General features: G+C 47.8%; 16 protein-coding genes and 1 long non-coding RNA gene across 21 annotated transcripts in view; 4 read left to right on the forward strand and 13 right to left on the reverse strand.

Moving 5' to 3' along the window:
- The window catches only part of lama4 (laminin, alpha 4), a 31252-nt gene extending 25102 nt beyond the window's left edge, over positions 1–6150 (reverse strand). The window contains exons 1-5 of the mRNA XM_079754190.1: positions 5986–6150; positions 2611–2712; positions 2294–2421; positions 1381–1461; positions 1011–1225 (exon numbers count right to left, since the gene is read on the reverse strand). Of these exons, the coding sequence (XP_079610316.1) occupies positions 1011–1225; positions 1381–1461; positions 2294–2421; positions 2611–2712; positions 5986–6084 (625 nt within the window). The 5' untranslated portion in view covers positions 6085–6150. The remainder of the gene's footprint in view (positions 1–1010; positions 1226–1380; positions 1462–2293; positions 2422–2610; positions 2713–5985) is intronic.
- A 4476-nt stretch (positions 6151–10626) lies between these two features.
- slc16a10 (solute carrier family 16 member 10) lies at positions 10627–29421 on the reverse strand. The gene is made up of 6 exons (XM_079753326.1): positions 28855–29421; positions 18131–18275; positions 17298–17727; positions 15943–16086; positions 14297–14525; positions 10627–13700 (listed from the first exon to the last, which is right to left on the reverse strand). The coding sequence occupies exons 1-6, from the start codon at positions 29210–29212 to the stop codon at positions 13522–13524; spliced, it is 1485 nt and encodes a 494-aa protein (XP_079609452.1). The 5' UTR covers positions 29213–29421; the 3' UTR covers positions 10627–13521.
- Positions 29422–30226: 805 nt separating this feature from the next.
- Positions 30227–38541, reverse strand: rpf2 (ribosome production factor 2 homolog). The gene is made up of 10 exons (XM_079753420.1): positions 38465–38541; positions 37344–37476; positions 36874–36911; positions 36490–36529; positions 35252–35333; positions 35057–35133; positions 34099–34198; positions 33588–33690; positions 32723–32867; positions 30227–31324 (listed from the first exon to the last, which is right to left on the reverse strand). The coding sequence occupies exons 1-10, from the start codon at positions 38485–38487 to the stop codon at positions 31118–31120; spliced, it is 948 nt and encodes a 315-aa protein (XP_079609546.1). The 5' UTR covers positions 38488–38541; the 3' UTR covers positions 30227–31117.
- A 909-nt stretch (positions 38542–39450) lies between these two features.
- amd1 (adenosylmethionine decarboxylase 1) lies at positions 39451–50101 on the reverse strand. Its single transcript, XM_079753372.1, has 9 exons — positions 49439–50101; positions 45867–45953; positions 43686–43812; positions 43127–43229; positions 42992–43034; positions 42518–42662; positions 42340–42432; positions 42102–42257; positions 39451–41395 (listed from the first exon to the last, which is right to left on the reverse strand). The coding sequence occupies exons 1-9, from the start codon at positions 49546–49548 to the stop codon at positions 41258–41260; spliced, it is 1002 nt and encodes a 333-aa protein (XP_079609498.1). The 5' UTR covers positions 49549–50101; the 3' UTR covers positions 39451–41257.
- A 14165-nt stretch (positions 50102–64266) lies between these two features.
- On the forward strand, positions 64267–80171 carry tab2 (TGF-beta activated kinase 1 (MAP3K7) binding protein 2). 2 transcript variants are annotated; one of them, XM_079753458.1, is made up of 7 exons: positions 64267–64727; positions 69763–69963; positions 70539–72186; positions 77557–77717; positions 78049–78142; positions 78404–78499; positions 78579–80171. In XM_079753458.1, the coding sequence occupies exons 2-7, from the start codon at positions 69862–69864 to the stop codon at positions 78785–78787; spliced, it is 2310 nt and encodes a 769-aa protein (XP_079609584.1). In that variant the 5' UTR covers positions 64267–64727; positions 69763–69861; the 3' UTR covers positions 78788–80171. The 2 variants fall into 2 exon arrangements, with proteins under 2 accessions (XP_079609584.1, XP_079609585.1); XM_079753459.1 differs by having other exon boundaries at positions 70560–72186.
- A 689-nt stretch (positions 80172–80860) lies between these two features.
- On the reverse strand, positions 80861–88318 carry LOC307088146 (endoribonuclease ZC3H12A-like). The gene is made up of 6 exons (XM_079753945.1): positions 88059–88318; positions 86402–86851; positions 85290–85429; positions 84719–84953; positions 83075–83181; positions 80861–82120 (listed from the first exon to the last, which is right to left on the reverse strand). Exons 2-6 carry the CDS (start codon positions 86833–86835, stop codon positions 81531–81533), a joined length of 1506 nt encoding a protein of 501 aa, XP_079610071.1. The 5' UTR covers positions 86836–86851; positions 88059–88318; the 3' UTR covers positions 80861–81530.
- A 2451-nt stretch (positions 88319–90769) lies between these two features.
- ppil4 (peptidylprolyl isomerase (cyclophilin)-like 4) lies at positions 90770–98450 on the reverse strand. Its single transcript, XM_079754204.1, has 13 exons — positions 98356–98450; positions 98039–98106; positions 97842–97906; positions 97268–97385; positions 96889–97031; positions 96307–96403; positions 96079–96195; positions 95808–95932; positions 94454–94520; positions 94215–94326; positions 93758–93854; positions 93350–93494; positions 90770–91150 (listed from the first exon to the last, which is right to left on the reverse strand). The coding sequence occupies exons 1-13, from the start codon at positions 98423–98425 to the stop codon at positions 90890–90892; spliced, it is 1485 nt and encodes a 494-aa protein (XP_079610330.1). The 5' UTR covers positions 98426–98450; the 3' UTR covers positions 90770–90889.
- A 36-nt stretch (positions 98451–98486) lies between these two features.
- ginm1 (glycoprotein integral membrane 1) lies at positions 98487–107610 on the forward strand. 2 transcript variants are annotated; one of them, XM_079753824.1, is made up of 9 exons: positions 98487–98518; positions 98609–98715; positions 100158–100229; positions 100409–100508; positions 101172–101326; positions 101961–102117; positions 102959–103119; positions 105190–105353; positions 105912–107610. In XM_079753824.1, the coding sequence occupies exons 2-9, from the start codon at positions 98626–98628 to the stop codon at positions 106012–106014; spliced, it is 1002 nt and encodes a 333-aa protein (XP_079609950.1). In that variant the 5' UTR covers positions 98487–98518; positions 98609–98625; the 3' UTR covers positions 106015–107610. The 2 variants fall into 2 exon arrangements, 1 of the variants encoding a protein (XP_079609950.1); XR_013812536.1 differs by lacking the exon at positions 98487–98518 and having other exon boundaries at positions 98526–98715; positions 105912–107170; positions 107300–107610.
- Positions 107611–107755: 145 nt separating this feature from the next.
- On the reverse strand, positions 107756–114889 carry katna1 (katanin p60 (ATPase containing) subunit A 1). The gene is made up of 11 exons (XM_079753823.1): positions 114848–114889; positions 113676–113851; positions 112853–112986; positions 112015–112183; positions 111497–111606; positions 110085–110190; positions 109662–109820; positions 109334–109460; positions 108594–108728; positions 108360–108486; positions 107756–108101 (listed from the first exon to the last, which is right to left on the reverse strand). The coding sequence occupies exons 2-11, from the start codon at positions 113835–113837 to the stop codon at positions 107903–107905; spliced, it is 1428 nt and encodes a 475-aa protein (XP_079609949.1). The 5' UTR covers positions 113838–113851; positions 114848–114889; the 3' UTR covers positions 107756–107902.
- Positions 114890–115359: 470 nt separating this feature from the next.
- Positions 115360–122905, reverse strand: ddx51 (DEAD (Asp-Glu-Ala-Asp) box polypeptide 51). 3 transcript variants are annotated; one of them, XM_079754133.1, is made up of 16 exons: positions 122710–122905; positions 121973–122277; positions 121305–121489; positions 120605–120755; positions 120084–120229; positions 119923–119994; positions 119362–119468; positions 118866–118974; positions 118472–118617; positions 118143–118335; positions 117838–117953; positions 117409–117525; positions 116473–116574; positions 116273–116336; positions 116027–116161; positions 115360–115568 (listed from the first exon to the last, which is right to left on the reverse strand). In XM_079754133.1, the coding sequence occupies exons 1-16, from the start codon at positions 122730–122732 to the stop codon at positions 115536–115538; spliced, it is 2004 nt and encodes a 667-aa protein (XP_079610259.1). In that variant the 5' UTR covers positions 122733–122905; the 3' UTR covers positions 115360–115535. The 3 variants fall into 3 exon arrangements, with proteins under 3 accessions (XP_079610259.1, XP_079610258.1, XP_079610260.1); XM_079754132.1 differs by having other exon boundaries at positions 121305–121492; XM_079754134.1 differs by lacking the exons at positions 121973–122277; positions 122710–122905 and adding an exon at positions 121729–121825 and having other exon boundaries at positions 121305–121492.
- A 172-nt stretch (positions 122906–123077) lies between these two features.
- cenpe (centromere protein E) lies at positions 123078–156247 on the forward strand. The gene is made up of 44 exons (XM_079754155.1): positions 123078–123247; positions 123672–123784; positions 124845–124934; positions 125040–125158; positions 125669–125788; positions 127882–127963; positions 128066–128133; positions 129430–129504; positions 129593–129644; positions 130104–130191; positions 130279–130408; positions 130684–130803; positions 131856–132008; positions 132606–132753; positions 133431–133518; positions 133692–134316; positions 134944–135000; positions 135128–135295; positions 135888–135962; positions 136042–136110; positions 136382–136513; positions 137080–137257; positions 138224–138798; positions 138841–139032; positions 139497–140078; positions 140185–140331; positions 140601–140804; positions 141367–141444; positions 141544–141627; positions 141837–142040; positions 142154–142534; positions 142919–143104; positions 143200–143262; positions 143352–144509; positions 145971–146165; positions 148377–148571; positions 148732–148944; positions 149223–149429; positions 150973–151152; positions 151413–151525; positions 151614–151711; positions 153567–153702; positions 154006–154346; positions 155445–156247. The coding sequence occupies exons 1-44, from the start codon at positions 123183–123185 to the stop codon at positions 155522–155524; spliced, it is 8427 nt and encodes a 2808-aa protein (XP_079610281.1). The 5' UTR covers positions 123078–123182; the 3' UTR covers positions 155525–156247.
- A 607-nt stretch (positions 156248–156854) lies between these two features.
- Positions 156855–161670, forward strand: rad51 (RAD51 recombinase). Its single transcript, XM_079753298.1, has 10 exons — positions 156855–156903; positions 157308–157397; positions 157582–157719; positions 158302–158419; positions 158557–158648; positions 158792–158886; positions 159139–159252; positions 159335–159464; positions 160327–160448; positions 161242–161670. Exons 2-10 carry the CDS (start codon positions 157314–157316, stop codon positions 161363–161365), a joined length of 1017 nt encoding a protein of 338 aa, XP_079609424.1. The 5' UTR covers positions 156855–156903; positions 157308–157313; the 3' UTR covers positions 161366–161670.
- A 360-nt stretch (positions 161671–162030) lies between these two features.
- On the reverse strand, positions 162031–168952 carry rmdn3 (regulator of microtubule dynamics 3). Its single transcript, XM_079753549.1, has 12 exons — positions 168236–168952; positions 166898–167087; positions 166465–166602; positions 166079–166376; positions 164947–165049; positions 164699–164759; positions 163956–164031; positions 163652–163729; positions 163426–163524; positions 163076–163129; positions 162560–162640; positions 162031–162484 (listed from the first exon to the last, which is right to left on the reverse strand). The coding sequence occupies exons 1-12, from the start codon at positions 168426–168428 to the stop codon at positions 162431–162433; spliced, it is 1425 nt and encodes a 474-aa protein (XP_079609675.1). The 5' UTR covers positions 168429–168952; the 3' UTR covers positions 162031–162430.
- Positions 168953–170727: 1775 nt separating this feature from the next.
- On the reverse strand, positions 170728–197898 carry LOC307088306 (uncharacterized protein; the record flags this gene model as incomplete). The annotated part of the gene is made up of 21 exons (XM_079754159.1): positions 170728–172025; positions 172394–172460; positions 172753–172812; positions 173003–173044; positions 183012–184409; positions 184512–184676; positions 185144–185322; positions 185983–186135; positions 187075–187278; positions 187381–187596; positions 189100–189239; positions 189406–189464; positions 189536–189645; positions 189869–192040; positions 192138–192314; positions 192661–192813; positions 192923–193009; positions 194062–194214; positions 195591–195743; positions 197164–197316; positions 197868–197898. 21 exons carry the CDS (start codon positions 197896–197898, stop codon positions 171952–171954), a joined length of 5946 nt encoding a protein of 1981 aa, XP_079610285.1. The 3' UTR covers positions 170728–171951.
- A 21-nt stretch (positions 197899–197919) lies between these two features.
- LOC307087992 lies at positions 197920–198972 on the reverse strand. Its single transcript, XR_013812527.1, has 3 exons — positions 198944–198972; positions 198683–198835; positions 197920–197976 (listed from the first exon to the last, which is right to left on the reverse strand). It is a non-coding gene; the product is annotated as an uncharacterized lncRNA (long non-coding RNA).
- A 296-nt stretch (positions 198973–199268) lies between these two features.
- LOC307088307 (uncharacterized protein) lies at positions 199269–217728 on the reverse strand (the record flags this gene model as incomplete). Its single annotated transcript, XM_079754160.1, has 11 exons — positions 217648–217728; positions 206219–206308; positions 205723–205832; positions 204946–204994; positions 204546–204683; positions 204154–204318; positions 201486–201638; positions 200847–201014; positions 200463–200528; positions 200202–200354; positions 199269–199495 (listed from the first exon to the last, which is right to left on the reverse strand). Exons 3-11 carry the CDS (start codon positions 205828–205830, stop codon positions 199269–199271), a joined length of 1227 nt encoding a protein of 408 aa, XP_079610286.1. The 5' UTR covers positions 205831–205832; positions 206219–206308; positions 217648–217728.
- Positions 217729–236493: 18765 nt separating this feature from the next.
- On the reverse strand, positions 236494–261359 carry LOC307087991 (uncharacterized protein). The gene is made up of 37 exons (XM_079753728.1): positions 261207–261359; positions 260807–260944; positions 260415–260579; positions 258104–258256; positions 257491–257658; positions 257107–257172; positions 256846–256998; positions 255972–256139; positions 255588–255653; positions 255327–255479; positions 254452–254619; positions 254015–254122; positions 253754–253906; positions 252891–253058; positions 252486–252572; positions 252225–252377; positions 251362–251529; positions 251086–251172; positions 250825–250977; positions 250311–250478; positions 250035–250121; positions 249774–249926; positions 249251–249427; positions 247048–249153; positions 246715–246824; positions 246585–246643; positions 246279–246418; positions 244554–244769; positions 244248–244451; positions 242935–243087; positions 242096–242274; positions 241464–241628; positions 239964–241361; positions 239241–239282; positions 238992–239051; positions 237073–237139; positions 236494–236746 (listed from the first exon to the last, which is right to left on the reverse strand). The coding sequence occupies exons 1-37, from the start codon at positions 261349–261351 to the stop codon at positions 236673–236675; spliced, it is 8178 nt and encodes a 2725-aa protein (XP_079609854.1). The 5' UTR covers positions 261352–261359; the 3' UTR covers positions 236494–236672.
- Positions 261360–261507: the final 148 nt, after the last annotated feature.

The raw sequence follows: 261507 nt of genomic DNA on the forward strand, positions 1-261507 counted from the left end.
CTATTCTACTGTACTGTACTGTAGTCTACTGCACTGTACAGTAGACTCTATTCCATTCTACTGTACTGTATTCTACTGTACTGTACAGTAGACTCTATTTCATTCTACTGTACTGTATTCTACTGTACTGTACTGTAGTCTACTGTACTGTACAGTAGACTCTATTCCATTCTACTGTACTGTACTGTAGTCTACTGTACTGTACGATAGACTCTATTCCATTCTACTGTACTGTATTCTACTGTACTGTACGGTAGACTCTATTCCATTCTGCTGTACTGTATTCTACTGTTCTGTACTGTATTCTACTGTACTGTACAGTAGACTCTATTCCATTCTACTGTACTGTACTGTATTCTACTGTACTGTACAGTAGACTCTATTCCATTCTACTGTACTGTATTCTACTGTTCTGTACAGTAGACTCTAGGGCTGGGTTTCGCCAGGTACCTCACAATTCAATTCAATTCCGATTCTTAGGTCTTGATTCGATTCGATATCGATTCGATTTGATTTGATATTGATCCAATTGCTTTGATATCGATTCAATAATACGTGCAGATGACAAAAATACCTAAATATTATTTAGAAGTAACCATTTCAAAATAAATTAACTATTTCATTGCGCTTTAATTAGCAAAAAGGGAATCCACATTGTCTAGTATTGGAATACAACATTGTATAGTATTGTTCCTGAGCTAAACTTGTAGCATAAAAGTAATAATCATAACATGGACAAATGTAAAAGTGCATGTACATTTAGGCATACTCACTCCTAGATTACCAGGACTGAGTATGCTTCTTTCCTTTTTTTCTTTTCTTTTGGAATGGAAATAATAAATTTAAAAATTCTGCATTCTGAATCGAAATTGAATCGAGAACAAATAAATTGCAGTGCAGTGATGAATCGATACTTTTACCCAGCCCTAGTAGACTGTATTCTACTCTACTGTACTGCACTCTACGGTAGACTTTATCCCATTCCACTGTACTCTACTGTTGTCTCTCACCTCTGCAGTCCTTGGCGCTGATGGCGTCGCCGTGGTAACCAGGTGCACAGCGCTCACACTTGTCCCCGGCGGTGTTGTCCCAGCAGGTGAGGCAGTGGCCCGTCACATTGTGGCATTCGTTCACGATCAGGTTGGGGTCCGAGTTGCCGTTGCAGTCGCACCGCTTGCAGCTGTCGCCCACCACCATGGGGTTGCCGTAGTAACCGGGAGAACATCTGCGGGGGGGGGGGGATAATGGTGGCCATTTTGTTGTGCTAGTTCATGTCCAATGTTGTATTTTTCACAAACAAATTCATTTATTTATTAGCTAGAGCTATCCATTAGCTCTCATGTGTTAGCTTGTTAGCATGTTAGCTGATTAGCTGGTTACCTCTCACAGAAGTGTCCGGCGTATCCCTCCTGACATTTACAGCGCACCACGGAGGCTCCTCGGTCGCAACGCGACGCAAAGCTACCACACACACACACACACACACACACACACACACACACACACACACACACACACACACAGACACATGTTTTCACTACACAACAACAACACAATAACAACAACCCCAACTCTATAACTTAAGAACAACAACACGATAACAACAACAAAACAATAACACAACGGCACAGGGACACGACAACACAACAGCATAACAACTACAAAAACAATAGCAAAACAACATAACAACTGTTACGATACTAGGAATGGGGCTTGTTTTCGGGTGCTTAGACTTAGGGTCAGTCAGGGGGCGCTGGGAGTTTGGGGACTGAGTGGGGAGTGCCTGGTTTCAGCAGCTGAGACTGAGGGGTGAATGAAAGTAACCCGATGGACACACGTTGCTTGGCGACTTTGAGAACAGAACCTTTTGGATCTTTAGATGCACGGTGAACTGAAAGAAGAATATAGAAGGCGGGCTGGTGGCCTGCAGACTAGGTGCCGGTGCGGCGGTATGCGGGGCTGTTCCCCTACGGCGGCTGTGGACCTGTGGCGAGTACCTCGCACCTAACCCCTAGACAGGTGAGATCGCCCTCACCCCGGGAGAGGTTAGGAACAATACTCAGGTCAAGCACACAGCGTAGGGCCAGACTCAGGTCACGGGCTGTCTACCCGGGTAATAGCGAGCGCGGTAGGTCAGATCGTAGCACAACACAAAAACAAAACAACACATTAACAACCCAATAACACAACAACACAACGTCACAAAAACAACACAAAACAACAACACAACAACAACAACACAACAAAATAACAACACAACAACAACAACACAACAGGGTAACAGGGGGCCTACTTGTTTGTGGCGAGGGCCAGTGGGCACGCACACGGCCTACACACGTGGTTACCATGGAGACTCGGAGCAAGCATGTATCCATCCTCACACATCTCACAGAAGTCCCCAGAACTGTGGTCCCTGCAGTCCTACACACACACACACACACACACACACACACACACACACACACACAACATGAAATCTTGATACCACCCCATGTGTATGGTACAGATATCAGTGATGTCTTGGCTGTATGTACACAGTATATACACAGTGTACAGTATATATAGTACTAAATAGTACATATAGTGCATACAGGGCATATTAATACTTACAGAACATATCCCGGTAACATCTTGGCAGTAGTCTGCGTGTCCTTTACAGTTGCAGGGTAAACATGTGAGCTGTTCACTGAGGAAAAACCCTGAGCCACAGGCCTGTAACACACACACACACACACACACACACACACACACACACACACACACACACACACACACACACACACACACACACAGAAACACAGACACGCACGCACACACACACACACACGCACGCACACACACACACACACACAGAAACACACACACGCACGCACGCACACACACACACACACACAGAAACACAGACACGCACGCACACACACACACACGCACACACAGAAACACACACACGCACGCACGGACACACACACACACACACACACACAGAAACACACACACGCACGCACACACACACACACAGAAACACAGACACGCACGCACACACACACACACACACAGACACACACACACGCACGCACATACACACACGGAAACACACACGCACGCACACACACACACACAGACGCGCGCACGCACACACACACACAGACGCGCGCGCACGCACGCACACACACACAGAAACACAGACACGCACACACGCACACAGACACACACACACACACAAACACAGACACGCACGCACACACATACACATACAAACACACACAGACACGCACGCACGCACACACACAAACATAGAAACACACACGCACGCACACACACACACACAAACACACACAGACATGCACGCACGCACACACACACACAAACACAGAAACACACACGCACGCACACACAAACACAATTATTATTCCGACACCTTGCAAAGTATGTCCATAGTTTGAACAACTACAAAACCTTCCGTTGGCTATAACAGATCATAAAGTGTTATATATTATAAGGTAGTATATGTAAGTGAGTAGAGTGATTCCCAATCAGGAGATTCTCAGAGCAGAACACACACACACGCACACACACACACACACACACACAGACACACACACACATTCCCAAGTGCTTGCTTACACACATACACACACACACACACACACAAATAAACACACATTTACCCATGCATGCAAACACACACACAGGTTTGAATCTCTCTACTGAGTGCAGTTCCCAGTGTCACTGTGTTCCACTGACTCCTGACCTCCCCCCTCCCCCCACACACACACATTCTCAGGGATGATGTCATGGGTCTAGTGAAGAAACAGGAGACACTCAAACACACACAGAGACACACACAGAGACACATCCTGTTTCCTGTTCAGCACTTCCTGCCGTATTGTGGGTTACATTTCCCAGATTCTACAATGATACACACACACACACACACACACACACACACACACACACACACACACACACACACACACACACACACATACACAGTGGTTTGTGGTGGGTTATTTGGCCCCTAGACCAGTAGGAATATAAACTGTTAGAGACTGAGGAGGAGGAGGAGGAGGAGGAGGAGGAAGAGGAGGAGCAGGAGGATGACGACCCTCCCAAGGGACCAGGATCTTAAAACATACTAGGTTAGCATAGCCCCCTGTAGCTAGCTGGATAACCACCTGGATGGCTGACGGCAGCTAACTGGCTAGCTACCTTTATAGACAGTGGCTAACTAGCTTCACACTGCTAGATAGCAGCTAACTGGCTAGCTACCGTTATAGACAGTGGCTGGCTAACTTCAAACAGCTAGTGCTAAGCGTGTCTAGCTTAGCGGTCAAGGTGCTGTCACACTGTTCTTGAACCAACCTCTAGGTTTAAGGCTCTCTGCTATCTGTTGCTCAATGCTAGCAGCTGGTTTGCATTAGGATGGGAAAGGGGAGGGGGGGTTGGAGGGCATTGGGATTTAGGAGCTCAGCTGAGACTCATTTTAGGAGGGGGGAGGGATGGGAACTAGATGAGTTGGATCTGAACAGAAGATGTTCTCTTGAAGACCAAGATCATATGATCACTGTTCAGCTGGGAAGTCACGCCACTAGCTAGCTGCCTCTATAAAGACAACCTTTTACAGCTAGGTATTCAAGTCAATAGCTAGCTTTCTGCTTCTTTAAAGCCAAGGATGGCTCTTTAGCGCTAGGATGTCACGCCACTAGCTAGCTGCCTCTATAAAGACTAGCTACAGAGCTAGGTAGTCACAACCTTTCCTTTCGCTAGCATTACTGGATGTCTTGCGTGAAATCCCACACTAACCCGAATAGAGCAATAAAAAAAAATGCTCATAAGCTCCCAACATCAGCAAAACCCAGAGTAAATTTAACATATGTCTCTAATAAAGATCTCTCAAATCTTCTTTAACAGATATCGCTAACAAATATCTCCAACATACATCGCGAATATATCTCTAACATCAATCTCTTACAAATATCTCCAACATATATTTCAAAATATCTCTGAAATCTTCTCTAACGAATATATCCAACATATATCTTAAAAATATCTCTTACATCTATCTTTGACAAATATCTCTAATAAATATATCCAACATATATCTTAAATATATTTAAAACATTAAAAATATCTCTTACATCTATCTTTGACAAATATCTCTAACAAATATATCCAACATATATCTCTAATACTTCTCTAACAAATATCTGTAAAATCTGTCTGATAAGATCACATCTATAACATGTAGCTTATCTCTAACATCTGTCCAGCCCTTCAGCGGCCAAAGTATCTGGCATGCCTGACTTACAAACGATTATGTTTCAGCGTCTCAATCAAGGAAAGAAGCATCACTTTTAGACTCGAAGCACGAATGTTTGACGGATGTTTGACAAATGACTTCCGATGTTTATTTATTCTGTATCTGCGGGACCCAGCAAGATGTTCAGAGTTTACAGTTCTCAATGTCTCTTCAAGGATGTTTACACATTAAGCAAGAACGTTTAAAATCAGCTTATGGCAAAGTTTATGCCGAATTACCTTAAATGTTGATAGTAGACCCACACACACACACACAAACACACTTCCACACACAGTGTGGGTAAAAATATATAACGATTAAACTATCATCTATTAAATCTAACACAAAATATAACACTGCCCCCATGACAACCAGCTGGCTAACACAGAGACGAACAGCACACATCCACACACAACAACACAACACACAAAACAACAACGGCAATCACACACAAACCAACACAACAACACACACAGACAAACAACAACAGAACTGACACACCAACACACACCAATACAACAACACACCAACATAACTCACACACCATACAACCACACACTCCCTTCTGGGATCAATAAAGTACCATCTGATCCTACTGGTCGGGGCTAGTGTCAGGGGTCAGGGGTCAGGGTTAGGGGGTAGAGGTAGGGTTAGCGGTTAGTGGTAGGTTTGGGGCTAGATCTTACTTTGAGCAGGATGTCCTGTTGGCCTTGCAGTGTGAATGCGTTCGCTGGACACCAGACGACACTCAGAACCCAGAGGAGGAGGGCTGGGGCGGCGGCCATGTTGGCTCTGTGTGGATCTCTCTCTCTCCTTCTCGCTCTCTCCCTGCGAGCGGCTGGTCTGGGCGCAAGCAGTTCCTATCTGTGGTCGTCTCTCCCTGGTCCTTCCTCCTACCCTGCAGCTCGTCCTGCCCCTCTCTCTCTCTCTCCCTCCCTCGTCCTGCCTCTCTCTCTCTCTCTCCCTCCCTGCCTCTCTCTCTCTCTCCCCCCCCCCTCTCTTCCCACATACCTCTCTCTCCCTCTGTGCTCTGCCTGTGCCCAAATCACACCCAGATGGCAAGCCTAGAAACTAGGAGAGACACAGACAGACAGACAGACAGACAGACAGACAGACAGACAGACAGGGGAAGGGAGAGAGGGAGAGAGGGAGGGAGAGAGGGAGAGAGAGAGAGAGAGAGAGAGGAATAGAGGAAAGGAAAAGAAGTAGCTAGCTGAGTATATTGGGGTCAGTGGGGGGCACTCTCTCTCTCTCTCTCTCTCTGGGGAAGGGGCGAGCGAGTCCAGTGTCTGAGAGTGAACAGCTGCCCCAAGACCCACACGCATCCCTCTCCCTCTGTAGGAGGAGGTGAGGGGGAGGGAGAGGAGGTGAGGGGGAGGGAGAGGAGGTGAAGGAGGAGGGAGAGGAGGAGGTGAGGGGGAGGGAGAGGAGGAGAAGGAGGAGGGAGAGGAGGTGAAGGAGGAGAGAGGAGGTGAAGGAGGAGGAAGAGGAGGTGAAGGTTGAGGAAGAGGAGGTGAAGGAGGAGAGAGGAGGTGAAGGAGGAGGTGAAGGAGGAGAGAGGAGGTGAAGGAGGAGAGAGGAGGTGAAGGAGGAGGGAGGAGGTGAAGGAGGAGAGAGGAGGAGGAGGTGAAGGAGGAGGGAGGAGGTGAAGGAGGAGAGAGGAGGTGAAGGAGGAGGGAGGAGGTGAAGGAGGAGAGAGGAGGAGGAGGTGAAGGAGGAGGGAGAGGAGGCGAAGGAGAAGGGAGGAGGTGAAGGAGGAGAGAGGAGGTGAAGGAGGAGGGAGAGGAGGTGAAGGAGGAGAGAGAGGAGGTGAAGGAGGAGGAGGTGAAGGAGGAGGAAGAGGAGGTGACCATGAGGTGGGGGGGGGAGGAGGTGGTAATGTGTGTCCCACTGTACGACACAGCAGCTATTGTTACACAGTGTGTGTGTGTGGGTGTGTGTCTGCGTGTCTGAGTTTGTGTGTGCGTGTGTCTGCATGTGTTAGTGTGTGTTTATGGTTTTCACTGGCATGTGTGGAGAGTGTAAGAAGACACCCAACCCCCCCCCCCCCCCAAGTCAACTGGTCAACTGTCTGATCTACCCTTCAAAATCAACACACACACACACACACACACACACACACACACACACACACACACACACACACACACACACACACACACACACACACACACACACACACACACACACACACACACACACACACACACACACCCATGCTGGTCCTGAGGTCTGACTTCTGTCCTTGAAACAATGTGATGCTGCCAGGACTACTGACCCCTGAGATGGCTGGAAGGACTACTAACCCCTGAGATGGCTGCTAGCTGGACTACTAACCCCTGAGATGGCTGCTAGCTGGACTACTAACCCCTGAGATGGCTGCTAGCTGGACTACTAACCCCTGAGATGGCTGCTAGCTGGACTACTAACCCCTGAGATGGCTGCTAGCTGGACTACTAACCCCTGAGATGGCTGCTAGCTGGACTACTAACCCCTGAGATGGCTGCTAGCTGGACTACTAACCCCTGAGATGGCTGCTAGCTGGACTACTAACCCCTGAGATGGCTGCGAGCTGGACTACTAACCTCTGAGATGGCTGCTAGCTGGACTACTAACCCCTGAGATGGCTGCTAGCTGGACTACTAACCCCTGAGATGGCTGCTAGCTGGACTACTAACCCCTGAGATGGCTGCTAGCTGGACTATCAACCCCCAAACCCTCAGATGACCAATGAAATACTGCAGATAAAGAACACTTAGACCACCACCTCCCTCAGCTGGAGGAGGAAGAGGAGAGGGGGGGGGAGAAAGAGGAAAGGAGGATGAGGAGGAGGAAATAGGAGCAGGAGGCAGAGGAGACGAGAGGAGGAGGAAGAGAGGCGAGGAGGACGAGGAAGAGAGGCGAGGAAAGGGTTGAAGACGAGGAGGAGGAGGAGGCGGTGGAGAGGAAGGGGGGAGGAGGGGGAGATGTCTGTTGGTTCCTGGGAACCGGACGCTGATGAGAACCAGATGGAGAGAGGCTGTTTTGGGGTGGGGGGGGAGTGCAGCAATGCAGAGGGACCGAGGGAGAAGGAGGAGAGGATTCATACAGTCTCCGCAGAACCCAGAGTTTACCATCATACATGAAAAAGGAACAGAGAAATACAGTACGTAGTTTTCTGTTCCGCAAACACGACAAACTGGTAACGTTCTTCAGTCTAACACAACATACTGGTAACGTTCTTTGCTCTAACACAACAAACTGGTAACGTTCTTCAGTCTAACACAACAAACTGGTAACGTCCTTCAGTCTAACACAACAAACTGGTAACGTTCTTCAGTCTAACACAACAAACTGGTAACGTTCTTCAGTCTAACACAACAAACTGGTAACGTTCTTCAGTCTCACACAACAAACTGGTAACGTTCTTCAGTCTAACACAACAAACTGGTAACGTTCTTCAGTCTAACACAACATACTGGTAACGTTCTTCAGTCTAACACAACAAACTGGTAACGTTCTTTGCTCTAACACAACAAACTGGTAACGTTCTTCAGTCTAACACAACAAACTGGTAACGTCCTTCAGTCTAACACAACAAACTGGTAACGTTCTTCAGTCTAACACAACAAACTGGTAACGTTCTTCAGTCTAACACAACAAACTGGTAACGTTCTTCAGTCTCACACAACAAACTGGTAACGTTCTTCAGTCTAACACAACAAACTGGTAACGTTCTTCAGTCTAACACAACAAACTGGTAACGTTCTTAACTGTAACACAACACACTAGTATCCTTCTTCACTCTAACAAACAGAACCGCTGTGGAAAAGTTATTTAGAATCATCAGGTTCTCCGACAACCTTTCAGTACATTCAATGAATTAAACGGGAGGTTTAATGTATGAACTTGTGTGGAGAAGCAGCTGACAGCTGGGTGGACACACCCCCCCCCCCCCACCCCCCCCCCCCCCCCCCCCCTCCTGCCAGGATGGCTCTGGCGGGACAGCAGTGCATCCTGGGATGGATAGGGCTGTATGGTTTCTCTGTGCTGTAGGTCAGTCATGACATCACCACATCTGCATCCGGCTGCTGTGGGAGCATTCATAACATAACTGATTAGGAACGACCTCCTGAACAATCTACATACGGCCGTCTCGCATGTTACTGGGTGACTCTGCTCAGAGCCTCAGGGTTAGCTAGATTCTGTTAAATCACATGTTAGGGTTAATGTTAACTAAAGCCTGCATCAAGTGCTAGGGTTAGTGTTAACTTTTGTTATCACGTGTTCTAGGGTTAGTGTTAGCTAGTGTCCTCACTTGTTATAGGGTTAGTGTTAACTAAAATCTGTCATCACGCTTTACATCACTTGTAAATGTATGAACTTATCACTTGTTCTCGGGTTGGGGTTAACTAGTCATCAAGTGTTCTAGGGTAAGTGTTAACTAGAGTCTGTCATCACGCTTTACAGCTCTTATAAATGTATGAACTTATTCCTCGGACATGCTGCCCTCTAGTGGTTTAAAGAGGTGATGCGTCAAACAATAATTGTCTGGGGGATTTAAAGGGGCCATATCCTGCCACCAGGTGTGAGTGTGATTGGCCGTAAGCCGTTCATAAATCCTTTTCCTGTGTTTTAGTGACATCACAAGAGGGCGTATCCACCTAGATGTATGCTGGATAGATAAGCAACATTTTCTTCAGGCCAGTGGGTAGGCTGGTAGGCTGATCTGTCGAGAGCGTCGACTTGTTTCCTTCATAATGGACAAGTTGGCCCGCTGGCGGTTAAAAGGTTTATGGGATAAAAGGTTTAAGGTTTCCGAAGTTAATTTCAGTTCAAACAAAGTGAATGAATGGTTTGAACTTTTGATACTCAATTCCCTTTTTCCAAGTAGCTAAAAAATATTCTTAGATTATATAGAAGTTTACATAATATGGAAACAGAATATTCATTTAGGAGAATAGGATTTTTGAATTGGTTTGAATATCACCCAGTCCATCGAATCATCCGCTCAAAACGTTACCAGGAAGACTATCTGTGAATCAGCCGTACAGGAAGGTAGCGGTCCGGACCAACTCATTGGTCCTGGGCTGGTGCTGAGTACAGCCGTTAATACAAATTTTACTTTATGACATTTAAACACTATGCTCCTCTACTGTGGAATGTAACCCTCTTTGGTATATTGCAAAGACGCATAGAATGTACAGAATATTATAAAGTAGAATGTAGGGTGATGCATTCGAGAAGACTTCATGTTTGAACATGAGGTCAGTGGACAATAACAACACAACAGATATGAACTTCAAACAGCAAGGATACATGTTTATGCAAATCAAGGTAGGCTACATAAGATTTGGTGGATTCGCATTCTCTGTCAAATGTAGAAATCAGAACATAAATCAGCTGACAGATTGGACATCGACCAACAAAACAGGGCAAAAAAAGCTAAACACTTAAGTTGTTTCAACATAAAATATTAAAACACGAAATACTCTTTTTCACAATCCAATCATAAACAAACTCTCAGACACTTTGGCAAAGAGAGATCGTTAAAGACATTTTAAAGCGTTCATGTGGTCAAATGATCAGAGGACGGACCGCTCTCGTTTTAACCTCAACACAACGAAGCTGCTCTAGGATCATAAGACCTTCTGCATATTGAACATATTCATATTGAAATGATTGTCTGTGTGGAAGTCTTGTAGCCGTAGGTACAAGTCCTTAAGGCTGTGGCTGGTTACTGGGGCTAGCTGAACACATCTGCCTCGACTCATCAGAGCATCAGCTGTTATTAGGGGCTGTTACGCGACTCCCTCGCGATTAAAGCTCATTCTTTCTCAGAGACGGCGGAAATTAACATATCATCTTATTAATGGTGTGAAACGGAAAATCAACCTTTCAAAGGGAGGTAGCCTCTTTCCAAATGTGTAGGTTCAAATTCACGGTCAGCTAAACCTCTCGCTGTGGATTTCCTAAAGGTGCGTCCACAGCAAGTTTTAGGCATGGGAAAAATACATACGACGCGAATAGATGCACATTTTTTCAATGATGTGGTTCGTGCAAATTCTATTTTCTCCCGCGAATGATTCAGCATGAAGGGAAATTTGTTGCAGAGTTGAAAGTAGAAATAGAGTATTTCTACTCGAGCGAACACGTGAATTGTGCGAATCAACGTCATACACGCTTTCGCTCGAGTTTAGAAAAGTTTGCGGTTCAAGCAAAGTAGAATATTTGCTTTGCATTTGGTACAAGCGAACGCAGTGGGTAGAATCGCGTGAAATTCGTGTGAACCAGATAGTTGGCACTCTGCCGTTCAAGCCTCTGCTTGGACGGCAGAAAATGTGCATCTTGACGCGTCTTTGCGTTGACTTTGTTTGCATTCGCGCCGCGCCTTCGCTTGTGGTGTGGACGCCCCTTTCTAAATGACTCAGCTTCACTAGCAGGAGGGACAGACGGCAAACGCTAACACAGGGCCTGCGCTAGCAGAACACACTTCAAGTCAGCCGGTGGTTTTCAGTACCATGTCTGGTAGCAAACATCCAGAGATCAACAAAAAGAAATAAACAAAACACAATAATAAAGTATAAAATATATACAGCAGAACTCTCAGCTCTGAGGCAAGCATAAACTCGACGACTAGCTTTGGCTCGCGCGGCTAACGGCCGCGTCACCAACGGTTTGCTAAAAGCCATGTCTCCGTTCACCACGTTTAAAATATTGCGGACATGGAGTTTATAAATGCTAAGATACTTTGTGGTTAAAGGGAAATAAACACACAGATACACATAAATATACACATATATATATGTATGTCTGTGTTAATATGTATACACACACACAATCACAGTGGTGAGGGACGATAGTCTGAGTTCGTTTTGGTCCATTTTTTTTCCCAAGCTGTCAGCATGTTTCCATGGTTACAAGAAATACGCTGACAGGTTGTAACGCACCGGAAGTACGCGGCGAGCTGCTGTCAGAACAGAGCGCACGTGAAGGCTTCCTCTGGACGTAGCTGGAAGGAGTCTGCGACGCGCGCTCTCTGTTTATGCAAGAAGCTGTGTGCTAACTAGCGGCTAATCTGACGGCCACACGCGCTGCGGTAACTCACCTGATGTGTTCGTAGTCCTACTGTAGAGGATGAAGCCCCGGTACAAACCGGAGCTCCGTCATATCGGTGCGATAGCACCGATTAAATTCATATTGAACCAGGGGCGGAGCGGTGCACTTCTTCATACCGAAGAGGCCCTAACGGGGCTCTCTCGTGCACTTCGCGATTTCTCGTTCCTACGGTACAGCGGGCGCTAGGGGGTCCCCGCGGCCCAAATTACTGCCGCGGCCCACATAAATGGACCGGTCCACCGGAAAAACTCCCGATCTTCCCGAGGGCCTCTCCCCTCTGTATTGTATTGTACCAGTCAGAACAAGCGCCTGAAGTTACCGGTGGTGGGCAGCAGAGGGCGCTGTTGCTGCATGCTGGGAACCAGACAATCGACCTCTCTTTGGTTTTATCTACCTCTGCTCAACGTGACCTCCCACCGAACCGAAACACACAGAACACCAATGGACGTGTTCTCCTCACCACTGAGTGTGGTTGCATTTGATACTGCTTCACAAACACAAAAAACGATAAAAGTAACCCTAACCCTAATCGCGATAATTATAAAACCTGAAAATGCTAACGGTACCTCGTGACTACAGGGGTCAAGGCTTTGCATAGCGGAGAGGGCGGGACCTGATGTGTCATTAAGAGAAACCAATCGTCCTCAGGCCAATCCTGAGTCGCTGACATGAGTGTGATCCCCTGACCTCTAATACAATCAGACACGTGTCACAAGGTGTGGTTGGCTTTTGAGAGCGGAGGGGTGGGGGGTACAGGCACTAGGGTGAACCGTGGATTGTTGAGGCAAACGATGGACCGCCCGGCCCCACGTCTCCTGCTCTGGTTCGATGTGTGGTGGTGGTGTGGCGGGAAGAACTCTCTGAGCTGTGTGTTGTTTCAGTCTTTCAAAGGACCCCCCCCAACGTTACGGACAGTCTTTTGGCAAACAGCATTCCCTTCTGGACGTGGAGTCCTCCCTTTGGTGACGTTCTGCAGAATGTTCTGGAGCACCTGGTGGACCAGGAGGCGAGGAGCAGTGGACCAATCACAGGATCCTCTTCTCCATGTTGAGCTGAGGGGGGGTGGGGGAGGGGAGGGGTGGGGGAGGGGAGGGGGGGGGGGGGGGTGGGGGCCATGGCTGCCTCTAGCAGACGGCCTGGTTGTTCTTCTTGTCCAGCATCTTCATGTTGACCTCCTGCTCCTTCTGCCGGCGGCGGCGCTCCACCCAGGGGATGAGGCACAGCACAGCCCCGCCCACCAGGGGCGGGATCCCGGCCAGGTAGAACGCCACGTCGTAGTTATGGAGACGGTCCCTCAGGAAGCCTTCAGAGGGGCCACAAGTCAACACCATGGACTGACGCGCATTTAACAGGGGCCACCAGGTGTGGGTGGGATCGGCCATTACAAGCCGTTTTGAAAATTGCCCTTTTCCGGTGTTTTAAGGACATCAGAAGAGGGCATGTCCACCTAGATGTGTGCTGGATAGATCAGTCTACCAGCCTACCCAGTGGACTGTAGCAAACGTTGCTGATCTATCCAGCATAGATCTAGGTGGACACGCCCACTTCTGATAAGACACAGGGAAAGGCAGATTATAACGGCTTGTAATCAAACTATAATATCAGTCCTTTAATACCATGAATTATATTACTACTAACTTCAATACTATGACCTACCTTACCAATGGCTTTAATACTATGAACTACATTACTACTAACTTCAATACTATGAACTACCTTACTACTAACTTCAATACTATGAACTATATTACTACTAACTTTAATATTATGAACTACATTAGTACTAGCTTTAATACTATGAACTACATTAGTACTATCTTATTCTCAGGCTACAGCTTGATTCTGGCTCCTGCCCTGAGGACCTGTTAGAGGCTTGCAGAGGACTCGGGGGGCTCTTACCAGCGATGGGGGGTCCGACGGTCATGGGAACAGACATGAGGCCCAGCAGGAAGCCGATGGCCTGGGAGACGTTGTCCGAGCCCACCAGCTCGAAGGCGATGGGGGCCATGATGCAGATGAAGCAGCCGTCAAACAGCCCCATGAGCAGGCAGACGGCGATCAGCCCGCCAAACACGTTACACAGAGGGATCATCATGGACATGAGGCCGATGACCAGGAACGACGACACCTGGAGGGACAAGAGATGTTACACAGAGGACCCCAACACTATGCTGCATACTGTATCAAACACTCTCCTACATCACTAGTGTATAACTCACTCCTACATCACTACTGTATCAAACACTCTCCTACATCACTACTGTATCAAACACTCTACTACATCACTACTGTATCAAACACTCTCCTACATCACTACTGTATCAAACACTCTCCTACATCACTACTGTATCAAACACTCTCCTACATCACTACTGTATCAAACACTCTCCCTACATCACTACTGTATAACTCACTCTCCTACATCACTAGTGTATAACTCACTCTCCTAAATCACCAGTGTATAAAACACTCTCCTAAATCACACTTACATTGATATTGAGGGCATTAAGCAGATGCTTTTATCCAAAGCAAACTTACAGTAAGTATATTTGTCAGAAGAAAGAAAAAACAATAGTATATACCTGTCAGCACAGGAAGGATGTTCATAGAACAAAGTGCCATGCACTAACAATCACTAGGTTAACACATTCCACGTATACAACAGAGGATAAGATGCTACACAATACTAAGTACTATAATTAAGTGCCAGGACGTTCAACATAAAATAAGTGGGTAAGAAGGGTGTAGGGATCTGTACTCTCCTATAACTGTACTTTATAAAACACTCTCCTATATCACTACTCTATAAAACACTCTCCTATCACTACTTTATAAAACACTCTCCTATCACTACTTTATAAAACACTCTCCTATCACTACTTTATAAAACACTCTCCTATCACTACTTTATAAAACACTCTCCTATCACTACTTTATAAAACACTCTCCTACATCACTACTTTATAAAACACTCTCCTATATCACTACTTTATAAAACACTCTCCTATATCAGTACTAGTGATCGGCCGATATTATCTGCCGATATTTGCGTATTTTACGTGTATCGTATCGGCCGATATATTTTTTTGCGTTTTTTTTTTTTTTTCCCGTGATTTGCAGACAGTTCAATAAATGTTAATTTTGTTAAATTGAGACATTATAACATTTGTTGTCATCATTGTGTCATTTTTATAATGTAAATTGAGGGAGGCTTAGCCTGGAAATCCAGACCCACGTCTAGAAAGCTGCAGGGTCTGGCAACAGGTAATGAAAATGGCCCAACTCGAGGGGCCACACCAAGCATGCATTTGAAAATATCAAAAGAATACAAGGGGTGACGTATCCAGACCAGTGGAGCTAACCAATAGATAAAAAGATTGGTATCGGTATCGGCCCTAAAAAATCCATATCGGTCGATCCCTAATCAGTACTTTATAAAACACTCTCCTATATCAGTACTTTATAAGGTACTGATATAGGAGAGTGTTTTATAAACTCTCTCCTTCATCACTAGTGAATAGAGCCCAGGTGCGCGTTGGCCTCACCTGGAGGTACACTTTGTTCACCCCCTCCACGTAGTCGGCCACGCGGCCGAAGATGAGGCGGCCGACCCCCGACGTGACCCCGATGCACATCAGCAGCACCTCCTTGTTGGCGTCGGCGCCGAACCGCTCCTCCACGTGCTTCATCTGCAGACAGCCAATCACAGCCCGTTATCCCTCGAGACCATCAGTACGACAGCTCAACCGACCAATACCTGAGGAGCTCAAGCTGAGCGCTAAAGGCCGTTGAAAGGGAAAGTTATACAGTGCAGAAATACAACTTTTGCCTTTTCATGGTTCAGCCATAGAAAGGTTTTGATTTCTATACATAATCACCTCTAAGTACTGGCATGCATGCAACAAGACTCATCAAAGGAAGATTAAGCATTAACATCTCCCAGGCTGCACTGCTGCTGTGTGGCCACTAGGGGGCGCTGTGAGCCATGGAGGGAGAGAGCAGGAGGAGCAGGAGGAGGCGGAGGACGAGGAGGGGGAGGAAGAGGAGCAGGAGGGGGAGGAAGAGAAGGTGTGCATGAGACCAAGTCAGCGTTGACATCAGCAAGACCCCATGTGATCACAGTCACATGACCACAGAAAACACCAGCATCAGCACACAAACTTTGTGGGTGTGTGTGTGCACGTGTTTGTCTTTGTGTGTTTGTGTGTGTCAGTGTGTGTGTGGGTATGTGTGGTGCGTGTGTTTGTGTGTCAGTGTGTGTGTGTGTGGGGGGGGTCTGTGTGTGTGTGTGTGTGTGTAAGAGCGCAGTAGGTGACATAGAGTGCAACACGTGGCTTTAACAACCTGATGTCAACTCTCTCTCCTGTGTGTGTGTGTGTGTGTGTGTGTGTGTGTGTGTGTGTGTGTGTGTGCTTGTGATTGCGCAACCCATTTGTGATTGGCACATCACGTGCGTTCCTGCACTCGTGCCGGTGTGTGTTTAAGTGTGTGTGTGTGTTTTAGTGTGTGTGTGTGTGTGTGTGTGTTTGAAAGTGTGCCTGTGTGTTTGTTTAAGTGTATATGTGTGTTTGAGAGAGAGTGTGAGTGCGTGTGTTCTAGAGTGTGTGTGTGTGTGTGTGTTTGGTTGTGTGTGTTTGAGAGTTTATTTGCGTGTGTGTGTGTTTGAGTGTGAGCGCATGTGTGAGAGTGTGAGTGCGTGTGTTCTAGAGTGTGTGTGTGTGTGTGTTTGGTTGTGTGTGTTTGAGAGTTTATTTGCGTGTGTGTGTGTTTGAGTGTGAGCGCATGTGTTTTTGAGAGTGTGTTTTTAACAGTGTGTGTGAGTGTGTGCGTGTGCGTGTGAGTGTGTGCGTGTGATTGTGTGAGTGCGTGTGCGTGTGTGAGCGTGCGTGCGTGTACCCACCAGGTGCACATACGGCACAAAGTACCCGTAGAGCGCCGCCGGGATGCCGAACGCCCAGATGCGGTAACCTAGCGACCGCCAGATGTTGAAGTTGAACACCTGCCGGAAGGGGGGGCAGGGGCTGCCCGGGCGCGAGGGGCGGGGCTTGGCGGGGAGGAGGGGCCTGTAGGTGAGTCCGGCCAGCATGAGGATGAACATGAGGACGCTGAGCATCCTCATGGTGTACTGCAGGCCGGCCGACTCCAGCAGGCGGGAGAGGACCAGGGGCAGCGTGATGGTGAAGATGGAGCTCCCTGCCGTCACGATGCCGTTCACCAGCCCCAGGCGCTTCTTGAAGTAGTGGCCCAGGATCACCAGGCTGGGCTGGTAGGCAAAGGAGCAGCCGCAAGCAAACACAACGCCGTAGGTGAAGTACAGCGGGCCCAGGGACCTGCAGCAGCGGGGAGGGAGGCGCATTACATACACACGCTAAGAAGTACAACGCCGTGTTCACCAGCACCAGAGACCCGGACGATATATTATGAACTATCTTGACCGATAGGTCATACATAGATAGCTAGCTAGCTATGTATAAATATACTCACACACAAAATGGTGAGGGACAATAGAGTGAGAGTTCTATACATTTATACACGTTAAATATATTATACACTATCGAATCTATTACCACTGTATGTTGAGTTAAAACCTGCAAATACGGTACTTAATGACTTGTCTATCAGTAATTTAATATTATATATATTATCTAATATATGATGTAATTCTTAAAATATGTTGAGAGTACAGTGTTTATATAATATCTATTCCAAGCGTGTGATTGATCGTTTCCTTACGTGACGAAGGAACTGGCGAATAGGCCGATGAAGCCCACAGCGGCCCCGCCCACGGCAGTGATCCGGCAGCCCAGGATGTCGGTGAACACGCTGACGATGGGCGAGCAGAAGAAGATCATCCCCATGGAGAGAGAGCCCACCCAGGCTGGGAGAGACATAGACACACACAGGACGAGAGAGAGAGAGAGAGAGAGAGAGAGAGAGAGAGAGAGAGAGAGAGAGAGAGAGAGAGAGAGAGAGAGAGAGAGAGAGAGAGAGAGAGAGAGAGAGAGAGAGAGAGAGAGAGAGAGAGAGGGTTGGATTGCATTGATAAACAATATAACTATAATAATAATAATAATTCTGTGTGTGTATCTACATGAGTGTTTGTGTATATATAGTGTGTGTGTGTGCGTGCGTGCGTGTGTGCGTGTCGTGAGCCAAGCATATCATCACCATGGAGATCGTCACCACATACCAAATCATCGCAAGCCACTTCAGTACGCAGTAATCAAATCAGTAATCAATCAGTAATCATACTGCTGTATAATACTACAGTACACTCGTCCCATAGTACTACAGACAGTACCTAAAGACAGTTACCCATCATAACAGTAGTACTAAAGTACTACAATACTAAAGTACTAGAGACAATCCCTATCAGTACTGTACTAAAGTGCTAGTAGCAGTACTGTGGTAGTACTGGGTACTGTAGTATTGCAGAACTGTAGTAGTACTGTAGTGCTGGGTACTATAGTGCAGTGTAAGGCAGTATTGTAGTAGCTCTGGGTATTGTAGTAGTACAGTAATAATACTGTAGTATAGTAGCAGTGCAGTAATAATACTGTAGTATAGAAGCAGTACTGTAATAAAAATGTAGTATTATAGCAGTACTGTAATAATGCTGTAGTATTGTAGCAGTACTGTAATAATGCTGTGGTATTGTAGTAGTACAGTAATAATACTGTAGTATAGTAGCAGTACTGTAATAATGCTGTGGTATTGTAGTAGTACAGTAATAATACGGTAGTATAGTAGCAGTACTGTAATAATGCTGTAGTATTGTAGTAGTACAGTAATAATACTGTAGTATAGTAGCAGAACTGTAGACAGAGCAGTTCCACAGAGGGCCTCCCTCGGAGACAACAGGAAATGACTTGTCTCTAGCGGCGGTCTCCGTTAGCGACTGGCAGACAGAGGAGGATTCCAGGCTGAACCGGTGGTGTTACAGCGCGGCCGCGGGGCGCGGGCAGAGCTACGCTAAGTCGTCTGTCTGCCGTGCTTAGCCTAGCTACTATTACTGCTGCCCTGAACCCACTGACCCTGCTAGCCGCCGTCGCCAGCCGCCGCGCCACCCAGGGAGCAGCGCTAACACCGGGTTAGCAAGGTCGCAGCGGGGTCGCGGCGGGAACTTTGCGAGGTCGTAGCAGGGGTTGTAGCAGGGGTCGCGGAGAGATCGTAGCGGTTCCAGTAGCTTCTGAGAGGAGGTTATGTCCTCAGTGGAGGACATAACCTCCACTGAGAGGAGGTTATGTGATGTTCTAGTAGGTTCCATATCCTCCTGATGGACCCTCTCCCACCAATTTGTTTGGTTCTAGAACCGGTTCCATCCAGGAACTTAGAAACCTTGGTGCTTTATATAAGACCAGCCTGCGTTCCCACCGGTTTGGAGCGGAACAGTTCTCTCAAAGGATGCGTCATTATAACATAAATTGCACACTGGAAGTAAACCATCTTTTTCCTCATCCTCTCTTTCCCAACGTGATTATTACCATGTTGTCATGGTAACCGCTTCAGGTCAAGGCAAGGCGGCCATCTTTTTGTCTCACGCTGGATTAACTTTTCGCACTAATTAATATTCGGTCGAAATGTTCAGAACGGTTGAAAACGAGGCGAGCACCAATCAGAACGGCACCGTCACATGTTGGTGAAAAAGGGGTGCGGGGGGAAGGTTGATGGTTCCATTAGCTGCTGTGGGCCATGTGTATATTTTCAGGAGGTCAGGACGGTGTGGTCTGGTTTCCCAGAGAACCCTGTAGAACAGCAAACAAGCCAGCGTGCGAAAGACCGCTGACCAGCCTCGACCCGGAGGTCCCAGCTGGCAAACAAACCCAGCCCTCCTTGTGTTAGCATATTAGCCGCTAGGTTGGTCCATTAACAGGAGTCAACGGAAACTAGCTAATGGAGCGCGGCATCGCTAACCCTGTTAGCTGAGCGCTTGCCCATCTGGAAGACACTCCTCAAACAACATGGAGGCTAGCACTAGCTGTTAGCTCCATACAGGTAGTGCTTAGATAATCTGAATTCTTTGTTGTTGCAGAACTTCGGGGTGGGGGGGGACCAGTGCTGAAAGGGGGAGGAGTTACACCACATTTCCTGTTTCATTTGCCTAGGAAAACCTGAATGGAGCTTCCTGAAGAGTACTTCTACAGTCTACACAGTGTTTATTTTCACTTCACAGAAAAATTGACTGTGCACCAATGAGAATTTTACAGCTCACGGCCTCCAGCAGCATGATTAGTCAAAACAAATACGAAGCATAAGAAGGACACTGTCTTTGTTTAGATCCGAGCTCATCAGGCTTAGATGTTCATCTCCATCTCATCTGTGGGATAAGGTCTACCCGACCACACTAAACCGATCCTGGAACAGACTGGAGCAGATCCAGTCCAGACTAAACCGGACCGGACCAGATTACACCTGAGCTGTCACTGCCAATGAGCTTAAGGGCCGAGTTTGGACCCAATGCTCTGGTCTGCTCAGGACAGCGCTGTGAGAGAGAGAGAGAGAGAGAGAGAGAGAGAGAGAGAGAGAGAGAGAGAGAGAGAGAGAGAGAGAGACAGAGAGAGAGAGAGAGAGAGAGAGACAGAGAGAGAGAGCAAGAGAGAGAGCAAGAGAGAGAGAGAGAGAGACAGAGACAGAGAGAGAGAGAGAGACAGAGACACAGAGAGAGAGAGAGACAGAGAGAGAGAGCGATAACAAGGGATTAGAGAGAGGGGGAGGAAGAGGAGAAAGAGTGAGAGAGAACAAGTGGAAATAGAGAGGAGAAAAAGGGGAGAGAGAAGGATAGGGAAGGAGGGAAGAGAGGAAGGGAATCAGAGACACTGAGAGAGACAGAGAGAGAGAGACAGAGAGAGAGAGACCAAGAGAGAGCGAGAATGAGAGAGATTGAGAGAGAGAGAGAGAGAGAGAGAGGGAGAGAGCGAGCGAGAGAGAGACAGCTGCACAATAAAGAATTCCAGATGTGTGTTTATGGTGAATACTGTAGTTGTGCGAGCGCCAGAGCCTGGATTATATCCTGGCTCTGGCATCCTGGCCCCATCCCCCTCCCTCTCTCCCCCTTCTTCCCTTTCTTTCCCTCCCCCCTCCTTCTGTCTCCCCTCTTTGTCCCTCCCTCTCTTCCCTCGTCCTCACTCCCTCTCTCCCCTTTTACTCCCTATCCTCCCCCAACCCCCTCTCTCTCAGTCAATGTGGCCAAACTTCCCTCGTTCTCACTTCCGCCTTCCTCCCTCTCTCTAACCCCCCCCCCCCCCTCCCCCCCCCCCCCGTCAATGGAGCCCAACAAAGGCAAAAGTATTCTCACTTCCTCGAATCCTCCACTTCCTCCTTGGAGGGCTGGGGTGGACCCCCTCCCCCGCTCGTTCACGTACGAACGTCAAAGTGAGGCGCCTCATTGTCCAGACACCAGAATTAGACTACAGATAAACGTTCACAAACATAGAGATGTTTGTTTAAAAGACCTAAAGAAAAGTCTCCCTTTGGTTCCAACATGGACCTGTTTGACCTGTGTTTACAACGCTCACCCACGTTCAGTCCAACCTGCCCAACTGAATAACGGAATAGCTATTTACTAGCTATGATGCTAATTCACAAACGTCCATTTGTAGGAGTATTCAAGTTCTTTAAATGCATGCTTAAAGCTTTCGCTGAATCCGATTGGTTGGTTCATCGTTCGACCGGTTCACTTGACGCACCGATTGGTTCGAGAGATGGCTGACGTCGGCGAATCCCTTTCTAATCCCGCCCACATTGAACCTGGTATCAGAAAGCACACAGGACCACGATGGGCTCTCGCTGTTGCATTTAGAATAAGCCTTCTCATATCTCTGTGAGTAGGCTTCCATTTTGTGCCGGGGGTTGCGGAGTGTGTGTGGATGAGGGCTGGTTTGGGCGGCCTCTCCTGACCCCAGACAGACCGATCGGACTGGGGCTGGGTGCGGCTGCACACCTGTTGTGCCATGAGCAATCAATGTGCACAGGTTAAAGGAGCCATCACCACACTCACTGGGGAGATCTCCTGCACGGCAGCATGGAGCACCAGACTCAGGTACATTCAAACCCTACATAAACCAGTTTACAACAACAACAACATCACCACCACCCTTTATTTTGCCTTGACTCACTCCTTAATCAGGTCTGTATCTCCCTCTGTCTACCTGTATCTCCCTCAGTCTAACTGTATCTCCCTCAGTCTACCTGTATCTCTCTCAGTCTAACTGTATCTCCCTCAGTCTACCTGTATCTCCCAGTCTACCTGTATCTCCCAGTCTACCTGTATCTCCCTCAGTCTACCTGTATCTCCCAGTCTACCTGTATCTCCCAGTCTACCTGTATCTCCCTCAGTCTACCTGTATCTCCCAGTCTACCTGTATCTCCCAGTCTACCTGTATCTCAGGCAGTAGGTCCTATCGTAAGGGGATGTTCTGTCTAGGGTTAATATCTGTTCTGATGCTACGATATTAAAGGCCGTGTTGCAGGGTTTATTTTCCAACGAATTTGTGAAATTTGCTTGTTGGTCATAAAGATTTCAACTAAGAGTTATCCATTGTATTTAATGTTGTTAGGTATCACAAAAGGGAATGTAATATGAAAAAGTAGGTAGTATTTTAGCGGTTTGCGATTGATTCTCATTAGTATGACGTCACATTGGGGAGACACGGACCAAAGCCGCATTGAGACCCTTGAGAGTAGAGACTAGTAAGAGAGTGTTCAGTTCAGTGTTCTATTTTGGAGACATTTTATAAATGATATACATATTTTGAGTGCTTTATGTACCCTTTAATCAAAACTTCCGGTTAACCTGCAACACGGCCTTTAACCCAAGTCAGAGCATTCCCTTACTGAAGGACGTATTCTCCCTATCTCTGGGGTTAATAAAGTAGAATCAGAACAGATAACAGCAGTATGTCCAACATTAAGGGAATGTTCTACATTAAGGGAATGTTCTCTCTTGGGCCATAAAGTACCATTAGAGGAGATAAGCGCAGTGGGGGAATGTTCCATCTGGGACCAGGGGAGGGGGAGAGGAGGTCCAGCAGGTTCTCCAGATGATGGCCGGCAGCTGGAAGCACTTCCAGATCCCAGCCAAGGGGAGGAGATCCCCGCTGGCTCCTGATTGGACGTTAGACAAGTCCGCCCCTTTGCCATGGTTACTCAGGTTACGTTTTATGGGCCCTTAACATCATTTATCTCTCTGGAGATGGTTTCTCTCTCACGTATACTACCTCTGCAACTATTAAACTGTAACATGCAATAGTACTTTTGAATTACTGCGGCGGTCAATTGATTTTATATTGAATAAGGTCAGATATCTATTAAAGGTGAACCTTGGCTCTCACCATGGACTGATGTGGACAACAGTCTTTGCCATTGTTCCAGGAATTAGTGAGAAGATGTTACCCCCATGGGGCATCAGCCCGTCAAAGTACACCCTCTTAAAGGGATTGTTGTTGCCCCTGACAGGCTAAGATTATATTATGGGAAGGATCCCTTCAGAGAACAACCATAAAATGCCTAAATTACGTAGACAGACAATTATTTAATGTCACTTAGACACGAAGATAGGGAAATAGGGTCCAGGTTTTAAGATCCCAAATCCTCTGAACCTGGGGCACTTTTTAATCTTAGGCGGTGATGTTGGAACCGGTTTACTGCCAAGTCTGAGGATAAAGATAGAGAACAGGTGGTGCAACACGCTGCCAGGCCAGAGATCGCCCCGAGTGCGTTGGTGGCTGGTTCAACCTGTGCACATTGATTGTGCAATGCACGACAGGTGTGCAGCCTCACACAGCCCCAGAGTCCAATCAATCAGAATTATCTGTCTCCTTACTGTCTAACCCCTACCTGCTCCTTAATGACCTGTCTCTGTACTGTCTTACCCCTACCTGCTCCTTAATGACCTGTCTCTGTACTGTCTAACCCCTACCTGCTCCTCAATGACCTGTCTCTGTACTGTCTAACCCCTACCTGCTCCTTAATGACCTGTCTCTACTGTCTAACCCCTACCTGCTCCTTACTGACCTGTCTCTGTACTGTCTAACCCCTACCTGCTCCTTAATGACCTGTCTCTGTACTGTCTAACCCCTACCTGCTCCTTAATGACCTGTCTCTGTACTGTCTAACCCCTACCTGCTCCTTAATGACCTGTCTCTGTACTGTCTAACCCCTACCTGCTCCTTAATGACCTGTCTCTGTACTGTCTAACCCCTACCTGCTCCTTAGTGACCTGTCTCCATACTGTCTCACCCCTACCTGCTCCTTAACGACCCTTCTCTGACCCGTCTCTGTACGTGCCACTGGACAGGACTGCGTGTGGAGGTCTGTTTACCTGTGCTCTGGCCCCGCCCCCCCAACCTTGACCAGAGCTCTCAGCTCGCCCGACATCAGACCCTAGTCAAACATTAACCCCAGCCCCAACCGCTGCTGGTGGAGACAAACCTATGGAACGATTCACGGCCTTGATGTTTGAGTTTGAAAAGCGGTTGCATTTTGGATAACGAAATGTAAACACAATTTAATTCATAACGTTTAAATATTATGCAGCATTAGGTTTATGGATTACATTCTCTGGTTTGTATTTTGACCACTAGAGTTTGAGTAATGAATATCACCTTTTGAATATCTGCAACTTGAATTTTGTATCTGAATTAGTGAACAACGAAAAATATATATATTTGAAATCTTGTTTTTGAAGAAAAGCCAGATTTGAAGTGAATTCTAAATGAAGAAATTCAGATATTTTAAAATTATTTTAAAATATTTTAAAATATAACATATCAGTGTTATAAATTCAATGGTGTTTTCATTTCTACATATAAAATTCAACGGCTTTTAAAATTCAAAACATTTTGGCAGTGATTTGCTTTCATATTAAATATCCAATGGACCTCTATAGTGTCAACAACACGTTATTAAATGATGGTTAATAACTAGACTACTACAGGTTATTATTACCATATGGTTAATAACTAGACTACTACAGGTTATTGTTACCATATGGTTAATAACTAGACTACTACAGGTTATTATTACCATATGGTTTATAACTAGACTACTACAGGTTATTATTACCATATGGTTAATAACTAGACTACTACAGGTTATTATTACCATATGGTTAATAACTAGACTACTACAGGTTATTGTTACCATATGGTTAATAACTAGACTACTACAGGTTATTATTACCATATGGTTTATAACTAGACTACTACAGGTTATTATTACCATATGGTTAATAACTAGACTACTACAGGTTATTATTACCATATGGTTAATAACTAGACTACTACAGGTTATTATTAATATATGGTTAATAACTAGACTACAGACTATGAACTATATGTCTAGACTATAAGCTATATGCTAGATTATTTTCACTTAATGTTCAAGTCTCCTTCTCAATTGTCATGACACTATGAATGCCTTCCTACTGCCAAGGAACCCTGACAGCACTCTGCTTGTGAATGAGTGAGTGTGAGAGTGACTGGGTGAGCTAGACATAAACAACCTGGAACCACAGCACTCACATAGTTGATGAACTATGAAGGTTTTGTTTCAAAACACGGTATCTTCAACGTCAAGGTCTACACGTGTGAACATGTTACCACAACATGTTATGGTGAGCCGGACCACGGCGAGGAGGTCGCCCCCCCTCCCCGGCCAGGTTGGGTTTCCTCCCCCTCGCTACTCTACGCTAACAGCTGAGCGTCGGCCAACAGGGCGTCCCAGCGTAGCACGCTCTCACGGCCACCGATACTCATCAAATATTATGACTCCGGCCCTCCCCTGGGATCGATCGCAACCGCTTCCCAGCCTCCCCCCTTCAGCCTACCGTCTCCCCCAGACTCCCCCCTTCAGCCTACCGTCTCCCCCAGACTCCCCCCTTCAGCCTACCGTCTCCCCCAGCCTCCCCCCTTCAGCCTACCGTCTCCCCCAGACTCCCCCCTTCAGCCTACCGTCTCCCTGAACTTCCCCCGTCCCCTGTGGGGGCCCTTCAGTCCCACCCGGTAAGCGGAGCTCCTGTTGTCCACAACGCCTTTCAATCAATACAGCCTCGGCCTGTTCCCATTGGTCCAGAACGGGCCAACCAGAGCCCCCCCCGGGGGCCGACCGGGGGAAGGTTTCAGGGCCTGGCGTTCCTCCCAGACCTCCGTGCATTGGACCGATCGGTCGGCCAATGGCACACAGGAGCGTGGGTCGAACAGTGGGTGGGATAACCCCTCCCCGGCTTGGTGGCACCCCATTGGCTGACCTGTGTCATGGGCGGGCTCTTATCGTTGAATTGGCGGTGGCTTTGTTGTGATTGGGCGGTGACTTGCCTTTGATTTGGCGGTGTCTTCTCTGTGATTTGGCGGTGTCTTATCTGTGGTGATATTGCGGTTAGACTGATAGTGCTGGGGCCCGAAGGCTAAAGAGCAGCTCAACACTTCCTGTTAGTGTTTTGAATATCACCGCGGCAACAGATCTGGCATCTTGATTATTGATTGAGTTGAACCTTGAATACTGATCGAAGCATTTATTAATCAAACTTGTCAAACAAAACTCTTATCGTGCTCTACTCAGCTGCTGAATTATGGTTGTAAACCTGGTCTATCCACACACTCACACACAAATAAACACACAGTCCCCTTCTAACCTTTGACCTTGCTGTCAGGCGACCAATGAGGGACTGTCTGTTTAGGACCAAGCATGCTACAGCAGCATGCTACAGCTAGCAGCACGAGACAGTCACCCTGACAACACGGTAACCAGGTAACCATCAGAATATTGTGTGTTTGAGGTTCCGAATATGAGAGGGCTCAGGACAGGGGAGAAGGCTTCCCTCTGGTCCTCATCTCAGAGGGCTGTGAGCTAATCTGATCTGAGCAGTGTCAGCGTTCAAAGATCAGACGCCGTGCGGGTGGAGGGTAGGTTTAACAGACGGAGGTACGGTCTACATATCTTACCCTTATCTTACTGCAACTTATCTGATGGAAGGCGACTGATTACAAAGTCCTTAAGGAGAAACCAAAGGGAGGTGGAGACCCAGGATGTAGAGAGACGTGAAGGTGGAACCCAACATGAGGTGGAGTACCGTGGAATACCATGGAGGTAGAGCACCATGAGGTTGGGAACCATGAAGTTATAGCATGAGGTATAGAGACGTGAAGGTAGGAGGACTTAGAGCACCATTATAGAACACCATGAGGGTAGATCCCAACATGAGGTGGAGAACCACCAGGTGGAGAACCATCAGGGCGAGAACCATGAGGTGGAGAACCATGAGGTAGACTAGAGCATGAGGTGGAGAACCACCAGGTGGAGAACCATGAGGTAGACTAGAGCATGAGGTGGAGAACCACCAGGTGGAGAACCATGAGGTAGACTAGAGCATGAGGTGGAAAAAGCGGCACACCAGGGAGCATGTTGCAACACGTGTTTCTCACAGGGCTGGGAACTTCATGTCAGCTCACACACACACTCCAAGTCATCCGGGGGGGCTCCACACTCACCCTGAACGGCGCCTTCTACCGAACGCCGTCCGCTGGTAAGATACGTGGCGCCCAGAGAGAGACCCAGGCCGGCCCAGACCACCGCCCGGCCACGAGTAGGTGACAGCCCCGCTGGAGATGGCATACGGCTTCTTAATCAGCCCCCCCCCCCCCCCCCAGACCCCAACGGCGGGGCAGCGAATCCACCATGAAGCCGGCTCCTCCTCGCCCCCCCAACCCCAGGCATGAAGGACCTGCTTCTGCCATCACCATATATAACATGGTACACCTCCACTCATCTACCGTGGTACCATAAACTAGAGGGCACATGGTACACCTCCACTCATCTACCGTGGTACCATAAACCAGAGGTCACATGGTACACCTCTACTCATTAACCGTGGTACCATAAACCATGTCCATGGTACACCTCTACTCATTAACCGTGGTACCATAAACCATGTCCATGGTACACCTCTACTCATTAACCGTGGTACCATAAACCAGAGGTCACATGGTATATCTCTACTCATGAACCGTGGTACCATAAACCATGTCCATGGTAATAGCATGGATCACAGGGTAAACTGTGCGTGTGTTGGGTTACAAGGGGTCTGCTAATAAGCATGTAATGCTTTAAGGTTTAACCGATACAAAATAAAGAAAAGTGTAGTAGTAGAACGAACAGTGTGTGTGTGTGCGTGCGTGTGCGTGTGTGTGCGTGTGTGTGAGAGAGTGTCAGAGTGTGAGAGCTATTTTGCGTGTGTGTGTGTGTGTGTGTGTGTGTGTGTGTGTGTGTGTGTGTGTGTGTGTGTGTGTGTGTGTGTGTGTGTGTGTGTGTGATGTCCCATGCTGCAGACTCTGGGGTGTTACACACCAGGAACCGACGGATCAAATTACTCGCTAGCGTTAGCCGACAACATCTCCAGTGAACTTTCCCCGGGCTTTTCGCTCCCACATCAGCACACATTAATACACGCTTAAGGTATTCACCTGTCTTGAAGCGGAGGTCATCGTCATCCTCAGAGCCGAACTCCCGCAGCAGCGACAGGAACAGGATCCCGAAGGCGTTCTGGATGCCGAACACGGAGCCGTTGCACCACATGGCGGCCAGCATGACCAGCCAACCCCAACCGCCCTCCGGGTGGACGAACTCGGACTCGGCGTCCCCCTCGGCCGGGGGCTCCTGGAGCTCGCACCTCCCCTCTCCGTTCTCCCGCTTCTCCTCCCGCAGCGGCGACTCCTCCTCGGCTCCCACCGGGCTCTCCGCGTCGGCTCCTGCGGGTTCGTCGCATCCCGTCTCCGGCCCCTGCTCCTCCTGCTTCACCTCCTTCTCCTTCTCCTCGGTCATGTTGGTGTTGGGGGGTTCGGTTGACGCCGTGGGACCCTGGAGGTGAGACTCTGCCGTAAAGGTGACGCGCTCCACTGAGGTCCGCTGACAGCTGGTCCGATCAATGCGGCTCTTCTGGTTTGGGGAAGTTGGTGCGGAGGAGGCTCTACCCGGACTCCATCTGGACCTGGCTGACGGGTCTGCTGTAGGTAACACTACAGTAGGATGAGTACTCCTCCGGTCGTACTGTAGTATTATGCACTGTAGTCTTCACTGCAAATGTGGTATACATAGATGCCCGAGGGGGCGGGGCGTCAGGGCAGGGGAGGTGGCAGCTGATTGGTCCGTCAGAAAAGCATTCAGATATCAACGAAACCATTGAATGACTAAGAGCACGTGTCGACTCATGCTTTCTGTGACACACATATACCACACACACACACACACACACACAGTGTTTCAGGAACATAAGTCTCTTATTGTATGTATCCGGTAATATTAAATGTATCGTGGAAGTTATCTACCTGCGATCGCCGAACAAATTGATTCTACATATTTCTTATTACATCATTACCTGAGAGCAACAGCGACACCTGGTTGTTGATGGGAAAGTATCCTGGTTAAATAATCCTGAAATTATCAAATGATATACAAAAATGGTGAAATAATTTTCAAAGGTAAAACATCTTATGATTTTTGATCCCATGAAAAAGATAAGCATGACGAAGGCTATCATTTGTTTAGCCTGTGAATCAACATGTATGGCCCATTTCATACATTTTGGTTTCAGAAAACCTTTGAGGGATATAAGTTCTTGGTGGAGTGATCGGTTCAACAATACATGTTGAACATAGCCAAGTTAAAGTTCAATCTAGCTGTAAGTAATTTACTTGCAAGTTAAACTTTAACATACATGTAAATTCAACATAATTCCCCTGTTAAGATGTGAGATAACACAACAGTTTATGAAGTTACAACATATTTATTACAGAAAACATAGTAACAACATATGAATAGAAATCATGTCCATCGATCCTGACGCACACACGTGATCGATCAATCTCTCGATCTAGAGAATCTCAACCATCTGGAGAATTCATATGGGAACTTGTTGGACTCTGTTGGAGGCTTTAGCTCGGGTGGGTTAGGGTCAGGACTCTGTTGGAGGCTTTAGCTCGGGTGGGTTAGGGTCAGGACTCTGTTGGAGGCTTTAGCTCGGGTGGGTTAGGGTCAGGACTCTGTTGGAGGCTTTAGCTCAGGTGGGTTAGGGTCAGGACTCTGTTGGAGGCTTTAGCTCGGGTGGGTTAGGGTCAGGACTCTGTTGGAGGCTTTAGCTCGGGTGGGTTAGGGTCAGGACTCTGTTGGAGGCTTTAGCTCGGGTGGGTTAGGGTCAGGACTCTGTTGGAGGCTTTAGCTCGGGTGGGTTAGGGTCAGGACTCTGTTGGAGGCTTTAGCTCGGGTGGGTTAGGGTCAGGACTCTGTTGGAGGCTTTAGCTCGGGTGGGTTAGGGTCAGGACTCTGTTGGAGGCTTTAGCTCGGGTGGGTTAGGGTCAGGACTCTGTTGGAGGCTTTAGCTCGGGTGGGTTAGGGTCAGGACTCTGTTGGAGGCTTTAGCTCGGGTGGGTTAGGGTCAGGACTCTGTTGGAGGCTTTAGCTCGGGTGGGTTAGGGTCAGGACTCTGTTGGAGGCTTTAGCTCGGGTGGGTTAGGGTCAGGACTCTGTTGGAGGCTTTAGCTCGGGTGGGTTAGGGTCAGGACTCTGTTGGAGGCTTTAGCTCGGGTGGGTTAGGGTCAGGACTCTGTTGGAGGCTTTAGCTCGGGTGGGTTAGGGTCAGGACTCTGTTGGAGGCTTTAGCTCGGGTGGGTTAGGGTCAGGACTCTGTTGGAGGCTTTAGCTTGTGTCAGGGTCAGGGTACTGTTGGAGGCTTTAGGACTGGGTAGGGTCAGTGTCAGCACTCTCTGTTTTGGAGGCTTTAGCTTCGGTCTGCTCGCCCTCTGCCGGTGCGGGACCCCTCCTCTTCCTCAGTCCCTTCATCTTGCGGGTCTGCAGCTTGCCGAGATCCTGCTTCTGCATGTGCAGACGACCGAACTTGGTTCCGAAGACGTCGTGGGAGATGTTCTTCTTCTTACCAGGCTGAAAGACATCAGATACACGCTCTCAACATCTGGAAGCACCTTCATCCAGATACACGCTCTAAACATCTGGAAGCACCTTCATCCAGATACACGCTCTAAACATCTGGAAGCACCTTCATCCAGATACACGCTCTAAACATCTGGAAGCACCTTCATCCAGATACACGCTCTAAACATCTGGGAACACCTTCATCCAGATACATGTTCTAAACATCTGGGAACACCTTCATCCAGATACATGTTCTAAACATCTGGGAACACCTTCATCCAGATACATGTTCTAAACATCTGGGAACACCTTTATCCAAGTCATTCCTTTGATCACATTTGTGGTTAATGATGAATATAAGTCCTCATTAGTTCCTTGAAGGTAATCCTCCTAATGTTAATAAGGTAATAGTATCACTCAAGTGAACATTGTGTTTCTCCATGTTGGACGTGGAAGCCTCCGGGACAGATCAATCAAGGTGATTACAGCGCCCTTTCTGCCCGCCCAGTAATCAGAACGAGGTTAACCTCCTGATCAGCATGTGACTGATGACTGATTGACGAGCGCTGATTAGTTAGGGACATTGGGCCTCTCTGCATGACCCACGGCTCGTGGGAGAGACTAGGATGCTGTTCCTCTGACGGTAGAGAGTAGCATGGAGAGACCAGCATGTATAGACTAGCATGGAGAGACCAGCATGTATAGACTAGCATGGAGAGACCAGCATGGAGAGACCAGCATGTATAGACTAGCATGGAGAGACCAGCATGTATAGACTAGCATGGAGAGACCAGCATGGAGAGACCAGCATGTATAGACTAGCATGGAGAGACCAGCATGTAGAGACTAGCATGGAGAGACCAGCATGTAGAGACTAGCATGGAGAGACCAGCATATAGAGATTAGCATGGAGAGACCAGCATGTAGAGACTAGCATGGAGAGACCAGCATGTAGAGAGTAGCATGGAGAGACCAACATGTCGTTCCTCCATCGCTAGAGACCAGCATGTAGAGACCAGCATGGAGAGACCAGCGTATAGTTCCTTGAACACTAGAGACCAGCATGGAGGGACCAGCATGGAGAGACTAGCATGGAGAGACCAGCATGTAGAGACCAGCATGTTCTTCCTCTAATGGTAAAGACCAGCATGTAGAGACTAGCATGGAGAGACCAGCATATAGTTCCTCTAACGCTAGAGCCCAACATGTAAAGACCAGAATGTAGAGACCAGGATGGTCTTCCTCTAATGGTAGAGACCAGCAGGTAGGGACCAGCATGGTCTTCCTCTAATGGTAGAGGCCAACATGTAGAGACCAGGATGTAGGGACTAGCATGTAGAGGGTAGCATCGTTAGCAGAACAAAACAACCAATCCTGGATAAGTTTGGCGTTTGCGCGACCTCCTACCTTCAGAACCTTGGGCTGTCGGTGGGCCGTCTTGTACAGGTCATCAGACGCCATGTGGGTCCTTCTCACCACAAAGTCAAACGCCGGTCCGATCTCCTCCAGCTCGATGCGAGGCGTGCGGCAGCCGGACTTCTTCAGCAAAGACCTGAGAGAGAACACAGAGCAGGGGTCAGGCCTCAGGCCGCGCTTCCACTGCTGCTGTAGCCGAATCAGTGGCAGAGCAACCTGAGGAACCAGAACCAGACCCTGAGGAACAAGACCAGACCCTGAGGAACCAGACTAGACCCTGAGGAACCAGACTAGACCCTGAGGAACCAGACTAGACCCTGAGGAACCAGAACCAGACCCTGAGGAGCCAGAACCAGACCCTGAGGAGCCAGAACCAGACCCAGAGGAACCAGACCAGACCCTGAGGAACCAGACTAGAGCCTGAGGAACCAGATCAGACCCTGGGGAACCAGATGAGACCCTGAGGAACCAGACTAGAGCCTGAGGAACCAGACTAGACCCTGAGGAACCAGACTAGAGGAACCAGACCAGACCCTGGGGAACCAGACTAGACCCTGAGGAACCAGACCAGACCCTGGGGAACCAGACCAGACCCTGGGGAACCAGACTAGACCCTGAGGAACCAGACTAGACCCTGTAGAACCAGAACCAGACCCAGAGGAACCAGATCAGACCCTGAGGAACCAGATCAGACCCTGAGGAACCAGATCAGACCCTGAGGAACCAGAACCAGACCCTGAGGAACCAGACCAGACCCTGGGGAACCAGACCAGACCCTGAGGAACCTTGAGGCCGAATTCCAGAACAGGTGACCTGGTTGCTGAGCCCCTGAACTGGTCACAATGGTAATGCGTACCTGTAGCTCCGCAGGTAGACCTTGTCCTCCAGGGCTGTGATGTGCAGGATGTGCTCCAGGCCAGCCAGTCTCACGGCCGGTACCGCCTGGCCTCTGAAGAAGTCTGGGAGGCAGGAAGGACTTAACGTAAGCTTCAGCTAACTTTTATATAAAGTTAAACAACCACCTCCGAGAATGTATGAATGAATCGCAAGCACTACACAGCGGCCATGTTTGTTTACATCGCCGGTTCTATGCATACATGTTTGGGTGTAGCAGGGTAAAAGTAGATTGTAAGCAAACAGAGGATATCCTGCCCATTCAGGGTTTTTGTTTAAGACAAATACCCAAATATTTACTGATAGCGCTACGGGCCGCAGGTATGTGCAGAGGAATGTTAGCGCCAGAGCTAACAGGCGTGTGCGGAGTGTTAGCGCCAGAGCTAACAGGCGTGTGCGGAGTGTTAGCGCCAGAGCTAACAGGTGAATGCGTGTGTGTGCAGGTGTGTATGGAGTGGAGTGCGGTTCCTCACCGATGAATAAGCTCTTGAGGCGCCGGAGTTCGTTGTCCGTGTCGAAGGCGTCGCCGGCGAACACCAGCATGGGCTTGGTCCCCTCGGGACACTTGCTGTTCTGCAGGGGTCACAGAGGTCCAGTCAGGGGCCCGCCATCACAGAGACCATGGAACCAGAGTAGACTCCGAGGACCCAGACACAGAGGAACCAGACCCCAAGGAACCAGACACCGAGGAACCAGACCCAGAGGAACCAGACCCCGAGGAACCAGACTAGACCCAGAGGAACCAGACCCCGAGGAACCAGACCCCGAGGACCAAGACCCCGAGGAACCAGACCCCGAGGAACCAGACCTCGAGGAACCAGAGTAGACCCAGAGGAACCAGACTAGACCCCGAGGACCCAGAGGAACCAGACCCCAAGGAACCAGACCCCGACGAACCAGACCCCGAGGAACCAGACCCCGAGGAACCAGACCCCGAGGAACCAGACCCCAAGGAACCAGACCCCGAGGACCAAGACCCCGAGGACCAAGACCCCCCCAAGGAACCAGACTAGACCCAGAGGAACCAGAGTAGACCCAGAGGAACCAGACCCAGAGGAACCAGACCCTAAGGAACCAGACCCCGAGGAACCAGACTAGACCCTGAGGAACCAGACTAGACCCTGAGGAGCCAGAACCAGGCCCTGAGGAACCAGACCAGACCCTGAGGAACCAGACCAGACCCTGAGGAACCAGACCAGACCCTGAGGAACCAGACTAGACCCTGAGGAACCAGACTAGACCCTGAGGAACAAGAACCAGACCCTGAGGAACCAGACTACAACCTGAGGATTCATCATCAGGTGACTGATCAACATCTCCTTGGTAATTCAGATGGCTAGCCCCCCCGAACGGCCCCAGGCTAAATGCGGTTCAGGTAGCCATGTTGAACACGGACCGTGCAGATGTTTTTTAATGCTTTTGGATCGTTACCTTGAAGTCCATGAGACCAGTGTACTTCTCAATGCCGAGCTCCATCATGTCAAGCACGTGGAAATCGAACAGACGCCCTGCCAAACAAACACAGAGAAGATGAGGATCTTTACAGACAGATAGTGAAAGTCACACCAGCGACTGTCTGACCAATGAGAGTTCGGTGGTGCATACAGAGTCAGGCTTCACTCGTACCGAATATCAAGTTGTTTGGTCTCTTCTTGTTATGTGACCCAAAGACGAAGAGAGAGCAGTCCGTCTTCTTGGAGAAGAACTCCTGGAAACAGTAAAGATGACCGAGTTAGGGTGGGGTGGTCAGGGTCGGGCAGTAGAGGTTAGGGTTAGGCGGTAGAGGTTAGGGTTGGAGAGTAGAGGTTGTTACTCATTGAGATAGATATTCACCTTACATGCTAATCACTCATTATGTTCCTTTGAAGTACATTTGCATCTGCCTGGAACCAATTGAAACAGCCATTATGAAGGGAAACCACCTCATTATAATGTTTCATTAACACTGTTTCTGGTGCCTTTCTGGTGACTGTTAGAGCGCACTCAGCCTACTCATCAAAACATTCATCCTGAAAACTAAACTAATTCAAATCTAACTAAATCAGGTCACTTGTATAGTTAGAGGTCCAGATACCAATACATTTGATATCCACTACTACTCAGAGTCGTTTAAAGTACACAGAATCTCTCTTGAGGCTGGGCAGAGTTGAGCTGACACTCTTTGGTATTTTTTAATCAGTTAGTCAGGATTAGAGTTTAAACTGAAAGTTCTGCCTAGCAACTCAAACCTTGTTTTTTATTGGATTGGGATTGAATAGCGGTCAGAGCTGAAGAACAACATCCCGGTGAACCTGAGGCCAGGATTCGAGAGAGTTAGGTGAAGCAGAGATGAGGCTAGGGCTAGAGACGGTTAGAGAGGCTAGGGTTAGGGAGGGTTAGGGTTAGGGAGGGTTAGGGTTAGAGAGGGTTAGGTGAAGCAGAGATGAGGCTAGGCTTAGAGACGGTTAGAGAGGCTAGGGTTAGAGTTACAGAGGGTTAGGAAAAGGGCTAGAAAGGTTAGGGTTAGGTAAAGCCATGATGAGACTAGGGCTAGGGTAAGAGAGGTTAGGGTTAGGTAAAGCAGTGTTGAGGCTAGGGTTAGGTTAAGATGGGCTAGGCAAGAAAGGGTTTGGAGTTAGGTACAGCCGAGGGGAGACCTGCAGCCTGGGAACCAGACAAATCTGCAGGCTCATGTTTTATTTGCTCTGGCAGATGCATCTGGCTCAGTCCAGTTCAGGCAGATCTCCAGATGACCTGGTTCAGATCGGGCCAATCACAACCATTTATCCAATAATGGGAGGGTTTAATAGGATGACTGAACAGAGGAGCACCCTATAGGAGAGCCACAGGTCGTAAGAGGGTGAAGTTCTATAGGGGAAACATACCAGCGATGTGGAGTCTTCGAAAGGCCGTGTGATGTTCTTCCTTTAAACAAAGACAGACAACAATGTACAGAGAGATCCATTGATAACGTCTGGAACAACATGCAATTCTACAGATAGATCGTCTGAAACAACATCCTCCTCTACAGATAGATCCATTGATCATGTCTGAACCAACGGTTACCTATACAGATAGATCTTAGCACTTAGCAAGTCATCATCTTTACCATTCACAAACTAACTAAAAAGCTGTCCAACTTAAATAAAGAGTCATGGCCATTTCAATTAAAAGTTGACAATTTTATGAGGTCATGGTTTGATTAAGACATTGTTGACCTGAATTAGAACATTTTCTACCAATTGATGCACAGTAAAGGTACAACTTACTTCTTGTAGAGGACTGCATTGGGCTTCTTCAGAGCATACTGTTGAGGCAGGACACGGTTAGATCAAGACAACACTTCTCACACTATTCCCATTTTATAGAGCAACAGTAACACTGGCTGCATTCTATAGAACTGCAGAGCACCAGATTCACATTCTATAGAACAGCAACCTTTTCAACCTCAAGCCAATTCTGTTATACCAGCTAACCCCTGTACCGTTCAACCCCTCCATGCCCAGCCTGTTATACCATCTAACCCCTGTATTAATGGGCCTGTTGAACCCCTAGCCCAGTCTGTTATACCAGCTAACCCCTGTATTAATGGGCCTGTTGAACCCCTAGCCCAGTCTGTTATACCAGCTAACCCCTGTATTAATGGGCCTGTTGAACCCCTAGCCCAGCCTGTTATACCAGTGTTCTTTAAGAGATACACGTGGTATAGTGTTTATAGAGTGTACAGTGTAATCCTCACCAGGTCTTTGAGGGCATTGGTGATGGTCTCGCTGGTGTTTCCTCCCTTCATGATCATGGCGTTCTTCACGTTCTCTGCTATCTTCGGCGCCCGGCCCTCCAGGAAACGCTTGGAGCGTTGAGACTTCGGCCTCCTGTACACACACACACACACACAGTATGGATGGTGAGTGTGTAATCTAGGAACACTCGCTACTAGAGCACCCAGCTAGGTACTTCATCAAGAATCGTCCACATAATAGTACTTATTAATAGTATTACTGATAGACCTGTCATAGTCCTACAGCTCAGTAGGACTATGCAATGGCGGTTTTAGGCATGGGCGAACCAGGCAGCCGCCCGGGGCGCCATAATTGTGGGGGGCGCCAAATCACATGGGGGGGCGCCACGAGCAGTAAAAAATAAAAACGCGCCGCGATGTGGTTTTCATAAAGTACATAACATTGTGGGGGGAATTGGTATATTGCCGGCCTCTCTGGCTGCAGGCGCACACCTGCTCGTTGAGAAGGTGCCGTGCACAGACGGAATGAAACCCCCACTGAAGTCCGTAGGGTCATGACACTCCCCCCCCCCCGCTTGGAGGAAGTCTTGCCCGGGGCGTAACTGGACGTAGAACCGCCACTGGGACAATGACAGTAGTAACAGGGGAGAAGCGTCCATCGCTTCACAAGCTGACCAACTCAGACTTCTTGACAGAAAGGGGCTCCTACTGACACACGCTGTAGGTGTGAGCAGAATACAAGTGAGCCTATCACCGTTCAACCCAGTCAGATCAGACTCATCCATTCATGTCCCTTCATGGAGGCCAATACCAAGAGAAGTCGCTAGCGGCTGGTAGAGCTTTCTTGAAACTCTTTGAGAATAGGTTTATTTCAAAATAAAGTTGATATTATCATGTCAACTCTTTATTTAATAGAATTGTTTATATTTGAAGAAGATAATAAGATGTTAAAGCTTTATTTTAATATATTTATTTAGAAGGAGTACAGTAGAAGGAGACAGACCCTGCCCCTCTTCGAGGCCAAACTTCCATTTTTTAAAGGAGGGAAACATCTAAAGTATCTATATTAGATTTGAGCCCCCTGTTTATAGTCATACGGGTGCTGTGGAGGATAAACTCACGTCACGTTGTCTAGTTGTGTCATGTTGGCGTTCGGAGCGCGTGGATCTTCGGTGGTTCTCTGCCCGCTGGTCCACGTGAAAACACCCGGAAGACAACACGAGGACTTCCGATAACGTCACATCCTGGATGAACTCGACGCAATAACAGAAAATATAACACGAAGAAAATAAAAACCTACAAATAACCATACAAGGTTTAATAATATATATAAAAAACCTTTATGTGAGATAATGTCATTTTTCTATGGATAAAAGTCACCTTGTGTTCATCGGACTTCGTAGCAGGGTCGAAGTTTAGTTAACGGTTTTACTGGGTGATCAGGTGCCGATTGGTTATCGAATACTTGGACCACTGTGCCACCAGACATTAATTAATACCCTCTTTATTGTATTCTTATACACTAAGACTCCAAAAAAAAGGAAAACACACTTTTCAAATAAAACTTACAATGTAACATCTCGCCTCAGTTGTCTCCGGGTCTGCTATTGGTCCTTTTACGTCTCGTACCACAACCACCAGGTCCTAATCAGATCGATGCAGGTATTATAAAGCTTTTTATGACTGTATTATAGACATATTATATATATATATATATATATATATATATATATATATAAATAAATGAATAAATCATTTACAACTGGCAAAATCCATTGGCCAGTAGATGGCGACACTAACCCATCTACTATACAATTCAAATATTAGAATAGGGTATTTAACTATTCAAATACCAACACGCACACAGTATGGCATTCACCTAGCAAAATATCTAAAACAGTATTTAAATATCTAGGCATTAAGCTAGTATGAAATATGTTCCAGACATGTATTTAACTCGTTTTCAAATCTATACTGGACATTTGAGCTAGTTTTACAGTATCTATTCTAGCCTAAATACAATTGTAGGCTGCGATTTCATTTTAGCATCTTATGTTTTTGTTCTAACTCTAAAATCTTGTAAAGGTCATAAAGAAAGAAAGGACGATTTCACAGATAAGTATTTTATTATTTTAAGCACCAAGCTCGTAGTACAGATATAATTAGCACATCTTGACCATCCAAAGAAAAGCAAAAGAAAGAATTTGAACAGCAAAGTCTCCCCAGTGCCGCTGGTTGAGCAGGCGACCGAGTTAACCCTAACCCACGCTAGAGGGAATAACACACAAACAGGGAGATCTATTGGTCCACTGCCAAATGCATTCCTAACAAATAATGTAAGAAAAAACTATTATTCCTGAAAAAAAAACAAGGAAGAAGCATTTGATTTGCATTTCAGTATATCAAAATTAAACGTATCAAAATAATATTCCACTCCGCCTGGTCGTGGCGACCAAACAAAGTCTGTCAAAATGCTGGCTCATATTCCTTCATGTTAAAGACCTCCGAGCAAAGCCTTCTAGTCGCCTGATTGGATGGACCTCAGGCCTCCAGGGGCGCTATGGTCCTCAACACCCCGACACCACTCCAAACCACCAGGAGGACCCCTCTGGAACCTCCCTGGAGCCCCGACGCCGGAGGGCCTCCCGGGGGGGCCACCAGTCTGCCCAGCACCTCTCCACCCCCACATTACCCATCACCTCTCCTACACTATCCATCACCTTTCTACCACTTCTCCCAGGCAAACCATCACCTCTCACTCACCCCCTCCCAGTCTACCCATTAACCCCCTCCCAGTCTACCCAGTGGCGGCTGCCTAGCGCTTTCTGGCTGGAAAGGCTCAGCACCCAGCACACCGCCGTCGCCCCCCCAGGAGTGGGAGCCCAGCGGTGGCGTTGGTGACGAGGGTCCGGGTCCGGTGGGGGTGGAGGGAGGAAGAAAGCAGAACCCTAGACTGCTGAGCAGCATCGCTAGGGGTCACATGCACCCCCCTAACCCACCCCCCCCCCATGTGATAGAGGGCTGTGGGGAACCACAAACTACCAAACTGCAAGGGGGACACATTTTGGACCAATTCACAAAGAAAGAAAAGAAAAAAAGATGTCTGGACAGTGGTGTGGAATGATCCGGGAGGCGCCTGACATGCTCAGATGGAGGCTGCATTGTGTGCGGGTGGAAACGGGCAGAGGACGCGTTTTGTTGGAGAACAAGCACATCTCTTTGTTACCCATTCAGGCCTCCTGGCGGCCGGCTCCTGGCTGTAGGAGCATATTTATATTCATTATCGTAATATCATATTATCCGGGGGGGGCCAGGGGGGGTGGAGTTTGTCTAAGGTTCAGTCGTGAGTACGATACACACATCAGCAGGGGGGACCAATCAGAGGCCATTTGAGCATGTCAGGGGCGGTCCTAGTGGGCTCGGAAGCCCTGTCTGTTGGGGATGAGGGGGGAGGAGCCATGTCTGTGGGAGAGGAGGTGGGTGGAGCCATGTCTGCAGGGCAGCAGGTGGGAGGAGCCGTGTATGAGGGGGAGGCGGTGGGGGTGGGAGGAGCAATGTGTGCAGGGGAGGAGGGGGGCGGAGCCTCCAGTAGCGGGGAGGAGAGGGGAGGACCCATGAGTGTGGGGGAGGAGGGGGGAGGTGGGCAGGAATGGCCTGCTGGCAGGGTGCATGTTTAATTCCCAAACATGCACGTCAACATCACAGCAAGAATGAGCTAGCATATCTAAACAGAGAAAAGAGCGGTCATGCAAGAGTTCTAAGTCAAAGGTACAACAACAAGGTCCGCCGGAGGCTGGGCGGAGACACGGAGGACGAGGAGGGAGGAGAGAGGTGGGCTCCCCCAGGGGGGCTGGACGCGTGAGGGGGCCACAGCCCCCGCACGCGTCCTTCTTTCTACGCCTCTTCTTCATCTCTCAGCTCTGCTGGTTGTGGTTTTTCACGTAACTAGTAAAGACAAAGTTGTAGTCGTTGAACTGGGCCAGCTGACGGTCCATGCGCCGGAAGCCCTCCAGCTTCTGGGCCGAGGAGAACACACTGCGACACTTGGAAGTCTGGGGGAGACGCAGAACACAACCGCCTGAAATCCTGGAGCTCAAATCACCTTACAGTGGTCACAACAGCCCCCTGGCACTTAATGCATGTTGTACGGCCTTGCACTTATACTTTGTTGTACACAGGGAATGGGTTAACCTAGTGATGGTTACTGCTTGGCACTTGGTTCCATGAACATCCTTACTGTACCGACAGCGATACATAGTTTCACCTTCTGACAAATGTCCTTGTAATTGACACTAACTTTGTGCATCTACTTCCACACAAGTCGTTTCTATCCTTCCAGTAAGATCTGTGTCCTGGGGACTGGTATCACATCGCTTTACCACACACGGTGCTTAGTGGTAGTTTAACTGTGGTTATGAATCAGTCTGTTCTTACAGCAGGACGTCTGAGAGAACTTTTAATGAATGGGTTACCTAAAATGGATAGTCATATCTCTGGTTTACGTCAGCAATCAGCTACGAGGCCATAAACGTATCCCAGGGTGAGGACACACCACCCTGGGATTATCACCCTCACCGCGGTCTCACAACACACTAACCACCCTACTCATTCACTGCTCCACCCCCTCCCTACTCACTCACTGCTCCACCCCCTCCCTACTCACTCACTGCTCCACCCCCTCCCTACTCACTCACTGCTCCACCCCCTCCCTACTCACTCACTGCTCCACCCCCTCACCAGTTCAGCCTTGTTACTCACCTGATTCACAAAAAGCGTTGTGACGAATTTTCCAGGTTTGAAGACGTCCACGACCTTGCGTACGAGGTCATCGTAGGACGTTTGGGAGAGGTTGGTCTCGAAGCTGACGTAGGAAAACTCTGGCTCTGGAGTGATGTGGATAGTCCAGTAGGTACCCTGAGGAGCAGAGGCAAGGGTCAACATCTCCCCCACAGGCGACTCAAGACCGGTCAAACCGTGGATTAACACGTTCACTCACGTCCGTTTTCATTCCATTCATGGAGTAGCCACAGGGGTTAAACATCGTAGCGTCAATCACTGAACCTGGGATCAGGTCACGTATTCCACTCATCTGGGGACAGAATGGGAGACAAGGTGAGCATCGTTAACCGGCCGACCTGGGGGCCGCGAGGAACCGATCGCCGCGCCGTACTCACACGAGTGACATCATTAGCAGAAACCCCGTCTTTCATGTAGAACAGGTCCATGATTGCTGGGTCCAGGTCACTCATCAGAACTTCCAGGGTCTGGTCTGCATGTTTGTTCTCCCAGAACTCCGGCAGGTCCAGGGTGAACAGGTACCTGAACACACACACACACACACACACACAGACATAATACGTCAACCACAACCAGGTGAACTTGACGATTTCACAGACAAGAGATTACAGATAACAGTTTTTTTGATACGGATGGTTCTAACTCGCGGATGACTACAGGTCTGTCTGGGATGGGAGAGACTCTGTATGCTAAAAACACATAATTAACATAAAAAAAAAGTAGGTTGAATTCATTTTTCCTTGTTATTGATTTTTGATGTGTTCATTAGGTGTGACATGTTCATTGGGTGTGACATGAGACTGGTTCAAACAGGGTGTGACTGGTTGAAACAGGGCGTGACCGGTTCTTACCAGCAGTCAGAATTCAAACGGCCCATACAGTAGGGAGCTCCGTCTGCAATTATGGGAAGAAGAAAAACACATCAGAGAGACTTTATGGAACTGATGTTCAATGGCCCAATCAATAAAAACTGCTCTCCCACGTACTTGGGAAGATCTGAGCCAGGAAGTCGACCTCCTCCTGGAAGTTACGATGAGGGAATTCCTGCTGCGTGGGCTTCATGAAGTTCTTTCGGGAATAGAAGAAGTTCTGGAGGAGAACAACATGATACATCAGTACGCCACCCAGATTACAGCTACACAATACATCAGTACATCACCCAGAGCACAGCTACACAATACATCAGTACATCACCCAGAGCACAGCTACACAATACATCAGGAGTGCACTGAGCTCGTACATCAAGAGGAGGGGGAATGGACTGATGTGATTGGACAGGGCAGGGGAACGGACTGATGTGATTGGACAGGGGAGGGGAACGGACTGATGTGATTGGACAGGGCAGGGGAACGGACTGATGTGATTGGACAGGGCAGGGGAACGGACTGATGTGATTGGACAGGGGAGAGGAACGGACTGATGTGATTGGACAGGGGAGGGGAACGGACTGATGTGATTGGACAGGGGAGGGGAACGGACTGATGTGATTGGACAGGGGAGGGGAATGGACTGATGTGATTGGCCACGGAGCATCATGTGACTGACCTTGATGGCGTCGAAGCCGCAGTACTGGCGGGCCACCTCCAGCAGGGGGACCAGGGCTTGCAGTAAGAGGGTGGTTCCACACGTCTTCAAAATGAACCGTCTCTTAGAGACAAACATGCTACTCTCACTGTGGAGGAAACACGCCATGGTTAGGACACGCTGGTCAAGAAAGAGAGACGTCATGACACGCTAGAGTGAGAAGTGAGTCATGCTAGAGTTAAGACACGCTAGAGTTAAGACACGCTAGAGTTAAGACACGCTAGAGTTAAGACACGCTAGAGTGAGAAGTGAGTCATGCTAGAGTTAAGACACGCTAGAGTTAAGACACGCTAGAGTTAAGACACGCTAGAGTCAGACACGCTAGAGTGAGAAGTGAGACACGCTAGAGTCAGACACGCTAGATTGAGAAGTGAGACACAATTGAGTGAGAAACACTAGTTAGAAATCAGACACAAGAGTCAGACACACTAGAGTGAGACGCTAGAGTGACACACTAGAGTGAGATGTGCGACATGATACAATCGAACACCCTAGAGTGAGAAACGCTTGAGTAAAGATACTCTACAGTAACTTTACAGCTTTAGAGACACTCAAGTGTTTTTTATCTATGGGTGTAACCATTTATTATTATATTGCATAATATATCGATTCTACTTTAACCACCACCCCTTTGCCCAGACGAAAAAAAAGCTTTGGGGTTTACAACCCATTTTAACGAGGCAGGCCCGAAGAACCACCTTCAATGACTATAACGCCGCCCAAATGAATTGAACTTGCACACTTTACAAGTTCCCTCAGACCCCCTGACCAGATCAAGAACCACCACTGCTCGAGTAATGACACTTGAGACGCAGCATAAGACATGCTCACTGTAGATGGGTTACTTAGACTAGATATGGACATGCCAACTGAAGAAAGGGGTTAGATACGGAACTAGAACTGAAAGGTCAGAGTTACACATGGTAGAGTTCAGGGTTTAAAATACACTCTAACCATTAGCTGAATCAGTCATATATTGAAAGGAAAAGCATGCAGGGTTAACCATTAAAGCAAAGGCTTGGCAGGTACATTTTCACACTAGCAGGTTAAGATGCTGTACAGACTAGAGCTTGAAAACCCGATCAGTTCAGGCTACATCTAGACAAGAAGTACAGACCAGAGTCAGACAGCATTACTAGAGCTGTACAGACATAACTGTCCAGATTAGAGACAGGCATAGAAGTGTGCAGACTAGAGCCAGAAAGAAGCCAGACGGACAAGAGCTGTGCAGACTTAAGTCAAACAGCAGTCCAGACGTAGAGCCGGACATAGAGCTGTACAGACATAGAACTGCTCAAACAGAACTGTGCAGACTAGAGCCAGAAAAAAATGTTTAATAGTGTATAGGACAGTTACGGATCAGTTACGTTACAAATATGCAGCGTTTCCCCAATGAAAAACAGTTGCCCATAAAAACAAATAAACAGTTGTGACACAACTGCAGTTATGTTATCAAAAGCAATATCACCCACCGCAGTGCAAGTAAACATTGGCTTGATGCGCCGACTGCAATCGAGATGAATCATCAATACATAAAACAGATGGTGCGCATTATCTACGAGTCTACGAGTGTAGTTTACCACTACGGATGCAGCAACAGGACTGATTTACTGCAGGTCAACATGAACCAAAAACCTACACCGTTTGCCACTGCAGGCGTTAGAATGGCTGCAACAAAATGCGGCGAGTCCTCGACCAATCAGAATATTCAGAGCTGCACGCCCCAAAGTTCTACAGTAATACCCTGCCCAAACAGGGACTTTCTGGGGGGTCAAATAATGTCCCCTTAACCCAGTTTAGACGGTGCTCCCTGCGGTGGAGACGAAGTCCTTCCAAAGGTTCCTATGGCCTGTGGCGGGCCCCTGGGGTGCGAACACAGCTTACTACTGAGGTCAAACCACAGAGGTCCACCAGATGTTTTCATTCCGAACCCCTATAGCCTACGAGTATAGACTATAGGTCGCTGATGGACGGTATACGCGACACTTTATACACTAAGAAACTACGAAAATGTTTAACGTGTCACGACTCAACCTGAGGGGTTTCAGCCCCTGACTGACAGCTAGATATTTTATGGCCAATCCAAAAAAAACAAGAATAAAAAACATTCCACCACCGACTTGGAAGACGAGAGGGACTCACCTGAGTATATAAGCTTCCTGTCTGTCAGTCTTTGTCACACTAATGATCAAACAATGCACATTCTCCAGAAGTTTGTCCCACTCAAACCTGGAGAGAGGAGAGAAACACGGGGGGGGACACAGTTGATTGAATCCATTGTATTGTAAAGTAATGCATTCCAAGGGGCCACGCATGGTTTGTGCATACGTGACAGGACAAGATAAACCTTCATTAGTCAACAGAGGGAAATTTAGGTGTCACAGCAATCAGAATGAATTGCAGGAGAGGTACAGGTAAGAGTGCAGAACAAAACCAAGATAATAATAAAAAGGTAAAACATTTAGCTAATGAAGCTAAAAAATATTAGGTTAATCGTTAGCCTAGCAATGGTTAGTGCTCGGCCGTTGGTTCTAAGAAAATCCTTACTATACCGACAGTGAAATATTGTATCTTTCTCCTGACAAATGTAATTATTGTAAGTAGCTTTGGATAAAACCATCTGCTAAACGTAAATCTAAATGCAGCTAAAGCTAATGTATGGTGCTGCATCGTTTCATCATCAGGGGTACTTTTGCTACCGCGAAACATGCAGAATGTGGCCAATGTTGCGATGACATCAATAAAACACGATGTTTACGATGTTGACAATATTAATCCCATCATGCACGTCGTCGTGCAGGGCATCCCGGGTGTCATGGAAACACTCAGCCCCGCTTCCAGGTACCAACCGGCTAATCAGGAGAGAGCGCAGGGACGCGCTCTGATTGGCCGACCGTGAAGTGGGCCAGGCCGAGATCGTCACTCAGCTCAAATAGCTGACGAACACTCGGCTCGGATAACACGGCGAGGACAGCTGCTTTGCATGACGCTGTGTCACATTAACTACAGAGGGAGGGAGGGAGGATCCATTACAGGATTCATGAGCCGCCCTTGGCCCCTGCCATTAGGCGTCCTCCCGGTTTCCCATTCACTCCCAACTCGACATCAAAACATCGTCAACACCAGTTCTTTGCCAACCGCCCCCAGAGCAGGGGCTGTGGCTTGGCTCTGCGCTGTCTGATTCGAGGAACAGCCCAGCCATGTCGCACCGGGCCACCACATTCCAGAGCTGGGCCGTCTGCGCCGGCAGCGGTTCCCTTACGACACGCAGGGCTAAATCTGGAAGCCGCTCCGGGTCAGCTGGCCCCGGGGAGGGCACATGGCAGATTAGGTTTCTTAATGAGGGGAAAGAGGCCGGGCTCACTGTGAACCCGACCCGCTGGCTGCACCACCACCACCAACACCCACTTCCTGTGGTGAGCCGTTCTGGGCGTTGGGGTGTGACCGTGGTGGGCAGGTGAGAGGCCGGCGTGCGGCCGCGTTGGAGAACACTCCAGTAGGACCGTTCATCTCCTCTGCCTCACCTCTAACAAACAATCCCAGCCCTGCTTTTTGTTGTAGCTCCATATAACTCTCATACTTACTTCGGGGCTTGGGAAGGCTAGATAGTTAGATAAGAGTGGTTAGAGTGGGTACCAGCGGGGCTAAGAACAGCCAGGAGGGCAGCAGGCAGGGAGCCAGCCAGCGGAGCCACGTCCTTGTGGACTTATTTGGACATTGGCAGCGGTCCAGGGAGCACAGCGACCTGCAGTCAGCCTTGAGCCTTTAATCTGCCGGCCGTACAATAATGACCACAACGCTTTCCCTCAAGCGCCCAGCGTGCTCCTAAAACCATTGTTGGTGATGGGGTTAATACAGTGAAAGGTCAACCCCGACCTTTCACCCGCAAAAGGGAGAAGTCTGCCATAGATCTGCCGAAACAACGCACCGCACCACGGCCAATGGGGCGACAAGGCATCAGTCATGTGCTCTGACAACTCGTTTTTACTCGACACACTAGAGCTGTGAAGCACAAGTTTTCACTTGTACACACTAGTGCGATAAAGCACTTGTATTCACAATAGGAAGTGTACACCAGAGCTGTAAAAAATATCTTCCGAAAAATGTACTTAGTGTAAGTCCCTTTAGAAAAAAATACATGTAGTGTATGTCATGTAAGAAACATGTATTCACCACTCCACTACAGCTGTAGTACACAGGTATTCACCATTCAGTACACATATTCACCATTCAGTATACTACAGCTGTAATACACATGTATTCACCAGTCAGTATACTACAGCTGTAGTACACATGTATTCCCTGGACATTACAAACACGTTACGCTTTTAAACGGTTGTTCAGCGTTGGAAACAAAAAACACTCCAATACATCCCAGTTGTACGGGTTGCCAGAGCCTTGGAGAAACGTATACATTATTTAACGGTCCATACATCCCAGTCTCTATGAATCGTCCCCTCGGATCAGCCAATAAGAGGGACGGGTGGGGAGCAGGTCCCTGAAACGAAACGCGACTCGACCGAAAGACAGTGCCTGAGGCTGGTTTGTTAAACTAAAGTTTACCCAAAGAACAGGTCCTTTGCTCTACATACATAGATACACAACCGACATCATGTCGTTTGTGTCAACATAACGTGTTTCTGTGGGTGTTATAAGAAGTGTACTGCCAGTCCAATCCCTCATTCTTGTGTTCTGGTGTCATAAATACTATTAAAGGCAGGCCGGTACATCAAACCCTGTAGTAATAGTATAGTAGTACACAAGTGGACATCAGTGGGGTACGGGGTTCGAGTGCCGTCATGTCACGACTGCGAAGCACGCGGTGACGAGCACATGTGAGGCCGACATGACGCAGGACGAGACAGTTCCTGTACTTCAAGTCTGCCCAGGTTAAAGATAAAATGAACTATTCGTCACTTATAACACCGTGGGCGGCAGGGCATCGCCAGCACTGGCATGCCGCCACAACTTTCTTAAAAGACCCGCGATAGGTAAATAACACGAATCCCGCGTCAGTGTTTAACAGAAGGTTGTTGGTTCTGGGCCCTCCGCTGCCTTAATGCTCCAGACTCCTCGGAGAAGTAGCGACTAACGTGTTGTGTTTGGAGATAACGGGGACCTGTCACCAGGTACCGCTGAACCAGCCGGCTTAAATCACCAGGATTACCAAAGTATCGAATGGCTATCGAACAGTGGAGAGATGAATGAGAACTAATGACTCAGCTAGCCAGAGCTAGCACGGGCCATGAGAACCAATGGCCTCAGCTAGCCAGAGCCAGCAGGACCCATGAGAACCAATGGGCTCAGCTAGCCCGAGCTAACCGGGGGCATGAGAACCAATGGGCTCGGCTAGCTAGAGCTAGCAGGACCCATGAGAACCAATGGCTGAGCTAGCAACAGCCAGCCCGCGTTAGCAGGAGCCGTGAGAACCAATGGCTGAGCTAGCGGTAGCTCCGAGGGCCATCTTAGAAACAAGACGTGAGCCAGCACGTCTCCGGAGACTCGGCGGTTCGTCAACAAACCCACAGCGGTGATTCGTGTCTCCGACAGCGGACCTCCAGACGCGAGGCGTCCGGGTCCCGTACGTGAGCGATAGTTAGTAGTGTCCCCGAATAAAAGTGTTATAAAGTGAAAATAAACCCTATGGATGAGTCAGTCCCTGGTGGATACAGCGTGATGACAGGTCCCCCTCCCCCGGCCTCCCGGTCACCCACCTCGGGATGGTGCGGAGGTCGCCGGTCCCCTTGGCCTCGTCCTGCCGGGTGAACCACACCTCCAGCAGCTTCTCCGTCCCCTCGAAGAAGTGTGCACCGTTCTCCTCCATCGTGAGACAACAGACACCGACAACAGAAAATAAACGCTGGTAACCGTAGTTATTCAGTCCTTGCTTGACCGGAATAATTTATTATAAGTACAGTCCTTAAGTAACAATCCAGGTGTATTTTCTTAGTTTTGCCGTCTTCCCTTTGACAGAGAATACCGTGAGCGAGTGCTAGCTAATATCGCCGGCCATACTGTGGTAAGCAATGAATGAGAGGCGCATGGCGTTTTTATAGCGCGGCCGCTCACCAACGGTATACGTCACTGAGCGGCCCGACCAATCACAGCTGTCGATTGGTCCGTTTGGACCCGTTTGATTGGTCTATACAGCTGTCAACGTCGATGCTACACCCCCACTTGTACATGTTACTGAGCTAGATCTACAACATCATTTAATCCCGTGGGAAATAGTTTCTTACAGTGGCTCTACTCGAGAAAGATCATTACAATGCAAAATAGAAAATGATATATATATATCCAAAAATATGCACACAAAAATCGTTGGAGATGAAAACCATAATGTTAAAATAAGAAACGATGTATTTCCTATCCCTACATTCGTTAAATATTTCGTCGTTAAACGGTGCAGACCGACATACAAACCAGGAAATGGCGGGGGAATGAAACCAACCGATTATTTAACTAATGCTGTATGCAATAATTCCATTTATTTTGTTTAAATTAAGACATACATGGGATCACTGGATTACAACTTCAAAGCAGAGTTGAGGTCGAGGTGGAGGTAGCGTCAGAGTATCTGTTGCAATATCACCACAAACACAGCCTTTATTACCCCTTCCTGTTTGTGTGTGGTTTGTGCTTTCATGTACAAGGTTTCTGCCCTGATAAACATCACAACAGAGGTTCCTACCCTGATAAACGACACAACAGAGGCTACTGCCCTGATAAACGACACACAGAAGTTTCGGTATGAAATCCTGGAGTGGCGTCAACTTCTGGGAGAATAGTGTCTGTATGAGGACCTGGGCGGGTAGGGCGGGATGTTGACTTTGAGCTGATCCCTGCCTTCCCCAATGCAAATAAATCTGCAACGCATTGATCTGTCTCATCACCAGGCTTAAGGTATCGTGAAGGATCTGTCTGCACACATCTGCATCCTGACGGCCCATTTTTGCTGTTTTTAAACAGCTTTATGACATGACTTTATGTCATAAATGTTTATGACACTCATAAATGTCTTAAACATGTCATAAATATATGGCCTGTTGAGCCCTTTGAGACTGTACCTGTGATTAAGGGCTAAACAACTAAAATGTAATTAATTGAATTGAAAACATTCCTTTCTGAAACATCCAGGAACTCCAAGTGTCTAGGTTTTAACTTTTCAGCTTCAAGTTCATATATATGTTCTAAGTTATTTAGTACAGTGATCTTCAGCAGGGACTAGGCTTGCTGTCAAACAGGTCCGACCAGTCTGTCCTTGGAGCCCTTTCACATGCTTCTCTTAAGAGTCATTCACAGGATGGATGTGTTCAGCGAGAGACCTTCAACCCTCTCTTACTATTTCACAGTCTTACAATTACATCTAGGGCATTAAGCAGACACTTTTATCCAAAGCGACTTACATAAGTACATTTGTCAGAAGAAGGACAAATGTGCTTTCTGTGCTTTTGTTTGAAAGGAAACTGAAACTGAAACACGAAGGGTAGTTTCTCTTATCCAGTTATTGGTGGTCTTGTTCAGTTGCTCCTGAACTGTTCCTGGCTGTTTGTTAGTAGACCTCAGACACTCAAGGCTCCCTCTCACCTCCGTGTTGTATATTTGGCTTTCAAAAATGCAGACAATAAGATGGAGCCTTCCAGAGGAACTCATGAACACTTTGTATTACTGGTAAAGATACTATATACATTCAGACAGTACAGTATACTGTACTTTTATACCTGGTATATACTGTACATTTAGACAGTATACACTACTGTTATACCTAATATATACACTACATTCAAACAGTACAGTATTAATATTATCCCTGGTATATACAGTACATTTAGACAGTACAGTAATACTGTTGTACCTAGTTTATAAAGTAAATTTAGTAAATACAGCATTACTATTATACCTGGTATATACAGTGCATTTAGACAGTAGTTAGTCGTAGACAAAGTTCTGTTTTCCTGTCTAAATAGTTAGGTATATTGTGAACTTGTTTAGGAACTCATCATGAAAAGAAACCGGATAACATTTCTACGTTTATCTCTGCTTAGAGAAGATTGATCTGGTGGTCTTTTGACGGTCTTTGTACCTTGCATAGGGCTTCTACATCGGTAGCATGACATATATGGCATATAGCATGACAGCCTCCATTTCAGAAGTATAGGAGCAAAGGAATGTGGTTGGTCGTTATGGTTTGTTATTATTATGCACTGTGGGGAAACATTTTTGTGTTGGAACAGCCCCAGGGTGTCTCATGGGATCTGGCAAAACAACTTTTTCAATAGCCTATAGGTTGAGGTATAGATACGTTTATTCAGGATTTTACTGTACTTCAACCCTCTCGAGGAATCATGCAAAGGCGAACTAATGTCAACAACAGATCCCATGTGGCCTCTTGATGGTCTGGCCCCGTGCAGACCATCAAGACCGAGCTCAGCCACGGCCGCTCTCCTATAGCTGTGCTCGTTGTAGTCCCCACTGCACCCGGCCTGGTTACAGATGTCAGCTGTTGGGCGGACAGCTGTTGGTGGGGGAGGGGCTGCTAGCTGTGCTAAACTAAACAGGCACTAGGCTAGCATCCACAATGCTAGGTGGCGCTAAGCTAGCTGCATGTTATGTAATGGGAGTGCATTAGAGGAATGGAGGTAGATAGGAAACACACCAACCACGACCAGCTCCTGAAGATTAACGTGTGTGTGTGCGTGTGTGTGTTATTTACGATGACATATTACATACCAGCCAATATCAATCTATATATATGGAGCTGGGGGGATGGTTTTGCCTTCCCGCTCTCCTCACCTCTCCTTTCCTTTCCCCTCTCTCCTCCCCTCTCCTCTCTCCTCTCTCCCCTCTCTCCTCCCCTCTCCTCTCTCCTCTCTCCTCTCTCCCCTCTCTCCTCTCTCCCCCCTCCCCTCTCTCCTCCCCTCTCCTCTCTCCCCTCTCTCCTCCCCTCTCTCCCCTCTCCTCTCTCCCCTCTCTCCTCCCCTCTCCTCTCTCCCCTCTCTCCTCTCTCCCCTCTCTCCTCCCCTCTCCTCTCTCCCCTCTCCCCTCTCTCCCCTCTCTCCTCCCCCCTCCCCTCTCTCCCCCCCCCTCTCCCCTCTCTCCTCCCCTCTCCTCTCCCCTCTCTCCCCTCCCCTCTCCCATCCCCTCTCTCCCCCCTCTCCCCCCCCCTCTCCCCTCTCTCCTCCCCTCTCCTCTCCCCTCTCTCCCCTCCCCTCTCCCATCCCCTCTCTCCCCCCTCTCCTCTCCCCTCTCTCCCCTCTCCTCTCTCCTCTCTCCCCTCTCTCCCCCCCTCTCTCCCCTCTCTCCCCCCTCTCCTCTCCCCTCTCCCCTCTCTCCCCCCTCTCCTCTCCCCTCTCTCCCCCCTCTCTCCTCCCCTCTCCTCTCTCCCCTCTCCCCTCTCTCCCCTCTCTCCCCCCTCTCCCCTCTCCTCTCCCCTCTCTCCCCTCTCCTCTCTCCTCTCTCCCCTCTCTCCCCCCTCTCCTCTCCCCTCTCTCCCCCCTCTCCTCTCCCCTCTCCCCCCTCTCTCCCCCCTCCCCTCCTCTTTGTGTGTTACAGTCGGACCAGGAGGTGCTGTTTGGACCCATTCGGAGTGGAGGAACAATGGGGTCTTTGTAGCCACCAGCTCCCCCTGGCCGGCTCCGCTCTGCGCTCCGGGAGACGCGGTGCTGGACCATGACGCACTGGAGAGCCTTCTTAGTCTTCTTGGTCCGTAAGCCACAGATCCATCATATCCCCGGAGAGCAGGAGGGAAGGAGGCTGACTCCTCCTCTCGAAGCCCCCCCCCCCGCCCCTGGTCCCAGAAGGAGGAGCCGTAGAAACGCCTCTGATTTATGGTTCATGTGTTCATGCAATGATTTAACTGTCATGTGTTCATGTATTGATTTACGTGTCATGTGTTCATGCATTGATTCAGCAGTGAGCTGCTCTTTAGATCTCACTGGACTGTACAATGCTGCCGCTGCAGGGTTGCAGGGTCTAGCGGGTATTAAACGATGGGTTGGGTCCCAAGCTGGGTCGGCATCTGGTAGGAGGTGGGCTGTAGCCTGACAACACGCAGAACACCGAGAACACACCAAGAGCGTGTCCTGAGTGATGGCGGTCGAGTCCCTCAAACACGTTGAAATTGTTGTTCGGGTCCCGAGATGAAAAGGTTTAAGATGTCCTTCACACATCCTTGGATGAGAGTGAACCACTGGAGACTCCACGAGAAGCTTAGACATGACGAGAAGCAGATCAGACACGGACGGCTGAGGGTCAAAAGTTGGGTACTTTGGGGATCAAACCCACAACCTTCCACCAAGGATAGAATGGTATGTATGTTTATATACAGAGAGGCATATCTACAACCGTCAGCGCTGCCCAGATAACCGTGAGAACCAAAGAATCCCAAAGCTCCAAAGTATAAATATAGTGGCTTCATTTGTTGTTGTTTCCAGAAGTCAGTTCCCTCCCTCCCTCCCCTCTCTCCCTCTCTTCTCTTTCCTCCTTTGATTCTCTCCCGCCCACATCCCAACCTCCCTCCCTCCACCTCCTCCACCTCCTCCTCCTCCTCCCTCCCTCCACCTCCTCCTCCCTCCCTCCACCTCCTCCTCCACCTCCTCCTCCCTCCCTCCACCTCCTCCACCTCCTCCTCCCTGCTTCCTCTTCCCCTCCTGATTGCTGCAATTCAGAAGGGTTTCACAATAATCTTCTACATTTCATAATCTTCTACACATCCTGAACACTGATAACCTTTCACCTAACTCTGGATGTAACCCTGTAAGAATGTGAGTATGTGAGTGTGTGTGTGTGTGTGTGCGTGTGTGTGTGTGTGCTGACGTGGGCGTTTGTGTGCAAGAGTGTAGGATAGCTCCACTGCACACGCAATGCTGATGAAGATACTTATTTCAATATTAGATGCTAAACGCACAGACACACACACACATACACACAAATAAACACACACACACACACACTGTCTCCATTGAGTATTAATCCCATCTGAAGTCACAGAACTGATGACCTCTCCACCTCAGCTCAACTCTCAGCTCTACCCAACAGACACACCACCCAACTACTACGTCACCCCTAGAAGACCCCCACTGGGGGTTAATGGGGTGTCGTGTCGTGTCGTGTTGTGGGATCGTATGTTGTTATTAAGCTGCACTTAAAGGCTGATATGGTCCCACGTTCACGCAACGCAATGACCACGCAGATGCTTCGACGCAGTCGTGGACCTTCATGGTTCTGCGTCGCTTTTTAGTAAGCGGACCAATCGCAGCCCTTGCTGCTGCATTGCCTTGACGGAAGGTTAAAATTTTTGGGAGGGGCACGTCAGGCCCTTGCGGTGGACGCAAGGAGGGTCCGCAGGGACGTAAGGGGTCCGTAACCCCCTTGCGTTGCGTGAACGTGGGACCATAATCAGCCCTTAACTCTTCCCCAGTCTCCGAGGGAGCCGCAGCATTACAACGTCATCACCCTGCAGAACCCCCCCCCCCCGACAGTGACAGCAGGGTCTGGCTGTCCTACCACCACGCAGAGACTGTAGGCCAGGCACCTAGCCTAGCACCTAGCACGTAGCTATCTAAGACTATCTAAGTCAAGCACCTAGACTCCAACTAACACCTAGCACCTAGCATGTAGCAGCCATCTAACACCAAGCCAAGTGGTGTTACTCCAAGCTAACGTCTAGCACCTAGATGGCACAAAGCTAACGCTTAGACTAGCACCTCACACCTAACTAACATCTGTAACGTAGCTATCATCTAGCTGGCAATCTTTTTGTTGCGTACTCCAGCTGGTTGTTCTGTACCTCTGTTTGCTCTGTAGTTCAGCCACCAGACCTGTGGGAATACCTCGCTGGTCTTACCACCACGTTACCATGGGAACCAGGGATGGGCAGAGTCAGGGTTAGGGTGGAAATTCCTCTCTCTCTCTCTCTCTCTCTCACTTTCCATCTCCAACTCTCCCTCTCTCTCTTTCTCTCTCAATCTCTATATCTCTATCTATCTCTCTCTCTCTCTCTCACTTTCCATCTCCAACTCTCTCTCTCTCTCTCTCTCTCTCTCTCTCTCTTTCTCAAAGTTAAGAGAGAGGCTCTGAACTTTGTCCAGTGCTCTGAGGCCCATCCTAGCTAGCTAGCTAGCGTCACTAATAGTTTGTGTTGGTTGGCCCAGCTGGTTCTGCAACTGGACAACAGAATCATTCAGGCTTTAAGTAGTTGCTGCGTAGTTCTGCAGCTAGACAACAGAATAGTCCCAGCTCTAAGTAGTGGCTACGTTGTTCTGCAGCTAGCCAACCGAATAATTCAGGCTCTAAGCAGCATCTGCGTAGTTCTGCAGATAGCCAACAGGGGGAGACATTCAGACCCATTGTATTATGGATATAAATGACTAAACCAGCCTGGGTGATTAAACCACCAGGCAAGTGAGTGGAGAGCTCTACTGTACAGGGTCAGAGCTTTACTGTACAGGGTTAGAGCTCTAATGTACCGGTTCAGAACTCTACTCTACAGGGTTAGAGCTCTACTGTACAGGGTTAGTAGGGTTAGTAAGTTCTACTTTCCCAGTACTTTCCAGTTCCCGGAGGCAGTGTTGTGTCTGTTCCCACCCAAGGATCTCACATGAAACAACAAGTCTTGAATCTGTTTGCCCTCCACCAACCCCTAGATTGATTGAGGGCAGTTTCACCAGAGACCCAATGACCAACACCTGTTGTGTGGCCTTGGTCTTCAGGGTCCAGGTGCTGGTGTTATCAGCAACAGGGTTGTTCTCAGCAGCATGTTTCTACCGGCCAGAATTAACCCTTGGATCTTCTTGTGAAATAAGAATACTTCTTATTCTTCCTCTACTACCACTACTTTATACTACTACTACTACTACTTCTAATTTAAACTATTCCTACAACTACTTCTACTACTACCACTACTTTATACTACTACTACTACTACTACTACTACTTCTAATTTAAACTATTGCTACAACTACTTCTACTACTACTTCTACTTTATACTACTACAACTACTCTATACTACTACTTTTACTACTCCTGCTTTTGCTATTACAGGGTTACAGGCAAATACATTTTGACATCCTCTCTTCTCTCTCCTACTTTCTCCCAGATCTTCTAGATCCTCTCTACTCCTCCACTCCTTAATTTCTCACCCTCATATCTCCTCTCCCGACCCCCACCCCTTGCTATATCTCTGTTCTCTTTTATCTAGTCTCCTCTCCTCCCTCCTCCTTCTCTCCTCTTCTCTCTCTCCTCCGTTAGCTCTCTTCTCCTCTCCTCCCTCCTCCCCCTCTCCTCCTCCTCTCCCCTCTCTCTCTCCTCTTTTCTCCCCTGTCAAACGGCTTACATACTGTTGTTTCAGTTACATATTGATTCTGGTCTGAGATTTAAGCCTCTGCACAGCAGTCAAAAAGCTGTGCAATCACAAAACATGCATGTACAATGTGTTGAAGCAGTAGTACAAAACTAGATTAACCCTAGCAGTAAAGTAGAATTACCCTAGCAGTAGTATAACTAGTTATCAAGACTAATCCTAGCAGTAGTAGCACTAGTAAACTAGACTTATCCTAGCAGTAGCAGTACAAGTAAACTAGACTCATCCTAGCAGTAGTAGTACTAGTAAACTAGAATGACCCTAGTAGTAAACTAGACAACTCGGAGCAGTAGTAGTACTAGTTAACTAGAATAACCCTAGTAGTAAACCAGACCTCTCCTAGCAGTAATAGTACCAGTAAACTAGAATAACCCTAGTAGTAAACTAGACCACTACTAGATCTCTCCTAGCAGTAGTAGTACTAGTAAACTTTAATAACCTAGTAGTAAACTAGGCCACAACTAGCAGTAGTAGTACTAGTTAACTAGAATAACCTAGTATTAAAATAGACCACTCCTAGCAGTAGTAGTACTAGTTAACTAGAATAACCCTAGTAGTAAACCAGACCTCTCCTAGCAGTAATAGTACCAGTAAACTAGAATAACCCTAGTAGTAAACTAGACCACTACTAGATCTCTCCTAGCAGTAGTAGTACTAGTAAACTTTAATAACCTAGTAGTAAACTAGGCCACAACTAGCAGTAGTAGTACTAGTTAACTAGAATAACCTAGTATTAAAATAGACCACTCCTAGCAGTAGTAGTACTAGTTAACTAGAATAACCTAGTAGTAAACTAGACCACAACTAGCAGTAGTGGCACTAATAAACTAGAGCACTGCTCTCTCTAATTGTTGAAGCGCAGCCTTGACTGATCTCATTCTCAAAAATCGACCAATAGGGAAACAGAAAAGATAAATGAGAACATTTCCTATCTATCAATATAACTGTTCTGCCTTCCCATTGGTCAAGAGTATCCCTGTTAGCCCTTGAAATCTGAGTTGTGAACCCTGCAGCGTATCCCTGGTTTATCAATGAGTTGTCTGTTTTCCAGCTGCTGCTCAAATCACTTCAAAGTTTATCATGGGAATGTTGGTATTTTAAAACTCTTGAAGTTCCAGCTTGTAATTGAAATTCTGAAGGTAGTTTGTTGAAGCTGATTTAAGTCTGGGTTCTCGTTCCCCAACCCTGTTCCCGTGCTCAGCAGGGGGTATCGTGTTTAGAAGTGGCTTACAGGCTCCTCTTTAAATAAGGCGCTTTTGAATATGAAGTTGAACCATTTCCTGAGGACATTCTGAGTTTGTTTGTTTGTTTTTGTCTGCTCTGTGTAAAACACCCTCCGGGTCTCTTGCAAGGCTTTATATAAATCAAATGTTTTATTAACATCAGGCCCTTTTTGTCATGGAAATATAAATCCTAACTATAATAACTCTAATCCTATATCCAAGGGGCCCTATACCAAGGCTATAGGTGAGGGGCCCTACACCAAGGCTATAGGTGAGTCAGGGGCCCTCACCAAGGCTATAGGTGAGTCAGGGGCCCTTCATCAAGGCTATAGGTGAGGGGCCCTACACCAAGGTTATAGGTGACTCAGGGGCCCTCACCAAGGCTATAGGTGAGGGGCCCTCACCAAGGCTTGGTGACTCAGGGGCCCTACACCAAGGTTATTGGTGACTCAGGGGCCCTCACCAAGGCTTTAGGTGACTCAGGGGCCCTCACCAAGGCTATAGGTGAGTCAGGGGCCCTACACCAAGGCTATAGGTGAATCAGGGGCCCTACACCAAGGCTATAGGTGAGTCAGGGGCCCTACACCAAGGCTATAGGTGAGTCAGGGGCCCTACATCAAGGCTATAGGTGAGTCAGGGGCCCTACACCAAGGCTATAGGTGAGTCAGGGGCCCTACACCAAGGCTATAGGTGAGGGGTCCTCACCAAGGCTATAGGTGAGTCCAGGGCCTGACATCAAGGCATTCTCGACTGACAGCGATGCTAACAGCACCTCCTCAATTACAGGGAAAAACAGCAGGTCATGTGACCCAGACGTGTGTGTGTAACCCAGTCTTAATTTGGTCGTTCCCCCAAGCTTCAGAGGCTGGACCCACCAAAATATTAACTAGTGAACAGTAGCTGCGGGACAGCCACTTCCTAGAAGAGATGCTTCCCACCAGCCAGAGAGACTGTTGACGTGAGGAAGCTGTGAGACGAGCCCTCCGGTGCGTGTAGCCGGACAAAGGCCTTCTTTCACTCAGCAGAACACTTAACGCTTGATTTATTCACTGGAGTATAATGTCTTTTCACACTTTAATTTGCCTTCCTGTTTGGCTCCTGGGAATTTGTTAAAGTGTGTATGTGGGGGTGTATGTGGGTGTATGAATATGTTGCAGTGTCTCTGAGGGGTTCTGTTTGTATGTGTGTGTATTATGCAGTGTGTCTGATATGTGTGTCTTCTGCAGTGTTTATATTGTTTATGTTATATGCACTGTGTCTGATGTGTGTGTATTAGGCAGTGTGTACATGTGTGTGTATTAGGCAGTGTTTACGTGTGTACTGGTCTTCAGGCGTGACAAACCTGTCTTCTCCGGTGCATACCAGTGCAGACATGACAAGCACACGAGGCCCAGAGTCACTGAAGCGGTGCTCGTTTCATGACCTTGTTATCCATTTTGTTCCTCACTGTTCCTGAGGTAAAAAATGATCTCAAATGGTTTGTATAATAATAAATAATAATAATAACTTTAAGAAGAGTGCCTTGGTGCGCCTATCTTTTTAGAAACTATTGTTTGTGTAATAGTTCTAATTGAGACCGGCATCGGATCATTTAAAGTGCAATAATTGCATGAAGCAAGAGTATATTGGCAAAGTCTGTTTAATAACATTAAGGGTAATGAATTTCGTTGCATGGAGGCTAACTTTAATACTTATTTGTCCTCGAAGCAAACAAAGTCAGATCAAATCTCCTTTATTTACCCCTGAGGGACATTCCACGGAAACCTGATTCATAATTGCGTATGCAACCGCAGTAAAAACCACTGGGACCGCGCGCCTTATCTGGGTTGGCAGGGCCTTCTCAGTGGCCACCCCCCCCCCCCCGAGGAACGCCCTCCGTGACCTCACCCCACCGGCTAGCCCCCCCACCGTTCTCGCAGGCCCACAAAATGCTGCCCCTCAACATTGCGTTCCTCTCCCTCCATTTCGTGATTCCTCGAGTACTTAACTACCTACTCAATCTTTATATGTATTACCATGTGGATTCACTGTTAATTTGAAAAGGGTGATACAAAAATGTATTATTATTATAAAGCTGAGTTCAGCTCAGACACAGCTCACCTCACCCATCCTGATCTCAACACCAGCTCCCCTCCAACGAAGAAACATTCACATCATTTATCTAATGTATCATGATAATAATAATCGTCCATATTTATAAAGCACTTTTCAAACCAGCTTTCATACATGATGCAACATCTTTCCCTGCAATGTTCTTGAACATACCCTGCAAGGGAACATGTGTGGATGTGAGCAGGGATCGATATTTCTGGAAATCTGCACCGCCAATTTACCGGCTCAAGAACCACATTTGCGTGTCGCTACCACACGGATTTGATGTGAATGAAAACAGCACCGTGGTCCGGCCATCATACGTGATATATACAGTGAAACGCGCAGCCAGCGACAAACAAATCAAAGGAATGATTAAATTAACTAACTAATTAACTGTATTAATTGTTTAGTTAAGAAAAATTGTAAAACAGCTTATTTTGTCTGCAAACAAGTCCCTTATTTCAAGACCGTCTGGAAACACGAGCATTTCATAAACTAGGGAGCTTCTAAGGGAGTAAGTGTTGCAATAGCGCCATCTGCTGGGGGGTCTATTCCGGCATCGCTATGTGACAGGCTGCAAGACAAGACAGAAAAGTTCCAGAATGTACCTGAACGAGAGAACAGGGAAAATCACTAACGCTGCCCGAAAGGTTATCCAAGTAATTTACGGGGAACTTGGTGTGAAAGGGGCTTATCACACATCGCGTGTGTGATAAGCCCCTTTCACACCAAGTTCCCGATAAGCACTAACAGACTCAGGATGCTCTCTCTCAGCTGATTTGCCCAAACCAAGGGTACCAGTGGAACCCTGGGGGCAGTTCCCCCCCCCCACCCACCCAACAAGAATTCTGGGGGGCCCAGCCACCCCTTCGGCCTTCAAACGCTCCAGTCTGAAGTCTCCAGGTGGGTCCATGTCTCTCCCCCCCCCCCCCCCCCCCCCCAAGATGTTTTGTTGTTATGGTAACCTGCCTCCCTTCCATCTCAATCAACGTTTCTGACCCCTAAAAAGGCTGACCCTGCAATAATTTGTGTTATAGCCTTCAGGCAGACAGACAGACAGAGAGAGAGAGAGGGAGAGAGAGAGAGAGAGAGAGAGAGAGAGAGAGAGAGAGAGAGAGAGAGACAGAGTGTGGCCAGGTCAAGATAGCCTGTGACAGCTGGGTCATAGTCAGCAGAAAACCAGTAAAAATAGATAAATTCTCTAGCATTCTGTCTCAATCTGTTGTACTGGTTGGAGACCAGTAGCTACAGGGAGGATGCCAGTAGCATCAGGGAGGATACCAGTAGCCTCACACACACACACACACACTGTAGTATATATATATATATATATATATATATAAAAGCTCGCCTTTCCTCACCAGCCTACCTAGCGTCTGCCCAGCGGTGCCGTCACTCGGTATTCACCATTGAGCCATGATCGATGACACCTAGAGGGAGAAAGTGGAATTTAAATCGGTCGGTTATTAGAAATATCGCAATCAAGATATTAGCCCATCAGGTCTACACATTCTTCCTTCCCTGCGTCTTAAAGCATATTCCATAGCACCCATAACTATGACTTGGTTTAAAATGCATGTGCTGTATAGCCTACTAACGGAACCATCTTGTTATCTCATACCGACCTTCCTACAGCCCCGACAAACCCGGGGACGGGAGACATGTGGGGAGGGGAGGGCAGACAGGTGGGGAGGGGAGGGGAGGTGAGACGGGAGGGAAGGAGAGACAGGTGGTGGAGGTGAGGGGAGACAGGTGGGGAGGGGAGGCGGACAGCATTCTGTCATGCTAGCGTTATGATTCAGACATGCTATTGGGTTAGCATATTATCGTGCTAGCAGGTTAGCGTGCTAGTTAAGATTAACGTTGAATGACGGCAGACATTTGGAATCATTTCCATATTTGGTCACAATATCCTGTTTCTCTGGTTTGTGGCAGTTTAACCGTTTAAAGTGATGGATTTTAAACTCACTTAAAGTGTTCAATTGAGTTTGAATGCTACTCATTCAAGCTTGCCATGTCGGTGCTATTTCCACAGTGTTCTATTATATAATTATTTTTACAGTTATTCTAAAAATGGACAAGTTGAGCTGTCGAGGATCTCTTCGACGACTGTCGCTGTAGCTCCGCCTACTTTCTCTGGAGAAACAACCGCTGCCCGTTGATGCAAAACGCGTCACTAACTGCGCCGCTTGCGATATAAATGATGGCGGGACGGTCGCCCATGACATCTGTTATATCTCTACTTTACTTCTGAATTAAACAGAGATTGCAGAATTTAAATATCTAAATAATATGGACCACACATAGACACGTCCGTTGCTTGCTGGGTGCGTAATTTAATTGAATACAACTTCCCCGCCCCACCCATAATACCTACGAACATTCTGAGAGGAACACGCCCTGGACATGACAACATCCAGTTCCTATCGTCCGTCACCCTGCGAACAGATGAGACGGAGACTCAACTGACATTCATTTTAATTCAAATAGTCCGTCGGTTTTAACCAAAGTAGTAACTCAAAAGATTTCGTTTTTACTAATAAAATGTGGAAATAGGCAGCTGAGTAGGCCTATCTATCTGTTTTCCTTCAACTTGAGGCTTCAAAAGGAGGTGTGACATTAGATCCCCTATGTTCGCTGTTGAACCACAGAAAGCATTTCAGAAGGCCTACATGAAATAGGTCGACTAGAATATAGAATTTCTCGTCGGATATTGTTAAACCTTTGTCTTTTAATGCTCGCTGTTGTCCCTCAAATATGTAGTGGTAAATATAACTATTATTTAAGTATTTAAAGTCGCCATCTCCTCCATTGCATCTAGCTTGTAGCTTAAAATGACCTGGAAATAGTAAATGCTGATGGACAGGGATGTATATAATCAATAAATTCAGGTCCTATCACTGATATATTCTTCATATTAAAAAAGGCTGGCCATTTATTTTATTGTAATAAAATACCAAGCTCGTTTAATTTTAACCTTAACTTTTGGTAGACGCTTTGGAGTTTTCCACAAGATGTCGCCCGACTGCAGCTCCACCAGGCAGCGGGAATACCTGATGACAACCAGAGAAGAGATTAGCTACCGTACAACCTGATAACAATTCATCAGGTTTGAGATGATAAAACACAAGACATACACCAGGACAACATGACAGAAACTTTGTTTACTATATATCATTGTTGATATCATACATAGATTTAATAATCCTACAGGTTATGTGACCAATGGAGTTATGAGACCTTTGATTCCAACTTCCAGACGCTTCGTGTTTCGTCCTAGATAACCTCCAACTCTCTCCCCTATCTCCACCTCCCCCCTCCTCCTCCCTCCCCTCCTCCCTTTCACTCCTCCTCCCTTCCACTCCTCCTCCTCCTCCTCCCTTCCCTCCTCCCTTCCACTCCTCCTCCCTTCCCTCCTCCCTTCCACTCCTCCTCCTCCCTTCCCTCCTCCCTTTCACTCCTCCTCCTCCCTTCCCTCCCCCCTTTCACTCCTCCTCCTCCCTTCCCTCCTCCTTTCCACTCCTCCTCCTCTTCCTCCTCCTCCCTTCCCTCCTCCCTTCCACTCCTCCACCACCTCTGGCTGTCCCCTAACCCTCCCCTCCCTTCCTCCAAAACTTCCCCACCTCTCCACCTCCACCTCCCCCTACCCTCCAGTCAGTCTTACACACACACACACACACACACACACACACACACACACACACACACACACACACACACACACACACACACACACCATTAGCTAGACTGATACTACCATACTGCCCATGGAAGAACAATGATAATGGCCTTTTTTCTGAGAGTTTTGATTTAAAAACTGGTCTTAGTTTGACAGCCAGTCACTTTACTCCTGTGCCAGCGCATAGCGACAAGTCTAGTATGGAGATAGCACGTCAGCATCTCCACAAGCCCCAGACACTGGAAAAATCTCACACCTTAGACTAGAAATATTCTTATTATACATCCAAGGTATAAAGTCTCAGACGACTATCTCCTCTCGCGATATCCACACCTCCTCCACTCGCGATAGCTGCTCGCCTCAGAAGCCTCCATATTGTGAGACGGTATTTTGTTTCTCCTGGAGGAGAAAAGAGGAGAAAAGAAGAAAAAAGCAGCGCAGTCGAGACGATAGCGAGGCGCTGTCACAAGTATCTCCGAGCCTCTCCACCGGCGGGGGGTCGTGGGGCTGTATCCCCCCAGTAGAGGACCGAGGAGGCCCAGGCCTCGGCGCGGCCAGAGCTCCGGGTCCGCGGCAGGGCTTCCCCCGCTCGGCTTCTCTTCCTGCTGGAGACCCGCTGGCCCGGGGAGCGGCGGCGGTAGGAGACGGTAGGCTTCCCTCTCCGCTTCTAGGCCCAGTGTATTTAAAGTTAACTAAGTTAACAAAGTTTATAATGTGGTTGATTAAGTGGTGGATTAACGGACCGGTTTGGGTTTACTTCTGACCCGCCGGAGTAGGGCATAAAACGGGGAGGAAAAGTTTGTTGTCGGCGTTTGACTGGTGGAAAAAGTTGGAGCTGTGGTTGTTTCCTAACTTCTAATACTCTCCCCACACTGGATGTTGGAACTCGGTGTTTCTTTGTGTGCTCGGGTCCCTGGTTAGCTAGTTACTAGTGATTTGGTACTTGTTTTAACTAGTTTATTACATTTTATCGTGACGTGTTGCTACTTTTTCCATTGAGCGTTTCGTACAACGTCGTAAGAAATTGTTGAAGTGGTGCGATAATAAATAGCGTTGTTACTCTCAGTAACGACATATCACAAGAGAGTAATGCTTATTCACTTATTAACAACATGTTGCTCAACCATTGTGAGTATTTACCTGGTATTGGTAGTGATTCACAGCTGGGTAATACTAGTGTTCTGTGTAAGTGCATTTAGTGTGTAATACTCTTATTTAAGGTTTTAAATGTATCAACGTTCTGGGTTTTTATTGTAATACACAGTTATGCAGTGTCATACACATGTTTAACAATCCTACCTGGTATAAACGCATAAACTACCTGATGTAATACACATATTAAGAGTCATACCTGCTAAAGTGAAGACATTAAGAGTACTACCTGTTAAAGTACACTCAGTTAGAGTACTACCTGATGTAATACACATGTTAAGAGTCATACCTGCTAAAGTAAAGACATTAAGAGTACTACCTGGTGTAATGCACACATTAAGAGTACTACCTGTTGTAATATCCACATTAAGAGTAATACCTGTTAAAGTACACTCAGTTAGAGTACTACCTGGTGTAATACACGCATTAAGAGTACTACCTGGTGTCATACACACATTAAGAGTAATACCTGTTAAAGTACACTCAGTTAGAGTACTACCTGGTGTAATACACACATTAAGAGTAATACCTGTTAAAGTACACTCAGTTAGAGTACTACCTGGTGTAATACACACATTAAGAGTACTACCTGTGTAATACACATATTGAGAGTCATACCTGCTAAAGTAGACGCAGTAAGAGTCATACCTGCTAAAGTATCCATATTTAGAGTCCTACCTGTTGTTATACAAATATTAGAGTGCTAGCTGGTGCAATACATATATTACAAGTACAAGCTGGTGTAATACACACATTAGGAGTCATGCCTGCTATAATACACACATTTAATGGTTATACAGTGTAATATAATTATATAAAAGGACGTATTTAAGAGTCCTACCTGGCATATTATACATGTATAAGAGTCCTATGTGGTATAATAAACGTGTTTAAGGTTGTTAAATGTACCAACCATCTTGTATGGTCCATTCCTAGCAGTGTGAACAGATTAGTACTTTGTTTGTGTGTTGCGGTGTTGCCTAAGATGTTCAGTGTTGCTTAAGATGTTGATCGGCCCTTGCTGTGGTCTGAAGCCAAAGGAACCAAGTTGTGATGTATTTACATGTATAAAGATAGATGTATCTAAAGAGATGTACTACGGCTATATTCTGACAGTTGGGACCACACTCTTTCTCTTATAGTTATTGTGATGCACACGAGACCAAAACAAACGTTTTTTGTGTGAAAACCTACTTAGCAGTCGATCTGTTTCTGGTCCTGGTTCCTGATTCCTGATAGCGTGAACAACAAAGATTAACTTTGTTTAAATCAAAAGAGCAGACATAGTGTAGTATTTTATATATATATATATATACATTTATTTATTAGTGGTAAGCGGCGGGTAAGAATAAGGACGTTTTCAGATGTTTTTATCAATGCAGAATGAAAATGTCCCTATATGTAAAATAATGTGAATTAACATAATACTAAGACAGTTGCTAGTAGGTCACGACAGAGCAGATGTTTCATTATTTTATTCAGATCACAAATGTGTTATCCTAAGTATGAGACAATTAAACTCAGCATCTTGTACCTGAGATCTCTGAAAGGATCACCAATGTGGGATCAAGTTTTTGAGTGTGCGATGGGTCCCGTGGACACACACTGAGAATGTGTTGTAGCTGTGTGTCGGCTGTAGCGCTGTATTGTAAGCTTGTGTCATAGCATTGTGTCGGCTGTAGCGCTGTGTCGGCTGTAGTGTTGTGTCGTAGCGGTGTGTGGGCTATAGATTTGTGTCGTAGCGCTGTGTCGGCTGTAGCGTTGTGTCGGCTGTAGCGCTGTGTCGGCTGTAGCGTTGTGTCGTAGCGTTGTGTCGGCTGTAGCGTTGTGTCGGCTGTAGCGTTGTGTCGTAGCGTTGTGTCGGCTGTAGCGTTGTGTCGTAGCGTTGTCGGCTGTAGCGTTGTGTCGGCTGTAGCGTTGTGTCGTAGCGTTGTGTCGCAGCGGTGTGTCGGCTGTACAGTCTGTCAGCGGTAGTCGTATGTAGGCTCTAGCTTTGTGTCGTACTGTTGTCATAGTGTTGTGTCATAGTGGTGTGTCGTCTGTATTGGACTGTCGTAGGGGTGTGATGGCTGAAGTGGTGTGTCCTAGCTGTAGCGGTGCGTTGGCTGTAGCGGTGCGTCGGCTGTAGCAGTTTGTCATAGCAGTGTGATGGCTGTAGGTGTGTCGTAGTGGTGTGTCGTAGCATGTGTCGTTGCGTTGTGTCGTAGCAGTGTGTTGTAGCGTTGTGTCGTAGCAGTGTGTTGTAGCGTTGTGTCGTAATGGTGTGTCGTAGCATTGTGGCGTAGCGTTGTGGCGTAGCGTTGTGCCGTAGCGGTGTGTCGTAGTGGTGTGTCGGCTGTAGCGTTGTGTCGTAGTGGTGTTTCGGCTCTAGTGGTGTGTCGTAGCGGTGTGTCGTAGTTGTGTGTCGGCTGTAGCGTTGTGTCGTAGCAGTGTTTCGGTTGTAGTGGTGTGTCGGCTGTAGGTGTGTTGTATTGGTGTGTCATCATAGCGGTGTGTCGGCTGTAGCAGTGTGTAGGCTGTAGGTGTGTCGTAGTGGTGTGTCGGCTGTAGCTGTATGTCGGCTGTAGTGTTGTGTTGTAGCGGTCTGTCGGCTGTAGGGGTGTGTCGTAGCGGTGTTTCGCAGCAGTGTTTTGGCTGTAGTGGTGTGTCGTGGGTGGTGTGTCGGCTGTAGTGTTGTGTTGTAGCTGTATGTCGGCTGTAGTGTTGTGTTGTAGCTGTATGTCGGCTGTAGTGTTGTGTTGTAGCTGTATGTCGGCTGTAGTGTTGTGTTGTAGCTGTATGTCGGCTGTAGTGTTGTGTTGTAGCGGTCTGTCGGCTGTAGTGTTGTGTCGGCTGTAGGTGTGTCGGCTGTAGTGTTGTGTTGTAGCGGTCTGTCGGCTGTAGGTGTGTCGTAGCGGTGTGTCGCAGCAGTGTTTTGGCTGTAGTGGTGTGTCGTGGGTGGTGTGTTGTGGTTTAGTGGGGTGTGTTATAACAGTGTAATCGGGTTGTAAGGGGTCTTACAACCCGAATCGGGTTGTAAGCGCTGTTGTGTTGTAAGGGTGTAGTGGGGTGTGCTGTAGCAATGCGTTGTGTGGTAGGGGTTTGATCTCTCCTTGTTTGAGGCTTATTTCTGCTCCTAAACACAGACTATGCTAATCCTAGAATACAATACTGGAATGGTTTGGGACTGTCCCCGTTTGCTCTTCCTTCAAGGTATTGTGTATCCATGCAAATTATTTATCCATCTATTAATTCTTTCAGGAGTATTACTGCCAATCCTTCCAAAGTTAGACATACAAAAACTTCAAAAACTTCATCCATGTAAAAATACTTGTCCCTGGTACTACTGCCATTCCTTCCATAGTTTTTGACATACAAATACTTCATCCATGTAAAAATACTTGTCTGAGGAATTACTGCCAATCCTTCCATAGACATACGAATACTTTATCCATGCATAAATACTTGTCAGGGGTATTACTGCTAATCCTTCGATTCATATACAAATACTTTATCCACGCATAAATACTTGTCAGGGGTATTACTGCTAATCCTTCGATACATATACAAATACTTTTTCCATGTATCAAAACTTGACCCTGGTGCTTGTAAAGGGAGGTTAAACCGATAGATTAGATCTCACTGTGGGTGTTTGGTTTCATGGAAAGCAAGGCAAGGAGTGGAGGAGGCTTTAACGGGGCGCTAGGCTCCTAGCCACTTAAACCCTGCTGCTAGCTGCTTTCCCGTTAAACCAGTTTTTAGATAGTCGTACGCCGCTTGCACAACCACCCTGCCAATCAGCGGGGAAAGTGGTGGTATGTCGGGTTGTGTTTGTTTTTCTACCCCCACTCGTACCGGGGGAGGGCTGGGTGCTTCTGCGTCGGGGTGGGGTTAGTGAGCGTTAGTCAGAGCACAACCTGTTTAGCCCTTTTCTGAGCATGGCTAACCAACTAAGGGACCTTCTGACCCGGGGGCCCACCCATCTAGTAAAGGGGGTAACCACCTAGACCCAGCACTAACCACCAGGGGCTAACCACCAGGGGCTAACCACCTAGCAGCCCTCAGTCCAGGGGCTAACCACCTAGCAGCTCTCAGTCCAGGGGCTAACCACCTAGCAGCTCTCAGTCCAGGGGCTAACCACCTAGCAGTTCTCAGTCCAGGGGCTAACCACCTAGCAGTTCTCAGTCCAGGGGCTAACCACCTAGCAGCTCTCAGTCCAGGGGCTAACCACCTAGCAGCTCTCAGTCCAGGGGCTAACCACCTAGCAGCTCTCAGTCCAGGGGCTAACCACCTAGCAGCTCTCAGTCCAGGGGCTAACCACCTAGCAGCTCTCAGTCCAGGGGCTAACCACCTAGCAGCTCTCAGTCCAGGGGCTAACCACCTAGCAGCTCTCAGTCCAGGGGCTAACCTTCAACTTAATCAAGACTTATATTTATGAAAAGCGCCACGTGTTTTCCTGCTGTTTCATATGCACGCCCACCTGGCCAAATGTGTGTGATCGGATTGTTCACTTTATTCATGTGTTCATCCTCCCTCCCTCCCCACCCACAGATGATGAAGCTGGGGGAGTGCTGTGTCCCCCGGTGACCTCTAGCTGACCCCACCGGCCCCTGCCCCTGGAGCGAGCGGTCCTGCCCTGCCTCTAGACGAATGGCCCAGGGAAGCCAGCAGATAGACACTCAGGTTTTACACGACCTGCGCCAGAAGTACCCCGAGGTCCCCGAGGGCGTCGTGTCCCAGTGCGTCCTGCAGGTTAGCTCCTTCCTGTGTTTGCAGTTTGTGCCAGTATGTGTAGAGTGGTCCCGATACCGAGAACAATATCGAAATTCCCCCCATACTGGCTAAAACGCGGTATCGGCGAGTATGCAAGTCTATGCGCTGATCCGATACGGTCACGGGACTCACTCCGTAACCACGCAGGCAGAGAGCGTCACACACACCGCGGTGTTGAGCCGCGGTGGTTAGCGATCGGCGGTGGGAGGTCGTAAGGGGAAGCTCCATCTCCGGCCGACGTGTGATAGAGCTACCAAGTCGAAAAACATGGACGCTTGACTACAAGAATACACATTTATTATTATAATTAAACGTTATAAATGATCTAATGCTGAAGAAAATGATTGTAGACAGTAAGTAATCCGGCTATGCATTGCTGTCGCTGTGAGAGAACCCTTCAATAAGAACAAGTGCTAATAGTAGTTACAATGCTCGATAAGTACTCGGTGTCGGCCGATGCTCCAGTTCAGGAATTGGTATCGGGAAGGAGAAATGCTACCGGACCATCCCTAGCTCCGGTGCCGTGTTCCTCAATGTGTATAAATACTCTGTAGCCGCTCTCTGTGTCCGTCCAGAACAACAACAACGTGGACGCCTGCTGCACGTACCTGTCCAAGCTGAGCCCCGCCTACCTGTACAGCGAGGAGACAGAGAGCCTATCAGACGCCAGCATCTCCGGTCTCCGGAAGCACATGACCAAGCTGAGCCTGGGTCTGACCACCCCGGCTCCGAGCGGCACCCCCCCGGGCCCCAGGATGAACGGCAGCAGGACGCTGGCCCACAGCCTGGGGGACGGGCCCCTCCAGACCCCCACGGGCCCCGGCTCCGACTTCTACCAGCAGGAGCCTCAGGGGCCCCCCCGCCCGGCGGCGTACGGGGCGATGGACGCCCCCCAGCGCAAACCCCAACCCCCCCGGCACCTGGGGCTGTACCCGGCCAAGGGGCCCCAGGGCGGCGCTCCCCCCCGCTTCAACCCCATCACCGTCACCCTGGCCCCCAAGACGGGCCGCAACACCCCCACCTCGCTGCACATCCACGGGGGGCCGCAGGCGGGCATGGGCAGCCCCCAGGGCAACGCCATCTACATCCGGCCCTACGTCAGCCAGACGGGGGTCCACCGGGGCCCCCAGCCCGGCGCCGCCCGCGCCCAGTACAGCCCCACCTCACAGCCCCCCCAGATGTACCAGATCAACCCCCACCCGTCCTGCCCGGCGGGGGCGTGGCCGGGCCTCCCCCATGCCTCCTCCTCCTCCTCCTCCTCGCAGCACCAGGGCCCCCAGCAGGGCCCCCACCAGGGCCCCCACCAGGGGCCCCACCAGACCTCCCATGTCTACATGCCCATCAGCTCCCCCACCACCCCCCAGGCCCCCTCCTCCCTCCTGCAGGCCCCCGCCGGCCCCCTGCCCCCCTCCTCCTTCAGCCAGTACAACATCCAGAACATCTCCACCGGCCCCCGCAAGAACCAGATCGAGATCAAGCTGGAGTCGCCCCAGCGGAGCTCCAGCAGCGCCGTGCTGCGGGCCTCCGGCGGGCCGCGCCCCAGCGCCTCCTCCAACTCCTGCCCGGCCTCCTCCTCGTCCTCGGGCTCCTCCTCCAGCGCGCCGCTGTCCATCGGGGGGCTGAGCCGCAGCCAGCCCACCGTCTACATCTCGGCCAGCCCCCCCGCCGCGCACCACCCGCCCTCCGCCTGCGAGGACGGCTCCCCGATGGCCTCGGCCATGCCCCCGCCCCGCGGCGCCCCCAAGTTCTACATCTCGGCCGGCGCGGAGGACGGCGGCGGCGGCCGCAACCCCCCCACGGTCTACATCTCGGCCAACGCCCCCATGCAGGGCTCGGGGTCGGGGGGCCGGGCCTTGGGGGGCGGGCTCAGCATGGGCCCCGCCTACATCCACCACCATCCGCCCAAGTCCCGCGTCGGGCACGCGGGGGCGGGGGGCGGGCTGGGGGCGTCGTCCCCCCGGGTGGTGGTCACCCAGCCCAACACCAAGTACACTTTCAAGATCACGGTGTCGCCCAACAAGCCCCCCGCGGTGTCCCCGGGCGTGGTGTCCCCCACCTTCGAGACGGCCAACCTGCTCCCGCTCCCAGACCATCACTTCAGCGAGGCGGAGCCCCCGCTGCAGCCGGACCCCCAGGCCCGGGACCGGCCCAGCGAGCACCGCCGGCTCAGCGCAGGCTCGGACGACGCGGCCTACACACAAGGTCAGTGGGGGTGGGCTCTAGCAGACCTGGATCTATACCCCTCTGTAGAACATCTAGCAGACCTGGATCTATACCCCTCTGTAGAACATCTAGCAGACCTGGATCTATACCCCTCTGTATAACATCTAGCAGACCTGGATCTATACCCCTCTGTAGAACATCTAGCAGACCTGGATCTATACCCCTCTGTAGAACATCTAGCAGACCTGGATCTATACCCCTCTGTAGAACATCTAGCAGACCTGGATCTATACCCCTCTGTAGAACATCTAGCAGACCTGGATCTATACCCCTCTGTAGAACATCTAGCAGACCTGGATCTATACCCCTCTGTAGAACATCTTAAAGATCTAGATCTAACCCCCCCCCTGCATAACATCTAGTAGTCTATATCTACAGTCCCTGTATAATAACATATATTAGATCTATATCTACACTCTTTATAACATCTAGGAGTCTATATCTACAGTCCCTGTATAATAACATATATTAGATCTATATCTACACTCTTTATAACATCTAGGAGTCTATATCTACAGTCCCTGTATAATAACATATATTAGATCTATATCTACACTCTTTATAACATCTAGGAGTCTATATCTACAGTCCCTGTATAATAACATATATTAGATCTATATCTACACTCTTTATAACATCTAGTAGTTCTATATCTACAGTCCCTGTATAATAACATATATTAGATCTATATCTACACTCTTTATAACATCTAGTAGTTCTATATCTACAGTCCCTGTATAATAACATATATTAGATCTATATCTACACTCTTTATAACATCTAGTAGTTCTATATCTACAGTCCCTGTATAATAACATATATTAGATCTATATCTACACTCTTTATAACATCTAGTAGTTCTATATCTACAGTCCCTGTATAATAACATATATTAGATCTATATCTACACTCTTTATAACATCTAGTAGTTCTATATCTACAGTCCCTGTATAATAACATATATTAGATCTATATCTACACTCCTCTTTATAACATCTAGTAGTTCTATATCTACAGATGTGTGGTGGACAGACAGGTGGACAGAGGGCTAATGTTGCTGCATTATATAGTCTTATACCTGGGTCCTCTGAGGTCAGGAGATAGAAAACCACTGTCCAAACAGAGTCATTTACCGAACTGAAACCTCAAAGGAGAACCGAGTGCACCCTTGTTGTCGGAGAACCCGGTGGTACGACGCCAGTAGAGTTCCCTCAGTCTCTGAGGACATTTTAGGACCTTATACTGGGTGGGTTGTGTGTTCAGCCCTGTTGGTGCAGCGCGCGTGTGTTATTAGTGTATAGATGACTGTGTGTGTGTGTGCACCCCTGCTGGTGCAGTGTGTGTGTGTGTGTGTGTTATTAGTGTACTGTGTGTGTGTGTTATTAGTGTACTGTGTGTGTGTTATTAGTGTACTGTGTGTGTGTTATTAGTGTACTGTGTGTGTGTGTGTGTGTGTGTTATTAGTGGACTGTGTGCGTGTGTGTGTTATTAGTGGACTGTGTGCGTGTGTGTGTTATTAGTGGACTGTGTGTGTGTGTGTGTGTTATTAGTGGACTGTGTGTGTGTGTGTTATTAGTGTACTGTGTGTGTGTGTTATTAGTGTACTGTGTGTGTGTGTTATTAGTGTACTGTGTGTGTGTGTGTTATTAGTGTACTGTGTGTGTGTGTGTGTTATTAGTGTACTGTGTGTGTGTTATTAGCGTACTGTGTGTGTGTTATTAGCCTACTGTGTGTGTGTTATTAGTTTACTGTGTGTGTGTGTTATTAGCGTACTGTGTGTGTGTTATTAGCGTACTGTGTGTGTGTTATTAGCGTACTGTGTGTGTTATTAGCGTACTGTGTGTGTTATTAGCGTACTGTGTGTGTGTTATTAGCGTACTGTGTGTGTGTTATTAGCGTAGTGTGTGTGTGTTATTAGCGTACCGTGTGTGGATGTGTGTGTTATTAGCGTACTGTGTGTGTGTGTTATTAGCGTACTGTGTGTGTGTTATTAGCGTACTGTGTGTGTGTTATTAGTGTACTGTGTGTGTGTTATTAGCGTACTGTGTGTGTGTGTGCAGCCCTGCTGGTGCAGTGTGTGTGTGTGTGTGTGTGTGTGTGTGTTATTAGCGTACTGTGTGTTTGTTATTAGCGTACTGTGTGTGTGTTATTAGCGTACTGTGTGTGTTATTAGCGTACTGTGTATGTGTGTTATTAGTGTAATGTGTGTGTGTTATTAGTGTGCTGTGTGTGTGTGTGTTATTAGTGTACTGTGTGTGTGTGTGTTATTAGTGTACTGTGTGTGTGTGTTATTAGTGTACTGTGTGTGTGTTATTAGCGTACTGTGTGTGTGTTATTAGCGTACTGTGTGTGTGTTATTAGTGTACTGTGTGTGTGTGTGTGTTATTAGTGTACTGTGTCTGTGTGTGTGTGTTATTAGTGTACTGTGTGTGTGTTATTAGCGTACTGTGTGTGTGTTATTAGCGTACTGTGTGTGTGTTATTAGCGTACTGTGTGTGTGTGTGTGTTATTAGCGTACTGTGTGTGTGTTATTAGTGTACTGTGTCTGTGTGTGTGTTATTAGTGTACTGTGTGTGTTATTAGCGTACTGTGTGTGTGTTATTAGCGTACTGTGTGTGTGTTATTAGCATACTGTGTGTGTGTTATTAGCGTACTGTGTGTGTGTGTGTGTTATTAGCGTACTGTGTGTGTGTGTGTGTGTTATTAGCGTACTGTGTGTGTGTTATTAGCGTACTGTGTGTGTGTGTGTGTTATTAGTGTACTGTGTGTGTGTTATTAGCGTACTGTGTGTGTGTTATTAGCGTACTGTGTGTGTGTGTGTGTTATTAGCGTACTGTGTGTGTGTGTGTGTTATTAGCGTACTGTGTGTGTGTGTGTGTTATTAGCGTACCGTGTGTGGATGTGTGTGTTATTAGCGTACTGTGTGTGTGTTATTAGCGTACTGTGTGTGTGTTATTAGCGTACTGTGTGTGTGTGTGTGTTATTAGCGTACTGTGTGTGTGTGTGTGTTATTAGCGTACTGTGTGTGTGTTATTAGCGTACTGTGTGTGTGTGTGTTATTAGTGTACTGTGTGTGTGTTATTAGCGTACTGTGTGTGTGTTATTAGTGTACTGTGTGTGTGTGTGTGTTATTAGCGTACTGTGTGTGTGTGTGTGTTATTAGCGTACTGTGTGTGTGTGTGTGTTATTAGCGTACCGTGTGTGGATGTGTGTGTTATTAGCGTACTGTGTGTGTGTTATTAGCGTACTGTGTGTGCGTTATTAGCGTACTGTGTGTGTGTTATTAGCGTACTGTGTGTGCGTGTGTGTTATTAGCGTACTGTGTGTGTGTGTGTTATTAGCGTACTGTGTGTGCGTGTGTGTTATTAGCGTACTGTGTCTGTGTGTGTGTGTTATTAGTGTACTGTGTGTGTGTTATTAGCGTACTGTGTGTGTGTTATTAGCGTACTGTGTGTGTGTGTGTGTTATTAGCGTACTGTGTGTGTGTGTGTGTTATTAGCGTACTGTGTGTGTGTATGTGTGTGTGTTATTAGCGTACCGTGTGTGTGTTATTAGCGTACTGTGTGTGTGTGTGTGTTATTAGCGTACTGTGTGTGTGTGTGTGTTATTAGCGTACTGTGTGTGTGTATGTGTGTGTGTTATTAGCGTACTGTGTGTGTGTGTTATTAGCGTACTGTGTGTGTGTGTGTGTTATTAGCGTACTGTGTGTGTGTTATTAGCGTACTGTGTGTGTGTGTGTGTTATTAGCGTACTGTGTGTGTGTATGTGTGTGTGTTATTAGCGTACTGTGTGTGTGTGTGTGTGTGTGTGTGTTATTAGCGTACTGTGTGTGTGTTATTAGCGTACTGTGTGTGTGTGTGTGTTATTAGCGTACTGTGTGTGTGTTATTAGCGTACTGTGTGTGTGTGTGTGTGTTATTAGCGTACTGTGTGTGTGTGTGTGTGTGTTATTAGCGTACTGTGTGTGTGTGTGTGTGTGTGTGTTATTAGCGTACTGTGTGTGTGTTATTAGCGTACTGTGTGTGTGTGTGTTATTAGCGTACTGTGTGTGTGTTATTAGCGTACTGTGTGTGTGTGTGTGTGTTATTAGCGTACTGTGTGTGTGTGTGTGTGTTATTAGCGTACTGTGTGTGTGTGTGTGTGTGTGTGTTATTAGCGTACTGTGTGTGTGTTATTAGCGTACTGTGTGTGTGTGTGTTATTAGCGTACTGTGTGTGTGTTATTAGCGTACTGTGTGTGTGTGTGTTATTAGCGTACTGTGTGTGTGTTATTAGCGTACTGTGTGTGTGTTATTAGCGTACTGTGTGTGTGTTATTAGCGTACTGTGTGTGTGTTATTAGCGTACTGTGTGTGTGTTATTAGCGTACTGTGTGTGTGTTATTAGCGTACCGTGTGTGTGTTATTAGCGTACTGTGTGTGTGTGTGTTATTAGCGTACTGTGTGTGTGTTATTAGCGTACTGTGTGTGTGTGTGTTATTAGCGTACTGTGTGTGTGTTATTAGCGTAGTGTGTGTGTGTGTGTTATTAGCGTACTGTGTGTGTGTTATTAGCGTACTGTGTGTGTGTGTGTGTTATTAGCGTACTGTGTGTGTGTGTGTGTTATTAGCGTACTGTGTGTGTGTGTGTGTTATTAGCGTACTGTGTGTGTGTGTGTGTTATTAGCGTACTGTGTGTGTGTGTGTGTTATTAGCGTACTGTGTGTGTGTTATTAGCGTACTGTGTGTGTGTTATTAGCGTACTGTGTGTGTGTTATTAGCGTACTGTGTGTGTGTGTGTTATTAGCGTACTGTGTGTGTGTTATTAGCGTACTGTATGTGTGTGTGTTATTAGCGTACTGTGTGTGTGTTATTAGCGTACTGTGTGTGTGTTATTAGCGTACTGTGTGTGTGTGTGTTATTAGCGTACTGTGTGTGTGTTATTAGCGTACTGTGTGTGTGTTATTAGCGTACTGTGTGTGTGTGTGTTATTAGCGTACTGTGTCTGTGTGTGTGTGTTATTAGTGTACTGTGTGTGTGTTATTAGCGTACTGTGTGTGTGTGTGTTATTAGCGTACTGTGTGTGTGTTATTAGCGTACTGTGTGTGTGTGTGTTATTAGCGTACTGTGTGTGTGTTATTAGCGTACTGTGTGTGTGTGTGTTATTAGCGTACTGTGTGTGTGTTATTAGCGTACTGTGTGTGTGTATGTGTTATTAGCGTACTGTGTGTGTGTGTGTGTTATTAGTGTACTGTGTGTGTGTGTGTTATTAGCGTAGTGTGTGTGTGTGTGTTATTAGCGTACTGTGTGTGTGTGTGTGTTATTAGCGTACTGTGTGTGTGTGTGTTATTAGCGTACTGTGTGTGTGTGTGCAGCCCTGCTGGTGCACCAGAAGGCCCGTATGGAGCGTCTGTGGAGGGAGCTGGAGGTGAAGCGGCAGCGGCTGGAGAAGCTGAAGGAGGAGGTGAACGACATGGAGAACGACCTCACCAGGAGGAGGAATGAGAGGTCCAACTCCGCCTCGCAAACACCCTCCGTAAGACCCTCACTGTCCAACTATCCGTCTCACTCTCACTCTGTCTCTCACTATCTCACTCGCTCGCTGTCTCGCACTTTCCAACTCTCTGTATCCCTCTGTCTTCGTCTCACTTCCTCTCACTATCTCACTCTATCTGCCTCACTCTGCCTCTCACTGTCACTCTTTATCTCACTATATCACTATCTCCCTATCTCTCACTATCTTACTCCATATTTCTGCTTGTGTCCTGTAACCTCAAAGTAGTTTGACGCCTTTGTGGTTCTCTACGTGGAACCAAATGCTTCTGTGTGGAACCAGATGGTTCTGATGTCTGACATTTGGTTTTCAGAACGAGGAGATGAAGCAGTTGAGGTGTAAAAACCGGATCCTGCAGATTGACATCGACTGCCTCACCAAAGAGATCGATCTCCTGCAAACACGAGGTTGGTGTCTAGCTTTACCGGGACTTTCCACTGACTTTCCACTGACTTTCCCCTATCTCTCCCAAATTTCGCCCTAATCTTTACCCTGACTTTACCCTGACGTTATCCTGACGTTATCCTGACATTATCCTGACGTTACCCTGACGTTACCCTGACGTCACCCTGACTTTACTGGGACTTCACTCAGATTTACCCACAATGGTCTTTTCAGTCAATGTGTGAAAAGCCTATAAGCCAGTAAGAGCCTGTGTCTCTGCGCAGGACCACACTTTAACCCCAGTGCCATCGACAACTTCTACGACAACATCGGGTTCCTAGGCCTCGTCCCGCCCAAACCCAAAGGTCCCGCGGCGGTCGGTGAGTGAGGCCCGCTCACTCCACCATCTCTCTCCCTTCTCCTCACCGTCGCTCCTCTAACCTCTCTCTCCTCCTCCAGAGGGAGGCGTCCGTGGTCCAAAGTCGTCCTCAGAGCATCAGCAGCAGGAGCAGCAACAACAGCAGCAGCATCAGCATCAGCAGGAGCAGCAGGAGGAGGAGGAGGAGGAGGAGGAGGAGGGCAGCCAGTGGAGCTGCACGGCGTGCACCTTCTTCAACCACCCTGCGCTGCACCGCTGTGAGGAGTGTGACTTCCGCAGACACTTCTAGCCCCGCCCCCCGCCCAATCAGAGAGCCAGTAGACCACCCACAGGAGTGAGTGTGTGTGTGTGTTTGTGTGAGTGAGTGTGTGTGAGTGTGTGTGTGTGAGTGAGTGTGTGAGTGTGAGTGTGTGTGTGTGTGTGTCAGTCGTACCTCGCCCCCCCCCCCCCCCCCCCCCCCTCCTGCTCGCTGGGACACAGGTGCACCATGGGATACTCCTACTGCTCCCCTTCAGTATTATGAACTTCACACGGCACCCCGCTGTGTACCCTCTGGGGTCCGGTCTGCTCTAGACCTGGTCCCGGTCCGGTCTGCCCCCCCACCCGGTCCTCTGGGGGGCGCCGGCTCGGCCTACCCCTTGCCGGGCCGTAGCCTTCGCCGCTCACTTCCTGGTTACAGGGTTCTACATGGTAACGCTCACTTCCTGGTTCCGCTCACTCCCTGGTTACGGTGGTGTCCATGGTTACGGGGGTCTCCATGGTTACTGCATGCTTTGTGTACAGTACTGTCCGGAGAGGAGAGGCCCCTCCCCCCCTCTCTGGTATTTCCTGTAAGTATAGCGTTATAGACTTCCTCTTCCTGTCTCTTACTCTGACCGCCTCTCTAACGGACGGAACCCTCGTCGTCATGAGGCCACGCCCCCCTGGGCCTGCCCCCGGGTCCAGGGGCGTGGCCTCGGCCTTGTTTACCGAACATCAAGCCAGCCCCCCCTCGCTCTCCTCTGTTGACCTCAGTTGACCTCGGTGCGTTGCTGTGACAACTGGAATAAAGGTTTGAATCAATAAAGGTTTGAGTCGCGACGGGACGACATCGCCACACGGAATCACTCTGACTTTGGGGGGGAGACGCCCGATTGGCTGACCCCATCGGGCGCCATCGGCCTCCTCCGGACTTTACAAAACCGCCTTAGACCGTCTGAATCGGTTTTTCAAAATAAAAGCGTGGACGTTTGAATATTTGAAGTGTTCCTGCGGTCCGGGCGTCGACGTCACCTGACGCTACGGACGTGCCGGGGCTGCCATCTTTATCAGGTCGCTTCCTCCTTCCTGTCTGCTTTCTTGGTGACGATTTCAAACGTTTTCTAATTGCAAATCAGTTCCAGAAACTGTGTCATGATTATTTTTGTGAAGTTTTCCCACATTTTGTGAAAAAAAAATAAGCCGTGCATTAGTGCCTGGGTCTCGTCTCTCACCAATCAAAGTGCCTTAAAACAAAACCAACTGAAATCGTACAAAGTGGGACTCCTGTTTCTAACCAGGAGTTTGTTTTATTACGTGGAAAAACAAATTATTTGGATATCTAAAGTGTTTTTTTGATTTTAGCTGGGAAAACTGTCTTTGTAACAGATAAGTTATTTGTAAAAATAATTAAAAAAATCTATTCTGGAAAAGTCTTTAATGGTGTTTGAAGCCGAAGCCTCTGTCCTCCGCCAGATGGCGCCACCTGCTGCGGTTGTTCTCTTGAACTCATCGCAGAGGCACTCGCAGGATTTCAGTTAATATGCCGAGGTGATCCAGCTCTGATCTCCCGTTTTCAATGGGTGAAAGATATGTCCTGGGGAATATTCCCATGACGCATTAGATGTGTTAACGGATATATATATGAGATATTCGAGCCTACAGATACCTGCCTCCAGCAACATGCGGATGGAAGCAAAACGCTTTTTGAGTAAGTTAAGGAATACAGTTAGCTTGGTTTGGTTAAGTTTAGGTAGAAAGTCAGCTAGGGTTTGGTTAAGTTTATGTAGAACGTTATCAAGGTTTGGTTAAGTTTAGGTATACAGTTAGCTTTGTTTGGTTAAATTTAGGTTTAAAGTTAGCTAGGGTTTAGTTAAGTTGAGGTATACAGTGAGCCAGGGTTTTGCTAAGTTAAGGTAGACGTTTAACAAGTGCTCAGTGAAGTGTAGGTATACTGTCGGCTAGGGTTTGGTTACGTCTAGGTATACAATTAGCTTGGTTTGGTTAAGTTTAGATTTAAAGTTACCAATGTTTGGTGTGGTTAGGTTTAGCTTTAATAAGCTATCTAGGTTAAGTTTAGGTTTAGTTTGGACAAAACTATAAACAACAAAAATACTGCACATAATCAGGTATAAAAAGTTTTATTCCACACATTGTAAAACATGGTCTGAGATAAAGGCACAGTGGTATTCACAGCTAGGAGGAAGGAAACGTTCTCTTCTGAACCATAAATCTTAACAAAATAAGTTTCCTCATTTTGAGGCAACTGGGACACAACAGTATGCTGTTGGTCATCGCTGGCAATCCAGCAATAGAGAAGTGCATTGCACGTTTACAACCTGGTGAGGTCTTAACTCTGACCCGAGGAACAGTTTTAATGCTGAGAAGATAAACAGCGCCCTGGGTTCAACATGGCCTGCTTCCTCGTTAAGGATACATACCCCTTGGTTGGGGTAGAGCTAGGGTTAAAGGTCAGGATAGAGCATGGTTTAAATTAAGATAGAGCATGGGTTAGGATAGGATAGAGCTAGAGTTGAGGTTAAGTTAGAGCTAGGATTTGGGGTTAAGTTAGTGTTAGGATAGAGCTAGGGGTTTGGGGTTAAGTTAAGATAGAGCTGGGGTCGAGCTAGGGGTTAAGTTAGGGTTAGGATGGAGCATGGGTTTGGGGTTAAGTTAGGAATAGAGCTAGGGTGTGGGTTAGGTTAGGGTTTGGATAGAGCATGGGTTTGGGGTTAAGTTAATATAGAGCTAGGGTCCAGCTAGGGGTCAGGGGTTAAGTTAAGATAAAGCTAGGGCTAGGACAGGGGTGTGGTCCTCTGTATGAGGGAGATGAGTTGGGACATGTCTGCCACGTGGGGGTGGCTGTCCATGATCTCTTGGACGGTGCGAGGAGGGAACAGGGTGCTCAGCTGACTGCTCAGGGTCCGCCTCTCCTCTGTGACCCCGCCCCCTGACATGCTGCTCCCCCTGGGGGGCGGGGCCAGAGGCAGGCTGCCCCAGACCCCGCCTCCCCAGGGTTCGCTGTGGAAACCAGAGGACCCAGAGTAGCCGCTAGAATAGCCGCTGGAGAGACCGTCGCTGGACCGGAGGCGGAGCTCCGACACAGAGCCCTCCATGGACCCAAGGGCCTGGTCCAGGGAGGACGGGGGGCCTCCAGCCTCCCCCGGCCCCCAGGTCTGACCGGCCCTGGGGTTGGCGTGGTCTCTCCTCGCCGGAGAGGTGGGGGGGTACATAGAGGTGAGTTCCACCTCGAGGTAAGCGGGCGTTTGGTGGATGGGTGTCGGCCTGCCCATGGCTCGCAGCTCGTCAGCCACCGAGAGCTGTGATTGGTTGGCCCGTTCAGGGTGGTAGAACTTGCATTTGCTCCCGTAAGTACACTTCTTACCTGGAAGGAGGCAGGATAAAGTGATTATTGACCAAATAGGGGAGCACAAGGTACACTTTTACAACAGCAGATCCACTGGGGTATACAGGCTAATGCCACAATGTCTCAGGCTAAAGTATTTAAGGCTCAAGTGTCTCAGACTGAAGTGCCTCCAGCTAAAGTGTCTCTCAGTCTTCAGTTTCTCAGGCTGTAGCGTTTCAGACAAAGCCTGCAGATTGCATAGAAGAGGAACTGGAGGGCTTGAACAATCAGATGTAATTGCCCATTCAGTACAAGGAAGTCCTCGACACATTCCTCATATGTAAATAAAGCTGAGTTCAAACCAGCCTGGGGCTCTACCCTGTCCTCAGATCCGACACCAACATATCATACACACTGCTGGGACGTCAGTCCACATATCTCCACCATCAAGGAAATAACCAGGTCTCCTCTGTGGTGCCCTGATGCCTGACTGACGTGCAGTGATGTCTGTTGGTCTCTATCTCTGTCTCTCTCTCTCTCTCGCTCTCTCTCTCTCTCTCTCTATAATACGCATCCTTGCCCATCAAAACAAGAAAAAGAAGAAACTTATTTGATGCCTTTGATGTACTCTCTATTCTATCTTATTGGTTTAATGCACTTATTGTAAGTCGCTTTATATAGTGTCATTTATATAAAGCATAAGGTTCTGTAGGTAATAATATATAGAGTATATTATAGATAATACGGTACTGAAGGTTAAAATATAGTTTATTATAGATAATACGGTACTGAAGGTTATAATATAGAGTTTATTATAGATAATACGGTACTGAAGGTTGTAATATAAAGTTTATTATAGATGATAAGGTACTAAAAGTTTAAAATATAGAGTTTATTATAGATAATACGGTACTGAAGGTTATAATATATAGTTTATTATAGATAATATGGTAATAAAAGTTATAATATAGTTTATTATAGACATTAAGGTACCGTAGGGGCAGTGCTGCTGCTTGACTTCCTGTTCCCAGGGCACGTTTCGCAAGAAGCTGTCGATGGTCGGACCGCTACGCCCCAGGGGATCGTCTGGGGGCATGAACCTGTGGAGGCGAGGGGTTAGACAGTACAGAGACAGGTCATTAAGGAGCAGGTAGGGGTTAGACAGTACAGAGACAGGTCATTAAGGAGCAGGTAGGGGTTAGACAGTACAGAGACAGGTCATTAAGGAGCAGGTAGGGGTTAGACAGTACAGAGACAGGTCATTAAGGAGCAGGTAGGGGTTAGACAGTACAGAGACAGGTCATTAAGGAGCAGGTAGGGGTTAGACAGTACAGAGACAGGTCATTAAGGAGCAGGTAGGGGTTAGACAGTACAGAGACAGGTCATTAAGGAGCAGGTAGGGGTTAGACAGTACAGAGAGGTCGTTAAAGAGCAGGCAGGGGTTAGATGAGTTGGGACATGTTGTTAGATGAGTTGGGACAGGTCGTTAAGGAGCAGGTAGGGGTTAGACAGTACAGAGAGGTCGTTAAAGAGCAGGCAGGGGTTAGACAGTACAGAGACAGGTCATTAAGGAGCAGGTAGGGGTTAGACAGTACAGAGACAGGTCATTAAGGAGCAGGTAGGGGTTAGACAGTACAGAGACAGGTCATTAAGGAGCAGGTAGGGGTTAGACAGTACAGAGACAGGTCATTAAGGAGCAGGTAGGGGTTAGACAGTACAGAGACAGGTCATTAAGGAGCAGGCAGGGGTTAGACAGTACAGAGACAGGTCATTAAGGAGCAGGTAGGGGTTAGACAGTACAGAGACAGGTCATTAAGGAGCAGGTAGGGGTTAGACAGTACAGGGACAGGTCATTAAGGAGCAGGTAGGGGTTAGACAGTACAGAGACAGGTCATTAAGGAGCAGGTAGGGGTTAGACAGTACAGAGACAGGTCATTAAGGAGCAGGTAGGGGTTAGACAGTACAGAGACAGGTCATTAAGGAGCAGGTAGGGGTTAGACAGTACAGAGACAGGTCATTAAGGAGCAGGTAGGGGTTAGACAGTACAGAGACAGGTCATTAAGGAGCAGGTAGGGGTTAGACAGTACAGAGACAGGTCATTAAGGAGCAGGTAGGGGTTAGACAGTACAGAGACAGGTCATTAAGGAGCAGGTAGGGGTTAGACAGTACAGAGACAGGTCATTAAGGAGCAGGTAGGGGTTAGACAGTACAGAGAGGTCGTTAAAGAGCAGGCAGGGGTTAGATGAGTTGGGACATGTCGTTAGATGAGTTGGGACAGGTCGTTAAGGAGCAGGTAGGGGTTAGACAGTACAGAGAGGTCGTTAAAGAGCAGGCAGGGGTTAGACAGTACAGAGACAGGTCATTAAGGAGCAGGTAGGGGTTAGACAGTACAGAGACAGGTCATTAAGGAGCAGGTAGGGGTTAGACAGTACAGAGACAGGTCATTAAGGAGCAGGTAGGGGTTAGACAGTACAGAGACAGGTCATTAAGGAGCAGGTAGGGGTTAGACAGTACAGAGACAGGTCATTAAGGAGCAGGTAGGGGTTAGACAGTACAGAGACAGGTCATTAAGGAGCAGGTAGGGGTGAGACAGTACAGGTAGGGGTTAGACAGTACAGAGGCTTGGGTTAGTCTTACTTGTCGTTGGCGAAGGTGTACATGAGTAGCCTCTCCTCTATGAACCTCTTCCACTGCGGGCTCTCGGTCTGCAGGTCGCGGTAGTTGTCATTGGAGACGATGATGCCGTCCGACTCCACGGCCAGACGCACGATGTAGCGGTCGTCGTAGCACGCCACACGCCGCCCGCTGACGCGTCGCGACGGAGTGAACACCAGGATCCTCCGGCTCTCCAGCTCCTCCAGGATGTGCTGGTCTGGGGGATTAGACGGACTGCATTTAGACAGCGCTTTGCTAACTTGTGGCCACTCAACAGCGCTTAACAATACCGCCTCACATTCACTCATTCATGCACACATTCACACATTCACACACCGACGGCGGAGTCAGCCCCGCAGGGCGACAGCCGGCTCGTCGGGAGCGGTCAGGGTGAGGCGTCTCGCTCAGGGACACCTCGGCACTCAGCTAGGAGGAGCCGGGGATCAAACCGGCCGCCTTCAGGTTACCAGCCGACCCGCTCCGCCTTAGCCTCTCCCGCCTCCCCGCCCCGCCCCAGGGGCTGACGCGGCCTATGTCCGTGGTGACGGTGTACCTGTGATGGGAGTGTCTTGGCGCGGCTGCTCCTTGCGCCACAAGGGGACGAACACGGTGATGTCACGCAGGCCCCGCCCCCAGAACCACATCACCGCCAGCTGCAGCCCACGGCAGGAAAACACCTTCTTGTTGCCATGGCTGCGAAGACGCCAAAACAAACAGCCTTAACCCCCTGTTGAAACCGGTTTGGGACAAGAGGAAGTGAAACTGCGGCTCAGGGGTGTTGGTGTGCACCGCACGCTTTGTAGCGAAATATGGTTCATATTCACACTCTGGCAGCCCCGGGTGCTAGGCTAGCTGCTAGCTTTGAGCTGCTAGGTGCTAGCTGCTAGCTGCTAAGTACCCCATTGTGAACTGAAGCCTCGCCCTCAGTGTAGATCAATCACACTCCCACCGGTAAGGGTGTGTGGAGAGGAAATGTTCACATGCAGTACTTCTGAGAGAGTATAAATAACAGAAAAACACAGAAGAGGAAGTCGGCGGAGGAACCGACACATTGTGCCCTGGTGCAGGGGGAAATCGAATGAAAAGGTCCTTCAGAGATCACGGAAACCTTTTAATGTTTGACCTGACCTGGATGGAATCACAACCTCTCTGCTGGGACTCACAAACCACCAGGCTATGATGCTGGGAGTCACCAGCCCCTAGGCTATGATGGGAGTCACTAGCCTCTAGGCTATGATGGGAGTCACCAGCCACTAGGCTATGATGGGAGTCACCAGCCACTAGGCTATGATGGGAGTCACCAGCCACTAGGCTATGATGGGAGTCACCAGCCACTAGGCTATGATGGGAGTCACCAGCCACTAGGCTATGATGGGAGTCACCAGCCACTAGGCTATGATGGGAGTCACTAGCCTCTAGGCTATGATGCTGGGAGTCACTAGCCTCTAGGCTTTCCTTTTGGTCACTAGCCACCAGGCTATCCTTTGAGTCACTAGCCACTAGGCTGTCCTTGTGGTCAGTAGCCACTAGGCTGTCCTTGTGGTCAGTAGCCACCTGGCTACCCTTTGGGTCAGTAGCCTCTAGGCTATGATGCTGTGAGTAACTAGCCTCTGGTCTCTGCCCCCCCTACTTCTGTCTAACACCGTCCTCCCACCCGTCTCTTACCTCATGGCTACGTTGCTTCCATCGATGACCACCGGCCTGAAACCGCTGCTCTGATCCGCCTTGGCCGAGGCCTTCCTGGGGCTTGGGGCCCGGGGGCTAGGGGCCCGGGGGCCGGGGTCTGTGAGGCTGCAGCCGCGGGCCACCAGCCGGGGTGTGGAGCTGGGGGCCGGGCTGGGGAGGGAGGTGGGTTGGGCCGCGGTCCGGGGGGAGGTCTTGATGAGCTCCTCCAGGATGTCGTTGGTCTGGGCGTCGGGCTTCAGGCTCTGCAGCACACGGCGGATGTCTCTGTGGGTGTAGCCCAGCTTCAGGAAGCGCTCAACCTTGCTGGGCTGGGGGTCGTGGGGGTCTGCAGGGCCGGGGGAGGAGGGGTGGCTCCCCGGGGGGCTGTCTCTGGGGAGGAGCCTCCTAGCCTTCTGCTCCTGGTAGGTCTCCATGGGAACCACCTGTGTACTAGAGGGTGACAGGTGACGTCAGAAGGGGCGGGGCCACAGGATCATTTGACTGTGTATTTGTGTGTCATGTGACAGACAGCCCTGGTCTAGGGCTAACCTTGTGAACACGTCCAGTCTCTGTTGGACCAGCTCTGGTGTCAAACAGCTAATCCACCCCTGGACGGGGTCGGTGTCAACTCGCTCTAAAGAGCTTCTGTATCGCGGTGGCATGGACGGAACACAACGGAGATTAAATGAACCCTGAACAAAGACGGGAGGAGGTTTGGTGTTACCGTTACCGTAACATATCTCTACCGTATGACACGCCCACCTCCTCACCTGGTCAACACTCTCCTACCTCCTCACCTGGTCAACACTCTCCTACCTCCTCACCTGGTCAACACTCTCCCACCTCCTCACCTGGTCAACACTCTCCTACCTCCTCACCTGGGCAACACTCTCCTACCTCCTCCCCTGGTCAACACTCTCCTACCTCCTACCTCCTCACCTGGGCAACACTCTCCTACCTCCTACCTCCTCCCCTGGTCAACACTCTCCTACCTCCTACCTCCTCCCCTGGTCAACACTCTCCTACCTCCTACCTCCTCACCTGGGCAACACTCTCCTACCTCCTACCTCCTCAGCTGGTCAACATGAAGTGAGATATGAAGCAGATTCGTTCTCTATGTTGACTCAACACACTAAAGAGAACACAACCTGTCCTGTAACAACACACTCTAGTGAACACAACATGTGCTGTAACCACACAGAGAACACAACGTGTCCTGGTAACACAGAGAACACAACGTGTCCTGGTAACACAGAGAACACAACGTGTCCTGGTAACACAGAGAACACAACGTGTCCTGGTAACAACACACTCTAGTGAACACAACATGTCCTTGTAACACAGAGAACACAACATATGCTGGTAACACACTCCAGTGAACACGTGTGCTGTTAACAACACACTACAGAGAACACAACATGATCTGGAGTTTGTTCCAATGTGCACTCCCTCACTTCCTTATAACACACACGCACACATGCGTCTCTGTTACAAAACAGTCATAATACCAACACACATAGCTATGGAACGGGGCAACGTAACATTCTTCTCTCTCTCTCTGTCTCTCCCACTCTCCATCACACACACACACACACACACACACACACACACACACACACACACACAAACACTCCTCTGTGTTGTGGACCAAACTCACCTGATGGACGTTTACTCCTGTCTGTCTGTCTCTCCGTTCTCTGTCTGTCTCTGTTCGCTGTGTGTTGGTGTGTGTGTCTCTGCCTTTATCCGGCTCTCTGCTGGAGACAGACGAAGGGCGACTGAGAGTGTGAGTCAGAGGAGGAAGTGAGAGAGCTGAGAGGAGTAGGGGAACAAAGTCAATAGTTCCCTGTTCCAGTAGCAGTGGCTGCCAACTCCTTCTCTGGGGCTGCTCAGAGCATTATCCCTCCCTCGCTCTCCTTCGGTATTCACCTTCAACTCAAGATCAAAAACCCCTCCCGGAACCTAGACAAGGAACCTAGACAAGGAACCAAGAGGAGGAACTTTTGTTCTGTTCTGAAAAGTACCTGTTCACATGAAGGATTTACAAAACAGACTTATCTGCCTTCATCTATGAGATCTTATGATAGAATACCAGAATAGTACAAGTACTTGTCCAGCTGTCAACCTAGTAGCTCCGTCTCTCCCTAGTCCAAACGGATTACAGAATACCATGTCTGAACATTGTATTCCTTTGAGCCTCAAAACATGAATATTAAATACATAAATGTAATTCACAGCTAGAAAAACGTATCCACAGATACACTGTGAATACCTAATTATACATAAATATGTATTATAAATACAATAATATGTGAATCGGAAATATATATGACACATTAATATTATTTTATTTCTATATATTATTACAAAGAGGGTGACAAGGTGAAGCCAAGGTGTTTGCTACGCTAACCCCAACGCTCTGCACTGCCCCTCTCTGAGAGCCCCCTCCCGTCTACCGCGAGATACGAGTTTAACTGTTACACAACACATTAGGCAACGTTTAATTATTACGCAAAATCTAAATATTGCCTGAAAACTCGAAACAGTCTTGTGTGTGTGGAAACTCCTCGAAACACACGAGTCTCTAAACGAGCAGTGGGAGAGGGGGGCTAGGATGTAAGTACTAGGAGGGAGGAGATAAGGAGAGAGGATGTAGGACTAGGAGAGATGTAAGGAATAGGAAAGAAGAGATAGGGGATAGGAGGTAAGGAGAGAGGAGGTAAGGACTAGGAGAGAGGAGGTAAGGACTAGGAGCGAGGAGATAAGGACCCACAACCCACCAGAGCCACCTAGCTGTCCCAGTGGAGGACAGCTAGGAGGTGGGAGTTAGGAGCTAGGATGTAGGAGGCAGAGGTGGTAGGAAGGTAGCAACAATGAAGTAGGAACAAGGAGGTAGGATTTAATAGTTGGGAGGTATGCAATTAGTTAGGAGGTAGGAGCTAGGCCTAAGGAGCTAAGGGTAAGGAGTTAGGATCTGTGAGCTAGGTAGGTAGGAACCGGGATTTGTGATCTAGGCGGCGTGGGAGAGATGACAAGTGGACGAGTCAGCGAGTTCTCAGATCTCAACTGCTTCCTCATACCAGCTCTCAGACACATGTCAAACACAGGGCCCTACACAGGCCCAAGGGACATTCAGGCCCGCGGCCAAACTCGTCCCTTCCCCGAAATCATCTGAATTTCAATAAATGCTTCGGGCGCGACACGTCGCAGCAAGCCCCGGCCGCACTAGAGGAGGCTGCAGGACGCCAGTACACGGTTTCAGCGGCAGCATGTACTTCACTTACTACTTTACTTTACTTGGAGCGATCAACTGTCTCCCTTAAAAGTTTGTGATTTATTTGTTGTAAAATTATTTGCAACAAATATGTCTACATATATCTCCTTCAGTGGTATTCATTTTAAGAGTATATATTTATTGAACAGCTTTGTTGAATCCTCGATTCTGATTGGTCAATTAAGTCACTCCAGACTCTATTTCTGTAAAGCCGACTACATGGATGCAGTTCTCCAGTAAAACCTAAAAATGTAAAACCTTACGGATTTTTAAATGCGGAAAAAACAAGATATGTTTTAGATCCAAAAATGTTACTTCAACTTTGAATAAATACATTGTCACGATTAAATGACTAACTCATGTTACAGTAGCAACTAACTAATTCAATCAGATGTTCAATGAAACACGATCCATGAGTCTGACCAACACGAACCGTCTGAACAACACGAGGCGGGCGGCGGACCGCGTCATCAGCAGATAGTCCCGCTCCGGGTTGACTGACATGTGCCTTTGTGCGGGGTGAAATCAGCGGAACAGGTTCTGGCTGAAGGGAGGAGGAAATACAGTGAACGCAGGTGAGGGCAGTGATCAATTGACGTCATTACGAGGAGGAGATTCTGATATCGTAAAAGCAGATCGGATCAGTTCAGATTAGATTGTATGTCAGGTGTACAACAAAGTAAGCAACACCTGGACGGAAGTAGGAACCCTTTTGGGACTCCATATTTATGGACTTGATATTATGCCTTGACACAAGGCATGTTTTTCTTAAAGAGTTAAATTCTCTTCACTTCAGATCCATAACAGACCCTCTCAGTAGGCCTACTTACCAGTACTATCTTTAAACCAGTAACATCTATAGACCAGTGCTATTTATAGGCCAGTAACATAGACCAGTTCTATCTTTAGACCAGTAACATAGACCAGTACTATCTATTTACCAGTTCTAGATTCCAGCATAATAAATATAATTAAAGTTAGCCATGGTGCAGGTCAGTCTTCATACCCCATCCCTTAGAACTCTCCCATCACGTTTATGACCACTGTCATGAAGAGAAACGCGCTGAAGTAAAATGAGAAAGGTTTGAGTTTGCACCTTTTATTACAGAAAACAGATCAGCTGGAACACATCACAACAACAGGTCTGACATACACAAATGTTACACAAACAACTCTTCCTCCTCCTCGGGCCTCCCCCTTATCGTTCCTCCTCCTCATCTGTTGCGACTCCTCTCGTTGTCGCGTGTCTTCCTGGGCGAGCGGCTCCTCTCTCGGCGGCCGTGCTCTCTGCTGCCCCCTTCTGGCCGCGGCCGCTCCCTGTGCTTGTGGTGGCTCTCCCTGTCTCTCTCCCTGTGCCCGTCTCTGTCTCTCTCTCTGTGTCGGTCGGTGTCTCTCTCTCTGTCCCTGTGTCTCCCTGCCTCCCTCTCCCTGTCCCTGTCTCGCTGTCCACCTGTCTTGCTGTCTCCGTGGCTGTCCTGGAGTTGGGAGGGACGGCATACACAACACATCAATCAGGACTGAACTAATTAATGATCAATCAGGTGTGAACTAATTCATTAAACTGATTAATCAGGGGTGACCTAATTATCTAAACTGATTAATCAGGTGTGAACTAATTATCTAAACTGATTAATCAGGTGTGAACTAATTATCTAAACTCATTAATTAGGGGTGACCTAATTATCTAAACTGATTGAATGTGAAGCTGAAGGATGTTTTTTCACCTGAAGGAGGTGTTTAACATGAAGGATATGCGTTTTAAGGTGAAGGATGTGCGTTTTAAGGTGAAGGATTTGTATTAAGGTTAAGGTGTTTTAAGGTAAAGAAGGTGTCTTAAGGTGTAGGATGTGTATTAAGGTGAAGGATGTGTTTAAAGGTGAAGGTGTTTTAAGGTGAAGGATGTGTATTAAGGTGAAGGATGTGTTTAAAGGTGAAGGTGTTTTAAGGTGAAGGATGTGTATTAAGGTGAAGGATGTGTATTAAGGTGAAGGATGTGTTTAAAGGTGAAGGTGTTTTAAGGTGAAGGATGTGTATTAAGGTGAAGGATGTGTTTAAAGGTAAAGGAGGTGTATTAAGGTGAAGGAGGTGTATTAAGGTGAAGGATGTGTTTAAAGGTGAAGGAGGTGTATTAAGGTGAAGGAGATGTATTAAGGTGAAGGATGTGTATTAAGGTGAAGGAGGTGTATTAAGGTGAAGGATGTGTTTAAAGGTAAAGGAGGTGTATTAAGGTGAAGGATGTGTTTAAAGGTGAAGGTGTTTTAAGGTGAAGGATGTGTATTAAGGTGAAGGATGTGTTTAAAGGTAAAGGAGGTGTATTAAGGTAAAGGAGGTGTATTAAGGTGAAGGAGGTGTATTAAGGTGAAGGATGTGTTTAAAGGTGAAGGAGGTGTATTAAGGTGAAGGAGATGTATTAAGGTGTAGGATGTGTATTAAGGTGAAGGAGGTGTATTAAGGTGAAGGAGGTGTATTAAGGTGAAGGAGGTGTTTTAAGGTGAAGGAGGTGTATTAAGGTGTAGGATGTGTTTAAAGGTGAAGGAGGTGTATTAAGGTGAAGGAGGTGTATTAAGGTGAAGGAGGTGTATTAAGGTGAAGGAGGTGTATTAAGGTGAAGGAGGTGTTTTAAGGTGTAGGATGTGTTTTCTAAGTTGAAGGATGTGTATTAAGGTGAAGGAGGTGTTTTAAGTTGTAGGATGTGTGTTCTAAGGTGAAGGAGGTTTATTAAGGTGAAGGAGGTGTATTAAGGTGAAGGAGGTGTTTTAAGGTGTAGGATGTGTTTTCTAAGTTGAAGGATGTGTATTAAGGTGAAGGAGGTGTTTTAAGTTGTAGGATGTGTGTTCTAAGGTGAAGGAGGTTTATTAAGGTGAAGGAGGTGTATTAAGGTGAAGGAGGTGTATTAAGGTGAAGGAGGTTTATTAAGGTGAAGGAGGTGTATTAAGGTGAAGGAGGTGTTTTAAGGTGTAGGATGTGTTTTCTAAGTTGAAGGATGTGTATTAAGGTGAAGGAGGTGTTTTAAGTTGTAGCATGTGTGTTCTAAGGTGAAGGAGGTTTATTAAGGTGAAGGATGTGTATTAAGGTGAAGGAGGTGTTTTAAGTTGTAGGATGTGTGTTCTAAGGTGAAGGAGGTTTATTAAGGTGAAGGAGGTTTATTAAGGTGAAGGAGGTGTATTAGGGTGAAGGAGGTGTTTAAAGGTGAAGCAGGTGTATTAAGGTGAAGGAGGTGTATTAAGGTGAAGGAGGTGTATTAAGGTGAAGGAGGTGTTTTAAGGTGAAGGAGGTGTATTAAGGTGAAGGAGGTGTTTTAAGGTGAAGGAGGTGTATTAAGGTGAAGGAGGTGTTTTAAGGTGTAGGATGTGTTTTCTAAGTTGAAGGATGTGTATTAAGGTGAAGGAGGTTTATTAAGGTGAAGGAGGTGTATTAAGGTGAAGGAGGTGTTTAAAGGTGAAGGAGGTGTATTAAGGTGAAGGAGGTGTATTAAGGTGAAGGAGGTGTATTAAGGTGAAGGAGGTGTTTTAAGGTGAAGGAGGTGTATTAAGGTGAAGGAGGTGTTTTAAGGTGAAGGAGGTGTATTAAGGTGAAGGAGGTGTTTTAAGTTGTAGGATGTGTGTTCTAAGGTGAAGGAGGTGTATTAAGGTGAAGGAGGTGTTTAAAGGTGAAGGAGGTGTTTCAGGGTCTACCTTGGATACTTTGCTCCCTCTGCCGTTCTCAACATCTTTCTGCTTCTCTGGCTTCTTCGGCTGTTTCCTCTCTGGAGGACGAAGGCCCGGCCCCTCCTCTTCCTCGTCCTCCTCCTCGTCCTCTAGGAGCAGCTGGTACCGAGTGCTTTGGGGGCGGTTCAGGACAACGTGTTGCTTAGCGACTGGATGCTGTTCCCTGGCTGTGTAAGGGTTCAGTGTCAGATCTGTGTGTGTGTTGGATTAGGGTCAGATTTGTGTGGTTGTGTGTCGGCTTCGGTGTCAGATCAGTGTCAGACCTGTGTGTGTGTGTTGGATTAGTGTCAGATCTGTGTTTGTGATGGTGATCTCTGTGTGTGTTGGATGAGGTAGATGTAACTGATAGGGTTGATATAATCTCTGAAAGGATACTCCAGTTTGAGTTTGACCTTGTCCTTCAGAGCCAGTTTGGACCGGGTGTCCACGTCCTTCTCGTAGGCCTTGAAGTCGTCTTTGCTGTATTTCCCTCCTGAGAAGAGGAGTGAGAGGAGCGGAGTGAGATGGTCTGAGCTGGTCATCCATCAGCACTGACGGTGTTTAGACAACAGTAAATGGTGAATGGGCCGCATTAATACAGCGCCTTTCCAACCAGTGGCCACTCAAAGCGCCTTACAATATACCCTCACATTCACCCGTTCATGCACACATTCACAACCCGACGGCGGAGTCAACCACGCAGGGCGACAGCCAGCTCGTCAGGAGCAGTCAGGGTGGGGCGTCTCGCTCAGGGACACCTCCACACTCGGAGGAACCGGGGATTGAACTAGCCACATTCCGGTTACCAGCCAACCCGCTCTGCCTCCTGAGCTGCACGCCGCCCTGAACACACCTTTCCCCTTCCACTTGATCTTGGAGACAGATTGGCTGAAGTCCACGTGGATGCGGCGGTCGTCTATCAGCACGTTGTCCATCTTGAAGAACGCCTTCTCACAGTCCTCCTCCTGGGGAACACAAAGTGATCCACCGTCAGACCTACTAGTCCTACTAACTAGTCCTCCTCACAAGTCCTACTGGAACCTAAACATGATTAATCAATAACCATCTCATGTGCTGTTTCGTCAGACTCACCTTCTCAAACTCGATGAAGGCGTAGCAGAGAGACTCTCCCGTCTTCCAGTCTCTGATGATCTCACAGCTACAGACAGCACAGAGTATTACTAGTCACAGCTACAGACAGCACAGAGTATTACTAGTCACAGCTACAGACAACACAGAGTGTTACTAGTCACAGCTACAGACAACACAGAGTGTTACTAGTCACAGCTACAGACAACACAGAGTGTTACTAATCACAGCTACAGACAACACAGAGTGTTACTAGTCACAGCTACAGACAACACAGAGTGTTACTAATCACAGCTACAGACAACACAGAGTGTTACTAGTCACAGCTACAGACAACACAGAGTGTTACTAGTCACAGCTACAGACAACACATCAAGTGTTACTATTCATACACACATTGTACATCATGTCAGTGTATTTAAAAGGGATAGCTTCAAATACACTACACTAGAGTTAAGTGCATAAGTCTGTGTACGGATCCTACCTTATAAAGTAAAACAGGCTGAGACACTGATTGTATAGTGCGTAGGGTGTAGTGTACAGTGTGTATAGTATGGAGGGTTTAGGGTGTAGTGGACGGGTGTAGTAGACAGTGTGTAGTGTATACAGGGTGTAGTAGCGAGTGTGTAGTGTATGTAGGGTGTAGTGTATACAGGGTGTATAGTATGGAGGGTTTAGGGTGTAGTGGACAGTGTGTAGTGTATGTAGGGTGCAGTAGACAGTGTGTAGTGTATGTAGGGTGTAGTAGCGAGTGTGTAGTGTGTGTAGGGTGCAGTAGACAGTGTGTAGTGTATGTAGGGTGCAGTAGACAGTGTGTAGTGTGTGTAGGGTGCAGTAGACAGTGTGTAGTGTATGTAGGGTGTAGTAGCGAGTGTGTAGTGTGTGTAGGGTGCAGTAGACAGTGTGTAGTGTATGTAGGGTGCAGTAGACAGTGTGTAGTGTGTGTAGGGTGCAGTAGACAGTGTGTAGTGTATGTAGGGTGCAGTAGACAGTGTGTAGTGTGTGTAGGGTGCAGTAGACAGTGTGTAGTGTATGTAGGGTGTAGTAGCGAGTGTGTAGTGTGTGTAGGGTGCAGTAGACAGTGTGTAGTGTGTGTAGGGTGCAGTAGACAGTGTGTAGTGTGTGTAGAGTGCAGTAGACAGTGTGTAGTGTGTGTAGGGTGCAGTAGACAGTGTGTAGTGTGTGTAGGGTGCAGTAGACAGTGTGTAGTGTGTGTAGGGTGCAGTAGACAGTGTGTAGTGTGTGTAGGGTGCAGTAGACAGTGTGTAGTGTGTGTAGGGTGCAGTAGACAGTGTGTAGTGTGTGTAGGGTGCAGTAGACAGTGTGTAGTGTGTGTAGGGTGCAGTAGACAGTGTACCACTGGATGGCTCCAAAGCGGGAGAAGATGATGTCCAGATCTTCGTCGGTGGTCACAGGGTTCAGCTTACAGACAAACAGAACGTTCTCAGGGGGCTTCACCTCAGCATCTGGGAGGTCCCCCACCTGCACACACACACACACACACACACACACACACACACACACACACACACACACACACACACACACACACACACACGATGTGAGGGGAGGTGGTGTGAGAGCAGGAGGTGTAACGAGGAGGTGGTTTGTGTGTGAGGAGGAGGTACCATCTCCAGCAGGATGGCCTGTGTCTTGGCCTCCTTCTCCTTCAGCAGCTCGTCCAGCTCCTCGGCCGCCCGCCCCTCGTTGTCATCGATGGCCTCGTCCGCCCCGATGCGCCCGCTCTGCGCGCACACACACACACACACACACACACGATTGGTTCTCTGGTTTTGCTGTGGTTGGTTGTTACGGTTTCGGTGAGGATGCTGAGGCTGGTTGCCGTGGTGACCTACATCCAGCTGCTCCTTGGTGGGCTCGGGGGAGCGGTCTGGGACGGGGAGGTTTGAGGGGTCGTCGAAGGGGTCCTCCAGCACCACCGTGTGGTTGATCCTGCAACAACATCACCCCCTCATCACTGAACCATCACCCTCTCATCACCCTCTCATCACTGAACCATCACCCTCTCATCACCCTCTCATCACTGAACCATCACCCTCTCATCACTGAACCATCACCCTCTCATCACTGAACCATCACCCTCTCATCACTGAACCATCACCCTCTCATCACTGAACCATCACCCTCTCATCAACCTCTCATCACCCTCTCATCACTGAACCATCACCCTCTCATCAACCACACATCACTGAACCATCACCCTCTCATCACTGAACCATTACCCACATACTATCCTCTCACCACCCGCTGATCTGCCTCTCATCCCCTAACCCTTACCCTCTCATCCACTAACCCTTACCCTCTCATTACCCCCTGAACACCCAACCCTCACCCTCTCATCACCGTACCCTCACCCTCTCATCAGGGGAGCTAGCACAGCGTGGTCGTGATGACGTGCTCCGTCCCGCGAGGCTCACCTGATGTCCTGGAAGGGGAGGAAGTCTTTGTCCACGAAGGTCTCGTTGATCTTGGCCAGGACCTCCAGGCCCTCACTCACCTCGCCGAACACCGTGTGCACGCCGTCCAGGTAGTCCACGCCGTCCGCCGTCGTGATGAGGAACTGGGGAGCACACGATGGTTTAGTCTCTGCATACTGGGAACCATCCTGGAGATAACAGTAGGACCAGTAGTGGAGGCCTACCTGAGGTAACAGCAGTCTAGAGGAGGCCTACCTGGGATAACAGCAGTCTAGAGGAGGCCTACCTGAGATAACAGCAGTCTAGAGGAGGCCTACCTGAGATAACAGCAGTCTAGAGGAGGCCTACCTGAGGTAACAGCAGTCTAGAGTAGGCCTACCTGGGATCCATGTTGGTTGTTCCCGTTGTTCACCATGGAAACCATTCCCTTCTTCTTGTGTTTGATACGCGGGACTTTCTCCACATCGAAGAAGCGTGCCTGGTCTCCGTACAGCTTACTGCGGAGCCACAAGACGGTGACGAGTTCATCTTCAGGGTAATCAACAACGTCATGTAGAATCCTACAGCTCTCATCCTCTCACTAAAGCCAGGGGCTAGTTTACTGTTGTCTCCCTGAATCAAATGGTTAAAGAGTCCCACCTTATCCACTATATTACTATTCACACAATGCTACTACTACTACTACTACTACTGCCCGCTAACTGCTGCTTTACAGGCTGATGAGACACACAATCAAGGGAGAGTAGTCCCTTGAGTCTACTATTTATTTACTCAGAGAGTGAGCCTACTTGTGTCTTCAATACCACGTTGTATATGATAGTTTATTTACATCCAATGAACAACCAGCAGCTAGACTAGCATTAAACAAACTGCCACCATGCTTTACGGGATGCTAAAGGGTAGCCATGGTGACAAGGAGGCTGAGCCGTAGCCATGGGGACGAGGATGCTGACCTGAAGACGGAGTCCCCGCCTCGACCCGACCCCGTGGGGTCTCCGGTCTGCACCATGAAGTCCCTCTAGAGGCGGAGAGGAGGAATTAACAGGGGCTCATACTAATGTATACACAAGAACTGTTCCTCTCATTCACAGATGTGTGTTATTATTAAATACAATGAACAGGATGTCAACACGGTGTAGGATGCGTTTACCTGCACATTGTGGAATAGACAGTAGTTGTAGTATTTTATTTTGCATAACTTCAGGAAGTTCAGGGAGGCTGAAAGATTAGAAAAAGGACAACCAGTGATGGCAGGTGAGACATGGTTAATGTACAGTAGTAGAGACATGAACCCTAACCCTAACACAGAGTGAAACCCTGAAGGAAATCTGGCCCAATCTGGCAACGCTTGTAAACAGCTAACCGCTAACAGGGGTAGCATCACAGATTGCTACTCTCCTCAACCCCCACACTGAACCCAGATATCAACCCCGACCACCCGGTACCACAACCCGGCTGCGCTCTTACTTTTAGGCCTTTCGTCGGTGAATAGATCTATAACTATATCACCAAGCGTCGTTTCAAGCAGCACCGCCATCGCGTTGTCACGTCGGCGAGAACGAGAAGTGACGAGGGGACGAGAGTTGAACAGTGCGCATGCGTATTATATATGCGTCACTGCACTGTTTTGGTACGTAGCGTTCCCTGCTCGTCTTATCGCATGATATACATTGACATGACGATTCGCGCATGGTTCTCCCGCTAACTGTCTTGTTCTTAGAATAACGGAGCGGTAAAATGAAGTCCACGGGTCTCCCGCTGGCCGCTGTCTTCCTCCTACTGCTGGCCTCAGCCTTCTCTTCCCCGCTCCCCAAGCCTCCCACCACGGTAAGCAGGACTCGGGAAGTCATCAGGAACACCTATTGTTCCCCATCCATACACCACAACGCCTCCATATCCATAGCAGGACCTATTGTTCCGTATACAAATAGCACAGAACTTCAATATCCATGCCTATACATTTACACGTTTGTTCGCCCATACATCCCGATACTTGACTATCAAAGCAACTCCAATGCTTGTTTTGATACTTCCTGATCTACACATCATGTCATTTCTTCACAACACCACACTTAAATCAACCCCGCTATTTATAATGGTCTAGTCTAATAGAGCATTTAATAGAATCTGAATGTTATTCATAGTCAGAGAATAGAGTGTAATAGAGCATTGATCATAGAGTCAGACGCGGCTGGTGATCAAAAATGTTGGTGGTGCACAGTAATAGACCCCCCATAAATAGATTTGATTTCCTGTATTCTGGTGTATTCTGGGGATGGCCACTAACTATTTACCTACTATTCATTCAGATTCATAGCCTACATCCTGACTTGCAGGGCCTGGACAAGCTTACACTGCATATACAGACCTACTTCATGGCCACTCCACCAGCCATTGCTATTTGACCCATTGTTGTTATTCTGATATTGAGACCAATCATGATCACTGTCCTATAGCGTCCATTTTTTCGTGAGTCTCAATGTCTACATTAAATGTAGTTAGAAATATGGGAAAGTTGCTTCATTTTGTTAATATGTTACAGGCCGAAAGACTAAATTAATATGTAAGTTACTTGCTCCTTTAAGTATAACATTGCTTGGGGAGTGGAGGGTGGAAAGTGCTTACAACTCTCTGCCAGTTAGCGATCTATCTCTTCTCTACATGTAGTTGTGTTGCTCGAACGCTGCTGAGGGAGGTAGCCTATTGATTGATTCTCTGAATTGTCCAATCATGTGGTGATAACAAAAAAGAAAAGCGATACCATTGGCCTGGGGCGCACACTGGTGCGACCAGAGGGCGAATTTTCTTGCGCCAATAAAACGCTGTCTCTGCTTGATAGACAGCAAAAAGTTAGCGAGCTTACATTGACTTCAACGTGGCCGGCGCCCCTGACTTGGAGGAGGGCTTTATTTCGAATGACCAATAACTAGCCTAGCCCAAATCATTGACGTTCAGACGCATTTAAATGGTTGCTGGCAGTGACAAGTATATCACACAATTAAACGATGATAAACGCTATGTATTTTTGTTGGTTTATTTCGTATTGAGAATATTTAGTGAATATTTCACGGAGGGGCGGCGCCCTAGCGCCCTCTATTGACCCACCGCCACTGTCAGCATATTGTTAATAGATAATTGCTCATAGACTCTCATAGATATTGATCATGGTGTATTGATCATGGAGTATTGATCATAGAGTGTTGATCATAGCGTATTGATGATGGAGTCAGTATTGAGGATTTAACCCTCACTGGTCTTGTGTTCCACAGGAGACTATCCTGATCAACGTCACGGCCGGACTGGGGGGAGACGGACAACAGCAGGATTCCAGCATGCTGCAGGTGTGTGTGTGTGTGTGTGTGTGTGTGTGTGTGTGTGTGTGTGTGTGTGTGTGTGAGCCTACATTCATAATGTGACAACATGTTTGAGTGTAGTCAGATTCTCTCAGCCAGCACTAACTGCTTGCGTGTCTGTGTGTGTGTGTGTGTGTGTGTGTGTGTGTGTGTGTGTGTGTGTGTAGATCAGTCTGAATGTGTCGGTGAGTGAGGAGGAGGTCCTCGTGAACCAGGTCCCCGTGGAGCTGTCGGGGGTCACTCGCCTCCCCTGCCAGGCCCTGCTCTGTGAGTCCTGCACCTCCTGCACCTCCACCTCCTGCACCTCCTCCTGCACCTCCTCCTCCTCCTCCTGCACCTCCTCCTCCTGCACCTCCTCCTCCTCCTCCTCCTGCACCTCCTGCATCTTCTCCTCCTGCACCTCCTCCTGCACCTCTCCCCACATCTGGAGACTAACTCCTCCCACTCCCGGAGACTGACTCCTCCCACTCCCGGAGACTGACTCCTCCCACTCCCGGAGAATAACTCCTCCCACTCCCGGAGACTGACTCCTCCCACTCCTGGGTCGGCTGCACCAACATGGCTAACGGCCGGTCGTCAGCCATGTTGGTCTAAACTCAACTTTCTAAGTCTGATCTGATAGTTACGCCTAGTCAGTGGCAGGCGTAAAGTCAGTAGTCCGTTAAGTCTCTTTAGTAACAATCAAAGAAAATATACGCTAAGAACGTTAGTAGGCTATAGGCAAACGATGCCGCGTCTAATATACCGACTACAAGAGCGAGCATTTAGAAGAGAGAGAGTGGTACGGGACAGGAAGAGTCAGTGGGCTGATGGAGCGGTTTAGGTTCAGCAGAACAGAGATCCTCCTTCTCCTTTAGCCCCCGGCCGCCCGCCCCTCGTTGTCATCGATGGCCTCGTACGACTGTTTATTGGTCTTGCTGTGATTGACAGTGGACTCGACCAATGGCAGCAGTGAGGTTGACGCTGGGAGCCTGGTTTCCGCGGTAACGCGGGTGATGGTGGTCCAGAACCGCCTGTACAGCGACTATGAGGAGGTGGTCTCACTGCAGGTGTTCAGTGAGGTCATCGAGGTGGACGGACAGCAGGTGAGCTGCTCTTCTGGTCCCTCCTCTCCTCCCCTCCTCTCCTCCTCTCCTCCCCTCCTCTCCTTTACTCTTCTCTCCTCTCTTTTCTCCTTTCTCTTCTCCTCTCCTCTCTCCCCTCCTCTCCTCCTCTCCTCTCCTCTTCTCCTCTCTCTTCTCCTCTCCTCTCTCCCCTCCTCTCCTCCCCTCCTCTCCTTTACTCTTCTCTCCTCTCCTCTTCTCCTCTCTCTTCTCCTCTCTCTTCTCCTTTCCTCTCTCTCCTCCTCTCCTCCTCTCCTCCACTCCTCTCCTTTAATCTTCTCTCCTCTCTCTTCTCCTCTCTCTTCTCCTTTCCTCTCTCCGTTCCTCTCCTTCTCTCCTCTCCTTTGGATTCTGTGTCCTCCAAACGGTTGACACCGCTGTGTGTGTGTGTGTGTCTATGTGTGTGTGTGGGCGTGGGTGTGTCTCTCTATGTGTGTGTCTCTGTATGCGTGTGTGTCTGTGTGCGTGTCTCTCTGTCTGTGTGTTTTTGTGTCCATGTGTGCGTGCGTGTCTGTGTGCGTGTGTCTGTCTGTCTGTGTCTGTCTGTTTATCTGTCTCTCAATGCGTGTGTGTGTGTGTCTCTCTATGTGTGCGTCTCTCTATGTGTGTGTCTCAGGTCCAGCAGGCGGCCATGTGTGAGGTGAGGATCCTGCTGGACCCCAGCTACCAGCAGCGTGCCAGCTCCACCAGGGTGTACCCCATGGACCACAGCCCCCTCTCCAGGGCGCCCCGCGGCGAGGACGCCCTGGCCCCCCAGCGGCCCCGCCAGACAGGTGGGGGGCCGCGCTGCGGTCGGCCCTATGGGGCCACGCCGCGCTGTGGTGTGGCCCTGGGCTGTGTTGTGTAGCACTTTGTTGTGTTGAATAGATGTGTGTTGTGTAGCAGTGTGTTGTGTAGCAGTGTGTATTGTAGCTGTGTGTTGTGTAGCTGTGTGTTGTGTAGCAGTGTGTTGTGTAGCTGTGTGTTGTGTAGCAGTGTGTTGTGTAGCAGTGTGTTGTGTAGCTGTGTGTTGTGTAGCAGTGTGTTGTGTAGCTGTGTGTTGTGTAGCTGTGTGTTGTGTAGCTGTGTGTTGTGTAGCTGTATGTTGTGTAGCTGTGTGTTGTGTAGCAGTGTGTTGTGTAGCTGTGTGTTTTGTAGCTGTGTGTTGTGTAGCAGTGTGTTGTGTAGCAGTGTGTTGTGTAGCAGTGTGTATTGTAGCAGTGTGTTGTGTTGCAGTGTGTTGTGTAGCAGTGTGTTGTGTAGCAGTGTGTATTGTAGCTGTGTGTTGTGTAGCGGTGTGTTGTGTAGCTGTGTGTTGTGTAGCTGTGTGTTGTGTAGCAGTGTGTTGTGTTGCGCAGCAACAGCTCTCCCTGCAGGTGAACTGCAGGAGGGTTGGGGTGCTGGCGGCCCCCAGATGCACCCCCGACGGGGCCGACTCCACGGGCCCCCCGGAGCCCCACCAGCAGCCTGGGGGCCGGGGGAGTCGGCCCCCGGGAGCCCCACCAGCAGCCTGGGGGCCGGGGGAGTCGGCCCCCCGGAGCCCCACCAGCAGCCTGGGGGCCGGGCCCCTTCAGCCCCCCCGGTGGGGCGGAGGCTGAACAGCGAGTGACGCTCTCCTCTAATGTGTCGTCTCAGTGGGCTCCGGGGACGACCCGCTGGTGTCCCGCCCACCCCCCGCCCAGCAGGAGTACGCCGCCCCGGGACTCCTCCCCGAGGTGCCGCTCCGCATGGCCCCCAGGGGGCAGCAGGAGGAGGAGGAGGAGGAGGAGCAGCCCCGAGCCGAGTCCTCCTACTCTGTGAGTCGGCCCTGGAGGGTCTAGGGGAACGGGCCGGGTGGCATGGTGCTGCTAACATGGTGCTGCTAACATGATGCTAACATGGTGCTAACATGATGCTAACATGATGCTGCTAACATGATGCTATCATGATGCTGCTAACATGATGCTGCTAACATGGTGGTGGTAGCATGGTGCTGCTAACATGATGCTAACGTGGTGGTGGTAGCATGATGCTGCTAACATGATGCTAACATGGTGGTGGTAGCATGGTGCTGCTAACATGGTGCTAACATGGTGGTGGTAGCATGGTGCTGCTAACATGGTGCTAACATGGTGGTGGTAGCATGGTGCTGCTAACATGATGCTAACATGGTGGTGGTAGCATGGTGCTAACATGGTGCTGCTAACATGGTGCTGCTAACATGGTGCTGCTAACATGGTGCTGCTAACATGATGCTGCTAACATGGTGCTGCTAACATGATGCTGCTAACATGATGCTAACATGGTGGTGGTAGCATGGTGCTGCTAACATGATGCTGCTAACATGATGCTGCTAACATGGTGGTGGTAGCATGGTGGTAGCATGATGCTGCTAACATGATGGTGGTAGCATGGTGCTGCTAACATGATGCTAACATGGTGGTGGTAGCATGGTGCTAACATGATGCTGCTAACATGATGCTGCTAACATGATGCTAACATGGTGGTGGTAGCATGGTGCTGCTAACATGATGCTGCTAACATGATGCTGCTAACATGATGCTAACATGGTGGTGGTAGCATGGTGCTAACATGATGCTGCTAACATGATGCTGTTAACATGATGCTAACATGGTGGTGGTAGCATGTAGCTGCTAACATGATGCTGCTAACATGATGCTGCTAACATGATGCTGTTAACATGGTGGTGGTAGCATGGTGGTAGCATGATGCTGCTAACATGATGATGGTAGCATGGTGCTAACATGATGGTGGTAGCATGGTGCTAACATGATGGTGGTAGCATGATGCTTACATGAAGCTAACAGGCCCCTCCCCCCCAGGCGGTGTGTGTGTGGGGGCAGCTAGCATGATGCTGCCATGATGCTAGCATGATGCTAACATGAAGCTAACAGGCCCCTCCCCCCCAGGCGGTGTGTGTGTGGGGGCAGCTAGCATGATGCTGCCATGATGCTAGCATGATGCTAACATGAAGCTAACAGGCCCCTCCCCCCCAGGCGGTGTGTGTGTGGGGGCAGCTAGCATGATGCTGCCATGATGCTAGCATGATGCTAACATGAAGCTAACAGGCCCCTCCCCCCCAGGCGGTGTGTGTGTGGGGGCAGCTAGCATGATGCTGCCATGATGCTAGCATGATGCTAACATGAAGCTAACAGGCCCCTCCCCCCCAGGCGGTGTGTGTGTGGGGGCAGCTAGCATGATGCTGCCATGATGCTAGCATGATGCTAACATGAAGCTAACAGGCCCCTCCCCCCCAGGCGGTGTGTGTGTGGGGGCAGCTAGCATGATGCTGCCATGATGCTAGCATGATGCTAACATGAAGCTAACAGGCCCCTCCCCCCCAGGCGGTGTGTGTGTGGGGGCAGCTAGCATGATGCTGCCATGATGCTAGCATGATGCTAACATGAAGCTAACAGGCCCCTCCCCCCCAGGCGGTGTGTGTGTGGGGGCAGCTAGCATGATGCTGCCATGATGCTAGCATGATGCTAACATGAAGCTAACAGGCCCCTCCCCCCCAGGCGGTGTGTGTGTGGGGGCAGCTAGCATGATGCTGCCATGATGCTAGCATGATGCTAACATGAAGCTAACAGGCCCCTCCCCCCCAGGCGGTGTGTGTGTGGGGGCAGCTAGCATGATGCTGCCATGATGCTAGCATGATGCTAACATGAAGCTAACAGGCCCCTCCCCCCCAGGCGGTGTGTGTGTGGGGGCAGCTAGCATGATGCTGCCATGATGCTAGCATGATGCTAACATGAAGCTAACAGGCCCCTCCCCCCCAGGCGGTGTGTGTGTGGGGGCAGCTAGCATGATGCTGCCATGATGCTAGCATGATGCTAACATGAAGCTAACAGGCCCCTCCCCCCCAGGCGGTGTGTGTGTGGGGGCAGCAGGCCCGGGACCGCGTGCGGCGGTTCTGCTCCGAGTCGCTGCCGCTCTTCTTCCTGGTCATGTGGGTGGTGGTCATTGGCGTGGTGGGCTCCGCCGTCATCGTGAAGATCCTCGACCTCTTCTTCCCCACCTGCGAACACAGGTGAGCAGCGAGCCGACGCCGGCCAATCACAGAGCTCCAACATAGAAGTGCATCCACAGGATGACTTATTTATTTATTATGAAGAGCAGCACTACTGGCAAAGTAGGGTTAGTAATACTCTCACCGTTCTGTAATGTTACAGAACAATACAGAAACAGGTCCATATGGTTATTTGTATTGGAAGTTTTCCTAAATGCATCGACCGGTTCTTTGTGGTACTGGGGATGGTGTGTCCAAACCACCGCAAAGAACTGAGTTTACCAGAACTTATTGTGCGCCTAGCACAAAATGTACGCACTTATTTTATGGTGTACGTCCTGGAACCTAAAAATAGTACTTAGCATCGTGTAGCGTCTTATCCTAGCTGTCTCTGTTGTACGGGGAACGGGTTAACCTAGTGATGGTTAGTGCTTGGTTCTATGAACATCCTCACTGTACCCACAGAGATATGTTGTTTCTCTTTATTCTGACCAATGGGCTTATTGTGAGTCGCTGTGGATAAAAGTGTCTGCTAAACGCCCTAGATATAAATGTCCTCCCCTCTCGGTTCTCCTCCAGGAGGTCCTACCACCTCTCGGAGGTTCCCCCGCTCCCCGAGGAGGAGAAGCACACACTGCTGGAGAACATGGAGGCAGAGCCCACCTCAGGGACCTCCGAATGACTCCTCCCGCACCCCGGCGCCTCCATGCTTGTTTCATGCTTTCACTCTGACCCAGCCCCCCCCTCCCCTTCGAGTGAGTCCAGCAGACCGACACCTCCTGCTGGTCGGAGGCCGGCTCACGGCTCCTGGCTAGGATCAAATCCCCAGGACCGAAACCCATTAAAACAAACAAGAGATTCAAATAATTGTAAAATGATTAGTGTTTTAATGAATGTTTTGGCTAGCAGAGCTAGCTCCTGCCGTATGAATACTGATTGAAACAGCTGTTCCTTCCTGTTCCATTACTTGTGACGCATGTCTTGATGGCTGTAGCCGATGACAGCTACCAAGCTACCTAGCTTAGCCCCCTGGTTAGATGCTATTTAGTGAGCATGTCTGAATGGCTGTAGCCGAGGACAGCTACCTAGCCACCTAGCTTAAACCTCTGGTTAGATGTTTAGTTAGCATGTCTTGATGGCTGTAGCAGTGGACAGCTACCTAGCCTAGCCCCCTGGTTAGATTGTGTTTAGTTAGCATGTCTGGATGGCTGTGGCCAAGGACAGCTACCTAGCTTTGATGTTTGTTAGCATGTCTTGATGGCTGTAGCCGAGGACAGCTACCTAGCCTAGCCCCTTGGTTAGTTGATGTTTAGTTAGCTTTCACTGACGCCTATCTGGGCGGCTCAGCCACGCTTTGAGTTCCCCTCCTGATAATCCACCCCGACACTGCTCCGAGACCTAGTGATGTACAGCACGCCAGCGGAACGTTGTGTAATTTGCTGTAAACTACGTGAGCGGAGTTTGTGTTTGTTGATTGAATGTGAAAACGAGGTTACTGAGTTCAAGGAAGAGGCGGTCACTCTTCCTACGATGTCAAACGTTCTGGAACTTTTCTCCAGAGCGACGTGTGGGATAATATACGTTTATATTGACGAGTCTCTTCTTCTAAACGACGTGCAGTAGACATGTTTGATTTGATTTGAAGCGATAAGGTGACCCCAGTTAGTGATAGAGGTCCCTGTGGTGAACGGTTCTGATGCTGGTGTCCGGTACCTCTCGACAGGACCCTGTAGTCCGGTCCCAAGGACCCTGTAGTCCGGTACCCGGTCATCTGGACCCTGTGGTCCGGTATCCGGACCCCAGGACCCTGTAGTCAGGTACCAGGACCCCGTAGTCCGGTACCCGGTCCCCAGGACCCTGTAGTCCGGTACCCGGTCATCTGGACCAGGACCCTGTAGTCCGGTACCCGGCCCTCAGGACCCTGTGGTCCGGTACCCGGACCCCAGGACCCTATAGTCCGGTACCAGGACCCTGTAGTCCGGTACCCGGTCATCTGGACCAGGACCCTGTAGTCCGGTACCCGGTCCCCAGGACCCTGTGGTCCGGTACCTGGACCCCACTGGCTGTGGGGGGCCTCACAGCCAGTCAAGCTGCATGCTTACTGGGACTCTAGTGCATGATGTCACCGTTTGGTTGGACCAGGTCGTCATTTGGGGAAACATGACATTTCATGAATTTTGGAGCTTTTATTTTGAAGAACTGTTAAAGCACTTTATAACGATGCATCATAAAGTCGAGCATGGTTAGAAAACAAATAAAACGTTTGGATTTAACTGAAGCCAGCAGTGGTGGGTTTCTTGTGATTTTATAGACTGGGCGCCCACGAACGTAACGCCCACGAATGAAACGAAAACTGCTGAAAATAAATTGCCTAGCGTAGCTTTTAGCTAGTGAACCTGAACAAGATCAGCCTGGAGGAAAGGGGGGTACGTTCTAAATGAAGAACCACACAACCTGGCTCATTTGATTATCTTTATTAACTTTTGGCCCCGTGAACGCACACACACACACACACACACACACACACTCACTCTCTCACACACCCGCCCCCCTGTGGTGCGGCCCACCCCTCAGCAGGAGCCAAACTCCTCGATCCACTCCTCGTACTTGAGCAGGTCGGACGCCGACACCGACTTGGAGACCTTCTTCAGCGCCGCCTCGAAGTCCTGCATGGTGGTGGGCATGTGCATCTCGTCCTTGGAGATGTTCCGGATCTCCTCCGGGGTGAGCCCCTCAATCCGCCTCCGCATCGCCATCAGAGACGCATCCCTGGGACGGACACACACACGCACACACACACACACACACACACACACACAATTGTTATTTGGAAGAACTTAACAAGATGAGACTAGTCTAGGAAAAGACCGAAGGATACCAGACGAAGAGGAGAGATTAGACGACAGAATGAGGCTAGGGGAGGAGACTAGAGGAGGAGAGAGGAGGAGAGGAGATTAGAGGAGTCTTGAGAGGAGGAGTCTAGGGGAGAGGAGGAGACCAGGGGAGAGGAGGAGACCAGGGGAGTACCTGCAGACGTTGGTGATGTCAGCTCCTGAGTACCCCTCCATCTGCTCTGCGATCTTGTCCATGTCCACGTCTCCCTCCAGCTCCAGCTCCAGCAGGTTGATCCTCAGCAGCTCCACACGCCCCTCCCCTGGAGACCAGAGCTCACAGCTTACACACACCTTACCGGGGGGGGGGGGGGGTGAGTGTACTAGAGGGTAGAGTGAGTGAGGGCAGTGTGAGTGAGGGGGTGAGTACCTGAGGGCAGGGGGATGTAGATCCTCTTCTCCAGGCGCCTCCTCAGGGCCTCGTCGATGTCCCAGGGGAAGTTGGTGGCGGCGAGAACCATGACCATCTTAGAGGGGTCCTCGCTCTCTGAGGCCCCGCCCACACCTGCACACCACAACACACTGCTACACCACACAACACACTGCTACACACCTGCACACCACAACACAACACAGCTACACAACACAACACACTGCTACAAGACATACTGCTTCACTAAACAGCACACTGCTAATAACACTGCTACACAACACAACACCTTACTGCCAATACAACTGACTAATGCACAACACAACACAAAACCCTGCTACACAGTTGTAGAGGTGTTAGCGTCTCGGTACGAGAGGAGGTTCTAAAGGTTCTAGCGGTGATAGCGTTGCAGTACTAGAGGAGGTTCTGGAGGTTCTAGAGGTGTTAGCGTCGCGGTACTAGAGGAGGTTCTGGAGGTTCTAGAGGTGTTAGCGTCGCGGTACTAGAGGAGGTTCTGAAGGTTCTAGAGGTGATAGCGTTGCAGTACTAGAGGAAGTTCTAGAGGTGTTAGCGTCGCGGTACTAGAGGAGGTTCTGAAGGTTCTAGAGGTGATAGCGTTGCAGTACTAGAGAAGGTTCTAGAGGTGTTAGCATCTCGGTACGAGAGGAGGTTCTAAAGGTTCTAGCGATGATAGCGTTGTGGTACTAGAGGAGGTTCTAGAGGTGTTAGCGTTGCAGTACCGTCCATCTGCACCAGCAGCTCGGCCTTGACGCGGCGGCTGGCCTCGTGCTCCTCCGACGTCCCGCGCCGGCTGCACATGGAGTCGATCTCGTCGATGAAGATGGTGGTGGGGGCGTAGAACCGGGCCTGTGGGGACACAGCCGTCAGACCCCCGCAGAGACCCCCTCAGAGGTGAGGGGGGCGGGGCCTACCATCTCAAACAGCAGGCGGACTGAGGGGCGGGGCCTGAGGGGGCGTGGCCTGTGGGGGCGGGGCCTGTGGGGGCGGGGCCTGAGGGGGCGGGGCCTACCATCTCAAACAGCAGGCGGACTGAGGGGCGGGGCCTACCATCTCAAACAGCAGGCGGACCAGCTTCTCCGACTCCCCGCGGTACTTGGAGGTCAGGGTGGAGGAGGACACGTTGAAGAAGGTGGTCCGGCACTCGGTCGCCACCGCCTTGGCCAGCAGGGTCTTACCGGTGCCTGGAGGCCCCACCATCAGGACCCCCTGGGGAGGACACACACACACACACATACACGTTTGATAGACGCTTCTATCTTTAATATAGAACTATCTGAACTGGTATCCCGGTGAACCTATGGGAGGGCAGCGTGTGGTGGACCAATGGGAGGGCAGCGTGTGGTGGACCAATGGGAGGGCAGCGTGTTGCGGACCAATGGGAGGGCAGCGTGTTGCGGACCAATGGGAGGGCAGCGTGGGGTGGACCAATGGGAGGGCAGCGTGTGGTGGACCAATGGGAGGGCAGCGTACCTTCCAGGGTCTCCTGATGCCCCTGAAGAACTGGGGCATCCACATGGGCAGGACCACCGCCTCCTTCAGCAGCCGCTTCGCGTCCCCCAGGTCCGCGATGTCCTCCCTGGTCACCATGACAACCGCCCGTCAACACTGGCTCTCACAGTTGGTATCTATATCGTTGTGGTGCCACTGGCCTGAGAGAGGTCTCACCACCGCTAGAGTTATAGTAATAGTAGTACCGCTTGATGTTGGGGTTCTGGGAGATGATGTCTCTGCCTAGAGCCCCTAGTTATAGTTATATAACTAGTTATAGTTAGTGTAAGTTATAGTTATAGTACCGCTTGATGTTGGGGTTCTGGGAGATGATGTCTCTGCCTAGAGCCCCTAGTTATAGTTATATAACTAGTTATAGTTAGTGTAAGTTATAGTTATAGTACCGCTTGATGTTGGGGTTCTGGGAGATGATGTCTCTGCCTAGAGCCCCTAGTTATAGTTATATAACTAGTTATAGTTAGTGTAAGTTATATTTATAGTACCGCTTGATGTTGGGGTTCTGGGAGATGATGTCTCTGCCTAGAGCCCCTAGTTATAGTTATATAACTAGTTATAGTTAGTGTAAGTTATAGTTATAGTACCGCTTGATGTTGGGGTTCTGGGAGATGATGTCTCTGCCTAGAGCCCCTAGTTATAGTTATATAACTAGTTATAGTTAGTGTAAGTTATAGTTATAGTACCGCTTGATGTTGGGGTTCTGGGAGATGATGTCTCTGCCTAGAGCCCCTAGTTATAGTTATATAACTAGTTATAGTTAGTGTAAGTTATAGTTATAGTACCGCTTGATGTTGGGGTTCTGGGAGATGATGTCTCTGCCTAGAGCCCCTAGTTATAGTTATATAACTAGTTATAGTTAGTGTAAGTTATAGTTATAGTACCGCTTGATGTTGGGGTTCTGGGAGATGATGTCTCTGCCTAGAGCCCCTAGTTATAGTTATATAACTAGTTATAGTTAGTGTAAGTTATAGTTATAGTACCGCTTGATGTTGGGGTTCTGGGAGATGATGTCTCTGCCTAGAGCCCCTAGTTATAGTTATATAACTAGTTATAGTTAGTGTAAGTTATAGTTATAGTACCGCTTGATGTTGGGGTTCTGGGAGATGATGTCTCTGCCTAGAGCCCCTAGTTATAGTTATATAACTAGTTATAGTTAGTGTAAGTTATAGTTATAGTACCGCTTGATGTTGGGGTTCTGGGAGATGATGTCTCTGCCTAGAGCCCCTAGTTATAGTTATATAACTAGTTATAGTTAGTGTAAGTTATAGTTATAGTACCGCTTGATGTTGGGGTTCTGGGAGATGATGTCTCTGCCTAGAGCCCCTAGTTATAGTTATATAACTAGTTATAGTTAGTGTAAGTTATAGTTATAGTACCACTTGATGTTGGGGTTCTGGGAGATGATGTCTCTCTCCAGGGCTTCCACGAGGTCCTTATCGTGTCCGCTGCCGTCAAACCGCTTCACCTCGCGGTCCTCCGTCTTGGCCTGCGAACACCACAGGAAGTGACATCACCACAGGAAGTGACATCACAGGAAAAACGTGAAGAGAGCGGACAGTCAACACAAGGCCATTGCATTGAGAGTCACAGTAGATCTGAAGACTAGAGTGATGGAAGATAGAGCTAGAGAATATAGAAGGTGCAATAGAGCTAGATCCTCTAGAAGGTGCCGTAGAGCTAGATCCTCTAGAAGGTGCAGTAGAGCTAGATCCTCTAGAAGGTGCAGTAGAGCTAGATCCTCTAGAAGGTGCAGTAGATCTAGATCCTCTAGAAGGTGCAGTAGAGCTAGATCCTCTAGAAGGTGCAGTAGAGCTAGATCCTCTAGAAGGTGCAGTAGATCTAGATCCTCTAGAAGGTGCAGTAGAGCTAGATCTAGAAGGTGAGGCGTCCTGACCTTGTCGTCCTTGTGCTTCTCCTTTCCCTCCTTGGGGTCCTTCTTCTCCTTGCCCCTGGGGAGGCGCCCCCCGTCCCCGTAGCCGCGGGGGGCCTGTCGGGGCTGCTGTCGGACCCCCGCGCTGGGCCGGCTGTCCCGGGGGGAGGCTCTGACCGGACAGGGGGACGACCTGCAGCCCGGGGCGGGACCGTTACCGACCCCAGGTACACCGCCAGGACACGTGTGTGTGTGTGTGTGTGTGTGTGTGTGTGTGTGTGTGTGTGTGTGTGTGTGTGTGTGTGTGTGTGTGTGTGTGTGTGTGTGTGTGTGTGTGTGTGTGTGTGTGTGCGCGCATCTGGAGGTGTGTGTGTGTGTGTGTGTGTGTGTATCTGGAGGTGTGTGTGTGCATCTGGAGGTGTGTGTGTGCATCTGGAGATGTGTGTGTGTGTGTGTGTGTGTGTGTGTGTGTGTGTGTATCTGGAGGTGTGTGTGTGTGTATGTGTGTGTGTATCTGGAGGTGTGTGTGTGTGCGTGGGATTGGCTACATTTCCAGGGCAGTGATCAGGAACAATAAGCTGAGAGCCGCACACTGTGGTACTAATCAGACTCACATGACCGACCACCACCGCACCCCACCCTCCCAAAGGTACAGCTAGCTCTGACTGTAGACTGATACAGCTAGCACTAAAGCACTACTTCACCACTAGCGCTATAGACTGTAGAGCAAGGACAGCTAGCTTTATTTAGCTAGCGCTATAAACTGTAGTTTATAGCTAGCACTATAGACTGTAGCGTGATGGCAGCTAGCTTCGTACAGCTAGCGCTATAGACTGTAGCTTTGTGAAGCTAGCTTCGTTACCTGCGCTTGACGTGGGCGGAGATCAGGTCTCCGTCCTCGCTGGGTTTGGACGGCGTCGCGTTTAGCTGGAAGCTCGCCAGCGTCGCCATGATCTCGTCCACCTGCTTGTTCTCCTCGCTGATCTCCTGCAGAACCTAAAGAACCACAACATAACAGAGAACTCAGAAGCAGAACTCAACCCTGCAGAACAACACCGTAAAGTAGAACTCAACCCCTTTGGATCCACACAGTAACAGAGAACTCAGGACTAGAATTCAACCCTGCAGAACCCCACAGTACCGTAGAACTCAGAAGAGGACCACAAGGGTTGGCCCCCAGGTGGAACAGTCACCTCTCCCCCAGGTGGGTCTCTGATCCCCTATCCCCCAGGTGGGTCTCTGATCCCCTCTCCACCAGGTGGGTCTCTGATCCCCTCTCCACCAGGTGGGTCTCTGATCACCTCTCCCCCAGGTGGGTCTCTGATCACCTATCCCCCAGGTGGGTCTCTGATCACCTCTCCCCCAGGTGGGTCTCTGATCACCTCTCCCCCAGGTGGGTCTCTGATCACCTATCCCCCAGGTGGGTCTCTGATCACCTCTCCCCCAGGTGGGTCTCTGATCCCCTCTCCCCCAGGTGGGTCTCTGATCACCTCTCCACCAGGTGGGTCTCTGATCACCTATCCCCCAGGTGGGTCTCTGATCACCTATCCCCCAGGTGGAACAGTCACCTCTCCCCCAGGTGGGTCTCTGATCACCTCTCCCCCAGGTGGGTCTCTGATCACCTCTCCCCCAGGTGGGTCTCTGATCACCTCTCCCCCAGGTGGGCCGGTGGGGGAGGGGCTCACCTGCTGCCAGCGGTGGGTGAAGCCCCCGTCACGGAGGGCCCCTAGGTGGCGCTGGACCTGGGTGAGCACGCCGCGGTACAGCACGCTGGCGGAGCTGTAGTTCCCCAGCAGGGCGTACTCCCGGGCCAGCTTCACGTTCTCTGTGATCTCACGCAGGTTCATCCTGCTGGAGGGGGCTAACACACACACACACACACACACACACACACACACACACACATACACAGTTAAACCCTATCCAACACACTGTCTAAAACACAACACACGGTCTAACTCTATTCCCAATACACACACTGTTAATCCCTCTCCAACACACTGTCAAACCCTATCCAACACAACACTATCTAACACACACTGTTAATCCCTCACCAACACACTGTCAAACACACACAGACTGTCAAACTCTACCACCCAACCACACGCATGTGGCCATATGCACTTGTCACTAACGCCCTCCGGTTTCCCTCACCTCAACATACAACTCAAATGGACTGTAATCACCTTATTCAAGAGCTTCAACCAACATCATCTTACCATTTCCACATGACTTACTGGCCAAACAGACCACGTCTTTCCAGTCAACAGTACAGAACACACAGTATCAAACAGTCAACACTAACACATCACACACTACCAAACACACATTTTCAAACAAACCAATCGTTTTAAACGTCCCGTGGTTTGGACTACAACTTCGACAAGGTGAATTTCTTTAATGCAGTCGTTATTATTATGTTACCAGTAACATGTCAACTGATCAAAGTAACATGGAAGACGTCAAACAGGTAACAAGTCATTTGTGCTCAAAGCAACATGTCCATTGTGATCAAAGCAACAGGTAAGTTGTGATCAAAGTAACAAAGTGTTTTTCTCCCAGAGGGTAAACCAAACCTCACCCTCTGTATCAGATTATAGAGCAGTAAAGAATTATAGTTTAACATCAAGCGACAGAACCAGACGAGCTGTCATCTGCAATTTAACATTAAGTATTAATCTTATTATTAATCCTATTCTACATCCTTGATCTGCACAACTCATGGTGGACTCCCGCACCCGACTGATTAAAACACTGTCCGGACGAGTGACAATAAAATGGGCCAAGTTAATGGAAGTTCAGGCAATTTAACGGTCATTTGTAATGAATTAGAATATGATAAAAGAGTGAAACTTACTTGACTTCTCCGCCTTATACAAAAAAACAAGTTTGTTCACTGGAGAAAGTTATGACGAGTTCCGGTGACCAGCGGGACGTTTCCGAAATTTAACGAAAAGAGCCGAGGGAGTTCCCAAGGCTAAATCCGAATATCTATCTATATCTATACAGATAGATATATGTATAGATATCTCTATATTTCTATATCTCTATAAAGATATATATATAGGTTTAATGAACTGGTATCCCGATTTTTAAATAGGTTTAAAAAATATATATATATATAGATTTAGATTTTATCTCTATTTATATTAGATTCCTGCATTATTTATATTCCCATAAATAAATTAATAAATACGCTCACATCATTTTGTAATTTTACCAGGGAAGGGAGATGTAAGAATATTGAAAAATATAAAGAGTTACGTACAATGTGAAACATTTTATTGAAATGTATTTGAGTATGAAACAGAATAGAGAAGCAGAAATGGTTTTCTGCTTCAAAACAGTACAAATAGAAACAGGCTCTTTCACAATACACAACCCTTTTAATGGCCAAAATATAACGACTCAAATAGAAAATATAGTCAATCCCAGAGAAGAAAATCATCTGCCCTCTTCATCACATGACACAGTCCATGAAGATACAGCCAGTCACAGAGGAGGTCATAATATGCTCTCTACATCCCATAATGTCAGCCTCTTCATTAAACTTTGATCCGGAACTGGTCTCTCTCGTCCTGTGGAGAGAAGGCAAAATATAAAGAGACAAAGTTAGTGCAGCTGGTCTTCCAAGATGAGTATACTGGTATGAATGTAGTATATTAACATGAATCAAATATATTAGTATGAATGCTGTATATTTAGTATACTGCATTAAATATATCTGATTTCCCAGTATATTTAATATACTGAATGCAGTATATTTTTAATCTGCATTCAGATTAATGTACTGCATTCATACTAATTATTAGTTTGAAAGCAGTATATTAATATGAATGCAGACTATTAGTATGAATGCAGTTTATTAGTAGAAATTCAGTATATTAATTTGAAGGCAGTATATTAGCATAAATTCAGTATATTAATATAAAGGCAGTATATTCATGTGAATGCAGTATAGTAATACGAATGCAGTTTATTAAATGAATGCAGTTTATTAACATAAATGCAGTCTATTAGCCTGAACGTAGCTCACCTTGATGGCGCTGGCTAGCTCCTTGAGGGTTATCTCATAGCGGGGGGCCATGTTCTTCAGCAGCTGATGTTTGACCGAGTGCTTCTTGATCCCAGCGCTTCCTGCCTCCTCCACCATCTTCAGGAAGTTGTTCCTCTGTGGAGCACAACACACTCCCGTTGGTCAGCAGCTGCTTCCTGTCTGGGACCATAACACAGGCGCCTTATAAGGTCAGGGGGCGTGGCTACAAGGGAGAGGAGGGGTCACCTGCACGTCCAGCAGGAAGGTGAAGGCCACGCCCGCTTTGCCTGCTCTGGCCGTTCTCCCGATCCTGCAGGAGGAACAGAAGGGAACAGTTAGACCGCTTAGACACCGAGAACCTCAGTACCAACCTACCAAGAACCAAGTGAGTGTGTGTACACCTGTGTATATAGGTCCTGAGGTACTGTGTGTGTGTGTGTGTGTACCTGTGGATATAGGTCCTGAGGTATTGGGGCGCGTCGTAGTTCACTACACACTTGATGCCCTCGATGTCGATGCCTCGGGCCGCCGCGTCCGTGCAGATCAGCCTGCAACACACAACCCATCGGTTAACCTACTGACTAACCCATCAGTTAACCTGATGACTAACCCATTGGTTAACCTACTGACTAACCCAGCAGTTAACCTGCAGACTAACCCATCGGTTAACCTGCTGACTAACCCATCGATTAACCTACTGACTAACCCATCCGTTAACCTACTGACCAACCCCACTGACTAACCCTTCAGTTAACCTACTGAATAACCTACTGACGAACCCCACTGACTAACCCATCCGTTAACCTACTGACCAACCCCACTGACTAACCCTTCAGTTAACCTACTGAATAACCTACTGACGAACCCCACTGACTAACCCATCCGTTAACCTACTGACCAACCCCACTGACTAACCCTTCAGTTAACCTACTGAATAACCTAGTGACGAACCCCACTGACTAACCCATCAGTTAACCTACTGACTAACCCATCAGTTAACCTACTGACTAACCCATCAGTTAACCTACTGACTAACAACACCAACTGATCAACCCTAGATACAGCCTTAAATACTGCTTAACCCTTGATTGATATTGTCTAAAACTAGATAGATATTGATTAACCCTATATTGATATTGATTTACCCTACAGACTACTAACCCTAGATATTGATTACCTCTGGTACTGCTAACCCTAGATATTGATTAACTCTGGTACTGCTAACCCTAGATATTGATTACCCCTGGTACTGCTAACCCTAGATATTGATTATCCCTGGTACTGCCCAAGCCTAGATATTGATTATCCCTGGTACTGCCCAACCCTAGATATTGATTATCCCTGGTACTGCCCAACCCCAGACAGGTGTGGGCGGTCCTCACAGCTGGATCTTGCCCTGCTGGAAGTCTCTGAGCGTGTGCTTCCTCTCAGCGGTGGAGAGACGAGAGGAGAACTCAGCCACCTCCACCCCCCCAAACAGCCGGACCAGCAGGAACAGCCTGGACACACACACACACACACACACACACACTGTTATACACACACACTAAACAGCCTGGACACACACTATCTCTAATGTATACACAGACACACACACACACACACACACACAGTAAAAAGCCCGGACACACACACACACACACACACACACACACACACACTACAAACACCGGACTCACACAGACACACAAGTATACAAACACTTTACAACAACAGAACACCGACAACAACAAAAACAGAACCACAACAGAAAAGAAAACGGAACCACAACAGAACCACCACAGCAGCCCCAGCCCGGCAGAAGGCCTCACCTATGGGCCGCCTGCCTGGAGTTGGTGAAGCAGAGCAGCGGGCAGAACTTCATGTGGAGGATGTAGTGCAGGATCAGGAGTGGCTTCTTGCTCAGCGTGCATGGAACAAAGTACTCCTGGAGAACAGGGAACCAGTTAAACCACTGATTCTGGCTCTTACTGTGAAAGGGAAGGTACTACTACTTAAAAAGGCTCTTATTGTGAAAGGGAAGGGACTATTACTTAGGAAGGCTCTTATTGTGAAAGGGAAGGTACTTCTACTTAAGAACGCTCTTATTGTGAAAGGGAAGGTTGGGACGCCTCACCGTGAGCCCTTCGGGGAAGTTGAAGCGCTCCTGCGACTTGGCGGAGGCGGGGCCAGCGCTGGGGGCGGGGCCAGAGTGGGTGGAGCTGAAGAGGCGGGGCTGGTGCAGGCCGAGCTGCTGAAGCTTCTCTGGGTTCATGGTGAGGGTGGCGGAGAACAGCAGCTTCTGGAGCGGCATCTGGGGCGGGGACAGGCTGACGGACACAGACAGACGGTCAGACACACGCACAGACATCAGGAGTGGGAAGAAACAACAGCTCTGACCTCGTGTCAAGATATGTTACATGTTTTGTGTTAGATATTAGATATTTTCTTCTGCTAATTGCTCACCTGGCGGCGGTGATATGTGTGGGTTCACTCCTCCTGAAGACCGAGGAACCTTCGGATCCACTTCCTGCTCTGAACACCGCCTTGGTCACCTGACCTAGCCAGGAGTGGTGCATGCTGTCAATCATCCGGTCGGCCTCGTCGATCACCTGGGGGGGCGATAAGTGGAGGCGTGAGGGGGGCTGCTCTTATGGAAAGAAATCATAATCACGATTATTTTGGGATAAAAAAAATAATTTATATATTTATTTTTTTTAACTTGATTATATTCGTTTTGAGATCGTTTTACGCTAAAATCGAAATCACGATAAAAAAAAATCGATAATCGGCCAGCCCTAGGCGTGAGGGGGGTGACCTCATCACCCTCTAGGGGGTCCTGCCCTGGTCCGGGCCTCACCAGGAAGCGGAGCAGGTCCAGGCGGAACCCGGGGGTCTTGTTGATGTGGTCCACCAGACGGCCCGGCGTCGCCACGACGATGTCCGCCAGACTCTTCCACTTCCCGCCTCTGGGAATATCGACAGACATTATACACATAATACACACAACACACATATCATACACACAATACACACAACACACATCACATAAACATAACACATACAATACACACACAGTAAACACATCAAGCACAATACACACAACAAACACAATACACACAATACACACCCATAACATTAGGATCAAAACTATTTACGGATCAATGCTCAGATCAATCATCTCTGGCGACTCCTTAACGACCAAATGTCCTCTGAATAAAGAACCTTGAAACACCTTGAAGAACCTTGAAGAACCGGCAATTTTAGGAGTTTCTCCTCCTCCATCCTGATCCCTCTCCTCATTGGCTGAACCTAAACGAGGTCCTGAGTGCTGGACCAATGAGAGCCATCCTTACCTCTGCTCTGCCAGAGACGTTTGCTCTGAAGCGAACGACTTCTGCCCACCGAGCATCACCACCTTCAGACCGGAGCCCTCAGCGTACAGCGCACACACCTTACACACCTGGGGAGGACACACACACACTTTATACACCTGGGGAGGACACACACACACACACCTTACACACCTGGGGAGGACACACACACACACTTTATACACCTGGGGAGGACACACACACACACACCTTACACACCTGGGGAGGACACACACACACTTTATACACCTGGGGAGGACACACACACACACACACACACACACACACCTTATACACCTGGGGAGGACAGACACACACCTTACACACCTGACACACACACACACACACACACACACACATACTTTATACATCTGGAGAACACACAAACACACCCACACCTTACACACCTGCCGATAACACACACACACTTTACATACACTTTACACACCCGGCGGGAACACACACACACACACACACACACTTTATACACCTGGGGAAAACACACTCTACACCCTCGGGAGGGCTGGCGTGCGGCGGTCTCACCTGCTGGGCGAGCTCCTTGGTGGGCAGCACGACCAACGCCCTGACCTCACAGACCACCCGACCAATCAGAGCCTGGAAGCACACCACCACTTAATCATCACCTGTCCATGCACAATGTCCAGACACCGTCACGTGCACCACCCCACCCCCGCCCGGCTCACCTGCACCAGGGGGACCACGAAGGCCAGGGTCTTCCCGCTGCCGGTGGGGGCCGACACGCAGATGTCCCGGGGCCGGTACCCCCCCCGGCCCACCAGCAGCCCCTGGGCCACGCACTCCAGCACCGCCGGCACCACCTCCGCCTGGACTGGGGGGGGAGCGCAGTTAGCCCCGCCGCTAACCACGCTAACCCGGCTAACTCCCCTCCCCAGAGAACAGTGCTAACATCATTAACTCTAGTTTAGCTAATGTGGTGAGTGGTGAGGGGATGACTGAATGTGTGTGAATGGGTGAATATGAGGCTTAAGATATCTACTAGCATTACTGGTTATCAGCTGCTATTACTGGTTTTCTATTGGTAATATCCTAGTATTACTGGTTTTATCCTGGTGTTAATGGTTGCCTCCTGGTAATACTGGTTATCTACTGGTAATATCCTAGTATTACTGGTTGTCGCCTGGTATAACTGGTGTTACTGGTTGTCCTCTGGTGTTACTAGTGTTACTGGTGTCACTGGTGTTACCGGGGAAGAAGCTGGTGACGCCGTTGTCCTGGAGCTTCTTCAGCATGGCGGGGGACAGGCCCCGGACCTGGGCCACGCCCACCAGGTTCCTCCTGATGTCCCTCAGGATCACGTCGGGCTGGGCCAGCCACTGGGGCAGCACGCGGTGCACCTGGAGACACCACAGCACAGCCTGTAGCTCCGGGACCACCTGGGTCACTGGTACAGGGGTCACTGGTACAGGGTTCACTGGTACAGGGGCAGGGTTCACTGGTAGTGACATGGCTCACTGGTACAGTGAAATGGTTCACTTGTAGTGACATGGTTCACTGGTAGTGACATGGTTCACTACTAGTACAGTGAGGGTTCTCTGTGTATTGTAGGGTTCTCTGTGTATCGTAGGGTTCTCTGTGTATCGTAGGGTTCTATGTGTATCGTAGGGTTCTCTGTGTATTGTAGGGTTCTCTGTGTATTGTAGGGTTCTCTTTGTATTGTAGGGTTCTCTTTGTATTGTAGGGTTCTCTTTGTATTGTAGGGTTCTCTTTGTATTGTAGGGTTCTCTTTGTATTGTAGGGTTCTCTTTGTATTGTAGGGTTCTCTTTGTATTGTAGGGTTCTCTTTGTATTGTTGGGTTCTCTTTGTATTGTAGGGTTCTCCATAAGTAAGTCTGGACTATGACCTCTCAACACAACCCTCAGTCAGACGGCAAGGTTCACAATACCTTTGGGGCCACTTGATTCTCGAATCCCCCGAGAACTGTGAAACCAGTAGGGACCACCGCCTCCGGGACCACCGCCTCCGGGACCACCGCCTCCTGGTTCTCCTGGTTCTCCTTCTGCATCTCTCCTACTCCTCCTTTCTCTGTGACTCCTCCTTCATCTGTTTTCTTTATCTGCTTAGCGTCTTCTACTAAACCCGAACACAACAGTTCTATCAGTGCACATTAACAATATGTGTAATACTATGTCCAGCTTAGACATATTATCCTAAATATTTCATTACAATTAATTGACATCCATGACTTAAGGTTGAAATGTTGTTCTAGCATGGCGGGTGGTATAAGCAGCCTCAGCATGCCTGAGTCAGTGTGTGTGTGTGATGAGACTGTGGGGCTGGGTGAGGGCAGAATGCAGCAGCGGCTCCACCTGGAACCTTCTGCCAACGCTCTAATGGATGGGGTGGTACGACGGCGTCTTGTGTGTCAGAGGTAACCAGAAACGCCATTAAGGCACTAATGGCAGCAGCACCTGTTACAAGCATTTTTTTTTTATGTTTTCGCTTTATCTAATTTAAGTTGTTTCTATAGTTGAATAGTTAATACACTGACAATACACGTACTCAACCGACTTTCCATATCAAACTGTTTGCAACGGACACTCGAGGCCTCACCCAAACGACCGTCCTTCTTCTTCTTCGTCTTCTTCGTCTTCTTGTCCCCGGTGGGCTCCTCCTCCTTCACGGGCTCAGGAACCTCTGGTGTCGCTGCCGGTTTGACTTTCTTCTTCTTGGGTTTGTCTGTCTTCTGCTTCGGCTCTCCACTCTCTCCGCTCTCTGCAGCCGGCCTCTTCTTGGCTCTCTTCGGGCTGGTCTCTCTCTGCTCTCTCTCCTTGGCCTTGCTCTGCAGCCGGGCCAGCAGGCGCTGGGCGTGAGACTCTCTGATGGAGTCGCTCTCCTCCTCCTCGTCCCCCAGGTACCTGAGGACGACGCCACATTAATGATCATGACATTAATATTGACATCACTTAATCACTAGATCTTAATATTAACAACACCACATTAATGATAACTACATGTCAATATTAACATCACATTAATGATCACTACATCTTTATATTAACATCACATTAACGATAACTCCATCTTAATATTAACATCACATCAATGATCATTACATCTTAATATTACCAACCTCACCTTCCTAATAAACTACATATCATTATTAACAACATCACATTAATAAGAACTATGTGTTATTATCAACATCACATTAATAATAACCTACATATTATCAAATCCCATTAACAATAACTAATTGTATTAACATCATATTCATAATAATTAACCGAATCTTGTCTTATTAATAAAAGCACCACTTGTGTTGTACACACACACACACACAGCCTTACCTGTTAACCACGAACAGAGACATGATGGTATATCAAGAAACTAGGAGCCAGACTTCTTCCTACCCAGTCGAGACTGAAGCAGGGAAGTTCCAACTTGAGGATCTAAACAGATCCCTGTATAGAACTGGATTAAACTACAGGATCTAAACAGACCCCATGTACAGATCTGGATAAAAAATATCTGTTGGTAACAAGCCTGTCCACTGTCTCATGTGTTGCTTGTGTGCAGTGGGCGCGTATTGATGACGTCGGAACGCTTCTGACGGAAGCTCGAGAAAACTTACGTCACGACCAATCAGAAGCTCGCTCGGGGCAGCGCGGGCGGTTTGAAAACCATAAATACTAGTTGAGCGTTTGGATGGCAGAAAGGGCTGCGAGCACTGCTCCAGTGTATTAATAAATTAATAAAAGAAGGAGTTTTATATATTAAGAAGGAGTTTTATATATTATCAACAGATATATCTGTTGGTAAGATGTCGGTGCCGGCGGAGGAGTCGGCGGTGAAGGTGTGCGTTAGGGTCCGACCGCTCATCGAACGGTGAGTTATGAGGCTAACCCGACGAGCTAACTTTAGCTTCTACTACCTTTACTCTTTATTCTAAAATAAGAGTGGAAAGTAAGTAACTGTCCCAGAAGTATCCAGAAAGCTAGAGTTCCCTGGGTTTGTTATACAAAGACGGATACCTTTGACAAAATAGTTTACAGTCAAAAGTTAAAATGTCCAGAACATAACGAAGCTGAAGCTCTTACGGCTCCCTACTAACGACTAACAAGTCTGCTGGTTAGTTATTAAGGTAGTGCTGCATGCAGTGCTACACTATTGTTCTTCTTGGGCTTTATTAGGCTTTATTAGTGTGTATGCTGTCATTAGTGTTGCGTTACTTTGGGAACATGTCATTACAGTGTGGTGTTACTATGGGAACATTTAATTAGTGTGGTGGTGGGTTTTATGTGATTGCCAGGGAGGAGAGAGTTATTACAGAGGACTCTGTGCCAGTGCCTCTCTACTGGAAGGCCGATAGAAAGTCTATCCACCAGTTAGACGATGGGATCCAATCAAAGAGTTTCAGCTATGGTGAGTTCATCTCGGACCAGTCTCTTACCTCGGACCAGCCCCCTTACCTCTCACCAGCCGTAGAAACTTCACAAGTGGTTTCCCCGAATCTCAATATTACTGTAACCAAACCATTATTATCATAATCGTATAAATATATATTTTTTAAATCAATAATTGTATCTATAAGAGGATATCAGTAATGTATAAACATGTGTCAAAATGCCCATCAAGTTATCTGAGTGCAAAGTGAGTGAGCCTTGAATAACTTTGATTTATCTGACAGTATAGGGTTACTATTTTTGAAGTATGAAAGGTGGGGTATGATTTATTGGCATCCTGCAGTGATCATGCACCCACCTGAGCATCCCTCCCTCTCCAGCAACTACGGTGGCCTGTATTGGCCAGTATTGCCAGTAGGTGCATCCAATATCAGTCCCTCCAGAAAAAAGACGGATACCTTTGACAAAATAGTTTACAGTCAAAAGTTAAGATGTATGTGACTTTTTTGCAACGAAAATGCGGGGATTATGAAATCATGTAAGCCCCGCATATTTTGCGCGGAAATCGGCAATTTATGCGGTGGAAGTGCGGCATATTTGAAAAAATGCGGCCCCCGCATGAATATGCGGACTTTGGCTGATTATGCGTTGAATTATGCGATCCTATAATTGCGTTTTTCTGGAGGGACTGCAATATGATGCTATCGTCTACAACAGAATCAAGTTGCAACGTGTCAAGTGATACAATTCCTTTATATATTTCTAAAACTATAGGTCATAGCTTACAAGTAGATGACAATTATGCTTAAATATACAAAAACATGTCCTCTAGAGCCCTCTGTCCGTTGTGGGCTACTGTAGAGACATGGACGAAGACCCCATGTAGATATAGAGGGCCAAACCTAGGTTAAAAATTCTCATCTTCATGGGAACCTTATGAATAGAATATTCCATATCTCCCTAGTCTGTTCTGTTGGCCACCGCATTTTACACATCGCACCTTTTTTAAGCAGCAATTGTTTGGAAATAAATGTTCTGTGGGATGAGTTATGTGAAACCTCTCTGGTGCCTCTGAGCAGATCGGGTGTTCAGCTCCAGTGAGACCACCAACCATCTCTACCAGGACATCGCCAAGCCCCTGGTGGTCTCCGCTGTCGAGGGATATAATGGTACGGCCAAACTAGACATTCGCTCTAGTGCTTCATGTAGTGTGCAGATACAGACGGCATTTGACTATGATGGATCTTCGTCATTACTAATGCACTATTCTCCAGGAACCATCTTTGCATACGGCCAGACCTCCTCCGGGAAGACCTTCACCATGATGGGCAGCAAGCTGGTTCCAGGTGTCATCCCCCTGTCCATGGAGGAGGTCTTCCAGACCATTAAGAACGTGAGGAGAACCATGTTGCGAGTAGAGATGTTCTGATACCGAGTATATACAGATACAGCATCTAGCATTGTAACTAATAATAACACTTGTTCTTATTGAAGGGTTCTCTTATGATGCCTGCAACGTTTAGGCATTACATTTATAATCTATAAATGTATCTACATTTATAATCGTATTAATTATTATTAGTTAAGCGTGAGCATCCATGTTATTCCGACTTGGCTCGAACGCACGTAGGTTGTCAATTTTCAGAGTAGGAGTTTCCTATTCTGACTTTCCACCTCCGATCGTTCACAAACGCAGCATACCAATGTCGTGTTTGATGTTCTCTGCCTGTGTAGTAAATAAGCTCACGTGATGGTACCGGATTGGAGCATTTTAGGCGGTATCGGAGGAATTTCCGATACTGGTATCGGAAAACCACTCTAGCTGCAAGGCAGGTTGCATGTTGAGGACCACAGGCGTGCGTCAGATGCTAACCGGGTTAGCTTGGGCTCTTTGGGTTGACAGTACCCCCAGAAGGAGTTTCTTCTGCGGGTGTCCTACTTGGAGATATACAATGAGACGGTGACAGACCTGCTGGTGGACAGCTGGAAGAGGAAGCCCCTGGAGGTCCGCGAGACCCTCAACGTAAGAGCTGCACCGCGGCCGCCATCTGGCATCCTCCCGTCTCCCCCTCTCATCGCCTCACCCTCTCATCTCACTGTCACCCTCTCATCTCACCCTCTCATCTCACCTCTGTCACCCGCTCATCTCACCATCTCATCACCCTCTCATCTCACCATCCGTCATCCTCTCATCTCACTATCTCATCACCATCTAATCTCATCATCCATCACTCTCTCATCTCATCATCCATCACTCTCTCATCTCAACATCCTCTCATCTCATCAACCTCTCATCTCACTATCCTTCACCCTCTCATCTCGACATCTCATCACCCTCTCATCTCACCATCCGTCATCCTCTCATCTCACTATCTCATCACCATCTAATCTCATCATCCATCACTCTCTCATCTCATCATCCATCACTCTCTCATCTCAACATCTCATCACCCTCTCATCTCATCAACCGCTCATCTCACTATCCTTCACCCTCTCATCTCGACATCTCATCACCCTCTCATCTCGTCAACCTCATCTCACCATCTCATCACCCTCTCATCTCACCATCTGTCATCCTCTCATCTCACCATCTCATCTCACCCTATCATCTCACTATCTCATCACCATCTCATCATCCATCATTTACATTTACATTTACATTTAGGGCATTTAGCAGACGCTTTTATCCAAAGCGACTTACAATAAGGGCATTTGTTACAATAAGTACATTTGTCATAAGAAGTGAAACAATATATCGCTGTCGGTACAGTAAAGATGTTCATAGAACCAAGTGCAAGTATTACAATCGCTAGGCTAACCCATTCCCCATGTAAAGCAATGATAGCAGCTACTGTAGATGCTACACAATTAAGTACCTTGAATAAGTGCAATATACAAGTGCCAGGACGTACAACATTCAATGGTGGCTGTGCATTGGTTTCTATGCAGAGTCGAGGTGAACTCTGAACAGGTGAGTTTTGAGTCTTTTGCGGAAGCTGGTGAGCGACTCTGCGATCCTGACATCGGTAGGGAGCTCGTTCCACCACTGAGGTCCCAAAACAGAGAAAAGTTGTGACTTCGCTGATCGGCCTTTGCTTGCTCTTAGCGATGGTGGTACCAGACGTCCAGCTGAGGTAGTTGAGCGGAGGGATCGAGCTGGGGTGTGTGGCTTTACTAATGCTTGGAGGTTGGCAGGGGCAGTTCCATCGACTGCCTTGTATGCCAGTACCATCATCTTGAATCTGATGCGAGCTATTACAGGGAGCCAGTGGAGGTCTCGGAAGAGGGGGGTTACCTGTGGGAACTTTGGTAGGTTGAACACGAGGCGCGCTGCCGCATTCTGGATGCGCTGCAAGGGTTTAATCGCAGAGGCAGGGAGTCCAGCCAGGAGCGAGTTGCAGTAGTCGAGGCGGGAGATGACCAGTGATTGGACTAGAAGCTGAGCTGCTTCCCTTGTGAGGAAGGGCCGGATCCTGCGGATGTTGTAAAGTGCAAATCTGCAGGACCGGGCCACCGCAGTGATGTTTGCAGTGCAGCATAACTGATTGTCCAACACTACACCAAGGTTTTTGGCAGTTGGAGAAGGAGATACAGTGATGTTCTCAACAGTGACCAGTAAGTCCATGTGTGGGCAATCTTTCCCTGGTATTAGGAGGAGCTCAGTCTTGTTGAGGTTAAGCCTCAGGTGATGGGCAGTTGTCCAGGTGTTGACTTCTGCCAGACATTCAGATATGCGTGTTGCAATCAGGGCTTTGTCAGATGAGGGAAAAGAGAGGAATAGCTGAGTGTCGTCAGCATAGCAGTGATAGGAAAAGCCGTGGGATGTAATTACAGAGCCCAGAGATCTGGTATAGAGGGAGAACAGAAGAGGCCCCAGATCCATCACTCTCATCTCATCATCCATCACCACCCTCTCATCTCACCATCTCATCAACCTCTCATCTCACTATCCGTCACCCTCTCATCACCCTCATCTCACCATCCCAGCACTCCTGCCTCTCAACTGATGATCGTCACCCTCTCATCGATCTGTCCCTCCTCATTACCCTCTCATCCCTGTAATGAGAGGCTACCGGGATCCCCAGGTCTTAATCCTGTCCGTCCTCTGACCTGTAGAAGAACATATACGTGGCCGACCTGACGGAGGAGCTGGTGACGTCTCCGGCTCAAGCCCTGTCCTGGGTCCGCAAGGGAGAGAGTGAGTGTTAACCTGCTCAAGAGATCATTAATCTGGGTTAAACCAGCAAGTCTTACTAGCTAGTTTGTGGGTTAGTATAACCATTGTATGTCTTCTCCCAAGAAAACCGGCACTATGGGAAGACCAAGATGAACGAACGGAGCAGTCGCTCCCACACCATCTTCCGAATGGTGAGACCGCCTTAATACACCCCTCAGTGTTCCTCCCACGCTCACACAGCAGCAGCCGAATGGTGAGACCGCCTTAATATACCCCTCAGTGTTCCTCCCACGCTCACACAGCAGCAGCCGCGCGCCGCCGCTGCAATAAAAATCCTTCTGCTCATTTTTTTTTTTTTTTTTTAACGTAGCTCCTTTTAGAAAATGTACAGCGCGTAACGTCAATTGCGCAGCACGCGGCACATCGTCACGTAGCCAACATCAAAGAAGAAGAATACACAGCGAGTGCGGCAGTTGTCGGCAGTAGGCTACCCTACACGGTTGCAAAGTTACATTGATTCTAGCAGTAGCGAGTGAAGCGGAAGATCGAAGAGAGAGAGAGAGAGAGAGAGAGAGAGAGAGAGAGAGAGAGAGAGAGAGAGAGAGAGAGAGAGAGAGAGAGAGAGAGAGAGAGAGAGAGAGAGAGAGAGAGAGAGAGAGAGAGAGAGAGAGAGAGAGAGAGAGAGAGAGAGAGAGAGAGAGAGAGAGAGAGAGAGAGAGATGCTAAAATGTGTCGCTACATGACCACCAGTGTTAAAAACCCTGTGAGCCCAATCATTTTATTGTATCTATAAACCGCAACCTCCGTGCCGTTTTTCCTCTAGTATTGTGTGTGTGTGTGTGTGTGTGTAGGCCTATATGTGTGTGTGCGTGTTGTCGCTCTTTTTGGGATAGCAACCATGTTTAGTGTTTAAGCATTAGGCAAAAATCTGTAAATAAATTGTGCAAATTATATTTGCGTTGTGGCATTTGTTGTTTAAATATTACTATACAAAAATATAAAAATCTGTAAATGAAGACACAAAAGGCAAAGTTACAACACCAATAATCCCATCTACAGTAATACACAGGACTGTTTGAATAGGATTTAAGTGCATATTCTCCTCTAAAAGTGCACCAGATTCATGCATTCCAATGTAAAGGGTACAAAAAGATTTACGCCGGGGGAGCATGCCCCCCGACCCCCCTAGAGGGTTCGGGGACCACACCACTGCTGCTGAAAAAGATCCTGCGGGAAACACTGCACCTCTTCTGTGGTTAGAAACCAGTTGAATACACACCATCTTTCTTATGGTGAGAAACCAGTTAAATACACACCTCTTCTGTGGTGAGAAACCAGTTCATTACAAACCGTCTTCTGCGGTGAGAAACCAGTTTAATACCCACCTCTGGTGAAAAACTAGTTTAATATCTGGTTGTGTGTTTGTTTTTCTGTGCCGTGGATGCATCGTGTTGTGATGCATTGTGTTCTTCACTCCACCCCTCCAGATCTTGGAGAGTCGGGAAAAGAGCGACCCAGCTTCCGGGGATATCTCTGAGGGAGCCATCATCGTCTCCCATCTGGTAACCTGGACAGAACTAGTAGCGCTACTATTTCTAGTAGTACTACTGTATTCGTATAGTAAACCTGGGTCCTTCTACTCCCTTTCAGAACTTGGTCGATCTGGCCGGGTCAGAACGGGCCAGCCAGACCGGGGCGGAAGGTAGGTCAAACTGTAACCCAGAGTTAGTTAACTAGTACAATAGACTTAGTTTACTGTAGTATACTAGTCATGGTTAGTTTACTGTAGTATACTAGTCTTGGTTAGGTTACTGTAGTTTACTAGTCATGGTTAGTTTACTGTAGTATACTAGTCATGGTTAGTTTACTGTAGTGCACTAGTCTGTGTTAGTTTACTATAGCACACTAGTCTTGGTTAGTTTACTGTAGTATAATACTTTTGTTAGTTTACTGTAGTATGCTAGTATTAGTAAATGTACTGTAGTATACAAGTACTAATTAGTTACCTGTAGTATACTTCTCTTAGTTAGTTTAACATGGTGTAGTAGTCTTAGTTTACTGTAGTATTAGTTCCATGCCTTCAGGTTTCCATGGATATTTAGTCATGACTTTCCACAGTGAGTGTGTTTTTATCATGGCGCACGTTTTTGTGTTTTTTAAGGCGCTCGCTTTAAGGAAGGCTGCAACATCAACCGAAGCCTCTTTACCCTCGCCCAGGTCATCAAGAAACTGTCTGTCGAAAGCCAGAGGTAAGGGGAGGTCGACCACCAGTGGCTCTGGTCCACCACTAGGGGGTCTTTATCAACGTCTGGTCTCTCACGGTCTGCCTCCTCCAGGGTCTTCACCAACTACCGAGACAGCAAGCTGACCCGCATCCTGCAGAACTCCCTGGGGGGCAACGCCAAGACGGTCATCATCTGCACCATCACCATGGCCGCCCTGGAGGAGACCCTCAGCACCCTGCAGGTAGCGCTGCGTGTGGATCTAGAGGGCTCTAGAGGGTGTGGATCTAGAGGTTGGTCTAGATGTAGATGGTGTAGATCTTGATGAAAGTTGAGATCTAGATGGTGGAGGTCCAGATTAAGAAGGTGTAGGTCTAGATCTAGCTGATCTTACTAGTGTAGCTGTAGACTGACATACAGGGAGATCTAGATGGGGTAGATCAGGTGTAAAGGTAGATCTAGGTCTGTGCTCTGTAAACCATGAGGGGACCCCCCAATGAGGTCACTACCTGTTGTCAGTTTGCAAGCACGGCCAAGAAGATGAAGAACGACCCCCACGTGACGGAGGTGTCCGACGACGGAGCGCTGCTCAAGAGATACCGAAACGAGATTGTCGACCTGAAACGCCGCCTGCAAGAGGTACCCGGGTTTACACCTTGTACCCTTTATACAGGAGGTACCTGGGTTTACACCTTGTACCCTTTATACAGGAGGTACCTGGGTTTACACCTTGCACCCTTTATACAGGAGGTACCTGGGTTTACACCTTGTACCCTTTATACAGGAGGTACCTGGGTTTACACCTTGCACCCTTTATACAGGAGGTACCTGGGTTTACACCTTGTACCCTTTATACAGGAGGTACCTGGGTTTACACCTTGTACCCTTTATACAGGAGGTACCTGGGTTTACACCTTGCACCCTTTATACAGGAGGTACCTGGGTTTACACCTTGTACCCTTTATACAGGAGGTACCTGGGTTTACACCTTGTACCCTTTATACAGGAGGTACCCGGGTTTACACCTTGTACCCTTTATACAGGAGGTACCCGGGTTTACACTTTATACAGGAGGTACCCGGGTTTACACCTCATAAACTTTATACAGGATGTACCCGGGTTTACGCTTCATACCCTTTATATAGGAGGTACCCGGGTTTACACTTCATAAACTTTATAAAGGAGGTATACGGCTTTACAATTTATTCCCTTTATACAGGAGGTACACGGGTTTACACCGTGTACCCTTTATACAGGAGGTACCCGGGTTTACACCTTGTACCCTTTATACAGGAGGTACCCGGGTTTACACCTTGTACCCTTTATACTGGAGGTACCCGGGTTTACACCTTGTACCCTTTATACAGGAGGTACCCGGGTTTACACCTTGTACCCTTTATACAGGAGGTACCCGGGTTTACACCTTGTACCCTTTATACAGGAGGTACACGGGTTTACACATTTCAACAAGGTAGTTTACCCCTTTAAACATCTTGATGCTGTCATAACCTTTACAGAAGAGCTACCCAGTATTGTTGGTGTAAAGAAGCCGTTACCAACAGTTCTGTTGGTGTAAAGGCTGATGGTGTAAAGAAGCCTTTGCACCCACCATGCTGACTGTTTAAAGGCTTCTCTACACCGTCAGTACTGACAGTGTAAGAAGCCTTAACACTGAGGCCCGCCCTCGACAGGTGTCCTCGGTGACCCATGTGACGGCCACGGAGAAGGAGACGTTGTCTCAGCTCCTGCAGGAGAAGGACCAGCTGCAGAAGGAACAGCAGGACCGCATCAAGAACCTCACCAAGCTTCTGGTCACCGGCTCCAGCATCGTGCCCGCCCAGAAGGTTTGAACCATCCACATCATTTGGTTTGTCTCGTGGCCCTGCCGTCTCCATTGAGGGTTTCGGTTCGCAATAATATATCAAACCACCTGATGCCGCCGTTTCATTTGCGTTCAAAAAGCTTATTGTTGTGAACAGTATTACCGATGAATTATTTATCTTTTATTTTATTTTTATTAAATAATAATATTGAAAGAAATTATATTAATATATATATATTTTTTATACATTGGTAGTCAAGGCGGGGCACTATTGTTGTTAAGGCGGCTGCCTTAACCATACAGTGCTGGGGGAAACACTGTAGTATAGCATGTCATCCTTAATAAAGTACTAGTATTCGCAAAACGTACTTTACTTTATCAACCTTATTTAGGTTTGTCCCCATCGAGAACGTCTGAAGCATCCTTGTTTACTCAGAGGGTTTACTTTGTAACATGCTGGTTGGAGTCTGAGCTAGGATCACACGATGGCGGTTGGTAGATGGCAGATGTCTTTCCAGCCTCTATAAGCTCAAGACGTCATAGAGCAAGAACGCTCCGACATCGCCCAGTGTGTCACTGTAAGTGATCCTTTGTCTTGACCACACTGCACTTTTCACAGATCCCCAAGAGGAGAGTCACATGGGGTGGAAAGCTGGCCCGATTGGCTGGAACCACAGAATGCGACGTGGGCCTTTCGGATTTAAGCTTTGCCGAGCATTCCAGCCGCAAGAGGAAAGCAGACAGTTCTTCAATGGAGATGCTGGAAGGTGACATAATGCCTCTCAACCTTATGTTACTTAACCATCAAACACATGGAGGCACCGGCATGTCTTCTACCATCAAACACATGGAGACACCGGCATGTCTTCTACTATAAACACATGGAGACACCGGCATGTCTTCTACTATCAAACACATGGAGACACCGGCATGTCTTCTACCATCAAACACATGGAGACACCGGCATGTCTTCTACTATCAAACACATGGAGACACCGGCATGTCTTCTACCATCAAACACATGGAGACACCGGCATGTCTTCTACTATAAACACATGGAGACACCGGCATGTCTTCTACTATAAACACATGGAGACACCGGCATGTCTTCTACTATCAAACACATGGAGACACCGGCATGTCTTCTACTATCAAACACATCGAGACACCGGCATGTCTTCTACCATCAAACACATGGAGACACCGGCATGTCTTCTACCATCAAACACATGGAGACACCGGCATGTCTTCTACTATAAACACATGGAGACACCGGCATGTCTTCTACCATCAAACACATGGAGACACCGGCATGTCTTCTACCATCAAACACATGGAGACACCGGCATGTCTTCTACCATCAAACACATGGAGACACCGGCATGTCTTCTACTATCAAACGCATGCTTCTTCAACCTTGTCTCCGGTTGCTCCCTGATCACAGAGGAAGAGGAGTTTGACTCTCGCTGGGAGATCCCTGAGGATTACTCCTTTACCACGGTCTCTGGGAGCGGCCTAGCCCACGGAGACAGGTGAGACCGGGCCGCTGGGGTCTGCGGAGCAGAGGGGAACCTTATTCAAAGTCAGCTTTATGGTCAATTACCAAATATGTGCAAGACACAATAATTCCAAATAGAAGAAATTGAATTATCCTTTTGTAAATCTTTTTGGTTTTGACCATTTCTTTTTCTTTCTTTTTTTCCAGCTCTGAATTTGTCTCTCCGAGCGGATCTGGGCAGAAGGAGGCCGACCTGGAACGACGGCTGGAGGAGGAGAGAGGCGAGAGGGAGGAGGCGCAGGCCAATGTCGCCTCTCTGGAGGGACGGCTGGAGGAGGAGAGGGGCGAGAAGGAGGAGGTGCTGGCTAAGCTCTCCTCGCTGGAGGGCCGGCTTGAGAAGGAGAGGTGCGAGAAGGAGGAGGTGCTGGCTAAGCTCTCCTCGCTGGAGGAGGAGAGGCGAGAGAAGGAGGAGGCGCTGGCTAAGCTCTCCTCGCTAGAGGAGGAGAGGCGAGAGAAGGAGGAGGCGCTGTCCTCGCTGGAGGAGGAGAGGCGAGAGAAGGAGGAGGCGCTGGCCAAGCTGTCCTCGCTGGAGGAGGAGCGGAGCGGGGGGGAGGAGGTGCTCTCCAGGGCCGCCTCTTTGCAGCAGCAGGTGGAGTTGCTGGCCAGGGAGAAACGGGAGGCGTGGGAGGAGGTGGATCGGCTGGAGCAGAGGGCCCTGGAGCTGGAGGGGCAGCTCTCGGCCCAGGACCAGCAGGAGAAGGTGCAGATGTTGGAGCTCCGACTGGCAGACCTGCAGGAGCAGAGCCACACCGAGGCCAGACCAGATGAACAGGTCTGCAGCATTACTCCTTCATAGACCCTGTTCCCCTGACAGCATCACTCCTTCATAGACCCTGTTCCCCTGACAGCATCACTCCTTCATAGACCCTGTTCCTCTGACAGCATCACTCCTTCATAGACCCTGTTCCCCTGACAGCATCACTCATTCATAGACCCTGTTCCTCTGACAGCATCACTCCTTCATAGTCCCTGTTCCCCTGACAGCATCACTCATTCATAGACCCCGTTCCTCTGACAGCATCACTTATTCATAGACCCCGTTTCCGTGACGGCATCACTCATTCATAGACCCTGTTTCTCTGACAGCATCACTCATTCATAAACCCTGTTCCCCTGACAGCATCACTCATTCATAGACCCTGTTCCTCTGACTGCATCACTCATTCATAGACCCTGTACTTCAGACAGCTTCACTCATTCATAGACCCTCTTCCTCTGACAGCATCACTTGTTCAGAAGTCCCGTTTCTTCTCACAGAATAACGCATCTATAAGGCCCTGTTCTTATAGAATAATTGATTCATAGACTGCTGATCTACCCAAGCAACACCAGCACACACAAAATTGTAAAGGTGTGTGAGGGTTTATCAATGCTGGCCGTGTGTGTTTGTGCGCTTCAGATGAAGAAGGAGTTTGAAGAAACCATCCGAATGTGTGAGACTCTGGTTTCAGAGAAGGTAAGGCCCCCTCATGTCTGATGCTGAGTCAATCAGCGGATAGTGTTTGGGATATTTTACTAATATGAGACCGACTGATAAGAGGTGTGTGTGTGTGTTCTGACTGCGATTGTGGTGGGCTCACCAGGAGATGGTGTTTGCCCAGAGGGACTACCTGCGTCAGGAGATGCAGCTCCTGCTCGGGCAGGTGTCCTCCCTGGAGAAGGAGAAGGGCTCCCTGGCCCAGGAGCTGCAGGACCTCAAGGAGCTGGAGGAGTTCAAAGCCCTGGAGGACGACTGCAGCAATGACGAGAAGGTCTGGAGCTGCTAGACACATTTACGCCTTAAACATTATGAACACGTTTACGCCTTAAACATTATGAACACGTTTACCCCTTAAACATTACAAACACGTTTACCCCTTAAACATTACAAACACGTTTACCCCTTAAACATTACAAACACGTTTACGCCTTAAACATTAAAAAACACGTTTACGCCTTAAACATTACAAACACGTTTACGCCTTAAACATTACAAACACGTTTACGCCTTAAACATTACAAACACGTTTACGCCTAAAACATTACAAACACGTTTACGCCTAAAACATTACAAACACGTTTACGCCTAAAACATTACAAACACGTTTACGCCTTAAACATTACAAACACGTTTACGACTTAAACATTACAAACACGTTTACACCTTAAATATTATGAATGTGTTTGCACCTTAAAAATTACATATATGTTTACACCTTAGAACTCTGTGCAGAGATTTTCTTACAGATTTGAATTTGCACACTCTTGAGCGATGAGGTCCCACCAGCTTTCCACCCAGCCTAAATATTGGATCATTTTCGTAAAAGATTAATTCATGTTATGTTGGATGATTTGATATTGCAGAGAGTGTTGCAGAATGAAATTGTTTCCTTGAAGAGCAACGTTGAATCCTGGGAAAGAAAGTGCAGCGATCTGGAGGTAAGACCACATCCCTGGGCTCATACAGTCTTATGTTGAAGCTCTCTGCTGGGTATTGAACGGGTGTTGTGTTCTCTAGTCTCAGCTGGGCTCCATGTCTGTTCAGCTGGCCAAGAAGTCCTCCTGGGCCCAGGAGCTGGAGTCTATGGTAGGTGGTCTTTACTGGGACTATCACAGGGGGCCATCCAGGTTACTGTTTTCCTTCTCTCACTGAAACACGGGGTGTAACAAAAGTTGAACTAGTTGTTCACAATTGACTGTTGGTGACCACTGTTAAGTATTCAGGGTTAGGACTGAACTTTTGAAGACGATGATACTTATATTTTGCCTATTACGGATATATCGTGTGTGTGGATATTATGTATAGATAGATTAGTGATCCCTTCTCAGTTGTGTGTGTGTGTATATGATCTCTACAGCAGGGGAAGGACCTGTTGCAGGAGGTGTCTGAGCTGCGGCGCTCACTGGACGATGCAGAGGTTCTGGGTCAAGACACCAGGAAGAAGTGGGCCGTGCTGCGCAGCCAGAACCTGAGCCTGAAGGAGAGAGACGTAAGTGTAAAACACTTTTGCACAAACGCAAAACGCAGGCGTGCAAGGGTAGGGTAGGATGGGTTTCAACTTGCCCGTAATCTTGTTTGTGATGATCTCCATCCTCTGCTGCAGAGCGAATTCAAATCGCCAGCCCAACGGGCTGGGGGTCTAAAACCGTTATATATATATATATATATATATATATATATATATATATATATATATATATATATATATATATATATATATATATATATATATATATATATATATATATATATATATATATATATATATAAACTATAACCGCATTTCACATTAATCGCAAATACCCCGCTGCTTCGGGTTTTCCTTTCTAGGCGCGTTGAGAGGAGGAGCGGGCGAATCCCGGGCTGTGTGCAGTGCGTGTGCAAGAAAGAGTGCTATGCGGAGATGAATGAACGCAACGATATCTATATTTCAAAATCGCGTTAAAAAAAAAGAAGCAATCAATTTGTGGCGCTCGGTGTTGATTCTGTGGCGCTGCGCCACACATTGGTCTATGTATGGGAAACCCCGGGGTTAACCTACTCTTGATGTTGCAGGTGGAGCTGAGCTCCAGCCACCAGCAGATGGTGGTGGAGGTGGGCGGTCTGCGCTCCCAGCTGGAGAAGGAGAAGAGCCGCTTCAAGAGCATGCAGACGGACCTCCAGAAGGAGCTCACCATGGCCTTCAAGGAGAACACCATGCTCACCGCGCTGTTGGACGGGAAGGTCCCCAGTCGTAAGAACCCTCTCATAGGCCAGCGGTCTCTGTGTAGTGGGGTGACATGGTGAGGGAGTGGAGGTGACGTGGTGAGGGAGACAGAGGGGAGGTGACGTGGTGAGGGAGACAGAGGGGAGGTGACGTGGTGAGGGAGACAGAGGGGAGGTGACGTGGTGAGGGAGACAGAGGGGAGGTGACGTGGTGAGGGGATGGGGGGAGGTGACGTGGTGAGGGAGACAGAGGGGAGGTGACATGGTGAGGGAGACAGGGGAGGTGACATGGTGAGGGAGACAGGGGAGGTGACATGGTGAGGGAGACAGAGGGGAGGTGACGTGGTGAGGGAGACAGAGGGGAGGTGACGTGGTGAGGGAGACAGAGGGGAGGTGACGTGGTGAGGGAGACAGAGGGGAGGTGACATGGTGAGGGAGACAGGGGAGGTGACATGGTGAGGGAGACAGAGGGGAGGTGACATGGTGAGGGAGACAGAGGGGAGGTGACGTGGTGAGGGAGACAGGGGAGGTGACATGGTGAGGGAGTGGAGGTGACGTGGTGAGGGAGACAGAGGGGAGGTGACGTGGTGAGGGAGACAGAGGGGAGGTGACGTGGTGAGGGAGACAGGGGAGGTGACATGGTGAGGGAGACAGAGGGGAGGTGACGTGGTGAGGGAGACAGAGGGGAGGTGACATGGTGAGGGAGACAGGGGGGAGGTGACATGGTGAGGGAGACAGGGGAGGTGACATGGTGAGGGAGACAGGGGAGGTGACATGGTGAGGGAGACAGGGGAGGTGACATGGTGAGGGAGACAGGGGAGGTGACATGGTGAGGGAGACAGGGGAGGTGACATGGTGAGGGAGACAGAGGGGAGGTGACATGGTGACTGAGGGGAGGTGACATGGTGAGGGAGGGGAGGTGACATGGTGAGTGAGGGGAGGTGACATGGTGAGGGGGTGGAGGTGACATAGTGAGTGTGATCTGGTTTTGTAGATCTGGTGGAGAACGTTCATCTTGAGGGAACGATAGCCTCCCTCAACAAGGAGCTGGTCGCCCACCGGGAGGCGGAGTCAGCTCTGAGGGAGGAGCTGAATGCGGCCCGGGAGGCGGAGTCAGCTCTGAGGGAGGAGCTGAAGACGCCCCAGGAGGCGGAGTCAGCTCTGAGGGAGGAGCTGAAGACATCCCAAGAGGCGGAGTCAGCTCTGAGGGAGGAGCTCAATACGGCCCAGGAGGCGGAGTCAGCCCTGAGGGAGGAGCTGAATACGGCCCAGGAGGCGGAGTCAGCTCTGAGGGAGGGGCTGAAGACGCCCCAGGAGGCGGAGTCAGCTCTGAGGGAGGGGCTGAAGACGCCCCAGGAGGCGGAGTCAGCTCTGAGGGAGGGGCTGAAGACGCCCCAGGAGGCGGAGTCAGCCCTGAGGGATGAGCTGAAGACGGCCCAGGAGGCGGAGTCAGCCCTGAGGGAGGAGCTGAAGACAGCCCAGGAGGCGGAGTCAGCCCTGAGGGAGGAGCTGAATGCGGCCCGGGAGGCGGAGTCAGCTCTGAGGGAGGGGCTGAAGACGGCCCAGGAGGCGGAGTCAGCTCTGAGGGAGGGGCTGAAGACGGCCCAGGAGGCGGAGTCAGCTCTGAGGGAGGGGCTGAAGACGGCCCGGGAGGCGGAGTCAGCTCTGAGGGAGGGGCTGAAGACGGCCCAGGAGGCGGAGTCAGCTCTGAGGGAGGGGCTGAAGACGGCCCAGGAGGCGGAGTCAGCTCTGAGGGAGGGGCTGAAGACGGCCCAGGAGGCGGAGTCAGCTCTGAGGGAGGAGGTGAGACAACCAAGTGCAACCCAGTATGGCTGGTCGATTATGGAAAAAATCATAATTTTTTTTTTTATAATTATTTTGGTCAATATTGAAATTACGATTATTCAAACAATTATTTTAGAGTTTGAAAACATGATGTATAAATTCAAAAAACAAAAATCCAAAAAACACTGTCACTGAGAACTTTGAAATTTTGCGTTAACGCAATACACAAAATGGTCAAATAGAAAATGTTAAAATCTAAAATAATGTACAGATATGTATCCAGCTGTTCTGCACTTTCTATAAAACATATAATGAAGAAGAAAAAAAACTTGATTATATTAGCTTTGTGATCGTTTGACGCTTAAATCGACATCACAATCAAAATTTGATTAATGGCCCAGCTCTACATCCCAGTGACTCAGTGAGAGAGGATGAACCCCAGAACACGTCCCAGTGTGTGATGGTGTCTGGGATGCTTTCAGCTGTCTCGCTCGGAGCAGCAGTGCTCTTTCCTGGAGGGTCAGCTAAGAGGTCTGCTGGAGGAGAAGGAGGCCCTGAAGGAGGAGAAGGAGACTCTTCAGGAGGAGAAGGAGGCCCTGAAGGAGGAGAAGGAGACTCTTCAGGAGGAGAAGGAGGCCCTGAAGGAGGAGAAGGAGACTCTTCAGGAGGAGAAGGAGACTCTTCAGGAGGAGAAGGAGGCCCTGAAGGAGGAGAAGGAGACTCTTCAGGAGGAGAAGGAGACCTTAAAGGAGGAGAAGGTGGCCCTGAAGGAGGAGAAGGTGGCCCTGAAGGAGGAGAAGGTGTCCCTGAAGGAGGAGGAGTCCCTGAAGGAGAAGATCTCCCACAGTGAACTCTCTAGGAGCATGGAGGAGCAGATCCAGGGCTCCATCAGTGGTCCAGAGGAGGTGGAGAGAGTGGTGTCTGCTCCCAGCCAGGAGAGAAAGCAGCTGCAGGGGCTCCTGGAGGCCCTGAGGGAGGAGAAGGAGACCTTAAAGGAGGAGATGGCGGCCCTGAGGGAGGAGAAGGATCAGCTCCAGATGGACCTTCAGGAGAACGTTGACATGGTAGCTCAACACGATCCTGTCTGAGAAGATACCCCAGATAAAGTTATTAAGCCATGACAGAGGTGCCGGTTTTACACCCTAAATGTTTTTTTAATTTCCCAACCAGATGATTGAGAACCAGGAAGAGCTTCGCACCGCTCTGGGGACGATCAATAAACAGAAGGAGCAAATCAGAGGCCTGGTGAGCCTCCCCACAGCCAATCAGAACGCTCCTGCACTGGACTCGGCTCATATGGAAGACCTTCAGAACCAAGTAATTATTACATGTGGATTCAAACGACATATTAACACAACGTACAGCTTTTTGTAATGGTCCACTGGTAGGAATGCCTAGAAAGGATGAACAGCTGATAAGAATTGTAGCGGTAAAGCTGTAGTAATGGAGCTATTAGTGTGCGGGCCTGCGATGATCTCGCTCTAGTCTAGGATGCTGTACCGTTGTTGTGGAACTTTAGAACTAATTGTTGACCTTAGAAAGCAATGTGGTATCTTTAAAAGCTGAATGACGCCATGTTGTTTTAGGTGAAAGCTCTCCATGCGGAGCTGGAGTCGGTGAGGTCAGAGAGGGACAGCCAGAGCTCCGTCGGCGGTCGGGAGGAGGTGGAGAGACTGGTGTCTGAGGTGACCGCTCTCATCCTGGAGAGGGAGCAGCTGCAGGCGCTCCTGGAGGCCCTGAGAGAGGAGAAGACTCAGCTCCGAGAGGAGATGGACGACAAGATCCAGATGGTACCAAGTTTGACCAGACGTTTCTGTTCATTTCTGTTTAAAGCTGCATGAACAGATGATTGACCACTAGAGGGCAGTAAGGATGTAGTATTCCTACTGCTATTCCATTATCCGGTAACATTTTACAGTAAGGGTACAATTATTAACCATTAATTATATTATTTAATAGGGTAAGGGTTAACCCCTAAATCTTTAAAATGATGTTTAAATGAATTCCTTCGTTCACATAATTAATTATTAAACATGAAAACCATGACTAAACATGAACACCGGTAGTAAATTATAACTAGACGTACTAGAGTTAGCTGTTGACCTCTTGGTTTTAAAAGGGAAAACTTGCATTAGTGTTGGCACCAGCCTAGGATTTGAGTCTTAAATGAGGCCAGCTTTGCCTGCATTTCTTATGCGGAAATGGATTGAAATTGATGTTGAGACCGCAATTGAGTTCACCACACCATATAAAGCATTCCTCTCTAATGTGAGGGCATAGCCCAGCAGGACGTTAACACGGTGGTCATGGGAGGATGTGCAGGTAGTTGATCAATCTTTGTTCCTGGCCCAGATACTACTACAGCAGCAGCCTGGAATCGGCCAGCAGCCCTCACTGAGCGATGAGCTGGGATCACTGGACCACTACAGGGTAAGGCCTGGATCTGGACCCTTTTAAATGTGCAAACTAATGTTTTCAAACGGTGCATGCTTGCAATGTGAGTTCCCTGTGTCTCGTGGTGGCCAACAGATGGACGACCTCCAAGGACCACCAGAGTGCGTTAATGAAGAGAAGGACCGCTTGGAGAGAGAGCTCCAGCTCAGCATGGAAAAGGTGAGCGCTCATGTTCTCTGACCTTCTGCTGTGATCAGCCTTCTCACTCACGTTCTCTGACGGACCTTCTGTCAGAGAACAGAGAACGACCTACCTTCTGTGATCAGCCTTCCAGCAGGCGGGTCTGCACATCAACGCGGCGTACAAAGAAACGCTGCTTCTTCAGCTGATGCTTCAGTGCTGTTGTCAAACATCTCCCTCTGTGGTAGGTGAAGGCGCTAAACGAGGAGCTGCAGTCGGTGAGGTCAGAGAGGGCCAGCCAGAGCTCCGTCGATGTTCGGGAGGAGGTGGAGAGACTGGTGTCTGAGGTGACCGCTCTCAGCCTGGAGAGGGAGCAGCTGCAGGCGCTCCTGGAGGCCCTGAGAGAAGAGATGGTCCAGCTCCGAGAGAAGCTGGAGGACAAGATCCGGATGGTACCACTTCATAGTGAACACACCATGTGCTTCTTCTGTTTCATCCAAATACCCAAGTAAACTCTTCCACTTTGTCACGTACAACTCTTATATTTTGTCACGTACCCTTTCAGGAGGTGGAGGAGACGTCCTCTCAGACGGAGGTGGTGGTGGTCCAGCCCCAGGAGGTGGAGGAGACGTCCTCTCAGACGGAGGTGGTGGTGGTCCAGCCCCAGGAGGTGGAGGAGACGTCCTCTCAGACGGAGGTGGTGGTGGTCCAGCCCCAGGAGGTGGAGGAGACGTCCTCTCAGACAGAGGTGGTGGTGATCCAGCCCCAGGAGGTGGAGGAGACGTCCTCTCAGACGGAGGTGGTGGTGGTCCAGCCCCAGGAGGTGGAGGAGACGTCCTCTCAGACGGAGGTGGTGGTGGTCCAGCCCCAGGAGGTGGAGGAGACGTCCTCTCAGACTGAGCTGCTGCAGGACTATGAGGCCCAGCTACAAGAGCTCAAACAGCAGGTCAGATGCCAGGACAACTCCCCAATATCGTGCTCAATTACTCGTACTACTCACTGAAAATGCCATGAGTAGTCAAAGTACAGAGTATCAGCACTCTGTATCGACACGTTCCCAATAGTGAGTTATCGTGCTGAGACAATGGCGACGGTGCATCCCTAACCTGCAGCTCCTTAGTCCATAGTTGCCCTTTGGTTTTTTGCTTGGCATTGGAGAATTCCTTACTCAACCAAGCCTAATGAGACCCAATGGACTTGGAATTTTGGAGACTTTTGGGATACAAAAACCCAACCAGATGTTTAGTTTTCCATAAGAAATATTGTTGATCAGTTTAAGATGTTCGGGAGAGATGGCAAGCAGGTCAACCTGGCGACTGTCTCCACACAGATCCAGAGCCTGTCCGCTGAACTGGAGTCAGAGAGGTCAGAGAGGGCCAGCCAGAGCTCCGTCGGCGGTCGGGAGGAGGTGGAGAGACTGGTGTCTGAGGTGACCGCTCTCAGCCTGGAGAGGGAGCAGCTGCAGGCGCTCCTGGAGGCCCTGAGAGAGGAGAAGACCCAGGACAAAATCCACATGGTACCACTTCAAACATCAACTGGAACGCTACAAAATGTTAGTTTCACAGACTGCGTCCTCTAAATGCGGTGTTCCTCTCGATCTCCTCTACCCAGGAGCAGATCAATCGGGAGCAGAGGGCTGACCACCAGGAGAAGGAGGATCTCCTTGCACAGCAGGTAGGTCCAGCACCACACCGCATATTCTGGTCTCTAGTCTCTAGCATCCTGCGCCTCCTTACTCCTTCTTACTCCCAATCCTCCTCCAGATCCAGCAGCTGGAGAAACTGCTCACCGAAATCAGGATGGAGAGGAGTGAGCTCCTGGAGGCGTTGGCCCTTATGGAGGAGGAGAAGACTGGACTGCAGGAGGCGTTGGCCCTTATGGAGGAGGAGAAGACTGGACTGCAGGAGGCGTTGGCCCTTATGGAGGAGGAGAAGACTGGACTGCAGGAGGCGTTGTCCCGTATGGAGGAGGAGAAGACTGGACTGCAGGAGGCGTTGGCCCTTATGGAGGAGGAGAAGACTGGACTGCAGGAGGCGTTGGCCCATATGGAGGAGGAGAAGACTGGACTGCAGGAGGCGTTGGCCCGTATGGAGGAGGAGAAGACTGGACTGCAGGAGGCGTTGGCCCGTATGGAGGAGGAGAAGACTGGACTGCAGGAGGCGTTTGCCCGTATGGAGGAGGAGAAGACTGGAGTGCAGGAGGCGTTGTCCCGCATGGAGGAGGAGAAGACTGGAGTGCATGAGGCGTTGTCCCGTATGGAGGAGGAGAAGACTGGAGTGCATGAGGCGTTGTCCCGTATGGAGGAGGAGAAGACTGGACTGCAGGAGGCGTTGTCCCGTATGGAGGAGGAGAAGACTGGACTGCAGGAGGCGTTGTCCCGTATGGAGGAGGAGAAGACTGGACTGCACGAGGCGTCCCGTATGGAGGAGGAGAAGACTGGACTGCAGGAGGCGTTGTCCCGTATGGAGGAGGAGAAGACTGGACTGCAGGAGGCGTTGTCCCGTATGGAGGAGGAGAAGACTAGGCTGCAGGAGGAGCTGGCCAAGAGGGTAGAGGAGAATAGAGCCTTCAAGGAGGAGGTGTCCCTCAACAGAAAGGACAAGACTGGACTGCAGGAGGTGCTGGACCGTTTGGAGGAGGAGAAGACTGGACTGCAGGAGGTGGTGGACCATTTGGAGGAGGAGAACACTGGACTGCAGGAGAAGTTGGCCTATGTGGAGAAGGAGAAGACTGGACTGCAGAAGGTGCTGGACCGTTTGGAGGAGGAGAAGACTGGACTGCAGGAGGTGCTGGACCGTTTGGAGGAGGAGAAGACTGGACTGCAGGAGGTGGGGAACCGTATGGAGGAGGAGGAGGAGAAGACTGGACTGCAGGAGGTGGTGACCAGGAGGGCAGAGGAGGACACAACTCGACGCCTCAAGGTGCTGTAAACCCACAGACAGTTAGGGATCTACTTTTTCCCACATCTTTTGTTACAGTTCACTAAAGTAGGGTCACAACTAGCTAACATAAACTACCCAGACAGTACTAACATAAACTACCCAGACAGTACTTACATAAACTACCCAGACAGTGCTAATATAAACTACCCAGACAGTGCTAACATAAACTACCCAGACAGTGCTAACATAAACTACCCAGACAGTGCTAATATAAACTACCCAGACAGTGCTAACATAAACTACCCAGACAGTACTAACATAAACTACCCAGACAGTGCTAACATAAGCTACCCAGACAGTGCTAACATAAGCTACCCAGACAGTGCTAACATAAGCTACCCAGACAGTGCTAACATAAGCTACCCAGACAGTGCTAACATAAACTACCCAGACAGTGCTAACATAAGCTACCCAGACAGTGCTAACATAAGCTACCCAGACAGTGCTAACATAAACTACCCAGACAGTGCTAACATAGACAGACGGTTAATAGTTAAGGGGAAAACGTTTAAAAACTGCTTGTTTCTCAACAACGCAGAATGGCCGTAGATCAGCAGCAATGAAAAAACAATAAACTTGGTTATGGCGTTTGCATTTCTGAATTCCCAGACAGGGGTTGTTGGAATAGTGTTGTGAGCTGGGTTTGTACAGCGCGTTTTTTTTTTCACAGCAACGGTGATAGTAACACCTGGATGGTGCCTTTTCAAATGCGTGTGCATGTTAAAGTGCTGTTCGTAGACACGGAGAGCCCTCTCCACAGCCGGAGAGCCTGTCAGAGACCCTCTCCGTAGCTTACGCATGCATCCAATATTTTTTAACTATCCGTCGACGCCATGGACCTACTGGTCGACGCAACGGAGACGGCAAGGGCTGTGATTGGTCCTCTAACAAAATCATTTCCTGAATCACTTCTCCGGTTTGACTTGCACCGTAATTACTTTGTACATTGTTTACTTTGCACCTTAAGGACCAATAAAACACCAAATAAGCTTTGGAAGTTTATTTACAACACTGCTGCTTACATGGTTTGTAGTCAAGATATAAGTTAGATCGGGCGGCGAATTGCATTGCGTATCTGACATCCCGACGGAGAGCTGCTGAGGGGTCTCCGTAGTTACGGAGTCGGATTACGGAGCGGAGTAGTATACTTTGGCTAAACGGTCCGGGTGGAACTCCGACTTCAAGTTTTAAATTCCGCATCGCAAAACAAGCCTTTACATTCGCCATATTAGCGCTATGTATGCCTGCATGCATTTACGCACCGCAGTACGCCTCTGTAACCGCACCGAAGTGCCTGAACTGTGACGGTTTGGTCCAAATACGTGTACCGTTACACCCCTACTACATAGACGGTACTAACATAAACTACACCGGCAGTAGGGTGTTCACCAGTCAGGTTGAACCTGGAGTATGTGTTCACCATCGCCTGTCTCTCTCCAGGAGTCCGACGAGAGCTTCCAGCTGTTCATCGGCAGATGTTGCGCTCACAGCGCGGCTCCGCTGGAACAGGCCTTAGTGGATATCTCTGAGGCCAAGGACCAGCACCTCCCCGACCTCCCCAAGGCCCTCGTCCAGCTCTACAACCAGATCTTGGAAAACAACAACCAGGCCAACCAGGCCCTGAGAGACACCGTGGTGAGCTCATATCTCTACGTCCTCTTTGTGTCTGTCTGTCAGTGCGTTCACATGGGACAGCTAGCTGACCGTGTCAATTATCCGAACGCACATGGCCTTTAAGAGATCGGAGCATGGCTGAATCCGCTACCCTAGGTGGCGCTGTAGCCCTTTCCTCCGGTTGGCCTCTACGTCCCAGCAACAACAAACACAGGCGGCATTCGAGAAAGATGCTTTCAGGAGACAGCTGTCAGTTCACTTCGGGTCCATGTCATTTCTCCGACGCTCCATTGTTCCGACCTCTCGGTCGTATGCGGACTCCTCCTCCGGCGGCGGAGGAGGAGTCCAGTGGGAGGAGTCCAGTGGGAGGAGTCCAGTGGGAGGAGTCCAGCGGGAGGAGTCCAGTGGGAGGAGTCCAGTGGGAGGAGTCCAGTGGGAGGAGTCCAGCGGGAGGAGTCCAGTGGGAGGAGTCCAGTGGGAGGAGTCCAGTGGGAGGAGTCCAGTGGGAGGAGTCCAGTGGGAGGAGTCCAGTGGGAGGAGTCCAGTGGGAGGAGTCCAGTGGGAGGAGTCCGCATACGACCGAGTGGACGGAACAATGGAGCGTGGGAGAAATGACATGGACCCGAAGTGAACTGACAGCTGTCCCGCATACGGAAACAATCCCTTTCTCCTCCGTGTAGCGTTTCAATCTTGACTTCAGAGTCAAAGCCAAAATTCCTTTCCCCCCTATTCCTTCTCCACCATGGCCGAGATAACCCCCACTACGAGTCTTTGTTGTGGAAGTACCAGAGAGTCTGAGAACCCGATGCGGTCTTCAAGATTCATAATATCAGAGAATATCCCCGTCAGTTCGGTCGCGGCGCAATGAATGAATAAACGAAAGAAAGAAATGTTTATTTTGACAGATAAAACATGTACTTTTAATTCAGCCTTGGGTGAAATCGAAGCGTAGGGTGTACTGAATGGGTGTTGATGATGATAAGGGGTTCCACTTTATAGGGGTGATGGCATGACACCGGCTTCCTCCATCTTCTGGGTCACCTTTTTAAATAAATCACAGTTTCTCGATTTCCGACGGCGACAACCATAAACATATAAAGTAATAATTAAATATTTATATTTATAAAGAAATAAGAATTGAATGTCTATGGCGACAACAACACGACTACCGTCTCCTTCTACTTCCCGCTCACGTCCTCGGCCTCAAGATCTCCAGCATGCGCATTACGCGAAACCCGACTAGGATCGAGTTATCGAGGTGTTCTTATTCGATCTCACTTGTCCGTTCATGTACCGATTTCGGTCCGAAGTAGATCGGGTAAAGGTGTTCACATGCATTTTAAAAGTCCGGTTGAGGTCTTATTCGTTTCTTTATCCGATAATGACTCTGCATGTGAACGCACTGTGTCTCTCTCTCCATATCTCCTCTCTCCTTTCTCCTCTATCCATATCTCTTCTTTCCTCTCTTCTCTCCAGATCTCTCCTCTCTCCAGATCTCTCCTCTCTCCAGATCTCCTCTCTCCAGATCTCTCCTCTCTCCAGATCTCTTCTCTCCTCTCTCCTCTCTCCAGATCTCTTCTCTCCTCTCTCCAGATCTCTTCTCTCCTCTCTCCAGATCTCCCCTCTCTCCAGATCTCTTCTCTCCTCTCTCCAGATCTCTTCTCTCCTCTCTCCAGATCTCTCCTCTCTCCAGATCTCTTCTCTCCTCTCTCCAGATCTCTTCTCTCTTTTCTCCAGATCTCTTCTCTCCTCTCTTAATATCTCCATATCTCTGCTCTCCTATCTCCATATCTCTTCTCTCTCCATATCCCTTCTCCTCTCTCCATATCTCTTATCTCCATATATCTTCTCTCCATATCTCTAGTTGGAGTGATGCTTACTAAATGCCTGACAGCCCAATGCAAACCGAAGGCACGCAGCACAATACTAACAGAATGTAGACATACCAATACTAACCGAATGTAGACATACCAATACTAACAGAATGTAGACATACCAATACTAACAGAATGTAGACATACCAATACTAACCGAATGTAGACATACCAATACTAACAGAATGTAGACATACCAATACTAACAGAATGTAGACATACCAATACTAACCGAATGTAGACATACCAATACTAACCGAATGCCAGACTGGGTAATGCTAACTGAATGCTAGTCAGGGTAATGCTAACTGAATGCTAGACAGGGTAATGCTAACGCGGTTCCTTACGGTCTCCCCAGATGTTGCTAAAGGGCCACGCTAGCGTCTTCAGGGACGTCATGGAGGAGCTGTTGCACAGCGACCTAGGGGTGCTGGAGCAGCAACGGCTGCAGGACGTCCTGCTGAGCGCCCCCGTTACCCCCGACGACGACCTCCACGCCCAATGGGAACGTAGACTCCCTGCACTGCTAGACCGCAGGGAGCTCCACCTGCAGGTGAGGCCCGGTACCGTTTCTGTCACGCTAGATCGACGACGACGGAGCAGCTCAGACACGGGACCAGACTGATCCAGGCTCCCTTCACATTATGGCTCTTCTCCCTGGGCCGGCTCTTCTCCCATGCTGACCGCTGTACCTGGTCTTCTGTGTGTCTCAGAGAATGTCGTCCTTGCTGGAGGGGTTGGAGCAGAGCCTGGGGTCCGTGCCCCGCAGCATGGCAGCTCAGCTGGGGGAGATGGGTCACTTCCTGCAGGGTGTGAGGGACGCCTGCAGCCACACACCCATAGACCTTCACACAGTAGAGGACTTCCTGACCGCCGAGGAGGAACGCTCGGCCACTGCTGTTCAACTCAGCACCAACACTCTCCAGGTCAGACATGTTAATACCTAACACTCTCCAGGTCAGACATGTTAATACCTAACACTCTCCAGGTCAGACATGTTAATACCTAACACTCTCCAGGTCAGACATGTTAATACCTAACACTCTCAAGGTCAGACATGTTATTACCTAACACTCTCCAGGTCAGAGACATGTTATTACCTAACACTCTCCAGGTCAGAGACATGTTATAACCTACACTACAGGTCAGAGACATGTTAAATCAACACCCAATGCACCACCCTAAAGTACGCCTTTTCTTGCAGGTTGTACTAGAAGCCCAGGGACGAGTCTGTGAGGAGCTGGAGGCGCTGAAGGCGGAGAGAACCAACGTGCTGGAGGAGGAGAGGAGCAAGACCTCCACCCTGCTGCAGGGTCTGGACAACGCTCCCCTGGAGCCGGACCAGCTGCAGCTCCTCAGTGACAACCAGAAGCTCCTCCTTCAGCTGCACAGCTCCCAGAAGCAGCTCACAGTAGGTCACCTCCACCCACCACAGTAGGTCCCCTCCACCCACCACAGTAGGTCCCCTCCACCCACCACAGTAGGTGCCCTCCACCCACCACAGTAGGTCCCCTCCACCCACCACAGTAGGTGCCCTCCACCCACCACAGTAGGTCACCTCCACCCAACACAGTAGGTCCCCTCCACCCAACACAGTAGGTCACCTCCACCCAACACAGTAGGTCACCTCCACCCAACACAGTAGGTCCCCTCCACCCACCACAGTAGGTCCCCTCCACCCACCACAGTAGGTGCCCTCCACCCACCACAGTAGGTCCCCTCCACCCACCACAGTAGGTCCCCTCCACCCACCACAGTAGGTGCCCTCCACCCACCACAGTAGGTCCCCTCCACCCACCACAGTAGGTCCCCTCCACCCACCACAGTAGGTGCCCTCCACCCACCACAGTAGGTGCCCTCCACCCACCACAGTAGGTGCCCTCCACCCACCACAGTAGGTCACCTCCACCCAACACAGTAGGTCCCCTCCACCCAACACAGTAGGTCCCCTCCACCCACCACAGTAGGTCCCCTCCACCCACCACAGTAGGTGCCCTCCACCCACCACAGTAGGTCCCCTCCACCCACCACAGTAGGTCCCCTCCACCCAACACAGTAGGTCCCCTCCACCCAACACAGTAGGTCCCCTCCACCCAACACAGTAGGTCCCCTCCACCCACCACAGTAGGTCCCCTCCACCCACCACAGTAGGTCCCCTCCACCCACCACAGTAGGTCCCCTCCACCCACCACAGTAGGTCCCCTCCACCCACCACAGTAGGTCCCCTCCACCCAACACAGTAGGTCTACTCCACTCACAGAAGCAGGGGCTGCTCTAGGGGTGCTGCTCTATGGGTGCTGCTCTAGGGGGTGGGTGCTGCTCTATGGGTGCTGCTCTAGGGGGTGGGTGCTGCTCTATGGGTGCTGCTCTATGGGTGCTGCTCTAGGGGGTGGGTGCTGCTCTAGTGGGTGGGTGCTGCTCTATGGGTGCTGCTCTAGGGGTGCTGCTCTAGTGGGTGGGTGCTGCTCTAGGGGTGCTGCTCTAGTGGGTGGGTGCTGCTCTAGGGGTGCTGCTCTAGGGGTGCTGCTCTAGGGGTGCTGCTCTAGTGGGTGGGTGCTGCTCTAGGGGTGCTGCTCTAGGGGTGCTGCTCTAGTGGGTGGGTGCTGCTCTAGGGGTGCTGCTCTAGGGGTGGGTGCTGCTCTAGGGGTGGGTGCTGCTCTAGGGGTGCTGCTCTAGGGGTGGGTGCTGCTCTAGGGGTGCTGCTCTAGGGGTGGGTGCTGCTCTAGGGGTGGGTGCTGCTCTAGGGGTGCTGCTCTAGTGGGTGGGTGCTGCTCTAGTGGGTACTGCTCTAGGGGTGCTGCTCTAGGGGTGGGTGCTGCTCTAGGGGTGCTGCTCTAGTGGGTGGGTGCTGCTCTAGTGGGTACTGCTCTAGGGGTGCTGCTCTAGTGGGTGGGTGCTGCTCTAGGGGTGCTGCTCTAGGTGCTGTTGTACTGATTGCTGCCTGGTTGTCTCAGGCACTGCGGCGGGAGCTGGAGGGGCTGGAGGAGGCCCAGCTGAGGTCCAGTGAGCGGCTGACCATCAACAAGAAGACCACGCAGCTGCTGCAGACGGAGCTGCAGGACGCCTGCGCCAAGATCCACGACAAGGAGGAGGCCATCAGCACCCTCAGGGGCAAGCTGCGGCTGTCAGAGGAGGTCAGTCTATCACCTCTAGCTCTACACTGTACTATAGAGGGCAGTCTATCACCTCTAGCTCTACACTGTACTATAGAGGGCAGTCTATCACCTCTAGCTCTACACTGTACTATAGAGGGCAGTCTATCACCTCTAGCTCTACACTGTACCATAGAGGTCTAGTATCAAGCTCTATACAGGAATCTGTATATGTATGCAGCTAGTGATCCCTTTATTAGTAAGTGGATCATGACAGTAACCGAGTGTGGTTGTGTTGTCAGACCCAGGCACGGATGCAGGCGCCCCCTAGTGTCCTGGAGCTGGAGGAGCTCCGGGGCAAGGTGCTAAAGCTGGAGGTGGAGGTCACCTCAGCCACCAGCAAGCACCAGAAAGAGTAAGGCCCCGCTTCTGCTGACTGTACACATTACATTAAGGAGCAGGTAGGGGATAGACACTGATGTGCTGGTGTGTTTCGGTCGCAGGGTGAAGAGTCTGAGCAGTCTGCTGAACGTCAAGGAGGAGTCTCTGAGAAGGCTCCGAGAGACTCTGAGGAAGTCCCAGAACGAGCAGCAGGATTCCTGTAAGAACATCACCCCCTTCATCATGACATCACCCCCTTCATCATGACATCACCCCCTTCATCATGACATCACCCCCTTCATCATGACATCACCCCCTTCATCATGACATCACCCCCTTCATCATGACATCACCCCCTTCATCATGACATCACCCCCTTCATCATGACATCACTCCCCTCATCATGACATCACCCCCTTCATCATGACATCACCCCCTTCATCATGACATCACCCCCTTCATCATGACATCACCCCCTTCATCATGACATCACCCCCTTCATCATGACATCACCCCCATCATGACATCACCCCCTTCATCATGACATCACTCCCCTCATCATGACATCACCCCCTTCATCATGACATCACTCCCCTCATCATGACATCACCCCCCTCATCATGACATCACCCCCCTCATCATGACATCACCCCCCTCATCATGACATCACCCCCCTCATCATGACATCACCCCTTCCATCATGACATCACCTCCTTCCATCATGACATCACCTCCTTCATCATGACATCACCCCCTCCATCATGACATCACCTCCTTCACGTTGTCTCGTTGTAGTCCTGTACTGACTGGATGATGTCTCGTTGTAGTCCTGTACTGACTGGATGATGTCTCGTTGTAGTCCTGTACTGACTGGATGATGTCTCGTTGTAGTCCTGTACTGACTGGATGATGTCTCGTTGTAGTCCTGTACTGACTGGATGATGTCTCGTTGTAGTCCTGTACTGACTGGATGATGTCTCGTTGTAGTCCTGTACTGACTGGATGATGTCTCGTTGTAGTCCTGTACTGACTGGATGATGTCTCGTTGTAGTCCTGTACTGACTGGATGATGTCTCGTTGTAGTCCTGTACTGACTGGATGATGTCTCGTTGTAGTCCTGTACCGACTGGATGATGTCTCGTTGTAGTCCTGTACCGACTGGATGATGTCTCGTTGTAGTCCTGTACCGACTGGATGATGTCTCGTTGTAGTCCTGTACCGACTGGATGATGTCTCGTTGTAGTCCTGTACCGACTGGATGATGTCTCGTTGTAGTCCTGTACCGACTGGATGATGTCTCGTTGTAGTCCTGTACCGACTGGATGATGTCTCGTTGTAGTCCTGTACCGACTGGATGATGTCTCGTTGTAGTCCTGTACCGACTGGATGATGTCTCGTTGTAGTCCTGTACCGACTGGATGATGTCTCGTTGTAGTCCTGTACCGACTGGATGATGTCTCGTTGTAGTCCTGTACCGACTGGATGATGTCTCGTTGTAGTCCTGTACCGACTGGATGATGTCTCGTTGTAGTCCTGTACCGACTGGATGATGTCTCGTTGTAGTCCTGTACCGACTGGATGATGTCTCGTTGTAGTCCTGTACCGACTGGATGATGTCTCGTTGTAGTCCTGTACCGACTGGATGATGTCTCGTTGTAGTCCTGTACCGACTGGATGATGTCTCGTTGTAGTCCTGTACCGACTGGATGATGTCTCGTTGTAGTCCTGTACTGACTGGATGATGTCTCGTTGTAGTCCTGTACTGACTGGATGATGTCTCGTTGTAGTCCTGTACTGACTGGATGATGTCTCGTTGTAGTCCTGTACTGACTGGATGATGTCTCGTTGTAGTCCTGTACTGACTGGATGATGTCTCGTTGTAGTCCTGTACTGACTGGATGATGTCTCGTTTTAGTCCTGTACTGACTGGATGATGTCTCGTTGTAGTCCTGTACTGACTGGATGATGTCTCGTTGTAGTCCTGTACTGAGTGGATGATGTCTCGTTGTAGTCCTGTACTGACTGGATGATGTCTCGTTGTAGTCCTGTACTGACTGGATGATGTCTCGTTGTAGTCCTGCAGGGCAAGGACCTGTACTGCAGGCTCACCCACCCCGAGGGGTCCACGGTCCAGACCAGCGGCTCCCTGGAGAGGTCCAAGCTGGAGGAGGAGATCAGCCTGCTGCAGCTGAAGGTCACTGAGCTGCAGAGGTAAGGCCTACTGTCCCCATGACTACCACCCCTCCTACTGTCCCCATGACTACCACCCCTCCTACTGTCCCCATGACTACCACCCCTCCTACTGTCCCCAGACCCCCATCAATTCATCCTGCACTCCTTCAGACATCATCGTTATCATGATCCCTACAGTCTGTAGAGCCACACTAAGGGACTCTCCCCCTACAGTCTGTAGAGCCACACTAAGGGACTCTCCCCCTACAGTCTGTAGAGCCACACTAAGGGACTCTCCCCCTACAGTCTGTAGAGCCACACTAAGGGACTCTCCCCCTACAGTCTGCTGTCCAGTCAGAAGGCAGAGATCTCCAAGTGGAGGTCCAGGGCCATGACCCTGAAGGAGAAGGCCAGGGTGAAGCGGCCTCCCTCGCCGGCCCCCACCACGCCCTCCAAGAAGAGGCTGTTCCCCGACGCCTCCGCCGTCTCCGACTCCTCCCTCTTCTTCAGCTCCCCCAAGAAGTTCCACAGGGCTCTGGACTCCCCGCGGAGGGTCCTGGAGGCTCCGGCCGACATCCCGGACCCCAACAAGGCCTCCGGCGTGGACCCCACAGAGTTCCTCAGGTCCACCCTCGCCCGGCCCAAGCACTTCTTTGATAACTCCACACTGGGCATCAACCCAGGTGGGTCTGGTTATACTGGTTATACTGGGTCTGGGTATACTGGGTCTACTGGATCTGTTTATAATGGGTCTATTTCAACTATCTAATTTATACTGGAACTACTGGGTCTGTTTTATACCTGGTCTGTTTATACTGGGTCTATTTCAACTATCTATCTACTGGAACAACTGGGTCTGTTCATACTGGGTAAACTGGGTCTGCTTATACTGGGTCTGTTTTTCCTGGGTATACTGGTTTGTTGATACTGGTTCTGGTTATACTGTGTTTACTGCGTCTGTTTATACTTGGTATACTGCTTCTGTTTATACTGGGTAATACTGGTTTGGTTTGTACTGCTTCTGTTTATACTGGGTCTGTTTTGTACTGGGTATACTGCTTCTGTTTGTACTACTGTTTATACTGGCTCCGTTTGTACTGGGTATACTGGGGCTGGTCTGTTTTGAAGTTCCTCAGAACATATGTGACCGCCTTCATTTTGTTTTCTGATCAGATATTTGTTCTGTAGAATTAAACCCGGTCGACGGCTCTGAGACTATAGAAGAGGGTAATGTGTGTGTTTCTGCTGTTGGTGTGTGTGCTGGTGGCGGTTCTTATTGAGCACAGGTGGGGTCGTTAGAGGGACACCTTTCATTGGATCATGTCAGCCGGTGTACAGGAGCTCCTGCCCTGCACCCGGCCTTTAACTGTACTTTGTCTTCAGACTTTAAAAGGGAAACGTCACGCAACCACTCACATGGTGCAGAACTCTGAAGGGCTGACGATCGTCCCACGTTCACGCAACTTAAGGGGGTCGCGGACCGCTTACGTCCTTGCGGACCCTCCTTATGTGCGCCTCCCAAAAATTGTAACCTTCAGTCGAGAAGACGCAGCAGCAAGGGCTGTGATTGGTCCGCTCACTACAACCCGGCGCAGAACCATCAAGGCTCCGTGGTCGTTGCGTGAATGTGGAACCATAATCAGCCCTTTAAACTTTCATCTTCTTTTCAGACAATCTTCATCTTGATTTCAGGACTTTAAAGACTTTAACCCTCATCTTTGCGTCAGACTTGAACTTGTATCTTTGTTTCCAGGCTGTAATCTTTGGTTTTTGTTTTCCAGATTCTTCTTCTTGCGTGGAGCAGAGAGAGGAGTTGTGGCCTATGTCTCCGAAACAGGAGGAGATGTGCAAAGCTCAATGAGAACCTCACTATCCAACACCTGCTCAGCCATGTGGAAATCAGAATGGGAAATTGAAAGACTGTTTTCAATTGTGAAATGCACTTTATGATATTCTGAACAAGAGTGGGGCCACTCACAGTAGAGACCGTCCAATAGCGGTCCACAGCATTGGCCGGATCACCTGAGGAGAAGGAATTGTGGGATGAATCTCTTTTGCTTTTGTAATGGGTTGCCATGTCACCCTACGCTAATGGTGATGGAATAAGCATTGTTTTGGCTTTTATGTAGCCTTGAATACTTTCTAAATGTTTTTTGTAATACTTTAGCTAAAACTGTTTTGTGGATACTTTAGTTTTAAATTGGACTTGTTACCTGCATTGTAAAGAGCTTGGAACACATCATTTCATTGCCAGCAAGGATCGATATAATACTGCCTTTTAATTCACTGCATTTGACAGATTTAGAAGTTTAACGTAACTCTACCGACTGGTTTGGTGTACTGTTAGAAACAGTAGGGATTAGACTGGTTTAGTGGTCTGTTAGACACAGGAGGGACTACAAACTGGTTAGAGAGGATAGCAGCGAGGACCTACTGTAGAAAGGTGGTACCGACATGCCCAAGATTTACTTTTCAAAGGCCCCAGCCTTAGTGGCCTCTATCCTATATAAAGTTAGACTCACAGTATGTATGGCTTTGGGCTCAAACCCCGGTTAAAAAAATGATTTATCTTGAGTCCGGTGGATCACGAATGTATGATAACAAATAAACAAGTAAAAAGTTTCACGCTTCTTTATTTATTTTTACTCCGACGATCCAACTTTTACTTTGAAGGCTGCTGGTGGTTTGCACCTTGATTGGTCCAACGTAACCTATTGGTGTGTTTCTGAATCCACGCCAGCCTTTTTGTGATTTTGTCATGAAATTGGCTAGTCGTTGTTTATTGTTAGCTACATTAGCCTCTTTAGCAAACACGCCCGAAAACCAACACAACTTTACATTGTATTGCACACACAGCAAGACCGTGCAATGCATAAATTGGTGACCGGAATAAAGCAGCAACGTAATCAAGTGTGTACGAGCATTTAAAATCGACAATAAAATGATCTACGTGGTACAAATACAAAAAAATCTTCATGGGCGCAGCCATTTTATTGAGAGCGTCATCACTGCTCTCAGTCTACTCTCAGATTTTCGAAACATGAAGACAAAAAGGGGGCGTGCCTTCGAGAAATCTCGCAAGAAAGCTGGGAGAGCTTCGACTTTCGACTGGTCCTGGTGACGTAATTCCGTCTTTTGGATTTAAACCAATCGGCATCGAAACAACGTCATCACGTAAGCGTATAGGCAGAAGGAGCGGGAGCGTTCGGCGAACTACTGAACACAGAAGAAAACAAACCGGTGACTATTTCATATCTTTACATTTTAAACAGTTAAACATATTCACTCATTATCTGTCTGTTCTGAGCCGGCAGCAGCTTGATAAGCGGCTCAGGACAAGCCATAAGTGTCGTCTTTATTACCGTCTGAGCTGGTCCTGTGTTTCGGAGGATAAATCGACTTTGTTTTGGTCTCATATAACATCTTATACATTATGTTTCAACAGCCGTCCTTCCACACACATGTATCAGAATGTCATTTATTTAACGTATCGAGAGTGTCCATCATTATTGTTATCCAACCACATAGTATAACGTTAGTATATATTTGTGTATCATATATATTGGTGTATAATGTAACGTATAGAGCTGTCATCTGGGTTATATGTACTTAAGGTGTTCATCGTCATGTCGGTTTTTCCTCAGAACATCATGGCTATGAGGAGTGAAGTGCGGTTGGAGGAGGAGGTGGAGGTGGAGGAGAACTTCGGCCCTCAGGCCATCAGTCGACTGGAGGTAAGGGCCCCGAAACATCTCAACATAGCTTGTGTTTACATCGCCTCTCTCTCTCTGTCCATTATTTCTGAGGTGGTCTTTATATTCATTCAGTCCCTTAACCTCCTCACACGTCCTTTATTCAATCCTATAACCGCCTCACAGGTGTATTAAATGTAGAAGAGTGATGACTGTGTGGTTGCAGCAAAGCGGTGTGAGCAGCAGCGACCTGAAGAAGCTGGCGGAGGCAGGCTTCCACACCATCGAGGCGGTGGCCTATACCCCCAAGAAAGAGCTGCTCCACATCAAGGGCATCAGCGAGGCCAAGGCTGACAAGATCCTGGTAGGGTTGGACAGCGCTTTAGTAACCAGACAGCACACTGGTAGGGTTGGACAGCGCTTTAGTAACCAGACAGCACACTGGTAGGGTTGGACAGGGCTTTAGTAACCAGGCAGCACACTGGTAGGGTTGGACAGCGCTTTACTAACCAGGCAGCACACTGGTAGGGTTAGACAGTACTTTAGTAACCAGGCAGCACACTGGTAGGGTTAGACAGTACTTTAGTAACCAGACAGCACACTGGTAGGGTTGGACAGTACTTTAGTAACCAGACAGCACACTGGTAGGGTTAGACAGTACTTTAGTAACCAGACAGCACACTGGTAGGGTTGGACAGTACTTTAGTAACCAGACAGCACACTGGTAGGGTTGGACCGCGCTTTAGTAACCAGACAGCACACTGGTAGGGTTGGACAGTACTTTAGTAACCAGACAGCACACTGGTAGGGTTGGACCGCGCTTTAGTAACCAGACAGCACACTGGTAGGGTTAGACAGTACTTTAGTAACCAGGCAGCACACTGGTAGGGTTAGACAGTACTTTAGTAACCAGAACATGTGATGATGATGATGTCATTCCTGTTAGGCGGAGGCAGCCAAGCTGGTGCCCATGGGCTTCACCACGGCAACAGAGTTCCACCAGCGGCGGGCGGAGATCATCCAGATCTCCACCGGCTCCAAGGAGCTGGACAAGCTGCTAATGGGTTAGCATAGCGCACGCACACACACACACGCACACGCACACACGCAAACACACTTACTTATTTTCTTCCAGACCAAATAAGGTTAAATTGTTGTTTCCTCCAGACCAAATAAGGGTATGTCCTATGTATTGTTCCAGGGGGAATGGAGACGGGTTCCATCACGGAGATGTTTGGAGAGTTCCGGACAGGGAAGACACAGCTGTGCCACACTCTGGCTGTCACCTGCCAGGTGAGTCCACTGGTACCAGACTAAGAGTCCACTGGTACCAGGCTAAGAGTCCTGTGGTGGGGGTCTCTGGGCTAGGGGGGTCAGCCTGTTGTGGGGGTCTCCTGAAGCCAGTGACTCCATGTTGCCCCCCCGTGTGTCCCCAGCTGCCCATCGACCAGGGCGGGGGAGAGGGCAAGGCCATGTACATTGACACCGAGGGAACCTTCCGGCCGGAGCGCCTGCTGGCCGTGGCCGAGAGGTGAGTGGTCAGTGGGCGGGGCTAAGCCCCCCAACCACCAATAGCATCACCGCTGGGGCGTCGCCGAGCCCGAGTTTCAAACTGGTTGTTTTTCCCCCTTTGCTAACTGTTTCCACCCATAACTATTTCCACCCTTTACTACCTGTTCCTACCCTTTAATAACTGTTTACTAACTGTTGACTGACTGTTCCCACCCTTTACTAACTGTTTAATAACCCTGTTTTCTGCCTGTTTCCTGCCTGTTCCCTGTAGGTACGGGCTAGTGGGCAGCGACGTCCTGGACAACGTGGCGTACGCCCGGGCCTTCAACACGGACCACCAGACCCAGCTGCTGTACCAGGCCTCCGCCATGATGGCAGAGTCACGGTAGGCTCCGCCCACACCCCACCGCTTCCTCCAGACCAAATAAGGGTGTGTGTGTGCGTGTGTAACATGAATGTGTGTGTAGGTATGCTCTGCTCATCGTGGACAGTGCCACCGCTCTGTACCGGACGGATTACTCCGGCCGGGGTGAGCTGTCGGCCCGACAGGGTCACCTCGGTCGTTTCCTCCGCATGCTGCTGCGGCTGGCCGACGAGGTACACCTCCGTCACCTCCACCCACACGAGAACTACACCTCCGTCACCTCCACCCACACCGAGAACTACACCTCCGTCACCTCCACCCACACGAGAACTACACCTCCGTCACCTCCACCCACACGAGAACTACACCTCCGTCACCTCCACCCACACCGAGAACTACACCTCCGTCACCTCCACCCACACCGAGAACTACACCTCCGTCACCTCCACCCACACGAGAACTACACCTCCGTCACCTCCACCCACACCGAGAACTACACCTCCGTCACCTCCACCCACACCGAGAACTACACCTCCGTCACCTCCACCCACACCGAGAACTACACCTCCGTCACCTCCACCCACACCGAGAACTACACCTCCGTCCCCTCCACCCACACCGAGAACTACACCTCCGTCCCCTCCACCCACACCGAGAACTACACCTCCGTCCCCTCCACCCACACCGAGAACTACACCTCCGTCCCCTCCACCCACACCGAGAACTACACCTCCGTCACCTCCACCCACACCGAGAACTACACCTCCGTCCCCTCCACCCAAACTGAGAACTACACCTCGTTCACCTCCACCCACACTGAGAACTACACCTCCGTCACCTCAACCTACACTGAGAACTACACCTCCGTCACCTCAACCTACACCGAGAACTACACGTCCGTCACCTCCACCCACACCGAGAACTACACCTCCGTCACCGCCACCCACACTGTGACCATACCGTGAACTACACCTTCCTGTTGCATTGTCTGTTCACCACCATCACCTTCCTTTAAGTCCTCTGAGGGGTGGGGTTGAGAGGTGGTGTATACGGTGGTTCAGAGACCTCACTGCCCTCTTCCTGTTGTGATTCCAGTTTGGCGTTGCCGTGGTGATCACCAACCAGGTGGTGGCCCAGGTTGACGGGGCGGCCATGTTCTCGGCCGACCCCAAGAAGCCGATTGGAGGAAACATCATGGCCCACGCCTCCACTACGCGGTGAGGGATCTAGCTGTTGGTAGCGCTGGAGCTCCTGGCTTCAAAATAAAGGCGCACCAACAAAATATGAGGATATTTTCTTTGATTAAATACTCTCGGTTACCCTGATGCTTAAAGGTTTAAGCAGACGGTTTTATCCAAAGTGACTTAAAATAAGTACATTTGTCAGAAAGAGAAACAACAATATATGGCTGTCGGTACAGTAAGGATGTTCATAGAACCAAGAGCCAGCACAACAATCGCTAGGTTCATTGTTAGGTTTTGCTTTTGGTCAGCCAGCCTGTTGACTGACTGATATTGAAGATCTCTCTGAAAAAACACTGAGGCTTCTTCTGAGGGTTCTGATTGGCAGGCTGTACCTGAGGAAGGCTCTGATTGGCAGGATGTACCTGAGGAAGGCTCTGATTGGCAGGCCGTACCTGAGGAAGGCTCTGATTGGCAGGCCGTACCTGAAGGCTCTGATTGGCAGGCCGTACCTGAGGAAGGCTCTGATTGGCAGGCTGTACCTGAGGAAGGTTCTGATTGGCTGCTGTGTTTGCAGGCTGTACCTGAGGAAGGCTCTGATTGGCTGCTGTGTTTGCAGGTTGTACCTGAGGACGGCTCTGATTGGCTGCTGTGTTTGCAGGCTGTACCTGAGGAAGGCTCTGATTGGCTGCTTTGTTTGCAGGTTGTACCTGAGGAAGGCTCTGATTGGCTGCTGTGTTTGCAGGCTGTACCTGAGGAAGGCTCTGATTGGCTGCTGTGTTTGTAGGCTGTACCTGAGGAAGGCTCTGATTGGCTGCTGTGTTTGCAGGCTGTACCTGAGGAAAGGGCGGGGAGAGACCAGGATCTGTAAAATCTATGACTCCCCCTGCCTCCCGGAGTCGGAGGCCATGTTCGCCATCAACGCGGACGGAGTGGGCGACGCCAAGGACTGAGCCGTCGCCACGACGACGACCTGACCACATGACCAGGTGACCGGGCGGGGTCCCGGACCGGAGACGCCGTCAATTATGATTTTCAGTTTGTACAACGTTTCCATTTTATTCCGGCGTGATTCCATGCAAGGTCACGATGCCGGTAGCTAAGGAGGGTTCGGGTTGCCTGGCAACCCGGCCCGTTGCCTAGGAACCCCGGTGCACCCCCTAGAGGCCTCATGGTGGACTGAGGAGATGGAGAGATATCGTTTTGTCATAATTTAACCTACTTGTGTTCCACGGTGACGTGTTTGTCATGATGTTTGCGTGAGAAAGGAAAGCCTGTCTTGTATATTTTTTAAAACACGTCCCGAGAAACAGCTGTATCCATCTGTACATAAAGTGTAATAATAAATGTTTAATGTCTACCAGACCACGTCCCTTCTGCGTCACACAAAAGACACGCATACGGTTCACAGATTACTTTTCAAACTTTAATTGAACTTCAAGGTGAGAAGAAGACATGAACACCAAATGTCAGACGAAACCAAACGTCCACACGACCCCGACACACCGGGCCATGCACATCGAACATCTAGAATCAGCCAACACATGATTCCCCCGACGCTGGTCGCCTCGACCCCCCCTAGACCCCGTAAACCCCCTAGACCCCGTAAACCCCCTAGACCCCGTAAACCCTGGGGTTTGAGGCCAGGGTTCAGCTCCTGGTCCGTCAGTCGGGGTGGGGAAACGTTCCTGTAGTTTGGTCAGGGACAAGCAATAGTGGACCCAAAATATAAAAAAATACAATATTAGATTAAGTATTATTCCATAATTAAGAATGTGTTATACTGGCTGGAAAGTAACGTCATACTAAATTCACTTCAAATCATCGGAATGTCTTCTCATACGTTAAGATCAGGGTGTCAAGAGGCTCCTCGGACCTGGTTAGAGATCTGATAATACAGGCTGCCTTAAATAACTTCATGGGGTCTTCACAGTGGTGCTCCTGTTCTGAGAGTGGCCGTGGTCTGGGGTCTGACGGACAGCCCAACCGGCCAATCAGTGCGTGTTCCCAGTGGAGTGTCATTGGTCAGTCAAGGCCGACAGCTCCGCCTGCAGTGTTGCAGTCTCTTCATCCTGGAGATGAAATGAAAGGCGTTTTAAATGTGGACTGGGATCAGCCAGACCTTCCTTCACCCCTCTCAGCCTTACCTCGTCAGGCGTTGTGGGGGCCTCCAGGGCCAGTCGGGTCCACCTCCCGGCCTCCGACGCGTTCCCCAGCTCCTTGTGACACTGTAGACAGATGAGCAGGTATAACCAACCTCAGACCCACTAGCAGACCCAGGAAGACCTCAGAACTAGAGATGCTCCGAGTTTTTTTCCTTCCCGATACCGATTCCTGAACTTGAGTATATACTGATACAGTGTCTAGTATTGGATCAGGTAGGTCGGAGATGACGCGTTTCCCGTTCCGACTTTCCACCTCCGACCATTAACGAGCGCAGCAGGACACCAAAGTGTTTGACGTTTTCTGCCTGTGTAGTAAATGACTCACCTGATGGTATCGGGTCAGTGCATAGACTTGCGTACTCGCAGATACCCGATGCAATTTTAGGCCGTATCGGTGGAATTTCCGAACCTGATATCGGTATCTGAACTACTACTCAGAATCCCCAGTAGATGAGCCCCATCAGCGGCACACCCAGTAGCAGCAGCCTGCTGCGTTACCTTGGCGATGTGCAGTCGGAGCAGCTTGGAGTAGCCGGGGCTGAGCTGCTCTGCCTGGGGCCAGAAAGAGCAGTGTTAACGTTCAGGCTCCCAGCATGCTTCGCATTCAGCGGACGCTTTCGTCCAAAGCGACATACAACCATTGATACTCATCCCCACACACGACGGCGGAGTCAGCCCCGCAGGGCGACAGCTGGCTCGCCAGGAACAGTCAGGGGGGGGGCCTCTCGCTCAGGGACACCTCCACACCCAGCTAGGAGGAGCCGGGGATCGAACCGGCGACCTTCCGGTGACCAGCCGACCCGCTCTGCCTCCTGAGCTAAGCCGGCGCGTGGCCTCTGGCGGCGTACCTTCATGAAGTGGCCCAGGGCGTCGTGGAGGGAGGCCTTGGGGGGCTGGTCGTAGAGCGCTGCCGCAGCCTTCCTCTCCAGCCAGCCCAGCGTCGCCACCTAGAGGACAAACCAGTCAGCTCAGGCCCAGGTCACCGGTTCCACCAGTCGTTCCCAACCCCTGTTTAGGTGGACCACTCAAGGGTCCTCGAGACATTTCGCGGACCCCCTCCTATGCAGACGGTACCTGGTAGGACCAGCTCCCCAGCAGGTAGAAGGCCAGTGGGAGGTCGTCTCTCAGGGCCAGGGCGCGGTCAAGATGTTCCTACAGCAGACAGAAGAAACCCTCAGGAACCTGGTCTACCAACCTTCTGGAGTACAGACCCTCAGAGAACCTTCTGGTCTACAGACCCCCAGAGAACCTTCTGGTCTACAGACCCTCAGAGAACCCTGTGATGTACAGACCTCTGATGCTGGGGTGTGGGTGTGTGTGTGTGTGTGTGTGTGTGTGTGTGTGTGTGTGTGTGTGTGTGTGTGTGTGCTGGTCAGACCTTGAGGATGCGCTGGCTTTTCAGTTTGCTGTGCATGCTGTCTGTCTGCGACGTCAGGCCGGCCAGCACCGCAAACCTGCACACAGACGAAGAGATGACCTATAGGGGGCGGGGCATAACAGGAAGAGATGACCACTACCTCTACAGGGGGCGGGGCATAACAGGAAGAGATGACCACTCCCTCTACAGGGGGTGGGGCATAACAGGAAGAGATGACCACTCCCTCTACAGGGGGCGGGGCATAACAGGAAGAGATGACCGCTCCCTCTATAGGGGGCGGGGCATAACAGGAAGAGATGACCACTCCCTCTACAGGGGGACATAGTGGGCGGGGCATAGCAGGAAGCATGCCCGCTAGTGCTTGTTGAGGGAAGCCATCACTGTTTAGTGCCTTATGTGGGCGGGTCTTAAAGGGAACAGATCTTAGAGGGGTGTGTCTTAAAGGGAGCCTAGCTTAAAGGGGGGTGTCTTAAGGGGGCACATCTTAAAGGGGGGTGTCTTAAGGGTGCACATCTTAAAGGGGGGTGTCTTAAGGGGGCACATCTTAAAGGGGGGTGTCTTAAGGGTGCACATCTTAAAGGGGGGTGTCTTAAGGGGGCACATCTTAAAGGGGGGTGTCTTAAGGGGGAAAATCTTAAAGGGGTGTGTCTTAAGGGGGAAAATCTTAAAGGGGTGTGTCTTAAGGGGGCACATCTTAAAGGGGTGTGTCTTAAGGGGGCACATCTTAAAGGGGTGTGTCTTACCTAATGTGACAATCTGCATCCAGATCATTCTTCCTCAGGACACTCTCTGCCTCGTCACGACCTGCACACACATAAACACGCTTTAAACACACACACACACACACTTCAAACAAGCACAGACGTGTGCGTTTCAAACACACACACGCACGCTTCAAACAAGCACACATTCACTTCAAACACACACGCACCTCAAACTACACACACACACACACACTGAAGACCACCTCAACACGCACACGCGCACCAACCCTGCTGTGCGATGGTGCTCCGCTGCTCCGGGTCGTGGGTGGAGGCGTGCGCGGCGCTGTACGCCCGTGCCAGCCGCCACAGGAAGTCCCTGCTGTCGCCGTACTGTCGCCATGGAAACAGACATCACAGGTCATTCAAAGATGGCGGACAAAACAACATGCTGAGGGTTAGTCATGTCTCCTACCAGGTGTGTGTGTGTGTCCCTGTGTGTGTATGCCTGTGTGTACCTGTGTCCCTCTGTGTGTGTGTGTGTATGTGTGTGTGTCCCTCTGTGTGTATGCCTGTGTGTACCTGTGTGTGTGTATGTGTGTCCCTCTGTGTGTGAGTGTACCTGTGTGTGTGTACCTGTGTCCTGTGCGTGTGTGTGTACCTGTGTGTGTGTGTGTCCCTGTGTGTGTGTGTGTACCTGTGTCCTGTGCGTGTGTGTGTGTGTGTGTCCCTCTGTGTGTGTGTGTCCCTCTGTGTGTGTGTGTGTGTGTGTGTGTATGTATGTATGTATGTATGTGTGTGTCCCTCTGTGTGTGTGTGTGTGTGTCCCTCTGTGTGTGTGTGTGTGTGTGTGTACCTGTGTGTCCCTGTGTGTGTGTTTGTCCCTGTGTGTGTGTGTGTGTGTCCCTCTGTGTGTGTGTGTCCCTGTGTGTGTCCCTGTGTGTGTGTGTGTGTCCCTGTGTGTGTGTGTCCCTGTGTGTGTGTGTGTCCCTGTGTGTGTGTGTGTGTGTGTGTGTGTGTCCCTCTGTGTGTGTGTCCCTGTGTGTGTCCCTCTGTGTGTGTGTGTCCCTCTGTGTGTGTGTGTGTGTGTCCCTGTGTGTGTGTGTGTGTCCCTCTGTGTGTGTGTGTGTGTGTGTCCCTGTGTGTGTGTGTGTCCCTCTGTGTGTGTGTGTCCCTCTGTGTGTGTGTGTGTGTGTGTGTGTGTGTGTGTGTGTGTCCCTCTGTGTGTGTGTGTGTGTGTGTGTGTGTGTGTGTGTCCCTGTGTGTGTGTCCCTGTGTGTGTGTGTGTCCCTCTGTGTGTGTCCCTGTGTGTGTGTGTGTGTGTGTCCCTCTGTGTGTGTCCCTGTGTGTGTGTCCCTGTGTGTGTGTCCCTGTGTGTGTGTGTCCCTGTGTGTGTGTACCTGTGTGTGTGTGTGTGTGTACCTGTGTCCTGTGTGCCAGCAGTAACCCCAGCCCGTCCGCTCTGAGCCGGGCGTCTCCGGTCTGCAGCACGTCGCTCTGGGCCAGGAGCAGAGCCAGCTCCCCGCTCAGCACCTCCTTCACCGGCGCCTCCTCCTCCTCCTCCTCGGGGGACTCCTCCTGAGACTCCTCCTGCCGCAGCGTCAGCACCGTGGCACAGCTCTGGTCCTCCTCCTCCTCAGACTCCTCCCCCTCGCCACCCCCCTCCTCCCGGTCCGTCTCTCGGTCCGTGTAGTCCGAGTCTGCGTACGCTGTGGAGTACCTGAAGACACACATTAAATGAGGAGGAGAGGGGAGAGTGCCTGAGCCCATTGAGGGCTCTGTCCTGATTGGCCGAGCAGGGCACCTACCCCGCCTCGCTGGCCACGCCCTGCGTGCTGGTGGCGCCCTGGCTGGCGGTGAAGTACACAGAGCTGGAGCTCTGGGAGTCACTGCGCTCCCTGAGGGGCCGGCGGCGGCGGGCGCGCTGGCTGTCCTCCACGCCCCTCCTGAAGAGGACAACCTTTATTCACACCTCACACACTAACACCACGGGCTGCTGCTAACCCTAACCTAACCCTGGGTGGTCCTAACCCTAACCTAACCCTGGGTGGTCCTAACCCTAACCTAACCCTGGGTGGTCCTAACCCTAACCTAACCCTGGGTGGTCCTAACCCTAACCTAACCCCGGGTGGTCCTAACCCTAACCTAACCCCGGGTGGTCCTAACCCTAACCTAACCCTGGGTGGTCCTAACCCTAACCTAACCCTGGGTGGTCCTAGGCCCGTCCCCACGCTCTCTCACTTGACGTCCTGGATGATCTGCAGGGCGATGTCGTGCAGCCCTCCCCGGAGCTCCGCCACCTCGGAGCGGAGGGAGGACACGCAGCTCAGCACCTGGTCCAGCTGGGCCCGCAGCTCGCCCTGCTGGGCAGGAGGAAGGAGGCGCACAGCCTCCTCCACCGCCGCCAGGGCCTGCTGCTGAGCCTCCGCCTCTGGGGAGGAGGAGGAGGAGAGAGGAGGGAGAGGAGGAGGACAGGGGGAGAGAGGAGGGAGAGGAGGAGGACAGGGGAAGAGAGGAAGGAGAGGGGGAGGGAGGAGGAGGAGAGAGGAGGGGAGAGGAGGAGGGAGGAGAGAGGAGGGGGAGAGAGGAGGAGAGAGGAGGAGAGAGGAGGAGGGAGAGGAGGAGAGAGGAGGAGGGGAGAGAGGAGGGGAGAGGAGAGGAGGAGGGAGGAGGAGGAGGAGAGAGGAGGGGAGAAGAGGAGGAGAGAGGAAGAGGAGGAGAGAGGAGGGGAGAGGAGGAGGAGAGAGGGAGAGGAGGAGGAGGAGGAGAGAGGAGGGGAGAGGAGGGGAGAGGAGGAGGAGAGAGGAGGGGAGAGGAGGAGGAGAGAGGAGGAGGGAGGAGGAGTCATGATCCTGCTGGACATCACATGATATGGGGCATGATACCGGCAACCAGAAGGTTGCCGGTTCGATCCCCGGCTCCTCCTAGCTGAGTGTCGACATGTCTCTGAGCGAGACGCCCCCCCCTGACTGCTCCTGACCAGCCGGCTGTCGCCCTGCAGGGCTGACTCTGCCGTCAGTGTGTAATGATGTGTGTATGAATGGGTGAATGTAAGGGCGCTTTGAGCGGCCACTGGTTAGAAAATTGCTTCATAAATGCAGTCCATTCACCATGACCCCTTTAAAGATGGCCGAAGACCAACAAAAGTTGGTCAGTTTGTGGTGAGTGATATTTCCTACCAGGTGAATGTGTGTGTCTACCCGCGTCCTATGGTCCACAGGGAGGAAGGACCACCACGAACCGACCTCCAGTAGGAGGACCCTGTGTGCCGCAGTGTTGGTGTCCCAGGTTACCAGCTCCATTCACCAGTCATGTTGACCTCCTTGTTTTGCGTGCAGTGCTAACTTTACCACTGTAAAGTTAGCACTGCAACCCCCCCTAAGTCCTTTTAGCATCTCTAAAAATAACTTAGAGATGCTCCTCTAAGTCCTTTTGAGAATTATTGGGTGGACTAACAGAACCTGAGTACTATTGTCTATACACACACACACACACACACACACACACACACACACACACACACACACACACACACACACACACACACACAGCACTTCCTAGGTTACTTTTTCGACCTACCTTCGGCGTCCAGGTGGTCCGAACTGAGCACCAGCTGTGGAGGAGGGGGCGCATTCTCCAGCACCTCCTGCTCGCACCTGCTGCTCCTCCTCCTCCTCACCTCCTGGTAGATGATTAACGCGATGAGTCCCAGGCCAGCGGTGGCTCCCACCGCCAGTCCCACCAGAGCCTTCCTTCCCAGCTGGAGGAGCATCTCACAGGACAGGAAGCGCGCTTCTTAGACAACGACGACCAAGACGCGACCGGCAGCGTCCATCTAACGTAGACTGGTCCTCCACCACCCGGAATGCAGATGCGACGCCTGTCTCCTCTGATGCTGACGACCTTTGACCCCTTAACCCCAACCTGATGACCTTTCGTCACAACATGTCCCTACTGAACCACTGGAGCAGAAGGCATCGCTGGAGCTGGAACGTAAACGAATAGTACCTCGTATTAATTAGTAGTATCTTATCTAAAGTAATCTAGCTCTATAATATTATCTAACATTCACGTTAGTGGTATCTAATAGTATCAAGTAGTATCTGATCAAAAGTCATATAACGTTCGCTTTATCCAGTATCTAAATTCATCTAACGATGTATAATCATAATATAATTGATTCAAACTACTTATAGTTATGAATATCTCGATATGAGTCGCGGCATCGCCTGAACAATTAAAGAACGATGTTGCCGTATTTCGGAAACATGCGTTGTTCGTTTATTTACGTATCTCGTCCTGTCATCCGGCAGGCGGAAGAAGAAGGAGCACTTCCGGCTTGAAATTGTCTCGCCCCTTCAACAATAAAAGCCCCCCTCGCAGTACAACATGTATTTTGCCTTAAATATGCTTGTTAAAGCGAATACCAGTATGCTTACCAGTATGGTGTGGTTAATAAATACATATGTATCCCCCTTCATTCACTGTAGTTGATAAAGTGTTTTTTTATACGGTGTAATGACATGAGTACGATCAGCGCCCCGCTCAGGGTTGAAACGGGATGACTAAATATATGATTATGTATGGTTACAATGCAAACAATTATTTAGATTTTAGTTTCCAAATTGTCAATGACGTTGTGCAAAGAAGCATTATATAGTGTTTCCCTGCCACATAGTATTACAAACATATTGACCTTTTGTCTGTGTCTGTTCCTATATTACAGCAATGTATCCTAATTCGTACTTACTGAAGTCACATATTTTGTTCAATAATTTAAATTTTAAAAGATAATGACAAAACGCACTATATAATCCATTTATTGGAAAACATAACATCTACAACTTTTATTGAGTTCAAATACACACAAAACAAATAAAGGTAAAACAGAATCTCGGTGAAAGCAACAATCCCCATATTTAGCATTCCCTGCAAGTCATGAAAAGTGCTCTGTGTTACGTCACAGCGTTAAAGGAATACTTCACCCATTCAGAACCGGCGTTCTATCATTATAAAATCGCTATTGTAATAGAAAAAAATGTTTTTTTTCTATTATTTCTATCCCAGTTTTCCCTTGGCTCAGCTTTCCTGATCTAATTTTCTCCCGAGATGACGTCAAATGACGCGTTTGACGTCATCTTGGGAGAACTTTGCTTGCCTGCTAGAAGCATAGACATCCTATGTCATAGACGGAGCATCGAACGCTACCGCCTACTGGCGCTGGCGAGACGCGGGGCCGCCATTTTGGAATGGTGATCCTCTCCACTCAGTGTAATCCGTTTGGCAGGAGCTATGAACTGTCAGCGCATTTAATTAATCATACCTCACTGAATACCACTGATTTTCTCGCGTTATTTTATCATACATGTAGCTATGATAAAGGACACATGGTTTGGCGTGTTTTATTATTCATAGTTGGCTTAACAGTAATAGAATATTCTTATATGCTATAAGTGACCAGACTTCCGAGATCAAAACTGGGAACATAATCCCAGAGAAGGGGAAAAAAGCCGGTCAGCTATTTTTAAGTTGAAGAAACAATATATGATTAGGCTATATATACATATTTATCCTACATAAACAATGTATGAATACACTAGATATCTATATATCTTACCTTATAGACTGTATCTCTGACTGTTGCTGCAGCAGCAGAGTTTATTCTGTCTTGACACTTTGTATTGATATTTTGTATTTACTTTTATTAACAACATTCTTTCCTTAAATTATTATAATGTTTACAGTGATTGTTCTATATGTATTTTTTATGTATGTCGCTTTTGAATAAAGCGTCTGCCAAATACTTAAACAAAATATATATACACTTGAAAGTTTTTATATCAGCTAAAACCACCAATCTGTTTCACTGGGTTCAGATAAAACCAAATTCTGTCTTACCCAACAATGTTAGTATTTGAATATTGTAACTTGAATGACTCCATTTATATCATGGTTACAATTATACTGTTAAGAAAGTATTGTCTTATACTTTGCCTTAAATGAGAATGCGTCATGATACAAATCTGCTGATGAATGTTTATTTGTGGATGGATGGATGGAATGGACTGGAGTTTGCAGGTGGGAATTGATACAGGAAAATGACCAGACCAGAAAGAGTGAAATCCAAAAATACAATAAAAGCAGCCAGGGTAAATGCAGACTGACCATTTAGTGTTTAAAAAAGAAGAGAATAAATTACAAAATAATTATCATGGAAAATAAATCTATCGCATTAAATCTGATTATCATGAATTAGGAGTGAAATTCAAAACACAATAAAAAGCAGTCAGGGTAAATGCAGGCTGACCAATGTAGTTCATGCAAGGCAATGTGAATGTAAAAAATATCAATATCTGTGTGGGATTAAAACCCTAAAAGAGGACTGTTTTGCGTAGCATCTTTCTCGTGCTTCCTTTCTGATGTTCAAGAGAGGCAAGTTTGGCAATGTGGTGCAGCCTTATCTTATGAAACAGACACAACCAATGATAACAAGTCCGAATGGTGGTTGTCGATGCCAAACTGTGTTCCCCAAGCAGAAATACATCCTTTGTTCCAATCTCCCCTCAGACTTTATGCTGCTCCCTGGCTCCCCATACCCACTTCAAGATGGCGGCCGTATTTCTCGCGTCCCAGCAGCCAATGCTGCGTCTATGTATAGGATGTCTATGGGAGACAGTAGATGCTCTAGTTGAGCTGTGACTATTTTGTCGCTAGCAAACGCACCCTACACGTTTTATTTTTGCAAATAGTTCATATTTTTTCGTGAATAAAACTTCAAATTCATGTTGGTTGTTGTGATTTGTTAACTAACCCAAGTGCTGTTATACTAAAGTAGGCCTACTGTATAAGATAAACACTTATTTCAACTGGGGAGAAAAGGTTGAGTACAAATGCTTGATATGCTGAGCAACTGTAATTAGCTAACGTTCTTATGTTGTACAGTAATATACAAATGATGCATTTGAAAAAACGAGGGCAGAAGTCTAAACTAGTCAACGTATCACAGGGATATGTTTAGACAAAGTTCGCTCGCGCTACCACTCGCGCTAGGACCATGGATCCTTCCCCCTCCAAACGGAAACAGGCGGGCGGTGAAGCGGGTGCAATGCACTGTGGGAGTTGGAGGATTTCTTACTTTTGAGCCAGAGAGACACTTTCTGCCTTTTCTCAGGCTAGGATGAACCGATTTCAATTTTTTTTGCACATTTATAATACATATAATTATTTACTTTGTATAACCTCCATATCTCCACCGGTGAAGTATCCCTTTAAGATTGAATAGCAAACGTTCCAAATCAAATGTTGAGGTAGGATTCCGATGCAGTGTTGGAGCTGCTGTTGTTAGCCGCGCTCATCATGTGGTACACACCTGGGAGCGGAGAGAAAAACATGCTGCGTGTCAAGGTGAGCGCTGATATCGTCTGTCTGTCTGTCCCTCTGTCTGTCTATCCATCCCTCTGTCGTTCTGTCTGTCTGTCTGTCGCTCGGTCCCTTTGTCTATCTGTCTCTTCGTCTGTCTGTCAGTCGTCAGTCCCTCTGTCCCTCTCTCCTTCCCTCTGTCACTCCCTCCTTCCCTCTGTCTGTCTGTCTGTCCCTCTGTCAGTCTGTCTGTCTGTCTGTCTGTCTGTCTGTCTGTCTGTCCCTCCCTCTGTCTGTCCCTCTGTCTATCTGTTTGTCCATCCCTTTGTCCGTCAGTCTGTCCGTCCCTCTGTCTGTCTGCCTGTCTGTCTGCCTCACCACGTCGTCCTCGTATCCTGTTGAGGAGCGCCCATCTGCCGATCGACGATCCTCCTCCGCTGGTAGTCTGGAGAACACATGGTTAAGGTAAGGGTCTGGTGTGGTTAAGGTAAGGGTCTGGTGTGGTTAAGGTAAGGGTTTGGTGTGGTTAAGGTAAGGGTTTGGGGTGGTTAAGGTAAGGGTTTGGGGTGGGTGAGTGCAACATATGCTTAATATCCTTAATATAAGCTCAAGTTAAACCGAGAACAGGTGGAGGTAGATGGATGTCTATGGAGAACAGGTGGAGGTCTATGGAGGTAGATGGAGGTAGATGGGGGTAGATAGAGAACAGGTGGAGGTAGATGGAGGTGATTACGAACCCGGGTCTGGTTGGAGGAGGAGCTGAGGGCCGGGACGGTTCTGGACAGAGCAGCTCGGATCTGAAAGGAGCAACAAGCAGGTCACAAATCCTTATCTTGTATTTTAACGTTAAAACCATGACTGTATTCAGTCCATTCTGTAAGGAAATACTTGATTTATTACAGAGGTCATCAATACATAGTAGTCTTTCAGACATTCAGAAATGTGAAAGTAAACCATTTGTTCCATTTTGCCCAAAGATAGCCATACCTTTGAGTCCATGAGTGTCCCGAACACAAGAATGAAGAAGCCCTGAAAAAAAGAAATCATAGATGAGGAGAACTCTTTATCCTCGCATATCACCATTTAATAAAACACAACATCTCAACTCTTGAGTTTTTAAATCTAGCCTGGGGCCCAGCGCCCCCCTGTGGTTCAGCGCTGCTAGTGGACCGCTTTCTGAACATTCGAGCCCAAGCGGGAGCGCGTGACGTCATCACGCTCTAGCGTCAACGGCAGACCAACTGGAACTATACTAAGCGGGTAAGAAATTAAACTTTTGCGATTCAAGTTTGTTGGTTTGTTAAATGTTTAAACGAAGTTTAAAGGCCGTGTTGCAGGGTTCGGCTAGGGATGAGCTAGCCCTTCATGCGTTCAGGGACTTTCCCCGCCGCGGCTGGGGCAGCACGTCCGCCTCATCGTGCCCGCGACCCTCGATGTGGCTCTCGACGTGGCGGAACGGGCGGAGCGGGAGTTTTCCGACCAACCCAGCCTGCAGCCGTCCACGGAGGATGATTGCCAGGACCAGTCTGGTCCCGCCAAGCCCCGCTGCCACCGCTGTGGTGCCTGGGTGGACGCGGCTGGGGCAGCCCTGGGCAGCCCTCTCCCGTGGCACAATGCCAGTGGCGTTCCAGTCCGGGCAGGACAAGGACCGGGTCCGGAAACCCAGGCCACCGGACCTCGAACCGGAGCAGTGTCGGTGGGTCAAGGATTGCGGGCGGACTGGACAGCGTCCAGTCCATCCCAGCCGCCGGCGTGGCCGTCGACGGGCCAGACAGCGGAGGGCCACCGAGGATAGGGTTCCCGAACGGCGCTCCAGCGCCGCCCTACGGCAGGAACTGGTGGGGGCCCCGATGGCGGTGTTCCATGACCACACCCCGAGGGCTCCTGCTGATCCTCGGCAGAGGAGGGCCTATTCCGCCCACTGCGGGAGACGGGCGACACAGACTGCGCCGCAATTGGACAGCCACCGGCAGGGCCTGAGGCAGCGGCGGCGGCCACCGGAACATTTCGGACTGTGTGATGGGTGTTGGGGGTCGTCGGGACGTCTGACCCCTAAGGTGGGGGCTGTGTGGCGACCACAGGTCGCCACACAGGGGGGTTCATTTAACCTGGGGGTTTGGACCCTTTCGGGGACAGTGTGGTTGCTGGGTTGAGTGGGGTTAATGGGTTGGGGTAGTTAATTAGTTGTGTGTTGTTGAGTGTTGACATGTTGTGTGCATGTTGCCGCCACCGTCACCGTGAGTGAGGTGTTCGTTTACTGGTTGCGCTGGTTTCCATGCTTGTGGTTGGTCGTTAATAAAGGCAGTCCGTAGCGGTAAGCGGAGCCAGCCAGTCCTGTGCGCGTATGCAAATTAGCCATGTGTGCCAAACAGAAGAAAGACAATGTTCAGAAGTCATACTAAAAACGGATTGCAAGCTGAAGCTAAACCAGACTGTATCAAACACACACTTTGGGTCCATTCTAACTTATGGTAAGAGGCTGTTCTTTAAATCTTTGCAGTGACTGAATGGTGATGATAAAACGGATTGTTTTGCATAAAATGGGTGTGTGCGACTGTGCGTGTGTCCTTTCCGGCCTCGCTATACTGCATGGTTATGAAAGCCTTGTGGTTAGTTGTGGTCTTAGTGAAGCAGCCTAGCCTTGGAGTTGGATAAATTGGAGTGATTGTGTACGGGCGTGCGAGAGTGAGAGAAAAGCACACCCGCCGTGGTGATGTTTGGCTTGTTGTGGGCTGTCTGTCAGCATCCGCCGGGTTGGATGAATGTGGTTTGTGTATAATGTGTTCAATGTACATCTGTCTGGTCGTATTTGCGGTATTTTGATGGCTAAATAATGCCACACCACGATCGGTCATACTTGCAGGCACTCTTTTGCAAGTGCACTGATTGCGTGTCCGATAGGCTATACCTGGCATTTATTCAGTTGATTGCTAATCTAATTGCCAGATTGGTGCCAATCATTGTCGTGTTTGCATTGTAATGCACAACATTTCCTCTCCTTGTTATAAATCAACGTGCATCCAAACAACTTTAGCCAATGCAGCCTCCTATGTCAGTGTTGCTTTACAAAAGACTACTATAGCATATCGGATTATCAAAATTGTTAAGTGTGTGCGTGTGTGTTGTCATGTTATGGGGTCAGAACAGTCTCATTAATAATGAATGCACAGAGAAGGATATTACATTTATTTAAAACAAGACACATTTGTGTGTGGATCAGAAATGTGTTTGTGAAACTTATTTTTGTTTATGGATTTATTTTACATCTATACATACCGATATATTCATTTGTGTGTGCATTGAAATGTATTTGTGAGAAGAGTCATTTATATATAAATCACAAAATATATTTGTGAATCCTTCTCTGTGCATTCATTATTAATGAGACTGTTCTGACCCCATAAAATGTAGGTTAAAGACTGATTGTCTTGGCTTGCATCCATGAACTATTGTAATGTTATAGGCCTACTGAAAAAGGTATATCGGTATTGCGCAACAATCGGAAGATGGGGACCCCCGAATATTGACGGGTATTTCGCCCACTGGGTAAAAGAAAGCTTAGAAATAAACACTAGGCAAAATGTTGTTATTGGTCCATAATTGGAGCTAGTAGGTGTAATGTCTGCAGCTAACTACTAACAGACATATATATTTGGACACGACTACACGTGAGTTCTCAGTGTTCGGTTTAATCCAGAACTGCCACACAGAACAATGCAATGCATTAATGTGTATCCCTTCTTCGACTACTTGGCACAGAACATTTCCCCTAGGATATGACACTGACCTCCAGTGGTCACTACCTGTCATTACATCTCCCCCTTAAAGATGTTGCCCTTATCATTTCACATGAACTCTAGGTGTCTAGTAAACATTTAACACTTCTGTATGTTAACAATATTTCTTATTGAAATGTGACTGTATACAACCGTCAGACCAACCAATCATTCATTACTTAAACATTTCTCCCCTTTTTTTTTTTCTCTCTCCCCCGAAGTCCATACTGCAAAGTCTCTTGACCCTGAGTTTTCCCCAAAAACAGCCCCACAGTCCCTGTTCACCAGTTCAGTTTGACCGGAGGCTTGCTCACTCTGCCAGAACGAGCTCAGTCTGGTCAGAACTTTCACTGACAGGCGTAGACTGCAGGTGGCGTCTGTTCCTCCTGTAGCGCTCACCTTGTGCTGTCTCCACGATATAGGACCTTGGAGTGGAGCTAGAGCTATACAACAGCAGGCGTTGTCCACTGTTCCTGTCCATCCAGTTCCATTAGTGTGGAGTCCCCCGGGCTCAGGAGGGTAGGATCTTGACTCTTAGCTAGCTTACTCTTAACTTGACTTGTAGAAATAGGCCTGCCGCTGCTTGGCTGCAGCGTCAGCCCGCCTGATCCCATCCTCGTTGGGCCAGTTAGGTCTCAGATTGTCCTGCAAGATGGGCAAGCTGGTCCTAATTTTCCTGCCCATCAACAGTTCGGCTGGACTGATTCCTGTCGATGAGGTGGTTGTGGCTCTGTATGTCATTAGGGCCAGGAGGGGGTCTTTCTGTCTCAATATAGATTTAGCTATCTGAACTGCCCTCTCTGCCTGCCCGTTACTCTGCGGGTAGTGAGGGCTGGATGTGATATGTACAAAATCATAGTCCTCACTAAACTCCCTCATCTCTGCTGAAGCTAGCTGGGGCCCATTATCACTCACTATCACCTCGGGGATACCGAAACGTGCAAATGTGGCTTTCAGCTTCGCTACAACCTGGTGGGTAGTAGTTGTAGGTAGATTCAAAATTTGTAGATATCTGGAGTAATAATCTGACACTACTAAGTAGTTGTGCTTCTTGTACTCGCACAGATCTATAGCAATTTTTTGCCATGGCCTGGATGGGAGCTCACTGGACATTAATGGCTCCTTTCTCTGAGTGTTTTTGTTCTCTCTACATAATGTTCACTGCTGTACTGTTCTAGTTATCTCCTCAGCTATTCCAGGCCACCATACTGATTGGTAGGCTCTTTCCCTGCAGTTCACTAGGCCTTGGTGATCATCATGAATTATTTTTAGTGTGACTTCTCTCATTTCAGTGGGAATGACGATGTGTTGGCCTCTAGTGACTAAACCTTCTACCTCTGATAGCTCTCCTCTCACTTTGTAGAAGTCACTTTGTTAACTGCCTCCGGCACCTTACTTTCAAAATTGGGCCACCCACTCCTAATGAAACCTATGACTGTCTGGAGCTGCCTATCATTTGCAGTGTGCAGTCTTAGCTCTGCCATTCGGTGTGGTGTGGCTGGGACCTGGTCCATAACAGATTCAATGTGTGCTGTTACCTCCTCATGACAAACCCCATCCCCCTGACACTGCTCTGGGCCCCTAGACAGTGCATCTGCTACTGCTAATGTCTTACCAGGTGCATGCTCTGCGGTGGCATTGAACCACATCAGTCTCATCAGCAGCCTCTGGCACCTGTTTGGGACGCAGTCCAGATCCTTGCTGTTCATGAGGGGTACCAGTGGTTTGTGATCGGTCACCAGTCTAAAACTGTCCAGTCCATACAGGTACTTGTCGAAGCGTTCACAGGCCCAAATGCTGGCAAGGCACTCCTTCTCGATCTGCGTGTACCGTTTCTCTGCGTCGCTCAATCGTCTGGAGCAGTAGGCCACGGGTTTCCAGCTCTCTCTATGCTGCTGGAGTAGGACGCCCCCCAGCCTTGAGCTTGAGCCCTGCCGCCTTGATGACCTTCAACACTTCATCTTACATTGGTTGTGCAGCTCCTCGGTCTCAGCATGGACCAAGATGTTGTCCATGAAGATCTCTGTTCCTTCCAGGCCGGCCAAAGTCTCCGCCATTTTTCTCTGAAAAATTTCCAGCACTGTTGATATTCCGAATGGGAGACGGCGGAAGGCATATCTCCCAAACGGAGTGATAAACGTAGTGAGCATCCTGCCCTCTTCATGCAGAGGAATTTGATAAAATCCACTTGCTGCATCCAATGACGTGAACGCTTTTGAACCAGCGAACCTGGGCATTATCTCCTCTACTGTAGGTAGGACGTAGTTCTCTTGCCTCACTGCTTTATTCAATTTCCAGAGGTCTGCGCATAGCTGGACCTCTCTCTTGTTCGGCTTAAGCACCGGCACCATAGCGGCGCACCATTCGGTCGGCTGCGTCACCTTTTCAATAATGTCCTCATCCTTCATGCGCTGTAGTTCCCGCTTCACCAGCGGTACCAGTGGCAGGGGTATTCGTCTGGCTGTTGGCACTGCATACGGCTGGGCATCATCATGCAGGGCTATTCTGACTGGCTCAGTTTTCCAAGCCCACTCGACCCAAACACACCACTGACCTCATCCATCCTCTTAACTAGGCCCATTTCACTGCTTCCTCACGGCCCAATAAGCAGCTTGTTCCCTCCCTCACATACACTTTGAAAGAAAACATTTTCTCTCTGTATCTGGTGGTGCCTTGGAACAAGCCTGCACATTTGAGGTCACCCCCTGGGCATAAAAAGCGTATGTCTGTTGGCCCTAACTGGATTTTAGGACTTGTGGTGACCCACAAGTACGATTAAGAGACATTCACCAAGGGACTGTACCTAAGGGAAAGGGTTACGTAACAGAGTTGTGGTTTTAACCTGGTGTCCCCGTTTTGACCTCACTCGCGTTTGATGTGAAGTTTTATATTGAAGTGGAGAGTAAAGCCGACTCGACGCATCTCCGTCTCTTGTCTCCTCATTTATAGCACTCCACAATTGGTGACCCCGACGCGAGTTGCATACGGCTGGGTTATGTCTCACATCGACGGTGGTGAACATGCTGCTGCTGCGTTGCCGGCCGCTGCTTGCGGCGCGGCTGATGTCGCGGTTAACATCGGTGCTATCTACGCTGCCACCATCAAGTTACCAGACTTCTGGCAGCACAACCCGCGGCCATGGTTTCAACACATCGAGGCCCAGTTCCAGCTGAGAGGAATAACGCAGGACGTTACGAAGTATTTCCACTTTGTAGCGGCCTTAGATGCCTCGACGACGGCGGACCGCCTGCTTTCCCTGAACGGCCTGGGCGACAGCAAGCCTTCCGAGTTAATGGCGAGGATGCTGGCTGTGCTGGGCTCGGCGGATCCCTTGTTCCTTTTCGCTCACATTTTCCTGTGGCAGCTTCCAGCACCAGAGGGGGGTGCTCCCCCCTCTTTTCCTCCAGGGACTACCGGACGCTGGCTGTGGAGGCAGACAGGATTTTCCTCGCCAACAGGCAGCAGTTTGTCCATGCTCTGCTGCCCCCCCAGCACACGTCTGCCCCGCTTCCACCCCCGGAGTACGACCCGGACACCACAGCTGCTGTGACGGCCCGCTGACAGCGTGATGACGGGTGGTGTTATTACCATTCCAGGTTTGGGGCCAAGGCCAAGCAATGTAGCCAGCCTTGCAGTTTTGGGTCCCAGGGAAAAGCCCGGACCGGCGCTCATTAGCGGCTGTGAGCGCTGGCCATGACTGAAAGCTGTTGTTCGTCACTGACACCTTGTCCAGCCGGTGGCTGCTGGTCGATTCTGGGGCTCAGCGCAGCATCCTGCCTGTTGACACCATGGCTGGCGGGCGTGGCCCCCCGATGGACGCCGCCAACGGCAACCCATTCGTACCTATGAAACGAGGTATGTAGAAATGTGTTTCGGGGGAAGGCGTTTCGCCTAGGACTTCGTCATGGCCGCCGTGTCTACGCCACTCCTGGGAGCTGATTTCCTCTGCGCTTACAGGCTGTTGGTGGGTGTTAACAACTGCCGCCTGATCGAAGCTCTCTCTTTTGTTTCATACCCCTGCACACTGGAAGGGATGGGGGCGCTTTGTTTGTCGAACACGTTTGCCACCGGGGACCTGTATCAACGCCTGCTGACTGAGTTTCCCGACATGTTCTTCGGCGGTGGCTAAGCATGGCGTGGAGCAGTACATCACCACGGTTGGCCCCCCCAGTCTATGCACAAGCCCGGCGCCTCGACTCTGCCAAGCTTGCGATCGCCAGGGAGGAATTCGCCACCATGGAGCGCCTCGGCATCGTGCGCCGTTCCAACAGTCCGTGGGCCTCCCCCCTGCACATGGTGACCAAGGCTGATGGCGGTTGGCGTCCCTGTGGTGATTTCCGTCACCTGAACAACGCCACCACCCCCGACCGGTACCCAGTGCCGCACATTCAGGACTTTTCCGCCCACCTGGCCGGCGCCGCCATCTTTTCGAAGGTGGACCTGGTGCGCGGTTACCATCAGGTGCCCGTCCGCCTGCAGGATGTCCCCAAGACGGCAGTCATCACACCCTTTGGCCTTTTTGAATTTTTGCGGATGCCCTTCGGCCTTAAGGGTGCAGCGCAGACATATCAGCGCCTCATGGACTCCCGTGCTGCGGGACATGCTGTTCCTGTTTGTTTACTTGGACGACATTCTCGTGGACAGTGCGTCCGCAGAAGACCACCTGACGCATCTACGGCAGCTGTTCGGTCGGCTCAGTGAGCATGGGTGAATTCTGGGTGGGCCTGTGTGGTGACCCACAAGTTTGATTAAGAGACATTCACCAAGGGACTGTACCTTTTAAAGGAAAGGGTTGCGGTTTTAACCTGGTGTCCCCATTTTGACCTCTCTCGCGTTTGATATGAAGTTTTATATTGAAGTGGAGAGTAAAGCCGACTCGACGCATCTCCGTCTCTTGTCTCATTTATTGCACTCTACAGACTATTTTTGAATGTCCCTTGAACGATAATGGTAGCGTCAGGTCCTCTGTCGATTTTGAAGGCTACTACCACATTGTTTATGGTTAAGCTCACAGTCCATTTATTTTCTCCATTCTTATGATCAACAGCGCCATGGAAATGTTTGTTCAGGCTGTTCACTTGTGACTTCCCTGACTGCTTAAGACTGACATTTACGTTCCCAGTGTCCATTCTTGTGACATTTATTGCACTTACTTTTTAATGCAGGGCAACGTTTTTCATCAAAATGTTGTGGCTTACCACATCTCCCACACTCATGGCTTTTCTTTCTATACTGTCCACTTTTCCATTTCACCGCGGTAATGTTGGCTAGCTGAGGTTCCAGTCTGTTGGATTGAAGACTGACTTGTTTCGTCACCACCTCTGCGTGGCGCACACGTTCAATAACCCGCGCAAGAGTCAATTGGCGCGAAAGTTCTTTGTCTGTAATTCTTACTACAAGACGATCCCTTATATGTTCATCTCTCGTAGCTCCGAACTGACAGTGTTCCGCCATTTCATACAATCCTAATGTACATCTCCGCTGATTCTCCGGAATGCTGGCAACGTTGGTAGAAGCATGCACGTTCATGTATGTCATTTTTGACTTTCACTCTGTGCTATTCACTGACAGTAACAAAAAATAAAAGTGTCAATATTGTATGCACTGTTGTTCATTGACTTGCTCTAGCGCTCGTTGCTGCGTTGATAAATTATAGCAACCCTCCACTCATTCTCCTCTGACCATGCATTTAATTGGTTTTCTTCTAGGCAATTCCTCATTCGTCCTCTCACGTCTGACAGGTTAGAAATTAAACGGCTGTGGGCCATCATACATGCTATTTGTGGTTCTTGCCACCTTAGACGCCATAGTTCTAGTACTAGGCTGAGGCTACCTTCCCCCACGTCTCCCCAACGTGACGTCATCGCCAAATGGCAGGTGCGTTCACACCAAAAGACACATTTGTCGCCCGACATCATAAACAGTCGCTGTGCAAGTTTTGTCAGGCAAATTTGTCACGCCACATCTTTTGCCCGTAAACGGTGCTTAATGCCAATTCATTCTCAACCACGGCCGAGATAACCACCATTGCATGTCTTTGCGTTGATGTCGGGAACCCGACGCAGTCTATTCATTATATTGTAATGAGCATGGAAGAAGCACTGAATAAAGTATTGAATAGACAGCGATTTATTAGATACCTAATTAACCGTTGGAACACACAAGACCGAAAACCATAGCCACGCCGGTAAACAAACCCAGCGAAGCCCATTCCCTACTAGAGCTCCCCGCGCTACGGCCATCCGGAGGCGCATAGAGCTTTTGGCCGTGATATTATACATAAAATTATATTATATTATATACTATTATATATATATAGAGCTCCGGGAGTTGCAAACAGCAACAATCACTTACTCCTCCATGCTGCGGTTCACCCCGGACTGCACTGCAGGGAACGGTTGGCTGGTTGAATGCTGATTGGCTGTTACGTTTGCATGTCACTCAGTGGCCACGCTGTTGAACGCTGATTGGCTGTCATTAGGCAAATGTCACGGCAAAGTTGAAATAGTTCAACGCGAGTGAATTTGTCACACTGCAAATCCTCGTGAACTCGCTCGCCTGTGCAGGGTGAAAGTGTCAGGTTTTCTCTAGCGAAAAATTCACCCGAATCGCGTCTCTACGTTGACTTTGTATGGAGTCGTGTCGCCCCTTCGCGTTTGTGAACGCACTCGTTACTGCCAAAAACGACCAAAATTGGACACTATTTCGGAGACATTTTATGAATGATTTACATATTTTGAGTGCTTTATGTACCCATTAATTGAGACTTCTGGTAAACCTGCAACCTAGCCTTTAACGTTTGACTTCCATTCTACAAAATAATATTTTAAAAGTAGAATATCTTAAAAATATTTAAAACATTTGAATAGAAGCGTGCGATTATTCCAAGGCCCAGTCCACTCACATATGTTCTTAAAGACACGATGAGATCGACTCTTAAACCTGAAACTGTCCAGTCCCAAAGTGACAGGGCCTAAGTATGAAACACATTTGTTTGATTGTGTAGCATTGTGTAGCATCTTATCCTAGCTATCTTTGCTGTATACAGGGAATGGGTTAACCTAGTGATTGTTAGTGCTCGGCACTTGGTTCTATGAACATCATTACTTTACCAACAGCGATAAATTGTTTCTCTTTGTTCTGACAAATTTACTTACTGTAAGTGGCTTTGGATAAAAGTGTCTGCCTCAATGTAAATGTACGATATGACGTCCACGTACCTGTAAGGAGTTGAATAGCGCAAAGGTGACATGGAGCCCCAAATTCCTTGGAGCCACCATCACCCCAACGCCGAGAGACCAGGTGAGCCCGAAGGTGGGGAACAAGATGGCCACGCTTCTTAAGATGACTAGCAGCGTGTTCTTCTCCTCGGAGTGGCTGCTCTCAACGCCGCGGCGCAGCATCTTCGTCAGCACCACGATCAGGATGACAAAGTTGATTAAGACGATGACCCCGGCAGGGATGATAAAGGCCAGCAGGGCGAAGGTGTCTTCCCACCTCAGCCAGCAGCCGTTGTTGTCCCGGATGTACCCCTGGGGAACCTGCGGCGCCGTGGCCGCCACCGTCACCACGGCGATGACCAGGGGCGCGCCATAGCCCAGCGAGAAGCCGATGGCCAGCATGGTGGTCTTGGACATGTGGGAGAAGACCATGACCGTCCGGTAGAAGAGCAGCAGCGCCGACACCAGCATCCAGAAGAAGAGCGCCAGGTAGAAGAGATGGATGAAGAAGGTGGCCGCGCTGCACGCCGCCAGGGGCACCATCTCCGTCGAGTCCGTCTCCGAGGTGATGGCGGCGCCGATGATGAACCAGATGTCGGCGATGAGCAGGGACACGGCGATGTTGACCAGCGACACATGGCGCAGGTAGGAGGTGGTGTTCCTGGTCATAGCCTTCCAGGTGAGCGCCTCGATGATCAGACAGATGACCAGGCTGACGATGGAGATGGCCACGCCGATGTAGGTGATGATGTCCAGGGCCTCCGCGGCTCCCGGCGGGAGGCCCGTGGACATGAGCATGGAGAAGGAGGTCAGGTGGTCGCAGTTGCATTCCACCACGTCGTCCACGTCCGAGACGAAGGTGCATCCCTCGTCGTCCCAGCCGCCCTGAGAGTCGAGCAGCTGGAAGTTCCAGAAGACGCACTGAGGGTCCTCGGTGAGCGAGGTGTTCCGCTTGCTGTAGGACAGCGTCAGGTTGGGCCGCAGCGCCCTGGACCCGTTCAGCTGGATCAGCACCACCGCCGCGTTGATCCGGATCTCCGGGCCGGTGGCGTTGGCGTCCTGGCTGACGTTGAAGCTGGCGTTGGTGCGGGGGGGCAGGACGTTGGTCAGGGTGGAGAAGGTGATGGTAGTGATGAAGGTGTCTGTGAGGTTGGTGTCCTGGAGATTGATGACCAAGCTGGAGTTGATGTCGGCCGTGAAGGAGTCGCTGAACCGGGTTCTGTTCAGCAGGATGCTGGGCGTGGTGACGGAGAAGTCGTCCCCGCTCAGGAACTGGGTGATGGTCTCCATGGAGCTCAGGAACAAGGAGCTGGTGTTGAGGGTTCGGTTGGCGTTCAGAGCAGCCCACGATTCGATGGTGTTGTCGCTCACGATCACATCCACCGTGTTCAGGATGCTCTGCAGGGAGACGACGTGGGTTGAGCACATGGTTCCTCCTGTGTGCACCCGGAGGGCGTGTCAGTGTGTTACTGTGTCACTGTGGGGGGGGACGCCACTCACCTGCATGGTGTCCTCCACGATCATCGTGTTCACGTTGCCCACGTTGGTCAGGATGTCAACGATGGCTGAAATGGTGAGCGGGGAATCCGTTATAAGGGTTTGATTGTTGCTGACCAAGCCGCTGAGGTCTTCCACAAACGATGGAACATTATCCTGATTCAAACTCTGAAAAGAGAAAAAGGAAATATCCACAACTTATTAAGATACTCTTATTGTATTATTGTATTAAAACTTGTTGTATTATTGTACAGTGGATAATCTTAGCCCCCTACCCCCCTCTCTCTTTCTTACGCACTTATTATATTGTGTACATCCTGGCACTTAATGTACACACTTAATGTATGTTGTACATCCTTGCACTTAAAAATAGTATTTAGCATTGTGTAGCATCTTATCCTAGCTATCCTTGTTGTATACAGGAAATGGGTTAGCCTAGCAATTGTTAGTGCTTGGCACTTGTTTCTATTAACTTCCTTACTGTACCGAGTCCTACAGCAATATAATGTTTCTCTTTCTTTTGACAAATATACTTACTGTAAGTGGCTTTGGATAAAAGCGTCTGCTAAATGCTGTAAATGAAAATGTCGGACAGAGGCCAACCAGCTGGTATATAATCCATCCATTCTGTGTACCTCGGACTGGGTCAGGAGGTCGTTGATCCTGGTGAGGATGCAGGTGTTGATCAGGGGCAGCCACACCCCGCTGGCCTGGCACACAGCGAGCCGCTCCCCCTCCAAACCGGGGTCACACCCGGGACTGGACTCGTCCCCCACCCCGCCCACGCCGTACTGCGGGTTGTTGCAGATGACTGCTACTCACGACAAACAAACACAAGGAGAGTGGACGGCATTTTTATGGAGTGCATTTATACAGCGCTTTTCTAACTCGTGGCCCCTCAAAGCGCTTTACAATAATGCCTAACATTCACCCATTCAATCACACTCAACAGCCAGCTCTTCAGGAGCAGTTAGCAGTTAGGGTGAGGCGTCTTGCTCAGGGACACCTCGACACTCCGCTAGGAGAATCCGGGGATCGAACTAGCAACCTTCCGGTTACCAGCCAATTCGCTCTACCTTCTGAGTTTCATGCCGCCCAAGAAGCAGCCCTTGTCTGGTTGTAGAGCTATAACTATAGAACTATACATGTGGCGATAGTAACACTAGTGTGACTTTGAGACGTGATGCAGGCAGGACACTTACTATTATGATATCTAAAATACTTAGAGCTATAACTTGAAAAGCTATGATTTATTCATTTCTGTCAAATGAAATGCGCTCATTTCGTACCATTGAGGGCATCCCTGATGAGTTTGGGGTCAACCACATCGGTGCCCACAACGTCATCATGGCTCCACCACCGGTGAGGGAATGCAATCACTTCTTCCCTTTTTACAAATGTAACCTACAGCAGCTTTCAACACGAGTGTTACTATTCTAGACTTGGTCTCTCTAGGCATCTCGACCCATCTGACCTGTTGCTGTGATGATGTTGAGCCGGCTGCTGGCCTGGAAGGCGGGGATGCCTATGACGCGGCACATGGTGGTAACCGTGGAGATCGTGCAGTCTAACCTGTAGTTATATTGCACACAGTTGTTTCCCTGCTCCACGCTCTGCTGCACTGTTCCTGGTGGACAAAGGGCGGGAACATTTACATCCTGTGTATTCCTATTTTTTTACTTTTTATGATACAAAACTTCATGTACATAAAATCTTTTTCTGAAGCTAGGACGTTACCTGATGGTAGGTCTGTAGTAAGAAAAATGCATTTCCTACAGAGAATGTGTTGTGAGTGCTGTAGTGCAAAGTGAGCCTGTCAGGATTCTCGTATGGACTGTTGTTAAGTCTTCTGCCTATCGGTTTTGGATCTCTTGCCCGTACCTGTCCGTCTGTATCTGTCTGCCTGCCTGGCTGTTTACAAACCCTGCCTGTACCTGGAATCTGATCTGCCTGCTGGATTGTTTGGGAATAAATCCTTTTTTGATCTGCAATTGATTCCCGCTCTGAGTCGTGACAGAGCCTGAAAATATGTTTTTGCAAAGCCACATAGTTTAAGACGTAAAGAGTTCAACAATCAAGTAAACATGCACACCATTTTTAAAATTTAAAATGGTTAAACAAGTTAAACAAATAGCTGAAGTGATGAAGTTTGAAAACATTTGTGATAAAATATAAATCATTTTATATAAAAAGGTATAAATTATATTGAAAATCTGTTTATACATATTTGAATATCAAATTGTGTTGACTTGTTAAATGTTTGAATGAAAGTTAAAGGCTGACTTCCATTATAAAAAACAATATTTCAAAAGTAGAATATCTTAAAGAGTTAAAAATATTTTAAACATTTGAATAGTAGCACGCGATTCTAACCTAATATGAACATTTTAAAAGTGGAATGGTAGTCTCTAGGGGGGAAAATTGTGGAAGGAATAGGGCCCCCAAGTTTGTAGAGAATAAGAAAGAAAGAAGAAAGCCTAAGAACAACAATAGTTGAGCGCTGCTTGCAGCACTCGCCACATTAAATGGGATGTCCTTGGCCCTGTCACTGTAGGGTGGTGCTTACCTGGGGGCACATCGACCCACTGGGGCCTGTAGGGCCGCTGGACACAGCATCTCCGCGGCGTATCTGTATCGACGCCGCCACTACAGATGGCGTTGCTCTGTCTGTTGACCAGGATGACGGGAGCTGCCAGGAGGGTCGTCGCGGTGAAGCTCCCACTCTGAATGAAGCTCAGAGCTCCGCCCACCAGCGTGCAGGTGAATACAACTGAGACGAACCAACGACAAGAGGCACAGAGGCGGACATGACCACTCAACACATGGGCGATGCTGACGGCGTGGAGGTGAGTGCTGGGGGCCGGGGACTCACCCCTGTCCGAGGGGACCAGGTTGTTGATGGTCAGCCTGGAGACTCTGGCGCTACTGGTTATCTGGAAGCGGCCTCGGTTCTGGACGGGATTGGTGCCCAGAGTCCAGGAGACGCTGGTCACGACCCCGATGCCCGCCTGGGGAGGCGGGGGTCCACAGGTCAGGGTCCGGGCCTGGCCCGTGTACACCGGGCTGGGGAAGGTGATGGGGTCGGGGCCTGTCCAGGGAGGGCAGGGCGGAGGTGTTCACAAACATGAATATCACAGGATTATGTGCAGGGGTATCTATCATATGAGTATAAATATATATCAAATGAGTACAAGTATCTATCAAATGAGTACAAGTATCAAATGAGTAAAAAAAATGACTCACTTCTTATGACAAATGTACTTATTGTAACAAATGCACTTCTTGTAAGTCGCTTTGGATAAAAGCGTCTGCTAAATGCCCTAAATGTAAATGAGTTTATGTATCTATCATATGATCATCATATGAGTATGATAGATACAAAAAAAAGAAGTTAACCTAAATAAAAAATAAAATAAAAAATTCAGGACGCAGAAAGATAGTGGCCGGTTGCTCGGACAGTTTTCTGTTCCTCTGCCTGACGACAGCAGCTTCCTGGGATGTTTCCACCTCATATGAGTATAAGTATCTATCATATGAGTATAAGTATCTATCATATGAGTATAAGTATCTATCATATGAGTATAAGTATCTATCATATGAGTATAAGTATCTATCAAATGAGCATAAGCGTCTATCATATGAGTATAAGTATCTATCATATGAGTATAAGTATCTATCAAATGAGTATCAGTATCAAATGAGTATCAGTATCATATGAGTATAAGTATCTATAATATGAGTATCAGTATCATGTTAGTATCAGTATCATGAGTATCAGTATCATATGAGTATCAGTATAATATGAGTATCAGTGTCATATGAGTATCAGTATCATGAGTATCTGTATCATATGAGTATCAGTATCATATGAGTATAAGTATCATATGAGTATCAGTATCATGAGTATCAGTATCATATGAGTATCAGTATCTATAATATGAGTATCAGTATCTATCAAATGAGCATAAGCGTCTATCATATGAGTATAAGTATCTATCATATGAGTATAAGTATCTATCAAATGAGTATCAGTATCATATGAGTATCAGTATCATGAGTATCAGTATCATATGAGTATAAGTATCTATAATATGAGTATCAGTATCGTGAGTATCAGTATCATATGAGTATCAGTATCATATGAGTATAAGTATCTATAATATGAGTATCAGTATCATGAGTATCAGTATCATATGAGTATCAGTATAATATGAGTATCAGTGTCATATGAGTATCAGTATCATGAGTATCTGTATCATATGAGTATCAGTATCATATGAGTATAAGTATCATATGAGTATCAGTATCATATGAGTATCAGTATCATATGAGTATCAGTATCTATAATATGAGTATCAGTATCATGTGAGTATCAGTATCATGAGTCAGTATCATGAGTATCTGTATCATATGAGTATCAGTATCATGTGAGTATCAGTATCATGTGAGTATCAGTATCATGTGAGTATCAGTATCATATGAGTATCAGTATCATGAGTATCAGTATCATGTGAGTATCAGTATCATGAGTATCAGTATCATGTGAGAATCAGTATCATGAGTATGGGTCTCCATCATATCTTTGACTGACTGGTGAAGGGTTCGGTGATGATGCCCAGCACCGGGGCGAAGGGCTCAAAGCTCTGCTCCAGGTTGTCGTTGGCGGCCGTCAACTCTCCATCAACCACCCTGGTCGTCCTGAGAGTGAAGTCGACGACGACACTTCCCGCGCTGGCAAACAGAACAATCCCTTAGCATCCCTTTAGCATCCAGCTCCATCATGTGGGATGTAATCTACGATCTGAATATATATATACTATAATATGATATAATATGATATTATACATATGAAAATGGTATTGATATGATTGGTATGCGTCATATAATAAAATGGTACCTGAATCCTCGCACAGTAATCGAACTGAATCCTGTCAGTGATCGATAGTTTGCCTCCAGCTGTGAGAGAAGCAGACTGTGAGTTCAGCTCTGTCACATCTAGAACAGAATGTTCTCGACCATAGACCCACCAATGGCTGTACTGTATCTCTCAGGGCTATGAACTGGCTGCTCGTTGGATCACTCAGTTCCGCAGTGAAGGTCAGGTCTAGGGTCATTGAGAAGACCACCTCGATCTCATCTGAAAGGCACATGAGAACACGCTTTACACTCTTTACATGATCTCATCTCATCGACAACATCTTTCTGTTGCTACGACAACTGTTTAACCAATGCCTCGTGTGTGAATCCTGAGCTTGTGATACTTTGGTAATCAATAATCAAATGTTTCCTCCAGATTCTCACACTACAAAGGTAGTCGTGCAACCGGTTTGGATTTGAGTTAACCACCTTCTCAGTCTTACCTGGTGGAGGAGTGGGGGTGGAGGTGGTTGGAGGAGTGGGGGTGGAGGTGGTTGGAGGAGAGAGGGTGGAGGTGGATGAAGGAGAGGTGGTGGAGGTGGGTGGAGAAGTGGGGGTGAAGACGGGAGAAGAGGGGGTGGAGGTGGTTGGCGGAGAGAGGGTGGAGGTTGTTAGAGGAGAGGGGGTGGAGGTGGTTGGAGAAGTGGGGGTGGAGGTGGGTGGAGGAGAGAGGGTGGAGGTGGTGGAAGGAGAGGGGGTGGAGGTGGGTGGAGGAGAGAGGGTGGAGGTGGTTGGAGGAGAGGGGGTGGAGGTGGGTGGAGGAGAGGGGGTGGAGGTGGTTGGAGGAGAGGGGGTGGAGGAGGTTGGAGGAGTGGGGGTGGAGGTGGGTGGAGGAGAGAGGGTGGGGCTGGTTGGAAGAGAGGAGGTGGAGGTGGTTGGAAGAGAGGAGGTCGAGGTGGTTGGAGGAGTGGGGGTTGAGGTGGGTGGAGAAGAGGTGGTGGAGTTGGTTGGAGGAGAGAGGGTGGAGGTGGTTGGAGAAGTGGGGGTGGAGGTGGGTGGAGGAGAGAGGGTGGAGGTGGTGGAAGGAGAGAGGGTGGAGGTGGAGTTGGTTGGAGGAGAGAGGGTGGAGGTGGTTGGAGAAGTGGGGGTGGAGGTGGGTGGAGGAGAGAGGGTGGAGGTGGTGGAAGGAGAGAGGGTGGAGGTGGTTGGAGAAGTGGGGGTGGAGGTGGTTGGAGGAGAGAGGGTGGAGGTGGTGGAAGGAGAGGTGGTGGAGGTGGAGTTGGTTGGAGGAGAGAGGGTGGAGGTGGTTGGAGAAGTGGGGGTGGAGGTGGTTGGAGAAGTGGGGGTGGAGGTGGGTGGAGGAGAGGGGGTGAAGACGGGAGAAGAGGTGGTGGAGTTGGGTGGAGGAGAGAGGGTGGAGGTGGTTGGAGAAGTGGGGGTGAAGACGGGAGAAGAGGTGGTGGAGTTGGGTGGAGGAGAGGTGGTGAGTGGTGGTAATGAGGTGGTGGAGGTGGTGGAAGGAGAGAGGGTGGAGGTGGTTGAAGGAGAGAGGGTGGAGGTGGTTGAAGGAGAGAGGGTGGAGGTGGGTGGAGGAGAGAGGGTGGAGGTGGTTGAAGGAGAGAGGGTGGAGGTGGAGGTGGGTGGAGGAGAGAGGGTGGAGGTGGTTGAAGGAGAGAGGGTGGAGGTGGTTGAAGGAGAGAGGGTGGAGGTGGGTGCAGGAGAGAGGGTGGAGGTGGTTGAAGGAGAGAGGGTGGAGGTGGAGGTGGGTGGAGGAGAGAGGGTGGAGGTGGTTGGAGGAGTGGTGGAGGAGATGTTCGGAGTGGAGGAGGGTGGTGGTAATGAGGTGGTTGAAGGAGTGGGGGTGAAGACGGGAGAAGAGGTGGTGGAGTTGGGTGGAGGAGAGGTGGTGAGTGGTGGTAATGAGGTGGTGGAGGTGGTTCGAGGAGAGGGGGTGGAGGTGGTTGGAGGAGAGAGGGTGGAGGTGGTTGGAGGAGAGGGGGTGGAGGTGGGTGGAGGAGAGGTGGTGGAGGTGGTTGGAGGAGAGAGGGTGGAGGTTGCTGGAGGAGTGGTGGTTGGTGGTGGTAATGAGGTGGGTGGAGGAGAGGGGGTGTAGGTGGTTGGAGGAGAGAGGGTGGAGGTTGCTGAAGGAGTGGTGGTGGGTGGTGGTAATGAGGTGGTTGAAGGAGTGGGGGTGAAGACGGGAGAAGAGGTGGTGGAGTTGGGTGGAGGAGAGGTGGTGAGTGGTGGTAATGAGGTGGTGGAGGTGGTTGGAGGAGAGGGGGTGGAGGTGGTTGGAGGAGAGAGGGTGGAGGTGGTTGGAGGAGAGGGGGTGGAGGTGGTTGGAGGAGAGAGGGTGGAGGTTGCTGGAGGAGTGGTGGTTGGTGGTGGTAATGAGGTGGGTGGAGGAGAGGGGGTGGAGGTGGTTGGAGGAGAGGGGGTGGAGGTGGTTGAAGGAGAGAGGGTGGAGGTGGTTGGAGGAGAGAGGGTGGAGGTTGCTGGAGGAGTGGTGGTGGGTGGTGGTAATGAGGTGGGTGGAGGAGAGGGGGTGGAGGTGGTTGGAGGAGAGAGGGTGGAGGTTGCTGGAGGAGTGGGGGTGGGTGGTGGTAATGAGGTGGGTGGAGGAGAGGTGGTGGAGGTGGTTGGAGGAGAGGGGGGTAAAGGACAAAAAGTGGAATCTGTTTGGGAAAAAAGTGAAAATAATAAGTAATTGTTTTTAATAAAGAATGCACTTTGAATAGTTGGGAGGGGAATTGTTGAGCTATTAGAACGAACTGAGTGGGATTTGTTGGGAGAGCTGGCAGTATTCTTCATCAGGAGGAAGGGCATTGATGCATCCACACGTCTCATCAGTGATGTTGTCACATGACCCATAAAGAAGACACTTGTCACATGGCCAGCGATACTGGTCCTCACATGTGCATTGGAACCCAGCCCCGAATGGAGAGCAAACTGAGGACAGAAAAACACAAAGTTTTCATATTCAAAGAGAAACATTTTGTGATGGAAAACTTTCCAGGAATGTACAGTTATTCAAAACGAAAAATTCACCAAACTATGTCGTTCGGCTGGAGCTTCCATATATATCTATTCAAAGCAACCTTTTAGCAAATTTGACAAATTGTTTAACTTTCTCTTAATTTCACTTCTCCATACTCAATTTCAAGTCTATTGCCATATTCACTTACATGTTTATGGAGTTTAGGAATATGGCACTTACATGCAAAGCAACAAGCAAATACATGTTACTTGAAACCTGTGATGCGATAACACAACATTGGCAGAACTTTGTGTTCACCTGTGGTGATGTTGACCTCAGAGATCAGTATGTTGCTGTCGATGGGGAAGGGGTAGCTGATGTTATCCAGGATGCTCCTCAGTTCCTCTATCACTGTAACATTTGTGGTTTGCAACTCGATAGTAGTCAGGTACTCATAGACCACTGGAGGACCTGCAGTGAGAACAGGTGCATCATGGGAAAGTATCCATTTCAAATACATTAGGTTAGAACGTGTGTATTTGATGTTTGCCAGGAAGCCAAACTTTTTTCAAAGCCCTACTTGTTGATGGAGGTTGAGAAGTGGTTGATGGAGTTGGAGAAGTGGTTGATGGAGGTGGAGAAGTCGTGATAGGACAAGTTGTATTGACTGTTGGGAGACAATAGTCAAGTTCATAGTTTAAATAAACATTTAACACAAAGCTATTCACCTCATGGAGGCATATGCCATGCTGGAGATGCCCTACTGGAGAATTGCGGCCTCATACAGTGTCAAAGCTTCAGATTCTCGGCTGTATCCACAATTTTATGTCAACTGTCACCAGACATGAGAACGTACTTAGTTGGGAGAGCTGGCAGTATTCTTCATCAGGAGGAAGGGCATTGATGCATCCACACGTCTCATCAGTGATGTTGTCACATGACCCATGCAGAAGACACTTGTCACATGGCCAGCGATACTGGTCCTCACATGTGCATTGGAACCCAGCCCCGAATGGAGAGCAAACTGAGGACAGAAAAACACAAACAATGTTTTGGAAAATTTGGTCCAAATGATACACTTTGTGGATGACGGTTAACATTTGTGATGGAAAGGTGGGATCAGTCTTTCCAAGAATTTGTAATCTTGAATTCTTACAATTCAGAGAGAATTGACCAATCTATGTGGATCAGTGGGAGTTTGTAAATATGTCCATTCAATGCAACATTTGAGCAAATATGACCAATTGTTGAACTTTCCCGCCAGTATGATCAATCATCGCACTTCTACATATTTGAGGTGATAATTATTTACATTCTCCCTTGCTTGTGTATGGAGTTTAGGAATATGGCAATTATATTTCAAGTGATACACTTTTTAAAATTTGTTTCATTCTTACTGGAAGATTTGTCTATAGTTTGAATAAGATTTTATCCATTATTCAATCTCAAATGTTTATGCATCTGTTACTGATTCCCACAACTTTAGGGGTAAAATATCCACAAATTGTGCAGCATTTTCTTCAGAAGAGCTGCCTTAAAATCGTGCATTTTTGGTCGCAACAGTCACAAAAGATCTCTGCAAAATCCAGCAGAGACTGTTCAATACAGTCATAACACATCGTCAAACATGATAGACAAGCAAATACAGGATACTTCAAACCTGTGACCCAGTCATCTTCATAGAGCGATAACACAACATTGGCAGAACTTTGTGTTCACCTGTGGTGATGTTGACCTCAGAGATCAGTATGTTGCTGTCGATGGGGAAGGGGTAGCTGATGTTATCCAGGATGCTCCTCAGTTCCTCTATCACTGTAACATTTGTGGTTTGCAACTCGATAGTAGTCAGGTACTCATAGACCACTGGAGGACCTGCAGTGAGAACAGGTGCATCATGGGAAAGTATCAATTTCAAATACATTAGGTTAGAACATGTGTATTTGATGTTTGCCAGGAAGCCAACTCTTTTCAAAGCCCTACTTGTTGATGGAGGTTGAGAAGTGGTGAATGGAGGTGGAGAAGTGGTTGATGGAGGTGGAGAAGTTGTGATAGGACAAGTTGTATTGACTGTTGGGAGACAATAGTCAAGTTCATAGTTTAAAAAAACGTTTAACACAAAGCTATTAACCTCATAACTTGCTGACATTAGGAAGTAAATCATCAAAACACCTTCTACAGTGCTTCTAAAATAATAACTTCTGTAAATGGGAGGGAGTCTTTAAAGTTAGTGATTTAACCATGTCTATTGTTTGATCAATCCCAGTATGGGTCAATACTCTTACATTAAGGACTCAGGAGAATTGAGGCCTCATACAGTGTCAAAGCTTCAGATTCTTGGCTGTATCCACAGTTTTATGTTAACTGTGACCAGACATGAGAACGTACTGAGTTGGGAGAGCTTGCAGTATTCTTCATCAGGAGGAAGGGCATTGATGCATCCGCACGTCTCATCAGTGATGTTGTCACATGACCCATGAAGAAGACACTTGTCACATGGCCAGCGATACTGGTCCTCACATGTGCATTGGAACCCAGCCCCGAATGGAGAGCAAACTGAGGACAGAAAAACACAAACAATGTTTTGGAAAATTTGGTCCAAATGATACACTTTGTGGATGACGGTTAACATTTGTGATGGAAAGGTGGGATGAGTCTTTCCAAGAATTTGTAATTTTGAATTCTTACAATTCAGAGAGAATTGACCAATCTATGTGGATCAGTGGGAGTTTGTGAATATGTCCATTCAATGCAACATTTGAGCAAATATGACCAATTGTTGAACTTTCCCGGCAGTATGACCAATCATCGCACTTCTACATATTTGAGGTGATAATTATTTACATTCTCCCTTGCTTGTGTATGGAGTTAAGGAATATGGCAATTATATTTCAAGTGATACACTTTTTAAAATTTGTTTCATTCTTACTGGAAGATTTGTCCATAGTTTGAATAAGATTTTATCCATTATTCAATCTCAAATGTTTATGCATCTGTTACTGATTCCCACAACTTTAGGGGTAAAATATCCACAAATTGTGCAGCATTTTCTTCAGAAGAGCTGCCTTAAAATCGTGCATTTTTGGTCACAACAGTCACAAAAGATCTCTGCAAAATCCAGCAGAGACTGTTCAATACAGTCATAACACATCGTCAAACATGATAGACAAGCAAATACAGGATACCTCAAACCTGTGACCCAGTCATCTGCAAAGAGCGATAACACAACATTGGCAGAACTTTGTGTTCACCTGTGGTGATGTTGACCTCAGAGATCAGTATGTTGCTGTCGATGGGGAAGGGGTAGCTGATGTTATCCAGGATGCTCCTCAGTTCCTCTATCACTGTAACATTTGTGGTTTGCAACTCGATAGTAGTCAGGTACTCATAGACCACTGGAGGACCTGCAGTGAGAACAGGTGCATCATGGGAAATTATCCATTTCAAATACATTAGGTTAGAACGTGTGTATTTGATGTTTGCCAGGAAGCCAACTCTTTTCAAAGCCCTACTTGTTGATGGAGGTTGAAAAGTGGTGGATGGAGGTGGAGAAGTGGTGGATGGAGGTGGAGAAGTGGTGGACGGAGGTGCAGAAGTTGTGATAGGACAAGTTGTGTTGACTGTTTGGAGACAAAAGTCAAAGGAATGCAGATTTCATAGTTTAAATAAGCATTTAACACAAAGCTATTCACCTCATATCTTGCAGACATAAAGAAGCAAATCATCAAAACACCTTCTAAAGTGCTTCTAAAATAATGACTTCTATAAATGGGAGGGAGTCTTTAAATTTTGTCATTTAACCATGTCTATTGTTGGATCAATCCCAGTATGGGTCAATACTCTTACATTAAGGACTCAGGAGAATTGAGGCCTTATACAGTGTCAAAGCTTCAGATTCTTGGCTGTATCCACAGTTTTATGTCATCTGTGACCAGACATGAGAACGTACTGAGTTGGGAGAGCTGGCAGTATTCTTCATCAGGAGGAAGGGCATTGATGCATCCACACGTCTCATCAGTGATGTTGTCACATGACCCATGCAGAAGACACTTGTCACATGGCCAGCGATACTGGTCCTCACATGTGCATTGGAACCCAGCCCCGAACGGAGAGCAAACTGAGGACAGATAAAACACAAACAATGTTTTGGAAAATTTGGTCCAAATGATACACTTTGTGGATGACGGTTAACATTTGTGATGGAAAGGTGGGATCAGTCTCTCCAAGAATTTGTAATTTTGAATTCTTACAAGTCAGAGAGAATTTACCAATCTACGTGGATCAGTGGTACCTTCTAATTATGTCCATTCAATGCAACATTTGAGCAAATTTGACCAATTGTTGAACTTTCCCGCCAGTCTGACAAATGATCGCACTTCTACATTTTTAAGGTGAGGTATATTTACCTTCTCCGTTGCTTGTTTATGGAGTTTAGGAATATGGCAGTTATATTTCAAGTGATGCACTTTTTAAAATTCTTTTCATTCTTACTGGAAGACTTGTCTATAGCTTGAATGAGATTTTATCCATTATTCCATCTCAAATGTTTATGCATATGTTCCTGATTCCCACAACCTTTGGTTTACAAACATAAAAAATTATCCACAAATTGTGCAGCATTTTCTTCCGAAGAGCTGCCTTAAAATCTTGCATTTTTGGTCACAACAGTCACAAAAGATCTCTGCAAAATCCAACAGAGACTGTTCAATACAGTCATAACACATCGTCAAACATGATAGACAAGCAAATACAGGATACTTCAAACCTGTGACCCAGTCATCTGCAAAGAGCGATAACACAACATTGGCAGAACTTTGTGTTCACCTGTGGTGATGTTGACCTCAGAGATCAGTATGTTGCTGTCGATGGGGAAGGGGTAGCTGATGTTATCCAGGATGCTCCTCAGTTCCTCTATCACTGTAACATTTGTGGTTTGCAACTCGATAGTAGTCAGGTACTCATAGACCACTGGAGGACCTGCAGTGAGAACAGGTGCATCATGGGAAAGTATCCATTTCAAATACATTAGGTTAGAACGTGTGTATTTGATGTTTGCCAGGAAGCCAACTCTTTTCAAAGCCCTACTTGTTGATGGAGGTGGAGAAGTGGTGGATGGAGGTGCAGAAGTTGTGATAGGACAAGTTGTATTGACTGTTTGGAGACAAAAGTCAAGTTCATAGTTTAAATAAACGTTTAACACAAAGCTATTAACCTTATATCTTGCTGACATTAGGAAGTAAATCATCAAAACACATTCTAAAGTGCTTCTAAAATAATGACTTCTATAAATGGGAGGGAGTCTTTAAAGTTTATGATTTAACCATGTCTATTGTTTGATCAATCCCAGTACGGGTCAATACTCTTACATTAAGGACTCAGGAGAATTGAGGCCTTATACAGTGTCAAAGCTTCAGATTCTTGGCTGTATCCACAGTTTTATGTCATCTGTGACCAGACATGAGAACGTACTGAGTTGGGAGAGCTGGCAGTATTCTTCATCAGGAGGAAGGGCATTGATGCATCCACACGTCTCATCAGTGATGTTTTCACATGACCCATGCAGAAGACACTTGTCACATGGCCAGCGATACTGGTCCTCACATGTGCATTGGAACCCAGCCCCGAACGGAGAGCAAACTGAGGACAGAAAAACACAAACAATGTTTTGGAAAATTTGGTCCAAATGATACACTTTGTGGATGACGGTTAACATTTGTGATGGAAAGGTGGGATCAGTCTCTCCAAGAATTTGTAATTTTGAATTCTTACAAGTCAGAGAGAATTTACCAATCTACGTGGATCAGTGGTACCTTCTAATTATGTCCATTCAATGCAACATTTGAGCAAATTTGACCAATTGTTGAACTTTCCCGCCAGTCTGACAAATGATCGCACTTCTACATTTTTAAGGTGAGGTATATTTACCTTCTCCGTTGCTTGTTTATGGAGTTTAGGAATATGGCAGTTATATTTCAAGTGATGCACTTTTTAAAATTCTTTTCATTCTTACTGGAAGACTTGTCTATAGCTTGAATGAGATTTTATCCATTATTCCATCTCAAATGTTTATGCATATGTTCCTGATTCCCACAACCTTTGGTTTACAAACATAAAAAATTATCCACAAATTGTGCAGCATTTTCTTCCGAAGAGCTGCCTTAAAATCTTGCATTTTTGGTCACAACAGTCACAAAAGATCTCTGCAAAATCCAACAGAGACTGTTCAATAAAGTCATAACACATCGTCAAACATGATAGACAAGCAAATACAGGATACTTCAAACCTGTGACCCAGTCATCTGCAAAGAGCGATAACACAACATTGGCAGAACTTTGTGTTCACCTGTGGTGATGTTGACCTCAGAGATCAGTATGTTGCTGTCGATGGGGAAGGGGTAGCTGATGTTATCCAGGATGCTCCTCAGTTCCTCTATCACTGTAACATTTGTGGTTTGCAACTCGATAGTAGTCAGGTACTCATAGACCACTGGAGGACCTGCAGTGAGAACAGGTGCATCATGGGAAAGTATCCATTTCAAATACATTAGGTTAGAACGTGTGTATTTGATGTTTGCCAGGAAGCCAACTCTTTTCAAAGCCCTACTTGTTGATGGAGGTGGAGAAGTGGTGGATGGAGGTGCAGAAGTTGTGATAGGACAAGTTGTATTGACTGTTTGGAGACAAAAGTCAAGTTCATAGTTTAAATAAACGTTTAACACAAAGCTATTAACCTTATATCTTGCTGACATTAGGAAGTAAATCATCAAAACACATTCTAAAGTGCTTCTAAAATAATGACTTCTATAAATGGGAGGGAGTCTTTAAAGTTTATGATTTAACCATGTCTATTGTTTGATCAATCCCAGTACGGGTCAATACTCTTACATTAAGGACTCAGGAGAATTGAGGCCTTATACAGTGTCAAAGCTTCAGATTCTTGGCTGTATCCACAGTTTTATGTCATCTGTGACCAGACATGAGAACGTACTGAGTTGGGAGAGCTGGCAGTATTCTTCATCAGGAGGAAGGGCATTAATGCATCCACACGTCTCATCAGTGATGTTTTCACATGACCCATGCAGAAGACACTTGTCACATGGCCAGCGATACTGGTCCTCACATGTGCATTGGAACCCAGCCCCGAACGGAGAGCAAACTGAGGACAGAAAAACACAAACAATGTTTTGGAAAATTTGGTCCAAATGATACACTTTGTGGATGACGGTTAACATTTGTGATGGAAAGGTGGGATCAGTCTCTCCAAGAATTTGTAATTTTGAATTCTTACAAGTCAGAGAGAATTTACCAATCTACGTGGATCAGTGGTACCTTCTAATTATGTCCATTCAATGCAACATTTGAGCAAATTTGACCAATTGTTGAACTTTCCCGCCAGTCTGACAAATGATCGCCCTTCTACATTTTTAAGGTGAGGTATATTTACCTTCTCCGTTGCTTGTTTATGGAGTTTAGGAATATGGCAGTTATATTTCAAGTGATGCACTTTTTAAAATTCTTTTCATTCTTACTGGAAGACTTGTCTATAGCTTGAATGAGATTTTATCCATTATTCCATCTCAAATGTTTATGCATATGTTCCTGATTCCCACAACTTTTGGTTTACAATCATAAAAAATTATCGACAAATTGTGCAGCATTTTCTTCAGAAGAGCTGCCTTAAAATCTTGCATTTTTGGTCACAACAGTCACAAAAGATCTCTGCAAAATCCAACAGAGACTGTTCAATACAGTCATAACACATCGTCAAACATGATAGACAAGCAAATACAGGATACTTCAAACCTGTGACCCAGTCATCTGCAAAGAGCGATAACACAACATTGGCAGAACTTTGTGTTCACCTGTGGTGATGTTGACCTCAGAGATCAGTATGTTGCTGTCGATGGGGAAGGGGTAGCTGATGTTATCCAGGATGCTCCTCAGTTCCTCTATCACTGTAACATTTGTGGTTTGCAACTCGATAGTAGTCAGGTACTCATAGACCACTGGAGGACCTGCAGTGAGAACAGGTGCATCATGGGAAAGTATCCATTTCAAATACATTAGGTTAGAACGTGTGTATTTGATGTTTGCCAGGAAGCCAACTCTTTTCAAAGCCCTACTTGTTGATGGAGGTGGAGAAGTGGTGGATGGAGGGGCAGAAGTTGTGATAGGACAAGTTGTATTGACTGTTTGGAGACAAAAGTCAAGTTCATAGTTTAAATAAACGTTTAACACAAAGCTATTAACCTTATATCTTGCTGACATTAGGAAGTAAATCATCAAAACACATTCTAAAGTGCTTCTAAAATAATGACTTCTATAAATGGGAGGGAGTCTTTAAAGTTTATGATTTAACCATGTCTATTGTTTGATCAATCCCAGTACGGGTCAATACTCTTACATTAAGGACTCAGGAGAATTGAGGCCTTATACAGTGTCAAAGCTTCAGATTCTTGGCTGTATCCAAAGTTTTATGTCAACTGTGACCAGACATGAGAACGTACTGAGTTGGGAGAGCTGGCAGTATTCTTCATCAGGAGGAAGGGCATTGATGCATCCACACGTCTCATCAGTAATGTTGTCACATGACCCATGCAGAAGACACTTGTCACATGGCCAGCGATACTGGTCCTCACATGTGCATTGGAACCCAGCCCCGAATGGAGAGCAAACTGAGGACAGAAAAGCACAATATTTCCATTTATGTTGGAAAGCCGTTATGTGATTATAACATCAAGTAAAAGCATTTAGCTTAAAATATTAACAGTTCCCTCTTAAGTCAGACACAAGACATAGTGTCAGTAACTCGACCACTCTGTAACTCAACCACTCAGTAACTCAACCACTCAGTAACTCAACCACTCAGTAACTCAACCACTCAGTAACTCAACCACTCAGTAACTCAACCACTCAGTAACTCAACCTTCGGGACGTTGTGGGCCGGGTCACATGGGGGGAGGGTGGAGGCCTGGCCCCTGGGGGGAGGGTGGAGGCCTGGATGAGGGCGGAGGCCTGGAGGAGGGCGGAGGCCTGGCCCCAGGGCGGAGGGCGGAGGCATGGCCCCTGGGGGGAGGGCGGAGGGCGGAGGCATGGCCCCTGGGGGGAGGGCGGAGGCCTGGCCCCTGGGGGGAGGGTGGAGGTACCTGTGGTGATGTTGATGTCCGTGATCTGGACAGCAGGACTGAGGGCCAGAGGGAAGCTGCTGTTCTCCAGCCGGGCGCGGAGAATCTCCAGGGTCGCCAGGTCTATGAGGTCGAGCTCCACCACCACCTCCACCACCACCGCCGCCTGCAGTGCTGCAGCCACAACACACACTTAGAACGGGTTCCGTGTCCTCGGCCACACACCCTCCTACGCCCGTACGATGGACCATCACCCTCAGCCGTCCAGAACCAGGAGGAAGGAGGCAGGAACCAGGAGTGAGGAGATAGGAACCAGGAGGAAGGAGGCAGGAACCAGGAGGAAGGAGACAGGAACCAGGAGGAAGGAGACAGAAACCAGGAGGGAGGAGACAGGAACCAGGAGGAAGGAGGTAGGAACCAGGAGGGAGGAGACAGGAACCAGGAAAGAGGAGACAGGAACCAGGAGGAAGGAGACAGGAACCAGGAGGAAGGAGACAGGAACCAGGAGGAAGGAGACAGGAATCAGAAAGAAGGAGACAGGAACCAGGAGAGAGGAGACAGGAATCAGGAGAAAGGAGACAGGAACCAGGAGGGAGGAGACAGGAACCAGGAGGCAGGAGACAAGAACCAGGAGGAAGGAGACAGGAATCAGGAGGAAGGAGGCAGGAACCAGGTGGAAGGTGAGAGGAACCAGGAGGAAGGAGATAGGAACCAGGAGGAAGGAGACAGGAACCAGGAGGAAGGAGACAGGAACCAGGAGGAAGGAGACAGGAACCAGGAGGAAGGAGACAGGAACCAGGAGGAAGGAGACAGGAACCAGGAGGAAGGAGGCAGGAACCAGGAGGGAGGAGACAGGAACCAGGAAAGAGGAGACAGGAACCAGGAGGATGGAGACAGGAACCAGGAGGATGGAGACAGGAACCAGGAGGAAGGAGACAGGAATCAGAAAGAAGGAGACAGGAACCAGGAGAGAGGAGACAGGAATCAGGAGAAAGGAGACAGGAACCAGGAGGGAGGAGACAGGAACCAGGAGGCAGGAGACAAGAACCAGGAGGAAGGAGACAGGAATCAGGAGGAAGGAGGCAGGAACCAGGTGGAAGGTGAGAGGAACCAGGAGGAAGGAGACAGGAACCAGGAGGAAGGAGACAGGAACCAGGAGGAAGGAGACAGGAACCAGGAGGTAGGAGACAGGAACCAGGAGGAAGGGGATAGGAAACAGGAGTGAGGAGACAGGACCCAGGATGAAGGAGGCAGGAACCAGGAGGAAGGTGAGAGGAACCAGGTGGAAGGAGACAGGAACCAGGATGAAGGGGACAGGAACCAGGAGACAGGAACCAGGAGGAAGGGGACAGGAACCATGAGGGAGGAAACAGGAACCAGGAGGAAGGTGACAGGAACCAGGAGGAAGGAGACAGGAACCAGGAGGAAGGGGACAGGAACCAGAAGGAAGGAGACAGGAATCAGGAGACAGGAACCAGGAGGAAGGGGACAGGAACCATGAGGGAGGAAACAGGAACCAGGAGGAAGGTGACAGGAACCAGGAGGAAGGAGACAGGAACAAGGAGGAAGGAGATAGGAACCAGGAGGAAGAAGACAGGAACCAGGAGGAAGGACATAGGAACCAGGAGGAAGGAGACAGGTACCAGGAGGAAGGAGACAGGAACCAGGAGGAAGGAGACAGGAACCAGGAGGAAGGAGACAGGAACCAGAAGGTAGGAGACAGGAAACAGGAGGGAGGAGACAGGAACCAGGAGGAAGGAGACAGGAACCAGGAGGAAGGAGACAGGAACCAGAAGGTAGGAGACAGGAAACAGGAGGGAGGAGACAGGAACCAGGAGGAAGGAGATAAGAACCAAGAGGAAGGAGACAGGACCCAGGAGGAAGGAGATGGAAATAGGATTCAGGAAATATGAACCAGGAGCTAGCACATTGGAACGAGGAGGTAGGTGATCTGAACCGGATTAGATGAGGCAGAAAACAGTCAATGCAGATCTCATTTTAGGACGTAATTGATCCCCATTGTAATAGGACAAGCACAATACTTTGAGTTCTCTGTTTACATTCCTAGAGGCCTTGGCTGAACACACCCTCTCTTACTGGAAGCACATGATTAACCCTTGGCACTTTCTCAAGACCTCATATATTGGTTTATTTATTTCAATCTCTATTCTATACTCACTATAAACTAGTTTCTGTCTCTAGGTTCACTGTAGACGTGTTTCTGTCTCTATTTTCTCTATAGTAGTGCTTCTGTTTAAAGATGTTGTGGAGTGTGTGTGTGGATGAGGGCTGGTTTCAACAGCCATTCCTGGCCCAAGGCAGACCGATCGGACACTGGGTGAGGCACACCTGTTGTGCGTTGTGGAATCAATGTGCACAAGTTAAACCAGCCATCACCACACTCACTTGGGAGACTTCCTGCATGGATACATGGAAGTCCCCGGCTCCTCCTAGCTGAGTGTCGAGGTGTCCCTGAGCAAGACGCCTCACCCTCACTTCTCCCATTGAGCTGGCTGTAGCCTTGCATGGTTGACTCTGCCGTCGGTGTGTGAATGTATGCAATAACCCTAAGTCGCTTTGGTCGCCAATAAACCGGTTCTGTCTGGAGGAGCCCAGACATCAGTGGCAGGAACCACACGGTTTGTTACACACGGGTAATGGGGGGGGGGGGGGGGGAGGTGCAGCTCACAATCGATTGGTTGACAGGACTGCCCGTCGGTGGGGAGGCCGTTGATGCAGGTGCAGACACCCTTGGCGATGACATCACAGGCGGCGTAGGCCAGGCAGCTCTCGATTGGCCAGGCGAACCCTTCCTGGCAGCGGCACTGCACACCCGCGCCCACCGGCGTGCATGCTGCGGACAGTAAACAAACCGTGTTGTCATGGCAGCTGCCGGGTGAGGTAGGGGCTTTCAATAAGAGCAAGAAGTTATGCATGTGTTTGACCTGGAGGGTCCTGCAAACCAGTGTCAGGTGAGGGGAAACAGTGAAAGGAAAACCCGCAGAATGATGTCAATACGTATGCTAACTATTAACAATACTGTTACCGTTCTGATCAGTGGTCTCACATGGGTTGCCCTACCTGTGGTGACCTGAATCTCGCTGATCTGGGTAATGCTGTTGAGTTGGACCGGGAGGCTGATGTTGTTCAGTGCGGCTATGAGGCCTGAGGAACCGTTCACTTCGATGTCGATAACGTACGTCCAGTTATACGTCGGCTCTGCAGGGGTTAGAGGTCAGGTCAAGTAGGAGCCTCTCGTGATGCTGTATTAGACCGCAGAACAGCATCGTTAGAGGCTGTAGTAGAACAGCATCGTTAGAGGCTGAACTAGAACAGCATCGTTAGAGGCTGTAGTAGAACAGCATTGTTAGAGGCTGAACTAGAACAGCATCAATTGAGGCTGTAATAGACCATATCAGGTAGGGTTTAACCAGTTTAATTGCTAACTTAATTTTTGTTATAGTTTAGTTTGAAGCCCAACCATCTTGTGCCGCTCTTTTCTGGCGTAATATCTCTTGCGGAGGAATGCCCTGAGACACATAACACACAGACACAAAGAGGACAGTCCAGTTTAATACCTGGCTAACAACATTCAACACAGGCATATGAAATGTGCGACAGCTCATTACTTTACTTTTTGGCTGGTGTTAACAGAAGGAATTTGCATGGAGGTGCAGCATTATCAACAATTTGAAATGGGAAACAGTTTAATAGTTTAACAGTTGGCAGCATAGTGTACACTCTACCTCTGATTTCATGAACTCTCACTCAGATTTTAAAACATACAACACTATCTCTGATCTCCTGAACACAACCCCTGATTTCATAAACACAACTTCTGATTTCATCAACACTGTACCTCTGATTTCATAAACACTAAATGATTTAATAAACACTATCTCTGATTTCATAAACACTGTACCTTCGATCTCATAAACACTACCTCTGATTTACAAACACTAACTGATTTCATAAACACTAACTGATTTCATAAACGCTATCTCTTATTTTATAAACACTGCACCTCTGATCTCATAAACACTACCTCTAATTTATAAACACTAACTGATTTCATAAACACTGTACCTCTGATCTCATGAACACTGTACCTCTGATCTCATGAACACTAAATCAGATTTCGTGAACACCACCTCTGATTTCATAAACACCTTACCTCTGATTTCATAAACACCACCAATGACTTCCAATGGAGATGAATCATTGAACCCTGTGCCTCTGATTTCATAATCACTTGTACCTCTGATTTCAAGCCAGCAAAAGCTTGAAAGGACTCCCTAGACTCCAGCATGAGGTACAGCAGGAGCAGGAGGCTGCAGAACGACAGCCCCTGGCTCCACGTCGCCATCTCTGTCAGGGGGGGGGAGCAGGACAAACATACGTTTGGTAGCATTTTGATTGTATTTATATTTAACGTATTGTTATATGATTGTATAAACCATAAAACAATAGAATACACCTGTGGGAGTGTGTGTGGCGGATGGCTGGTTTAGGCAGCCTCATCTGGCCGAGTCTGCTCTCAGATACCCAGCCCGCCACACACACACTCACTCACTCACTCACTCGATCACTCGATCACTCACTCACTCACTCACTCACTCACTCACACACTCACTCACTCATATTCATACACATACAAACGCAAATTCTTACACACAGATTCACACCATTATGAGCATGGTATCAATGAATGAGTGATTCCTCATGTCATCATAGCAGTTGATCGCCATTCTGACCTTTAATGGAGGTTCCTTGGCTGAGGCTTGATCACACCATCACCATAAGAAGGGAAACACAGAATCAAGAAGCGTCTGCTGGTGGATCATCTATAGAGAGAGACACAATGTTTATATCAATCATGAGTTGGATTGAGAGTGATCCGAACAATAACAAACAACATAAAATTAAAAATATATGCAACAATAACTAGCTACTCTCAATAACCAGTCCCTGGTATAAACCAGTTAATCATTAGAACCAGTCCCTCATAATAATCTCAAGTTAGTCATGTGCCAAGCAGCCTGCAGCTCACACACGCGCGCCATCGCATACAAACACCGCAAGCACCTACGTACACGCCGCATACACACACCGCACAGACACGTGCAGGAACATACAGTGGGGCAAAAAAGTATTTAGTCAGCCACCAATTGTGGAAGTTCTCCCACTTAAAAAGATGAGAGAGGCCTGTAATTTTCATCATAGGTATACCTCAGCTATGAGAGACAAAATGAAAAAAGAAAAACCTAGAAAATCACTGTCTGATTTTTTTTTTTTTTTTTTATCACTTAGATCTTTATTGACAGTTTTTCACAGTAACATGACAACATTATATCAACATCAACAAATGGAATGGCTATAGAAATAAAAATAAAAATACAAATAAAATAAAACAAGAAAGAAAAACAAAAAACGTACCTTCATATTCTCATATCCTGAGTTTGTAATTATGTACTACTGTTCCAATCCGATGTCTTCATTTTGAGTCCTGTAAAGTGCCCATTTTTCCCATTTACAGTCGAATTGTGTTTCTTGAAGTCTCAGTTTGTGTGTCAGTTTCTCCATTACAGCTATCTCTTCAACAATAGTAAACCAATGAGTCTTCGTTGGTGGTGTTTCTTTACACCAATGTCTGGTGATAGCTTTCTTGCTCGCTACCAGCAGTATTTTGATCAAATATATATCCCTCGCAATAATATTCTCTTCCTGAAATTTACATAGATAGAGCACCAAACTACTTTTGGGGACCTCATATCCTAGTATTTGCTTTAATACTTTACAAACCATCTCCCAAAATACAGTTATTTTCTGACAATTCCAAAAAACATGTGCATGGTCCACATTATAAGACCCACATTCCCGCCAACATTTCTGACTCTTGTTAAGCTGCTTACTTTTCACTTACGGTGTTATAAAGAAACGAATGAGATCCTTCCATGAGAATTCCCTCCAAGTTCGTGAACTGGTGGACGAGTGATGTGCCCTCCACATGTCATGCCAATCTTCATCTGAAATTTGTACATTGAGTTCTTTTTCCCATTTCGTCTTAATATATTTAGTTGAATGTTTGTCGTTAGTATTCAAACCTCTATACATTGCCGAAATTATTCTTATGTTACTTTCCTGATATGCTTTTATTATGATTTGGATGACACCGTTCACCTCCTTGGGAGAATCTGACTCGATTTCCCTTTTGAAATAGTCCCTCATTTGAAGGTATCTATAGAATTCATGAGCTCCCAATTCATATTTTCTTCTTATACTTTCAAAACTCTCCAGCCTCCCGTCTTTTACCAAAACACACCAAGTTGTTATTCCCTTTGTTACCCAGTGCTTGAATCCTGGATCATACATTGCAGGTTTGAAATTTATATCATGTGCTACCCATTTTAATATATTAATGTCATTCTGAATCTTATATTTTTTCAAAATTTTAAACCATAGACCTAGCGTGTGTACTGTTGTTGGGTCCATTTTATTTTTGAGTTCTTTGTATAGTTTGTTATCTCCAATGAAATGTTGAATTGGGATTTAGTTTACTTCTCTTTCTATGTCTTTCCATTTTGCTCTAAATTCTGACCTACACCAACAGTACACAGGTCTCAATTGAGCAGCATAATAGTATTCCTTTAATTTTGGAAGACCCATACCTCCTCTCTCTTTCCTTAGCTGAAGAGTTTTGTATCTGACTCTAGGTCTTTTGCCCCCCCAGACAAATCTGGAAATCATTCTGTCCCAATTAGCAAATCGACCCCTGGGGACCTCTATTGATAAAAAGATTGGAATAGATAGAGAAATCTGGGCAATATATTAAGCTTAACTATCTCAATTCTTGAGTTTAGATCAAGTGGGAGGGTAGACCATCTTGCTATATCTTTTTTTATTTCTTGATCTAAATTGTTATAATTTGCTTTATATAGGTCGGTGGAGTTCTTAGTGATCGTAACGGCCAAATATTGAATTGACTTTAGGTTCCACTTAAGGTCATATATTTCCATGATCTCTTTTGGTGGGGTATAATTAAACAATAAAATCTGTGTTTTGGAAACATTAATTTTATATCCTGACAGATGGCCATACGTGTGTAGTAGCTTCATCAAATTAGGGAGCGACGTGTTGGGTTGTTCGAGGAAAGCTATTAAATCATCCGCAAAAAGTCCCAATTTATGTTCTACACCCTTAATCGTGACCCCTTTAAGTTCTTTATTTTGTCGGATTGCTTGAGCTAAGGGCTCAATAAAAATCGCAAACAGGGTCGGTGACATACAGCATCCTTGTCTGGTCGATCTCTGCAGATATATTTTCTTGGACAAACTTCCATTAATTTTAATTCTAGCAGAGGGTTTTTGATAAAGTGTTTTAATCAATTGTACTGATTTAGTATTAAATCCGAATCGTTCCAACACCTGATAGAGGAATTTCCAATTCACACAGTCGAATGCCTTCTCTGCGTCAATGCTAACCAGTACAATGCTTTGTTTCTCTTTTCTTGCATTGCCAATTATTTGTAGAGTTCGGCGTATACTATCTTGGGTTTGGCGGCCCGAAATGAGTCCCGTTTGATCTTCGTCAATTAATTCTGTAATGAAGGTATTTATTCTTTTAGAGATAATTGACGTATATAATTTATAATCTATATTCAGTATTGAGATCGGTCTATAATTTTCGCATCTATCCTTATCTTTGCCTGGTTTTGGAATGACTGATATAATTGCTTCTGCCCATGTTGGTGGTGTTTTGTTTTCTTTTAGAGTCCAATTAAAGGAAGTCTGGAGAGCTGGTAGCAGTTCCTCCTTAAAAATCTTGTACCACTCTGCAGGATAACCATCGCTCCCTGGAGATTTATTGTTTTTCAATGATTTTATAGCATAAATAATCTCTTCCCTTGTAATGTCTGCTGTTAATCTTTCATTTTGGTATGTGCCAATCGACGGTAAATCCAATTTGTTTAAAAAGGTTCTAATTTCTTCCTCGTTCGCAGCAGCCGGTTGTGTATATAATCTTTCATAGAACCCCCTAAATACTCTTTCTATATTTTCCGGCTCGTCTATCGTCTCATTGGTGCATGGATCCTAAATTGTATGTATGGTATTAACTGCTTGTTGTTTTCGTATACGTTTTGCTAGGAGTTTAGTTGCTCTTGGGCCAATTTCATAATAATTTTGTTTCATAAATATGTTCTTTTTTCCATATTCGTCCATTAATATATCATTTATCTTAGTTTTGGTATCCCTAATTTTTTTACATATATTCGGGTTGTTTGTCTTTTGATATTGCTGTTCCAGTTCTCTTAACCTTAAAGAGTGGTTCTGGAACGCCTCTGCTTTAAGTTTCTTTATTTTAGAGGTTTTAGCTAATACTTCCCCTCGAACAACCGCCTTCAGGGCATCCCAAACAATGTGTGGGTCAACTTCTCCGTTACTATTGTCTTCCATATATTGCCCAATTTCTTTCTTTAATTCCTCCACTAAACTTTTATTATTCAGCATTCCCACATTAAGTCTCCAGATTGTTTGTCTTTTCCTGGCATTAAGATGTAATTTTAGAAACAGGGTATTATGATCTGATATATCTGCCCCCCCAATGATACACTCGGTTACTCTGTATCCGTCAACTTTATTTATAAAAAAATAATCAATTCTTGAGTGCACATTGTGCGTTGCCGAATAATGTGTGAAATCCCTTTCAAGAGGATTGAGGTTCCTCCATATGTCCATCATTCCCATCTCTTCCAAGGATATCTTTACAAATTTTGATTTCTGTTTTCTGCTCCCTTTCAAACTTGTTGTATCCAGACATTGGTTCATGGTTATGTTGAAATCCCCCCCACAAATTAAAACTCCTTCTGATTCCGTCGCTATGACATTAAATAGTGTTTTAAAGAATTGCTTATTGCTTTCTGGAGGAGCATATACATTTATCAGCGTTACAGTCTCCGTGTCTAGTTTGCCCTTCACTATTACATATCTTCCCTCTTTATCCTTAATTACCTTCTCAGAAACAAATGTAGTTGAATTTGGAATTAATATTATAACTCCTCTTTTACGACTTTGTTTATATGTACTGTAGTATGAATTTTTATAGCCTAATTTCTTAAATTTCTCGTGTTCTGCTTGGCACAGGTGGGTCTCCTGTAAAAAAATAATATGTTGTTTTTCTTTTTTCAATTTTGTCAAGACCAGTCCTCTTTTCTTAGGTGAATTTAGACCATTTACATTTAAAGACATTATCTTTAATTCATGACTTACCATATTGCTTCAGTAATGTGTGTACATATTTTCCCAAGCAGCTAAAACTTACGTGAACGTGAACATAAACAGAAATAAGAACAATATGAACATTATCAAACTTCCAAATGGGGGTCATTCCTCTCCTCTCCCCCAAGTCCCTGTTGGTGGGTGGATGAGAAATCCTCTCCTGTGAGGGCTCATCCCTAGACCCGGAGCCATATCCGTAGAACGGCAATACCCCCAGCCTAGAACTGTCCAACATTGATGGCTCTCCCTCGCCCTGTCGGCGTTTTCATACGTTAATGAACTCAATTAAATGAAGCTGTGCGTGTTACCTTGCAGCGCTGCTATCTTCCACTCTGTCTGGGGCATTAATTGTCGGCTCTCCGCTGGAAACCTTGCAACTTTTCTTTCGCTCGTTGTGCCGCCGCATCCGTCATCGCTCTCGGGCGTCCTGCTCGTTTCCATCCCCGTTCACCTCGGTTCCACTCCTCCGCAGGCTCCGCGTCATCACCCGGCACGTCCACAGGTATTCCCCTGGCTGTCAGGTCCTCCGCTGCCTCCCGCGCGCTGGCGTAGGTCCGCACACCGTTGTTCCAATGGATTCTTATTTTCGTGAATGGGGTTTGGAAACGGATGGCTCTTTCTTTCAGGATCTTCTTGATATTTAGATATGTTTTTCGTTTTTGCACAATCTCAGTGGGGTAGTCGTGGTCAAAATGTATTCTTTTGTTGCCCACCTGTAGCCCCTTCTTCTCCCAGACTTTCTGTAGGACCATCTCCTTGGTATCAAACTGAAGGAAATTAACTACTATTGATCTCGGAGTGCCGCCTGGATACGGTTTTCGTGTGAGAGCTCTGTGTGCTCGCTGAATTTGCAGATTGGTTCCGTCGGGTAATTTCAGCTCCTTTTTTAGCAACTTGCCCAGGTATTCGGCGACAGAGGCTCCTTCTGTGTCCTCGGGCAGGCCAAAAATCCTCACATTGTTCCTCCGTGATCTCGCTTCTAGGTCTGTCAGTTTGTCCTGCATCTGGCATGTCTGCTTCATCACCTTAGCGAGCATGTCGCTCGCCCCTGCGTTACATTCTTCCAGCTCTGCTATGCGGGCCTGTGCTTCGGTTATGTCCATTTTTTGCTCCTGTAATTCCTCATTGTTTTCCGTGAGCTTGTGTCAATATCCTGTCTGAGATAGGCGATTTCTTGCTTTATTTCATTTTTAATTTCACTTTTAAGCTCGTCGTTGAATGTTTTCAGTTCGTTGTGGAATTGTTGCTTGAGCTCTCTTATATCCTTACCGATGCTAGCAAGTCCTTCTCTCAGTGTTTTAGCTTGGTCCATTTTCCCCGTTGCGTCACCCTCGTGTTCCATTTGGTTTTGTTCAATCTCTTCCAACGCACTGTTTTCCTGAGTTTTGTTTGAGTTTTTGGTATTTCTACGGCCTCGGCGTCCACCCATAACCCGTTTTATTACATTTGTATGTCGAGTTGTTGAGTTTCAGTGGGTTTATTTGACCGACCTGGGCGAGCTCAAAACTAAGCGTCTTACCCGTCCGCCATCTTACCGGAACCCCACATTGTCTGATTTTTAAAGAATTTATTTGCAAATTATGGTGGAAAATAAGTATTTGGTCAATAACAAAAGGTCATCTCAATACTTTGTTACATGCCCTTTGTTGGCAATGACAGAGGTCAAACGTTTTCTGTAAGTCTTTACAAGGTTTTCACACACTGCTGCTGGTATTTTGGCCCATTCCTCCATGCAGATCTCCTCTAGAGCAGTGATATTTTTGGGCCTTCGCTGGGCATCACAGACTTTCAACTCCCTCCAAAGATTTTCTATGGGGTTGAGATCTGGAGACTGGCTAGGCCACTCCAGGACCTTGAAATGCTTCTTACGAAGCCACTCCTTCGTTGCCCGGGCGGTGTGTTTGGGGTCATTGTCATGCTGAAAGACCCAGCCACGTTTCATCTTCAGTGCCCTTGCTGATGGAAGGAGGTTTTCACTCAAAATCTCATGATACATGGCCCCATTCATTCTTTCCGTCACACGGATCAGACGTCCTGGTCCCTTGGCAGAAAAACAGCCCCAAAGCATGATGTTTCCACCCCCATGCTTCACTGTAGGTATGGTGTTCTTTGGATGCAACTCAGCATTCTTTCTCCTCCAAACACGACGAGTTGAGTTTTTACCAAAAAGTTATATTTTGGCTTCATCTGACCATGTGACATTCTCCCAATCCTGTTCTGGATCATCCAAATGCTCTCTAGCAAACTTCAAACGGGCCCGGACATGCACTGGCTTTAGCAGGGGGACACGTCTGGCACTGCAGGATTTGAGTCCCTGGCGGCGTAGTGTGTTAGTGATGGTAGCCTTTGTTACTTTGGTCCCAGCTCTCTGGAGGTCATTCACTAGGTCCCCCCGTGTGGTTCTGGAATTTTTGTTCACCGTTCTTGTGATCATTTTGACCCCACAGGGTGAGATCTTGCGTGGAGCCCCAGATCGAGGGAGATTATCAGTGGTCTTGTATGTATTCCATTTCCTAATAATTGCTCCCACAGTTGATTTCTTCCCACCAAGCTGCTTACCTATTGCAGATTCAGACTTCCCAGCCTGGTGCAGGTCTACAATTGTGTTTCTGGTGTCCTTTGACAGCTCTTTGGTCTTGGCCATAGTGGAGTTTGGCGTGTGACTGTTTGAGGTTGTGGACAGGTGTCTTTTATACTGATAAGGAGTTCAAACAGGTGCCATTAATACAGGTAACAAGTGAAGGACAGAGGAGCCTCTTAAAGAAGAAGTAACAGGTCTGTGACAGCCAGAAGTCTTGCTGGTTTGTAGGTGACCAAATACCTATTTTCCACCATAATTTGCAAATAAATTCTTAAAAAATCAGACAATGTGATTTTCTGGATTTTTTTTTTCATTTTGTCTCTCATAGCAGAGGTTTACCTATGATGAAAATTACAGGCCTCTCTCGTCTTTTTAAGTGGGAGAACTTGCACAAATGGTGGCTGACTAAATACTTTTTTGCCCCACTGTACAACAAAACGCGCACACAGCGCACGTCAAGACAAAGGCAGCGGATAGAGCGGATCCATTGTTGTCGTTCTGAGGAAATTACACAGAGGAGATCCGATGTCGTTACTTGGAGGACATACTTGTTCAAAATAACTCGTTAAATGCACCGATTGATCAGGTGGACCGGGAGGCTGATGTTGTTCAGTGCGGCTATGAGGCCTGAGGAACCGTTCACTTTGATGTTGATCACGTACGTCCAGCTATATATCGCCTCTGCAGGGGTTGGAGGTCAAATCAAGTAGGAGCCTCTTGTGATGCTGTATTAGCACAGCTGCTGGTGATGCTTTACATCACACATCTACCATCAAATATCTACAGCTTACAATCAATCACAAGTCAGCCTGCAACCCAACCTGCCTATCAGGGGCCCTGATTGGGGCCCCCACTCCCAACTTGGGAACCCCAGAGCTAGCAGTCGCAGTCAGCTAGCATGATAGGCTAGCTAGCTGCTACCCACAGCGGGTTTGAAGTTATTAAGAACAACAGAAACTGTTGTAACCCGATAACCATGAATGGCCTTGAGTCACAGGTGAGCCGAAAGCTGCCATTGTTATCGTCTCCAAGTCTAGTCTGAAGTTTGGGATTAAGAAGAGAACAAATCTCTGGATTCCATCTCTCTCTGTCTCTATGTCTCTCTCTATGTCTCTCTTTGTTTCGCTATTTGTCTCTATCTTTCTCCCTGTCTCTCTCTCTCTTTGTCTCCATGTCTCTCTCTCTCTTGCCTCTCTCTATGTATATCCCTGCCTCTACCTCCCTCTGTCTCTCTCACTCTTTGACAATGTCTCTCTGTCTCTCTGTCTAACTGTTTCTCTCTCTCTCCCTCTCTCCCTCTCCCTCTCCCTCTCTCTCTCTCTCTCTCTCTCTCTCTCTCTCTCTCTCTCTCTCTCTCTCTCTCTCTCTCTCTCTCTCTCTCTCTCTCTCCTCGTACCTGTAAACATGTGCCTGACATTGAAAGCTTCTAGCTAGGCAGGGATATGAACTCCTAATCTTGGTACTTCTATCAGACTGATGTCAAACACTTTTATTATATCATGATAACAATCATATTATAATGACAATTATTAACTGCTAATTACTTCGAAATTACAGTTTTTCTCAATCGTTTAAACACGTTTTCTGAAACTATAGCTCAATTTCTCAAAACTCTAAACACAAACCTGAGAGGAGTTAATCATTTTGTCAAAATTCCACGATGATGAAATCAGTGCACAAGTACAAAAAGGTAACAAAGCAAACATTTATTTGTTACTGTAATACGTTTACAGTAAAATGTGCAGCTGAACTGACTGCAAAAAAGCTTTTCCTAGGCCAACAGAAAATAAAGATAAGAATATAAATTAGGTCAAACAGATCTACATTTAAATCAGTCTGTATCCCACCTCCGATCCTGGTCAGGCCAGAGGACCATATCTACAACACAGTAGAGCTCACCTGAGGCCTCTTTTATGCTCTGACACATAAACGCAAAAAATGGGATTTAGAATTTCTATGTGTGTGAAAACAGTGGAATTGTGCTTTGAGTTTAGCAGTCTGGAGTCTTGTAGTTCATACATGAGCTTCAAGTTTTCAGAATTGTGTGCATAGTTCAATTCTTTTGTTTGTATACAATCGAGAAAAACGGTAACAATTACAATAATCACAATTTCTCCCTCTCTTACACAAACGCACACACACACACACACACACACACACACACACTTGATTGGCGATAATCAATTAAGATTTTTTAGTAGCTACTACGGGTTGAATCAATATTAAATACTACTACATTAACAATCAATAAACAAAGGGCTCTACAACGGCCCCACACATAATTACCAAATGATTGTGTAATGTTCAAAGTTATTTACTTGTTAACTTAAATCAAAACTATTCACCTTATTCCGCGCGTAAACAAGGGGGGGCGCCGTATTGGTTCCGTTTTGTGTTCTATCTTCTGGTTGAGTAACTCTGTCCGTTATCGTACAGTGGCACAATACATTAGCAATTTTAGTCAAGATGACCAGCATTATTTGTTCCGTGCGGGGCTGCCATAACAACTGGAATAAAAGACGGGTGTCCTTGCAACAATGCTGTGTTGTACACGGGAAAACCAGGGCAGAATGTTGTGGGTCAACCTTCAATATTCATCCTCCGCAATCCAGCGATGAGGACCGGCGTATGTGGCTAAAGGCGCTATATTTGAAGAACGGTCCGAAAAAACCCTACTGTTCTTTTCATTTTGTGGACGGCAGACCATCAGACCAACACCCGTACCCCGAGAAATGGTTGGGATATGTTATTCCTCCGGCGAAAAAGGCTCGTCGGATGCTTCTGAGGCTCCAAGGTAAGATAACATTTTAGCACTAACAGCTATCAATATCGCTAGTCGTTAGCCAGCTAGCGTCTAATGAGTATGATCAGCATATACCCGTAACTATGCCTTGGCTTGACCTCAATAAATGAACAGCATTACAAGATAAGATCAGGTCGAGGCTTTCCAATTTGATGTCCAGGACTGGTTATGTTGAAAGGCAGCAGAATAATTAACCTTATCGTTGATGACTTACTGATGTCTGATGCTGTTATTTCTACAGAACCCTCAACAAGCTCTGCAATCCAGGAGACTGATGGGATGAAGATCACATCATTGCTGTCAGTGACTCACTCCATTGTCCTCTCCTCCATGACCAGGCAACAGTGTCCTGAACAACATCTTGTACACACCGAACTTCTCCGGAATGATCGGCTGTGTCTACTGTACACTGGATTGTCAGTGGATGCCTTTGAGGCTTTATCCGACGACCTGAAAGAAGGATGCAGCATCTCTCAGCTACATCCCAAGGATCAACTGTTGATGACCCTGATGGAGCTCCGGCTGAACCTATTGCAGGACAACATCGCAGAGAGGTTCAGAGTGTCTCAGTCTGTGGTCAGTAGGATAATCTCTCAGTGGCTGGACTTCATGGAGGAGAAGATGAGGTGCTATGTTCCATGGCTGCCTAGGGAGACGATCCAGGCAAAGATGCCACAGAGCTTCAAGGAACATTGTCCATTAACCACATGCGTAATCGACTGTTCTGAGACCCCTCTTCAGAAGGCTCACAATCTGGACTCAAGAGGCGAGTCTTACAGTCATTACTATGGACATAATACAATCAAGTTCCTCATAGCTATTGCCCCATGTGGTTTGATTATGTTCATCTCTCCAGCATATGGTGGGAGATGCAGTGACAAGTTCATCACAGCCAACTCAGGGTTTCTGGAGTATCTGCGTCCAGGTGATGAGGTGATGGCTGACCGAGGAGTTGTTATCCAAGATCTTCTGTTTGACCATAAAGTCAAGCTCGTCCTGCCAGCTTTCACCAGAAGAGGCCTTCCCTTGTCCAAAGAAAACACCACCAACACGAGGCGCATAGCCAACGTCTGAGTGCACGTTGAGAGGGTCATACGCCGCCTGAAGAACTACAGAATAGTCTCTCAAACAGTGCCCATTAACCTTGCCCCGAAATTTGACAAGAGTCTGAGAGTCTGTCCAGGTCTATGTAATCTTCTTGGGGACATCCATCTTAATTTGCCGGGTATTTCAATGTAGCTATCTAGCCGTAGCTAGCTGACCGAAAGTTTCACCACAAAGTGGAAGACAATGACATTGAAAAAGGGGCGTGGCGGAATAAGGTGAATAATAAGTCACATCGTTGTCCTGAGATGACCACAACCACCGTCGTCATGACGATCTACACCTGGAAAGGGGTCTCTCTGCGACCACCACTGACCAGTGAACACACCACACACTTTGAATCAGCGGAACACAGTACTAACAGTCCTGTGATCTCCCATCACAGGAGAGGGCCAGCGAGGAGAACAAAGCATAACTTACCGGCTCCTCGAAGCTGCATGGAGGACTGGATGGTGTGTGGCGGCGCACTGCCACTGAGAGAACCGCCTCCTGAAATACGCTACGGTTCACACCTGTCGGACTGGTTTAGCTGCTCAACTGCGCTGTCCCTCACCTGATTGGATGGCAGTGTTTGCAGGACCCTGGATTCCCCTACCTGGCAGGGATTCAAACCTTTCCAGCACTTCCTGGAGTTAATCTTTTATTGAACTAATGTTAATCATCCGATCGGGGAGATTCCTTTATCCAACACCAACTCCAACAAAGGATTGTAGCACGACACCACCAGGGGGGGGGTGGTGCTTGATTGTCGACGGGGGGGGGGGGGGGGGGAATTTTTAAGTGCAATATTTATTCATAACGTCGGATTATAACACTTTAAATAAGAATGATAAGTCAAAGTTATATCAAACTAATAGTGCATATATTTCAGCTTTCTTGAGACCGTTTCTGTTCAGGATTTTATTTATTTTTAATTAATTTTTTTAATACTCGGGGGGGGGGGGGGCAGCGGGGTGGCCAACCTCTGACCAGGCCTGGCCCCCACGTGGCTACGCCCCTGGACACCACACTGTAGTACAGAGACTAGTACTACACCACACTGTAGTACAGAGACTAGTACTACACCACACTGTAGTACAGAGACTAGTACTACACCACACTGTAGTACAGAGACTAGTACTACACCACACTGTGGTACAGAGACTAGTACTACACCACACTGTAGTACAGAGACTAGTACTACACCACACTGTAGTACAGAGACTAGTACTACACCACACTGTAGTACAGAGACTAGTACTACACCACACTGTGGTACAGAGACTAGTACTACACCACACTGTGGTACAGAGACTATTTCTACACCACACTGTAGTACAGAGACTAGTACTACACCACACTGTAGTACAGAGACTAGTACTACACCACACTGTAGTACAGAGACTAGTACTACACCACACTGTGGTATAGAGAGTAGTACTAATATGCTAAAGTACTACAACTAAGCAAAGATTACGTAGTAAAGATATTGTAGTTCTAGTTCATTGGAAAGAGGAATCCTGTTAATTTCGTCGCTGGCTTTTCCCCCAAACAATATGTTAGTCATCACCTTTGCAGCTCGTTTAACTAAATTTTCAGCTATTGAATGAGGTTTTCCATCTTTGGCGATCAAGAGGGATACCTTGTATGAAGCCTCAGTAGCCTTAGCATTTTCTCCGGCTGCAAAAAACTGCAGCCTCTTTCATCACATGCTGCGTGAGTTTGTCGAGTTTCCGTTCAAAAAATCCAGTAGGTTTCCACATGTACTCCTTGTGTTTAGTTTCCATGTGTCGCTTCAACTTTGCAGGTTTCATTCCCTCGTTAGCTAACGTTTCATAGCACAACACCCAGTGTGGTTTAGGATCCTCCTCGTTGCCAGTCCAAAAAAACCCAAACTGTATGTAGTCGCTGTGGTACCTCCGTTTCACCTTAGCGGTGGACTTTTCACGTTAATGACGAGCTGGCGGCGGGATCTGCTTGGCGACGTCGCGGGCGTTGGACCAACATCCTGGGACTCAACAACTTTTCCTGTCCAGTCAGAATTTTCATCTGCTTTTCTTTTACATGACCCGGTCCTAATCCACTGATCCATTTGTAACTTGTTTGCACCATACATCCAGGCTTTACACCGCTTTGCACAGTCACATTCCCACAGTTACGGCAGCATTGTCACACTTCATTTGACGTAAATCGGTTGCGGTGTCGCAAATCGGTCACAAATGCCACAAAAAAATACATATATGTCACAGACAGTTTGAGAAACACTGAAATTAAAATACTGAAATTTTAAATTAAAAATTTTATTTAATTTTATTATTTTTAATTTTTCACCTGTCACCTCGCAGACCACTAGGGGTCGCTCACGGACCACCAGTGGTCCGGGGACCACACTTTGAGAAAGTCTGCTGTCCAATGCAGCAGAGAGGCTAAATAGCATGTAGCAGAGAGGCTAAAGAGCATGTAGCAGAGAGGCTAACATGATTTATAACTTTTGCAGGGTAACGTCTACTTGTGCATAGGACGTAAGGCAGTCAATCAAAAAGGCGTTTAAAAGCATCATGGTGGATATTCCGTGCTGTAATTGATTGAACATTGGAGTCCAGCGGTGTCTATGAATGAGAACCCACAGACAGCCAGTGTTTAGCTCTTTAATAATGAGAACATTTGCATGGTAGTAAACATTCTGGTATCACACTCGTGATACCGGCAGAGAGACGCTACTGGCCTCCAGTCTCTCTCACAATCACTTGGTATAAAACACACACCCTCACACGCCCATCTCCATGGAGACGTCCTTACCGCACACCGCCAACACCGTCGCCATGCCGACCAGCGTCTACGTCAGGCCCTAACGTCTGGGCCGGGTACTCTGCTCGTCGCCCCAGCGTATGTAGAGAAACCAAGATCAGTGATGTGTGGGGCATGATTCGAAGGATGGTTGGTATCAGGAGGGAATATGCCCTACCAGCAATTAGGTATAGTGATGAAATCATTGTGACAAACAAAGACAAGGCAGAAGCTTTGGCTAAATCATTTGCTAAAAAACATAGCTCTGCTAATCTGACCCAGGAGGCAAGAGCATGTAGGCATGAAGTGATTAGGGCACATCCCAACACAATAAGGAAAAATAATGACACTGAGGAAGCATCAAATGTTTGTTTTTCCTTGTTTGAATTGAAACGAGCTTTAGCAGGTGTTGGAGATACATCCCCTGGTAAGGATGAGATATGCTATAAAATAGTGGAAAATGTAACTCCTCAAGCACAGATGGTGATCCTGCAGCTATACAATAGGGTTTGGGAATCAGAGACACTACCATTGGCATGGAAACACTCTGTGGTTATACCAATTGGGAAACCAGGGAAAGATAAGAGTGAAACGACTAGCTATAGACCAATAGCCCTGACCTCTAACATGTGTAAGGTAATGGAGCGTGTGGTTACTGATAGATTAACCTACATAGTAGAAAGCAGGAACATGATTAGTCCAAGTCCGAGTGGTTTCCTTAGAGGGAGGACGGCCATGGACCCTGTGCTGTGTTTGGAGAATAAAGTAAGAAAGGCCCAGGCAAAGGAGATGGTAGACGCCATCCTTTTTGATGTTGGAAAGCCATATGACATGTTCTGCCGGGATGGTCTCCTTATTAAGCTTGAAAGCATGGGAATAGGTGGGAGGATGTTTAATTGGGTATTGTATTTCCTTAAGGATAGAACTATTGAAGTGAGGGTGGGGGCAACCCATTCTAGGGTCTATCCTACAGAGAATGGAGTCTCAAGGGAGTGTGTGTAGTCCTTTACTCTTTAGTATAATGATTAATGACATTTTCTCAGAGGTTGATGCTAGTCTTGGAAGGTCTCTTTATGCAGATGATGGGGCGTTGTGGAAATGGGGTAATAAGTGGGGCTTCTGTTTGTCAGTTGAGAAGACTCAAGTGATATGTTTTTCCAGGAAGAGGGAAAGTCCAACCTTACAAATTGCACTCTATGGACAAATGGTAAAGCAAGTCCAAGTAATTCGGTTTCTTGGAGTCTGATGGATAGTAAGCTGACCTTTTGAGAACATATCCAGAGAGGAGTGATGAGATGCAAAAAGGCAATCAATGTAATGAGGTGCTTAGCTGGAAGTAGCTGGGGCGCTAGTATGAATTCCTCAAACAAATTTACACTGCCATAATCAGATCAGCATTAGACTATGCATGTATTGCATATAGTTCAGCTAAAAAATCACAACTTGTGATGTAATACAGGCACAGGCCATTCGGCTCTGTTGTGGGGCATTCAAGACTTCATCAGTTCCAGCTCTACAGGTGGAGGTTGGAGAATTACCATTATCTTTGAGGCGTATGCAGTTATCCATGGTACACTGGACTAATTTGCTAGGACACACACAGGCTCATCCAACCACATCAGTTCTAGAGCCATGCTGGGAGTATGGGCGTACAAAGTTAAAAAGTTTTGGATGGGTAGGAGATGGCTCTGCCAGGAAGTTAGGGTTATCCAATTTAACACACAGCTGTACAGTACCACTACCGGCAACTCCCCCTTGGCTTTTCCCCATGCCTACAGTAGATCTTGAAATGATTAAGAAACAAAACAATGTAATGAATTTGGAGGGATGAATATCAGTATATAAGTGAAAGTATAACGGATCAATTCAAATTTTTACAGATAGGTCAAAAGATCCAGACACAGGTAAGACAGGGGCAGCAGTTCACATACCACAGTTTAATGTATCAATTATCAAAAGAACATCAGATCATTTAGCAGCATTCACAGTGGAGCTGTTAGCCATTTTATTGGCACTCTGGAGGATAGAAGAGGGAAGGTCAAGTAGATCATTTGCTCAGACTCAATGGCAGCTCTAATCAGCATTTCTAATCTAGTTTATGAGGTTCTTCAAAGTTTGTTTAAAATAGAACAAATGCAAATAACGGTGAGCTTTTTATGGGTCCCATCCCATGCTGAAGTAGAAGCTGATGAGGTTGTCGACATGTTGGCTAAAAAGGCACTGAAACAGGATATACAGCTGGGTGTTCCATTAAAGGGAAACTGCAACTTTTTCTAGCTTTATTTACCTTAACATAACAGGTTAAGAGTCATTGTGATGGTTCTATAACACTTTATGGGTCGATTGGTCGCTGTTTCGACTCCCCCTAGCGCATCTTGGCCGAAAAAGGGAATATGCAAGTTTCTGCCAGCGACCTGCCGCCCACTCTTGCGGGAGTCTTGGGTCTCGCGAAGCACCGAATTGCTTTACGGCACTACAGACCCACAAACACGGAATGCGGCTCGATACAAACACAAGTAGGGAAGGGTTTGATACATCATGGATCAGCCGACTAAAAAGAGAAAGAGAAACCCAATGTCGGAGAGAGAAAAGGGGGACTGACATGAGTAAACGTTGGGTGAGCTTCTCAGGAATAGCGTGAACTGAAAGAAAAAGAAGACTGCAAATCGGATGCCGACTTGCCATGGCCGTGTTGCTCTTGAACTTGTAAGTACCCTTGAGTGAACTTTGTCCTCTGTATTGTGGCTTCTTGATGTTGATAGTCTCCGTAAAAATGTGTTTGCTTGACCGTTTTGAACCTCCATTATAGCTTTAGCCATGTTATACCTGTGTAGTTCCCCGCTTGTAAACATGTTTGTAAAAAGATTGTTTTGTATTTTTTCTTAGTTACAAGCGTTGGCAAACAGCATTGTTATGAGGCTTGAGGGTTGATGACCCAAGACGGCTCGGCCTGCCTGCCCCGGTACAGCCACCACCCACATCCGAACTTGTGCGGGTAAGTGTCATGAGGAAATCCAGAGAACCCTCAAGAGGATGTTACTCCGAAGCTGTAGGGGGAGCTCAATGCGAGCGCAAACCAAGAGGAAAACAGGGAAGAAGTGGACAAAGTTGCATAGTTCCCCTTTAAGTAAATCTGAAGTTAAATCAATAATTAAATGAGAAATCAACAAGGTGTGGCAAGAACAATGGGATAGGGAAAATAAGGGTCGGTTCCTGCATAGAATTCAGAGGCAGGTTGTAACAAGGAGACAGGGCTACTGGAACAGAATACGTGAGGTTATCATCACAACACTACACATAGGGCACACATGTCCTAACCACAGTATGAACATCATAGGCAAACATGAAACAGGGGTCTGTCCAAAATGTAATGGATGAGAAACAGTGGAGAATGTTTTACTGCAATGTGAAGCATACAATTTGGAGAGAAGGGAGCTGTTGGAAAATGTTAAAGCTTTGGGTCAAACAAGCTTGACCTTAGAGGGTTTACTCTCCTTTACCACACTCAGACCACCAGCATGGAAATATGTAATGACATACATAAAAACAGGTTTATTTGACAGACTATAATTGAAATGTTTTCTATTTATATGATTTTGTTCATTTACTTTTGTTCTTATGCATAGTTTATAACATAACCTCCATCGAATCTCCAAACCAAACAGCAGGTGGCGGTAATGCACCATATTGGTTTGCAAGCCGCCAATGAACACGAAAGAAGAAGACATAAAAAAACTTAACTGTGGCTCCTAAAGTATGATTAAGGTTTGATGAAGGTACAATAAAGGTTTGATTACGGTTTGATGAAGGAACGATAAAGGTTTGATGAAGGAACGATAAAGGTTTGATTAAGGTATGATGAAGGTATGTATACTGTCCTCGCTGAGGTGTGCTAACTCCAACTAGACAGTGAGCTAAACTCTTCTATTTGTAACCTAAATGTCCTGCTGTCTCTCTATGACCCCGGACTCTGCGTTGTGTTTGGTTGTTTGGTGTGACGGGTAGAGAAGGACCACGGGACACAGTTGTTCGGGATTGTGGGAGACGCTTGGCAATTTATTCCCCAAAAGTGGAAAGTCTTCAATATAGCCTTGTATCTTGTATCCATGAGGGTCAAACACGAAACAAGAATTAGAAAAAACTCTTTGACCCAACAAAATGTAAAAATAAATACATATAACTATAAACTATATAATTTAAGAAACATTCTCTTTCAAATAAATGACAAAAACATTAAATTAAACAGTAGACAAAATAATATCGTACAAGATCATATAAGACGCAAACACACACATCACATGTAACACTCAACAGGTAAACGAACATATTGTAATATATGCAACATATTGACCAAACAAACTGAACGGACGGGTGGTTTAAACTTATATTAAAAATATAAATTGTGCAAGATAACTTGCTCACCTTGTATCCATGAGGGTCAAACACGAAACAAGATGGCACCCACACGAACTACGGTGGCGCACAAGGGACACAATATTAAAATCGCGGTAAACAGCCCCACATGGTGGCCTGTCTAATTAACAATCTTACATATTCATGAACATGAAGAATGCCTTCGATTCTTGTTTGCAGATTCATTTTCATTCTTCACATTGTATTGAATCCATGTTGATAAGATCAAGAGATCAAAAGATGAAAGAGAGTGAAACTAGAAAACAAACAAAGTATTGCAATTAGTTAAGTCACTTAGTTTCCTTGAACAATACCTTAAGTATAGAAATCACATGTAAAGCTAACTGTTAATGTAACCCAGATATATTTTCAGTCAGCTAATGCTTTTCTGTATTATCACTGTTTTTGGTGTGTGTCTCTTTAAGGGTTACGACCACTTTATGTTGCGGCAGCTTTACGACTGCTGTTTTACGGTGTGTGTTATTGTTACCTTGGAGACTAAGTTTTCGCGGGTAGATCTTTTTTTTTTTTTCAATGCCTGCAAGTAACGTGTGGTCAAGCTGTAATTCTCCTGCTGTTTTTTTTTTCGGAGTTTAACTTGTTAAAAGTATTTTAAGTGTAATATATACCATACAAAGTACTCGGTTTGCTTTTGATAATAAGCCGGAAGCCCGTCGGCAAAGTGTATACACAAGAAGGCCATAAGAAGGGAACTCCGCGGAGTTAATGAACATTGATGAAAGAGACGGCTGCTGTTTCCTGAGTTGCTTTTCCCAGTGGCTCGTGAGGAGCCGTCGCCATCTTCTGAACGTCGCCAAGGATTGCAGGCAAAACCAATTCAATAACCACACACATATAGAGCTCTATAATATTGTTTTGCTGGCCAGCACCTTACCTTACTTTACTTTATTTTGTTATTTTTTTTTGTTGCTAAAGACAATATAAGGACACTTCAAGATTTGTTCTATGTTCTATAAGAAGACCGTTCGGTATCCATTTTGTTTTCATGGGTTACCAAAATTATAATCACATTTCCATGTGATTTAAGGTTTACTGTTTATGTTGTTCCTGATTTACATTGTGATCAAGTAAGACGCATTTCAGTTCAGCAAATGTTAAATAAAACTGGATCGATAGTAAACTGCTATCACAACCCGAGTAAATTCTGTTTATTGGTTACAGACGAAAATTGGCGCCCGAACAGGGACTGAAGTGTGTCTACTTGATCTTAAATATAAAAACTCTTTAAAGTATAATCATCTGAAAATTGTAAGGTTGGCTTAATTGAGAAAACAAAATGGAGTTTTGTGACATGTATGGTTTTGACCCAGAGCGCACAGTTATGCTTAAGGGTGTCCCAGCTAAGGTTAAACTGGAAGATGTAAAAAGGGTTTTTGCATTACTAGATGATGTTGTTGGAGTGCATCACATTGACAGCCTTCCCAATACCATTCTGTGTCAGTTTAGCGAGTCTTTAACTCCAATGCTTCTAGACCGCGAGCATCCAGCTGATGACTCATATTGGGAGGTTATGCAGATAGATGAATACTGTCCACCTAAGTCAGTCAGTGAGCCACCCACAGATGATGTAGTGCCTCTTGCTCGTGCTATTAATGACATGACAGTCAATTTCAGAGAGCAGGTAAATGAGTTAGCTCTAACATACAACATGAGCCCCATTACTTTGAATCAAGTAGCAGTGAATCATATTTCTGGAAAAGGGGATAGTGACAAGGGCCCAGTAACTTCTACCCCAGCATCTGCTCTTAAAGCCCCGGCATTTAAAGCACAGTCTACCCCTAATCCAAGACCGGTTGTCTTCAGTGCTGATAGCTATTCGTCCAGTCCAAGACAGGCCCCTAATGACACTCTGCTTGTTGACCCCCTCCCTGCAGATGTTCAGAGAGTAATCGTGGAACATATTGTAAAACACGACTCCCTGGTGTTCATTCCACCTGCAAGAGAACTGCGTCCATTCTCCGGAAATTCTCCTAAACCTTCCACAGAGGTGGATTACAAAGTGTGGCGGCTTAGAGCTAAGCAAGTAATAAATGACTCCAGCCTGTCAGAGGCACAGCAGCGACGTATGCTTCTTGATAGCCTTCATACCCCTGCTTTAAATGTGGCTTTCTCTATTGGAGCCCAAGCCCCACCAAGTGACTATCTCCATGAACTAGACAAGGCTTATGGTAACGTTACAGGAGGTGAGGAGCTGTATATTCAGTTCTTAGAGACCCATCAGGACAGTGGGGAGAAAGCATCCGACTACCTGCGTCGACTCCAAACTCTGTTACAGGAAGTAGTTGAAAATAAAGGTGTGGCTAAACAAAATGGTGATTCTCAACTTTTAAAGCAGTTCCTAAGAGGCTGCTGGGAAGACAGTATGATAACCACATTGCACCTAAAAGAACAACTCAATGAACCCTCCCAGAGCACGCCCACTTTCTCAGAGTTGCTGTTCAAAATAAGAAATTATGAGAAAGAAAGTCAGCTAAAGGAAATGAGGAAAAAGCGACATACTGCTGGGAGCACAACCAAAGTTCATACTAAGACACACCTAACTACTGATGAGTCTGAGCCCCCTAGCAACAAAGTCCTAGCGGTGTGCGATGCTAACACTAGGGAGCAGCTTGAGGAGAGAATCAGACTGTTAGAGGCTGAGCTAAAGCAAAGTGTCACTACTCAAAATGCCAATTCCCCCAGATATGATAGAGCAGGACGAAAGTTCTCACCGAAAGCAAAAGGCAGCAACACAGCTCCACCACTCCAAGCCGTGCCCACAGAGAATCTCATTAAAGCAGGCAGGTTTTGTTACAATTGTGGAGAGGAGTCACATATGATGCCGCAATGCACAAACCAAACTAATGCTGTGCTTGTGCAGAAGAAACTTTGTGAGAGACACCAAACTAGACAAACCCAACATCCACTAAGCTACCAACAGACAAGCCCCCAGCCAAATCTGTCTTTAAACAGTTAAGGGCTCCTGCTGTGGGACAAGCAGGAGCTCAGTGTCAAACTAGTTCCCCTGTTTTGAGCCAGTGCATGCATGAACCCCCAAATGCATCAGCAACTATTCAGATTCCAGCAGGACTTGTTGGAGAGCCTTGTGATAGTGAAGCATGGTTAGATGGAGTCCAATGCAATTGCATAATTGACACAGGGTCTCAAGTAACAATCATATCCCAGTCATTTTATTCCCGTTACCTTTCCCACCGACAGTTATTCTCTATTAAAGATGCCCTAAACATTGAAGGTGCAGCGGGACAAAAGGTTCCATATTTGGGCTATGTTGAAGTGGATGTGCAGTTCCCTAAAGATAAATGTGGCACAAACCAATGTTTTCACATCCTAGCTTTAGTAAGCCCAGATCAGTCATACAATGACAAGCATTCTTTGCTTGTAGGTACTAATGTCCTGCGTCCAATGATCCAAGACTGCATTAGGCAAGGCGGAACTAAGTTCCCAGAAACCCTTCCTATCCAGGCCAGCTGGCTAATGGCTTATGCAGAGTGTGACAACCGGACTGACTCCCAAACAAAAGACGCCAAAGTTCTGCGTGTAAGGCTCAGCAGCAAAGTACCCATACGCTTGAAGCGTGGCGAGCTTTGTACTTTAAGGGGCATCTGTCACAATAAACCTGGTGAAGGTGAGTTCCAAGCTCTTGTGGGTGGTACGGAGGAAATACCCACGCCAGGAGGCCTGATCGTCTATGACCAGATAGTGGATGTAAAGCCTCAATCCCACAATAAATTTAAGCTTGCTGTCAGAAATATTTCTCAGCGTGACATCACCTTATACCCAAAAACAGTCATTGCTGAGTGCTCTCCCATTGACTGGGCAGTGCCCGTTTCACACTTTGACCAGAACAAACAGTCAGATGTTGCCCTTCCACAGACACATGCTCTGTCGGTGTCACAAAATGAAAAGATCAATTCAGCAGCTGAAATCTTCTATCCTGATTTCAGCGACAGCCCCATAGCACCAGAACTAAGGGAGCACATACAGGCTAGAATAAATAAAGAAGTGCCAGATGCGTTTTCTAGACATGATCTAGATGTTGGTAACATTGCAGGAGTCACTCATCGCATAGAGCTTGACCCTCATGTACCATTCAAAGAGCGAACTCGACGTGTCTCACCTGCCGACTTCAATGACTTAAAAAGGCATCTCCAAGACCTTTTGGCCATAGGCATCATAGAGGAATCACATAGCCCCTACGCCTCTCCAATTGTTCTTGTCCGGAAAAAGAACGGAGATCTGCGAATGGTGGTGGATTACCGCAGACTGAACAACTTGACTAAAAAAGATGCCTACCCATTACCCCGTATAGAGGAGACATTCTCCCTGCTGTCAGGCTCAAAATGGTTCACTGTACTCGATCTAAAGAGTGGGTACTATCAGATGGAGGTTGAACCCTCTGATCGGCCAAAGACAGCATTCACAACACCCTTTGGAACATGGCAATTTCGGAGAATGCCCCAAGGCCTGACCAACTCTCCAGCAACCTTCCAGCGAACCATGGAGAAGGTGATGCAAGGTATCAACCTCCAAGAGGTTGTTGCTTTCCTCGATGATCTCATAATATTCTCTAGCTCTTTGGAGGAACATGAGGAGAGATTAATGAAGGTTCTCAAACGCGTCTCTGATTTTGGCCTCAAACTGTCCCCTTCCAAATGCAAATTCTTCCAGACCTCTGTGAAATACCTAGGGCATGTGATATCTGCTGAGGGAATCCAACCCGATCCTGACAAAGTTGCTGCTGTAAAAGAATGGCCCCGGCCTCAAACAGCCAAAGAGCTTCGGTCATTTTTAGGTTTCACAGGGTATTACCGAAGATTTGTGAGAGAGTATGCCAGGGTTGTTAGGCCACTAAATGATTTGTTGAAAGGAGATCTAGCGCCCAGGCACAAAGGCCCTAACTCCTGGCCAAGAAAACAGTCACATCCACTTGGTGCATTATGGACCGCTGATTGCCAAGCAGCATTTGAGCTCATCATTGAGAAATTAACATCTGCCCCTGTGCTTGCGTTTTCCAACTGGCAGCTCCCATATGTGCTCCACACTGACGCCAGTATGACCGGTTTAGGTGCAGCCCTGTATCAGGTCCAAGATGGCCAAACCCGAGTGGTGGCATACGCCAGTCGTGGTCTCTCTAAAAGTGAGAAAAACTACCCCGTGCATAAGTTAGAATTTCTCGCCCTTAAATGGGCGGTCAGTGAAAAGTTTCATGACTATTTGTACGGGGCTAACTTCAAAGTGCTAACGGATAATAATCCTCTGACATACGTGTTGACAAGTGCAAAGTTAGATGCCGCGAGCCACAGATGGCTTGCTTCTCTATCATTGTTCAACTTTGACATCCATTACAAATCTGGTGTGCTGAATATCGATGCTGATGGGCTCTCGAGGAGGCCTCATGAACCATCCGAAGACGATGATGAGTCTCGAGAGATGGACCAGAGAATCTCCGGTATGCTAGATCGCGCTAGCCTCTCACTTGAGGAGTTCCAGGTTTTGGATGGGGAGACAGTGAGCACTCTTTGTATGCGCCACGGTGTCAATGTTCATGCAGTTTCACAAGACAATCAGGATCCGGATAGTGTCATACCTGCAGTGGAAACTCTCTTGTGTCATGAAAGTGCGGTCCCTGATGATCTGGAAGATCCAGTCCCTGGGCCAGGACAATCAGCTCTGCCAGAAATGTCTATGGAGGACTGGCATCAGTTGCAGAGGGAAGACGCAGCATTGGCACAAGTTATTTGTATACTGGAAGAGCAGCCTGACACTGAGGAATTTGATAAAACGTCTGTGGAGCCAGAGGTTGCTCAACTCTTACGTGAGAGATCAAAACTACTCTTGAAGGATGGAGTGTTATGCCGCAAGGTTCTCAACCAAAGAGGTGAAGCGTTTCATCAACTTGTCATACCCAGTAGTCACAGAGAACGAGCCTTCCAAGGTATTCATGATGAGACAGGCCACATGGGTATCGAAAGAACTTTGGAACTAGCTAGAGCAAGGTTCTACTGGCCGAAGATGGCGAAATACATTGAGACAAAGTGCAAAAGCTGTGAAAGATGTGTCAGACGAAAATCTAAGGTGCAAAAGGCATCCAAACTAGTTAACATCAAAGTCAGTGGTCCCCTTGAGTTAGTCTGTATGGATTTTCTGACAATTGAACCTGACTCAAGAGACACTAGAAACATACTGGTCATAACTGATCACTTTACAAAATATGCACAGGCATATACGACTAGAGACCAGACAGCCAAGACTGTTGCCACAGTGTTATGGGAAAACTTCATTTGTCACTATGGTTTTCCACGCAGGCTGCATAGTGATCAAGGAGCCTGTTTTGAGTCAGAAGTTGTAGCAGAACTTTGTAAGCATGCTGGAATCGCCAAGTCTCGCACAACACCCTACCACCCGAGAGGGAATCCGGTAGAACGATTCAACAGGACTCTGCTCGACCTCTTGGGAACGCTGGAGGATAAAAAGAAGGAGGAATGGAGGAAATATGTCAAGCCCCTTGTACATGCATATAATTGTACACGGAACGATGTGACTGGCGAAGCCCCTTTCCTACTCATGTTTGGCAGAGAGCCGCGTCTCCCCATTGACCTCTGTTTTGGCATCAGCCCTCAGGGTCACAACCCCAAAACGCACACACAATATGTGCGAGACCTAAAGAAAAGACTCAGACACGCATATGAGCTAGCGTCAAGAAATGCTGAAAAACGGCAGTTGTTGAACAAAAGGCGCTGGGATGCTAAGGTGACCGCCTTGCCTTTAGAGGTAGGGGATCGAGTCCTTGTGAGGAATCTGAGTCTCAGAAAGAAGCACAAAATCTCTGACAAATGGGAATCCACTGTTTACGTTGTTGCCAAACAGCCCGATGAGAGTATCCCTGTGTATGTTGTCAGGCCCGATAATGGTGAGGGCAGAGAGCGGGTTTTGCATCGAGATATGCTTCTTCCCTGTGGGTTCTTACCTGCAACCTTAGAAGCGGATCCTGTGAGTACTGTTGTGCAGGCAATCCCGACTCAAGTTCCTGAGGTGACTGATGAGGGAGATATTGAGGATGATCTGTCTTCAATGGAAGTGGATCAAGACTTGGAAACTCAGAACACGAGCCTTGAAACCCCTGAACAGGGTACCTCTCAAAATCCCCTAAATCCTGATGCCCCTGAATTCATGTCAGATCAGCATGATTTGTCAGACACTGAAACTGTAATTAGTCCAGGCCCGTCCCAGGCTAGGCCTCAGAGAACAAGGGTACCACCAGCTTATCTTAGTGACTACCAAGTTGGTCGCAAAGCCCATTGTAAACATCACACCTTAAGTCCCCCTACACAGCAGACACTGTTTTATGGTTTCTTATTGTCCTTGCAGCAGCAAATTGCAGGGTTAGTTCAGTCTCTAGCCGTAGGTAGTGACGGGGACGTCACATTTTAAGTGGGGGAGGATGTAACCCAGATATATTTTCAGTCAGCTAATGCTTTTCTGTATTATCACTGTTTTTGGTGTGTGTCTCTTTAAGGGTTACGACCACTTTATGTTGCGGCAGCTTTACGACTGCTGTTTTACGGTGTGTGTTATTGTTACCTTGGAGACTAAGTTTTCGCGGGTAGATCTTTTTTTTTTTTTCAATGCCTGCAAGTAACGTGTGGTCAAGCTGTAATTCTCCTGCTGTTTTTTTTTTCGGAGTTTAACTTGTTAAAAGTATTTTAAGTGTAATATATACCATACAAAGTACTCGGTTTGCTTTTGATAATAAGCCGGAAGCCCGTCGGCAAAGTGTATACACAAGAAGGCCATAAGAAGGGAACTCCGCGGAGTTAATGAACATTGATGAAAGAGACGGCTGCTGTTTCCTGAGTTGCTTTTCCCAGTGGCTCGTGAGGAGCCGTCGCCATCTTCTGAACGTCGCCAAGGATTGCAGGCAAAACCAATTCAATAACCACACACATATAGAGCTCTATAATATTGTTTTGCTGGCCAGCACCTTACCTTACTTTACTTTATTTTGTTATTTTTTTTTGTTGCTAAAGACAATATAAGGACACTTCAAGATTTGTTCTATGTTCTATAAGAAGACCGTTCGGTATCCATTTTGTTTTCATGGGTTACCAAAATTATAATCACATTTCCATGTGATTTAAGGTTTACTGTTTATGTTGTTCCTGATTTACATTGTGATCAAGTAAGACGCATTTCAGTTCAGCAAATGTTAAATAAAACTGGATCGATAGTAAACTGCTATCACAACCCGAGTAAATTCTGTTTATTGGTTACATTAACATTTCTTAGAACTAACATTATCCTGAAGGCATCCACGTGTTGAAACTAACATGCATAGTTCTTAACATTCCCACTTAGTTTTTAGCCTTATAACTCCGTTTTTCGCATCATGTAATTAACATACAATGAGCTAACTTAGTTACAACAAAGATGTGATACGTACAAGCGATGCCTCTGCTGGGGAATCAACATGTAAGAAGCCGTTTCTCTGGTAATGACCGTCTGCACTCTTAATCGACCTGCCGTTTCTAGCGTTTTCCACACGCGCATTCTAACGTGATCTAAACTATTTTCCTGCCTACTTCCTGTGCAGCTCAAAAATACAAACGTCAAAATAAAATTTTGGATGAAACACAAATTTAAAGCATTCAATTCAAATGAAATGCCTGAAGGGCAGAACAGTAAGATTAAGGTTTGATAAAGTTTGGAAAGTACAATGAAGGTACAACAAAGGTTTGATGAGGTATGATTAAGGTTTTATTAAGGTATGATTACAGTTTGAAGGTATGCTAAAGGTTTGATGAAGGTATGATTAAGGTTTGATTAAGGTTTGATGAGGGTTTGATTATGGTTCGATGAAGGATGGATGCAGTCCAGAGGTTTGTACAGTCTAAACCAGTGGTTTTCAAACTGTGAGGCGCGCCTCCCCTGGGGGGCGCCAGAGTTCTTCAGGGGGGGCGAGACGTGAGAAAAAAATAAACCAGAAAAAGTAACAGAAAAAACACAAAGACGAAGATGACCTGTGTTCGAAATCGTTCCCTATTCACTCACTCACTATTCCCTATATAATGTTTATGATATAGTGCACTATATAGGGAACGAACAACCGAGATTTCGTACACTACGCTGAACATTTCTAAACGTCATTTGCGTCAGTAAATGCGCCGGGTATTTGTGTGACGCAGACAGATGCGCCCTCATCATGTAAACAAAGCGGGCGAGGAAACCCGCGACAAACTTACTCACAAGGAAAACTGGAGGCTGTATTGATGTTAAATTGACGTTGATCAAGGTTTTTTTTAAAATTAATTTTGAATGTTACATTTTCTTTGTTAAATCCCAAACACATTGTTGACATTTCTAAACGAAAGCTGGATGGAAAGAGACTCCATCATTAAATGTATTCGTTTTCGTTATTATTCAGCTTCTTCTTCTCCTCCGGAAAACACGACTGCATTACATTGTGGTATACGGGAGTAACATGTAGGGAACATCGTATGTTCACTCAGAATTCGAACACCACTACAAAATGGCGAGCACCCTATATAGCGCACTATATTCGTGATAAGGAACAATTTCGAACACAGCTACGCAAACTCATTGCTCGCACTGAAGTTGAGGTGAGCTAAAAAAGGAGGCTAAACTGGCAGTTTACAGATTAAGATGTTCAAATGTATTTCAAAAACGTTAAGCTTAGATAAAGATGTTAAAATGTGTTAAATGTGTTTAAAAACACACAAAGATGTTTAGAATGTTTCACAAATATGTTTAAAATGTTTCAAAAAATATGATCAGAGATGTTTAAAATGTGTAAAATAATTAAAAGATCTTTAAAAACACAGGGATTTAGAAAAAAAAATTGTGGGGGGGGGGCTCAGCTGAAATTTGTTCTCTGAGGGGGGGGGCTCACTCTCTCATACTTTGAAAACCCCTGGTCTAAACCCTACGTGGGCATGGCTCTGTCTGCAGGCATGCTCTCTGAACGTGGAAGAATCATGGGCTCTGGAACAAGAAAGTTCCTGGACCTCTTCAGCAAAAAGAGGATTCCAGGCAGTGCTCTATACGTTAATGCCTATGGAGTACGACAATCGACACACATCACTGCAGCGGAGAGACCGCTATGCTACAAAAGACAAATGAACGTGACTAATCATGATTGTAAAAAAAAGATACAACACAACATGTCAGTTAACAGCATTTCAGAAAAAAAACAAAAAACTGATTAGACATGTTTCTGTTTTTGAAGAAAAAAAAACAATAAGTGCATCGCTATGCGTACATTTCAACGCTGCTTCACTGCTGGAAATGAAATTGATTGTTTTTCTTTTCTAACTTTAAAAAACTCCAGTACTTGGCTCCCAAATGTCCAAAAACATTTTATCATCGCTACATTGCCGTGGCACAGAGGTGTATTGAGCAGTACCATTATTATTAATATTATTATTAGAAGTAGCAGGATTAGTAGTAGTACTAGCAGTAGTATTAGTGGTGGTGGTGTTCTGTCCACGATGCCAACACGAAAGCAGTCCAAGTGGAAAGCAGTGGCTATAAAGTGCTTCAGATGAAAGCCTTTGGTTGAACAGCACATACGCCCCCTTCAGTCCTGTCGTGGTACTACAACCATACGTCCAAACGCGTCCAACACCGAGCCATACAGCTCCACCATGAAGATCTATCGGTACTTAACGACTCAGTTCGGGGTCACATTTGTATGGCTTCGGTTTCAAAGCAGCTGATCGAGACATGAGAACGTTTTAAGTCAGAGGGACTACAAGCGTGGTACCGTTGTAGCCTAGCTACCGCTTAGCCCAGCGCCCAGCTAGCTAGCCTCTCCTCATAACAGGTGGGACTGTTCGTATTCCAGGGAAACCAAACTCAAAGTTTAGGCACATAACCTTCAGGTTGAGGTCCGGCTAGTCCCCCACAAAGAGTTGTCTGGTGTGGACGTGGACTCAGGGTTCTCCTGACGTGGGCGTGAGGTCCTCCTGATGTGGACTCAGTGTTCTGACGTAGACTCAGGGTTCTCCTGACGTAGACTGAGGGTTCTCCTGACGTAGACTCATTCTCCTGACATGGACATAAGTTTCTCCTGACGTAGACACAGGGTTCTCCTGACGTAGACTCAGGGTTCTCCTGACGTAGACTCATTCTCCTGACATGTACGTAAGGTTCTCCTGACGTAGATTCAGGGTTCTCCTGACGTGGACCGGCAGGGTCTACTGACGGGGACTGTGAGGTTCTCCAGACGTGGACCTCCAGGTTCCCCTGAACACAGCACCCTACTGCGAAATGCTGGTCCCGAGTCATTGAGTCGTGGGATACTCCATTACAGAACATTAAGGCGATGGAATCTTTAAAATGTGTGAGTTTAGAGAAGTGCTCAGCAGGAACGCGCCGGAGGTCATCAAGTATGCGTCTTTCACCTGAACTTCAGTTATGTACGGTGTACGATACGAGAATGTGGAAGTACCTGGAGGCCCGGTGTCGATAGCTTCTCAAGGAGCAGATAAGTGCGGTCGGAGGGGGGGGGGGGGAGAAATACAGCAGAATAGATAAGGAGGTGACGTAATAAAGAGTTCTCCTTCCTCCTTCCGTTGGTCAGCGGCCCAGGGAGAGAGGGGGAGAGGGAGGGGGAGGGAGAGAGGGGGGAGAGAATTAATTATCAGGTAATGTTTCACATCTTCTGAAACGTTCTTGGATGCCAGGGGTGAAACGGAATTACTATTTATATATATATATGTATATGTATATGTATATGTATGTATATATATATATATATATATATATATGTATATGTATATATATATATATATATATATATATATATATATATATATATATATATGTATATGTGGGTATGAATGCCTACAATGCAACAAATTATTTAGATTTTAGTTTCCAAATTTCCAATGACGTGCAAAGTAGCATTAAAAACAGATTTACCTTTGGTCTGTCTCTGCTCCTGTATTACAGCTAAGCTATGTATCCTTATTCGTACTTACTGAAGTCACATATTTTGTTCAATAATTTAAATTGTAAAGACAATGACAATGACCAAAACGCACTACATAATCCATACATTGTAAAACATGTACAACTTTTATTGAGAGTTCAAATACACACAAAACAAATAAAGGTAAAACAATCTCGGTGAAAGCAACAATCCCCATAATTAATATTCCCTGCAAGTAATGAAAAGTACTCTGTGTTACGTCACAGCGTTAAGATTGAATAACAAAAGTTCGAAATCAACTGTTGAGGTAGGATTCCGATGCGTTGTTGGAGCTGCTGTTGTTAGCCGTGGTCGTCATGTGGTACACACCTGGGAGCGGAGAGAAAAACATGCTGCGTGTCAAGGTGAGCGCTGATACCGTCTGTCTGTCTGTCTATCTGTTCCTCTGTCTGTCTATCCAACCCTCTGTCTGTCTATTCATCCCTCTGTCGGTCTGTCTGTCTGGCGCTCGGTCCCTTTGTCTATCTGTCTCTTCGTCTGTCTTTCAGTCGTCAGTCCCTCTGTCTTTCTGTCCCTCTGTCGGTCCCTCCTTCCCTCTTTCTGTCACTGTCTGTCCATCCCTCTATCTGTCTGTCTGTCTGTCCATCCCTCTGTCTGTCCCTCAGTCTGTCCGTCCCTCTGTCTGTCTGCCTCACCACGTCGTCCTCGTATCCTGTTGAGGAGCGCCCATCTGCCGGTCGACGATCCTCCTCCGCTGGTAGTCTGGAGAACACATGGTTAAGGTAAGGGTCTGGTGTGGTTAAGGTAAGGGTCTGGTGTGGTTAAGGTAAGGGTCTGGTGTGGTTAAGGTAAGGGTCTGGTGTGGTTAAGGTACGGACACAAGGCCTACGCGCCTAACCTGCCGCTTGATCATTGTGTGTCACAAAAATGGTTCAACGCGCCTACGCAGCCAGATGAGCCCGCCCAACATTTATCTTCCCCCGCTATTTTTCTTTTGCTCCACAAACATGGCTGAGATCACCACCATCGCTGCGCTGTTGTGGGAGTCCGAGGAACGTAGGAAACCCAAACGGCGCCGTGTAGGAACTCACAGCTGGGTGAGTTTCACCACCTCATCGTTTCAGCACACACTGAAACAATGACTTGGTCGTCCACGTTCTTTCTGCTTCTGTGCGTCCTCCGTCTCTCTGCCAGTGATGTCGGGTCAAGCTAAACGCTGATTGATTCAAATTGATTACATTTTTTGAACTCGGGGCGTTGGGCGCGTAGGTGCGTAAAAACGCGGCTACTCTGCGTCTGCTACCAATCGCGAAGGGACGACACATACAAAGTCAAGGTAGAAAAATTTTTCGCTAGAGAAATGATTTGCAGCGCGACACTTTACCCGGCACGGGCGAGCGCGTTAACGTGGATTTGCAGCGTGACAAATTTCGCTTGAGTTGAAATATTTCAACTTTGCCGCGACATTCGCGTGATGACAGCCAATCAGCGTTCAACAGCTTGGCCACTGAGTGACATGCGTAACGTAACAGCCAATCAGCGTTCAACCGGCCAACCGTTCCCTGCAGTGCATTCCGGGGTGAACCGCAGCATGGAGGAGAAAGAGATTGTTGCCGTTTGCGACTCCCGGAGCGCTATAGATAATAGTATATAATATATTATTTTATATATAATATCACGGCCAAAAGCTCTGTGCGCCTCCGGATGGCCGTAGCGCGGGGAGCTCTCGTGGGGATTAGGCTTCGCGGGGTTTGTTTACCGGCGTTGCTATGGTTACCGGTCTTGTGTGTTCCAACGGTTTATTAGGTATCTAATAAATCGCTCTCTGATCAATACTTCATTCACTGCCTCTTCGGTGGTCATTACAAAATTATGAATCGTCTGCGTCGGGTTCTCCGACGTCTCTCCCTCTTCCACAACAGGTAAAGACATGCAATGGCGGTTATCTCGGCCGTGGTTGAGAATGAATTGGCATGAAGCTCCGTTGGCGGGCAAAAGATGTGGCGCGACAAATTCGCCTGACAGAATTTGCACAGCGACAGATTATGATTCGACCCGCGACAAAACTCGGGCGACAACGCGTACAGGTGACAAATGTGTGTTTTGGTGTGAACGCAGCAGTCTTTACCTGTTGTGGAAGAGGGAGAGATGTCGGAGAACGCGCTGCTTTAGCGCGTGTAACGCATCTACGCGCCTAAACCAATGGTTCCCTATGCAAAAATGCCGATTTTCTACGCCTCTTAGCGCGTAACGCGTTTGGTGTGGCCGTAACTTTGGTTTGGTTAAGGTAAGGGTCTGGTGGGGTTAAGGTAAGGGTTTGGTGTGGTTAAGGTAAGGGTTTGGTGTGGTTAAGGTAAGGGTCTGGTGTGGTTAAGGTAAGGGTTTGGGGTGGTTAAGGTAAGGGTTTGGGGTGGTTACGGTAAGGGTTTGGGGTGGGTGAGTGCAACATATGCTTAATATCCTTAATATAAGCTCAAGTTAAACCGAGAACAGGTGGAGGTCTATGGAGAACAGGTGGAGGTCTTTGGAGAACAGGTGGAGGTCTATGGAGGTAGATGGAGGTAGATGGGGGTAGATAGAGAACAGGTGGAGGTAGATGGAGGTGATTACGAACCCGGGTCTGGTTGGAGGAGGAGCTGAGGGCCGGGACGGTTCTGGACAGAGCAGCTCGGATCTGAAAGGAGCAACAAGCAGGTCACAAATCCTTATCTTGTATTTTAACGTTAAAACCATGACTGTATTCAGTCCATTCTGTAAGGAAATACTTGATTTATTACAGAGGTCATCAATACATAGTAGTCTTTCAGACATTCAGAAATGTGAAAGTAAACCATTTGGTCTATTTTGCCCAAAGATAGCATACCTTTGAGTCCATGAGTGTCCCGAACACAAGAATGAAGAATCCCTGAAAAAAATCATAGATGAGGAGAACTCTTTGTCCTCGCATATCACCATTTAATAAAACACAACATCTCAACTCTTGAGCTTTTAAATCTAGCCTGGGGCCCAGCGCCCCCCTGTGGTTCAGCGCTGCTAGTGGACCGATTTCTGAACCTTCGAGCCCAAGCGGGAGCGCGTGACGTCATCACGCTCTAGCGTCAACGGCAGACCAACTGAAAGTATACTAAGCGGGTAAGAAATGTAACTGTGCCGATTCAAGTTTGTTGGTTTGTTAAATGTTTAAACGAAGGGTAACGTTTGACTTCCATTCTAAAAAATAATATTTGAAAAAGTAGAATATCTTAAAAATAAGCGCGCGATTATTCTAAGGCACAGTCCACACTCATACATATTCTTAAAGACACGATGAGAGAGGCTCTAAAACCTGAAACTGTCCATTCCCAAAGTGTGTTTCAAGAGTATGAAACACATTTGTTTGATTGTGTAGCATTGTTTAGCATCTTATCCTAGCTATCTTTGCTGTATACAGGGAATGGGTTAACCTAGTGATTGTTAGTGCTTGGCACTTGGTTCTATGGGCTTCCTTTCTGTACCCACACCGATAAATTGTTTCTCTCTCTTCTGTAAGTGGCTTTGGATAAAAGTGTCTGCCTCAATGTAAATGTACGATATGACGTCCACGTACCTGTAAGGAGTTGAATAGCGCAAAGGTGACATGGAGCCCCAAATTCCTTGGAGCCACCATCACCCCAACGCCGAGAGACCAGGTGAGCCCGAAGGTGGGGAACAAGATGGCCACGCTTCTTAAGATGACTAGCAGCGTGTTCTTCTCCTCGGAGTGGCTGCTCTCAACGCCGCGGCGCAGCATCTTCGTCAGCACCACGATCAGGATGACAAAGTTGATTAAGACGATGACCCCGGCAGGGATGATAAACGCCAGCAGGGCGAAGGTGTCTTCCCACCTCAGCCAGCAGCCGTTGTTGTCCCGGATGTACCCCTGGGGAACCTGCGGCGCCGTGGCCGCCACCGTCACCACGGCGATGACCAGGGGCGCGCCATAGCCCAGCGAGAAGCCGATGGCCAGCATGGTGGTCTTGGACATGTGGGAGAAGACCATGACCGTCCGGTAGAAGAGCAGCAGCGCCGACACCAGCATCCAGAAGAAGAGCGCCAGGTAGAAGAGATGGATGAAGAAGGTGGCCGCGCTGCACGCCGCCACGGGCACCCTCTCCGTCGAGTCCCTCTCCGAGGTGATGGCGGCGCCGATGATGAACCAGATGTCGGCGATGAGCAGGGACACGGCGATGTTGACCAGCGACACATGGCGCAGGTAGGAGGTGGTGTTCCTGGTCATAGCCTTCCAGGTGAGCGCCTCGATGATCAGACAGATGACCAGGCTGACGATGGAGATGGCCACGCCGATGTAGGTGATGATGTCCAGGGCCTCCGCGGCTCCCGGCGGGAGGCCCGTGGACATGAGCATGGAGAAGGAGGTCAGGTGGTCGCAGTTGCATTCCACCACGTCGTCCACGTCCGAGACGAAGGTGCATCCCTCGTCGTCCCAGCCGCCCTGAGAGTCGAGCAGCTGGAAGTTCCAGAAGACGCACTGCGGGTCCTCGGTGAGCGAGGTGTTCCGCTTGCTGTAGGACAGCGTCAGGTTGGGCCGCAGCGCCCTGGACCCGTTCAGCTGGATCAGCACCACCGCCGCGTTGATCCGGATCTCCGGGCCGGTGGCGTTGGCGTCCTGGCTGACGTTGAAGCTGGCGTTGGTGCGGGGGGGCAGGACGTTGCTCAGGGTGGAGAAGGTGATGGTAGTGATGAAGGTGTCTGTGAGGTTGGTGTCCTGGAGATTGATGACCAAGCTGGAGTTGATGTCGGCCGTGAAGGAGTCGCTGAACCGGGTTCTGTTCAGCAGGATGCTGGGCGTGGTGACGGAGAAGTCGTCCCCGCTCAGGAACTGGGTGATGGTCTCCATGGAGCTCAGGAACAAGGAGCTGGTGTTGAGGGTTCGGTTGGCGTTCAGAGCAGCCCACGATTCGATGGTGTTGTCGCTCACGATCACATCCACCGTGTTCAGGATGCTCTGCAGGGAGACGACGTGGGTTGAGCACATGGTTCCTCCTGTGTGCACCCGGAGGGCGTGTCAGTGTGTTACTGTGTCACTGTGGGGGGGGACGCCACTCACCTGCATGGTGTCCTCCACGATCAACGTGCTCACGTTGCCCACGTTGGTCAGGATGTCAACGATGGCTGAAATGGTGAGCGGGGAATCCGTTATAAGGGTTTGATTGTTGCTGACCAAGCCGCTGAGGTCTTCCACAAACGATGGAACATTATCCTGATTCAAACTCTGAAAAGAGAAAAAGGAAATATCCACAACTTATTAAGATACTCTTATTGTATTATTGTATTAAAACTTGTTGTATTATTGTACAGTGGATAATCTTAGCCCCCTACCCCCCTCTCTCTTTCTTACGCACTTATTATATTGTGTACATCCTGGCACTTAATGTACACACTTAATGTATGTTGTACATCCTTGCACTTAAAAATAGTATTTAGCATTGTGTAGCATCTTATCCTAGCTATCCTTGTTGTATACAGGAAATGGGTTAGCCTAGCAATTGTTAGTGCTTGGCACTTGTTTCTATTAACTTCCTTACTGTACCGAGTCCTACAGCAATATAATGTTTCTCTTTCTTTTGACAAATATACTTACTGTAAGTGGCTTTGGATAAAAGCGTCTGCTAAATGCTGTAAATGAAAATGTCGGACAGAGGCCAACCAGCTGGTATATAATCCATCCATTCTGTGTACCTCGGACTGGGTCAGGAGGTCGTTGATCCTGGTGAGGATGCAGGTGTTGATCAGGGGCAGCCACACCCCGCTGGCCTGGCACACAGCGAGCCGCTCCCCCTCCAAACCGGGGTCACACCCGGGACTGGACTCGTCCCCCACCCCGCCCACGCCGTACTGCGGGTTGTTGCAGATGACTGCTACTCACGACAAACAAACACAAGGAGAGTGGACGGCATTTTTATGGAGTGCATTTATACAGCGCTTTTCTAACTCGTGGCCCCTCAAAGCGCTTTACAATAATGCCTAACATTCACCCATTCAATCACACTCAACAGCCAGCTCTTCAGGAGCAGTTAGCAGTTAGGGTGAGGCGTCTTGCTCAGGGACACCTCGACACTCCGCTAGGAGAATCCGGGGATCGAACTAGCAACCTTCCGGTTACCAGCCAATTCGCTCTACCTTCTGAGTTTCATGCCGCCCAAGAAGCAGCCCTTGTCTGGTTGTAGAGCTATAACTAAAGAACTATACATGTGGCGATAGTAACACTAGTGTGACTTTGAGACGTGATGCAGGCAGGACACTTACTATTATGATATCTAAAATACTTAGAGCTATAACTTGAAAAGCTATGATTTATTCATTTCTGTCAAATGAAATGCGCTCATTTCGTACCATTGAGGGCATCCCTGATGAGTTTGGGGTCAACCACATCGGTGCCCACAACGTCATCATGGCTCCACCACCGGTGAGGGAATGCAATCACTTCTTCCCTTTTTACAAATGTAACCTACAGCAGCTTTCAACACGAGTGTTACTATTCTAGACTTGGTCTCTCTAGGCATCTCGACCCATCTGACCTGTTGCTGTGATGATGTTGAGCCGGCTGCTGGCCTGGAAGGCGGGGATGCCTATGACGCGGCACATGGTGGTAACCGTGGAGATCGTGCAGTCTAACCTGTAGTTATATTGCACACAGTTGTTTCCCTGCTCCACGCTCTGCTGCACTGTTCCTGGTGGACAAAGGGCGGGAACATTTACATCCTGTGTATTCCTATTTTTTTACTTTTTATGATACAAAACTTCATGTACATAAAATCTTTTTCTGAAGCTAGGACGTTACCTGATGGTAGGTCTGTAGTAAGAAAAATGCATTTCCTACAGAGAATGTGTTGTGAGTGCTGTAGTGCAAAGTGAGCCTGTCAGGATTCTCGTATGGACTGTTGTTTTTGTCTCCCCCTACCTGTTGTTTCTCTGTTCACCTGTCTCTCATTGGGTATTGATTGGTGGAGTATTTAAACACTGCCCTTTCTGTTCAGTTTGTCAGATCGTCACGGTATGTACTGTTTGCTACCTGACTGCCACGTGAGTGAGACTAGCGTGAAGATCTTTAAAGAGAAGCTATAGTTTACTGTTCTTCCCGGTTTTGAACCCTGCCTGTTTTGGACTAAGTCTTCTGCCTATCGGTTTTGGATCTCTTGCCCGTACCTGTCCGTCTGTATCTGTCTGCCCGCCTGGCTGTTTACAAACCCTGCCTGTACCTGGAATCTGATCTGCCTGCTGGACTGTTTGGGAATAAATCCTTTTTTGATCTGCAATTGATTCCCGCTCTGAGTCGTGACAGAGCCTGAAAATATGTTTTTGCAAAGCCACATAGTTTAAGACGTAAAGAGTTCAACAATCAAGTAAACATGCACACCATTTTTAAAATTTAAAATGGTTAAACAAGTTAAACAAATAGCTGAAGTGATGAAGTTTGAAAACATTTGTGATAAAATATAAATCATTTTATATAAAAAGGTATAAATTATATTGAAAATCTGTTTATACATATTTGAATATCAAATTGTGTTGACTTGTTAAATGTTTGAATGAAAGTTAAAGGCTGACTTCCATTATAAAAAACAATATTTCAAAAGTAGAATATCTTAAAGAGTTAAAAATATTTTAAACATTTGAATAGTAGCACGCGATTCTAACCTAATATGAACATTTTAAAAGTGGAATGGTAGTCTCTAGGGGGGAAAATTGTGGAAGGAATAGGGCCCCCAAGTTTGTAGAGAATAAGAAAGAAAGAAGAAAGCCTAAGAACAACAATAGTTGAGCGCTGCTTGCAGCACTCGCCACATTAAATGGGATGTCCTTGGCCCTGTCACTGTAGGGTGGTGCTTACCTGGGGGCACATCGACCCACTGGGGCCTGTAGGGCCGCTGGACACAGCATCTCCGCGGCGTATCTGTATCGACGCCGCCACTACAGATGGCGTTGCTCTGTCTGTTGACCAGGATGACGGGAGCTGCCAGGAGGGTCGTCGCGGTGAAGCTCCCACTCTGGATGAAGCTCAGAGCTCCGCCCACCAGCGTGCAGGTGAATATAACTGAGACGAACCAACGACAAGAGGCACAGAGGCGGACATGACCACTCAACACATGGGCGATGCTGACGGCGTGGAGGTGAGTGCTGGGGGCCGGGGACTCACCCCTGTCCGAGGGGACCAGGTTGTTGATGGTCAGCCTGGAGACTCTGGCGCTACTGGTTATCTGGAAGCGGCCTCGGTTCTGGACGGGATTGGTGCCCAGAGTCCAGGAGACGCTGGTCACGACCCCGATGCCCGCCTGGGGAGGCGGGGGTCCACAGGTCAGGGTCCGGGCCTGGCCCGTGTACACCGGGCTGGGGAAGGTGATGGGGTCGGGGCCTGTCCAGGGAGGGCAGGGCGGAGGTGTTCACAAACATGAATATCACAGGATTATGTGCAGGGGTATCTATCATATGAGTATAAATATATATCAAATGAGTACAAGTATCTATCAAATGAGTACAAGTATCAAATGAGTAAAAAAAATGACTCACTTCTTATGACAAATGTACTTATTGTAACAAATGCACTTCTTGTAAGTCGCTTTGGATAAAAGCGTCTGCTAAATGCCCTAAATGTAAATGAGTTTATGTATCTATCATATGAGTATAATTATCTATCATATGAGTATAAGTATCATGAGTATCAATATCATATGAGTATGATAGATACAAAAAAAAGAAGTTAACCTAAATAAAAAATAAAATAAAAAATTCAGGACGCAGAAAGATAGTGGCCGGTTGCTCGGACAGTTTTCTGTTCCTCTGCCTGACGACAGCAGCTTCCTGGGATGTTTCCACCTCATATGAGTATAAGTATCTATCATATGAGTATAAGTATCTATCATATGAGTATAAGTATCTATCATATGAGTATAAGTATCTATCATATGAGTATAAGTATCTATCAAATGAGCATAAGCGTCTATCATATGAGTATAAGTATCTATCATATGAGTATAAGTATCTATCAAATGAGTATCAGTATCAAATGAGTATCAGTATCATATGAGTATAAGTATCTATAATATGAGTATCAGTATCATGTTAGTATCAGTATCATGAGTATCAGTATCATATGAGTATCAGTATAATATGAGTATCAGTGTCATATGAGTATCAGTATCATGAGTATCTGTATCATATGAGTATCAGTATCATATGAGTATAAGTATCATATGAGTATCAGTATCATGAGTATCAGTATCATATGAGTATCAGTATCTATAATATGAGTATCAGTATCTATCAAATGAGCATAAGCGTCTATCATATGAGTATAAGTATCTATCATATGAGTATAAGTATCTATCAAATGAGTATCAGTATCATATGAGTATCAGTATCATGAGTATCAGTATCATATGAGTATAAGTATCTTTAATATGAGTATCAGTATCGTGAGTATCAGTATCATGAGTATCAGTATCATATGAGTATAAGTATCTATAATATGAGTATCAGTATCATGAGTATCAGTATCATATGAGTATCAGTATAATATGAGTATCAGTGTCATATGAGTATCAGTATCATGAGTATCTGTATCATATGAGTATCAGTATCATATGAGTATAAGTATCATATGAGTATCAGTATCATATGAGTATCAGTATCATATGAGTTTCAGTATCTATAATATGAGTATCAGTATCATGTGAGTATCAGTATCATGAGTCAGTATCATGAGTATCTGTATCATATGAGTATCAGTATCATGTGAGTATCAGTATCATATGAGTATCAGTATCATGAGTATCAGTATCATGTGAGTATCAGTATCATGAGTATCAGTATCATGTGAGAATCAGTATCATGAGTATGGGTCTCCATCATATCTTTGACTGACTGGTGAAGGGTTCGGTGATGATGCCCAGCACCGGGGCGAAGGGCTCAAAGCTCTGCTCCAGGTTGTCGTTGGCGGCCGTCAACTCTCCATCAACCACCCTGGTCGTCCTGAGAGTGAAGTCGACGACGACACTTCCCGCGCTGGCAAACAGAACAATCCCTTAGCATCCCTTTAGCATCCAGCTCCATCATGTGGGATGTAATCTACGATCTGAATATATATATACTATAATATGATATAATATGATATTATACATATGAAAATGGTATTGATATGATTGGTATGCGTCATATAATAAAATGGTACCTGAATCCTCGCACAGTAATCGAACTGAATCCTGTCAGTGATCGATAGTTTGCCTCCAGCTGTGAGAGAAGCAGACTGTGAGTTCAGCTCTGTCACATCTAGAACAGAATGTTCTCGACCATAGACCCACCAATGGCTGTACTGTATCTCTCAGGGCTATGAACTGGCTGCTCGTTGGATCACTCAGTTCCGCAGTGAAGGTCAGGTCTAGGGTCATTGAGAAGACCACCTCGATCTCATCTGAAAGGCACATGAGAACACGCTTTACACTCTTTACATGATCTCATCTCATCGACAACATCTTTCTGTTGCTACGACAACTGTTTAACCAATGCCTCGTGTGTGAATCCTGAGCTTGTGATACTTTGGTAATCAATAATCAAATGTTTCCTCCAGATTCTCACACTACAAAGGTAGTCGTGCAACCGGTTTGGATTTGAGTTAACCACCTTCTCAGTCTTACCTGGTGGAGGAGTGGGGGTGGAGGTGGTTGGAGGAGTGGGGGTGGAGGTGGTTGGAGGAGAGAGGGTGGAGGTGGATGAAGGAGAGGTGGTGGAGGTGGGTGGAGAAGTGGGGGTGAAGACGGGAGAAGAGGGGGTGGAGGTGGTTGGAGGAGAGAGGGTGGAGGTTGTTAGAGGAGAGGGGGTGGAGGTGGTTGGAGAAGTGGGGGTGGAGGTGGGTGGAGGAGAGAGGGTGGAGGTGGTGGAAGGAGAGGGGGTGGAGGTGGGTGGAGGAGAGAGGGTGGAGGTAGTTGGAGGAGAGAGGGTGGAGGTGGTTGGAGGAGAGGGGGTGGAGGTGGGTGGAGGAGAGGGGGTGGAGGTGGTTGGAGGAGAGGGGGTGGAGGAGGTTGGAGGAGTGGGGGTGGAGGTGGGTGGAGGAGAGAGGGTGGGGCTGGTTGGAAGAGAGGAGGTGGAGGTGGTTGGAAGAGAGGAGGTCGAGGTGGTTGGAGGAGTGGGGGTGGAGGTGGGTGGAGAAGAGGTGGTGGAGTTGGTTGGAGGAGAGAGGGTGGAGGTGGTTGGAGAAGTGGGGGTGGAGGTGGGTGGAGGAGAGAGGGTGGAGGTGGTGGAAGGAGAGAGGGTGGAGGTGGAGTTGGTTGGAGGAGAGAGGGTGGAGGTGGTTGGAGAAGTGGGGGTGGAGGTGGGTGGAGGAGAGAGGGTGGAGGTGGTGGAAGGAGAGAGGGTGGAGGTGGTTGGAGAAGTGGGGGTGGAGGTGGTTGGAGGAGAGAGGGTGGAGGTGGTGGAAGGAGAGGTGGTGGAGGTGGAGTTGGTTGGAGGAGAGAGGGTGGAGGTGGTTGGAGAAGTGGGGGTGGAGGTGGTTGGAGAAGTGGGGGTGGAGGTGGGTGGAGGAGAGGGGGTGAAGACGGGAGAAGAGGTGGTGGAGTTGGGTGGAGGAGAGAGGGTGGAGGTGGTTGGAGAAGTGGGGGTGAAGACGGGAGAAGAGGTGGTGGAGTTGGGTGGAGGAGAGGTGGTGAGTGGTGGTAATGAGGTGGTGGAGGTGGTGGAAGGAGAGAGGGTGGAGGTGGTTGAAGGAGAGAGGGTGGAGGTGGTTGAAGGAGAGAGGGTGGAGGTGGGTGGAGGAGAGAGGGTGGAGGTGGTTGAAGGAGAGAGGGTGGAGGTGGGTGGAGGAGAGAGGGTGGAGGTGGTTGAAGGAGAGAGGGTGGAGGTGGTTGAAGGAGAGAGGGTGGAGGTGGGTGGAGGAGAGAGGGTGGAGGTGGTTGAAGGAGAGAGGGTGGAGGTGGAGGTGGGGGGAGGAGAGAGGGTGGAGGTGGTTGGAGGAGTGGTGGAGGAGATGTTCGGAGTGGAGGAGGGTGGTGGTAATGAGGTGGTTGAAGGAGTGGGGGTGAAGACGGGAGAAGAGGTGGTGGAGTTGGGTGGAGGAGAGGTGGTGAGTGGTGGTAATGAGGTGGTGGAGGTGGTTCGAGGAGAGGGGGTGGAGGTGGTTGGAGGAGAGAGGGTGGAGGTGGTTGGAGGAGAGGGGGTGGAGGTGGGTGGAGGAGAGGTGGTGGAGGTGGTTGGAGGAGAGAGGGTGGAGGTTGCTGGAGGAGTGGTGGTTGGTGGTGGTAATGAGGTGGGTGGAGGAGTGGGGGTGAAGACGGGAGAAGAGGTGGTGGAGTTGGGTGGAGGAGAGGTGGTGAGTGGTGGTAATGAGGTGGTGGAGGTGGTTGGAGGAGAGGGGGTGGAGGTGGTTGGAGGAGAGAGGGTGGAGGTGGTTGGAGGAGAGGGGGTGGAGGTGGTTGGAGGAGAGAGGGTGGAGGTTGCTGGAGGAGTGGTGGTTGGTGGTGGTAATGAGGTGGGTGGAGGAGAGGGGGTGGAGGTGGTTGGAGGAGAGGGGGTGGAGGTGGTTGAAGGAGAGAGGGTGGAGGTGGTTGGAGGAGAGAGGGTGGAGGTTGCTGGAGGAGTGGTGGTGGGTGGTGGTAATGAGGTGGGTGGAGGAGAGGGGGTGGAGGTGGTTGGAGGAGAGAGGGTGGAGGTTGCTGGAGGAGTGGGGGTGGGTGGTGGTAATGAGGTGGGTGGAGGAGAGGTGGTGGAGGTGGTTGGAGGAGAGGGGGGTAAAGGACAAAAAGTGGAATCTGTTTGGGAAAAAAGTGAAAATAATAAGTAATTGTTTTTAATAAAGAATGCACTTTGAATAGTTGGGAGGGGAAATGTTGAGCTATTAGAACGAACTGAGTGGGATTTGTTGGGAGAGCTGGCAGTATTCTTCATCAGGAGGAAGGGCATTGATGCATCCACACGTCTCATCAGTGATGTTGTCACATGACCCATAAAGAAGACACTTGTCACATGGCCAGCGATACTGGTCCTCACATGTGCATTGGAACCCAGCCCCGAATGGAGAGCAAACTGAGGACAGAAAAACACAAAGTTTTCATATTCAAAGAGAAACATTTTGTGATCGAAAACTTTCCAGGAATGTACAGTTATTCAAAACGAATAATTCACCAAACTATGTCGTTCGGCTGGAGCTTCCATATATATCTATTCAAAGCAACCTTTTAGCAAATTTGACAAATTGTTTAACTTTCTCTTAATTTCACTTCTCCATACTCAATTTCAAGTCTATTGCCATATTCACTTACATGTTTATGGAGTTTAGGAATATGGCACTTACATGCAAAGCAACAAGCAAATACATGTTACTTGAAACCTGTGATGCGATAACACAACATTGGCAGAACTTTGTGTTCACCTGTGGTGATGTTGACCTCAGAGATCAGTATGTTGCTGTCGATGGGGAAGGGGTAGCTGATGTTATCCAGGATGCTCCTCAGTTCCTCTATCACTGTAACATTTGTGGTTTGCAACTCGATAGTAGTCAGGTACTCATAGACCACTGGAGGACCTGCAGTGAGAACAGGTGCATCATGGGAAAGTATCCATTTCAAATACATTAGGTTAGAACGTGTGTATTTGATGTTTGCCAGGAAGCCAACTCTTTTCAAAGCCCTACTTGTTGATGGAGGTTGAGAAGTGGTTGATGGAGTTGGAGAAGTGGTTGATGGAGGTGGAGAAGTCGTGATAGGACAAGTTGTATTGACTGTTGGGAGACAATAGTCAAGTTCATAGTTTAAATAAACATTTAACACAAAGCTATTCACCTCATGGAGGCATATGCCATGCTGGAGATGCCCTACTGGAGAATTGCGGCCTCATACAGTGTCAAAGCTTCAGATTCTCGGCTGTATCCACAATTTTATGTCAACTGTCACCAGACATGAGAACGTACTGAGTTGGGAGAGCTGGCAGTATTCTTCATCAGGAGGAAGGGCATTGATGCATCCACACGTCTCATCAGTGATGTTGTCACATGACCCATGCAGAAGACACTTGTCACATGGCCAGCGATACTGGTCCTCACATGTGCATTGGAACCCAGCCCCGAATGGAGAGCAAACTGAGGACAGAAAAACACAAAGTTTTCATATTCAAAGAGAAACATTTTGTGATCGAAAACTTTCCAGGAATGTACAGTTATTCAAAACGAATAATTCACCAAACTATGTCGTTCGGCTGGAGCTTCCATATATATCTATTCAAAGCAACCTTTTAGCAAATTTGACAAATTGTTTAACTTTCTCTTAATTTCACTTCTCCATACTCAATTTCAAGTCTATTGCCATATTCACTTACATGTTTATGGAGTTTAGGAATATGGCACTTACATGCAAAGCAACAAGCAAATACATGTTACTTGAAACCTGTGATGCGATAACACAACATTGGCAGAACTTTGTGTTCACCTGTGGTGATGTTGACCTCAGAGATCAGTATGTTGCTGTCGATGGGGAAGGGGTAGCTGATGTTATCCAGGATGCTCCTCAGTTCCTCTATCACTGTAACATTTGTGGTTTGCAACTCGATAGTAGTCAGGTACTCATAGACCACTGGAGGACCTGCAGTGAGAACAGGTGCATCATGGGAAAGTATCCATTTCAAATACATTAGGTTAGAACGTGTGTATTTGATGTTTGCCAGGAAGCCAACTCTTTTCAAAGCCCTACTTGTTGATGGAGGTTGAGAAGTGGTTGATGGAGTTGGAGAAGTGGTTGATGGAGGTGGAGAAGTCGTGATAGGACAAGTTGTATTGACTGTTGGGAGACAATAGTCAAGTTCATAGTTTAAATAAACATTTAACACAAAGCTATTCACCTCATGGAGGCATATGCCATGCTGGAGATGCCCTACTGGAGAATTGCGGCCTCATACAGTGTCAAAGCTTCAGATTCTCGGCTGTATCCACAATTTTATGTCAACTGTCACCAGACATGAGAACGTACTGAGTTGGGAGAGCTGGCAGTATTCTTCATCAGGAGGAAGGGCATTGATGCATCCACACGTCTCATCAGTGATGTTGTCACATGACCCATGCAGAAGACACTTGTCACATGGCCAGCGATACTGGTCCTCACATGTGCATTGGAACCCAGCCCCGAATGGAGAGCAAACTGAGGACAGAAAAACACAAACAATGTTTTGGAAAATTTGGTCCAAATGATACACTTTGTGGATGACGGTTAACATTTGTGATGGAAAGGTGGGATCAGTCTTTCCAAGAATTTGTAATCTTGAATTCTTACAATTCAGAGAGAATTGACCAATCTATGTGGATCAGTGGGAGTTTGTAAATATGTCCATTCAATGCAACATTTGAGCAAATATGACCAATTGTTGAACTTTCCCGCCAGTATGATCAATCATCGCACTTCTACATATTTGAGGTGATAATTATTTACATTCTCCCTTGCTTGTGTATGGAGTTTAGGAATATGGCAATTATATTTCAAGTGATACACTTTTTAAAATTTGTTTCATTCTTACTGGAAGATTTGTCTATAGTTTGAATAAGATTTTATCCATTATTCAATCTCAAATGTTTATGCATCTGTTACTGATTCCCACAACTTTAGGGGTAAAATATCCACAAATTGTGCAGCATTTTCTTCAGAAGAGCTGCCTTAAAATCTTGCATTTTTGGTCGCAACAGTCACAAAAGATCTCTGCAAAATCCAGCAGAGACTGTTCAATACAGTCATAACACATCGTCAAACATGATAGACAAGCAAATACAGGATACTTCAAACCTGTGACCCAGTCATCTTCATAGAGCGATAACACAACATTGGCAGAACTTTGTGTTCACCTGTGGTGATGTTGACCTCAGAGATCAGTATGTTGCTGTCGATGGGGAAGGGGTAGCTGATGTTATCCAGGATGCTCCTCAGTTCCTCGATCACTGTAACATTTGTGGTTTGCAACTCGATAGTAGTCAGGTACTCATAGACCACTGGAGGACCTGCAGTGAGAACAGGTGCATCATGGGAAAGTATCAATTTCAAATACATTAGGTTAGAACATGTGTATTTGATGTTTGCCAGGAAGCCAACTCTTTTCAAAGCCCTACTTGTTGATGGAGGTTGAGAAGTGGTGAATGGAGGTGGAGAAGTGGTTGATGGAGGTGGAGAAGTTGTGATAGGACAAGTTGTATTGACTGTTGGGAGACAATAGTCAAGTTCATAGTTTAAAAAAACGTTTAACACAAAGCTATTAACCTCATAACTTGCTGACATTAGGAAGTAAATCATCAAAACACCTTCTACAGTGCTTCTAAAATAATAACTTCTGTAAATGGGAGGGAGTCTTTAAAGTTAGTGATTTAACCATGTCTATTGTTTGATCAATCCCAGTACGGGTCAATACTCTTACATTAAGGACTCAGGAGAATTGAGGCCTCATACAGTGTCAAAGCTTCAGATTCTTGGCTGTATCCACAGTTTTATGTTAACTGTGACCAGACATGAGAACGTACTGAGTTGGGAGAGCTTGCAGTATTCTTCATCAGGAGGAAGGGCATTGATGCATCCGCACGTCTCATCAGTGATGTTGTCACATGACCCATGAAGAAGACACTTGTCACATGGCCAGCGATACTGGTCCTCACATGTGCATTGGAACCCAGCCCCGAATGGAGAGCAAACTGAGGACAGAAAAACACAAACAATGTTTTGGAAAATTTGGTCCAAATGATACACTTTGTGGATGACGGTTAACATTTGTGATGGAAAGGTGGGATGAGTCTTTCCAAGAATTTGTAATTTTGAATTCTTACAATTCAGAGAGAATTGACCAATCTATGTGGATCAGTGGGAGTTTGTGAATATGTCCATTCAATGCAACATTTGAGCAAATATGACCAATTGTTGAACTTTCCCGGCAGTATGACCAATCATCGCACTTCTACATATTTGAGGTGATAATTATTTACATTCTCCCTTGCTTGTGTATGGAGTTAAGGAATATGGCAATTATATTTCAAGTGATACACTTTTTAAAATTTGTTTCATTCTTACTGGAAGATTTGTCCATAGTTTGAATAAGATTTTATCCATTATTCAATCTCAAATGTTTATGCATCTGTTACTGATTCCCACAACTTTAGGGGTAAAATATCCACAAATTGTGCAGCATTTTCTTCAGAAGAGCTGCCTTAAAATCGTGCATTTTTGGTCACAACAGTCACAAAAGATCTCTGCAAAATCCAGCAGAGACTGTTCAATACAGTCATAACACATCGTCAAACATGATAGACAAGCAAATACAGGATACTTCAAACCTGTGACCCAGTCATCTGCAAAGAGCGATAACACAACATTGGCAGAACTTTGTGTTCACCTGTGGTGATGTTGACCTCAGAGATCAGTATGTTGCTGTCGATGGGGAAGGGGTAGCTGATGTTATCCAGGATGCTCCTCAGTTCCTCTATCACTGTAACATTTGTGGTTTGCAACTCGATAGTAGTCAGGTACTCATAGACCACTGGAGGACCTGCAGTGAGAACAGGTGCATCATGGGAAATTATCCATTTCAAATACATTAGGTTAGAACGTGTGTATTTGATGTTTGCCAGGAAGCCAACTCTTTTCAAAGCCCTACTTGTTGATGGAGGTTGAAAAGTGGTGGATGGAGGTGGAGAAGTGGTGGATGGAGGTGGAGAAGTGGTGGACGGAGGTGCAGAAGTTGTGATAGGACAAGTTGTGTTGACTGTTTGGAGACAAAAGTCAAAGGAATGCAGATTTCATAGTTTAAATAAGCATTTAACACAAAGCTATTCACCTCATATCTTGCAGACATAAAGAAGCAAATCATCAAAACACCTTCTAAAGTGCTTCTAAAATAATGACTTCTATAAATGGGAGGGAGTCTTTAAATTTTGTCATTTAACCATGTCTATTGTTTGATCAATCCCAGTATGGGTCAATACTCTTACATTAAGGACTCAGGAGAATTGAGGCCTTATACAGTGTCAAAGCTTCAGATTCTTGGCTGTATCCACAGTTTTATGTCATCTGTGACCAGACATGAGAACGTACTGAGTTGGGAGAGCTGGCAGTATTCTTCATCAGGAGGAAGGGCATTGATGCATCCACACGTCTCATCAGTGATGTTGTCACATGACCCATGCAGAAAACACTTGTCACATGGCCAGCGATACTGGTCCTCACATGTGCATTGGAACCCAGCCCCGAACGGAGAGCAAACTGAGGACAGATAAAACACAAACAATGTTTTGGAAAATTTGGTCCAAATGATACACTTTGTGGATGACGGTTAACATTTGTGATGGAAAGGTGGGATCAGTCTCTCCAAGAATTTGTAATTTTGAATTCTTACAAGTCAGAGAGAATTTACCAATCTACGTGGATCAGTGGTACCTTCTAATTATGTCCATTCAATGCAACATTTGAGCAAATTTGACCAATTGTTGAACTTTCCCGCCAGTCTGACAAATGATCGCACTTCTACATTTTTAAGGTGAGGTATATTTACCTTCTCCGTTGCTTGTTTATGGAGTTTAGGAATATGGCAGTTATATTTCAAGTGATGCACTTTTTAAAATTCTTTTCATTCTTACTGGAAGACTTGTCTATAGCTTGAATGAGATTTTATCCATTATTCCATCTCAAATGTTTATGCATATGTTCCTGATTCCCACAACTTTTGGTTTACAAACATAAAAAATTATCCACAAATTGTGCAGCATTTTCTTCAGAAGAGCTGCCTTAAAATCGTGCATTTTTGGTCACAACAGTCACAAAAGATCTCTGCAAAATCCAACAGAGACTGTTCAATACAGTCATAACACATCGTCAAACATGATAGACAAGCAAATACAGGATACTTCAAACCTGTGACCCAGTCATCTGCAAAGAGCGATAACACAACATTGGCAGAACTTTGTGTTCACCTGTGGTGATGTTGACCTCAGAGATCAGTATGTTGCTGTCGATGGGGAAGGGGTAGCTGATGTTATCCAGGATGCTCCTCAGTTCCTCTATCACTGTAACATTTGTGGTTTGCAACTCGATAGTAGTCAGGTACTCATAGACCACTGGAGGACCTGCAGTGAGAACAGGTGCATCATGGGAAAGTATCAATTTCAAATACATTAGGTTAGAACGTGTGTATTTGATGTTTGCCAGGAAGCCAACTCTTTTCAAAGCCCTACTTGTTGATGGAGGTGGAGAAGTGGTTGATGGAGGTGCAGAAGTTGTGATAGGACAAGTTGTATTGACTGTTTGGAGACAAAAGTCAAGTTCATAGTTTAAATAAACGTTTAACACAAAGCTATTAACCTTATATCTTGCTGACATTAGGAAGTAAATCATCAAAACACATTCTAAAGTGCTTCTAAAATAATGACTTCTATAAATGGGAGGGAGTCTTTAAAGTTTATGATTTAACCATGTCTATTGTTTGATCAATCCCAGTACGGGTCAATACTCTTACATTAAGGACTCAGGAGAATTGAGGCCTTATACAGTGTCAAAGCTTCAGATTCTTGGCTGTATCCAAAGTTTTATGTCAACTGTGACCAGACATGAGAACGTACTGAGTTGGGAGAGCTGGCAGTATTCTTCATCAGGAGGAAGGGCATTGATGCATCCACACGTCTCATCAGTAATGTTGTCACATGACCCATGCAGAAGACACTTGTCACATGGCCAGCGATACTGGTCCTCACATGTGCATTGGAACCCAGCCCCGAATGGAGAGCAAACTGAGGACAGAAAAACACAAACAATGTTTTGGAAAATTTGGTCCAAATGATACACTTTGTGGATGACGGTTAACATTTGTGATGGAAAGGTGGGATCAGTCTTTCCAAGAATTTGTAATTTTGAATTCTTACAAGTCAGAGAGAATTTACCAATCTACGTGGATCAGTGGTACCTTCTAATTATGTCCATTCAATGCAACATTTGAGCAAATTTGACCAATTGTTGAACTTTCCCGCCAGTCTGAGAAATGATCGCACTTCTACATAGTTAAGGTGAGGTATATTTACCTTCTCCGTTGCTTGTTTATGGAGTTTAGGAATATGGCAGTTATATTTCAAGTGATGCACTTTTTAAAATTCTTTTCATTCTTACTGGAAGACTTGTCTATAGCTTGAATGAGATTTTATCCATTATTCCATCTCAAATGTTTATGCATATGTTCCTGATTCCCACAACTTTTGGTTTACAAACATAAAAAATTATCCACAAATTGTGCAGCATTTTCTTCAGAAGAGCTGCCTTAAAATCGTGCATTTTTGGTCACAACAGTCACAAAAGATCTCTGCAAAATCCAACAGAGACTGTTCAATACAGTCATAACACATCGTCAAACATGATAGACAAGCAAATACAGGATACTTCAAACCTGTGACCCAGTCATCTGCAAAGAGCGATAACACAACATTGGCAGAACTTTGTGTTCACCTGTGGTGATGTTGACCTCAGAGATCAGTATGTTGCTGTCGATGGGGAAGGGGTAGCTGATGTTATCCAGGATGCTCCTCAGTTCCTCTATCACTGTAACATTTGTGGTTTGCAACTCGATAGTAGTCAGGTACTCATAGACCACTGGAGGACCTGCAGTGAGAACAGGTGCATCATGGGAAAGTATCCATTTCAAATACATTAGGTTAGAACATGTGTATTTGATGTTTGCCAGGAAGCCAACTCTTTTCAAAGCCCTACTTGTTGATGGAGGTGGAGAAGTGGTTGATGGAGGTGCAGAAGTTGTGATAGGACAAGTTGTATTGACTGTTTGGAGACAAAAGTCAAGTTCATAGTTTAAATAAACGTTTAACACAAAGCTATTAACCTTATATCTTGCTGACATTAGGAAGTAAATCATCAAAACACATTCTAAAGTGCTTCTAAAATAATGACTTCTATAAATGGGAGGGAGTCTTTAAAGTTTATGATTTAACCATGTCTATTGTTTGATCAATCCCAGTATGGGTCAATACTCTTACATTAAGGACTCAGTAGAATTGAGGCCTTATACAGTGTCAAAGCTTCAGATTCTTGGCTGTATCCAAAGTTTTATGTCAACTGTGACCAGACATGAGAACGTACTGAGTTGGGAGAGCTGGCAGTATTCTTCATCAGGAGGAAGGGCATTGATGCATCCACACGTCTCATCAGTAATGTTGTCACATGACCCATGCAGAAGACACTTGTCACATGGCCAGCGATACTGGTCCTCACATGTGCATTGGAACCCAGCCCCGAATGGAGAGCAAACTGAGGACAGAAAAGCACAATATTTCCATTTATGTTGGAAAGCCGTTATGTGATTATAACATCAAGTAAAAGCATTTAGCTTAAAATATTAACAGTTCCCTCTTAAGTCAGACACAAGACATAGTGTCAGTAACTCGACCACTCTGTAACTCAACCACTCAGTAACTCAACCACTCAGTAACTCAACCACTCAGTAACTCAACCACTCAGTAACTCAACCACTCAGTAACTCAACCACTCAGTAACTCAACCTTCGGGACGTTGTGGGCCGGGTCACATGGGGGGAGGGTGGAGGCCTGGCCCCTGGGGGGAGGGTGGAGGCCTGGATGAGGGCGGAGGCCTGGAGGAGGGCGGAGGCCTGGCCCCAGGGCGGAGGGCGGAGGCATGGCCCCTGGGGGGAGGGCGGAGGGCGGAGGCATGGCCCCTGGGGGGAGGGTGGAGGTACCTGTGGTGATGTTGATGTCCGTGATCTGGACAGCAGGACTGAGGGCCAGAGGGAAGCTGCTGTTCTCCAGCCGGGCGCGGAGAATCTCCAGGGTCGCCAGGTCTATGAGGTCGAGCTCCACCACCACCTCCACCACCACCGCCGCCTGCAGTGCTGCAGCCACAACACACACTTAGAACGGGTTCCGTGTCCTTGGCCACACACCCTCCTACGCCCGTACGATGGACCATCACCCTCAGCCGTCCAGAACCAGGAGGAAGGAGGCAGGAACCAGGAGTGAGGAGATAGGAACCAGGAGGAAGGAGGCAGGAACCAGGAGGAAGGAGACAGGAACCAGGAGGAAGGAGACAGAAACCAGGAGGGAGGAGACAGGAACCAGGAGGAAGGAGGCAGGAACCAGGAGGGAGGAGACAGGAACCAGGAAAGAGGAGACAGGAACCAGGAGGAAGGAGACAGGAACCAGGAGGAAGGAGACAGGAACCAGGAGGAAGGAGGCAGGAACCAGGAGGGAGGAGACAGGAACCAGGAAAGAGGAGACAGGAACCAGGAGGATGGAGACAGGAACCAGGAGGATGGAGACAGGAACCAGGAGGAAGGAGACAGGAATCAGAAAGAAGGAGACAGGAACCAGGAGAGAGGAGACAGGAATCAGGAGAAAGGAGACAGGAACCAGGAGGGAGGAGACAGGAACCAGGAGGCAGGAGACAAGAACCAGGAGGAAGGAGACAGGAATCAGGAGGAAGGAGGCAGGAACCAGGTGGAAGGTGAGAGGAACCAGGAGGAAGGAGACAGGAACCAGGAGGAAGGAGACAGGAACCAGGAGGAAGGAGACAGGAACCAGGAGGTAGGAGACAGGAACCAGGAGGAAGGGGATAGGAAACAGGAGTGAGGAGACAGGACCCAGGATGAAGGAGGCAGGAACCAGGAGGAAGGTGAGAGGAACCAGGTGGAAGGAGACAGGAACCAGGATGAAGGGGACAGGAACCAGGAGACAGGAACCAGGAGGAAGGGGACAGGAACCATGAGGGAGGAGACAGGAACCAGGAGGAAGGTGACAGGAACCAGGAGGAAGGAGACAGGAACCAGGAGGAAGGGGACAGGAACCAGAAGGAAGGAGACAGGAATCAGGAGACAGGAACCAGGAGGAAGGGGACAGGAACCATGAGGGAGGAAACAGGAACCAGGAGGAAGGTGACAGGAACCAGGAGGAAGGAGACAGGAACCAGGAGGAAGGGGACAGGAACCAGAAGGAAGGAGACAGGAATCAGGAGGAAGGAGACAGGAACAAGGAGGAAGGAGATAGGAACCAGGAGGAAGAAGACAGGAACCAGGAGGAAGGACATAGGAACCAGGAGGAAGGAGACAGGTACCAGGAGGAAGGAGACAGGAACCAGGAGGAAGGAGACAGGAACCAGAAGGTAGGAGACAGGAAACAGGAGGGAGGAGACAGGAACCAGGAGGAAGGAGATAAGAACCAAGAGGAAGGAGACAGGACCCAGGAGGAAGGAGATGGAAATAGGATTCAGGAAATATGAACCAGGAGCTAGCACATTGGAACGAGGAGGTAGGTGATCTGAACCGGATTAGATGAGGCAGAAAACAGTCAATGCAGATCTCATTTTAGGACGTAATTGATCCCCATTGTAATAGGACAAGCACAATACTTTGAGTTCTCTGTTTACATTCCTAGAGGCCTTGGCTGAACACACCCTCTCTTACTGGAAGCACATGATTAACCCTTGGCACTTTCTCAAGACCTCATATATTGGTTTATTTATTTCAATCTCTATTCTATACTCACTATAAACTAGTTTCTGTCTCTAGGTTCACTGTAGACGTGTTTCTGTCTCTATTTTCTCTATAGTAGTGCTTCTGTTTAAAGATGTTGTGGAGTGTGTGTGTGGATGAGGGCTGGTTTCAACAGCCATTCCTGGCCCAAGGCAGACCGATCGGACACTGGGTGAGGCACACCTGTTGTGCGTTGTGGAATCAATGTGCACAAGTTAAACCAGCCATCACCACACTCACTTGGGAGACTTCCTGCATGGATACATGGAAGTCCCCGGCTCCTCCTAGCTGAGTGTCGAGGTGTCCCTGAGCAAGACGCCTCACCCTCACTTCTCCCATTGAGCTGGCTGTAGCCTTGCATGGTTGACTCTGCCGTCGGTGTGTGAATGTATGCAATAACCCTAAGTCGCTTTGGTCGCCAATAAACCGGTTCTGTCTGGAGGAGCCCAGACATCAGTGGCAGGAACCACACGGTTTGTTACACACGGGTAATGGGGGGGGGGGGGGGGGAGGTGCAGCTCACAATCGATTGGTTGACAGGACTGCCCGTCGGTGGGGAGGCCGTTGATGCAGGTGCAGACACCCTTGGCGATGACATCACAGGCGGCGTAGGCCAGGCAGCTCTCGATTGGCCAGGCGAACCCTTCCTGGCAGCGGCACTGCACACCCGCGCCCACCGGCGTGCATGCTGCGGACAGTAAACAAACCGTGTTGTCATGGCAGCTGCCGGGTGAGGTAGGGGCTTTCAATAAGAGCAAGAAGTTATGCATGTGTTTGACCTGGAGGGTCCTGCAAACCAGTGTCAGGTGAGGGGAAACAGTGAAAGGAAAACCCGCAGAATGATGTCAATACGTATGCTAACTATTAACAATACTGTTACCGTTCTGATCAGTGGTCTCACATGGGTTGCCCTACCTGTGGTGACCTGAATCTCGCTGATCTGGGTAATGTTGTTGAGTTGGACCGGGAGGCTGATGTTGTTCAGTGCGGCTATGAGGCCTGAGGAACCGTTCACTTCGATGTCGATAACGTACGTCCAGTTATACGTCGGCTCTGCAGGGGTTAGAGGTCAGGTCAAGTAGGAGCCTCTCGTGATGCTGTATTAGACCGCAGAACAGCATCGTTAGAGGCTGTAGTAGAACAGCATCGTTAGAGGCTGAACTAGAACAGCATCGTTAGAGGCTGTAGTAGAACAGCATTGTTAGAGGCTGAACTAGAACAGCATCAATTGAGGCTGTAATAGACCATATCAGGTAGGGTTTAACCAGTTTAATTGCTAACTTAATTTTTGTTATAGTTTAGTTTGAAGCCCAACCATCTTGTGCCGCTCTTTTCTGGCGTAATATCTCTTGCGGAGGAATGCCCTGAGACACATAACACACAGACACAAAGAGGACAGTCCAGTTTAATACCTGGCTAACAACATTCAACACAGGCATATGAAATGTGCGACAGCTCATTACTTTACTTTTTGGCTGGTGTTAACAGAAGGAATTTGCATGGAGGTGCAGCATTATCAACAATTTGAAATGGGAAACAGTTTAATAGTTTAACAGTTGGCAGCATAGTGTACACTCTACCTCTGATTTCATGAACTCTCACTCAGATTTTAAAAC

This window comes from Pollachius pollachius, assembly GCF_949987615.1.
Source record: "Pollachius pollachius genome assembly, chromosome: 16".
NCBI lineage: Eukaryota > Metazoa > Chordata > Actinopteri > Gadiformes > Gadidae > Pollachius > Pollachius pollachius.

Coding starts and splice junctions, on each gene's coding strand:
- slc16a10 (XM_079753326.1), bottom strand. CDS start 29,212: ATGACCGAGGAGAAGGAGAAGGAGGTGAAGCAGGAGGAGCAGGGGCCG. Junction 18,276..28,854: donor TGACCTCCGCTTCAAGACAG/GTGAATACCTTA, acceptor TGTCTCTCCCAG/CCTGGGTGGGCTCTCTCTCC. Junction 13,701..14,296: donor CGTCGGACCCCCCATCGCTG/GTAAGAGCCCCC, acceptor GCCCCTCTGAAG/GCTTCCTGAGGGACCGTCTC.
- rpf2 (XM_079753420.1), bottom strand. CDS start 38,487: ATGACACAACTAGACAACGTGAC. Junction 34,199..35,056: donor CTGGTCTCATGGACTTCAAG/GTAACGATCCAA, acceptor TGACCCCTGCAG/AACAGCAAGTGTCCCGAGGG. Junction 32,868..33,587: donor GTCTACCTGCGGAGCTACAG/GTACGCATTACC, acceptor GTTCTCTCTCAG/GTCTTTGCTGAAGAAGTCCG.
- amd1 (XM_079753372.1), bottom strand. CDS start 49,548: ATGGAGGAGAACGGTGCACACTTCTTCGAGGGGACGGAGAAGCTGCTG. Junction 45,954..49,438: donor GACCTCCGCACCATCCCGAG/GTGGGTGACCGG, acceptor TCCTCTCTCCAG/GTTTGAGTGGGACAAACTTC. Junction 43,813..45,866: donor CAGGAAGCTTATATACTCAG/GTGAGTCCCTCT, acceptor TTTCCTCCACAG/TGAGAGTAGCATGTTTGTCT.
- tab2 (XM_079753458.1), top strand. CDS start 69,862: ATGGCCCAGGGAAGCCAGCAGATAGACACTCAGGTTTTACACGACCTG. Junction 69,964..70,538: donor TGTCCCAGTGCGTCCTGCAG/GTTAGCTCCTTC, acceptor AATACTCTGTAG/CCGCTCTCTGTGTCCGTCCA. Junction 77,718..78,048: donor CCGCCTCGCAAACACCCTCC/GTAAGACCCTCA, acceptor TTTGGTTTTCAG/AACGAGGAGATGAAGCAGTT.
- LOC307088146 (XM_079753945.1), bottom strand. CDS start 86,835: ATGGAGACCTACCAGGAGCAGAAGGCTAGGAGGCTCCTCCCCAGAGAC. Junction 85,430..86,401: donor GGAAGCAACGTAGCCATGAG/GTAAGAGACGGG, acceptor GCGTCTTCGCAG/CCATGGCAACAAGAAGGTGT. Junction 82,121..83,074: donor GCAGCAGCACTGCCCCTACG/GTACCTTAATGT, acceptor GCCTCCTTCCAG/GTAAGAAGTGTACTTACGGG.
- ppil4 (XM_079754204.1), bottom strand. CDS start 98,425: ATGGCGGTGCTGCTTGAAACGACGCTTGGTGATATAGTTATAGATCTA. Junction 97,386..97,841: donor GGCGGGGACTCCGTCTTCAG/GTCAGCATCCTC, acceptor GTGGCTCCGCAG/TAAGCTGTACGGAGACCAGG. Junction 93,855..94,214: donor GATCAAGTGGAAGGGGAAAG/GTGTGTTCAGGG, acceptor TCCTCTTCTCAG/GAGGGAAATACAGCAAAGAC.
- ginm1 (XM_079753824.1), top strand. CDS start 98,626: ATGAAGTCCACGGGTCTCCCGCTGGCCGCTGTCTTCCTCCTACTGCTG. Junction 101,327..101,960: donor TCGAGGTGGACGGACAGCAG/GTGAGCTGCTCT, acceptor TGTGTGTCTCAG/GTCCAGCAGGCGGCCATGTG. Junction 105,354..105,911: donor TTCCCCACCTGCGAACACAG/GTGAGCAGCGAG, acceptor GTTCTCCTCCAG/GAGGTCCTACCACCTCTCGG.
- katna1 (XM_079753823.1), bottom strand. CDS start 113,837: ATGAACCTGCGTGAGATCACAGAGAACGTGAAGCTGGCCCGGGAGTAC. Junction 112,184..112,852: donor TCCGCCCACGTCAAGCGCAG/GTAACGAAGCTA, acceptor CCCGGGCTGCAG/GTCGTCCCCCTGTCCGGTCA. Junction 108,729..109,333: donor GCTGCTGGTGCAGATGGACG/GTACTGCAACGC, acceptor TGTGGTGTGCAG/GTGTGGGCGGGGCCTCAGAG.
- ddx51 (XM_079754132.1), bottom strand. CDS start 122,732: ATGTCTCTGTTCGTGGTTAACAG. Junction 120,756..121,304: donor AGAATCAAGTGGCCCCAAAG/GTATTGTGAACC, acceptor TGGTGTCTCCAG/GTGCACCGCGTGCTGCCCCA. Junction 119,995..120,083: donor TCGTGGTCCCCCTGGTGCAG/GTGAGCCGGGCG, acceptor GTGTGCTTCCAG/GCTCTGATTGGTCGGGTGGT.
- cenpe (XM_079754155.1), top strand. CDS start 123,183: ATGTCGGTGCCGGCGGAGGAGTCGGCGGTGAAGGTGTGCGTTAGGGTC. Junction 132,009..132,605: donor GCATCGTGCCCGCCCAGAAG/GTTTGAACCATC, acceptor CACTTTTCACAG/ATCCCCAAGAGGAGAGTCAC. Junction 154,347..155,444: donor CACACTGGGCATCAACCCAG/GTGGGTCTGGTT, acceptor TTTGTTTTCCAG/ATTCTTCTTCTTGCGTGGAG.
- rad51 (XM_079753298.1), top strand. CDS start 157,314: ATGGCTATGAGGAGTGAAGTGCGGTTGGAGGAGGAGGTGGAGGTGGAG. Junction 157,398..157,581: donor AGGCCATCAGTCGACTGGAG/GTAAGGGCCCCG, acceptor GTGTGGTTGCAG/CAAAGCGGTGTGAGCAGCAG. Junction 158,420..158,556: donor GCTGGACAAGCTGCTAATGG/GTTAGCATAGCG, acceptor GTATTGTTCCAG/GGGGAATGGAGACGGGTTCC.
- rmdn3 (XM_079753549.1), bottom strand. CDS start 168,428: ATGCTCCTCCAGCTGGGAAGGAAGGCTCTGGTGGGACTGGCGGTGGGA. Junction 163,130..163,425: donor CCCTGGGCCACTTCATGAAG/GTACGCCGCCAG, acceptor TTCTGGCCCCAG/GCAGAGCAGCTCAGCCCCGG. Junction 162,485..162,559: donor CCCCCACAACGCCTGACGAG/GTAAGGCTGAGA, acceptor TTTCATCTCCAG/GATGAAGAGACTGCAACACT.
- LOC307087991 (XM_079753728.1), bottom strand. CDS start 261,351: ATGAGCTGTCGCACATTTCATATGCCTGTGTTGAATGTTGTTAGCCAG. Junction 254,620..255,326: donor TGAGGTCAACATCACCACAG/GTGAACACAAAG, acceptor ATCTGTCCTCAG/TTTGCTCTCCGTTCGGGGCT. Junction 249,154..249,250: donor CTCCCAACAAATCCCACTCA/GTTCGTTCTAAT, acceptor TTTCCCAAACAG/ATTCCACTTTTTGTCCTTTA.